Raw genomic sequence first — 244,058 nt, forward strand, 5'->3', positions numbered from 1 at the left:
TTCTTAGGCCGTTTGAGTCATTCTGCAAAATATGTCAGCCATGCAGTTAAGCTTAAATTCGACTGTACAAAGCCAAATAACAGAGCATACTTTTTTAGCTCATGATAATTTTACTGTGGGTGAAAACAGAAGAAAATAACGTTATGTCACCAGAAACACACAGAGCCCTTTGTGAAGATTTGCACTTTTATAACACCATGTCAAAATAGCTTGTCAGTTTAGGCTTATCTCTCAATACAAGCTTTTCTTCTCACAAATCTGAATTAGTTCCCCTGGCTTTTCCCAGTCTTTTGCAGCTCATATAACAGTAGAGGACTCGGCTGATAGTGATGTATTTTGGATTTCAGCAACACACTATATGAGTGCAGACATGACTGGCATTTTGAAGAAATTTTACCACATTGTTGCTTTCAGCTGGTATGCCTTTGTTATTCAGTCTATTTATGCAAAAGGTGATTCAGAACTGCCACCTGGGATCTTTGTCTATGGCGGACCCTGGAAATACCTAACATTTTTAAACCTGGTAAGTCTGGTCCTTTACATCAACATTATTAGTCTTTTGGACAGTGCTGGAGGTTGCTTGTAAATTTGGTTAACGTTTATTTCTCAGGTCTTACAGATGGTGTTTTTTGGACTGGCATCTGTGAATGACCTTCAGCCTGTGGGGAAAGGCTCAAAAATATCATTTCTCTGCCTCTGCAAGGATTTCCTCTTTTCCGTCTTTGTGTTTCCAGTGGGAATGGTGAGTGTGACTTTTTTTTTTCTTTCAGAACTGCTTTAGATGAAATTAACTAATATGATCTTTACAACAGAACTAAATCAACACTGAACTGACTGTTGCTAATGCATAATTTTCCTGTTATCACTATAAAGTTGCTTTGAAACAATCTGTATTGCGCTATTTTGCCTAAATAAAGGTGACTTGACTTATAGAAAACAGGCAAATGGTGTCATAGAACAAAACTGATGTTATATATAGTATTTGATCTTGTATTTGATGTGCTTCACTTGGTGAGTTGTGCCAGTCATCTAGAGTTTTTATAGCTGCAATTTAATATTTGTGATTGTCAGGATCATTTTGGTGTTTTTTGTTTTTAAAACAATATATAGACCAAACCATAAATTATAGATAGATAGATAGATAGATAGATAGATAGATAGATAGATAGATAGATAGATAGATAGATAGATAGATAGATAGTGTGCACCATCTACTGGTGATAAATGCCTTAAAGCTTTAACCTGTTAGCCAGTAACCCCACTTTTGAAAAATCCCCAGAAATGGCATTCCCAAACTAAAATAGATACAGTTCATGAACCCTTTGCACTAAAAGCACAAGTATGATCTCATTTGAAAGCTGACACTTGGCAGTTTATTGTAAATTTGGAATTAATTATTGTCATAATGAAATTTATTTTTATAAATAGCTTCAAAGTTTTGTAAAGTTATTAGAAATGTATTTTTATGAAATATCTTCATGAAAATAAAATTGAAGTTGGCATTGTATCAATCTAGAAATGCACCGGAGATAAAGCCACATGTCTGACCATGTTACATTTAAAATCTGAAGATGATAAGTCGAAAACTCTGTATTTAGTTAAAAAAAATTTATAGACTTTATTTTGATTAGACTCTAAAATGCAAACCGACATAAAATTACATAACTCCTGACACAAATTAATACATAACTTTCACTATAAGTTTCTCAGAATAAAACAGTGGTCAAATACTGAAACTTGAGTCTTATATCTTTATAATGATGTATAATTTGTCAAGGTAATAACATTCAATCTGATAGTAACTTTGAACTATTTAAACAAAGAACGATTCAGTGCGTCGGCGTCCTCGTAAAGGTCCTCTACAAAATCTGTGTATTTGTTCTTTTTAATGGGTTTTTAATGTTTGCTCTTGTTTGTCTTAAGTTTGTAGTTCTGCTGTTTTGGCTGATTTTTGCCTATGACCGACAGCTAGTCTATCCAGCTTCAATTGACAGCTTCTTCCCTCAATGGTTGAATCATTCAATGGTTTGTTATCTATTCTTTCGTGTAACTTTTAAAAATATATGTCAATTAAATAATCTGCATTCACAACTACTATTCCCATTCACAACTATTCACAACACTTTGTATGTTTGATTTCCAGCACACTCTTGTTCTCCCAATCTTGTTTGGTGAGATCCTGTTGGAGCCACATATATACCCGAAAACTAGAAATGGTTTAGCAGCTTTGGGATTTGTTGGTCTCGCTTACCTAGGATGGTGAGAATGTCTTGCGTTTGTTTTAGGGATATACTGATGATTTGAAACTAAACAGATTATGTTGGTGACTCCACTAGTCATGAAACTTGATTTTCTCACGCTTTAGACACATGCTTAATATATATATTATTAACATAAAGAATATTTCTTTTTCAGGATTGTTTGGGTGTATCTATCAGTGGGAATCTGGGTTTACCCTATACTGGGACTGTTCAGCAGCTCAGGATTGACCATCTTCTTCTTTCATAACATGCTTGTTGTGTCGTTGCTGTTCTTACTGGGCCAAACTCTGAACCATAAAGTTTGGGGTAAGAAAATAGTTTTATTTTCATTACAGATTTTCATCTATTGGAAAATTTGTGAGCAATGTTGATGCTAAATACTTCACCAATACCAATATACCTAATAGTCACTTTTACTCTCACAGGGAAAGAACTTCTAAAACGTACAAGAACATGACGAGTCGGAAGGAAGTGTTTATCAGACTAAAACATGGCACATGATTCCTTATAAACTTGTTCCTTGTTTCAGCCCTATGAATCTCTGGTATGAACCAGCTCCAAGTGCTTTGAATTATGTCTGCAGTTGCATTATCAGTTTTGTATATTTTATATATGACCATTCATTTTCTGCTAATGCAAATTTGACACTATAGTGTGCATCTGTGATATATGTCATACACATTTCTGGGAACTACAAAATAATAAAGCTGGTGTCTTCTAACATTTACGGAGCAAGTTAAGTGCTGTTTACAATCTTTGTTACTGCAACTTTCAGAACAACTTGCAAAAATACAGCTCAACATGACTTTGTAAATTTGCAGTATATAGCTTTATATCGAAACATATGTTGAACTAAATTGCTTCAGTTCATTTTAGATCTGTTTTTCATTCTAAACAAATTTGGGTGACAATGGCAAATATGTTCTGTACATTTCACATAGGAATATTTTTAAAGGGATAGTTCAACCAAAAATGAAAATTCTGTCGTCACTTACTCACCCTCATGTTGTTCCAATCCTGTATGAATTTCTTTCTACTCTTGAACAAAAAATAAGATATTTTGAAGAATATTGGTAATCAAACAGTGGACGGTGGTAGCCATTAACTTCCATAGTATGGGAAAAAAATACTATGGCTTGTCAACTGTCCGGTTACCAGCATTCTTTAAAAATCTTCTTTTGTGTTCAACAGAACTCATACAGGCTTGGAACAACATGAGGGTGAAAACAATTTTTCTTTCCCTTTAATGCTTTGCTGATCATTCAAGTATTATAAATACATAGCCTATTGATAATCCATAATGCAGTAATTCTCTAAAGAGAATGTTTGTTCTTTTTAGGCCAATTCACACTGCACTGACAGACGCAGAACAACGTCGACAGTCACCAGATTACAGCACGTCACTTCTCAGATATTCGAACTCCGAATCAACATGTTCAGTCGGCCAAAACCGGCTCCGACAGACAGCAACAGACTCAGACAGGGGTAAACCTGATCCGACAAAATGTGTCTGTCGGTGCGCTGTGAAGTGGCCTTTTATACACTCTTAAAAATAAAGATTCTTTATTGGCACTGATGGTTCCATGAAGTATCTTTAAAGGAGCCGTATGGAAGATTGTGGCCAAAACTGGTACTGCAATCACTTTCAAATTACTGTAGAGCGGTGTATCCCCTCCCCCTCCCCCCTGACTCGAGGTTGCCAGATAGGCTGCAGGATCCAGCACGAACGTTTGTAGCTGCAGCTGTGGTAACTAGAGCAGAGCTGGCAACCCAGATGCCGAAACACTACTGACTTCGTGATTGGTAGATTGGTAGATAGGAGGGTGGCGCTTCAGGCCAAAACACAACATGACAACATCAACATCAGTTGAGGGCTGCAACTTCACTTTTTAAATGACAATATCCTGGCCGGACTACTGTTGTCAGTGATATAAGTATTTGAAATGAACATGATTTCTTAATGTCTAGTGACATATCAGGGCCATTTTATGATTAATTGAAATACATTTCTTACATACAGCTCCTTTAACATCCATGGAACCTTTCCATTCCACAAAAGGTTCTTTATAGTGACATTGCTGTGAAAACCTGCTTTCGAAACCTTTATTTTTAGGAGTGTAGTGTAAATCCTCTTCTTTTTTTTCAAAGTCCATTCCACTGGAGTCTTTCAGAACAGATGATCCAGATATTTCGGACATCATCAGGAAAAAGAGTACAAGCGTTTCACGGTCATTTTAAGGTCTGGGAGGACAACATATTTTGCCATGTCACACGTTTCCTCGAACCAAAGTAAAAGAGAACCACTGCTCTCAGGTTTTCTCTGTCAGGGTTAAAGATGAGGAAGGGAGCTTTTTTATAATTGTCTGGGTGACGCTTCCTCTCTCAGGCTGAACTTCCTCTCAGATCTCTGTATTCTTTTATATGGTGCAGAGTGTTTGGATCTGCATCCACCAGCCCGACACAGAGGAGTTTTATGATGAGGTGAAGTTCCTGATCATTCATTCTCTGCGGGAAAACAATCAGATATCAGCATGTGCTTCCTTCAGTCAGCCATAAGAGAACAAGAGCCATGTATAGCCATCTACCTTGTTTTTGTACAGCAAGTTTTTTTCTTGGGAGGCATGTTTCTGTGTTGGAGATAATACAGTCAATAAACATGTAAGACTGCGTTCAAAGAGCCTTAGGACAAAACATCATCATTAAAATGTTCTCCCCTACATTAAGATACGTGTCCCTTCTTGTTCTAATATGATTGTATACTGAATTTACTGCTATGCTTTAATGCAAAAAACTGTTCTCGAACCATACAAAAAACTCAAACGCATAACATAAGCACGCACTGCCAGCTTCTCCCAACAATAGATGTAATAGCAAGATAATCATGTATAATTTGTTGCTGACTTTTAAATCCAGATTAACCAGTCATGAGAGCATATTTAAACACTTCCTCTTACCTGACTTAGACCATGTGACATGCACTTGATGATACCAATAAGCCCCAGGACAATCTGTGGATAGAAACATTTGAAAAAGAGAAAAATCTATATTTGCAAACATATTCGAATTAAAAACTGCATACATAAAAGAGAAACCATACATATGAAACCATACAAATTATCTTAGCAATTTTAGTTATTCGTTTGCATATGGTTTTATTGTGTCAAATATTAATCCAAAAGCTATTACAAAAATACAATTTTAGCTTTAAGGAAAAAATATATCTCATTTACAATGGTTTTTAACGCTATAAAGAGACAATAAGCATTTATGTACCATTTATTGACCCAAAATCTTACACTGAGATGTAGCCTTTGTCACTGATAGTTTTGCACATACCAAACACAAGACACAAGCTTTAAAACATGAAACAGATAAACTTACCCCCGCGATGTACAACATGATTGCTTCTGTGTGTGTTCCTCTTTCGTGTGTGTTTGTCTCTGATCAGGATTTAAATGAAACTGAGAGATCATCATGTGAACAGAACCAGATGTACAGGTCTAACAGCATGTGTCAAGCTGCAAAGCCAGACAATCATGAGTTTTCCCCACACACGACAGCTGGAAACTCACACTGACGCACAGGCCTGTCACAGTTCTGGACTACTGACGTTACTTTAAGAGTAAAAATAAGACCCCAGTGTTTTTCTTTTCATTAGTAAAGGGTTAATCAGAAGTAATGGCACATGTGAAGTGTCATTTCTGTAGTTTTACATTCATGTGACCAAAAAGAGATGACGCGCAACATTATACCTCAAGCATCACATCTCATTAACAAACAATAATTTAATTATTCAAGTTCTTGATGATACACTATTCTGTTCTTAAGATCACCATACTTTAAAGCACTAATTGTTGTTCTAAAAAAAACTAAAAAACATTCTGACTAATAAAAGTTTCCCTAAATCAGTCTGTAAAAAATTATGATCAATAAGTTATGACGACATATGTTTTTACAATTTTCTACTTTTTAAAATAAGTTATACAAGATTCAATTCAGTTTTAAGTCAGTTTAATGTAATTTAAGTTGAAATGACTTAAACATCCAAGCTGATTATACACAAATAAATATTTTTGGTATTTTTTTAAATATAGATTCTATTTTGAGCAGCTGACTGAAAAAACAACAACAACAAACAAACAAACAAAAAACAGTGCAGTTGTCATTATGTGTGTGTGTGTGTGTGTGTGTGTGTGTGTGTGTGTGTGTGTGTGTGTGTGTGTGTGTGTGTGTGTGTGTGTGTGTGTGTGTGTGTGTGTGTGTGTGTGTGTGTGTGTGTGTGTGTGTGTGTGTGTGTGTGTGTGTGTGTGTGTGTGTGTGTGTGTATTTGGTCTTGATAATAATACAGAGGGAAATACTATAGACCAGTAAAACCAGAATCTACCTCAAGGAACAGCTTCTCTTCAGAAGATTGGCTGGCATTGAACTGGAAAAGTGGCTTAATGCACACACACACACACACACACACACACACACACACACACACACACACACACACACACACACACACACACACACACACACACACACACACACACACACACACACACACACACACACACACACACACACACAAAATGAATGTTTCCATGACGACAGGGCATTTGGATTAAAACAATTTGGAGCATATACTAAATTCATTTTTGGAAACTGATGAGGAGCCTTTGGTGAATAAATGTAGAAAACCAGCAACAATTAAAAAGGAAGTACACTGGCTTTCAAGGCAAATGAGATATAAGAGGATTTAATACAATAGTGCACTGATGAAAAAATGCACATTTATTTTTTCATATGCATCAATATAATCAATAATCTGAAAGTAAAAAAATCTCCAACACTGACAATCCGAAGCACCCATGGGCTTATTTTAATGTGACGTGAAGCTAATAATTAAGCATTCATCTTCATGCATTTTAAATCAACCAATGTCAGGGTATGAAGCAAAGTTTTTCAGTATTGGATTTTATATAAAATATATTTTTGCCATCAATCCTTCATGGTTCTCAGTGCTGCTTGTTGTAGAATATATAGCATAATATTCTTTAAAATACTACAATAATGAGGCCAGTCATCACCCATTGTATCAATATTTTACCAGCTTACGGCTTCATGAGATGGTGGATTGTTGCAAGTCGTCAGTTTTCCTGTGCAGCAAGTGTAGTTCCTTACATAAACGTAGATTTTTCAAAGCATAAACTAAATATATTGTATGTCTCAGTCTTCTCAGTGAGTCTTCAATCATCATACTATTACAAAGCTTTACTTTAAATACACTAGCTAAATGAACATACTCTGGGTCACCGCGAGAGGGAGGCAAGACACACAGAAACCACCATCAACTACCAGACTACACAAAACTGCTCAACTGACTATACACTCGATAGACATCCGATATCAAATCAAATGTATGGAATATCCAATGAGTTAATGGCTGTGTTTTATGCTTAATAATAAAGAGCGAGAGAACATTTAAATGTTTATTGTTGCAATATTTAGATAACTTAACATTAAGTAAATAAGGTATTAAGAAATGTATTATGAAATTAATTGTAAAAATGTTAACATTCATCAAAGTCAAGAACGTTTTTTTAATTATATTTCTCAGGGGGGAAATAATCACAGATATATACGGGGAAATATAATTCTCCTTTTCTTAAGCAATAACTAAATACATATAATTAGTTTATATACGCACATTTGTGATATGAGTGATTCTAAAAGAGATGTTCTTTCTCACAAGTGATCAGAGTAGTCAATGAGTCGTAAAACATCTTTAAGTCGATGTTTGTCTTTGTGCAAGTGAATTTCTCCTTAAAGTCATTTTAGACATACTACTAAGTCTTACAGATCAGTGTCATTTATTGAAATGATTTTATTAAATGTCTCAGATATACATTTAGAATAATTACAGGTACAAATAGAACTTAAAAATATTTCTACTAAAAAGGAGATTAAAAATTCGTGTTTCCGGAGCATAGTTTTTTTTTTTTCTTGTCCTGTGTGCTTCCTTTTGAAAAGTGCGTTGTGATTGGTCAGCTGGAGCCCATGTAACCAATCACAGCGCGCCTACCATGGATGAAGGAATAAATGCAAGATGGCTCCTCATATAAAACCAGCCGCCTGGCTTCTCTTTTGTGACCAACAAAATTATTTTCCTCCGTTTATTCGATTAAAATACCGTTTTCGGGGTAGTGCGGAGGGCTAAATCAATCTGTACGCTGGCGTAGGTGTTATTCGGCGTCTTCGGGCGCTGTGGGAAATATTTAATAAGCGAGCATTCCGATTTTGAGGCAGTGTGCGAGAGATCGGGCCTGTCCGCGCACGCGACGGTCATCAGCAGCGCGAGCCCGAACCTGATCCTGATCCCGAACCCGCACCCGAACCCCGCGCCGGGATCCCAGCCCGGGCACCCGAACAGCTCATATGGCTGTTTCAAGGTGAGTTAGGGGATTATGGTTGATTTGCAGCTGGCAAATGTTTCTACAGTTGAATATTCTATTTCTTAAAGCTTATATAATATATACATTATAGATATAACGGTCAATATTTGTTAAATGAGTTAAAGGTAATTCCTCACAGCTAACGTTACTGCAGAAGCAATTTAACCTCCCGCACGAACACGTCAATGTAACCTGTCAAATTGTGTTATCTCATGCTGTATATCATATACTGGTAATGTGTTGTGTTATATTTCATATGCGTTATAAATCCAACTTAAATAGTTTGTGGTCTGTCTTAATGATTATCCTGGTAAATCTTCGCCTAATGTGTAAATCCACGGGTGATTAGAGGACTAACCCCACGCAGTGTCATCCCTCTCCGGGTTGGGCACTGTCAGTGAGGTAAAGACATAGTTAACATTCACAGACTGAAGACAGCAGCACTCGTTTCTCCTAATCCATCACTTGATGATGCAGTTAATGTGCCGTTATATAACGTGTCTGACAGGGTGGTGAGGGGGAAGCTGCTAGGGTTTTTTTTATTTATTTTTTACCCTTGTAGGTTATTTTTTGGTAATCTTTTTTTTTTTTGGAGATAAAGAAATTAGTTAAAATGAGTCTCACGGAAAGCTCCTATTCCTTATAGTCCGGGTCGCCCTCCCATGGGCGGCGCCACGTTTATCACGTGACCAGTTATTACTTATAATAAAGTTAATATACAAATTTCTTGCAATCCAGGGACTCGCCTTGAAACAGAGAAACTGCGATTTGCTTGTGAGAGAGTCAGCAGCGCGATTCATTTCTCTCTTCTGAAAAAGATGAAGAGATGGAAGAATATGAAGTATATAAATGCATTTACACAGCAAGAAGATAATATCTTGCTATATGAGTGCAAGTGAAAGTTAGTTTATATAGTTGATCATTTATAGGCAGGGCCTAAAACTAACTTTTTGCCACACCTGCCAATTTCTTAAGTGACTTACTTTTTTTTTTTACTGGTAATAAATATTTTTTTACCAGCCATATCCCAAAATCTTTATTAAGGTTACAGAAGTTATTCAGGGAAGTGAGTGATTGTTCTTTGCCTTTTGTTGTTTGATTAACATTTAAAACATACAGCAGCAGGAACATTAGGCTGCTGTCACTTTAAGACCTGCGGCTGCACAGATCCAATATATACAATATGCGTTTTCATTCTCAACTGTTTACATTCACTTAAGATAAAACTGACTATGTGTATGAGGGTACTTGCCAAGACAGGCCTTTTGACATCATTTTGTTTGAATAAGTCTGTTCAAGTGCAACAAGACGTGAAAGAGCTCAATTCAGCATTTGCGTGCCCTCTCTGAGACATGGATTTCTGGGTGCGCGATTCGGTAACAAGTAGGCTAAAGAATTGAGTTCCCTTTTGTATCTTTATGCCCATGAATATTTAAATTGCCAAGGCTTAAAGGGTTAATTCACCCAAAAAGAAAAATTCTGTCATTAATGACTCACCCTCATGTCGTTCCAAACACGTAAGACCTTTGTTCATCTTTGGAACACAAATTAAGATATTTTAGGTGAAATCCGAGTGCTTTCTGAAATCCGAGTGCCCCCCCCACATAGACTGCAACGTTATTGCCACTTTCAAGGCCCAGAATGTTGGTAAAGACGTTGTTGAAATAGTCCATGTGACTACAGTGGTTCTACCTTCATTTTATGAAGCGACGAGAATACTTTTGAGAATTACACCCCCAAATAATGCCTTTATTCAACAATTTCTTCTCTTACGGGTTGTATGTCAGAACGCCAACTCAGTATCATGTTTACAACGTGAACGACGTCAGAGACTGTTTTTTTTTGTGCGCACAAAAAGTATTCTCGTCGCTTCATAAAATGAAGGTTGAAAGTGGTAATAACATTGCAGTCTATAAGGGGGTCAGAAAGCTCTTGGATTTCATAAAAAATATCTTAATTTGTGCTCCGAAGATGAACGAAGGTCTTACGGGTTTGGAATGACATGAGGGTGAGTAATTACTGACAGAATCTTCATTTTGGGTGAACTAACCCATAAGACTTTTGCAGTGATGGAAGAAATTTAATATGAACAGTCTAGTGGGACCTACGGCTTAAATAATCAACTTATTTATAACATTGTAGATGATGTTATTTTCTCGTTTTATTTTCTCCAGGTTGGAACGTCTATTTATCTTATTGGACACAGGAACGACTCCTGTTACCCGTAAAGCAGCTGCTCAGCAGCTGGGAGATGTTGTTAAGCTTCACCCACATGAGCTTAATAACCTGCTATCAAAGGTGAGTTTAGGATTTGTTCAGACCAACCAAAAGAAATGTAAAAACATATTTTTTGGGGGGGGACATAGGCTAATTTAGTAGTTTGTCAGTTGAACTGCAAAAAGATGCATTAAACTTATAAAAATGGTTCAGATATGCAGAAGAACATGTCTGTATTGTTGTACTAATAGCATATGTCTGAATTTGTACAGGAAGAATGTCTTTCCTAGCTTTCCAAATAGCATGTTTGCCATCTGTTGCTCACAATTCTCTCTTTTGTGATGTGAAAACACTACTGTGAATCGCTGTGGATAAGGCAATTATTTAGCAGATGCTTTTAAATGTTTTTTTTTGTTTTTTTTACAGCAAAATTACAACAAACTATATATATATATATATATATATATATATATATATATATATATATATATATATATATATATATATATATATATATATAGTTCTCGTTCTATACTGACAGTGGATGCATTGTATGAGAAAGTATTTTGGCATCATGCTGATGCTTGCATCATTACTATAGCAACTGTTGTAGATACTGCCTGTCTATCTGAACAAATGGGTTTAATTTCATCACTTGCAAAATGCTAGTGTAGAGATGAAGATTGGGTTTGAATAACAAATCACAATTGAGCCAAGATTTAGACCTGCAAATCAAAACTCAAAGGTGCAGTTAGGGATTTCTGAGAAACCCTGTTAATATTTGAAATAGACACCTAAACAAATGCACCCCTCCCTTATTGCTCGACCCCCAAAATAACAAACATGCTATGCAACACAGGCAACCACTAACATCAGACAGCTTGCGTAAGTTTGGATGAAACCGCATCTAAATAATGTCTATCATTAGCCATTGGCTAATAATTTCTCAAATTTTACTCGCCAGTGTGTGTGTTAGAGGCTAAGTATAAGTCTCGCATAGATATATTTTCACTCGCTGAACACTCTGACTGACTGATCAGCGCTTGAGAGTTTCGCTCTGTGCGCAGCGAACCTGTATTTGACGTACCGTAAACTCAAGTGTGAAGGCGCACGACTCGCAGTCGCTTTGCTGACACATACACAGAGAGAGAGAGAGAGCCTTACATACCACGCAGAATCGACGCGCTACATGTAAACGATATTCTTTGTTGTATTTTCCTGTCAAAATAACGGAGTTCATTTGGAATTATTCAGCTTTTAAGAACAAGCAGAAGATATGCCGGTTTCTCCGGTAGTGGGTGGAAACTAATGCGCAAACTGCAATCTCATTGGCTGTCGCCCATCCCTGTTTTGTTTTCTGATTACTGTTATCTATTTTTATAATAAACTGAATGACCAACAATATCTTAAACACCACCACCAGTCCTAAGTTCAGTTAAAATGACAAATATGCATTCATACATGGTTACCAAGTTTTAGTTCTAATTACTGAAGTTCTATCATTAAATAGTGCTTGATTATTATAATATCATTATATAATGATTGATTGACTGATGTTAAGAGTGTACGTTCAGATATTTAAAAAGTTAAAATTTAAACTGATTTGGTGGAATCATATTTTTTTTAATTTACAAGTATATCAGTCTGGCGAGTAAACAATAACAACCAAAAATTAGCCAATGGCAAATTCTATTGCCAAGGTGTGTAGAGGGTTGAAAAAGAGAGGTTACAGAGAGATATTTCTTAACATAAGAATTAAGGTAAATGTTTGGAAGTTCTGATTTGCCTAATGTGTGGTGCATGTGAACAAACCTGAATTTCAACCCTATCCGAATCTAATTGATCTGGTTTCCCTTCGTCCGGCCTTAATAGGTTTTAACATTCTTGAGGAGTCCAAACTGGGATACGCGAATCGCAGCTGGACAGGCTGTTGAAGCCATAGTGAAGAATATTCCGGAATGGAACCCAACTCCAAAGCCAAAAGACGGTGAGATGATATTCCTAGATTGCATTACTGGAGAATTGGAATTTTCTTTTCTTTTTTTTTCTTTCTTTTTTACAGGAAAGCACATTGCTGCCATAACTATTTATACACTTGATCAATGCAGTCAAATGCAAACAACTCCAATTTGATCTTGCAGTGGTAATGCCACATGGCACGTTAAAAGCTAACAAGTCTTACGCTTCTGTCTAATGTGTGTCTTGAGCTGAGCGAGAGCTTTAATGTGTTGTCCTTCTCAGAGGTGTGTCCAGAAGATATGTCTCCAGAGGACATCTCTTCAGACAGGCTGAGTTTCTACAGGTTTGATATCTCCCGTCTGCTCAAGCATGGAGCGTCGCTGCTCGGCTCTGCAGGAGCGGAGTTCGAGGTGCAGGATGACAAGTCAGGTAGGATTAGATCTGGCACGAGCTTCGTAACTTTCATGTCATTATTTCTATTGTTTATACTTGGAGTTTGTTCAAATTTTGCTGTTTAACAGGCACCTTTTGTGCCACAGACATCAATTATGTAAAATGCAAGATAACTACAGGAAAGAGATATACCATTGAATTTGACTCTAATAAGGAAATGAAAACATTGGGCATTTGACATTTGCCTAGAATTGGATAAGAGATGCAGGTGATAAGTGTGCATTTATTTGCATGTCTGTATGAAAGAAATTTGATTCGAAATATTTTTTTGTCCATGTACTCCTTAATTTTAAAAAGGCCCAACCGCCTTTTTCCACCTTAGAAACATTGCTAAGCTACGTAATATGCTATCAGTTTCTGATGCAGAAAAGTTAGTTCATGCATTCATGACCTCGAGACTAGATTACTGTAATGCTTTATTAGCCGGTTGTCCTGCATCCTCAATTAACAAGCTACAGTTAGTCCAAAATGCCGCCGCTAGAGTTCTTACTAGATCAAGAAAATATGATCATATAACACCGATTTTATCATCACTGCATTGGTTACCTATAAAGTTCCGTATTAATTACAAGGTATTGCTACTGACTTATAAAGCCCTAAACGGCTTAGCTCCAGTCTATTTAACGGATCTTCTATCGCCCTATAATCCATCGCGCTCTTTAAGATCACTAAATTCAAGGCTTTTGGTCATACCTAGGATATCCAGAACCACCAAAGGAGGGAGAGCATTTTCACATTTAGCTCCAAAACTCTGGAATAGCCTTCCTGATACTGTTCGTTGCTCAGACTCGCTCTCCCAGTTTAAAACTAGATTAAAGTCGCATCTCTTCAGCCAGGCATTCATATAATATTTTTAATCTTACAGTTCAAATTACAATCCGGCCTCTAGTTAATAAACGCCAGAGGAGAACTGGCCCCCGACTGAGCCTGGGTTCTCCCAAGGTTTTTTTTCTCCATTGGGTCACCTGATGGAGTTTTAGGACACTATTAGGTCACTTGATGGAGTTTTTCGGTTCCTTGCCACTGTTGCCTTTGGCTTGCTCAGTTGGGGATATTCTGGGGATATCTAATTTGATTTTATCAATAAATTCCACTAGAAACAAACCTTGTTGTATTATTTTAATTTAATACTGTGAAGCTGCTTTGATACAATCTGTATTGTGAAAAGCGCTATACAAATATACTTGACTTGACTTGACTTGACTTAATTTTCCATTTCATATTAAACTTGCGTGTACTTTACTCTGCACCATGATGCATGAATGATACCTCATTGATTGGTACTATTACGTTTTTGTTCAAGCGATTGTGATTATACCTGGTGGACAATAAAATGGGTAATATCTAGAGACCAGAGTATCATAGATTGTTTTGACTTGAACCAAAAAGCGCACACCTAGAACAGCCTTGTTGGTTTTGCCATTCTGAGTCATGATTGCCTTTTGTTCTTTAGGTGAGACGGATCCCAAAGAGCGTTTGGCCCGGCAGAGAAAGCAGTTGCAGAAGAAGTTGGGATTGGATATGGGCGCTGCGATCGGCATGGACACTGAGGAGCTTTTTAATGATGAGGACCTGGAGGACGCTTGTGCCTCCAGTACCAACAGAACACAGCCTGGTAAAAGCCTGAGCTGTCACTTCTCACGCAACAATATGGTGAGTTGTGCTGTGAATGTCTTACCTTCATCATATTCTACAAAATTTTAATTAGAGGAGAAGGTGAATGGGCATTAATCATTGCAACTATATTGTGATAATTTAATTTCGCCCAGCCCTGATTCCGGGTCTAAGTGGGCCACTTATAATATTAAAATGTTCAATTGTAAGTTCAGGTTTGTGTTCTCTTCTTTAGCCAGCTGCAGAGCTCATAGATTCACAGTTTCGTCCAGGCATGAGCAATCGACAGAAGAACAAGGCCAAGAGGATGGCGAAACTGGTGGCAAAGCAGAGATCCAGAGACATGGATCCTAATGAGAAGAGGTAATGCTGAATAGATCTGTATTTCCTTTTATTCCTTGATTTTAAAGGTATAGCGGAGGATTTTTTTACTTCCGGGTGGATCACCTATACTATTGGTCCTCCTAATTGTCAATCATTCTGGTGAATCAATCAAACTTATTCAAAAAGTGGAGAGGGCGGGTCTTATCTAAAATTCGGAAAGATCCTCCACTATACCTTTAAATGCCAACATAAAACACAAAGTTTACCCTGTACTATTAGCAAATAACCGCTTTCATAACAATTTTAACAGCCACGGACATATAGCATATGCTTTATTTTACAACATCTTCAAGACGACAACAACCAAGCAACTTTTATGGATCATAAACACTATATTTAAAGGGAATATGGTTTTATACAGGAATGCAATGTAGGCTGAGGGTTTAAGGTCGCTCTGCAGCTTTGAATTTTCTCAAAGATACTAGGTTATCATACCAAATTTTTATGTTTCTGTTAGTGGGTGAGAGCAGACTTATTCTAGAACAACTTTTATGGTTTACGCAGCCACCTTCACATGTCAAAGATTTGCACCCCTAGATGCATTAGATGAATCATTTTTAGAATCGGGTCGTGATGTGCCTGAAGACCTCCCAGCCCTATAAACAGTGTTTCACGTTGACTTTAAAGATAATGCCTGTTCCTAGGTATGTGGGCGGTCAGTCTGACCACTGCTCTTATGTTCTTCTGCCACAGCAATGACAGTTTTGAGGGAGAGCCGGAGGAGAAACGAAGGAAAACCACAAATGTAGTCATTGAGCAGCCAGCGACCGACAGCAAACTCTTAATTGATAATGTCCCTGATAACTCCAGTTTGTTCGAGGAGGTGTGAGACTTGCACACATACTTTGTTTTTCTTTCACACGTTGAGCTGTTCACATTCAACGTGTCCTATTGTGTCGGTCTAATATTTGTTTTTGTTTCACAGACTCAGGAATGGCCCCTGGAAAGCTTCTGTGATGAACTGTGCAATGACCTCTTCAACCCCTCATGGGAGGTACTGAGAAAAAAAAAACCTGGCTCTGAAATGGCCACAAGACAAGAGGGGATCATACTAATCTAATGGTTCAGTGTTTCTGATAATTAATGGACCAATAAAATGTGCATTAAAATATTGCTATATTTCACAATGCTTAACTTTATATTGCTAGTGAAATCGTTGTGAATGTATCATAAATATTCAGTATATTGCCCAGGCCTGGTGGAGACAGTAGTGATTTATGTCTCGCTGTAATGCTTATCGGTGTTATCTTAGTATTTTATTATAATATTTATTAATATTATTTTATTAAAATATTTATTAATATTATGAATTAGCATATATATATATATATATATATATATATATATATATATATATATATATATATATATATATATATATATATATATATATGCTAATTCATTATATATATATATAATTAATTATTGTAGTACTATACCATAAACCTTTTTTTTTCAGTAAGTTACCAAGGCAACATTGAAATTTTAATTTAAGTTTGGACTTTTCATCTAATATTTTTTTATTTAACTGTTACAGTTAGATATGCAAATTATTTTTAATAGTTTTAGTTACCGAAAACACAGATTCCTGCTGGTCTTGTGCTTTTTGAGACTAATGATCTTAAATGCAGCATGTGAACAGAAGTTATTTGTTTGTGTGGTTACAGTGAAAGGAGTAGTAGTGGTTGGTCACTGAGGTTTTATTTGTCATGTTTAGATTCGCCACGGTGCCGGAACAGGACTGAGGGAAGTGCTGAAGTGTCATGGTGCTGGTGGAGGAAAGACTGTTGGCTGTACAGTAGAACAGGTATTCACCAGCTCATTGCACATTTTCACTATCAGAGTTTAAATTCAGTGTCTGATGTTTGATGCCGCCTTCATTCTCAGATGGAGCGACAGCACCAGGAATGGCTGGAGGATTTGGTCATCCGGCTTTTGTGCGTCTTCGCTCTGGACAGATTTGGAGACTTCGTTTCAGATGAGGTCTGTAACTTCTGAGTTTGTTTATTCGTGTCTGTAGCCCTGTTGCCCCCTAGTGGCTGAAAAAGACTGACATTTGAATCTGTAATTGCACAATTGTGTGTCAGTGTCACTACATTTACATTTTTTGTTTTGTTTTTGTGTTACAAGGCTTTCATTTTCTTGTTCTCATCTTGAAGCATTCCCTTTTCTTAACTTACCAGGTGGTTGCACCTGTCAGAGAGACGTGTGCCCAGACTCTTGGCGTGGCTTTGAGGCACATGGCGAACAGTGGCGTTGCCATGACTGTGGACATTCTGCTTAAGCTGCTAACTGAAGACCAGTGGGAGGTTCGACACGGAGGCCTGCTGGGCATCAAATATGTTCTTGCTGTCAGACAGGTGAAGAAATCTCTCATTCTTATGGGCTGAGATTTAAAGCGGTAAGAAGAGTAATATCCACACGTGAGTTTACCTTATGGTCGAAACGTTGTGCTGTTTATCAATATGTTTTTGGCGCTGTAAACTCGCGTGCGGATATTACTCTTCTCACCTCTATTATTGTTGTCTTTTTGCTCTGCACCTGAGCCCAATTAAGATTTGGGACGTGCACACCTTTTTTGTATTTCTGAGCTTTAAAGTGACATTCGTGTTGTAGTCTTTAGCCTTTGTTTGACCTTCACACCTTGTTGACCCTTAGGATTTGATCGCAGCGCTCCTGCCCCGGGTTCTTCCTGCCATTACAGAAGGCCTGCGGGATCTGGATGATGATGTTCGTGCTGTGGCAGCAGCAGCTTTGATCCCTGTGGTGGATGGATTGGTTCAGTTACAGCCTGCTAAGGTCTGAGCTCAAAGTTCATTTGTTTTTGACAGTCAGTGCAGATATATCTGATTTGAATTGATATGTCTGGGCACGTCTTATCAGATGCGATAATCTTAAAATATTCAAATATAGGCCAGTCGGTCTATCACTGACAGTGATGAAAATATATTTTCCAACACATTGAAGCCAGTCTTACATCTAGCACTTATTCAGCAATTTCTCTGAGTTAATGCCTGCGTATCTATATCCCCTGTGTGTGCTGAATAGGTTCCCTTCATCGTGGACACACTGTGGAATGCTCTGCTGGAGCTGGACGATCTCACAGCCTCAACTAACAGCATCATGACCCTTCTGTCCTCTTTGCTCACTTACCCACAGGTCCGCCAGTGCAGGTTAGATCTCTTTAAATCTGAAAGGAGCTCATCTTAGTTGCTATTAACACCACTTTTCATGACAATGATCAATGGGAAACTAAAAATTGTTTTTTTTTTTTTTTTCAGCTCGCAACAGTCTCTGACAGTGTTGGTTCCTCGAGTGTGGCCGTTCCTCAGACACACCATTGCTTCCGTTCGTCGGGCTGCCCTAGAAACGCTCTACACACTGCTTTCCAAAGCTGACCAGGTTGGATATTTTGTGTGAAGTCTAATGGCGCTTTTCCATTACCAGTACCAGCTCGACTCGACTCAGCTCGGCTCAGCTCGCTTTTCGCTCCGTTTTCCATTGCAAATAGTACTTCCACAATAGTACCGGGTCGTCATAGCGACGCCGCAGGAAACTGCCGTGACTTAATCTTTTACGCGCAACGCGCGAGACACACCCGCTACCCACACACACAGGACAATGGAGGAAATCGAGTGTATGCTGTTTTGGGATGTTTTTGTTTTTCCTGTTTTTTATTCAGGATACTCCGTCTGGCGCGTGCAATGATGACGCAGTGAATAGTGACGTTTCTCTCTGACCAATCAGCAGTCTGCCGTGTTTTCACGTCACATTTTAGTATCGCCTCAGCTCGCTTAAACCTCGCCGGAGGTGGTACGAAAAAAAGTACCTGGAAGCTGGTACAGGTACAACTTTTACACAGTGGAAAACCAAACAGAGCCGAGGCGAGGCGAGCTGGTACTGTGTAGTGGAAAAGCGCCATAAGATGCACAACTTTACAGGAAGGATTAGCATGTAGCAATGATTAACATAAAAGTATTTTTAACTAGGGTTGCGCAGTAAAATTAAAAGCTAAATATGCAGCATTTAAACATCTTCAGTTTCAAGTATTTAATCTTTCCTGTTTCCTGTTCTAAATTTAAAAATGTTGCCTTTAGAGTTGTGCAGTGTGGCTGAATCCCATCATGCAGGACATGTTAAGGTACATCTTTCAATCCTGCATCCTGGAGAGCAACCAAGAGATCCTAGAGCTGATACAGAAGGTGACGCCCACTGAAGCTCACTGTTCCACTCTTTGAATGTTTTGTCTGATTGGTATGTAAATTAGTTTATTAATATGTTGCTGTTTTTCTAGGTGTGGGTGGAGTTGTTGCGACAGGCGCCGCAGCAGTATGTGGTGGCGGCCAGCTGTCCTTGGATGGGTGCCTGGCTCTGTTTGATGATGCAAGCGCCACACATCCCAATAGACCCTAACATGCTGCTGGAAGTGAAAGCCCGCTTAAAGGTGAGGGTGGAGGTCAAAATCTCTTAACCAGTCATTTCAGTTTATCGTTATCATTAAGAAATTAATACTTTTGAGCAAGGATGCACTAAATTGATAAATTAATCACTACTGTTTTCAACAATGATAATAAGACATGTTTCTTAAGCACCAAATCATCATATTAGACACTGAAGACTGGATTAATGATGCTGAAAATTCAGATTTTCCATCACAGGAACATGATTCGATTTTAAAATATAGAACATTTATTTTGAATTGTAATAATTTCACAATATTACTCTGTACTACTTTGATGCCTAACTTTTGAACGGTAGTGTACATGCACAAACTTTCTGCCTGTCCAAAAGTAGTGAGTACGGACATGATTTAAAGACAGCAGATTTTACACTTCAGTTTATAGCTCACCAGAGTGAGAAAGTGCTTTCCAGTTTTCTTTTCCTCTGTTCAGTATGTATCAGTCTGTCAGTGAACGGACTGTGGGTGGTCCGTGGGTGTGCTGTCTGAGGCTGAGAATAATCCAGCCTACAAACTTCACACTTCCCACTCATCCAAAAACAGATCTGCTTTGAACCTCACTCTGTTAATCCGCAGGAGAAGGCTTCTGGGAAGACCCGGCAGGGATCTATTCAAGTCAAGGAAACGGTCCAGGAATACATCGGTGGAGCGGAGACGATTACAGAAGACCCTGCCACACGAGATTATGTGGTGACACGTGCACGTCTAATGGCTGCAAAGTGGGTGTGGGGGGATGGATTCTTTAAACTTTTTTTCCTGGGTCTTTGTGCCATATTTGTGTCTGACTACTTTGTGTCCTCCTAGGCTGTTGGGGGCGCTGTGCAATTGTATATGCGACCCACGGTTGAACAGCTCTTCTCAGGAACTCCGTCCTGCCGAGTCTCTAGCTCAACTTTTACTATTCCATCTCAATTCCAAATCGGCCCTGCAGCGGATCGCTGTTTCTATGGTGATCTGTGAGTGGGCAGGCCTTCAGAAGGTGAGAATGGGAGAGGGTCACTTTTTCGGTTTCTTTTTAAACATGTTAATGACATGCTGTCCTGCATCACACAGGAGTGTGAGCTGTTATCCAGCGTGGTTCAGCCCCGATTGCTGACCATCCTCTCTGAACAACTCTACTATGATGAGATCGCCATTCCTTTTACTCGCATGCAGAACGAATGCAAACAGCTCATAGCACTGCTAGCTGACGCCCAGATTGATGTGGGAGAACGAATCAACTCCGCTGTGTTCACCATTGATCAGGCCAATGAGCTGGTAAGTAAAAGATGCTAAAAGAAGCCAAAGGTCAAGTTCTAGAGCGTTCTGCTGCTATCTTTTAAGAGTGAGGTCCATTCTGGACTTAAACATTAATAATAAAAATAGTATAACAATTACACTATAATAATAAAAAAGATATGAAGAGTTCAGATGCAAAAGCCTCTAAATGCCATCTGAAATTTTCTTCTAGAATGATCATTTTTATCAAGTTTGTATATATAAGTTCAGTAATTTTGCTTAAATAGCAATGAAAATGACCTATTAATTGTCATTTAAGTGAAATTACTGAACTTAAATATACAAACTTGATAAAAATGATCATTCTAGAAGAAAATTTCAGATGGCATTTAGAGGCTTTTGCATCTGAACTCTTCATATATAATTTACTATATTAATATAATAATTTAAATATAATATCTGAGGTTTACTTTTTATAATTATAATGTAAAAAATAAATAAAAAAATATATATATATAGCAATTTCAATTATTATAATTTTTATATAAACAACAATCATTTAAATGTGTAATATATAAATGTATTATAATATAATTATATAATATACTATTAAAGACTATATATAATGTACTATATTAATATATCATAATACAGTTAATAAAAATAATAACTGAATAGTGGTAGTGGTATAGATGGATGCAAAACCATGTATCCTTTGGAGAAAGCAATCCCAAAATGCTTTAGGATTAATCTCAAAGAAATCTATCTATTTCAGTTAGGACCCTTACTTAGAAGGCAGCAGATGGCAAGGCAGCTCATTAGAACCCATGGGCGTCGGGGCCATTGTATATGGGTGGGACCGGACCCACCCACTTTTTAAGATCAATGATATTATACCCACCCACTTTTACCGTCTCTAATTCAGCGCATTTGTCTGTTCGCTTTTCAGAGCGTCGTCAGTCAAATCCATTCCACTTGAGGAATTAAATTAAATATTTTTTTTTATTAAAATTAATAAATTAAACTCCATTTCCGCTGAATCGCTACATTATATTTCTCAACGAGCCGCAACTGACGAAAGTAACCGCCCGTTGTACCTTTCCAGTCAAATATTGCGTTGCAAACATCAATAACAGCTTTAAGTTGTCATTGCTGGCAAATTACCATATTAGGGGGATAATCCACGGATAGCTGTGCATTTAATGCACGACGTGGAGGCAAAGCACCCACTGGCGGAGCTAGGGGGTGGCCAGGGGTGGGCGTGGCCACCCTTGGTCTGAGCTTGGCCACCCCTCTCACAACTGCTGTTTCTGTCTCTCTTTTTTTTATTGACAAAAATTGCGTTTTTTAAAAGGCTGAACCGTCAATTTAAGACCACAAAAAACGTGAGACTTTTCAGACGCACACTCCAACTTCACCTCAGCGCCAGGCGCAAGTCAAACAAGTGCGGAAATGTCCAAGTGCCGAATGAGCTTCAGCAGAACATCAGACAGTGATATGCACATAGTAAATATAGAGTCAATCTTTCTCAACTGGTGGGTTGCAAGACCGTTTTGAGGAAGTCGAATAGCGTGCAGTCAACAACAAACGTAATTCTCTTTTTTTTTTTTTCTGATGCTACTTTTATTTTAGAAGATGTGTGTGAAAGCTTGTGACACTTATGTCAGATGCTGAGAAAAGAGCGTTGTCCTTGTTCAGTTGGCTATCTTCGTTTAGATGAGCTGTTGTCAGGCAAAATGTCACGAACTAAACGAACTAACTTTTCTGTCAAAAATCCTGGCTCCGCCACTGAAAGCACCGCCCGACGTGAAGTGGAGTTTAGTTTACTTGTTTAATTAAAAGGCACCAGAATGAAATGGTATTTACTCCAGTAACATTTTTCTGGGGGAGGACCCACCCACTTTTTTTTTTTCTTCCGACGCCAATGTTAGAACCTATACGTGTCCTGTATGCCACTTTGGATTAATGTCTCCAAAATGGCTTCTTATTCATCCCCTGATTTTCTCTAGGTGACCACCATCTTCTCAGAATGCACCTCCTCTCTGAACCTCAAGTCACGTCAGTTCCAGCCTTTGGACGGCAAGAGGCTGCAAGCTCATTCCACTGTGTGTGAGACCAGTGCTGAATGGCAGCAGCTGCAGCTGAGAGTTCATACCTTCACTGCCTGCGCTGTGGTGGGACTGGCCATGCTGCCGGATAAACTCAATCCTCTGGTCAGGCCCCTGATGGAGGCAGCCCGCCGCGAAGAGAACATACTCGTTCAGGGTTACGCAGCCTCCAACATCGCTCGTCTGCTGCAGCTGTGCTCTACCAGATCTCCCTGTCCTAACGCCAAGATCGTGAAGAATCTCTGCAGCTCGGTGTGTGTAGATCCGATGCTCACCCCCAGTGCTGCCTGTCCTGTCCCGCCAGCCAGCGCTCCAGCAATACAAGAGAGCAGTAAAGGTGAGGAACACCATAACATTCATATTTTCATTGGCCCTTTTTTATCAAACGAGAACAGAACAAATTTGTGGGTAAATTGTATGAATGGATTTATTGACAATTTATTAAAAAAAAATATTCCGCTTTTATTTAAAGAATAAGGTCTATTCTGGCCATTTTTATATTATTATTATTATTATAAAAAAAAAAAGTATATACAACAAATTCTATTGTTACCGCTATTACTAGGGGTTAAACGTATCGTTGTTGATCCGTACGGACCATGTGCTAGAATATTACAGTTAGACCTTACTTTATGTAAATTTGTTATATTGTATTTATTTATGCTTGTAACTGGTGTTGATGGTCCGATACGTGACTCAAAAACCGCAATATGATCTGAATCGAGAGTTGTGATCCATTGAACCACTAGCAGCTACTACTAATAATAATTGTGCAGTATTATTAATAATAATTTAAAATAAATTTAATTATTATTTACATGTGTTATAAAAATTGATAATCTTGAAAATGTTTTTTTTTTTATATATATATATATATATATATATATATATATATATATATATAAAAAGGAAAATACTATATTTTTAAAATGTGAACTTTATTTCTATAGATTTGTTTCTTTCCTTTTTTTTCTTTATAGTAATTTGTTCATTTATATTGGTATCTTCCTAGATCATCCTATTTAATTTGAATGTTGGCTTTTAATTTAAAATGTAAGCTCTATTGTTTCATGGGTTTTAGATTTGTGTATTTAATCTGTCCTGCAGGGTCTGTGGCAGAGAAGGATGCAATGCATCATATGGTGAACAAGACAAAGGGCATCATCACTCTTTACCGCCATCAGAAAGCAGCTTTTGCCATCACCAGTAAGCGGGGACCCACCCCCAAAGCCCCCAAAACCAACACCAACAATGACCTGCCCCTCGGAGGCAGCATTACTACAGAAACGGACGAGGTATGTACAGTGTTGTAATTAGTAGCGTCACGGTTTCCTCTTCAGTGATCTCATGGCTGATGCTAACAGTCTGTGTGTAATTCTAACTTTCTCCTTAATTCTAAGAGCAAGAAGCCTTGTCTTATCCAGAGGAGAGGTGCAGAGTTCTGCTTGATGACAGTTGCCAGGCATTTCGGTCAGGACTTGACAAAATCATTGCCATATCTGTGGGAGTTCATGACCGTTCCGCTGAGAAATGCGCTGAATGCTCAGGGATTTGGTAAATCTTAATGTTTCAGTGGAGCTTGAGTAAAGTGACTTGTGTTTGAAAAGCTCTTTATGATTCAGATGAATGTTTGTTAACCTTCTCACTTTGTGTCCGTGTTTTGTTGCAGATTCCAGCCAGTTGTTGAAGCAGGGAGATTCGATTGCTCAGGAGCTTGTGAACTCTCTGCAGGTGCTGGAGGTCACCGCAGGAGCCATGTCCCAAGAGCTCATCCCCGTAGTATGTACACGTACAGCTTTCAAGAACGTCTTGCTTCAAACTGCATGAACATTGGAAATGACATCCTGTTGTCTCTATACCTGCAGTTGATGGAGCAGCTGCCTCTCCTGTGCACCTGTCTGCAGCATCCATACACAGCTGTGCGTCACATGGCCGCCCGTGGTGTGGGTGTGCTCAGCAAGATCGCTACTATGGAGACCATGAATGTGTTTCTGGAACATGTGCTGCCCTGGTTGGGTGCTATTGATGACAACACCAAGCAGGAGGGAGCCATCGAAGCCATGGCCTGTATCCTCTGTCACATGAAAATCTTGTATTATAAATGTTTTTGTATTTCACCAAGGTGTTAAACTTAATTTAGGATGTATTATAATTTGAGTAAGACATGCATACAGTACAGTTCAAAAGTTTGGTGTCAGTAAGATTTATTATTATTATTTATAAGTCTTTTGAAGAAATATGATCGCTTTTAAAAGCCTGAATTAAATCTCTTCATCATATAATCACCGAATATAAACAGAAGCTCAACCATACTTGCTTGAGCGAGGAAAAACCTGTTGCGGAAGCTCAAATGTTCTGGCATAACACTATCTTTCAGAATGTTTTGTATTAGAGTTTGGGGTGAGGGACTGAAATGTCCCAGATTTTATTAAAGGGGTCATATAATGCCATTTTTGTACAAGCTAATATGATTCTTTAGGGTCTAAATTAAAAGTTTGTAATATACTTTAATTAAAAATTCTCATTAGTATTGTAAGAAAACACTAATTTTACCTGGTCAAAAACAGCTCTGTTTTCAGCACGCCGTTTCAGTGCATGTGTCTTTAAATGATAATGAGCTTTGCTCACCCCGCCCCTCTGTTCTGTGGGTACACCGTATTAGACATTCTCTGACCGTATCTAACACAATAACCACGTGTTATTCGTTATAAACGTGGGATTATGAATTATATTGAGAACGTCGTACATAGAAAACATGCCGTAATGTACCCTGAGTGTAAACCTTAGACGCATTCATCGTGAAGCCTGCAGCAAGGTTTGCAAATTTCGCAAAGATTAATATAAATACTAATATAAAGGTTAATAAAACATTACACTCACATCTTCTGGACATTCAGCAGGAACACGTTGGTACCGATCCGTTTTTTCTCGTTTGTGAAGCTGTCTGGTGTGAAATGATTCGTGCAAACATGAAAGCACAGACGATCGTGGGGAATCCCCGTGAGGGAATCCCCGCGTCAATCCTTTGGGCATATTGCTTCAAAAACAAAACTCAGCCACTGCTTCTTCAACGGCTCGGATTTAGGAACATCCAAATGACTGCTGTGTTCCTTATTACATCTAAGAACAATAAGAATTCTACTCCAGCATATCAACAATGGCGGACTACTATGACGACGGCTGTCACAGCTTGCTCAGGGCGGGTCTTGTGTTGAAACACGGCTGTCAATCACAATAGCGGGAGGGGCGTACGATCTTATGACGTCACAATATCGAACGGCTTGATTTCAGAGATGGTCAAACATATAAGGAGATTAAAACAAAACCACTGGATGGATTTTTATCATGATAGGATGGTTGTGGACAGGCACTGCCAACAGACATTTCAGTGCAATCAACTTGTAAAAGTGCATGTACCATTATATGACCCCTTTAAAAAATATCTTAATTTGTGCTCTGAATATGAACAAAAGACTAATGGATTTGAAATGAAATGAGGATGAGTAAATGATAACAGAATTTTCAATTTTGGGTGAACTATCCCTTTAAGTCAACTAAATGTGCTCTAGAAATAAACGTGCCCTTGCTGAATAAGAGTTTTAAGTTAAAGTCAAAATTAAATTGATCAAAAGTAACAGTTATGTTACAAAAGGTTCTTTTGAGCTTATTATTCATAAAAAAATATATAAAAAGTTTCCACAGCAATATTAATCAGCACAACTGTTCAACATTGATATTTCTTGTGCAGCAAATCGGCATATTAGAATGATTTCCAAAGGATCATGTGACACACTAGACTGCTGAAAACTTCGCTTTGCCATCACAAGAATAAATTACTTTTAAAATGTATTAAATAAGAATACTTTTTACTGTATTTGATTAAATAAATGCCTCCTCGGTGAGCAAAAGAGACTTCAAAAACATAAAATCATACCAAGCCCAAACATTGTTTGTAGTGTACAGGCATTTAAAGTGTGTACAGAACATAAATATTTTCCCTGAGCGCAGTGTCCAGGTGTGATGGAACAGTTGGATGTGGATATTGTGCCCTACATTGTGCTGTTGGTGGTCCCTGTGTTGGGCCGTATGAGTGACCCCTGTGACAGCGTGCGATTCATGGCCACACAATGCTTTGCTACTCTGATCCGACTGCTTCCTCTTGAGGTGAGAGATCCGTAACCAGCACTTTTCATAGTTTCTAATGATGCAAGGCATTCTCAGTATGGGCAGGATGCTTGCTGCATAACTTCTGTGCAGCTGTTTTCCTCTTTGTCTTAGTCTTTTTTTTTTTATTCCTTTCAGGCTGGAATCCCAGACCCACCATCAATGTCTGAAGATCTCATTCGGCAGAAGGCCAGAGAACGACACTTCCTCGAGCAGCTGCTGGATGGAAGGAAACTGGAAAATTACAAGATTCCCGTGCCCATCAAAGCAGAGCTCAGGAAATACCAACAGGTGTGTTTGCTTTTCACAGGTCTGTCCATGAAAATGTTTGTTTTTATTTTTGGGCAAATCCTTCTGAGAATGGAAATGCATAACTTGAATATTAAAGAAGTTTTGACTGCATTTATCGCTGGTAATCTAAATCTTTGTTTCATTCTTAAAGAATTTCTGTTCTCTTTTGTAGGATGGTGTCAACTGGCTGGCATTTTTAAACAAGTACAAGCTTCACGGGATCTTGTGTGATGATATGGGTCTGGGTAAAACCTTGCAGTCCATCTGTATTCTGGCTGGCGATCATTTCCTCAGGTAACACCCCAAATCAACTTCATCCCTTTATAGTGCAGCATTATAGGTTAAAAAGCAAGACTTTATTTGCCGAATAATATTGGTGTGTGTGTGTGTGTAGGGCTCAGGAGTTCACCAGGACAAAGGCTCCTGACTGTTGCCATTTGCCCTCCATAGTGGTGTGCCCCCCCACCCTGACAGGCCACTGGGTGGATGAAGTTGGGAAGTTTTGCTCTAAAGAGTATCTGAATCCTCTGCACTATACTGGCCCCCCCACTGAAAGAGCACGGTGCGATCATAAGAAACTGTTTGTTAAACGAATATTGACACGTCATACAGTTTTAACAAAGGAATAGGAAATGCATGTGATATCCTGTTTCATTTTATGCAGGTTGCAGCACCAGGTGAAGAAACACAATCTCATTGTTGCCTCGTATGATGTCGTTAGGAATGACATTGACTTTTTCAGGTAGCAACTCGACATTTACTTGTTTATCATTCACAGACTTCATTTACAGTGGGGGGGTGAAGGAAAGCTTTAATGATTCTATGCGTTGTCTCCCATACAGGGATATTAAATTTAATTACTGTATCCTTGACGAGGGTCACGTCATTAAGAATGGAAAGACCAAACTCTCCAAAGCGATCAAGCAGTTATCTGCCAACTACAGGATAATCCTCTCAGGAACGCCCATTCAGGTGAGACCTGAGCTCTTAAGTGCCATGTATACACACTACTGTTCAAAATATCTCGAATGCTTACCAAGGCTGTATTTATTTGATCAAAAATACAGTAAACACCGTAATATAATGAAATATTATTAATTTAAAATGACTGTTTGAAAGAGTTTTGAAGAACAGAATTTATTTGAAATAAACTTTACTAAAACTTTTGATCTCTTTAATGTCTTTACTGTTCAGAAATTTGGAATAGTACAAGAAATTAGTACCTTAATTCAATAATGTAACTTTCATATTTTGCCAACATGAATTAGCATTTTGACTTGAAACCTTCTGGAGCTTGATTTTGACGACACTGTCCTTCTGGGTTTTTTTTGGGGTGGTCTATAGAACAATGTTCTGGAGTTGTGGTCTCTCTTTGACTTCCTGATGCCAGGCTTTCTTGGTACTGAACGTCAGTTTGCTGCCCGCTATGGGAAACCCATCCTTGCCAGTCGAGATGCTAAAAGTTCCTCTCGCGAGCAGGAAGCAGGTGTGATTTATCGCTACATAAATCGTTATCGCTTCTTAAAGCCGTTTTAATAATGTTATCTTTTTTTTTTTTTTGTCTAAAATAACGTGTTTGTGTGTGTTTTTCAGGTGTGCTGGCAATGGAAGCACTCCATAGACAGGTTCTGCCCTTCCTCCTGAGGAGAATGAAGGATGATGTGCTTCAAGATCTGCCACCCAAGATCATACAAGATTACTACTGCAACCTTAGTCCTCTACAGGTACGAAACACACACAGGATGTGGTTTATGAAATCCAGATTACAGCTAGATTAAGTGCTTTGAGTGTGTCAGAGGGGATGGCTGTAGTGCAGCGCTACAAACTGCTACTAAAAGCCAAAGTGCACTATGCACAATAAAAAAATAAAAAAATTGCAAAACAGTTCTTTGAAACAGTCTGTATTGTAAAAAGCGCTATATAAATAAAGGTGGCTTGACTTCAGGTAATCTGAAATATTTCATTTATTTAATAAATGAATATATTGCAGTTGTAAAATTGATGCCATCGCTCTTGTTCTCTCAGGTTCAACTGTACGAGGACTTTGCAAAGTCTCGCGCAAAGGTGGACGTGGATGATGTAATCTCAACTACGTCTACACAAGAGGAAGAAGAGAAACCCAAACTAAAGGCCACCGGACACGTCTTCCAGGTTGATCTCAGGATAAGAGAGATAGTCATATAAGAGAGCAAGAATATCCTCCCCTCAGTCAAACAATCTGTAATGTTGTTGTGTTGGTGTTTTCAGGCTCTGCAGTATCTGAGGAAGTTGTGCAATCACCCGGCACTGGTGCTGACCCCTCAACACCCAGAGTACAAACACATCACAGAACAGCTGAGCAGCCAACACTCCAACCTCAGAGACATTCAGCACGCCCCGAAACTCTCAGCCCTCAAACAGGTGCGGTCCACACATCTGCACTACCAAAGCAGCTAATATTAGTGTTTCACTAGGTCATCAATATTAATGGTTTGGAGGGTTTTTTGCTTACGGTTTTGCTTTTAAAATATGCACTTTGTTTCTTTTAATTATTAATATCAGCCCATGATTTTTGGCTTTTGCTTTTTGTTTTAAATGATCAATTTCAGGCAATTTGTGGTTTGGGTTTATCATCAATATCAGACAATAGGGTTGGGAATCTTTTGGAATCTCATGATTTGATTCAAATTGATTCTTGTCACTATTCGATTACATCGACATCGAATTTCGATTCAATATATGCATACTTTAAAATTTTTGTTAACACAATCATGGATGGTAATCAACAAATTGTTGAATTATTATATATATATTTTTTTTTAACTAAAACGACACTTAAAAAAAAAAAATTCTACAGGATCCTTCACAGAAATGGGTGATCTAAAACAGTGGCTCAACCATTTGCTTTAGTGAGGTACCTTCATGTGCAAACACTACTTTATCTACATTAACAGTAACTGCAGGCAATTTAAATTACACTCACCTTGCAATCGTGTTATTTTACTCTAGCCCGTTGGAGACAGACAGCGCCACCACTCAGCCTTTCATGTTCGCCTCTCACAGCATGAGCACACACGTCTTTTACATCATTGAAAAGTGATCAGTTTAGCTCTCGACACAGTCCGTGTGTTGCACTGCTCTCACAACATCTTTGATCCAACATCTTTGAATCTTTTTTTTATTTAATTTTTTTTATTTGTGCATCGATTTGAATCGGTAGAAGATTGAAATGCAATTCATACTTTGTTTTAAATCATCAATATCCAGTGGTGTTTTTTTTCCCCCATTTTCATCGTCATCAATAAATGCTGTTAGTGTATAGTACAAACAAAATGCAGTACTAGCAGGATGTATTTATTTGTGTTGTAGCTGCTGTTGGACTGTGGACTGGGTTCATCTGGGGCGTCTGATGGCTGCACAGAGGCTGTGGTGGCCCAGCACCGCGTTCTGATCTTCTGCCAACTGAAGAGCATGCTGGACATCGTGGAGCAGGACCTGCTCAAAACACAGCTGCCCACCATCTCCTACCTCAGGCTGGACGGAGGCGTTCAGGCCGGCCTCAGACACTCCATTGTCTCCAGGTGAGACGGCCACACAAACTACCCTGGAAATATTTAACCTCGAAGGCAGTTCCATTTGGGTCACCTGTATGCGGTCCTTTTCCTTCTACAGGTTCAATAATGACCCGTCCATAGATGTTCTGCTGCTCACTACCCATGTGGGTGGACTGGGATTGAATCTGACCGGGGCAGATACTGTGGTGTTTGTGGAGCACGACTGGAACCCCATGAGAGACTTGCAGGCCATGGACCGAGCTCACAGAATAGGACAGGTACGGAAGGGTTACTGTTTTCGTTAAAGCACATCAGTATTTATTAGCCGCTTTCCGACCGGAGGAACCTTTTCACAGTTCCTAGAACTATTGGCTAAAGTACCCGGATGTCGGCGTGTTCGCACCGCAGGAACTAGGAACGATTTTAGTTCTAGGAACTCCATTTGGAGGAACTAATTTAGGTCCTACTTCAGAGTAGGGTCTAAACCAGCACTATAGGAACTACCCGTGACGTTAGTGTACGCAGATTGACCGAACGGACGCGGAACACCAGCACCCGCCATTTTTAAAACAGCTAGAATGTAAACACACAGATTATAGCCTATATATTTACTCCAGAAACTAACTATACAAACATGGAAAACAGTGATAGATGGGTCTCTAAACCTTTATGCTGAAGAGAAAATCCAACGCAACTTTGAGGGGACCAAGCCAAACATGATTATGTTTATCTGCCCAGCTAGCAACACTGGACATCAACCACATGGCATAGGCTAATAACCTTTTTTTCATATACTGTCTACTTTCTATAACACTCCCTTACCCCTCCTACCAGTTCCTATGGCCTCTTGGCCAGTGCGAACGCAAACAGCAAAACTGAGTTTGGGGGAGAGTAGTTCTTAGAACTGTTTAGAAATGGACAGTTCCTAGAACTAAGTTCCTGTAACTACTTGGTCGGAAAGCGGCTAGTATTTATTAATGGACTAAAATTTCGGAAACCAAAACCATTCGGTCGAAAATTAGGGATGCAGCGATTGCTGATTTAAATTTTTTTTTTTTTTTTTTTTTTAAGCAAATAGGCAGATATCAGGCAAATTTATTTGTTTATTTGTTCTATTACAAGCCAAACTGGTCTAAAAAAATCTGTAGCCATTTGAAATTAAGAGGCAACCACAGAATTTTAACCATGATCCAAGTAAAGATGTTACACACATGTTGGATGAGCAGTTGTTTTTAATTTAAATGAGATATCTTTTGAATTTCTTTTTATATTTTAAAGACTACTACGAACATGAGCAATGCGCTTATTGCTCGTTTCTGTTCCATTTTCGCCTGTGTTTTGATCCGGGGATTCAGTTTTCTTTTAGCAGTGTAATAGCGCCCCCTACCATAGAACAGTGAAAACACGGAAAGCTGGAAAATTCCGTCAATGGCAGGAAAAGTCAAAGAAATTTGATTAAATTAAGTTTTTGGTGTTTCGGTAAAAGAAGCCCATTTGCATCCATAAAACGATTGCGTGTTTGTTTCAGAAACGTGTGGTGAATGTGTATCGTCTCATCACACGAGGCACGCTGGAGGAAAAGATCATGGGTCTGCAGAAATTTAAGATGACCATTGCAAATACAGTCATCAGCCAAGAGAACGCCAGTCTGCAGAGTATGGGCACAGAACAGCTGCTCAACCTCTTCACGCTGGACAAGGTCAGTGCTTACAGAGAAAACACCTTCCCATGAAGCAATGCTGCCCTAAATGCTAGTTTTCCACATGCACATCTGCACAAACATTAACAATGACAGATTCATACTGATGCTTTTGTGTTGATGTTCAGGATGAAGCAGTGAAGAGCGAGGCGGGTGCATCGTCCTCTGGTAAAACCAGCATGAAGTCTGTTCTGGATGGACTGGGCGACCTGTGGGACCAGCAGCTGTACGAGAACGAATACGACCTGGACAGCTTCATACACTCCCTTAAATGAGCCCAGTTCAACTTGCACAACAAAACCCAAGTCTTCTGATTGATGGGACAACGGAGAGACGTGCACAAGCACTGTAGCTATCAGCCTTAAACACTCCAGTCTAATGCTCGTCACAGTCTTACAGCTCTTCCTGAATGTTCTTACAATAATTCGCTCAAGATTTGAGATCTAAAACTGTCCGTTTTTAATGCGGCACTGGAGGAAGTCTTAAAGCTAATCTTACAAAGCTGAGTGTTGTACGAATGACAATATTTGAACCTCAGGATTTCCAGAAGGCACTATCAGTATCCATGATGACAGTATTCCAGAACTGAATGAAGAGAGAGGGTGAGGCGGTGAGACGAGGACTGGACGCACTGAAACGCTTCCACCATCGTGTAGAATGACTTATGGTTCATCCAGGCCACTAGGAGGCGCTTGACTAACTTCTGTAGGGTAATGAAGGGCTTGTTGCTTCTGCTCCATCAGAAATGTCTAACACGCACTGACTGAGATCTTTAGGTACAGCTAGAAGAGCAGCAGGACATCGGCCTCGGAAACATCGTAGAGTTTTAAAAAAGGAAAAAAAAATAGAACTGTAAATATTTCTGTTATTTGCCTTTTTTGGGTAAGCTGGTAGAATTTTAATAAATTCTAATGAGCTCTCTTTAAAATGTCTTGTCTGTGTCGGTTTACATTTATGAGAAATGTGTGAATGAACAGCTAAACCAGATGTAATGAAGTATTTAAGTATGTTGTACAGAGTAGACTGGGGTGCATGTATAATATTTTCTTTCTTTTTTTTAATTAAGGCTTAAAATGGCAACACATCTATCGATCTATGAAAAACATCAGTGGTGAAAAGTGTAAGGGAAAATAATCTGGCCTGGGTCAAAGTGTATTATTTTGGATAAATCGTCTAACATCTGCGACTGGTGTTTGGTTTGTGTGGTTGCATTTCAGCAGTGAAGATTTACAAGAGAATGAGACTGCAAAAGATGACAGCGTTTCACAGTGTCATACAATTACATTTAATAAGATTTGCTGTTAAGTACAGAAAAGGGAAAAATCATGAAGGTGGGAAAGCTAGTAAGCATTAGCAGCACTGCCTTTATTTTATCCCACACACACACAAAAAAAAAACCTTTAATCACAGTTTTACTGCAAAGTTAGACAAGCAGAGGCCCAAGTTAACAATCTCAATTCCAGATATGAAATTAGAAGTTAAACTGCATTAGGAAAAAGTTTAAGGAAAAAACACTCTTTTTTTTTTCCTTTTTAAATGAAATGACAAATGGAGCTAAAAGTGTGGTAGAATAGAAAAACAAGCCAAAATGACCGAACATATTACAGAGATTTTTGTGAAAGTCACTAAAAACAGTTCGTCTTATGACTATACAGCACAGCTTATAATGGGTTTCAATGACTGCAATATAGAAAAATCGTAAGACACAGATGCTTTGAATGAAAACGAGGAAATACTGTACACTGGACGCGTCAAAGCGACCGTTGCAAATCCATTATTTGTGGTCAGAAGTGGCGCGAACGGTTGAAGTACGTCAGAGACAGAACGTCGTGGGATTGGTCGAGTCGCTCCGCGCGGCATCCAGTGTAGAAAGCATCACTGTTATAATGGTTTCTGTCTGCTTTCGTCGCGTCTGGTGTAGACACGGTGAGTCTTAAGTTAGTTTAAAGTGACAAGTCAACTACTCCACTACACTCTGCTCGTAAATAAAATGCATTCTGGGAAACATCATGTCAGTTAAACGCACACATGCTGTGTTCTGACAGTGAATGTGGAGCTTACAGAGCTTTATATCAGAGCTCATTATTTCATCTTGTTTTGACTGGGTTTCACCACAACAACCTCACATTTGCTCCATTCTGCCATTGTTTTTATTGCCCATTCATTGTTACATTTCAATCACATATATTACCATCCATGATTGTGTTAATTTTTGTGTGCAATTTTTTTTTGTCCCGATCACACTAATGTAAGCAACAGAACTGACAAGCTTTGCATTTAAAAAAAAAAAAAATCTAGACATTTTAGTAACAATAGTACACATTTTTTAGCTTAAAAAAGAAATAAAAGAATTAGCGCCATAAAATTAATTTATTCCAAGTAAAAATACAAAATAATAATAATGACATTGACCAGACATGAAAGTCTCTCCCAGAAATAGCTAACATTAATGGTTGAGGAATTAGTGTGTAAAGAAAACACAAATAAAAAATAATGAAAAATATGTAAATGTGTTTTAATTCTAGTCTCTTTTTTTCTTTCTTTTTTTGCAAAAAATCTCTAAAAAATAATGAAAAAATTTCTCCGTACAAAGGCTACATTACTACTGGAAGGTACTAGCATGTCGAGTAAATACACAGTAGAAAATGATTTTAGTGAATCACAATGCTTGCAATGAAAATAAATCTGCAATAAAGATATATGCCTCTTTTTCAGTTCTTTTTTTTTTCTCTTTTTTTTTTACAAACAGTACAAACAGTATTGCACATTACAACAAAGAATCGAGGTTCTCAGCTTTTAAAAAAAGGGACTAATTCAAGTCTTGGGTGAGTAGAAGGCTTTCCATCAAGTTGAAACGTTTCATATCTTTTCCAGCTTTCCAAAATGAACATGGTTTTCTCTCCATCTTGCCAAAAACCATAATAAAAAAATTAGTTTTCCCTAAATTATATAAGTTGTATGTGCGCTTTACAAAAACAAAGGGGAACACATCATTTCACGAAACATAAAAAAATAATGAACAGAAGATTTCACAACTCTGGTCAGCATAGTAAAGGACTGTTTGTAAATATATAAAAACGTAAGTAGTATGTTCAGTTGACTTTATAAGCACCTGACGGCCGGGTTGACCCTATAGAATATATATATTTAAATCAAATATATATATTTTATACTATTAATAAGATCAGATGTTTGTGGAACACTGTGATGTTGCGTCTGTACTTCAGCTTCCTACAGTATTCAAATAATACAGCTCTAACTCCTTCAGTTGTTTTTGATTTTAATTTTTTTCCAAAAATAAAATTAAAAGCAAATAAGCATGACAAAAATAAAATTAAACATCTGTTAAATCATTTTTTTCTCTAGCAGAATTAAATTAATATATATATATATATAGTCTTTATTTGAATAAACTTACTTAGAAAATATCAATCTCTCTCCTATAATATTTCAAAATTGAGGTATTGCAAAAGATTACGTCAGTCAGAAAGCACACATATTTTTCTATTAAAAAAATAAAGGAAAAAAAACAACAACAACAACAACAACAACGCTGACTGTTCAACCATCCAGATACAAAGAGTAGTGCATAACAAATATTATCTACTACAGAGAAGGAACAAACATAGAAAAATCTGGGCAAGGGAAAGAAATATCACAAAGACACCCAGAATTCACCATCATCAGGATCAAGGTTACCCACAATCCTCTTTTTCTCCATCGGTACAAAAGCAGTGTTCGCATATGTCGTTTCTTTTGTTTTGTTTTCAGACCAACGAACTAAACGTGCCACCCTAAAGCTGACAGTTTTTTGACTCTCCGATAAGCAGCCGAGACGCATTTCTTGAGTTGCGTTCCTCTCTCCACCCTCTCTACCTTTCTGAATTTAGTTTAAAAACGTCCACCGTCGACATTAGCAGGTCATGATTCTACTTCAAGCTTCGCAGGATAATCTGGATATAAATGCAGCGGTCACTCAAGGTTATTCCGCCCGCCGTATCTCAAAGTTAGGTTCGGAGCCAGTGTTCGCTTATTCTCCCAGAGTCACCGGTCGGACACAGTATTGTGAATCGTTGGCGTGTAACGTAGTGTTATTGGTCATTTTGAGCCGGACTCTTTGGTTCTGACGGGACGCGTGTCGAGGGCTAACAACTAGCAGAAGTGTGCGAAAGAAGGGACCGTATGTTTACATACGCTAGTTTCACAGGACGTTCCATGTCAGACATCGATAACAGTTAAAGCGAATCACAGTTCTAGGCGTCGTCTAACTGAACTACATAGAGTATAAAAATTGCACAATTCTATGAACAATCACTGCAAAAAATGCTTCACCTGTTGAAGACGTTTTGCTAGAAGATTTCCTACATCTAACTGGTTTGAAACACCACTGCGGTTCTGTATGGAGCCCCTATAGGGACATGGTGATGGTAAAGCAATGAGATGGGAGGAAACAGAATATTTCAATGCTTTTGTGTTCGCTCGCAAAACTTTAGCGAGAGAGCAAACGTTTTGAGCGGACGCAAATGTTACGCAAGCGAACGCTACGTTTTTTTTTGGAGCAAATGCAAATGTTTCGCTAGCGAATGCTAAATGTTTTTTGAGCAAATGCTTTGCGAGAGAACAAATATTTTGAGCAGACGGAAATGTTTCGCAAGCGAACGCGAATTAACTTAAATGTTTTGTGAACCAACGCTAATGTTTTGTGAGTTAATGTAACTGTTTTGTGAGCGAATGTAAATGTTTTTTGAACAAACCCAAATGTTTTGCGAATTAACGTAAATGTTTTGCGAGTGAACAAATATTATGAGCAGACGGAAATGTTTCGCAAACGAACGCGAATTAACTTAAATGTTTTGTGAACGAACGCTAATGTTTTGTGAGTTAATGTAACTGTTTTGTGAGCGAATGTAAATGTTTTTTAAACAAACCCAAATGTTTTGCGAATTAACGTAAATGTTTTGCGAGTGAACGCTAATGTTTTGTGAGTTAATGTAACTGTTTTGTGAGCGAATGTAAATGTTTTTTAAACAAACCCAAATGTTTTGCGAATTAACGTAAATGTTTTGCGAGTGAACGCTAATGTTTTGCGAGTTAATGTAACTGTTTTGTGAGCTAATGTAAATGTTTTTCGAGCAAACGCTAATGTTTTGCGAATTAACGGAAATGTTTTGTGAGTTAATGTAACTGTTTTGTGAGCTAATGTAAATGTTTTTCGAGCAAACGCTAATGTTTTGCGAATTAACGTAAATGTTTTGAGAGTGAACGCTAATGTTTTGTGAGTTAATGTAACTGTTTTGTGAGCTAATGTAAATGTTTTTCGAGCAAACGCTAATGTTTTGCGAATTAACGTAAATGTTTTGAGAGCGAACGCTGTTTTGTGAGTTAATGTAACTGTTTTGTGAGCTAATGTAAATGTTTTTCGAGCAAACGCTAATGTTTTGCGAATTAATGTAAATGTTTTGAGAGTGAACGCTAATGTTTTGTGAGTTAATGTAACTGTTTTGTGAGCTAATGTAAATGTTTTTCGAGCAAACGCTAATGTTTTGCGAATTAACTTAAATTTTTTGCGAGTGAACGCTAATGTTTTGTGAGTTAATGTAACTGTTTTGTGAGCTAATGTAAATGTTTTTCGAGCAAACACTAATGTTTTGCGAATTAACGTAAATGTTTTGTGAGTTAATGTAACTTTTTTGTGAGCGAATGTAAATGTTTTGCGAGTGAACGCTAATGTTTTGCGAGTGAACGTAATACTTTTGTGAGAGAATGCAAAGTTTATTGAGGGAAACGTAATACTTCTCTGAGGGAACAACATTTTTGCAAGCAGACGCAAATGCATTGAGACATAATTTCCCCTCCCATCTTATATTTTTCCCCATCATCACCACGTGCCCTGAAGATCTCCGCAGCACGGTCATCTGGCCGGTCTTTTTGGGAAATGAAAGTGATGCCCGATTTTACAGCATGCATCGCAGATTCGTTTACATGCAGTTTCGGTGCAGGTGCAGACCCCTCGGAGCGCTCGTTCGCCTGAATAAAGTATGATGGCATGTGTCCATACCACAGATTTAGCAGCAAAGCTATTGCAGCATTACATGTTGATAATACCAAAAAACTCGTAAAAAAATGTAAGCCTAAAAAGTCGGAGCGAACAGAAAGAGATGCATGCATGAGATATTACTATTCATTTCAACATGGAGAGCAAATGGTGGTTTACTTTAATAACTTGGGTGTTTTTTAACAGCTCACCCGACATGATTTTCTCAATGAATTAAATTTTACCTTTGGTAACTCTTTTTTTTTTTTGTCATCATGTCCACTAAAGGAGAATTTCCTATCACTCTTTTATCACAATAAGCGCATCCTCCTTTAAAAAGTCTGACACCCAAAATGTATTATCTATGTGTATATAGATAAATATAAAATAAAAATATATACTTTTTGTAAATGTATATATTATATACTGTATATATAGTCTCACACTGCCTAATGTTACCTATATGGAGGACTAAACCGATCAAACGCAGGAAAACGAGAGAATTAAAGCACAACATCCTGATAAGCGTTAACATCGACTGTTTGTGCCAAAGTGCAACGTTTGAGCGCGCAGACTCAAAATTCATATTTTCCTAAATGTTCGAAAGCAGAGAATATACTTGACAGAGATATCATGATATTTGTTTTGTAAAAGGGGAGATCCGTGTGTGGTTACTGGTAATGGTGTTGAAGGTGTTTGCTGGGTGGAGAGGGTGACGTGACGCTTGTCATCAGCTCCAGCGGAAGGACACGTGCCGGGGTCGGTCTCCACCTTCCTTCACCAGCGGTTTGTGGAACTCACGGCCAGCGCGCGAGTGGATGCTCGCCCAGCAGTACTCGCAGTAATACTGCAGACAGGTGACGTTGGCACAGAAAAAAGGGGCGAATTTTCCTCCGCAGCGAGCGCCCTGACATTCATCACACATCTGATCGTCCAGCACGTACGGTTTCACCTCCACCTGCAGACACAGGCAGAGAGAGCACTTATAGACATCCTGCTCTGTTTTATGTGTCTGAAATAATGAAGATCCACCTGGGTTATTAAAGTTGGCTAAAAATTTTAACCATTTTTGGGTAGCACTTTATTTTACAGTCCTGTTCCCCATGTAATGTACTTATTATAGTAATTGTAATAACTGGGTAATAACTAGGTAATAACCCTCACCCTACCCCTAAACCTAACCCATGTAGTTACCTTATATTGCCCAGTAAGTGCTTGTCAGTACACATACTGTAAAATAAAGTGCAACCCCTTTTTGTTACTTGAAATTGAAACACACACACGTGTGCGAACAGAAAGCCGCTTCTTACAGGGCTTGAACTGGCAAAAACACACAAAATTATGCCAAAATGCCTGTTTTGTCGAGTATTTATAGACGTTTTGTCTTAAATTCGTAAAATGAAGTCCTAAATGAACGTTAAGTGGGATGTGTGTCAAATCCGAGTCATATGTGGGAGGTCTTAAAGTGACATTATATTGTAATGCTAATTGGCTATAATGGCTAAAATTTCTACATTAATTTGGAGATTGAATGTGACATTATTACAATATAAAATATATATTAAAAACTTTAATGTTAGGTGCATGTAATTAATTGCAATTAATTACAGAGAAACGTGATTAATTAGTTTTATTATGTGTGATTAATTAGTTAATTCGTTTTTTAATTGATTGACAGCACTACTTGAAATACATTAAATGTTAACTGAAGTAAAATAAAAATATTAAAACTGTATTTTAAAGATACCTTATAAACTAAAAAGGAAACATTTCTCATTTTCGTTGTTTTACTTGATATACTAAAATAACTTAAAATAACTATATATATAGTAAACTAAACTAAAATATATGAATAAAACTATATAGACATTAAAAAACAAAACAAAATGACACAACAAAACTACTAAAATGTTAACAAATTTGAATTAAAATGGAAAAAAATGTATTTAAACTATTAATAAAAACTATAATAGGTTATCAATGATACTAAAATAACACTCATACGAATGAATGACATGAATATTTTAGAAATTATTGCTTTCATTCAGCGAGGATGCATTAAATTGATCAAAAGTGACAGAACTCTTTTGTAACTGTAAATGTCTTTACTGTTTCAGATAAATGCTGCTTTTCAACTTTCTATTCATCCAAAAATCCTGAAACAACTATATCATGGTTTCCACAACTGTTTTCAACATTGATAATGATAAGAAATGTTTCTTCAAATCTTCAGTGACACTGAAGACAGCAGTAATGATGCTGAAAATTCAGCTTTGCATCACAGGAATAAGTTCGATTTTAAAATATTATGTAAATAGAAAATGGTTATTTTAAATTGTAATAATATTTCATAATGTTTTGGATTAAACAAATACAGCCTTGTTGAGCATATAATACTTTTTTGTTTTTTTTTAATACCAATCCCAGATTTTTATATATAGTTTGGGATCAGTAGGTGAATTCACTAAATAAACTAGTATTTGATTATGTGACCCAGTGATGATTCTGGGGAGCATACAGTTTTAGTCCAGTGACCATCAGCTATTTACTTCTGAATAACATTCCCAAAACAGTCCAGTAACTCCAGTGTGTACATATGCGTGCAGGAATAGCATGGATCTATAATTAACAAAGGCCACGTCTGAGACTTCAAATGTCTGTCAGGCCTCCAGAAGCCCATGGTCATGTTGATTACACACAGTCTGCTCCGGGGTAAACACAGTCTGTGTGGAAAACCACTGACACTATTCAATCACATCTAGAATTACAGTTATAAAAGTACAGTATAAAAACCTCTTCCGACACTTGTCTAGTCAATGCGTTGTGCGAAGTTTTTTTATAATGTCCCGTTATTAAGCAGATTTCCCATTTGTAAAGTGTTTTTCACACAACTGTTTTTCAATGCATCTCATGCAAACTGTCTGGTAAACCCTGGCTGCTTTTCGAAAGGTCAAACGGCGCCCGAGTTCAAATTGTGTGACGTTAAATGTCACATTATAACGTGCCGTCGAGGGTATCGCTGTAGCTTGATGCTTCAATCATAGAAATCAATGCATCAGGAGTCATGAAAAGTCTGATCTTAAGTTAGTACTGCATTCAGTTTTGCTGTTCCTGCAGTGTGTATAATGAGAAGCATTCGAGAGTTTGCTGTGATTCTGGTAGCTGTTATATGAGCTCACTCACCCGTTTGTCAATGTCATTATGCTGCAGCTGGACAAATCTAGCGCTGATGGCAGCGATGTAGCTCTGCTGATTGGAGAAGGCCACTCTGCCCGCCCCTTTGGGGTATTTGAGTTCTGGGTCAGTGTCAATGCCAGCGTAACACACACCTCCATACAGTCTGTCCATGATCATAGCCAGCTCCACTAAACACACACACACACAGGGGAACCACAGCATTATGCACAGTATGATGTTGATCCACACAATGTTAATGATGATGTATTTGATATTTGGGAGGAAACTACACTTGTACATGTCTGTGAAAAAGGAGAGAGAGAGAGAGAGAGAGAGAGAGAGAGAGAGAGAGAGAGAGAGTCACCTGCACGCAGAGGTCGTGGAACGCCTCCCACAAAGATGGTTTTGCGCGGGTCAAGAGGCTGAGAGCCATCCATCACGAAATCACTGTCACTCAGGTTCCACGGGCGAATCTGGACCTGAGGAAGATAAACAGTTGATCTGTAAAAGAAATTCAATGTAGGACGCTTGTTTAAGCCCAAGTAGGACCAAACTAACTTCTCTAAGGAGGTTGGGTAAATTTATTTTTCTCTCTGTGATTTTAATTCCACCTGATTTGAACTCTGAAAAATAATTATCTTCATTTACTTTGACCTTGGTCCAATACAGTACACAAAAGGTAAATTATATTAGCTTATTATTGAATAATACTCACTGGTTTATCTTTAATAGTGGGGCTGGAGACACACAGGTAGAGTTTCCCATCCTCCTCGATGCAGGCGTCAATGAGGGCCTGGACCGAACTCTCCTCCTGGAAGAGCAGGAAAGCATAACCTGCAGAAAAAGAGCACGAGGGATGAGACATTCTCTGGCTGCAGACCAACAGTGATCTAACTGAGAGTTTCAAAAGACTCACGGGAAGCACATAAGATGGCAGAGACAGACGGCAGAGACAGAAAGGTGCATGTGTGTCTGTCTCAAACTAACAGGAACAGGAGTGTAAGAATGAATAACTGATGCAAGTAGGAAAATTAAATAATCGGAGACTCGATCTCATTTCTTCTATCACTCACAGGCCTGTAGCTGTGGACGGCACAGGGCAAGAACTAGATGTGGGAGGGGCATTATTGAGAGGGGCGGGGCTGTGGGCGGAGTTATGCGGAGGTGAAATCAGGACAGATCTGAGACAGACAGAACACTGGTCTGAAACTTTACATTTATTTCACATTACAGCTACTGTCACGGGCATAAATGAAATATTATAGTCACAAATTTGTATTAAACAATATTTTTTAAGCAAATTCCTTCGTCTACAAGATACAGTCTTTGACATCAACAATAAGGAATCCAGTCAGTCTCTGTCTCCTATGCAGTTTTATAACAGTTGCTGTTATTATATCATGAATTTTAGGACCAGGATTACTGTAAATAAACAAAGAGTCATTATTGTCTGTAGTTTTACTCTCACTGTTCTGACCCTAAACATGCATTTTGCATTTAGACTGCTTATTAAGAGCATATATGCTGTCTGTCTGTGAATTCATGATGTCCACCGTTCTCAAGTCCTTCTGAAGGAGTGATTTTCCACTATAACACTGCAGTATGAGAACATCAGGATCAGAGCCAGTAGAAAGACCAGAAGGAAGAAAAGAACAAGGCGTTCTGCCTCAGGGAAAGAAAGAGTGTAAGAGGCAGTCGAAAGGAGAGAGAAATGTGAACAACCTTGGGAAAGTGAATCAAGGACATCAAAAGAAAGTTTGGAGAGATTCATGTACAAGCGTCAGATTTAATAGAGCCAGAGGTTTTACCTCCACAGATTGAGACCATCTCCTAAGCTTAAATATAATAAAGAAATATACTGTATAAAAATACATTCAGATTGGATTGTTCCACTCAATTAGGGATTATACATTTTTTTGTTATATATTTTAAAATATATTTAAACATTTTTATTTATTATTGATTATTTTTTATCATTAATATATTCCACAAATATCTGCGTCCACAAATATTTTCATGATTTTATTTATTTATCTACTATAAAAAAATATTTTTATCATTTATATGCTCGCAAAAAATGTATTCATCAGAATGCACTGCAACTTCTGAAGTCCTTCAGTAGAGAACTATGCTTTTTGTTTTGATGGTGTAATTCTTTCATCTACCAGCAGGGGCTAACTGGACCACGTTAACCAGCTAAACCTGGACTTAAAGGGATAGTTCACCCAAAAATGTCAATTCTGTCATCATTTACTCCCCCTCAAGCTGTTCCAAACCTGTATGAGTTTCTTTCTTCTGTTGAACACAAAAGAAGATATGACAGCTGATAGTAGCCATTGACTTCCATGGTATTTTTTCCTGTTATGGAAGTCAATGGCTACCGTCAACTGTCTGGTTACCTACATTCTTTAAAATATCATCTTTTGTGTTCAACAGAAGAAAGAAACTCATGAGGTTTGGAACAGCTTGAGGGTGAGTAAATGATGACAAATGTTCATTTTTGGGTGAACTATCCCTTTAATTAATTTCCATCCTGTTTTTCAGCTGGTCTCTGAACAAGAAGGAGCTCTTCAATAAATCTCAGTGTTAATGATAAGCGTATAACAGCCTCGTGAAGGCTTTTAACCCTATTTAACGCGTTTAGAGCCACAGCGCTGACCTCAGTCCTGCACACTGTGTGTGAGTCATGATGCTTTTACACAACACTGGATGGAAAAATGACCAGCATCTTCCATTCACTCAGTCTGGATCAGTGTTTCATATGGGCTGGAGGAACAATGAGCACATCTACAAAAAGCAGTTACACACAGTGACAGGACGGCTAAGGCATGAAGACTACGCGAGTCCAAATATATAAAATCCACAAGTGCAGATCACTGTACAGAGCACAGATCTAATAAATGAAGAAACATACAGTGGCCACAAAAAGTACTTGGACACTTAAGCCGATCTTAGTGTGTGAAATCATTGCATTATTTAACAAAACATCAAACCAAGTGACATTTACTCATACATCCATTAAAATCACCTTGAGATCAGCAAAGTGAAGTTCTTGCTTTGATCATTTATTATGAAATGCATACAATTTGTAAGTTTAAAAAATAAGCAAAACTAGAAAAAAAGGGTAACACTCTTTTCCAATTCTCACTATTAACTAGTTGCTTATAAGCATGCATATTACTAGGATATTGACTGTTTATTAGTACTTGTAAAGCACATATTATTGTCTTATTCTGCATGACCATATTCTACATCCCTTAATCCACCCAATACCTAAACTTAAAAATACCTTACTAACTAATAAGCAGTAATTAGGAGTTTATTGAGGCAAAAGTCGTAGTTAATAGTGAGAATTGGACCCTAATCTAAAGTGTGACCATGAAAATGAGTTACTAGTTGCAATAATTACAGAAACTGCATAGGCAACTTTCACAACAAGCAATTATTCACTGTAATGATCCAATACAATTTTAGCATCCCCTTTTAATTTCTTTATTATAATCATGTCACAATATTTTATAGTGTCGTCCAACCGGAAATGTTCACTACAGTTACAGCTCAGAGCACAAGACTTAATTAAACGAATTCAAATGTTTAATAGAATGAAAGATTGAGAGGGACAACACCTAAATATTATATATATATATATATATATATAATATGGTAAATAATAAATACAATTGAAACATTGTTAACATCTTTAGTTACACTTTAGTTTAAAGGGATACTGCACTTTTTTTGGAAATATGCTCATTTTACAACTCCCCCAGAGTTAAACAGTTGAGTTTTACCGTTTTCGAATCCATTCAGCCGATCTCTGGGTCTGGCGGTACCACTTTTAGCATAGCTTAGCATAGATCATTGAATCGGACAAGACCATTAGCATCTCTCTCAAAAAAATGACCAAAGAGTTTCAATATTTTTCCTATTTAAAACTTGACTCTTCTGTAGTTACATCGTGTACTAAGACCGACGGAAAATGAAAAGTTGCGATTTTCTAGGCTGATATGGCTAGGAACTATACTCTCATTCCTGCGTAATAATCAAGAAACTTTGCTGCCGTACCATGAGTGCAGCAGGCGTAATGATATGACGCAGCGCCTGAAAATAGGTCTAATAGGTTAGGCAAACTTAGTCCCGGTCACGTTGGAAGTTACTGAGCTGGGGACTATTTTCAGGCGCTGCGTCATATCATTACGCCTGCTGCACTCATGGTACGGCAGCAAAGTTTCTTGATTATTACGCAGGAATGAGAGTATAGTTCCTAGCCATATCAGCCTAGAAAATCGCAACTTTTCATTTTCCGTCGGTCTTAGTACTCGATGTAACTACAGAAGAGTCAAGTTTTAAATAGGAAAAATAATCTAAACTCTTTGGTCATTTTTTTGAGAGAGATGCTAATGGTCCTGTCCGATTCAATGATCTATGCTAAGCTATGCTAAAAGTGGTACCGCCAGACCCGGAGTTCGGCTGAATGGATTCGAAAACGGTAAAACTCAACTGTTTAACTCTGGGGGAGTTGTAAAATGAGCCTATTTCCAAAAAAAGTGGAGTATCCCTTTAAGGTGACAGTTACATTGTACTTACTCAAATAAGTACTGAGTAATATTAATTAACTACATGTACTTACTATAGCATTATGGTTATGGTTTGGTTAAGGGTTAGTTTCCTGTAATTATGCATATTTACTGTTATTACTATAGTAAGTGCATTAACGTGCAACAACGTCACCTTAAAATAAAGTGTTACAGAATCTTAACTATAAAAAGTCCGAAAAAAATGTAATTAATCTGCATTTCATGTAATTAATGTGATTAAAAATTTTAATCGATTGAAAGAAATCTGTATTTCCTTATAACGTACAAATATCTCATTATACATATAATGAATCTATATCCTACAATATATCTTATTATACATTATATGGTATATAATAAAATGATATATACATTGTTCAAAGTTTCAATGATATATGTCCCTGTGCCCGTCCAATCAAACTCTGTCAGCTATTTCCAGATACTCACACAAACATGTATGCGAGTTACGTGATGAAATGCAGTTGGTCTCTCCCTCCAGGTGTGTATCTGCAAGTACTTGTCTGTGTGCATCTGTTCAAGCCATAGAAATGAACACCTGGAGGCCCTATGAACTAATAGAGACCAATCTGACGCACAAAACACAACAGCTTCCTGATGCTCAGAGTAAACTCAGACCAGCATCCACACACAATAGACTCATTTGAGGTAAATGCCGACTGTGATGTCGTACTTTCAGTTCTCAAACGCAGACGGTGTCAAGAGGAATAATTCTGTCACTGATTTGTTAAACATTTGCAGCTGTATTAAAGTGCCGCAAGAGAGATGATGTCATAATGTCATTACCTTTAGGAGGAAAATAGGATTTGCTTTCTGCTTTATGAGGCCAGTCCACCACCAGATGACCGTAGCGGCGGAAACTGTTGGTGATTTCATCTGTAGGAAAAATGGAAAGTATTTAGACCAAAAATATGGATTCCAAACATTGTAAAAAATAAATAGAAAATCAGTTACTGAATCCCCTCCAAATAACAATGCTGGGGACTGAAAAAATAAATCACATTTTCAGTCATGTGTCTTGTTTTTTTTTTCTGTGTCTCATGCAGTTGCTAGGGTGTTCTGAGTGGTTGCTACGTGTCTTACTGATCCAAGTCAAAGTGCATAACCCACCAATCTATATAATAATCTTCAGATATAATAATAGATATATTTTGGGTCAGTTGTTGTTGTAAAATTATTGGATGGATGGATGGATGGAACTACACATGGATGGATGGAACTACACATGGATGGATGGAACTACACATGGATGGATGGAACTACACATGGATGGATGGAACTACACATGGATGGATGGAACTACACATGGATGGATGGAACTACACATGGATGGATGGAACTACACATGGATGGATGGAACTACACATGGATGGATGGAACTACACATGGATGGATGGAACTACACATGGATGGATGGAACTACACATGGATGGATGGATGGATGGATGGATGGATGGATGGATGGATGGATGGATGGATGGATGGATGGATGGATGGATGGATGGATGGATGGATGGATGGATGGATGGATGGATGGATGGATGGATGGATGGATGGATGGATGGATGGATGGATGGATGGATGGATGGATGGATGGATTTCCATTTTATTGTCAACAAGATGAAAAAACAGGTCTAAGCGCTTAGAAAAACAAATTTCCCACACCACTAAACTTAATAAAATGGTCTCAACTTTTATTATTTTTAAAATACTTTTATTTATTGGCAATTTTAGCAAATATAGAAAATGTACTTGCAACGAAAAGAAGAAACATTAAGAAAATACACCACTACACAACAATTATGTTCCATTATTATAGTTTTTATTCATATTTTAAATGAGCTTTTTTATACTTGGTTTTCATTTTAATTTAAGTTACATTTGTAGTCATTTTGTTATGTACTTTTGATTAAATTCTTTTAATTATTACTATTTAAGTTTAATTTTTATATATATTTTTTATTTCCAGTTAGTGATTTTAATTGCTTCAACTTAAACTAAAAAATAAATAAAAAATCATTTGCAAATAACTGAAATATAGTTTAAATTTTTCATCTGAAATTTATATTTTATTTTATTTTAGCATCACTTATTCATGTTAACTTTTTTTTATATAAAAAATATTTTAATAGTTTTACTTTTAGTTGCTGATAATAACCCTAAACCAGATACATAGTAGAGCAAAAATTAGCAGATACAGGTACAATTTTATTCCCATCATGTTCAATTTATGATACTGCATCTTGAAGACAAGCTGCAATACCCTCCAAACTGAAGTTCAGCTCTGAGCCGTGTGTGAGCGCGAGTCCCGTACCTTCATCGATGTCAGGCGGCAGTCCGCCGACAAACACCTTCCTGGAGTAGCGCTCCATCCTCTCTCCGTTCTGACAGCGGCTGGGAGAGCTCAGGCCAGGGGTCAGCGCTCGGTCCCCATGACCGTCGTCCAAGAAGCCGTCCTCGAAAGGAAACAGTGAAGAGCGACCTGCGGCAGGAAGCAGAGAGAACAAACAAGAAGAAGAGAAGAGGAGGAATCACAGGACAGGAGATGAAAGAGAGGGAAAGCCAGAGAACAGAAACAGATTAGAGGACAAAAAATGCCAAAGACTACCAAAAAAAACCCATTTATATATATATATATAGTTATATTATATACTACTGTTCAAATGTTTGGGGTAACTAAGATTAAAAAGTTTAGATTTAAAGAAATTCATTCAGATTCATTCCATTGATCAAAAGTGACAGTTAAGACATTTATACATTTAATATTAATTTGCTGTTCTTTTGAACTTTTTATTCATCGAAGAATCTTGAAAAAAAGTATCACGTTTCCACAATAATATTAAGCAACACATCTATTTTCAACATAAGAAAATAAATGTTTTCGAAAACAAGAAATGTTTCATGCAAATCAGCATATTAGAATGATTTGTGAAGGATCATGTGACACTGAAGACTGGAGTAATGATGCTGAACATTCAGCCTTGCCATCATAGAAATATATTACATTTTTAAATATATTCAAATAGAAAACGGTTATTTTAAATTGTAAAAATATTTCACAATATTACTGTTTTTACTGTATTTTTATAAATAAATGTTAGCATAAGAGACTTATAAAAAAATAAATATATAAAAAACGATCCCAAACTTTCGAACTGTAGTATAATTTATTTCAAATAGCATGGATTACAACATATTTTAGTTAAAAATGATTAATTAATTTAGATATTACATGAAACTGGATTGTTCCAAAGTGCCAAAGTGAAATGAAATGAAGCTTTTAGAAAATTATACATTTGATCACCCATAAAAAATGAAAATCCCAAATAATTACACAAGCAACAATCCATTTCTTTTTTGTCTTACTCATATTTGTGAAGTAAGTGTTAACCTGAAGACATGTTAAAAAAACAACACAGAGATGTGATCAATATGATCAGGTAGGCATTACTAGAGTCATAAAACAAGATACATTTTCATATTGAAATGCAAACAAATAGTGCTGTGATCAGAGGCGTCACACAGACCTTTGGACACAAACACTGATATCCCTTTTCAACATGCAAAGTTATTTAATTCATGGTCATGATGCATTCATTGATCAGTTTTTTATTTATTTATAAAAAACAATAAAAACACTTTATTTTATACAAATGGGGAATGAGTAGAATTTCAGAGTGACAAAAATAGAAGTATTACAGAAAAACATTACCTAAGGGTGTGTTCACACTGAACGTCCAAAACAATGCTGTGATCTGGGATAAATGCGCTCGTTGTATGTGCATAGCCAACATATGATGGTTTTTTGACCAGTTGAGAACTCGTGAAGAGATTATAAAATGTGTAAAAGAGTCAAAACAGAAGCAGGAATCCCTCCGTCACACACACAAACCAAGATCTGCTGTGAGGAGACGCGGTTCTGATGCCTGTACCGAACTGTGATGGGCAACATCACGACTATGACGAGAAAAAACAGGTATGCTTGATCATTCTGTCATTTTTAGGGTTTCATCTTCCTGTTTTTGGTTGGTTTACGTGTCTTTGGTCCGTGTTGCGTTCAAATATCATTCGAACCGCACCAGAGTTCGTTTGGAAGTGGACCGAGACTCATCTTTTCAGCGGTCTCCGTCCGCTTCCAGGGTTCAGATGGCAGCGTTTACACTTATTCAAATGAACCGCACTTACAGAGCAATCGCACCAGGGTTCGTTTTAATCTAACCAAACATGCCAAGTGTGAACACACCTTAAAATGCATCATGCCACACTGGGAACTTTCAGCTACAGTGATTGGCTCACGGTGGAAAAGGGGTATGAGAGGAGCACTAGAGCGAAAACCAACACATGTGAGGTATAAACCCTCAGACACAGAACTGGATGACAGAATTAGTCCGACACTTGAAATGAGAGGTACAGCAAAGCCTGTATGATTAATTTCACTTCCTAAATAATATTTTAGTGATTTTGTTAGGAAATCAATTGCTAAAATATTCATTGGACTCCTTAGATTTTATGCAATAACAACAAAAAAGAAACATTAATTCAATTATTAGCAGAAAACAATGGCAAAATGAACATGAATTAATGCAAAGGAAGCAGATATTATGACCCCCCTCCCCTCATACGTCCCTGTGACCCTCTTAAGACAACGAGCAAATCAGCCATAGCAAAAGCCCCATCATTTCTGCGAGCACAAACATAAAGAAGGTGTCAGGTTACCTCTTCTGCGACCATAACTCCTGGCTGCTCGAGAGCAGAGAGACGGGTGAAGATAGAAGAAGAAGAGAGAGACAGACAGATAGAAGAGGGAGAGAGACAGACATGGGGGTTTTCAAGCTTGGTTTCACTTGTCGTTGCATAATGACACACTTCATAACACAACACTATATGCATTGTATTGCCGCAAGAAATGTCATGGGTTTTTTATTGCTTGTCTTCTCTTTCAGGTGAAGAGAATCTTCCTGATCAAAATGAAAGAAGCTAAACTGTTGACATGTTTATAGCTAGGTAATAGAATCGCAACACACCCAGTTTAATGGCACAGACATCTGAAAGAAATTCTATTGGCCCCTTGAATATTGAGGGGTTTATTTTACCAACACACTCAGCACACACATACCTAACTTACATTACGTATACAACTCTGCCTTTACTGCATTATTGTTCGAATGTTTGGGGTTCTGTTAAAAAATCTAGTAAAAACACACACACACACACATATACATGTATACACACACACACATATACATGTATATGCACACACACATACATACAGGATCAGTCAAAAGTTTGGAAATAGTCTCTTAATCTCACCAATGCTACATTTATTTGATCAAAAATACAGTAAAAACAGTAATACTGTGAAATATTATTACAATTTAAATGATCTGCTTTCTGTTGTAATATATTTTAAAATATAATTCAGCAAAGCTGAATTTTTAGCACCATTACTCCAGTCTTCAGTGTCACATGATTCTTCAGAAATCATTATAATATGCTAATTTGATTTTTGATTTCATTAGTTTTATTATTTATGTTGAAAACATTTTTTCCAGGATTCTTTAATGAATTGAAGGTTGAAAAGAACAACATTTATTTAAAATAGATTGTTTTGTGATAATATGAATGTATTTACGGTCACAAAAGAAATCTGAAAATCTCCAAACTTTTGAATGCATAACTTTTGAAAGCATTGATAAAAGTATTTTATTAATTAATGAATTAACTCAAATACAATTCTAACAATATCCTGATAAGATAAGATAAACCTTTATTTATCCCCAAGGAGAAATTTAGACATTACAGCTGCATGGACAAGGCAGTACAAAAAATAAGTAAAAATAGAATAGAATTAAAACAGTACAATAATGGTAACTTAACACTAAAAAAAACATCATACGCACTAAAATGCACCAAAGAAAATATTGCATTTAAGAAAACAAAACATTATTGCAACTATGTATTCTGATGATAATTATGCAGGGAGACCAGAAACGCATACAGATATAAACAGTATCATTAAATAAACAAATATCCTAAATATGGGTATACGGGTAAATACTCTCCTAAGGATAAAACTGGTCCTATAGGAGTGTCAAAGCCCAGCGTCAGTACTAAGATATGCTGATATTAAAAAGTCTAACTGCTGTTGGAACAAAGGATCTCCGGTAGCGTTCCCTCTTACACTGGGGGTGCAACAGTCTCTGACTAAAGGAGCTACCTAAGGTCCCAACGGTCTCATACAGTTGGTTCCTGATGTCGACTCTATGGCCTAAAAAGAGGCTCCAACTGTATGACATTTTCAGAGTTGGATGTATTGTTTTCATTCTGGGGCATCTCACTTTTGGGGTTTTCATTAAAACGGTCTGCCCGTCTCTGGGTACACAGACACAGAGGCGGTGTCAGGGGGTCTAATACTCCTAGCAACAATGAAAGGAGAAAGCTACAGTGTCTGGAGTGAGTCAACACCCACCCGGAGAGACGGACGGGGTCTTTGTTGAGAGGTGACAGTAGGCAGCAGGAAAAAGGGCAGTTCCAGTGAAATAGCAGTTTCTCTTTTTGTTAAAGAATAACCAGTTACATTTAGCAAGGGTTCAAGAGTGAGACAAAGCAACTGGAGTAAGTCCCTCAGGCTGATTCTTAATACAAGTCACAGCAGATCACACACAGCCTTGACACACTGGGATACAGAGCAAGAACACAACCTCTATAGAGCTGGTCTATAATCAAAACCCTGTCCTCTAAACATGGTGTTGAATTAACACCATTCACCAGCCTGGAATTTCTGGATGGTAGATTCTCTTCATCATTAACCCCGATCATCATAATAGGAAAATCTAGTTTTCGTGCATCACGCCATTCAGGTATAGAGATGTGTGAGGGTGGCGTTCACCAAAAACACCTTATTGTGTCCATCCGAGGCATTTCTTAATGCTGGTCTATGTAATCTTGAGTTAGATGGATGTCTTTAGCTGCTACGGCACGTCTCACAACATGATTGACACGTTTATAATATGCCGTGTTGAGCTATAAATAGTTCAGCTTTTGACATGCAGGGCAGCATATCAGTGTCAGATGTAAAACAGACCAATCAGCTAAATCTGTGGCACGATAAACACATTACATATGGACAAGAGCGAAGTCATCAAAATGGAAAGAAAAGACATCAATTTATACGTGTGATTCAGTGTTTGCTTTCAGTCGACTAAGACGCGAATCAAAGTGGAGCAAAAAGTGATTCAAATGAACTTTCAAGGACAGTGTAAATTTATATCAGGTTCATTTTTGGTCGACTAAAAGAGGTTGTTGCACATTTTATTCAAATTATATATAGTTATAGTTATTATAGTAAATTAATTAATTATAGTTATTATAGTTAACTAAAACTAAACTATTAAAACACTTGTTAATTATAATAAAGTAGAATATATTTCAGATGAATAACTTATTGTGTGTGTGTGTGTGTGTGTGTGTGTGTATATATATATATATATATAAACACATGTATTTCATTTATGTATGTAATATTTTATATATATTAATAGAAAAATATCTGAAAATATAATATAAAAAAATTATATAATAACTTAGATGCAGGGTGACCAACCACATTTTTATTTTCCAATATATATACTATAAAAATGTGGCAGGTCAAATGGCTGGAGGGCAAAACATTTTAGCATCCTTCAGCCTAAACAACTTCAGACTTTAAAGGCGAGTTCATACAAACAGACATGGAAACTATTTTCCCAGTTAAACTGTCCAAATTAGAGGTTTAGAGAGTGGTCTCAGGCCCTGCCGGCTCCTTCCTGAACTGCTTCCACCAAACGGCGTCCATAAACCACACGAATGACACGCCAGACCTCAAACATCCCACTCGAAGCTTTTCAGTGGTACCTACGGCAGATACGCAGATAACTACTACAACCATCAAGGCTAATGAGCACAGTTAGCTCAAGTCACCCCTGTGACCCTGGCAAAACTGTTCCTGGCGTTTCCTCCCTTTCATGTTTGTTCCTCTGGCCGAACGCCACTTGCTGAGGTGGACCGTGTGTATATAAGCTTTCAGGACAGCTAATCATAGCAGGGGAGATGCACATGTGTGCGGTTTGGTGGCACCACAGGAGGAAACCAAGACTCAGCACATTGCATTGGGGCCTACGAGACACTAATGGAGGACGGAAACGGGTTTTGCATTGGCTGATGCTGATATGGGAAATATAATGCTGACATTTACAGCAGAACAATTTAATTATTACTAATTATTTAATTGCTTAATTAAGGCCAATTCACACAGCACAGACAAACGGCAACAAACACGTTTGTTGGGTCGTGTCATTTAAGTGTGTTACCCCTGTCGGCATTGGTCGGAGTTTGTTTTCACCCGACTGAACATGTCCAATAAGCGTTTGTTGGTGTCTGTTGGGGCAGTGTGAACAAGCCAGTTATTTTTTGCCTTTAAACTGAATTAATTGGTAGATTTTGAAATGGACACACAAGGGAGAAACATTTCTGCAGCATGTAGCACATGCCGATAGTATTAACGGCTAATAGTTTTAATGGATAGTATTAATTAGCCGAGTTACAGGCCAACAGATCACCAAATAAGCATTTACACCACCGTTTGAAAAATTTGGATCAATAAAAAAATTTGATTTAAAGAAATTAATAATTTTCTTCAGCAAGGATGCATTAAATTGATCAAAAGTGACAGCAAAGATATTTACATTGTTACAAAAAAAAAAAACGCTTTTATCTCAAATGAATGCTGTTTATTGGAACTTTATATTCATCAACAAATCTTATTTGATGTAAATGATTTCCACAAAAATATTAAGCAGCAACATAATAAGAAATGTTACTTGAGCAGCAAATCATAATTTTTAGAATGATTTCTGAAGGATCATGTGACACTAAAAACTGGAGTACTGATGCTGACAATTCATGGTATGTTTACAAGACAACGATGTACTAAAAACTGTCCTAAAAATCCCTGTTCACACGCATCTGCAAAAATGACTAAAAAGGCTGTATTATGCATGCCAGGCCAGTAGCTGGCGATATCACTTTGTCAAGTAACACCCCGCGAACACGCAATACGCATGCGTGAACATGTAATACGCATGTGCATGATGTCCCCATTTTCACAGATTCACGTTTTTGTTGTTTACATGGAGACGGTGAAGGCATCGTATTCAAAACCTAGCACTTTGAAACCTGTTTTCAAAAGCTTGAGTTTTCAGGTCCCCATACCCTCAGATTTGCCATTACAATGTGTTTTAAAATAATATATTCAAATAGAAAACGGTTATTTAAAGCGAGTTATAATATTTCAAAATATTACTGTATTTGTATATATGTATATATTTGAGATCAAATAGATGCAGCCTTGGTGAGAATAAGAGATTTCTTTCAAAAACATAAAAACATGTCTTCCCGGCCCCAGACTTTTAAACTGTAGTGTTTATTGAATCATTTGACTCAGTCGATCGAAATAAGATGGAATATATAACAAGATGTCTTCGCTGTCTTAGAAATCCAATACTTTGTTCATCTGGAATGAAAAGTCTGTGTTTATTAGCATTAATGCAGTACTGTGAGAGATAGAGAGAGATACTCACTGTTCGGTGGTAATATATGTTCAGCTACAGGATGGTGAAAGTTGAGACCCATGCGACCTACAAAGAGATGAGAAGAACACAAACCATGAGAGTTATGACACCACTGAGACATACCACAAACCAGCTTATTACCTTTTTAAAACACGACATTGTGGCATATTTCTGCTAAAAGGTGAAGCATCAATGAATTTTAGCATGCAAATCTCGTGCTTGCGATGTATTATGAATTGTGTTCCAACACATCTCTAAATGCTGACGTAGAGCAGATTTAAACCCAAGCCTACAAACAAAACACTTGCATTTGCATATTCAGAGTTAAAAAAATCTATTTATGAATCATATTAAATGAGGACATCCCCACATGTCCCCACATGTCCCCACATGTCCCCAAATTGTAACATTAGCGAACGTCTAGGAACAAATGCACCACCCAAGTATAGCTAAGCAAACTCACACACGGACTCTCTGTAACTACATAAAGTGATCATTTGCATGGCTGTAAAACAGCTGTTGATTTATTGTCAGTATCAGAGCTCTAATGTGCCAGCATTAGCAGTTTTGGTTACAAATGACAGCAAAGCCCCTGTGGGATTCCAGGGAACGCTGCTGGCAAGTCTCGACGGGCTCTTTTACGCAAATTCTGAACCGTCACAAGTCACATTTGCAAACATCTTCCCTACAGCAGACAGAGAATGCCAGAGACGCTCTGCCCTTCAGTGGTTCAACCAACGCCAAATAATGGCGAGCGATGAGAAATGTGCAATGTGGTGCGGTTTCATCAGGTATTTGGCCCGGTGAGATTGTAAGACGAACAGGGCAAATGTTTCCCAACTTGCAAGTGTTGTTCGGGCTAGTGTGCTGTGCTATATATAGTGTCTCTGGTGAGAACCAGCAGCTGTGCTGAGAGCACATCTTTCACATATGGACTATTTTCTCAATAATTCAAATCAAAGCAGCTCAACCATCTGGACATGCGGCAAAGGTTGTCAAAGCACATCATGATACTATAATAAAAAGGTGTAAAGGTGATTTTGAAATAAACGCACACACCATGATTACGTTATAAAAGCATCAACACCTTTGAAGAGACCCATGATTAATTTCATCAACAGGGCAATGCACTTTAATAAAGCCTACGCTTCAAATACATAGTCATCTTGAGTCATTTTGAACAAACAATACTCGCATACATACTCATTACTCATTCATTTAGGCATAAAACTCACTAAATGTAATCTTGTATCTAATGCTACTTTGTTTTTCTGGTAAATGTATGTGGTTTTGGAGATATTTTCATAGCTTTACTGAAACAAAATACATGGTGCACTAAAGGAAATGGACCAATGCTTCCTGTACAACATACATTTGGTTTAAACATTGGAGACACTGTGGAAGAATTTGGATTCCAAATTTGAGGTCAGGCAGATAATGAGACACCGGATCTACGCCGGACGTGACCGTTGTTGTGTTGTGATGCGCCACAACAGCTTGAGGCTGTTCACTGCAATCATTGCAAATCCATTTGTTCGTCTTGTCAGAAGTAGTGCAAGCAATTCAAGTGCATCAGAAATAGAACGGTGCATCAGTTTAGTGTCGGGAATTTAAGGTGAAGCTGCGTCCAGTGTAGATTATAATGGGATCTATTTGCCTTTGACGTGTAGACACGGTGTAAAAAGTCAAAAGTAAGGTTTTAATCAAAGTAATCAGTTTATAAACGTACTATAATAAAATAATTTTGCACTTTCTGAGGAATATTACAGCAATGCAGGTAAATATTTCAGAGTGGTTGTAATTCTGAGGCTGGTTTCACTTGTTTCAGACTTCAAGACAGCTGGAAAAGAGAGTCGGTAGTGAATAAGTCTCTAACTGACTGCAGCTGTGGTTCTGACCCAACGGTGACATAATGGGCAGACTGAGTATCTCCGCTGGTTTGAACATTACCCTTCTGACTAAAACCAGCTTAAGATGGTGGCTAGAACATGGTCCAAGCTGGTTTATGGGGTTAGGGACTACCAGCTGGCAGGGAGAAGGATGAGCTGGTAATGGGCCCAACTGGAAAACTAGGTCACAAAAACAAGTGGTCAAGCTGGTTTTAAGAACATTGTAGCTGTTTAATGCAGGTTCAGGATGGTCTAAAATTCATTCCAGTCAGGTAATGGCGGTCCAGCTAGTCAACCATCTAAAAGTGTTTAAACCAGCTAATGACCAGACAAACCAGCTAACATGGTCCCATCTACTAGCTGGATATTTTAGTATTGCTATTCACATTCCTATCTAGTGTTAATGGAAACCTAAAGCTCACATTTAAGATTATTAAAGGGATAGTTCACTTTGAAATTAATTTTTGATATGTTTTAGCTTACCTCAAGGGCATCCAAGATGTAGGTGTCTTTGTTTCCGCAGTAGTTTCAATTTTGATATTTTTAGGTCAAACCGTTCTTGTCTGTCAGTCAGTGAAAACAGCACACGTCCAAATGATCTGACAGCGCGGGCGGGTATAGATATATACATAGATGTCGCCTTGGCTACGGTTTCGTTCCAATGAACTGCAGTAGCGAAGGCGAAATCTAGTGTATACATCTATACCCGCCCGATGTCGCTTGGCTACGGTTTCGTTCCAATGAACTGCAGTAGCCAAGGCGACATCTATTTATATATCTATACCCGCCCGCGCCGTCAGATCATTTGGACGTGTGCTGTTTTCAAGAGATAACAACGATATAAATACTGTTCGTTTTCTCACACAAACCGCTCGTTTCATGTCTTAGGCCATCAATGTGTACTTACGATGGGGAATTGTTTAATTTGGACGATGGGGAATTGTTTTAATTTGGACTCTGTGCTTGTGTTTTGAGACAGTGACCATCGACCTGCATTATATGACTGACAGGCAAGAACGGTTTGACCTAAAAATATCAAAATTGAAACTACTGCGGAAAAAAAGACACCTACATCTTGGATGCCCTTGAGGTAAGCTAAAACATATCAAAAATTAATTTCAAAGTGAACTATCCCTTTAACATCAGTATTCTTTACTGATGAGTGAAGAGACACCTCAGAGATAGAGCCAAACACATTTCTCCGACACTTCCTCACACGGGTCTATGGTTATGCAAATCATGCATTTCCCTTTCCTCTCCTGCTGTTTGATCAGGCCTGAACTCTGGAAGCAAATGTCAGCGTCTTTCTTTCTGCATGAAACAGGGCAACTTTCTAGTCTTGTTATGACAGATACACATAAGCCAACTTTTCCCCTGACACACCAGCTTAAAATAAAGGTTATAATACAACATCTGAGGACCTTCAGCAACAGGCACAATTAGAATTAGAGCAAAGCTTGTCACAAAGCCTGTGGAATTCACACACTTAAACATTATAAGATATATATTTTTTTGATCTGACAATGATTTTACAATTCTTGGCTAAATGATGCAGTGCATCATGAAATCTGAAATTTGGTCAGTACTTTTATGAGAATTGCATGTTGAATTAAAAGAACTATAATGGACATTATTATATTAATACCCGGCAATTTCACATGTAAATGTGTTGGTAACACTTTACAATAAGGTTTTATTTGTTAACATTAACTACATATTAGCTAACACAGACTAACAATGAACAACACTTCAACAGCATTTATTAATCGTAGTTGACGTTCATTTCAACATTTATTAATAATTTTTTTTAAATCAAAATGTGTATTTGTTAACATTAGTTAATGCACTCTGAACTAGCAATACTAGTCAAAACTATTTTTATTGACTAACATTAACAAAGATTAGTATGTTGCCAGAAATACATTGCTCACTGTTAGTTAATAATAATACATTAACTAATGTTAACAAATGAGACCTTATTGTAGTGTTAACAATGTATTTTTTTACACCGGTATGTAAACACGCAAACAAACTTATTGTCAGACTCAGAACAAAGAATCATGATAGATTGAATGGATCAAAATAAACTTGCTGACAATAGTCCTGGTATGATAGCATGTAGATATTATAATTGGTTCAGCATGTAAATAACAGAACTGGCTTAGGCCTTATAATATGACCCTAAAAAGCTCAATGTTTGTCCAACATGCCTTTAGAAGCCATCAGTAAAAGCTTTTACTGTGGAAAAACAGACTGAGACTGTAATGTCCTTGAAATTGGGCAACTATCACATCAACATTCACACACCTTGAGCTTCACACGGACAGCCTAACAGGGCGGCTTTAAGGAAAGACAAACAATGTTAAACTATTAATAGAAAAGACCCTACAGTGAAATGCTGTGTGCTGAGAACTGACAAACTGCTGTGGGAACAATCTCAGAATAACAGTTAAAGGGATAATTCACTCAAAATAAACATTCTGGCATCATTTAAAGAATGTGTGAGTGTTTTTGTTGTCCATGCAATGAAAGTCAATGGGGTCCAATGTTGCTTTGGCCACCTTTGACATTTATTGCCTCTGGACAAAAAAAAGAAACATTCTTCAAAAGTTCAGAAGAAGAAAGAAAGTCAATCATACCGTTTTGGAATGACATGAGGGTAAACGATGATGAGTAAATGATGATTTTCATGTTTGGGTGGAGTACCTCTTTAAATCTAGGGCTGTCAAAGATTACATGTAATTAAATATGTTTAAGTCATTATTTGTTTTTAAGCCATTTGTTCAATGTGACACTGCAAAAGTTCAATTTTACTGTACAGATATTGTTTAGTTTTCTTTCCTAAAAAGGAACCGATTGTATTGATTGCATCAAATATAAAAAAAAGATCTTATCTTAATTGCAATTACATTTTGAAATCCATTGACAGCACTTTTTAATTCATATTTATCCAAATTATACAGTTACATCACTAGATAATACTAATAATTTGAGCAAACTGAAACTCTTTCAGCATGAAGGTTGATCTTTCATTACTCTTACACATGATCAGAAATAGGAGTGGCAGATGTTTTGGCTTAAGCTCTTCATTAGGGTTGTGGGATATGTACAAAAAAATACTATCAATATTTTGGATCAGGCTTTATTGAAGATATTTGCGGCCACCATATCTTTGCATAATTGATATGTGATGGCGATGGTTATTTCTTTATGCCTTTTTAAACATTTTGTATGTTGTGCAGTTCCAGTTTTTATTTTTGTTTACCTAGTTTGGAATATGCCGTTGTTTTTCTATGTAAACACACGTGTAAGCACATCTTTTGTAGCATCTCGCCTGTTGACACGGCATCCTACACGACGCTCAACGTAAAAGTTCAAGTTTTTAACCGTCTCTAGATTTGCGCCTCATGTTTTTGACTGCAAAAACGCGTTCTGTGTCAATGGTCCCATTCTGTTTTGCTGCAACGATAGTTTGACATATGCATTTGACATATTGCACACTGAGGGGGCTAAACAAATTCGATTAAATCGCACAGCCCTACTATTCATACATTTTATTTTCATCCTAGGCCTTCAATACAGGACGAGTTGAACCGTGAACCATGAGACACTTTTATCAATGTCAATGTGCAAAGTGTCACACCAGCCCAGGCTTGACAAACAACTTGCATCATGATCTTAGCTACTGTCTCAACTTTGGCTTACAAGGTCAAAATTAGCTCTGACAACCCAGATTACAAGTCACCCTGTCAAACGAGTTGTGCATATGTGCAGAAACTGTATCCTCGAATATATTCCTCTCATCAGCTAGTTCAGTTTGATCATTATAGCTGAGTTATTGAGCATAATGAAGTCAGACTTCACTGCGGCTGCTGCCAAGCTGTGACTGCTACCACAGTATCAGTCAAGCTTAGGAAGATTTCTCAAAACCTATGACGTGCAGGAACCGATTTGGTTCAAACCTTTGCTCACAGTTACACAAGACAGATCATGTGAGAAGTCCAAAAGAAATCTGTGCATGTGTGCTTGCACAAAAGCATCTTTGTGATTGTGTGTGTGTGTGTGTGTGTGTGTGTGTGTGTGTCAATGTTGGGACCTCAGAAAGAGAGAGAGGCTGTGGTCATGTGTGCTCGGATGAAGATTACTCTGTTCTGCATTTCAAAACACAACATTTCCTACGACTTCAATCAGATTAACGTGGATTCAGAAGTGTGAACCGGCACAAAACTCCTCAGAAGACCCACAGCCCTGAGAACGTCTGTAGCAAAACCAACAGAACCGTCCAATTCAGATGCAGCCTAAATCGTGATAGAATTTACGTTGATAACTATGATAAGCTCGTCATTTTTCCTCAATATGGATGAATCTAACAGCCAATCACACAGCAGAAATGAATACAACAACAGCCAGATAGTTAATATCGCTAATATGTGATTTCTGCTTGTCTCTGTTTGAATGAACGGCACGTTTTCGTCTGATACACAAACTCCTACGCATGTGACGCTCACTGTGTTTTCAACGTCTGCTGTCTCAATATTTGAGGAGTGAGGACATGAACACACAAACTTCATCTCCAGAGCTGCTTTGAGAGTCATTTCACAAGCTTTTCACCATTTCATTTGAGAAAAACTACCATCAAATAGACACACTGAAAGATCTTCATGACAAACCGTCAAAATAAAGGTTCGGTTTAACTTCAAGAAATTATGACAGAAATATATCACTAAATGTAATGTAATGTAATATTATTATTTCCAAGGGATATCATACAACCAAGATATTCCATCTATATTTGAAATGTATACAGTTCTGTTGTGCAACATCTTATTCAGCAAAAAAATACAAATGCAATGTTTTGCTGTAAATTAATTGTTATATTTCATTTGATTACATTTTAAAAGCTTGATTAAATTGTTCAAGTTTATATAAATTTGTATTAAATCATAAAACGCAGAATCCCCCCCCAAAAAATGAATAAAAAGGAAAAAATTAAAATGGATTTCATGGGGGCCTAAATTAAAATGTAGCTTCTCTGTGGAGTTTAATTGTGATGTTTACATTCATTCTCAAGGTCTAACAAATAAGTGGAGAGCATTTCCTTCCCCATTAATGGTAAATGAATATCGATATCGTATGATATGGGAAAAAAAATATCGTGATCATATTTTTGGCCATATCGTCCACCAATTTTTTTCATTCGAGAAGCTGTATCACTCAGATAAGCATCACAATAGGTAAGAAAAGACGATCGCAATTTATGTTTCCGGCCGACTTTAAGAAAAACAAAGATTAGAGACAAACAACACACTGATTTGGAATGAGGAGCCTGTTTTACAGGACCATTTATCTGCTCATGACCTCTAGTAACCTAATCAAAAACCAACACGACAGGAAGATGCCAAAACTGCAGTGACTCACCACCACATTTCCCAAACACACACAATGAGGAGCTGTCACTCCTCACGCAGATGTAGGATGGGAAAAGGTATCTTTAGAAATGTAAGTGGAACTTTTGGAAGTGCCTAGAAAGTTGGGTGTGATACAAATGATTCCCATCTCTCTTTCTGTACATGAGCCTACTTCACCGACATCTGCTTGAGGTGAGCAGTTTGCCAGGGTGTCTGGTCAGTCAGGATTTTCTGCTCTCCCTATAGGAGTGATCACTCAAGAATCCAGATCCTACAACTGCCAGATTCACATCTCTTCTCCAACCCCAGATCTGGAAAAACAGCTCTATACCTGAGACGGGCCTCAATGCTTCCAGCACATAAAAACAACTTCCCTCACCTGCTTTTTTACACAATCACACGCTTCCATTGTCTGCGAGAGGAAAGCCATCTCTCCTGGTGTCCCCTGAGACTCTAGTGTGATCTCAAAACAACTTATGAGAGAATTTCCCACAACAGATCAGAACAACTAAACTTTCCCTTCAGCAAATGTCCTGTGCAGAATCACTGAATATGGCAATAGACGTGAAAAACCTAAAATACAAATAAATAAATTTGACAAACATTTGAACATCTGAATACATAGAGTATATATTTGTATTATTTACACTACTATTCAAAGGTTTGCCAATCCGAGGTTGCATTAGATCAAAAATACAGACAATTTTGTGAAATATTTGTACAATTTAAAGTAACTGTTTTCTATTTTATTATATTTTAAAATGTAATTTATTCTTTTATGGCAATCTGAATTTTCAGCAGCCAATCATGCCAGTCTTCAGTGTCACATGATCCTTCAGAAATCATTCTGATACGTGATTTGCTGCTCAAGAAACCTTTCTGATCATTATCAATGTAGAAAACAGTTGTGCTGCTTAATATTTTAATGGAAACCATGATGCATATTTTTGATAAATAGAAAGTTCAAAAGAACAGCATTTATTTGAAATGGTAATTATTGTAAATTACTTTAATGTCACATTTGACCAATTTAAAATCTGAATAAATTAAGTTATTCTAAAAAGACATTTACTGACCTCAAACTTTTGAATAGTAGTGATGTTGTTATTAATAATGTTTTTGACATATTTTGCAGGTAAGACAGCAGTTATTGAAAGCGATCGTCAACATAATAAAACATTTCATCATATGCTATAGTGGCAGGAAAATGCACCAAAATAAACAAATATGACAGTAACCAAATGCTTTTTATCATTAGAAGCTAAAAGCACAAGCATGGATGTATAAATAGTCCTAACCTGCAAAATGATTCCTCCATAAAATATCAGCGATAGTCATTGGTGGGCCAGCGGCAGGGTGATGTTTACCTTTGTCATGGTCGGTCATAATCATGTCCATTAAGGAATTCTCCAAAGTTTGCAAGCTGAACGGGTCAAAGGGTCGATTCCGTTCCTGAAAGACAGAAGGAAGGGGTTAAAGATGAGCCACAAAACCGCCATTTCAAATTAGTCCAGGGGGTTCAGATCTCAGGCCCTGTTTACACCTGCTATTAAGATGCGTTTTGGTCGATCGGATCACAAGTAGACGAGGGAGACACATTCCCGTTTACACCTGGTGTCTCTTTTGTCCACTTTCAACCACTTCTGTCCTGATTTCTTCAAAGGGAGGGTTTATGGGCGAGTAAATGTATGGCTTTTTCAGATCTTTCGATGTAATAGACGAAATAAGCTCACGCAGTTTACATGTGAACGCGCCCGTTGACGACGGAAAAACATACGGAGAGCATCAGCTTTTGTTTCTGCCCTGACAGATGCAAGAGCAAGTGTGTGTTAGAAATCAGGAATGGTGAGAGAACATTGTGCTTGGTACATTTTTCGTCTTCAGCCGACAAAATTGAAAAAACATTTTGCTAGTGTGCTTCCCATAATGTTTACGCGTTAAGTCAGTAGGCGGAGAGTAGACATCTTTTATGGCTGTTTAAACACATTCGACCACATGAGCGTCTACACCACGAAAGCAATCTAGTCGAATGCTTTTTCGACTACCTCTGGAAGTGATTAAAAGTGGACAAGCTCAAAACATTTTAGACACCATTTACACCTGTATTTAACGTTGTCCACTTGTGATCCGATCGACAAAAACGCATCTTAATACCAGGCGTAAACAGAGCCACAAACTGGATAAACTGGGTAAATCTGTAATCATCAAAATAAACTTGTGTGGAAACAACTCATTCATTGTGCTTCCAGTCCATGACAGTGGATGTAAGAGTGCAAGAGTGTAGCTTGTGCCATAATCTTGTGCAATCTGGTAAATAAAACTAAAACTATTAAAAATTATTTTCAGCAATTTAATCTTCTTTTTTTTTTAATAAACTAGAAAATTAGAAATGTTACTTTCGGAGCTAACTGAAATAAGTTGATGTACTAAAATCACTACAATTTTAATAAAAATAAAGCTTAAAAAAATGATATAGGCAATTTTTTTGTAGTTTTAGCTTACTTTTTTTTGTTTAAAAATATACAAATAAAGGATTTTTTTAAATATGAATAAATAATATAATAGTATATAAATAATACTAAAATAGCACAGGTCTATAAATGACTAAAGAAATTAAAGGAAATTGTGTGTAGACTTGTGATCAGAATTTCTTTCTCTCAAAAAGTGAAACAAAAAATACATATTTTCACAGACAAATAAAGTGGAGGATTCCTTGTATACATTTGCTTGAAAATGATCAAATCCAACAAAACTGAAGAGATTAATTCTTCCTCAAAAGTGCTATATACGCAGAGGCGGACAGAGTACACAGCTTCATTACTTGAGTAAAAGTACAGATACCCCTTGGTAAATTTTACTCAAGTACAAGTAAAAGTACTACAGTCAGATGTCTACTTAAGTAAAAGTACTGAAGTACTTGTTTTTAAAAGTACTTGAGTATCAAGAGTACATTTTCTAAATATTGCATTACTACTGCCACAGTGCTTACATTGGTAAACACAGCAAACACTTGAAGTGAAAACTATCATTAACTTGTTCAGAAAATTGAAATAGTCTGGCGAGGTGGGGCCACGGGTTGGCACATTCCCGGGATGGACCTGCTGCGTCTTCAACCATTGTTTCGTCCATGGTTTCGTTTCTTATCTAAATCTGACCATGGAGTTGACTTTGGCGGAAAGGTGATTGCTGATAGGCTGTCCCAATCAGTGGCGCCTGCGCAATCCAATCACGTTTGAGAGGGAAACAACAAATTGAGGGTTTCCGAGATTTTTCTTTTTTCCTTTTTTTTTTATTTATTTTTTTAGAAGAAGTAACGGGTACTCACAGTTATGGATAGAAATGTAGTGGAGTAAAGAGTACAATATTTGCCTCTCAAATGTACTTGAGTAAAGTCATGAGTACTCCCCAAAAATGATACTCGAGTAAAGTACAGATCCCTCAAAATTGTACTTGAGTACTGTACTCAAGTAAATGTACTCCGTTACTGTCCGGCTCTGGCTATACGTTATTAAAGCAACTTTGTTTCCAGACAGACCTTCATTCAGACTCTGAATCTGTGTAAACCAGCCAACCCGACCGAAAATGGTGAGTTTAGTCAGCAGTCAGTTTCATCAGACGTCGGTGACCAGACTAGGCATCCTGTCAGTTTGTGGCAAGTGTTTAAACTCACAGTATAAGATAACGACTCAGCATTATCTATTTTTTGATCAGAAGCGCTGTGAATTTCACAAAAAATGTTGTGCTGTTCCACATGTCTACTAATGAAGATGGTTAATCTGCACCATCATCTCTACCTAAATGCTTCTCCTGCCCCCCCCCCCCCTGCTAGTCAAACACAAATCAGATGAGATTGCCAGTCCACTGTGTATGCAATTAAACAAGTTAAAGAGAATGAGCAAGAGAATAAAGGAAAAGTGAAAGAGAGCGTGAGCCGGTGAAAGTGTGCGGATGAATACGGCAGTGGGCAGAGGCCAACTGAGGGAAGCACATTGTTTGCACATCGAGTCTATTGTCACGCAACTGGCTGAGCATTCAAAAAGCGATATTTCCCCTCTCAGGTTCCAGATAAAAATCTGCCCACTTTGTGAAAAGCATGAGCAATCAAAACGCTGAGCTCCTCACTTCAGTCACTATCAGACACGAGCCACACATATTTCAGCATTAAACAACTACACACACACATGCCACATCTTGTTATTGCGGCAGCCTGCTTGCATACTTTATATATTGAACTACAAACGTTCCTTCCTAAACCTGTAGTCTATCAAATATGTTACATTTTTATTTGCTTTAAAATTTTTTAAAATAAAACACTTTACATTGTAATTCCAATGGAGGCATCAACTTCCTTGATTTGTTTTTAATGATGGTATTGTGTATGCGTTGAAGGAACTCATGCAGTGATGTACAATATCAGGAAACTGACAGCATTGTGGGCAAAACTGCACGAAATCAGACTCAAAGTATCATGAGAAAAAAACTAGTGTCTGGCTAATAAGCGTTTGCCCAATGTTGAGTGGAATGGATATATGTGTGTTCTAGGTTAATACAATGTGCATTCTGAAAACACTCAGAAATGATCCATTAACAATATGACCTTCACATGCTCAAAGACAGTTCAAGTTAAAACAATTTTCAAAATAAATGCAAATAAAATTGCTCCTTTAATTGGGTATTTCTGTCACAAATTTCAAAGTAGAGCTTAGCTAGTTTTTACTAAAGTTCATTAAGTGTCATTTAGAAAAAACAGAAGGTGTGCATGACTCATCAAACAATGAATGAGCATAAATAATGAATTCCTGCCAATTATGAAGAAAAACATTGTATCGAACAGAGCAGAAGCAGTAAACACTTTTCAAATCTAGAGAATTAAGCTTTGTTAATACAAAACTATCAATGCCCTCTGCTACAATCTTTCCGTTCATGACAGCAGCGCAGGCCCCGCCCCCTCACTCAACAAGCACCAATCAGATTCGAGTGGTGTTTCCTTTAAACGCCCACAAACGCGCTGCAGGAGAGCCTCTGATGGGAATTTGAACCCTTCCACCTTACAATGACATTTATAGATACAGCTGGAAAATAATTCAAAACAACTCTTCCTTACAGTCAGAGAAATGTATTAGAGATTAAAAAGAGTATAAAGAGTATACATAAAAAGTAGGCTATAAATTCGGTCACAGGGAATTTACTTTAGTCAAGTCCTTCAATACATAAATAGAAACAATAAAATGACATTCATGTAAATTAAAAATTTCGTAGTGTTGTATTTTCTTTAAATTGTTTTATGATTATAAATATAATGATACAATTGTATAAAGGTCTATTAATTATGATAAATCTATGCCTTTAAATTGTTTTATGACCATATATATAGCCTTTACATATGCAGTATGACTACACATTTTATTTTATTAATATTTTGAGGAAATATGTCTATAATTAATCATGATGATAGGCTACATGTTTTCCAACTATTATGTATAAATTATGATTTATGTCTAAAAAAATGATCTGAATAATCTCACCTGAAATGGCAGCATGTTGTTGCCGTTGTCGGTTCTGAAGGGTTCCGGAGGCTCTGAGATCATCCAGGGTTTCTGCATGGCTCCGGGTCTCTGGTATTTCGGAGGCGCGATGACATTGCTCGGGAAGGGCTTCTTCGTCGGGGAGATGGGGTTGAGCGGAGACGGGACGCCCAGCCCGAGCGCTCTCTGCCGCGGGTCTCTGCCGCTCCAGGGGTTCGCCGCGGAGCTCCACGCCGCGTTCTGGTGGTTATTCCAGGCGGACGAAGAAGCGGACGACGTGGACACTTTATTGATGAGGGTCTGGTGGCTGTAGGGGTTCCTCTGGTTCACACTCATCGGTGATCTTCTCATCTGCGGGGAAAAACTACCTCCGAACACCGGGTTGACGTGATGGGGAAAGTTCTGAAAAAGCATCGTGCCGTTTACCGACGGAATCCCTTGGAAATAGCCCTCGTCCACAGTGTTTGTGGACCAAGTGCTGCCGAACGACGGGGAGAGAGAGGAATCCTGAGGGAAACCCAAACCCGGTAATACCGGAGACTCCATGGCGACCCGCTCGGAGTGACCGACGTGGTTCTGCTCGTCCAGGATCGGAGGCTCGGAGGGGGTCGGGGTGGATGGAGGCTCTGTATTTGACGGGTCTTGGTGCTGGTAAGGCTGAGCTTTGCTTTTGTCCATCAGTAAATCATCCTGCATGTTTTGAGCTGAAACACAGATGATCAGTTATTATTGATCACACCGATCGGGCTGGGATTATTATTATTAATGAGCCCCTGATCAGCCATGTATCAGCAGCAGCAGCCCGGGATCTGTCTGTACTCCGGGTTTACTCATGTGTCCCAACACGACTAAAGGAGAAAAGCTCGGAGGTCACCGATATTCAACAATTTTCGCCACGTCTCGTTTTTCTCTCACCGGAACTCCAGACAGAAATGAGAAACTGATTCTTGTTCCTGTTTTTTTTCTTTTCATAAGCCCCGCCCCTCAATTTGCATACGTCAATAAATACAGAAGCGTCCTTCAGCAAGGTTAACTGTTTTATTCACATACATAAACGAGAAAAATAGGTTTGCAGTTCACTTTTAAGAGTGTAGCTTGTGCCATAAGACTCCTCAATACATCCAACATCTGCAAAGACTTTTGCTACTAAAATATTCTCTGCTATTTTAAAAATTCAAAACCTGACTGGTGGTTTAATGCATCACACAAGAATCCCTATGCAATATAATGCATGTGATTTAGTAGCTTTAGTGCATAGTGTCAGACAATACAATTTGTTGTTGTGTAGCCTACTTAAAGGGACAGTTCACACAAAAATGAACATTCTGTCATCATTGACTCACCTTTAATTTGTTCCAAACCAATCCTGTATGATTTCCTTTCTTCTGCTGAACACAATATAATATATTTTGAATAATATGGGTAACCAAACACTGAGCTCCATAGGAAGTCTGTTTAAGTCAGAAACTGTTTACTGACATTCTTTGTGTTTAACACAAGAAAGATAATCACATGAGTTTGGAACAACTTGAGGGTGAGTCATGATAACATAATTTTCATTTTTGGGCGAACTGTCCCTTTTAATGTCCATATGATGTCTAAAATGTTATACATATTTGTCTATTGTAATGTATATATGCAGTGCAAATTGTTGTGTATCTTGTTCGTAATGCAGACTAAGCTATTTATACAATCAGTAAAGTATAGGCTTGTTACATATAAACACAAAATGCAAAGGGAAAAACATGTAGCCTACAGTTCTAAGCATAAGTTTGCAACGTGTATGTTTAGACATTTTGCTTGGATGGTGTACAACCGTCCATGGCACAGCTCAGCAACTAGGTTATATTTGCTGCAGGATCTTGGGTTACACCCAGCAATGCTGCACAAAACATACGCAACAGAAATCCCAATAACAGCTCTGGAAGTTTTCCCACTTCATCTGGCTGCGTTACAAACATATCTGAGACATATCTTTATTTTGCACCCTTCAAGTAGGCTATTACGAAGTTTACCTATTTTGTGAAGGGTTACCATTTCTGTAGATATATACGCTGATAAGCAAAACAGATCGAAGGAAAAGAGATTTTATTCAACCGTATATGAAAAAGTACATCAATTTCAACATACCTCTTGAGGGTTTCTACGATGCCAAATATTCCCATGAAAAACAGGCCGAGAATGCGACAGATTCAGCGAGCCTGATGGATTTATGAACTCAACCTTTAATCAAATTTTAATCAGAATAGACGATCGTAACAAGATGAAGAGCGTTTCTGCCAAATATTCCGTCCGTTAATCCTCGTTTCGCTGCATTAGAGCTGCATATTCAAGGTCATAATAGAAACCATCACATCAGAGCACGCGCTGACCAGCTAAATGACAGTAAATAAGACCCTCACAGCACATGCATGTATATTATAATGCATTTCTAAAATGCATCGGGTTATTGGAAAGGGAAAGAAATCAAATCCAGCACTTTAATCCGCGCACACAACTCATATTAAACAGATAACATGCATCTGACGGATTGATTTCTTTTTTCTTTTGCTTGCTTTTTTCTTGCCGTACATGAATCAGACTTTACCTTGTCGTTCACCTTTTGGGATTCTGTAAATAAGACTATTTCTGTTAGTCTCGCCTGGGTTTTGATATGACAGATGAGCTGCCCTTCTGCAGTCGCCTCAACAGCTGATTGACTGCGGCGCATGGCTAATGCACTGCGGGATTATGGGAATTGTAGTTTTTTTTTTTTTTTTTTGCTCACTACACCCATCGAACACATGACGTTGCAAAGCTTGACACTAACATGCAAATAACAGTATTTATCAGCCCTTGTTTAGGCTGTAGTCCACATACATTATGGTCCAAAGTGTTTGGCTTTTAAACTGATTACTAAATATTAAAATATTCATTATTTATTTGATTAAGTAAATTCATGAAGAATTAAGCACCCTTATGCTTAGGAGATATTCCTACTACCTGATGTAGACGGTTGTTAAGCAACAAAAACAATATGTTTTTGTTGCTTAACAACAAAAACAACAAAAACATTGTGTTTGGCCTCATAGATGTTGCTAAATTGTGGATTTTAGCATGGCTAGAATGCTGTATTGAACAAAAAGAAGCCAGAACCAGATCTATTCATTTTATAACCCAATATTAAGCCAGATTTTGTGACACTGACTATGTTTGCATGTGTAACAAAACTACATCAAAATGACCTTCAAGTGATGAAAGAACACAGTTTGAAGCATTCACATGGCCTTTCACATTGTCAGGTTTTTAGGCATAATCTATGTAAGACTGTATCATATAAAATATCAAGATAATTTCCAAATAAACACAACAAAAGCATGCAAATCTGCTATGTGGCTCCATATTCACCCCGTCATACTGGACATTTATTTATGAAATAGCCTATATGAACTAAAATTACAGCTCTATACTAAAAAATAATTTAATATGAAATACAGAATTTTTTTGGTCAATTCAAGTCTCATTTGTAAGAATGAACTCAATCAAATAAAAAAGTAAGGATCAAAACACCTCAGCAATACACTTTATAATTTCCTAATCAAATGCTATATGCAATGGGAAATGAATTAAGCTCTAACCAATAACATTATCATTTTTAGATGCTCTTTGCCATGTTAAATAAAATATGAAATCATATAGGCTATAAATTGTACTGAAATATGCTGACTCTTCTTACCACAGTACGAGGTATTCTGAAGCCAAATATGTATCTTCATGTTGCTCCAGCAGGCGTAGTCCCTCTTGCTCTGGGCTGCCTGCCTCTGCGAGAACATAAATTTTTATATTTTTGGCTACACGTAAGGAAGACTACACGTCCCAGAGTGCATCTGTAGCCTCGCGAGAGTGAAGTTTAACGCTCGCACATGCGCGGCACGTCCGCTCGCGTTTTCTCACGCGCAGTCAATGGAGTCACTGCGTGTTTCTGGAAATACAGACATCTATGAATATTCATTAACAGATCAGTTTGTAATATTTAATTTAAATGGTTTATAATCGGATTCCAGCTGTTGCTTGATGTCAGTAAGGTGTTCACATGCGTGTTTAACACGGCGTTACGATTCACTGCGGCCTGACGATTAAATCTCTGTTATTAAACTATTAAACTATTATCATAGTTTAGTTTTCAGTCAGTAATCAAGTGTGAGGACTCATGTAAATATGGCAGACGAGGGAGCGGTTGTGATGCAGCAGATTGTGGACAGGTGAGTGGAAGAAATATAATGTAAACAAACGGCTAATGTGAGCTACATAAGCAGCCAGTCAGTATAAATACACACATATATGCTTTTATATAGTTATAAATATTCTTAAAGAACAATATATAGTAGCTACTGAGTGATTGCTTACCGGTTTAGAGCATTTATGCTCTTAAATAGAGATGTCTGTTATCTACACGATGTGACGTCTTTAGCGAGGGGGCGTGACCTTGAATTGGCCTTTTAATTTTGTTTTGATTCAGTCTTACTCTTTTGTTTATTTAGCCTACTTGTAGATCCAACCCCTGCTCTAAATATCAATATGTTAATTTTTTTTTTTACAACCGATTGCATATTTGAAAACGATATGTAGAACTGATTTTTATATTCTTTCCAATTTTGACACAATTATAGTAGGCTAACTATATTATACTACAGCAACAATAACATACTTACATGGTAATATCATTATTGACAATAGATATTAAAATGTTTTTATTATGGACAAAATAATATTTGACATAATTGACAATAATAAAAACGTAATAATAATTTTGTTATTATTAAAGGAGAACTCCTGTCAATTTTAACATTGAGCTAATTATTTTGTACATTTGGAGTGCTGTCAGTACAGAGAACAACGACAAAAATCGGTGTTGCCTACAACGTGTTATCCTCTTTTAAAATTTGCACCCTGTTGACTTCAATAGGGCAAGTTTTAAACCTGCTTTTAGCCTCTTAACATCCTTGATGTGTCATTACAAGTGCACAGGTCATGTGAGTGATTACTTCGGAGTGAACGCGAGTGAATCTGACTGCAGTAGATGTGAAAGAAATATATAAAAAATGATGTTTATTGTCGAGTTCGATGTTTATTGTCGATGATTGTCGAGTTCACGCGCGTGATCATAGGTACTAAACCTATGCGCGTGAACTCGACAATCGATTACTGTGGACTTCGACCGAAAACAGGATGTAAATACAGGTATGTGCGCTGGCTGAATAAACATCATTTTTTATATATTTCTTTCACATCTACTGCAGTCAGATTCACCCGCGTTCACTCCGAAGGAATCACTCACATGACCTGTGCACTTGTAATGACACATCAAGGATGTTGAGAGGCTAAAAGCAGGTTTAAAACTTGCCCTATTGAAGTCAACAGGGTGCAAATTTTAAAACGAGGATAACACTGTGTAGGCAACACCGATTTTTGTCGTTGTTCTCTGTACTGACAGCACTCCAAATGTACAAAAAAATGAGCTCAATGTTAAAATTGACCGGAGTTCTCCTTTAATGTGGTCTTGGGCTATGTGTAGATACTAAGCTTAGCATGGCTGTTATATAAGAGTAAGTTATGTGAGCAGAAAGTTACATTAAATAAGTTACTTTATCTGTGAAATGCTTTTTGTTTTCTGTTGAATGTAGTATAAATGCATTTTGTAATGTCATATTATAAAGTAGGCTATACAAAGTGCTTATATTACTTCTTGCATACATACAAATGTATGTTATTTGAGCTGTTAAGTTGATTAAATTCTCTTTTTAAGCGGTGGGATTACTTCTGGTTATGCATAGATGTAAATCTTGGCTTAGCATTTTTGTTATCTTTGTATGTGTCATGTGAATGCAATTGTTACTGGGTTTACCAGTTTACAGATGGAAAAAAGTCAACACATTTTGACTTAATATACATAATAATATGCTCATTACATTACCATTGTTGTATGTTTTACAATCTGTGGTATGATTGGGGTTTATTTTCTGAGTTAATCAACAAACACAGCTTAACTTTTGTATTGACCCCAGAATATTAATAGTAAAACAGTCATAAAAAAGTCATAAGATTGCCTGTTTGATCTGACTCGCACACCTGAGCACGTCACTGGATGGTTTCAACGAAGCTTTTTGCCACATGTGATGTTGATTCATGAGTATTATGAGATTTTACTTTTAATGAACCCAGCTATAGGAGGACAGTGTGTCCTGGAGAAGTTTATAATGACACTGTTGTTGTGGTCAGTTTTTACAGATCGACCCTCATGGGTCATAAATATTGCATATTCCCTATAATTGCATATTTTCTAAATATAGAGCATTTTTTTGGTAAATGACGTGGACAAGTTCTCATTTCAGTAATCATGCATTGGGTCACTGCGTGGAGTCGAGCTGTTCGGTGTCCTGACCTTGTCCATGTTTTTCCACTGAGACTGTCCTGTTTGCCTGAGGGCCAGCGCTTGCAAAATGAACTAGAAAATGATGTGACACACACTAGCAAATTTGTCCTTCCACTCGACAGCAAGATGCTAGAATCTTTTATATGTTAGTATGCATGCACTACCATTTTAAAGTTTGGGGTCAGTAGTTTTTTTATTTTAAGAAATTGATACTTTTATTCAACAATTATGCATTAAATAATGGAAGCTTGTTTCCACCATGGAATAAAAATGATAAAAAGGTAATTTTGACTTTTTATCTTGCCATTCTGGTTTCTTTTTTTTTAATTCTCAGAAAAAAGTCAGAATTGCTAGATATAAACTCACAATTCTGGCATTTTCCACTCAGAATTGTGACATTTGCGATTGCGAAATGTAAACAATTTCCTTTTTTATGTTTTTTTTTATTACGTAGCGGAAACTAGCTTCCATATTAAATGGATCACAAGTGTCAGTAATGACATTTATAATGTTACCAAAGATTTCTAATTCAAATAAATGCTGTTTTCAACATTGATTCAAAATAAGAAATGTTTCTTGAGCAGAAAATCCGCATATTAGAATGATTTCTGAAGGATCATGTGACACTGAAGACTGGAGTAATGATGCTGAAAATTCAGCTTTGCAATCAGAGGAGCAAATTACATTTTGAAATGTATTCGTTATTTTAAATTGCAATAATAATTCACAATATTAGTTTTTTTTACTGTATTATTGATCAAAGAAATGCAGCCTTGGTGAGCACTTCTTACAAAAACATAAAAAAACTTAGCAAATCTTAGCAACCCCAAACCTTTGACCAGTAGTGTACATTATGCAGATGTGGAAATATGATTTTTGAACATGTCGTCTCCTCATACTTCTGTTTACATTGTAAGGAAAAGTATATTTAGAGGAAAGTACTGGACTTGTGTTAGTAAAGTGGATTATTGGCACATTAGGCATATCTGTGTCAGTTGTCATGGTGAAAGCTCTCATCTCTCTCAAATGGATCCTGCATCCTTCTCTAATGTCCGTCACTGAGGCAACAACCTTCACAGGTCTGTGTGAAGCAGATAGCCGCTCAGCAGCATGAAGCTCTATCAGATTCACACACACACACACACACACACACACGGCCTTATCAAGGCCTGCCACCCGCAGCTGCTCTCTCTGCAATGCAGCTCTTCACCGGTTGAAAAGACGGGGTCATGCTTAAATCCTGTCTGACCTTTACGTGGCAGACACTCTATCACCCTCTTTTGTTCTCGTCGGTATTCAGAAAGCTGGCTCCATTTATTTTGGCTGTTTTTAAACCTCACTTTCTCCGCCTTATTGTTTTTCCCGGCACAGCTTTGATGTGTTTCCACATCATCATGGATAAAACGGGCTGTTTTTTCAAAAGTCTTGAAATAATCCATCATCTTTTGGACCTTATCGGTGTTATGTTCTGTGTGAATGAAATGTGGTTTTGCATGGTGCCTACTAGAGATGTATTGGTACACAGAAGTGACGGTTCGGTACGTACCTCGGTTTTGGGGTCGCGGTTCGATACGAGTTCTGTACGACAGGAAAAAGCAACAAATCCCCAATGCTTGGTTTCTGTTCATTTATTTTGAACAGACATTAGTGCAAATTACAGTTTGTTCCACCTCCCTGTCCTCCCTGAGGTAGTTGGTACAGCCTCCTTTAGTGTATTCAGCACTAAGCAGTGAACACAATGCACTCTTGCATTTTTGTAGGGCTGATTTTTTTTTTTTTTTTAAGTTACTTGATCACAATCAGCTACAAAACGGAGAAGCATCTCTTGTGTTATAAATGCACAAAACAAATAGAATAATGAAAAATAAAACTCCTGTAGTCTAGCTCTGGCGATTGGCACATCTGGATGATGTCGTCTGCACAGTACCCCCCTTATTATAACAGCGGAAACAACTTTAAATATGGTCCAACTCCAACTCCATTTATGGTCATACAGAAAATGAAGAAAACAAACATGATGCCGCTTTCTGCTGTCTTCTATGAAGTTAGTGGAGCGTGTCACAAAAACGTATCGCGTTTCGCGTGCATGGTGACAGCGTTGTTAAAATGATCCCCGTTCACACTGATCTGCGAAAACAACTAAAAACGCTGTATTCTGCTGCCAGGCCAGTAGTTGGCGACGTCACTTTGAAAAAAAAAAAAAAAAAACGTCACACCTATAGACCTAACACCTAATATGCATGCGCATGACGTCACCGTTTTCACAAATTCACGTTTTTGTTGTTTAAACAGAGACGATAGCTTTATCATTTTCAAAAACGTGCACCGTGAAATCCGTTTTCAGACTCCCAAAACTCAATTGTCGAATAAATGAATGGGCAAATTTTTTTCTTTAGTTTTTAGCTGAAAATGGTGTCGTGTAAACGGCCCCTAAATATACCATGACAGGGTGCATTATACTTTTTTTCAAAGTAATTTCAGTGTAAGGTCCAGTTGAATTTATCCTTGATTTTATTTTTTTTAAATCTTGCATTTTCATAAATTCATGTTGTTAATTTTTTTTATTTAAAACTTTTTATTTGTAAATAAAGCAAAAAAAAAATTCACTTACCTTTTAATTTATTCTAGTGATTGTTCAAAAAAAAAAATCGCATTTTTTCTAGGGCACTTGACTACAAAATTACTTGCACATTCATAGTGCAGGGATGTTTCCCAAAAGTTTTTGTCCGTGTCCATGAGATTTTAAGTTAATTTAAAGGAGAACTTGGTAACTTTTTTAACTTAATAAAACTGTCTAGAAATCATTTGGATGGTTAAACAACCTGTTCTAGTGATATTGGTGACTTTCCCCGCTCCCCCCAGCGTTCCCAGGCGGAAAACCAACCTTGCAACTTTGGGACTACCGTCCCGGCAAGATAGAAATTGGAAGTCTCGTGAGAAGCGAGAACAAGAACGAGAACGAGCGCGAAACACGAATTGCTTTACGGCAATTCAACATAAACACACGCACATGTATAATGATTACCCACCTCGGTACTCGGTAGACATAGCTCCACACGATACAGTTGGCTTGCTCCGATCAAAACAAACGCACATGAGCAGCGGTAGAGAGGGGGAGGAGGTAACCCCCCGCCGCAAGTGAGTTTCTTACGACAGTGTTGTTATATATAAGCACCCCCACAGCTATAGGGGGAGCTCGTGGGGAAAACATGCGACAACAAAAGGGAAAATCAGCAAAGAAGTGACTAGAGTTCGCTAGAGTTGCCGAGTTCAGCTTTAACAACACATTCTCATGTTCATGGTTTTCTGATGTTGGTTAATGGTCACTTGACATTCACAATTTATTGATAAAAAAAATTAGTAGGCCTACATGTTTCATTTACTTGAACAACAAGTATAACAAGTGCTAAAGAATAGTAGTTAGTGTTAGTGGTCTGTTAAAATCCTCAACCCTAAGCATTAAAAACAGCAAACAAAAATGTGAACGGCTGGCTTTCTGCATTTTCTGGGAGTCAAGATTTGCATGATTTTAAAAATGGGCATGAAACAGAAGTTGAGTCTTTTCTTCCCTATTGTGACGTATCTGAATGAAACGGCTTCTTTAAACAAGAAAATAAAATGTAGAGCAGGACTTGATTTTTTTCCATGGGGAATTGACTGGATGGGTTGTTGGATCATTGTGGTTTGCTATTGGTCGATCTGATGTCGTTGCAAGAGGGAGGGAAAGTTAATATGATTTAAGATTATGAGGACACGTCAATTTAAAAAAGTAATGATGTGCACAGATAAATGAATTAAATACTTCAATATTCCATAAAAAAGAAGAATTTTCTATCTTGTTTTCGTGGTGATTTTGATTTATTTGGCTCATGAAAGGTTTAATTGTGATCTTGCTTTTGCACTAGGATTTTTGCAGTATTACTCCTGGAATAGTCCCGTTTTTAAGAGGAAATTGCTGTCAGGATTTCTTTTTTATTGTATTTTAAACATGTCAAACATAAATGTAGTTTTTAAGTATGCTGGTAATTCTGTGTATGAATTCATGTTTCTCCTGGCTTTATACGTTTGCTGGTGAAACGTGATCTCGTGGATGGGTCTTGTGACTTTGACCACAGGGGAGAGAGTGTGTGTGTTTGTGGATCAGCAGTAGGCCATATCTGACCCCCCCCCCCCCTCTCCCAGTACAAATATAGACCGCAAGTTCAAGATGACTGACGTTACTGGAAAACAGTGACTGAAGTTACATGAACTCTGATGTAGCATTAGTGCTTAACTAGTGAAACCAACTGTAAAGTAGTCACAATCTATCACATAATAATTCTGTTTAAAAATGTTGGACTTGAATAATGGGACACACACACACACACACACACACACACAGAGAGAGAGAGAGAGAGAGAGAGAGAGTAGTGGCCAAAAGTGAGGGTATATTTGTTTTTAATGACCCTAAAAGGTTCCTTAAACCACCAAAATATGAGGAAAACATTTTATATTTTTAAATATGAGGGGGAAAAAAACACTAAACTTAATCTGACCAAAAATATTTGGCAAAAAAGGGAAATCTGATGTTTGCTTCCATGTTCAGTGTAATTTTTTTTACATTTACATGTATTTAACTGATATGGTATGCCGTTGGATAAACTCAGTTATTTATATGACAGATAAAATGTCATAATCGTGGCAGCCTTAGGCTATTCGTAGTAGAAACGGCTTGGATCTCGGAGACTCCTGTGATGCTCGGCTCTTTGTCGGTTCCCTGGCGATGGAAGTTTCTCTTGCTGGCTGTTGGCTGAAAGGTTTTTCAGGTTCCCACAGTCACGTGACCATGGCCGATGAATAAAGGCATTGTGCCGAGGTTTTAATGCCTCTTTAAATACAGTCTGATCTGTGTAGCAATGAGAACATGCAGGAGAGTTTGTGTTTGTAACACACCGTTGGCCTTCTTTTTGATGCTATTGCTCATACTTATGGTTTGGGGTTCATTGGAGAGTTTGTTCAGTGTTTAATACATTAAAGGGATAGTTCGGCCAATCCATCCGGCTCCAGGGGGATAAACTAAGGCCTTCTGAGGGTAATCAGTGCGGTTTTGTCGTAAAAATATACATATTTAAAACTTTATAAATGAAAATAACTGGCTTCCGGTAGCGCGTTCACAGAGATGGATGCTGGCGTATGACGTTAGGACGTAGCGTAGGAAGCGTCGTGACATAGAACGAACGTGACAGCGCAGCCAGAGAGCAGAGCAAATCAAAACTCTACGTTCGTTCTACGTCACGGCGCTTCCTACGCTACGTCCTACGTCATATGCCAGCATCCATCTCCGTGAACGCGCGTCGACCGCTACCGGAAGCCAGTTATTTTCATTTATAAAGTTTTAAATATGTATATTTCTACGACAAAACCGCACGGATTACCCTCAGAAGGCCTTCGTTTATCCCCCTGGAGCCGGATGGATTACTTTTGTGAAGGATGCATGCACATTTTGGGACTTGAAGGAGGTGAGCCCCATAGCTTCACACTATAACCACTAAAAGATCTAAGACACTTTCTAAAATAACTGAAAATGTGTTCGTCTGAAAAAAGATTGACATATGCATCTCGAACGGCTTGAGGGTGAATAAATCATGGGTTAAATATCATTTTTGGCCGAACTATCCCTTTAAGGGCCAGATTTACTAAACAGGGCAGATGGGAGTGTAAAGTCTACTGACGAGACACAAATTAAAGAACACAGGATCATTTCCATAATGACCAACACAATCTAGCAAGAGCAGAGCTAGTTAGCGCCTGGTTTAAAACATGCTTTTTTTTGGGGGGCGGTAAATAATGGAGCAAACACCAGTAAATTGACGAGCGCAAACCTTAGTAAATCACCTTGCGTGATTCATTTAAATACTCTCCTCCCATAAATGTTGAGTCTGAAAGGGAAACTCCTACAAACGCTTAATACACTGAAAAAAATTATTCGTTGAATTTAATAAAAAAAATGTATGGTAAGTGGTAGCACACAATTGATTTAAGCTACATTTAAACAAATGCATTAAGTTGAACTAAAATTGAATAAGTTCAACTTAATACATTTGTTTAAATGTAGCTAAAATCAATTGTGTGCAACCATTTACCATACATTTTTTTTTATTAAATTCAATTAATCTTTTTTTTTTTTTTTTTTTTTTTTTTAAATAACCCACGCCTTTTCAGTGCTAATTTTTCACTGCGTGTTTTTAGTAAATCCTGACAGTAGTTGTTTTTTTTAACACCATAAGTGGGTTTGCGCTGTTAGTAAATCTGCCGCTTAGTTTTTCCACAAACTGCTTCCACATTATCTGGCCAAAATCAAAATAAAGCATCTAAACTTTCATCATTCCAGTTTTTAAAGCTACATCAGTAAAAATTAGCCACTTTATCCATGAAAACTCTTCCTGTGTGAAATAGTAGCCGGTGTTAGGGCTCTTAGGGTTCAGGATATTTAAGCTATTATTAGGGTTATCAGTTGCAGAGACCCCCCTCGCTGTTGTATAGATTGTGTTTCTGTGTCATGTAACCCGGGCTCTTAACATGTAAAGAAAGGTGAGTGGTATCTGCTTTCTGCCCTCCTCATGGTATCTTATAGACATTAGAGCTGTATTCTGCAAGAACTGACAATCTAGAGGTCGAGAATCCTGCTTTTCTGGGCGTTTGTTCCTGGAATATTCGCATGATTTATTAACAGGAAATGGTCCGGTATATTGGAGATATTTTAACCATCATAAACATAATCGCAAACAGTGCTGAAAAGTAATTCCATCATATGTCTTCAGTTACAGCTGTGAACAGAATGCGATCACAGTTGTTCAGCTGGACAAAGTCAAAGTTTTATTAACCTTATTATTCTCAAGTTATGTTTGCACATGTGGAGATAAGGTGCTATAATTAATGCATGTTTATGTTATAGTAAAAGTCGGTTGATCTGAACATAAGTCAGCACTCCTGAAGAACAGGGTTTATGATCTATATTGCATGGCCACAAAATATTGGAGCTTGGAACGACTTTTAACGACAATAGTTGATTTTGATTCAGGGAATCATGAACTTATAAGTAAGAAGAAAAAAAAAAGTAACTACAGAACCTTATTGTTGAACCCTGTATTATAAGGTAAGATGATCCTCTCAAATAAAAATGAGTATTTTGTATTAGTAGTTTTTCATTTAAAGGTATAGTGGAGGATCTTTCCGAATTTTAGATAAGACCCGCCCTCTCCACTTTTTGAATAAGTTTGATTGATTCACCAGAATGATTGACAATTAGGAGGACCAATAGTATAGGTGATCCACCCGGAAGTAAAAAAACCTCCATTATACATAAAAATATTTTTTTTTATTATTCCGTAGTAGTTTATTATGTATTTGTATAGTTATATAGTTTATTTAAATAGTTTATTTTTTGTATATTTAAGTTTTTTTAAATTAGTATTTATTTTTATTAGAGTTGGGAATCTTTTAACAACACCATGATTCAATTCTATTTTATTTGATTCAAAGTATCATTAACTTACAACTAAGACAAGAAAAAATGTAATCTGTATTGTTAAAACCCTGTCCTCTCTAATGAAAAATTAATTTATTTGTATAATTTAAGTATTTTAAAAATATATTATTAATATTTAGTTTATTATTTATTTGTGTAATATATTTAAATATTTATGCGTAATTTATTTAAATTATTATATTTTGTATATTTTAAAATGTTATTAGTGATTTAATTTGATTTATTTGTGGTTTAAAGCACACTCGTTAATGAAAGAATTATTCTTTCTCAAAACAGACAAAAATCTCATCATGTTATCATATGTCATACCTTGTATGTATTTTGCTGTGGATAATATAAGCTGTAGTTTGAAACTTTACCCTCGTTGAGTGAAGGCAAACAAGCTTAAATCAGATTCTGTTTCACAGCACAATTTGTTTCACCTGGTTTATTAGCTGATAATCTGGTTGTCTGACCTTGACGGTACACTTTAATGAACACAGTTAGAGTGAGGGGTGACGGCCAGATGTCTCGCGTTTCACGCGGATGATTGTGTTTCTGATGTTTGTCATGATGGAGGCTGGGTTACTGGAACAGGAGAAGCACATTCTTAAGAAACATGGAGAACTCCTCTCCTTTCGTCACTCTTTATTTTTCTTCTAGTCTTTCAACTATCTATGATAGTTGCTTTCAGGACAGAATCATTCTAGACACATATTTTCTAGTTCTGTTATCCAGTACAAAATAGAATTGTAAATCTAAAAAAATTTATATTTACAAAAATTGTACACATCTTCCACCCGTTGCTTGTTTTGTAAATACCAATACTTTTTTTATTTAATAAAGTATTTTTTGGTAACACTTTACTATAAGGTCTCATTTTGTATCATTAGTTAAGGCATTAACTAACGTGAACTAACAATGAACAGTATTTATTTACAGAATTTATTAACCTTTGTTAATGTTTTAGCCCACAGTGCATTAATAATTTAGCCCAGAAAGATTTCTCTGTGATTTTAACATCTGAAAAATGACACCGTTAAATTGAGATCAGGTCATGTTTTATAGAAGATGAAGAGGTACATGAAATTACAAATCTAGGCTTTCTTGGGTCTGTGATGGTTACAGGAGGTTCATGACCCCGGTCACCTGAGCCGCTCTTCATCCCTCATGTTTTATTCAAAAAAAACGGTCAGAACGGAAAATCTGGCGCAGGAACCTGAGAGAAAGTCTCTGTCTTTCCTCCGACAGCGCAGAAACACTGACAGATTTGCCATGGATTATTTACAGGATCGACATTATTATCGTGATGCTAGACATTAAAATAAATAATATTGTCTTTGTCTACGATCTTAGAAAAAAGGGTTTAATGGATTCCTATATAGAAACGCAATTCTTGACACAATTTTAAAGAACGCTTTATGCCAATAAGGTTCTATATAAGGAGAAATGTCTTATGCATAATGCTTTCATGTTTAACAGGCTATTTTAAATGCATAAAATTTAATTACAATTTTTTTTTTTTTTTTGCATTTAGCTTTAATTGATTCAGTTTGCATTCATTTTTTATTTTAATTAAATTTTATGAATGCAAACTGAATCAATTAAAACTAAATGCATGAAATGGTCCCATGCTGGGAACACCTAAAAGGTTCTATGTATGATTTCTGTATATAATCTTTTCTTCTAAGAGTGTAATCAGAGATTTGCCGCAATAATCTAAAAATTAAATTAAATGAACTTAATTGGTTTTAAATTATCTTTATTTGCAAAAAATGGTCATTTGGAATTGTGATAATTTGAGTAATTTATTGGCATATTATTTCAATTCAATAAACCCCTAGTAAATAAAACTATCTTGAACACATTGGTTTGGAAATGTTCATGATCTGGTTTCATTTGTGCTTAGTCACTGACCCATTTTACTCTGCAGTTTCTTTTTTCCCTTGATACTTTAAAGAGTTGAACTATAAAAATAACTCCTGCAGCTGTAGTCTGCTGAGCCTTGAACTTTACACAATAACATGACAAACTTTCTCCTCACCTTTATGTTTTTATACTTTGCCCTGAATCACAGTAGGAACTCATATCAAGCCAAGTGCTGATGTCTCTCTGGTTTTTTTTTCCGTGTGTTTTACAGGAGTTGCTGGGTGTGTTTTGCCACAGATGAGGATGATCGTACAGCGGAGTGGGTGCGCCCGTGCCGCTGTCGTGGTTCCACCAAGTGGGTTCATCAGTCGTGTCTTCAGCGCTGGGTTGATGAGAAGCAGAGGGGAAACAGCACCGCACGCGTCGCCTGCCCACAATGCAATGCTGAGTACCTCATCGTGTTCCCTAAGCTTGGTATGACAGCTCTTCAATGCTGAAGTGTCAGTCAGCTTTTAAAATCTGATCTTGTATCAGTGTTTAATATACAGAGAGAATATATGGTCAGGAAACCTGTTGTTTTTGCAATTACGTTTGATGATGTAGTGACACTTTAACATGTTAAAGATTAAATATGTTTAACACTACCGTTCAAAAGTTGGTCGGTATGATTTTTTTTTTTTTTTTAAGAAATATCTTATGCCCACCAAGGCTGCATTTATTTGAGCAAAAATAGAGTAAAACAGTAATATTGTGAAATATTATTACTATTTAACATAACTTTTTTTTTAAATAATATATTTTAAAATGTAATTTATTCCAAAGCTGAATTTTCAGCATCATTACTCCAGTCTTCAGTGTCACATGGTCCTTCTGAAATCATTCTAATATACTGATTTGTTGCTCAAGAAACATTTATTATTATTATTTATCAACTTTGAAATCAGTTGTGCTGCTTAATATTTTGGTGGAAACTGTGATACATTTTTTCTGGAATGAATAGAAAATTCAAAAGAACAGCATTTATTTGAAATATAATTTTTTTGTGACATTATCATTTTTTTTACTGTCCCTTTTGATCAATTTAATGCATCCTTGCTGATTAAAAGTAAAAAATTACTTGACCCCAAATTTTTGATCAGTAGTTTAATATCATAATTATCGTTATAGTTTTTGTTCTTAGAATTTTCTGTGTGAACAGATCCTAAGAACATTTTTGTTGAGGTTTAAGGCATAGTTGATACTAAAATGTCTGTTGTAACGCTCTCATACTCATGTTGTGAAATAAGGGAGGATTGTAAAGCTAGTTTAATGGCTAATTAAAGCTGGGTAGGCAATTTTTTCATGAACACTTTTTGTTATACTGGCTTAAACTCTCTTCACATCCTGATAGCAATCAATAATAAAAGTGGTCTTAATATTAAAACATGTACATATATATTTTGAGGAAGTGTCAGGACCAAAAAATGTTCGTCCAATCATTGAATTTGGTCCGAACGAATGCATTGATAGGATGTCCTACCTGCCTGTCCACATAGGTATTCAACATAGGCATTAGCGCGTTCAGTAAGGCTAGAGTAGTAGACAGACAGTCACAGAGCGCCACAAACAAACAGCAGCCTCATTTACAGTTCCTCCTGAAGTAAAACATCAAGCTTATGCTGCGTTCACGCCATATTGTAACCGTAATTACGAGATGGCAACCCGTGACGTTCTGCGGATTTATGCATTTCTATGTCAACACTATGAATGCCACTATCTGCAGCAGTCAGGTGGTACATGTCAGCTCAGGTTGTGCGCGTTCATGTGTTTTAAAGGTGGTGTGGCATTAAAAACGCTCTGAAGGGAGGGTGGGATCTCAGGCTTTCAAAGCTAGCTTGCTATTGCTAGCTTCTCCGAAATTGCCTACTCTACCTTTTAATGGCCAAGTTGAAAGTGAAAAAATTCAATACATCGTCCCTGCCTTTGCTGGGAATATAATAAACAGTTTTACATACCACACATTACAAGCTGAATTCTAGACATTTGTGACATGCTTTCGCTTTCATAGACTTTATCAAACTTCATCAAATGTCACTGCAGTAGTTATGAATAGTTGCATGTTTTTTTTATACTTAGTAGGTCAATCCTGATTCCAGAGAAATCCTTCTTTTGATATTGGTGATGAGGCTTTGCTTGTGATTCCAGTAATCCGCTGCTCATGAAACGAAATGTCATTTTTCATCCTCTTGTGTTTCATCGCTTATGTAATTGATCAGGTTAGAGTATAACAGCATTAGTTTCTCTTCACGGTGTGCTAATACTCTTCCTCAGACTGCATCTCCAGAGGGCCAGTCTGTCGTCCTCTCTCGCTCTCCGTCTCTATCCACAGCGATGGGGTTATTCTGGGATACGGTTGTCAGGGTGACCGTGGCCGACTGTGAAATTGCTTCAATCATCCCCGTTCAACTTTCAAACTTGAGAAACTAGTGGCCCTGCAGGAGCAGGATTGGACACCCCTGGACTAGAGATTGTGCTGATTTGACTGAAGGAAGATTCTGACATGGGGAATGTTTTTCCTCTTCTTGTACTGTTGGTAACAAAGATGAAAGTCCTGATGAGGCACATTCAGTTGTCAGATTTCAGCAGCCCGCAGACAGGGACGTCTTTTCACATCAGACTGACGGGAAACTGCGTCCACACATTACCTGCATAACAATGCAGTGCATACTTTACAAACACTCTCATTCCTTCCATGGGACACATTGTGTTCATGTTCCGGGCTCAGTTTGCTGGATTTTATATTTAGGGTTAGGGTATAATAATGCGTGATGTCTTGGTGGATGCAGTACTCCATTGAACCCATAGAGTTATTTCATGTATAAAGCCTTCAGACCTAGCCTGACAAGCCAGACCCACATCAAGATGTTGGGAACACACCATTGGCAGGGCTCAATCCGAGGGGCGGGATCAACGGTTGTCTTTCAAACTCCCTCTGCACGCAATAGGATATCGCTACAACCAACCAGAGCGTTTTCCCACCAGCGGATCTAGTTGATAGATTAAACTTTTGCCGTATCTGGTCAGCAAAACTCTGAACACATCTTCCTTTTTAAAGAATGACTTCAGTGCCATTCTTTGCTCTTTTCTCAAAGAAAAGCTTAACTCCAAGTCCTCCAGAGTCGCGTCCAAAGCCGATTCGAAAGACCGCTGTTCGCCAGCAGCAGCCGCCATTCTTTGTTTTCAAGTAGCAGGGAATATACACAGAACCGCCACAACTCTGCCGTCATTATGTTAAGCCCGCCCACCGACTCTATACACGATGTGATTGGCCTGACTAGAGTTTCGTTTCTCCAGCTCGAAAGTCAACGGAGAGTTGCTAGACGACACTGGTTGCAAAATAAATGTTGCTGCCGCTAGGGTGCGTCTAGATTTCTAGGCTACTTCAGACCTTCAAGTGATTTAAATTTACATTTATTTCCTTTTCCCTACGTGGAATCAGTTGTTTAGACAGTAATTGATTTTTTTATATATTTTTTTTATATTATTGTCACATTTCCACACATGCTTCTGTCCTGGTCTACTCAATGATGAAGACAGTCGGGCTGTTTCGAACCCTAGTGAGCGGTCTACTCTCTATATGATGTCTATTCACTGCTGTATAGTAGATACTACATTTGGTTTGAGACTTTTTCCAACTGTTAAAAAAAAAAGGATGTTCTAAGTATGTTTTCTCAATTCAGCCTAAATTATTCTATCTTAATCTTAAAAGGCAGCATGATTTAGCTGTTGTGTATCTGCCTTTGTATGATATTTTACATTATTTTATTTATATGATGCCTTTAAATGCTCCCTAGGTAGGTCACTAGGGTTTGAAACTGAGTCTTTTAGAGACGGGTATTGAATGGTGTGGCACAGACACGAAGATGATGAAAGAACATCTGTCTTTTTCAAATATAATACTCCTGATTAACTTTCAAGATGTTCTTCTGAGCTGTGCAGCTTGAGATGACATCACATTGAAGTTGTTTTACGCAGCTTGGCATTGGAGAGGGTTTGTAGGGAACAGAAAGTCCTTGTTTCACAGCAGTTCTTTGGCAGAGCTGCTCAGCTGGTGTGAAACGAGAGAGAATAGACTGCAGATGTATTCCTGCTAAGTGGAGTTTAGTTTTAATGATCTTAATAACGGAATCTGTGGCCGGCAGCAGAAAATGCCTGAATGTTTCCTGTTGCCAGTAGACATTAGGTTCTCGCTGCAGTGCCAGAGAGAAAGTCAACCAGATTCCGGTGCTGTCATCAGAATATTCCATATTCATTTTCTTGAGAGGGGTCAGTGATCTCAACACACACCACACACACACACACACACACCAGAAAGTGTCTGCTATGCATTTGAGAGCTGAATTAATATGCGTTGAAAGCTAATTTACATTAGAAACTTCTCACAACCTTTACAGGAACTTTTTGGTCTGATGACGAATTTGTATAGATTTATATGTTGTTTGTTCTTTGGTTTTTGTACTGCAGACAATCAGCCCATGAGTTTTCTCAGGCCTCAAAATGAGATAAAATAAAATAAAATAAAATAATATTTCTTTGTAGTTTAATTATAGTTCACTTAGTTTGATAAAGATTGCCCTGAGATTCATATATATATATATATATATAATATAATAAATATATATATATATATATATATATATATATATATATATATATATATATATATATATATATATATATAGTATGATTAGTATGATACAGATTTACATATATATATGTGTATGTATGTATGTATGTATGTATGTATATATATGTATATGTATGTATGTGTGTGTGTATATATATATATAAATCTGTATCATACTAATTAAAATATTTTTATTTTTTTACTGCAATTCAGTACTTTGCTAAAGGTAAAATGGTTTTAAAGGGATAGTTCACTTTGAAACTAATTTTTGATATGTTTTAGCTTACCTCAAGGGCATCCAAGATGTAGGTGTCTTTTTTTCCGCAGTAGTTTCAATTTTGATATTTTTAGGTCAAACCGTTCTTGTCTGTCAGTCATATAATGCAGGTCGATGGTCACTGTCTCAAAACACAAGCACAGAGTCCAAATTAAAACAATTCCCCATCGTCCAAATTAAACAATTCCCCATCATAAGTACACATTGATGGCCTAAGACACGAAACGAGCGGTTTGTGTGAGAAAACGAACAGTATTTATATCGTTGTTATCTCTTGAACACAGCACACGTCCAAATGATCTAACGGCGCGGGCGGGTATAGATGTATACACTAGATGTCGCTTGGCTACGGTTTCGTTCCAATGAACTGCAGTAGCCAAGGCGACATCTATTTATATATCTATACCCGCCCGCGCCGTCAGATCATTTGGACGTGTGCTGTTTTCAAGAGATAACAACGATATAAATACTGTTCGTTTTCTCACACAAACCGCTCGTTTCGTGTCTTAGGTCATCAATGTGTACTTATGATGGGGAATTGTTTTAATTTGGACTCTGTGCTTGTGTTTTGAGACAGTGACCATCGACCTGCATTATATGACTGACAGACAAGAACGGTTTGACCTAAAAATATCAAAATTGAAACTACTGCGGAAACAAAGACACCTACATCTTGGATGCCCTTGAGGTAAGCTAAAACATATCAAAAATTAATTTCAAAGTGAACTATCCCTTTAAATTGTGCATAATTGTTAAAAAAGAATAGAATACAAAAAAATATACATTCCCTTAATTTTCTCTTTATTTTCTTACATTTTTTCTGGTAAAATCTGAACTATTCTTGAGATGTTTCATGTTAAACTCTTTCTTTGGTTGGCAGAGCTGTGGTTTCATGTACAGCACTGGATTAAAATGCTCTGTGTATGATAAATGTTAAGTGGAAATGAAAATGAAGTCATGATTCAGCAGAGAAATGAGGAAATGAATGTCCTCCTCAGTCTCCAGAGAGTCGTCCCAGACATCTCCTGCAGTGGAGGGTATTTATAGGTTGAGAGGAAAGCAGGTTGTAGGTCAGTAAATATTGCATGATTTCATTTCCACTTTTGAGTATTTCCTCATTCCTTTTTAGGACTGTTTCATAAAGCATAGGTCATTGAGACTTGTGTGCTTTGCAGTGGTTGTAAAACTTAATTCATGAGTCATGTGGGATTTAATCATCATTGGTCACATATGGAACGAACGATAAAGTGATTATCACTCTTATCAATTTTGGTTGAATAATCATGACACAGTCAGGCTCGGGCCGAGTGATTGATTGTTTCTCATCAGAATAGCACCTTCTGCCCCCTGCTGGAGAGACGGAAACCAGAGTCACTCCTCCTTTCATTTCTGGATTCATCACCCTCTCTCGATCCTGCTGTCATAGTCACATGATTCAGACCTCAATATCAACCTGTTTTTTATATGTAGTCTCCCTCTTGTTGTGTGAAATTGTGTGTATAATACAGTATATATTGCTTAATATCTACATAAGGGTATAGAATAGTACATTTCTTTTCAAAAGTTTGGGGTTGTTTAAAAAAAAAAAAGTATCTTATACTCAATAAGACTGCATTTATTTGATCAAAAAAACATTAAAAACACTAATATTTTGAAATATTATGAAAATTTTTAATTATAATATATATATTTTTTAATTATAATAATATAATATAATATAATAATATATATATTTTTAATTATAATAATATTAATTATAATATTTTCTATTATAATATTTTTTTTAAATGTAATTTACTCTTGTGGTGGTAAAGCTGAATTTACAGCATCATTACTCCAGTCTTCAGTGTCACATGATCCTTCAGAAATCATTCTAATATGCTGATTTGCTGCTCAAGAAACATTTTTAACAACATCTTTGTGGAAACTGATGATTTTTTCAGAATTATTTCATAGGAATATATAATTAATAGAAAGGTCAAAAGAGCAGCATTTATTTGAAATAGAAATCTGTTGTAACATTGTAAAAGTCTTTACTGTCACTGTTGATCAATTTCATGCATCCTTGCTTAAAAATAGTTTCACAAACTTTTGATTGGTGTTATATCTGTAGTTATAAACTGATATTCAGCTAATATTAGGTTAACAGAAGTTTATTAAGTTATCATGGGAAAATATTAGCATGTATATCAGTAATGTATAGGCCGCCGAATTTCAAGATATCACCATTAGCCATTAAAAAAGCCCATTTCATACCGGAAGAGCATGTTTAAAAAAAATGATTTGATCAATAATATGTTATGACAACATGTTTTTACATTGCTTTTACTCATCAAAATAAGTTAAGCAATTTTCAAAAAAAATTATGTTATACAAAATTCAACTAATTTCAGTTTAATGTAATTTAAGTTGAAATGACTTCAACATCCAAGTTGATCGTACTTAAAAATGCAGCAACTTTTGTTGTGTCCAGGGCCGGTGGTGTATGTGCTGGATCTGGCAGACAGGTTGATCTCGAAGGCCTGCCCGTTTGCTGCTGCTGGAATCATGGTGGGATCCATTTACTGGACGGCTGTCACATACGGGGCTGTGACTGTCATGCAGGTGAGACATCACTCACAGCTCAACTGATTTCACAAGCGTTATTTGATTCTTAACAATCTGTCTGTGTTCGTCTCTCAGGTTGTTGGTCATAAGGAAGGTCTGGATGTGATGGAACGGGCCGATCCTCTCTTCTTGTTGATCGGCCTGCCCACCATCCCAGTTATGCTAATTCTGGGGAAGATGATTCGCTGGGAAGATTACGTGCTCCGCATCTGGAGGAAATACTCCAATAAGCTTCAGATCCTCAACAGTATCTTTCCAGGTCAGTGGTGACTAGGGTTGTTATTTTTTACTAAACCTATGAAAACATTTTTGTTAATTGAAATAAAAAAATAAAAAAATATTAGATGAACATCTTATTTCAGTTAGTTAAAGCAACATTTAAAATTTTTGTTTAGTTTAAATAAAATGGATTTTTTTTTAAATGGAAATAATATAAATAAACAAAATAATAATAATGAAAAAAGACAAAAGCACATAACAATAAAAAAAAAATTAACTAAAATTAAAGTGAAAACTAAAATGACAAAAGTAAAAAAAGAATTCAAAATATTAATAAAAACTAAAATAATATAAAAATGATATAATCTGTGCCTATATTACATAATTTTGGACATTCTTTATATTTATAAATGTTCACATACACACATGTATTTAATTATCTTTTGAATGCAATTATTATGTTTATTATTTCATAATTATATTTATTATATTATTTAAATATATATGGTTTAATATTTTAAATACATATTCAGTGTTTAGTGTTAGGTTATAGAAATTTCCTATTTTATCATGACCTACGATTTCTATCTACATCTTTTCTGCCATTTCTTTCTACCAACAGAAACAAATATAAACAATTCTATTGTCTTGATGGAAAAGTGAATTTTTAACACTAATACAAAATGTATTGATTGCAAATGAAGTGTAAATAAACACTTATTTTACACAATATTAATTCAAAATTCAGTTTAAACTGTCAGTATAATTTTAAAACGACACAATGAAAAAATAAACCAGCTGATATTTCTGTTCATCAGCTTGCAGGGGCTTAAATGAACACTGAAAATGCAAAATGCAAGTAAAAATCTGAGTATATAAAACGGTGTCAATCACCAGTTGGCCTGTAACATTTTTTTTATGAATTCTAACAATGTAATGTTATGAGAACATGTACCGGTACGTGAACAAACATGAACAACGGCTCGAGACGGTTTACGGGGACGGTTTTACAAAAGTTTGAGCTTTGCCAATTTAATTATTCAAGCACAAGAAGGGAACGCAATTGGCCCTGTGTGGAAAGTTTTGTGTGCAGACACATAATGAATTGAGTTCTCTTGTCTACTTGCGCTTCAACGGACAAATTCACACAATTTTTTGGTATTCTTTACTAGTATCTTAGTAAACATAGTCAGTCATGGCTTAAGTGAACGTAAATAGTAGATAAAGACAACGCATGTGTATCAGTATCAGTATTGGACCAGCGCATTAGTCTTAAAGTGACAGCAGCCTAATATTTCTGCTGCTATCTGTGTTTGCAATGTTATGCCTGGTTCAGATTACAAGATTTTTGTGTCTGTTACGATAGTCACTGTGTCAGATTACACGATTTTGACTCCTAAAATCTTGTCCTGTCATGGACAAGAAACATGTCAGACTACACGTTGCTTTCCGACCAGTCATCGCGTGCCGTCACACGCACACAATTCACTCACAAACATTCACTCGCACACATACACACACACACACTCACTGTCGCTCGCTCACTCACTCACTCGCGCACACACACAATCGCTCTCGCACGCACACACACTCGTGCGCGCACACACACACACACTCACTGTCGCTCGCACACTCGCGCACACTCACTCTCGCACACTCACTCTCGCTCACATACTCACTCACTCTTGACGGAACCCGTCGTGGAGGACCGTTAAAAAATTAAACATGCTAGTCTTTCTGTCGTGAAGCATCGCAGACGCGACGTAGGTTGTCGCCCACTATGACACACTATACGAGATGAAACGATCGAATCTTGCGTCCCGACACCCGTTGTCGTTTACGAATCCCCACGACACCCTACGTCAAACGGATCGTGCCAAAATCGGGCTAAAATCGTGTAATCTGAACCAGGCATTAGTCAAACAACAAGACAAAGAAAAAATCACTCAATGCTCTTGACTGAATAACTTTTGTAACTTTAATAAGGATTAAACAATGTTTATTTATACAGTGAAGCCTATCCAGTGTCATTTTACATTTGATTATGTCTCCACCTGAAAACTACTGTTACTTGTCTCTATTAATGTTTTTAATTTATAGTAGTTAGGCTAGTAGTTTTAGCTGTGGCAAGTTTTAGGTTTTAGTCAGTTTTAGGCCCTGTTTAGTTATATTGCTTACTACAAGATTCTGTGATGCGCAGGTATCGGCTGCCCGGTGCCCAGGATCCCGGCAGAGGCCAGTCCGCTGGCCGATCACGTGTCAGCCACACGGATCCTGTGCGGAGCCCTCGTGTTCCCCACCATCGCCACCATCGTGGGTAAACTGATGTTCAGCAGCGTCAACTCAAATCTTCAGAGGACCATTCTGGTACGAGGAACATGGTGGAAACCTATGGGCCAGATTTACTAAACAGGGCAGATTAGCATGATAAGCGCAATTCCAAAAACAGCACAGATGGGAGTGGAAAGTTCTGCGCGTGACCTACCAAAGCAGCTGGATCATTTCCATAATGACCAACACAATCTATCAAGAGCAGTGCGAGTTAGCGTCTGGTCTAGCATGCTTTTTTGGCGTTTTATAATGTTGCAAATACCAGTAAATTGACTAGCGCAAACCTGCAAAAAAAAAGTAAAATCACGTTGCATGATTCATTGAAATACTCTCCTCCCATAGATTTTGCGTTTGAAAGGGAAACTCCTTAGCCTAGAAATCTAGACGCACCCTAGCGGCAGCAACATTTTATTTTGCAGCCAGTGTCGTCTAGCAACTCTCCGTTGGCTTGTGAGCTGGAAAAACCAAACTCTAGTCAGGCCAATCACATCGTGTATAGAGTCGGTGGGCGGGCTTAACATAATGACGGCAGAGTTGTGACGGTTCCGCGTGAATTCCCTGCTACTTGAAAACAAAGAATGGTGGCTGCTGCTGGCGAACAGCGGTCTTTCGAATCGGCTTTGGAGTTAAGCTTTTCTTTGAGAAAAGAGCAAAGAACGGCACTGAAGTCATTCTTAAAAAAGGAAGATGTGTTCGCCGTTTAATCTATCAACTAGCTCCGCTGTTGGGAAACGCTCTGGTTGGTTGTAGCGATATCCTATTGCGTGCAGAGGGAATTTGAAAGACAACCGTTTATCCCGCCCCTCGGATTGAGCCGTGCCAATGGTGTGTTCCCAACATCTTGATGTGGGTCTGGCTTGTCAGGCTAGAAACTCCTACAAATGCATAAGCAATAAGATCAGCCGCAAAAATAACCCTGTCCACGCCTTTTCAGCGCTCATTTTTTACTTTAGTAAATCCTGACAGTAGTTTTTCAGCGCCAAAAGAGGGTTTGCACGGACGCAAGCTGTTAGTAAATCTGGCCCCAAGTCTATGATATGTGCACATGTTCCCTCATACTGATGACCTTTATCTCTCTGTCTCTCAGGGTGGCATTGCGTTTGTGGCTATTAAAGGGGCGTTTAAGGTCTATTTCAAGCAGCAGCAGTATCTCCGACAGGCTCATCGCAAGATCCTTAATTTCCCCGAGCTGGAAGAGGCCTGAGCTCATCAACCGATTCCATCCACCGGCATTCTGGTTTCACGCAGCTTTAAGAGACACTACCGCGCCGCCACACTACTGGACATTTTTTTTACAGACGCTGGATTTGGTTTTCTTTTCCCTGTGAATGTGACTATTCTGTTTGGAGTTTGAACAGTGATTCAGCTTTATTTCAGTCGACGTAATCAGACAGTCGTGTGTTACTTATTTTATGGGCTTTGACCTTTTAAGAAAGAGAATAAATATTGAAAGAACGTTTTATATTAATAAGTGATTGTTTTATATTGAATTAGAAATGTTCGGGTGAATCCACATCTTTCTGAAGCTTTAAAGTATCCTTAACATGCAAAACGACAACATGCCGTTTCACGTGAAGCACTTTTGCAGATTCTTCCTCCACTAATTAGCCTAACAAATGGAATATTAAACATTAAAGGCAAACATAAATATCTAAAGCAGTTCATAATGAGCTAATAAAATAACCTTTATTATGTGGTGGTTCTTCTCAGATAAACTGCTCAAAGAAATTTACCCATTTCACTCAAAAATAAAATATATTTTGCTTAGATTTTTTTTGTTGTTTCAATATGAATTAGATTTAGTATGTATCATATACTACTGTATAACATACTTAAAATGATGCTTAACAAATGTCTTTATTTGAAATATTTCACTGCAAAAAATCCTAACTATAGGCTTTTTGAAACAACGTTTGTATGCTGATTTTGGGGAGAAATATGACCCTGACAGCTTTTGTGAAATTCACTGTCTCGCCTGCCTTCACATAATTTGATCGGCCGATCATCTTTATTTTCCATCTTTGTAGTGTTGATGTCTGAGTTTCAGGGAGTCACTTTTATAATTCAGAAATCATGTGATAATTTGATTTAGTCTGTTAAGAGCCTTGTAGAAACTAAGAATCCAGTCTGAGTGTTTGGTCCTTTGATCGATTACTCTATTAAAACATTATGGTAACCGGATGCCTCATAACTGCTGTTAATAAACCTGTTTCATAATAGATAAATGGCCTCTGGTAGAACTTTTAAGAGTAATAGTGGCCTTTTTTGTTACACCACGACAATATGTGTGTCTTAAAGGTCACAGATGGACAAGTGTATTTGGTGAACATGCCAATTTTTTTTCTGAATCGTTGTGTTTGATGACTTCTGATTCAAGAAGCACATCTGGGAGAAAATAGTATATAAATACAGTGCAGTGATGGCATACTGAGCAACAGTACACTAAAGTGTGAATTTATTAAACATCATCTAGTGTGCATTGAGAGGCAGGTGTTTTATTTTAAAAAGCTTGTGTAATTAAAGGTGCAGTAAGCGATTTCTGAGAAACACTGTTGATATTTGAAATCAACCCAAACAAACACACCCCTCTCTTCATTGCTCCGCCCCCAACAATGCCTGAACACGCAATGCAAGAGTGGATGTCTCTTTATCATAACTGAAGCGAAGCAAAATAGTGCTTCGAGAAAAATAAAGCAAAGATGGCAAACGAACGACAAGGAAGAACAAAAAATAAACATACAGTAAATACTAGTAAGAGTTGGTAGTTAGTCGCCAGCAGCTCCAGACAGACAATGACTCTCAAAACTGTCCTGTTACTCAGTTATGGAGCAGAAACAACAACCTTGGCGTCCGTTTTCAGGTCTTCCCACTTAGGTCTCTCCAGCGCTGGAAAGCCTTTCTAATATTAGCGCGGGTCCTAAAACTCTTGCCTGATCATAACCCTTATTTTTCCAGTGATATTCCTCTGACCTTTTCTCTTTTGTAATGTCTCTCAGCCATCTCTCTTTCTACAGTCTCTCCTCTTGCTCACTCTTTCTCCTCCCCCATCATGAGTGGACACGCCCCCTGCTGCTGATTGGCTACAAGTGTGTTGTCGCGCTCGGTTCGATCCACTTTCAACAGCGTTTCCCAAAAATCGCCCTACTGCACCTTTTAACTCCGCTTTACTCCTAATTAGCTGTTCGAGTATTATTTGTCCATAGAGCTACAGCGCATCATTAGAGCTTATTGATGATAGACGTAACACTGAAAGAACATGCTTAAAGGAGCCGTATGTAAGATTGTGGCCAAAACTGGTACTGCAATCACTTTCAGAGCGGTGTATTCCCTCCCCCTACCCCCTGACTCGAGGTTGCCAGATAGGCTGCAGGATCCAGCAGGAACGTAGGCTGCTACGTAGCTGTGGTAACTAGAGCAGAGCTGGCAACCCGGATGCTGAAACACTACTGACTTCGTGATTGGTAGATAGGTGGAGGGTGGCGCTTCAGGCCAAAACACAAGATGACAACATCAACATCAGTTGAGGGCTGCAACTTCACTTTTTAAATGACAATATCCTGGCCGGACTACTGTTGTCAGTGATATAAGTATTTGAAATTAACATGATTTCTTAATGTCTAGTGACATTTCAGGGCCATTTTGATTAATTGAAATACATTTCTTACATACAGCTCCTTTAATGTTGACGTAGTTGCTAAAAATAGTGTTTATCTACACCAACTACAAGACAGTTATTCTGTTGCCTAAATATGGCACAATAATGTCTCCTGTTGTACAGATGAAGCATAATGCCAAATACAGAAAATGTATGTTGTATAAATGGATGAGTTGTACAGATACGGCTTCTGGATTTATAGTTTCTGGTTGATTTATGTAAATAAATGTATTTTTCCAATGCTTGACTGTGTGTTGGGCAGTTTGAGTTTTTATCTTGGACTAAAAACCAGGAGGATTTTAAACGCATGTCTCTTAGCTTTGAGATCTATTACTAGTGTACTCCTAAAATCTTTGGCATCAAGATGCAGAATTGCTACCCTTCCCTGTAGTGTTATTTTTCAGATAATCAGACTTGCCTCGTTGGTTGATCTATGTTCATATGCACAGCTCCCTCAAGCTAAACGGGTTGTAATGTGTGTGTTGATGCTTTTGCAACAGAACATTCTTACATTCTTTATCTTTAAGGAGGCAATATGTAATTAAAAAAAAGAAAAGGAAAATTATTGAGAGCAGGAAACCATTTAGGAATAAATGTATTTAAGGGTCATTTGAAATACTGAAATATTGACTCACTATATAAAATATTGTCCAATATATTACAATATTATATAATATTTTACCCAATATAACCACTAATTATTTAATCAAACCATTAAATTTTTTTTTTAAAATATTGACTTGCTTATGCATATCCAATATGCACATTGATTTTGTTTTTAGGGTTTACTAGAATAGGTTTTCATACTTGAATGTTAAAAAAACTTTATTTTTCACACATTCGACATTGTTGCAGCTCCTCTCTTCCCAGTCTGCCAGTAACGCTCTGTTGAGTTCCTGTCTTTATGAAGCCCCTCCTTCTGAAAATCGCAATGGTCTCTGATTGGTCGAATGGACCAGTGTGTTGTGATTGGTCAACCGTTTCAAGCGTGTTTCGGAAATGCCACGGGCTCTTATCATCATAACCGCAAGTTTCAATACACAACTAAGGCAACTCAACTAGGCCCCGCCCCTTTATTTTGCATATGCCTTGGGCGGGATTTATTTAAAGTCTGTTCCCAGAAGAAAACTCAAGACTACCAATGAGGCGTTGCAGGGAATATGAATAATTCATCATGTGGAATCTAGGCCAGGTAAAACTAACCCGATTTAGCTGGACATGCCATCATTTGCAACACTGCATATATTCATAATCCAGATTAATAAAATAACTCATGAAAACAAGTAATATGCAACTGGAAACTTTAGCACTTTTGCATTTTGAGATGTACTGTGCACTGATGAAGTGAAGGTTGAAATTATTTTTATGGTAATAGCATACAGGTGAAGTTGAGCATAAAGTGCAAGTTCAATATTCCATGAAATACCAATTATCTATTAAAAACCCCTCCTTTGTAATGTTTAACAGGTTTAAGAATGTAAGACAAAATCTTTAGTGCAGATCAAAGACAAAAAAAGAGAGACACGAACCGAGTTCATACAATTGTTTAATGATCATAAAACAGAAATCTCTCCCACAGATACACAGCACCATTCCCCAGTGTTCTGTTGCACTTCAAAACCACCCAATAAACTCGACACAAGACGGTCAGCAACTGAAGACCCGTTTCTACCTCACGACTGCAGCTGGGAGCACACAAACTCAGATTTGAACCGAATGCAACATCATCTTAAACTCATTCATGCAGAGTAACGCTCCTTTGATTTCTTTACTCTAATATTCTGCCTAGTGTTCAACCACAGTATGAGCAAACTACATGTGACATCAGGTTACAGGAAACGGTGAGAACTACAAGCATCGGTTGCAGTCACTGACTTACAGAACTGATTCTAGAACAGTTAAAGAGATTCGGGGGTGCAACAAATGCTCCAACCGCATGCCAACTGCATCTTTGGATCTGAAAGTAATCTAAAAGTTTACGATCCACAAAATTAAAATAAATACAATAAAGTCACATTTACTCACCCTCAAATTGTTTCAAAACCTGTATTTTCATCATTTCATGGAACAAAAAGCATCTTTTTTTTTTTTTCCATGAAATAAAAAGCATGCAGTGACCTAGAGCCAAATGAATGGTAGTTCACCCAAAAAATGAAAATACTGTCACCATCACGTCATTCCAAACCTGTATGAAGCACAAAAGAAGATATTTTGAGAAATGTGTAATGTTGTTTGGACCCCAGCGTTCTTTGTGCTCCACAGAAGAGTGTCAGTCATACAGGTTTGGAATGACATTGAATGGCAGTTTTCATATTTTGGGTGAACTAGCCCATAAAAGGTACCATAACATCTTGTCCGTACGACTGCTTGTGCTACACATTCCAAAAATCGTTTGGAGTCGTGAAAGATTTGTGGCGAACAGACAAATTTAACTCGTTATTCACTGAAAATCTTGAACAGCAGCTGTGATTTTCCATTTATTATTTTGAATTAACTTTTGGTTTTATATTCTCGTTTTCATTTTAATTAAGGTTTTAGGAATTGTGTGCTTTTGTCATTTTTATTAGTTTGCTTTTTTGTATTTCCATTTAGCTTTATTTTTATTCAATTTGAGTAATCTTTGTACTTCAACTCATTATTTCAACATAAATCGCAAAGGCAACATTTGCAATTACCCTTTAAGATTTTTATCTAATATTTATTATTCAGCTTTATTTTTATAATTGCCAAAAACAATTGAATAGTTTTTGTTTTAGTTAGCAATAAAGCTAGTTTAGTCAGTCATAAAGCTATGAACGGCTTCAGTAGACTTGAGTCGGCTTAAGAATATATAGCGTTCAAGTCGTATGGACTACTTTTATGGTTCCTTTTTTAAGAGCTTTACTATCTGATCCTCATTCGCTTCTTTTTCCATAAAAGAAAATGTCATACAGGTTTGGAGTGCCAAGAGAACAAATACAAATCACTGAATTTGCATTACCGGATGAACTGTTCCTTTAAATTCAAACACCAAAACCAATGCAGTGAGATGCCTGAGTAAATCCATCTTAGTGGTACAACTATCTCACCTATGAGGCTGATATCTGTTTTTACAGTTTGTTTCGCGAGCAGGATTCATTATTTTGATGGAGGTGGTAGGATGGTCGTTGTGTTTCTTAAAAAAAAAAAGAAAAATGCAGCATTACAGTCGATTTGATACGCCTGAGTAAAGTCCAGAATTAATCTCAGCAGTAGAAACACAAGTGATGGTCAAGTCTTGGCTAGCACACACCTGAGATGAGGACACACACACGAGGATTACAGACTAACTTGATGTTCCTGCATCAACGCAGGTGAACCACAGCCTTCACACGTCACGTCTAGTTCTTGTCTAAATCTGTTTCCTGAAACCAAGCTCAAACTGCGTCAAGCAAAATGCCAAGTAGAGTTTAAGACACTAGTCAAAGGTCCTGTAAGTCACATTATTGCTTGTGAAGAGTGCATAAAATCACAAGTCAAGACATCAGAGATAAAAACAAACCCAGTTAAAGGGGATTTCAGAGTCGGTTTCTCGTAACGACTTCCTGAAATTGTAAATGCCGTCATGTTTCATGTGGATATCGGCGAATTAGATCCAACTGAGCATCTCGGAAAAAAGACAATCGGCATTATTCACAAAACGCAAGATGAACGTAATTGTTCGCAAAACCAGTGGTGCATAAATTGATGCATTCAATGATGTACTTTAAAAAATAACATAAAATAAAGTACACAAATTCATATTTCATGAGTAGAATTTGTGTTTCTATTATGACACTGAGCTTGTCAAATAAATCAATATTATGAATCTTTGAAGGACAAAGTAACTTAAACAAATGAACATGACATTAAAAATTGTTTATTATATTTCTCCAACCGCAAATAAAATCAAGTTAACCACCTTGCATTTACAACACTATCCTTAAAGATAAAACTCTGCCAACATGCACAGAAACTAAAAACAACTCAAAGCAAATTGTTTAAGTTAAACATTTTAAAAAAAAATGTGCCAGAAAACCTGATCACTGATTAAAATCTTCTTAAGGCCAGTATTTCTTTTCTGGAGAGACGTGTCTTGATATACTTCACAACAGCCTCTCCGAATGCTCTCATGGTTTTGCTAAACAGTGGTGCAAATGAAATGAACAGCATTTTGAAATGAAACCAAACGATGAAAAAGTGTCGTCGTGGCCAGCGAGTGATTCCTATATTATATAGGGATACAAATTTCTTGACAGAAGCAATATGAATCAAACATTGCATTTTTTTCTAACTAAAAATGTCGCAAGCACCACTGTTGTGGCCCTGCCTGCTCACACGCACACAAACACACACACTCACACAAACAAACAAACGGACAACGATGTTACTGGCTCCATAATTGGGCGTCTCTGACAATCCCGTGGTGCTGGTCACAGTTTGGCAGCCATGAAGTTGATGTGAGGTTTGGTGAGAGGGAACAGCGGCAGACTCCTTTTGAATTCGGTCATATCCTGAACTAATGATGGCTGAAAACACACACAGAGCAAGACAATGAGTGAACTATATTTTTGACATTTATAAAGAAAAGGTGAGTGGTGCTTGGCCACACAACACTTCCCATCATAATGCTAGGGGGTGTTGCTAGTTGTTTATGAAAAATAAAATATAAATGTATATATATATGCTCACCAAGGCTGCATTTATTTGATCTAACGGCAATATTGTGAAATATTATTACAATATAAAATAACTATTGTCTATTTTAATGCAATTTAAAAGTAGTTTATTCCTGTGATGACAAAGCTGATTTTTCAGCATCATCACTCCAGTCTTCAGTGTCACATGATCCTTCAGAAATCATTCTAATATGCTGATTTGCTCCTCAAAAAACATTTCTTCTTCTTCTTCTTATTATCATCATTGATGTTGAAAACAGTTGTGCTGCTTAATATATTTGTAGAAACTGTGATATATATTTTTTTCCGGATTCTTTAATGAGCAGAAAGTTAAAACAAAAAGCATTTATTTGAAATAGAAATCTTCGTATTATAAAATGTCCTTATGGATCAATTAAATGCATTCTTGCTGAATAAAAGGATTAATAATAATAAAAAAATATATATAATAATAATAATAATAATAATAATATATATCTTACTGACCACAAACATTTGCAACAATCATCTAATATTTGTGTAAAAAAAAAAATTTCCTTAAACCCACATTGGACCACCACTACTGTACATATACATCTATGCAGTACCTGAGGAAGTGAGGGGGCAGGAGCCAGATTGACATCATTTTGAGCAGGAAACTCTCCAACCACTGGACCTGAAGGAAACACATGGCAGAAATAAATGAATCTGTCCAGCTGCATCAGTCAGTCCAATCAAAATGTCTCAGCCTCATTGTGTCAGTACTCACAGGAGTCCATCTCTCTAGACAGCACATGCACGGACACCTTGTGTCTTCTGGGGGCATCGATGGCCAACAAGTCCTGGGAGAGAATAAACATGACGATCAAACCACATGACAAGATGAGGAATTGGGCTTTTGGAGACCTCACGAATAAATTAGCATTTGCAAAGTGAGCTGTTTATTGAAATTCATACACAATTCACAAAATAATAAAGTATAGATTAGATTTATAGATCATTTCTGCCTTGGATGTGCTTTTTATTTATGCAAATAAATAAATAAATGCTATCAAATTTTATATAAAAGCCTCCAGCTTGACAGCATGTAATGGACAGCAATGGCATCTCTTGGTCCTTTTTTGCATTTATTTGCATACTGAATTGTGATTGGTCTATTTAATCAGGCATCAACAAAAGGCGTTACATTGTGTCCAGATTCTTAGACAAAAAGTCTGAATTCTAAGCTTACCTTAAGCTTTAACATGATTATTTTGCTACCTTGCAAGCACTGGAATTTTATTCAGGAAATACAAATGTAATTGATGATGATTAAAAACAAAACAAAAAACACATTTGTTTCAGAGTGATAATGTGTTCAGATCATCACTAACCCTGTAAAACTGCATAATGTGGTCCTTAGTCAGTGTCTTCAGGTAAGCCACTTCAATATTATCTAAATCAGGCAAGAAAAACAAGGAAAAACACATTAAAAGTTCACAGATACTTCAACGCAGAGTACGAGTTCATTTCGACAGCTAAATAACAACTCTCACCCCTGTCAAAGTTATACTGTTGGGAGATGATCTCTCCCCAGTACTTGGCACACTCGGCCGCCAGCTTCTTGGGTTTGTCGAGACGGCGAATGGTCAGTGCCTGGATGTGTTTCTGAAACGCTTCCTCTCCCATCTCCTCCACACTCTTCTCCATGGTCTTGAGGAAGGCCTCCACACGAGACTCCAGGTAGTGAGGAGCTTTTTCAGACTGGATGATGAATCGCAGACCCTGCACCCCATTGGCCCTGCGAGGGCCGCTGAACACAATGTAACCTGGACACAGGCAGAAATAAATGATGTTCTTAAGATCAGTTTGATCAATAGGACGAGCTTGTTCATCCTATAACCACATCATTAGATGCACACACACACACAACTGAGGACATTTCCCATGAGTGTTTGTGTTACCCAGCTGTTCTTTGGTGCGTAGCGTGTTGAAGCATGGCTCAGAGATGATTTGACAGAAGAGCTCCAGCAGCATGTTCTCATGGGTGTTCTGCATGTCCGTCTGATAGTAAATCTCGATTCCACAGTTATTGTGAACATCGTTCCTCTGCTGGTAAACATACCAACCACCTGATAACCACAGAGAACTGGACTTAAACACAAGAACCATGACAAACACACACACAACAAACACATCATAGACCTCAAATTACACACCACAGATTCAGGTTTAACACCAGAGTTGTAATTTCTTTGTAAGTTTCTTCCTATGAAGATGCATTTAATTAAAAAAATTGAATAAAGTAAGACTTTTAAAACACACAATATTTTTCTTAACTCTACAATTGTATTAAATATATCTGTCAGATAATAATGAATGGTTAAGAAAGAGGTTAAGTTTAGATTTTGTTTTAGATTGTGTGAAGTCCAAAGGAAATTTCACTATCAATTACTTGTCTATATGAATCTGTATAATGATATAAATTGTTTAAAAGTTCGGAGTCAGTAAGTTCATTTTTTTAAAGAAATAAATATAAACAAATACATTTATTAAAAATATAAATATTAAATTCAGCAAAGACGCATCAAATTGATAAAAAGACAAGTTATAATTCTCATTTCAAATAATAAATAAAAATAAATTCATCATGGTTTCCACAAAAACATTAAACAGCACAACTGTTTTCAACTTTGATAAGAAATATTCCTTGAGCAGCAAATCTGCATATTATAATAATTCCTGAAGGATCATGTGACACTGAGGACTGGAGTAATGATGCTGAAAATTCAGCTTTGCATTAAATTACATTTAAAAATATATTAAAACGGTTATTTTAAACTGTAATAATATTTCACAATATTACTGTTATACTGTATTTTTTATCAAATAAATGTAGCCTTGGTGAGCAGATGGGACCAAACTTCTGAACAGTAGTGAGTGTGTGAGTGTGAGTGTGAGTGTGAGTGTGAGTGTGAGTGTGAGTGTGAGTGTGAGTGTGAGTGTGAGTGTGAGTGTGTGTGACCAGCTGAGATGTTGCATTTAAGTTTGTGGCGCTAGGCACTTACCGTCAGGTACCTGCACTTCCCTGTAGCGTATCAGCTGACTCGGTAGCAGGGGTTTAGTGTGAGCATGCTCAATGAGAGTGTCCTCCAACATTTGCATCATGCCCAGAGCAGACTGGAGACAACAGGCAGAAACTGCTCATCACTAACTATAACATGGTGTAATGTTAGATTTTGCTTTCATGATCATGACGGGTTAATGTGTGAGTTACTTCGATGAATCTTCAGTCAGCTCATATTCATAGATATATACAGATTTCAGTCACATTATGTATATTTTATAACAAAAACAAGACGTGTAACCACTCAAACCTCCAAGGTTTTGTCTGAATCACAGCTTTGTAGTAAATACTAGACGAGAGAATACCAAATCATGGGTGGTGAATGGTACGTTTAATTTATTATTACAGGAATAATTTCAACCTGTCCGGACACAAACCTCTCTTTCCCCCCCTGCCTTTTCTCTAAGAGAAATGATTTTTTAAAACAAACCTGTTTGGTAATGTTGCCATGCAGCAGGGCTTCAATGTGTAACCGTGACAACAGCTGCGGTATGAATGCCTTCAGGCGAGGTAACGTCACATCTGAGAAACACATTCACAGCATGAACACACATGGAGGAGACCACAGCACTCTGTATTGACAGAGCAATGAAAGAGTGTCGCACCATCCAGAGAGTCTCTGAGTTCGTCTTTGGTCCAGGCCACCTCAGTCATGAGGAGCCGCAGGTAATACATGGCGTGCTGGTGAGGCTGCTCAGCGCGGAAATTATTCAGAGACCTCATGTACTGAAAAAACACACAAAAAAAAAAACACTTGTCACAGTTACAGACTAAGCACATATTCTCTTGGTGTTTGGATCTGTATATGATTACCAGGCCCAGGTGGAATCCACAGATATTTCTGTATAATTTCTTTTGGGGAAATTCTTGGTAAAAACATGGTGAAATGGTGTTAAGAGACTAAATGTAAGTCGGTGAGACGAGGCTAAGTCAACCAAATTTGAATTAGTCGGATAGTCGCCTCCACAGGAATTGGCGAAGTCATGCAGTGACAGATTGTTAACACGGCTGGTTCATGTGGTGATTATGTCGGGCAGGAAATCAAAATGTTTGTTCATCGACCTCAAACATGGCTTATTTGAAACATGCAAGTAGTAGCCTAATGTTCTGTAACATTAATGTTAACCTGGATAAATGTGCGCCGTTATTAGCCGCATATCCAAGTGTTTGTGGGAAGTGTGGAAGCTAAATCAGTAGTGCATTACATGCTTAACTTAACGTGCATTTCTCTCTATAGGCGCATCCAGTATACTGTGGAGATGAGTTAGCGTTTTCAACTTCATCTTTGCAGCTGACACGAATGCAAAAAAACACTAGTTTATTAATAAATGATCATCATGTTCTAACCGTCTCCTTTTTGCTTTTGCCAGGGCTTTATGTGCACTTGAGCACTTAATTCAGATTTTAAAAGCTCATTATTATGATTAAGTATTGTAAGTAATGTTAATGTATTGTAAGTCAAGGTTACATATTTTCTTTCTCAGCCCTGAAACTCAAACCATTTTCTGATGCCACCCCTTCCAGTAAATATTTAAGTAATTAAAGTAACATAAACATGTGACTAGTCGACAAATGGCTTAAATGAAAGACTACTAGTCAACTAGAAAAGTCTTTAGTCAGGGTCAGCCCTAGTTAAGAGGAGCTGAAAGCACAATGAAATTAGACTAAATAAATTACAAGTAAACTACTGCGGAAATCTGCAGATTCCTTTGAGCGTAGTTTGTGTTCTCTTCTTTATTCTTAGTATTTTAAGGAGTGTGTGTTTGTGTATGTGTCTCACCGCTTCCTTAATGATATCAAATCGCTTCTCATCAATCTCAAATGTGGCCATTTTCTCCATGATCTTCTTCAGCAGGATGTGTTGTTTGTCACTATAACCCTTCACTGACAGCTGACGCACAAAGACAACAGCCATGAATATGCATTAGAATGAGTGATAAAAACAGCTCAAGAACAGACTTTCATCATCTTTACAATTGTGAAATGACATTAAAATGGAAGACACTGAGAGCACAGGACAGATGCAGACTAAAAACAACAAAGTTTCAAGTTAAGTGTTACATCTTCAGACAACCAATGCAGTGCATTCACTGTGATGAATGTGTATGCAAACAATAAGGAGTAAGTGAATCACACAGCAAGTGAGGTTAGGAACAGCCCAGCTTTGCCACGTCATCCAAACCTTAGTCACCCCGTTTACCGCTGTTATTAACATCCATCTCGGTTGATCCTATCCAGTGATGGGGAAGCTACAGGTCAAGTAGTTGAAACAGTCAAGTTACCCATTAAGGCAAGACACTACAGGCAACATTGTTTTATGCACTACTAGTCGATTTTGGGCTATTTTCCTACCATAACATGTCTTTCAGAACAGTGAAAAGAAAACATCTAAAATACATAATTTAAGTGTTTATTTTATTACACTTTTTCTATTTGCATCTGTAAGTTTCAAACAATTAATTTATTGGTTTAATTTTAATGCGGTAAGCGGTTAATGCGGAGTATATTAAATACTAGGCATGTTAGTGTACTAGGCATGTTATGTTTAAATGTATGCAAGCACAAGAGCTTCAAAAGAGGGAAAGATATTTTGCAAATAACTCAGACTTTAGTCTGTTCCTTGCACAAATCTATCAAACGTATACAAGAGAATTTAAATAATGCCACCAGTCATATGGACTACTTATAAGGTGCTTTTTGGAGGTCATTTTATTTTTGCAGCTTGACACTTATACATGTAAACTGTCTCTGTTGTATATTTTTGTTTTGTTCTTTTGGGCATATACCATTACAAACACCTAAACCCAGCACAAAATACAATAACCCTTAAAAGTACCCAAAGCAGACTGACCAGAGACAGATATTTTGAAGGCGTAACATTCCATCACTCTGCAGAAAGCAGAAGAATAGACAAGCGACTGGCACACTCAAAAAAGCCACAAGCTCCGCCCTTCACCCAATAGACCGCCCCTCTCTCCAAAGGGGGAGGGGCTTATCACCATACTTACAAGGATGGCATTCATTCCCGAGGCTATGCCATAGACCAACCCTGCCAGGCGGGCTGCATATGTATACTCTCTCAAATCATCCTTCAACAACCTGAGAAACAGGTAAGTCATGTTGCAGTGCAGCGGGTCTGCATATAGGTAGCGACTACCATGATGGAAGAAAGAAAAAAGGGAGGGGGAAATAGAACAAATGGAGTGATATTTGTATGGAAGGGTCATGACAAAACAAAAAGAAACGGATTGAGAGGGACCACAGACAGAGTATGAATATGCAGCCTCAGCTCCGGCACTAGTCTAAAGCTAGTCTACTGCTACTAATACATACGCAGAAAAAACAACAACGAAAGAATGAGAAGAGTTTGCTGTTGTGTAAAAGCCACAAACAAAGCTACATTTGGGGTTACTATTACAAAGACAGAAACCACTGGCAGTCACTTGTTTGTACGTGAAGTTGGACTGTCTTCCTCACAGGAAGAGCATGTGGCGAGGGGGATATTAGCATACTTACATACATCCCATAGACGGTATTTTGAAGGTCATAGCTCAGGCCGGCTAGCTCGGCTGCATATGCATACTCGTTCAGGGAGTCCTTGAGCAGCTCAAGGTACAAATACGCCATGTTACAATGCAACGGGTCCACGTACGCAAACGGGCTGTGGAAAGAACGTGAGTGATAAACCCTGTCTTTAAAAAGTTCTCTGAAGTATTAATTGTAGTTTCTTAATGGTATAGAGTAGTTAAAGCAGAATTTAACAGGAATAAAAATAAATCAGCATTTCAATTACTTTTAAAATTAGTATAAAAAGTATAAAGCAAAATAGGCTGACACCACTGCAAGAAAACAAAAAAACATCAGTAAAACCATTTTTTCATAACATTCAAGTAATTTGGGTGGATCTCAAGAAAGACACTTGTCAAAAACGTGTCTGGATCATATTTCACATTAAAATCAAATTATATTTATTTATAACTATATTTTGCATATATAAAAAAAACAATTAAACCTACTTTTGAAAGATTTCATCCTCTTGCCACATAAATGACAATTTAGCACCCTCCCACTAATTGTTGTTACAGTTATGCAAATTATGAAAAAAAAAATAAAGGAAATAAACATCATTACAAAATTTTTGATTTGTTAAACCTACCTGAAAAACTCAAAGTTTAAACAAGCCTTGGGCAGGAAAAACTTGTCATCCTGTTTGAACCAAACTTTGCTCATTGCAGTGTCCTAAAAAAACAAAGGAACAAAGAAAAGCCAGATGACCCGATGCTTGCAAGTTTGAGAGACTATCAGATATTCGATTAAAGTTGCTCAAAGTGTAACCTGTACAATACGAGTTTCAGCAAAACATACCTTTATCAAGGTGGGGGCAGATGGGGAATCCTTCTCTAGAGGGTAAATCTCAAAGTTTGTTGGGATGAATTCATTCTTCATTGGCAGCTTGAACTTTCCATTGAGGTCTGCCTTTAACCATTTCTGAAACAAACAGAAAAAAGGAAACAATGATTTTTATTCTTCAAGTTATTGTAATGACAGTAAACCACTTAAAATGAATCTGCTTATTGATGGTCATAGTAAAGTAGAGGTTAAGAGACTTATTAGCACAATTTCCCACTATTAGACCATTTCCCGCTAGTCTAAGTTCTGAATGAAAAGCAAATGCGTCTCACCTTAATAACCTCATCAGTAATGGCTTCCTGTTTATACTGCGTGCCGTACCACTCCTCGGTCCGGTCCGTCTGTCCTTCAAATGATTTGGAGACAACAGCGACCCTTAAAAAAAAAGAAGCCAGAAGAATTGAAGATCACTGCACCAGACAGGGCATGACACCATCCATTTCTCATGACTCCCTAGGGGAAAATGGGCAGTGCAATTTTGATTTTATCAGATCTCTGGCTCTGTAAATAGATTGGGAATTATGGTCATTACATCAATCAAAGGTTCGAGTTTCCCGGAGCTTCTCAATCTGCTGTGCAGGGCTCTAGATCAATGCACCATTTCTGGACAATTTAGACCGCCATGATCGATAGAGAACTTTTGGAACAATGACATGCTATTCTGGACGCTCCTGCATCAATCAATTGCATAAGAGAGACCAGAATAGGTTTTGTCTAAAAACCGTGAACACTCCTTTCCAAAATTAGTCCAAATCACACAAGGTTACCAGCAGGATACTGCAGTCTCAGACCATTCACTCACTGTCTGATGCTTAGTGCACACAAAAACAGCAAGTGCTTTCTCAATCTGGCAAGCTTTAATTTGATTGGTGCTACACCTTTTCCAGCACTCAGGGTGCACAGATTTGATCAGCCTTGCAGGGAATAAAAGTGGCGTTTACAAAAGTACTGGGTTGCTACAATGCGCACTTTCTGAGAAAGAACTAGATACTGGATTTGGCAAAGTTTGACATTCATGAGCACTTAAACGTTCACTTAAAAGTAATCAGTATACCCAAATGTTCATTTTGATTAAAATGTATGGTAACACTTTTGTTTAGGGTCCAATTCTCACTATTAACTAGTTACTTATTAGCATGCAAATTACTAGGATATTGGCTTACTAACTATTGGCTTACAACTACCTTTCTAACTATTAATAAGCAGTAATTAGCAAATTATTGAGGCAGAAAGTCATAGTTAATAGTGAGAATTGGACCCTAAAGTGTGACCAAATTTATTTACGTCTAAAGGTAATTTCAAAGTTAAAAGTTAATTTCGATTTCTGATAAACACACAGCTAAATTACACAGTAACTGTGGTTGGTCACTTTAAATATGGTTTAGATGGTCTCTACCTGTCTAAGTTGGCAGTTCTTGTCTGGCTGTGTGAGACTATGGCCTTCTAGTGTTGCAGTACTTTCAGAAAGGTCAGCGGTATAGTTAAATCACCAAGACATCTATGACAAGCAGCAAATCACCAGCTCTGAAGTCAAAGTCTTTGTCTTGATCTGAATAGCTTGGAAATACCAAGACAAAATGAAATATAGGAACCCTACAAGTTCTTCCATCCCCAAAACAACATGAGAGCAGCAATGGTAGGGTTGAGATCTACTTCAAACAGAGAGAAAAGGCTCTTTTAAAGCTGAAAAGGAAATTGAATTTGAAAGCCTTCGTCACATTGGTGAGAATCTGAAGTGGGATTCTAACAAACACAGCAAGAAGATTCAGCTTCAAACACTTCAAAAACATAAAAAGACTAGCAATCTGAGCCCAATTTAGCCCTGAGCAGCAATGCATTAAAGAAGCTGATGTTTGCTTTGCACATGTTCAAATATAAAGCTCCTTCAGTGGGTCTTTGAAGAGAGCAGCCAATGGCTGGACATCTGTGTTAAACTAATCTCATCCTGAGGGGACAATAAACTTCTTTTAGGTCCATCCACAGGTGCAACACCAGTGACATTGTTTCAGTTTAATATTTGGGATTAGCGATTTGAACGAACCCCAAATCCTAAGAGCAATAGTAATATATCCTTGACAACCACCAAAATAAAATAATTCAGAGTGCTTTCTTTTACAGGTTATGCACATAAAAGTGTGTATACATGTAATAAAACAGAAAGAAGTCCTTGTATGTGTGCTCACCTGACATTCTCCGGCCTCAGTTTATCAAGCACCATCTCTATGAGATCTGGCTTGAACTCCTCCAGTAAGTATTCTGCAGCTAAGATTTCCTCCAGCGGATAGTACTGACACACAGAAAGGTGATTTCAGCATCACACACAGAAACGGGGTATATGTTGTGCTCTCAATGAATATCTGATCTTTTCATAACCAAGTGTTAAGTTTTTTTTAATAGATTTACTTTAAATATTTGATATAAACGCACTGCATCCCACAATACAATGCACACAATGTTAAATATCAAATGTGACAAATGATCAAGCAGCAATAGCAACAGTTATTAACATCCTTCTTGAAGAAAAGATTACATCAAATTAGTGGTTAAAAATAAAAAAATTCCTCAAGGCAAATGTTCAATTTGAAATAGATAGAATACTGTATTGTATTCAGTACACTAGTATTCCATACCAAACAAAATCTTTAACACCGGCTATGATTTCCTGACAATACAGAGCAGCACCCTGATGACACAAGCACCTGTAACCATGGTGACAACCTTTTAAAGTATTTTTAATGAGAGAGAGACCTACATGCAGTAGTCCAGCCACTTTAGACGTGTATCCACGAGGACGTTCCTTATCCTTGAATCTGAAAGCCACAGTGTTCAAATCCTGCAAAAACAAAAATGTAGAGACAAATCAGTGATGTCCCAACCACCCAGTTTCATGGTTCCGTTGTCATGAGCAGCAGCATGTGAAAACTCACCTGGTGTTTTGTCCAAAAAAGGTTTGGAAACCCATTCATTGATAATGAACTTTCAATTATTGGGTGAACTAGCCCTTCAGTTTTATTTTTCCCCCAAAGTCCATGTTTTCCATTTTATTTTGTCTGGATTCTATTATTAATGGTTTAATTATTCTCAAATAACCAGAAAAAAAATGGCTAATCAATTGAATTCATAAAAGTTCATATGAATAATTAAACATTTTAACAATAATAGGTCCCTATGAATTTTCCCCCCAGAAATCCTGCATTGTTAATTTATTCTGGATTCTGTTTTTTATGATGCAATGATCAAATGAATGCATAAAACAACTTGATCTTTTACATTTTTTTATGCAAACAGTGCTGCACAAGAGAGGTTTTACAGTTTTAATTAAAACAGGCAAATAATTGTGTGATATTCCTAAGAGAATAATGTTTTAATAAACTGAATTCTTATTGTTAATACTTTGAGAAGTACATTCCATTGCACAATAGTAATATATTTGTCATAATTTCTTCCGACAATTGTTTTATCAAATGAAATGTACAGACATGCTTTTGATTTATTGATTACATTTGTTTTTTAAAAGTGAAAAAGTAAATTTGGTTTTCATGACTGAATTCCACGATTCCATCAGCTTTTTCTACATCGTGGAAATCGTAGGGCCCTACTTTAACAAGAATGTTAATACCTTGCACTCCTGAAAGACCCACTCTTGAGGGCCCTCCGTCCGCAGCTTCTGAATGTACTGGAACATGTGGAAGATGATATCCTCGACATGCACTAGACAGAAAATACAGCATAAACAATCATAAACATACTGACCAGCACAAATAGACACAAAAACACTCTAGATCCTTACACAGCCCCTCTTCTGTCAAATCCACATTAATTATGAAGAACATAAATCCTCTGGCTCCTTCTTTCTGACCTCCGACTAGCGTGTTCACCCATCCTGAAGAGAGACAGAGTGCATCCATGAACAACACACAGCTAAGAACGAAAATATATGGATCCAAGCTAGTGTTTTACAAGTCCAATGCTATGTTCACAAGTTACTTAATTTTTTGTCTGTTTTATCATTTAGGAACTTAAAGCTAAATCTATCTTTCCTGACAAACCTTTAGATTTGAGCTCAGACAGAAGACTCCCTGGACCCTCATGTCCAATCAGATGGCCCAGATAATGACCAGGATTTGATTTGTAGTACTTCTGCAGGTCGGGGATGGGGAAGGTCACGTATAAGTTTCTAATGTCCTTGATAGGCACAACTTTATAAAATTGCTGTGGGGGAAGAGAGAAGGAATGAAGATGAGTCAGACACCAAGAAAACAGTAGCAGTGGCAACACAACTGTTTTCAACACTGATAATAATAATAAGAAGAAATGTTTCTTGAGCACCAAATTCAGCATATTAGAATGATTCCTGAAAGGATCATGTGACACTGAAGATTGGAGTAATGATGCTGAAAATTCAGCTTTGATCAAAACAGTTATTTTAAATTGCAATGATATTTTACAATATAACTGATTTACTGTATTTCCGATCAAATAAATGTAAGTATAAGAACCGTCTTTTAAAAAAACATTAAATATAATTAACCCGACACTTTTGAACAGTACTGTATAATATTACCGTTTATTACATGGCTTGGTTGAATTCTAATGTAGAATGCGGTCTGTTATTTCTTGATAACAGACCGCTGCTAAGTGTAACACACCGTTGCCATGAAAAACAGAGCGTTGCTATGGACGCAGGATTCTAACCGTAGAGACAGAACGGACTATTTTCTTTAGCGGAAGCAATACAATCGTTTTTAAATCAATGAACTCCTTTTTAAATCAATATTTTGTGTCAAATTATTGATTTATTTGGTAGGTAGCCAAATAATAAGCGGGATAATGTAGAGCGAGGAGGTTGTTATAGCGAAATGATTCAAGACCTGATCAGCCTGTCAGGGTTGTATTAGCTATAACAACAGCCTCGCTCTACATTATCCCTTACATAGCATTTCCATAGCAGGTTTAAGGTGTATTCTGTATTGTGCACAATTAGGGCTTAGATCTCACCCTCAGGTGTTCCTCCTGGAAAGGGTGTGTTGGGAATTCTGGGATAGGGACATTCTTGTTCTCTACCTCTCCAAAAAGTTTCACCACCATAGATGTCAAATCATCCAGCGTCTCTGTCAAAGTGTGTCAGACACAATGTTAAACCCAGAATGAAAGCACTTCATCTCTGCACCCTTCAGAATACGTTCTAGTCTGTGCAAAAACAAACTATGAATCATTCAACAGAATGACAAAGAACAAGGAAGATCTCATGAAAGATTCAGCATCAGACTGAAGACTGAACTGAGAAATCTGCTGTGCACTGCATGGAGATCACTGATCATTGCCTTTACTGTCAGCTACATTTATGTACAAAGCTTGAGGATTCAGATTTTTTTTCTTTTTTTTATTAAACAGTGCATGTGAACATCTGGAAGATTGAAATGAGGAAAAATGTTCTTCACCCACTAGTGAGTTCAAAATGTAAGAAAATAATTTAAGGGATTTGTAGCTGGTGACTGACCTCTGCCCAGCACACACAATCCCATCAGATTGGAGGAGTAGTAGGTGGAGTGAAACTTGAGCAGCTCCTTACGGATATCAATGCCCTGCTGAGATGGCCTTGTCTCAAGGGTTAACTTATTGCCTAAACAAAAGAGACATTCACAAAAAAACACTAATTAGTGGAAACGAACCTGCATGGACAAGAAAGTAATTAAAAAAAGTCAATAGCCATTTAACAGTTTGTACCAAGGGACGAAGGCAACTTTAAATTCACACAAACAGCTGCAGAATGTGCAGACCTGCCAGAATCAAATTGTGATGGAGAAGAAAATGAACCAGTGTTCAAGCCAAGATCTGAGGATGACTGTTCTGATGAAGTGGCCCATGGACATCATTAGGACAATTTTGTATTTCTGAGCTACTGCTATACCATTAAGATCAATGGTAGATGGTATTTAATTTAGTATGAGCAGGCATTCTTATACTGGGGACATTATATTGGACCAAAAATTGCATTACATCAATAAATTGATTTCAATAGGTTTGATAGTATGGTATTTTAACAACACAGAAACGCTGATATAATTACCAACAAACATTTGTTAGCAAGAATACATTTTTATCAAATAAACACGTTTTTCTCTGAATGGTGCTGGTTAATATGAGGGTAAAGTACAGGACAAACCTCTTTTTAAGAGCAAGCAAGCCTTATATAACTCAAGGCCGCCACCATCTGGCTATTCTGGGCACAGATAAAACTTCTCAGAGTAGATTATGCTAAATCGATTTAGATATTATTCTCCAGCTTTCTATTGTCCTTCACTGAGAATGAAGTATAGACAGATTTTACTGTACCCAATGGGGGGAAGGCATGTATCAAATGATCTTAGGACTGAAAGGACAATATCTACATGAAAGATGCCATCAAATTAGATGTGCAGTATTTCCATACCAGTGCCAAACTTGCTAAAAGGGTGTTTGGGGTTCCCAGTGGCTTTCTCCAACTGAAACAGCCTCCATGCGTCATTCATGAGGTTCTTCTCATGTTCTGAATCCACTGCGTTCACCTCTCGGTCCTTACAGCTCTCATCAAACAGAGGACAGAGGAAGAACTGGGAAAACCTGGGATGACAAAGTGAAACGCCATTTAATGCACTGCTTGATAAAGTTCTCTTACACAGTCAATGTCAGCTTACAGCTGCAGAACTCTCCATGCTCCTGTTAAAAATCATTTGAATAAATAGAATCTGATCTTAAAAGCATGCAAAGATATGAATGGCAACTGCCATGCAAATAAACATACTTCGTTACTGAGATTAGGGCCCTGCCCTAATGGCACACTTTATGTGCACTTGCAGTCTTACGATACTGTAGGGCAGGGGTCGACAACATATAATATCTGGCCCCCGGCCAGAGCTCAAGTTCTGAAAGACATTCAAATGAGTATGTGGATCGCTTCGTTGCGATAAAGACACACTGGCTTTGCATTCACAAAACTAGGTAGGATGAACGCATAGTTGTCTTTCCATTCTTCTTTGTATGCCCTATATTCGCTGTCAACTTTCCTCTTTAGACTCTTTGATAGTGCCATTTTCTCTCACTAGCTAGCTTAAATGTTAACATCACTCTGCACACGACGTAATAGCGTACCTCCAGCACGCAAACAATTAAAAACAAATGCAGTTTAGTACGTGAGGATGCCATGGAATAATTCTGAGTGTAAAAGTATTACACCATATACACCAAAGTATTACTTAAGTAGGCTACGTCAAATAATTGTTACAATAAGTTGGGCTCCATTGTATAACAGGCAAATTAATGATAAATGATAAAATGATACGCATTTATTATTCACAATATGGAAAGAGGAGAAGAAAAAAAAACAGTTTGTTAAGAGCATGACTCAAACATGCCATTAATGGGCTTATTCAAGTCTCAAATTTTTTTTGTTAGTTTTATCCATTCCGCATCTGCCACATGTGTGTGTTTTAGTAAGGCAGTCTGGCAAGTATCTTCATTCACCAACTTGCAACACAGTTTATGTGTCACTACTGCTTTATTTATCCAGTATAAATTTAACACAGACTAACAGCTCACTACCAATTACAAAAGACACTGTAACAGTCTGTCAGAGGCAATGCTAGTGGCATTTATCAGCTGTAGGGTGTGTCATTTGTCATTTTAGGTTTCAGAAGGGTGTTCGCGAGCACCTTCTTTGCGGCCGACAAGTGCCCTCGATGCGCACTTTTAGCACCACAGTCGACTTCTACCCGACTGTCAAAGCAGTATTACGTCACTAAAGTGTGGACTCAAAAGAAGATCGTGAGGGCTTTGGATTCCATTTGGGACAGGGCCTTTCACTGCTGAAAGTTACTTGCTGATCTGCATTTTTGGCAAATATGTATCAAAGAAAAACACCTAAATTATGGCACAGGCAAAATATAGATTTCAAATCAATAAAAATAATGCAAGATAAAGTATCACAGCATTTAAGACTTACCATAATACCACTATATTCTGGTGAGCCTAACATATTAAAATGAACAAATGGCAAGTTTAAGGGCGCCTACAAACTAAAGTTTAAGAAACGCCAAACCACTAGGTGAATCCCCCGACTTCAAGGATGGTGCATTGCAAAGAAAATAGGGCTGAACGATTAATCGCACTTTACATGTAATCGCACTTAAATCGAGAAGGCTGCGATTATTTTTTATGCGCAGCTTGTCATTGATGTACGGCTCTGTAAACGCTGCTCCATCTGAAAGCACTGTGAGTGAGTCACTTATAACGTGCATTTGAAAAAACAACACGCGTCAAACATCTTTCCAAAACATGAGAAGCATTTATGAACCTCTTGTCCAACAACAGAACAGACAACATTTAATAACATGCATTTACTCCAAACTCACTTCATAACGACAGTTGAGCATCCTTCTGTGAGATGATGTGCCTTCTTACACAGAATAAGGCAGTCGTGTATTTATAAGAAATGTTTAATCAAAGTGTTTCAATCTTCTGTTTATTCAGCTACAGCGATAGGGATTTCCTGGAATGATGTGCATTATTGTACTTCTGCGGTGGGGCATATTTATCGTATTTGCATGAGAGTGCCCTCTGGCGTTCAAACGGGGCAGTATTTACTACCAATCAGCTGCACTGCAATTTTATTTAAATTATAAAATAATTGCAGCCTTTGCCAAATCACGTGTGGTTTTTTTGCGATTAATCGTTCAGCCCTAAAAGAAAACATGCAAAAAGTTGGCAAAAATGACATTCCATCATGCAAACAACTATTGCTGCAAAAGGGTTCAGTACTTTCAGTGCATGCCTGATTGAATTCAAAAGGATTTGGCTCTTTTCACACCCTCAAAATGTATCTTACACATTCCTACTTGTCAAACACTTAAGCGCCTTGTCTGATTGCATTTGAAATGTTTGTGAACTTCTTAATACAATTCTGAGTCATGACCCAGTTTTTAGAGATTAATCATGAATCATTTAAAGGAGTCATATGACGGTTCTAAAAAGAACATTATTTTGTGTATTTGGTTTAATGCCACTGCTAAACATTTACACAGTTTTAGGTTAAAAAAAAAGTTTTTTACACACATGCCGTTCATTATTGTTGCTCCTCTATGACCCGTCTTTCTCAAAATACCGGTAGCAGATTTTTACAAAGTTAATCTTTCTGAAATGCATGGTGTACCCTGATTGGCCAGAAATCCAGTGCATTGTGATTGGCCCGAATACCTTACACGTGTGACGGAAATTAGAGATGCGCGGTTGGCGGTTACAGCCGCGGACTCGCGGATAAACCGCGGATTGGGCGGATGACGTGACGAAAAATAATATTTTAATTAAATTCGGGCGGGTGGCGGGCGGTTGAACCAATCAAATGAAAAATATATGTATACACCAATCAGGGGATGGCGGGCGGGTGCGGTTTTGAAAATTGGTCAAAAACATTGGTGCGGCTGGATGGCGGACGGATGATGAGTTTTGTGATGCGGTTGCGGATGAAATAATAGCCCATCCGCGCATCTCTAACGGAAATGTCACGCCCCTAACGTAGAAACGACAAACAGGTGCTACTCTACTGCTAAAAACGCGCATTTGGATAGTCGGTAGCAAATTCTTAAAATATGAAAACATACTTACAGGCTGTGTCTGTGAGTCAGAAGCGCCAGACTGTACATGCAAAGATGGAATTGCCCCACTTTTATAGAATCAGCCTTTGTGCACAGCTGGCCTTGTACTCTCACAGGTTCTGGAAACAGTCCTCCGAAAAATGCGCAGCACACAGTCGAATATTTTGGTTGTACTGTTCTGCAACAGTGTTGTAAATAAAGCTTAACGACTCTAATTGTGTCCTCTTTTGGAAGGTCAAACAAACAAAGTACTTTGGCTTTCGCAACGAAAAACAATATGGCGGCGCCGGCAGCAACAATAACAGCGAGAATAAAAGTTACGAGTTATGAAACTCTGACCCCACATACTGACGTAGATTTGTGGGGGCGTGTTTGAATGAAGCGTTTTAGGAATGCGTGGCTAAGCCTTAACTTTTACAAAGAATATCTCTTTGCGTTTGAGACTGAGCTTTGTAACTCTGCAGATCTTATACATGCACAAACAGCTACATAACACACTTAAGAATAAGGAAAACAAGAATCGCATCATATGACCCCTTTAAATGTTTCAATGAGCAGGTGGTGCTCTGGGTCACATGAGCAGATGGGCTCCAAAGGGAAACTCTTCTCTCTATATCCCAGCAACCCGATACCTCCTGGACATGTAACTCCACACCGATAGACACTGTGACACCTGAAGGTCTGAACCCTGTTCACCCTTTCACAAGTTCAAACAGCGCACACATTGCTCTTCAGCATCTAAAACAGACCAGCATTACAGATGATTTTTTTTTTAAAGTCACCAATTGCTCTTTTTTTGTATTAATTTACCTGTCCAATGCCCCTTGCAGATGCTCATGGGATACATCAAAGTAGTAATTTGTGTGCTCTCCACTGGTGAAGGCATTGGAGCTGCCGGCATGCTCGCTCAAAAACTGGCTGTACTCGTTCTCTTTGGGGTACTTCTCGGTGCCCAGAAACAGCATGTGCTCACAGAAGTGGGCCAGTCCTGAAATGTTCTCAGGATCTGACAAAGAACCTGCAGGGCAGTTAGAAGAGAAAACCAGGATATTAGGAAGTGCAAGAAAACACTGCTTGCTTACACTCTGACAAAAAAAAAAAAAAAGAGACAATCTAGAGCGTTTGACAAACTTGTAAATCGAGTTGACTTTTTCACTGGAAGACAAGTTCAGGCAGTCAAGAACTTCACGCTAGCTTAAACCCATATATTTACACAAAGATCTGCATGAAGCATAGACAACTGGCTGCATCATGATATACTGTCAGACAGCTTTCAAAGTCTTTAGCCATCGTTCAGACATTCAGTACGAATCAGATTCAAATTCAGTCTGAACAGCAAAAAATAAAACAAAACAAAACAGAAAAAGCATAAAATATACATGAACACATGTGTAAATCTTAAGTAAAACCACTTTTTAAAATTGTTACATTAAATTCAATAGGACAATGCACTCTTGAATAATTTTATGAATCATTTAATCCAGATTCATGTTGACTCAAATGAGACTGTTGAACAAATGAATGAAAATAGCTGATAAATCACTGATAAAACATTATCTGTTACACTGAAATAAATCCAACAATTTACATAAGACCTGATGTATGAATGACTTAAATTCATTCTGCTTGATTTTAATGATTGAGGGCCTCTGACAAACCTGTCATTGCACAAATGATCGGAGCCTTTAGTCTACTTTTCGGATCTGAAAACTAATCGTAATAGTGTGCGGCTCGACCAAAGCCTCGTATAAGAAGAAAAGATTTTGATTTAGGCCTTATTTACAAAAGGCTATTTTACAGTGTAATGAGCAAGTATTAAAGATAAGCAATGACATTTTTATCTGACCTACATCTTTACCTACAAATTGCAACACCATTTCATGCAAAGGACAGTTGTGCACATGCTCTTGAACTATAAAGTGCTTTGATTGTTAAAAGCTGCACTTCCTGGCATCAGTTAATCCCACCCATTAGTCTGTGTTGACACACTGGGCAGCACTTCAGCTCGAATTCAAATCAAACGTTTGAAGTTATTTTTTTTCCTTCTTAAATATAGCACTGAAAAGATTTACCTTGACACAAAAAAAGGCTTCAATTACTTTTACAGAGTGGCCTGTTCAGAAACAAAATTATTCTAAACTCTTGTGGGCTTTGAGTGTCTCTCCGCAACTAAAACCAGGCCAAGGTCCGGACTATTAAAAATTGCTTTTTGAGGAAGGGAAAGCTACAGAGAGATAGATAGAGGCAACTCAATCAATTCTGTTAAATAGCTATTGATGGCCAATAATGAAGGTTTGAGGCCAAGATGTCCTTGAGGTTAGTAATAAATAGTCTGTGTTAAAATAGAGGGGAGCAGAAAGCAAGTTAAGTGATGTGTCAAGCAGATCTGTGCAAAATGAAGCTAAGGAATTCCCATTTACCTATGTGGACATCCAGTGCGGCTGATGATTTGTCAGTGGTGGGGTCACTGATGAGTATGGCTTTCAGCCCATTTGTAAAATCAAGTCCTCGATACTCCCGTTTGTCTTCTGGAGAACGAATTATATCACTCACCACCCTCTTGACAGCCGGATCACTCATTCTGACGGACAGAGTCGAGACACGCCTGGATATGAAAAATACATTTATTCAGAGTTAAGTCGTCAGGCATTATCCAACAAAGCCAAAGGCAAAACACACTCCATGTGACAAGTACATTTCAGCTCCACAACACAAATACAGCCCGCCATGGGCCCCCGAAAAACACTTTCAGACAGACATGTATAAAATATGGATTAAAACGTCACGTTTAGTAATTTAGTTTCAGTAGAATTTTTATTCTTTAGTTTAAACGTTACCCTTTCATTTAAATGAGGCTTAGACCACTAATTTAGCTTAATTTAAAACATAGTGCTTTATGATTAGTTTAGTATATTTGGTTTACTGAGAAACTCCATTAGTTTCACAGTTACTACTTTAACAGACCAGGTTTAAGCCTAGTCCTAGACTAAAATGCATGTTTGAGCTTTTTTAACTGAAATAAACTTGCACTGACATATCTTAAAATATGTCAGAGCCTTTGTTTTGTCTCGAGATGCACACCAGCAAAGTTTTTCTTTTCTTTCTAAGCCACATTTATAAAAGCTACTTACTTGTCGTAATCGTACTAAAACCTAATCCTGGCTAAAACCTGTCTGTGAAACCAGGCCTAAGTGTCAATTTAGTCCATTAGTTTATTTGAAACGCAAGTTCAGGTTTAATTTAAGATAAAGTTGAGGGGTTTAGCTGATATTAAGTTTTGTACATTAGTGTAGTTTATTGACTTAGTTGATGTGTAGGTTTAGTTTTCGTGTAAGTTTAGTCTAGTTTAAACCGTCCAGTCGGCTTTCAGCGTTTTCGTCTTTTTTTTTTAAAATATTGACTAACAGCTGAGTTATATAAAACAACAATGACAAATTCTTAAAACTCAAACATCTTTAGAATTAAAAAAAATAAACAATATTTGTGATATACTGTGTCACGAGCAAATGCTATCGCGCGCGAGAGCAACACACGAGCCCGACGCCAGCGAACCGGGCCGCTCGTTGAACGAACTAAAAACCAAAGCAAAAATTTGACACTTACCTAATACTTCTAATGAAACCTGTGGATAAGATCATAAAATCGGAAGATAACTCGCTGTAAGGGCCCACCGGTTAACACATTTCTGCATACTTCTGCGCTGGATATCAAAACTCTGCTTAAGACGTCAGGACGCCATGATTTCTGCAGACGTAACCAATCAATCGCAGAGCATATAAAGCAGATTTTTACGTACCTTTCATTAATATAAGATAATACGAAATACGTGAAATATATACGCACATAGAACAAGTATTTGTATCAAATATATATGTTTAAAATACCCTTTGTTTTCCTGAAGTAGTTGGAATTGCTTAGTCACGCCTTGTCTACCATTGACGTTACGAAACAGACCACACCCACATCCAGGTTTAGTGGAGAGCACGTTGAGTATTTAAAGAGACACATGATTTAAAGAGATAGTTCACAGGAAAAATTAAAAACTGTCATCATTTACAAGTTGTTTCAAGCTTGTATGAGTTTCTTTCTTCTGTTGAACACCAAAGAACATATTTTGAAGAATGTCAGTAACCAAACAGTTGATGGGTCTCACTCCCATTGTGTTATTAGATAGTCTTTGTTGACTTCCATAGTAGGAAAAAAATAAAATACTATGGAAGTCAATGGGTGCCATCAACAGTCTGGTTACCAGCATTGTTTAAAATATCTTCTTTTGTGTTCAGCAGAAGAAAGAAACTCATACATGTTTGGAACAACTTGAGGGTGAGTAAATGATGGCAATATTTCATTTTTGGGTTGAACTATTCATTTAAATGATCGTTTCCAGGTTTCCAGAATATTTAGTTGTTACTGGAAAAGGTGTGGAATTAGAGAAAGGCCACAGAAATTGGACTTTGGGGAAGTTTTAGCATAGTGAAAGGCTCAGTTTTAGTTTTTTTTTTTTTTTTTTTTTATTACTGAATGAACATTAACATTATACATGAATTTTCGTGAACATCATTATGCATACAAAAATAAAACAGAACAAAACTAAAAATAAATAAATAAAAAACTCGGGGTTGCTGGGGGGCACTTTTTAAAAATAGAATAAAAGAGTACAATCGGGTAATTATAAATTAGGAAATGAGGAAAATATTTCACTGGTCTAAATTGCATGAGGCAACTGTCCCAGAGCTGATTAATGGTGAATTTAAACATTTATGCACAAATATATAATACGGTGCTATAACCGCTGTTTATCAATATGGCAAATTAATGTTTTAAAGTTTCAAGAAAATGTGTGAAATGTATACTTTGTGTCTGCTTTAACAATCATCCATCTAAATTTCAGTCTTCATGACCGTCCGCTGAGTGGCTCGCCGTGATCGTATAGTGGTTAGTACTCTGCGTTGTGGCCGCAGCAACCCCGGTTCGAATCCGGGTCACGGCATTGTTTTGTTAGGTAAAATCCCGAAGTCATTATTCCAGAGTATTACAATTTTGACAGATCACGACGTTTACAGAGTAAATCTCAGATACCCATGACCGACGAAAAGACTGACCCATGCGAACGCTCACGTAATCACGTTATGGATGCATCAGTGTTGTCCTGACGTCGAGCCAAGTAACGTTACACTAATCCGTGTAAGTTTTATTTACTCCCGCTAGGTGGTGATATATTAAAGAATATGAACCATGTACATTCAGGATATGAGCTGAGTTTTAAACCCTGTATTTTGCAATAACGTTTACATACTTGCAATTCATGCAATTCTGGGTTGATTCAAATAATTTTTTACAATTATACTCTACTGATCTCACGTAAACCGTGTGAGTAGTTTACATGGGTTTGATCACCATGATAGTCACACTGTGTGACTGAAGGTCTGATAAACGGCGACCTGCTGAATCCGGTGTTGGTCGATGTTTGACTTTGTGTCGCTCCTCCTTCATAACCACAAAACCCTGCTCTAAAACTCCTAGAAACTCATTCACTCTCACAGTCTGATTCCAGCAGACCCCCTTTACCTCATCTAATATCTCAGAATTGTTAAACATGGAGACTGTTTCATCACAGACACATGAATCCAGCAACAGTAAGAGGAAAGTGATCGCGGTAGTGGGAGGCGGTTTGGTGAGAATCATTGCATCTTTATGACTTGATTACATATCTTATAATGCTGTCAATCACCATTTACTGTCTGTATCAAATCAGTCACTGGATGTTTGAGTATTTGAAAAAGTCACTCAGAAAATGAAAGGAAAATTGAATTAGTAGTTTGAGTCTGACTCAGGTGGTCCGTTAGATGTTTTACTCATTAGAAAATGTGCACTATAAAAAACAAGTGGGCAAATATTTTAGAATGTGACCGTTGTTAATCACAGTAATTCAGAGATAGTAATTCTGTTATAACATAGCCTACTGCACATGAGGAGCATGTTAATGATTGACAAAGTGGTTATGAAACTCTGTAAATGTTCCATTATGTTACAGAAGGTGTTGACATTAACATTTAAAGATGAAACACATTCAAATGAGACTTTAGGGCAATTTAGTCAATGCGCTTAAATGGTCATCTGTATGCTGGTGTAGGTTGGCAAAAGTAATTGAAAATACCCTTCCTGTTAAGTAAAGCAGATCAAGATATCAATGACTCATCCTGCACCACAGAGGTTTTGTCCAATCAAATGCTCTTTATAATGAGAATATCCCTCCCCCCGATCCCACTTGCTTTTGACTAACAACAGAACAGTTCATATCTTTGATCAAAGTTTAATATTCATGAATGATTCCAGTGAGTTATGTGTGTGCTTTTGTTATTTTGTCTTTAGTCTTTATGAGTTTGTAGCTGTATAAACCAACTTTAGGCTAAACGTTCTTCTAATATTATGCTTAAGGAAGTGACGTCAATAAGATTGATGATAAAAATATGATATTATTATATAATATTGCACTTGGCACAAAGCACAAGAATAGTGTCTGTCACCTGTCATTCCTAATAGAATCTTCAGTTCTACGTTATCTCTTTAATTCCTCCTACTTTACTATGCTTAAAAGTTTATAGTTAAGTATAAGTTCATAGGAAATAAAATAGGTCATTGCAAGCTTTACAGAAGCCCTAAAATCCAATAATTTTCAACACTCTTACAAAAATGTACTGTGACTGAATCATGGTACAGGTGGTATAATGTAATGGTAAATTATTAACATTTTCAAATACCATGATATGTACTATTTACACTGCATAATACCATGTGCAGTGTAAATAGTACAAATCACAGCACAAATCCAAAAAACGTGCAGTCACTTATTTGATACGTTTGTGTTTTTTGTTAGTACATGCACAGATATTATTACTGTCATAATCTACTTCTTCTTCTAACCCTGTCAATGTAGGTTGGATCTTTGAACGCCTGCTTCTTTGCCAAACGAGGATTTGACGTTGCAGTATTTGAATCTCGGGAAGGTGAAGACATAATCTATCTCTCAAACCAGCATTAATCGAGACTTTTATTTGAAGGATGTGATTCTGCATCTCAATTAAATGACTTCACTTTTTATTATTCACACAGCATACTGCAACATCTTTAAGCACACTTATAATCTTGTGGAAGGATTTAAGATAGAAATAAGGGATTCAAATTTCTTCCTAACTTGTGTTTTTAGCTAACCTGTTCATTCAAACTTTTTGTCCTGTTAGATATTCGGCAGGCAAAAGTCGTGAGGGGTCGAAGCATCAACTTGGCCCTGTCCCATAGGGGGCGCCAGGCCCTGAAACGTGTGGGAATGGAGGATAAGGTGGGTTTAGTCATTTACCTGTTTATTGTGTGAGTTTCGTGCAGTTTACATACATTTGTGTCCTCTTTATAAGAGAGCTGTTTATAGTTGCTCAAACTGGAAAGCAGAGGTGTCAAAAGTATTCACATTCATTACTCAGGTAGAAGTATAGATACTAGGGTTTAAAAAGACTTCTGTAGAAGTTGAAGTATCAACTCAAGCTTTTTACTCAAGTAAAAGTATAAAAGTACTTGTTTCAAAACTACTTAAAGTATAAAAGTAAAAGTAATGCAAGGAAAAAAAATGCAATTAATGCTCTCTCTCTCTCTCTCTCTCTCTCTCTCCCTCTCTCTCTCTCTCTGGCGCTCCACACAACCAAATGTGACTACAGCCTCTCACAAGTTAGAAAGAAAACACAACGCCAATCAGTTTAGCGATGTGTATTCAGGAGGCGGGACTCAGATCTAAACCGTTTGTGTAATTGGCCAATTTTTTTTTTTACGACGACAAGCCGGAATGAAAACAAGCCGAAATTAAATAGGAGTAAACGAGGCTATTTTTAAAATGTAAGGAGTAGAAAGTACAGATAATTGCGTGAAAATGTAAGGAGTAGAAGTAAAAAGTCGTCTGAAAATTAATTACTCCAGTAAAGTATAGATACCCCAAATTTATACCTCAAAAGTATTTGTACTTCGTTACTTGACACCTCTGCTGGAGCATATTTTCATTCTATTAAATAATGCATAGCACAGTGAATAAGTAGCATAGTAAGTAGTCATTAGCATATGCTTTTATTTACAGTGACTTACAGTACAGGACATTTATTAAAATACACAATACCCCTGAAGCTGGGTTCATTATGTTACCTATTTCTATCACAATGTATGTTTTTTAGAGGCATGCAAATTAATTGCTTAATTGCAAAGAACTTGCCTAACTAGTATTTTCTATAACAACTCATACATTTTGTGTGGTGGAACTTTTCCCTCAGAGGGAAGTAAAGGAAATACCATGAGGAAGTGTGAACATGTGAAACTAGGTCAAATGGTACACTAAGTACTTACACAGTCATAACAGAAGTATTGAATTTTGGTGCAGAATTATAATGTATTTTGTCTGCACATATTGTGAGCATAGTCTCTGTGATTTGGTTATTTTACACTTGTGTGACTTTTCAGCCTGACCGAGCCAGGAATGCCAGATCATTCAGATTAACCCTGAGTTAACACGACTTTTCATATCTGACAGAGTGTGACAGTCAGTCTGAAGCGTTAGATCTATACGCTGGATGGATGCAGCTGCTGCGAACCCTCGTATTTGAACTGCATAACGTGATTTACCTAAGCAGGACATCTGCCTGGATCAACATCCTTTGTTGGTCCTGGAACAACATTCCCATCAACCCAGATCATTCCCAAATTAGATTTAGGGTTACGTTTAGGGGCTTCAGTAATGTCTTACAAGTTGAATAAAATTGCTGAGTAAAAGTATTATTTTCTCCATATGTATATATATACATGTACAATCATGCACATATATATATATATGAAAAAAAATTTATACTTTTATTCAGCAAGGATTTTCAACATTGATATTAATAAGAAATTGTCACGATTCGGTTATGTTACATGTTCCTGTTTCATGTCTGTCATGTGATCACCTGTTCAAGTCATATGATCCTGCCATGTGTTCCCTTGTCTCATGTGTCATGCTGTCATTGGTTCATTGTTTCATTGTTCACAGGTGTCCCTTATCTTGTCATTAGTCTTGTGTGTATTTAAGCCCTCATGTTTGCCATGTGTCTTGGTCAAGTTTTGTTTCACTGTAACCATGGTTGCCATGTCCATGTCCATGTCCATGTCCATGTCCATGTCCATGTCCATGTCCATGTCCATGTCCATGTCCATGTCCATGTCCATGTCCAACACCAGCCTAATGACAAGACAAGGGACACCTGTGAACAATGAAATAATGAACCAATGACAACATGACACATCAGACAAGGGACTTTTTGACTTGAACAGGGGATCACATGACAGACATGAAACAGGAACATGAAACATTACCGAATAGTGACAGAAATGTTTTAGCAGCAAATCTTCATATTAGAATGATTTCTGAAGGATCATGTGACACTGAAGACTGGAGTAATGATGCTGAAAATTAAATATATTGCTCCTGATACAATTTCCTTGCTGATATAATGTCTTTAACATGTCAAACCTGTTTTTTCCTTTCTTTTAGATAGTCTCTAAAGGCATTCCCATGCATGCCCGTATGATCCATAATACGAATGGAAAACGTTCTCCCATACCCTACGGCAAGAAGGGACAGGTAACAAATAACTATTTACATGTCACATCACATATTCACACAAATGCAGTAGCTTCAAATTGTTCCCCTCTGGATGCTTACCTCAGTCAAGTCAAATTTATTTGTATAGCGCCACACATTACACATTGTTTCAAAGCAGCTTTACAAAAAATCATGATGGTAATGTTTATGATAACTTCATGCCTTATAGTTGCATTTAGCAGATTAGAGCTGGACGATAATATAGGCTAGTTTACATTTTGCAACAATATACAAGCAATCTAGCAGATGAGATATGCTATAGCAGTTCAGAATTGCTCAGTCACATGACAGGTTGTTGTGAAGGTATTGCGCAGTTATAGGGTTATTCACCCACTAGTTGAGAACATTTACATCAGACATACATTCGTGAATGAAGTCCGCTGATACATAACTTGAGCACCGTGACCAGTGACCCCAGCAGAGTCAATACAACCATCTCCTTTAAAACCAGTTTGTTAATCATTACAATCATAATGTACACATAAAAGTGTCAGTTAGGACTTTGTCATTGCCTTTTTTCCTTCTGTTTATGAGAAATCAGCACTTATGTTTCGTTTCCTGTCATTGTATCTACATCTTTCCATGCAAAAAGGAATTATTACTTAAAAAGATAAATATATTTATCTCAAATACACGTAAATGTGAAAAAAATATTGAAAAGGGAGAAAAATATATTTTGTGGTTTGTATCAAATGTGACAGTAGTTTGACAGAAATGCAACCGAATGTAAAGCAACATTTATAGATTGCTTTACATTCCCTTATCATTGAAAATTACTAATTAAAAAAACCCTAATAACTAATAAGAAACTAATTCAAAAATTAGAAGTATATACAATTTGGATAATTTAGCATTTTTGGGCCTGTGTAGGTCATCGTCATTGAAATTTATGGGGAAAAAACGAATAAAAAAGTAAACTGTGTATCATTTGAATAATTTAGCATATAAATAAATTAGCGTTTTTGATCCTGTGTAGCTCATCATATTATTCACTGTTGTACAATATAATATTTTATGTTAAATAGTAAATATTAGACCTGAAGCAAAACTATCTGAGAACCGCTATTCTGAATATCCTTGTTGAAAATCCTGTTTTTCTGAGAAATATATCACAGCTTGGAAATTGGTTTGTGGAGACACTGTTTCATGTTGGCGGATGAGGCAAAAAGCCCTCAGATATGCTTTAAAAACCGTGGACATGGGAAAGTTTCTCTGACCTAGTGTTCATTTTGTGAATCATGGGGTTTGCAGAGATTATGATTACTAGAAACCAGCAGATGGACAGAAACAGAACTGCATTTAAATCATTATCTTATTACTACTGCTGTGTAATCTTCTCATAACACACACACACACACACACACACACACACACACACACACACACACACACACACACACACAATGGATTGATGGCAGTGATGTGTTTCATGATGCAAAGCTGTAGATAGTGTGTGTATATGGAGATCAGGTGACTGAACTCCACATCTGTCATAAATCCATCATTTTAGATTAAAAATATGTAATCCAGAACATGCATAATAGGGATTAAACTTGTCATTATTCCACTGGCTGACTGACTCTAAGCACCCTAAACATGCTGTTCAGTGTAATGATGCTGTTTCTTTTGTAGTACATCCTCTCAGTGGACAGAGCCAACCTCAACAAGGAGCTGCTAGCAGGTATAGCAGTTCATTCAACCCACTGAATGCCACTTTATATCAAATCATATTTCAATATAATAAAGGTGTACATATTTTGGGTTCTTTTGAAGAATCCCTGTGTCCCTATTTGCATATCCATCCTGAGTGGTATGCAAGTGTTTCTCTCTCTTGTCAACTTCTTTCTTCATTTGCCCACTTTTAATCGGTAAATTCCTGATGGATAAAATCAAGTCATTCCCTATTATTATTGTTTATATATTTTCTCTTGTTGAATATCCAGATTCAAGTTTAAATAAACTAGCATTCAAAAGTTTGGGGTCGGTAAGATTTTTAAATGTTTAAATGTGAGAAGTCTCCTCTGCTCACATATGCGCCATTTATTTACCCAAAAAATACAGTGAAAACAGTAACATTATGGAAATATTATTGCAATTGTTTTCCATTTTAGTATATTTTAAAATGTATTCCTGTGAAGTCAATACTCCAGTCTTCAGTCAAACAGTGTAAAAGTGTTTGTTGTCACCTTTGCTCAGTTTAATGCATCCTTGCAGAATGAACATTAATTTCGTGAAAAAAAATCATACCTTAACTTCCAAACTTTTAATGGTAGCACATTATTGTACTATGGTTGCAAATTTTTGAATGCTATTTCATGATGACTAAAGGGTAGTAAATCTAAGTTGTAAGACCTGTAAGTTAACAAGAAATACATTTCAAGTACATACTTTTTGTGCTTTAGTACAAGGATATGAACTGGGATGCAGTCAAATGTATGAATGCTTTTATGTACTGAATAAACATGCCGAATTGAAATGTTTTCTTGCAGCGGCAGACACGTTTCCGAACACTACACTGAACTTTAATCACAAGCTGCACGACTGGAGTCCAAAAACAGGAGCAATGACCTTTATCGGGTAAACAGTGTTTCTTTCTCTCTAAATGTCTTTCTGTCTCTATTTTGGACATGGTAATACAATGTTTTTGAGTGAATAATACTATGGTATTCTTTGAAATACCATGTGAAGGAATAGTTAACCAAAAATGAATATTCTTGACATTATTTACTGACCTTCATGTCATTACAGACATTTAAAAAACACACATGCAGGTTTGGAATGATGTGGGTATATAAATAATGACAGAATTTTAATTTCTAGGTGAACTATACCTTTAACGGGGTCAGGTTTGGCTGCCTGACAAGGTCATGTGATCACAAGAGTTTGCAAATTCACTTCAGTCTGTGGATACTCCGTGTGAATTAGATTACATTTCAGTAGAGATGCAAATGAGATCTGGTCTCTCAACAGACCTGATGGCCAGAGGAAGGAGTTGCAGGCTGATCTGATCGTAGGCTGTGATGGAGCTTTCTCTGCTGTCAGGAAGCAGTTCTTACGGCAAAGTCGTTTCAATTACAGCCAGACGTACATTCCCCACGGGTACATGGAGCTCACCATGCCTCCTAAAGATGGAGATGTAAGCATCACAGCATGTTATCCAGCATAGTATATCTTGGTATATGTCTTCATAGTACATATCTGCCCTCATTTTGTCTGTTCACATCTCTCTTTCTCTCTCCTCGTCCTCTAAGTTTGCGATGGAGCCCAATTATTTGCACATTTGGCCCAGGAACACTTTTATGATGATTGCCCTGCCTAACTTGGTGAGGTCATTTAATAACTCTTTTTTACCCTGTTATATTGCTGTTTTTTACTTGCATGCAGAATTTTTTATTTTTATAAAAAAAAAATTGTATTATTATTTTATTACAAGTTTTTAATTATTATAATAATCAGATATTAAAGAATATTTAATTATTTTATCAACTTTTTTGTAATTATCTATTCATTATCAGTATTATTATTAAATATTAAAGAATATTTTATTATTTATTAAAATGTTTGTGATTTTTATTTTTAAATATTAAAAAATATATTGTTATTTTATTATTTTATACGTTTTTGTGATTATCTATTCATTGTTTTGATTATTATTATTTTATAGAATCTTTTATTATTTATTTTTATAATAATAATAACAATAATTATTGTTGTTGTTTTTAAATATGAAAGAATATTTTATTATTTATTAAAGTTTTCTGTTATTTTCTATTCATTTTCTTAGATTATTATTAAATTATTATTATTTTAATTTATAGAATATTTTATTTTAATATTTAGTTTTTTTATTATCCATTCATTTTTTGTGATTATTATTATTTTATAGAATATTTTATTATTATTTTTGAACAATAATAATTTATATTATTGTTTTTAAATATGAATGAATATTTTATAATTGTAGTATTTATTCGTTTTCTGTGATTATTCATTATTATTATTATTTATTAAAGTAATTTTTGTGAGTATGACAATAATAATTGTTTTTAAATATTAAAGAATATTTTATTATTTATTAAAGTTTTCTGTGACTTTTTCAGTTGTTCGAGAAAATTATTATTATTACAGTATTATTTCTGATGTGGTCTTTCATAGTATATTTCATGTCTGTGTTTTTTCATAGTATATTCAGGGTCTTTAGATTTACTGTTTGATGACAGCTGATGAATAATGAATAATGAATAATGTCATTACCAATGATTATGAATAATTCAAATAATTCGGCCTCCAAATGCATTTTGAAGGTACTTTATAATCTTTTGCTTTGGTTATGTTGTAGTTTCCTTGTGGAAAATCATGTTCCTTTTGATTTTGTTTCTGAAGGACAGGACGTTCACATGCACCCTCTTCATGCCCTTTGAAGATTTCGAGAAGATCCGCAGCGGTGACGAGGTCATTCGTTTCTTCCAGCAATACTTCCCTGACTCTATACCTCTAATAGGAGTGTGAGTACAGCTCTTTCTCGCTCTCTTTCAGTCTGCTTCATGCTACTCTCAGGTCTAGAGGACATCTTGGTTAGGTGTGAAATTGTAGTCTAATAGACACAGGTCAGCGAGTGTTTTCTTTATTAATATGAATGCTGCGATGATGGGGAGATACAGTACTGAGATGACGGGTGAGGACAGTGAGTGATTCCAAGCCTCGCAGAACTGTAAATGAGTTTCAAACAGCTTTACTGTTCAGCATTTTTAGAGTCAACTGAAGATGTTCTCATTTTGCTCAAGATATACATAATTCAGCACTCTACGTTACACATACTTGAGCATTGAAAGTTCCAACAAAAAGACTTGGTTGGTAAGATTTTGTAATGGTTTTTGAAAGAAATTTCTTATGCTCAACAAAGCTGCATTTATTTGATTAAAAAAAAACAAAAAAAAACTAGACTAGCCTGGAAATCCAGACCTAAATCTGAAAGATTAATGGTCTGGCATCGACTAATGAAAATCGGCCAGCTCGAGGGGCGGCACCAAGCATGAATTTGAAAATCTCACTGCACGCGATTGGATAACACTACGACCAATCACAACAAGCCCCATACGCTTAGCTACCAGCGGAGCTAACTGATAGATTAGACTCTTGCCGTATCCGGTCGGCAAAACAGCAAAAACGTCCTTCTTGCAAAGGAACGATTCGAGCGCCGTCTTCTGTTCCTCTTTTAGATAAAAAGCCAAGTCTAACTCGTTCATCTATAGCCATCTTGCAATGTTTACTAATGACTTCGATGTCGTCATCTGTTTAGCTCGCCTCTGGCCCGCCTATATCAGATAACCCGATGTGACTGGTGCAGCTCGGATACAAGGGCATATTTAATGAGCATCATTACTCGACGCCAGAGTAAATTCGCTGAGCAAATTCAACTTGTGCTCTCGTGAGAACTCTGGATTTCCAGGGTAGTAAAAAAATGTAATATTGTGAAACATTATAAAAATGTAAAACAACTGTTTTCTCCTTTTTTTTCCCCTTTTTTTTTCTGTGATGCAAAGCTGAATTTCATCATTACTCCAGTCTTCAGTGTCACATGATCCCTCAGAAATCATTCTAATATGCTGATTTGCTGCTCAAAAAACATTTATTACTATTATCAATGTTGAAAACAGTTGTGCTGCTTTATTTCTTTGTAGAAACAGCAATACATTTTAAAAGGATTCTTTGAAAGAAGAATAGAAAGTTCAAAAGAACAGAATTTATTTGAAACACTATAAATGTCTTTACTGTCACTTTTTATTAATTTAATGCATCCTTGCTTTTAATTTCTTTAAAAACTGACCCCAGATTTTTGAATGCTAGTGCATGATAATTTGATATTTTGCATAATATAATGATATTTTTGGGTTTATGAGTTAATGATGTTTTATGTATTAAATCATAAACAAAGTACAGTGCACCCAAAAATGAAAATTCTGTTATGTCAATATGTCAATCTGTCAGATTTGTGGTGGAATGAAAATCACAGTCACTATTTTCTTATTGTGTCTAAATGAAGTGACCCACTTTTGTGATCCACTGAGTAAAGAAAGTCATACGGGTTTGAAACAACAGTGAGGGTGATATTTAATTATCTTCTGCATCTTAATTTGACACTGACCTTTATATAAAATATTCCATTTCAGTCTTTCATAATATATGCAGAATAATAACAAGTGAAATGTGCAAAGAAATACAGGGTGGAATGCTTAAAAAAAAATTATTGGATGAGATTGGCCTACGTTAAATTTCATAATTAACATAATTAAGTAGTGAGTCAGAAAGAAAAGAGCCAGTGTTGTATATGCATGTACGTTATCTGCTCGTGCGTGTATTCTGTCAGACGGAGTGTGTTTGTGTTTTCTCAGTGAGGCTCTGAAACAGGATTTCTTCCGGCTGCCGGCTCAGGCCATGGTCTCCGTGAAGTGCTCCCCGTATCATCTGTTTGATAAGTGTGTTCTCATGGGAGATGCGGCCCACGCTGTGGTCCCGTTCTACGGTCAAGGTATGAATGCGGTAAGTGGATATTCATTCTGATCCAAGTTTTTTTCAGTTAGTCTCCAGCTGTAATTGCTCCCAAAGAGGTTAACATAACCTCAACATCAAGTTGCAATTTGCAGCTGAAATGCAATTAACAGTATACAGAAATATTCCAGTAGCTCTCGAACATGTAATCATCTTTTTACAGGCTTGACCAGAAAATGGACCAGTGGTATCATTGAGATACTATTATAGTTTACATTTATAGTTTGAATTAGTTGTTAAAGCTGTAGCATTTTTTATATTAGCTATATAGTTTTTATTCATTTTTATTTCAGTTTGAGTTATTTTAGTACATCAAGTTAAACTAAATGAGTTCATGTTTTTTTATATATATATATATATTTTTTTTAATGGATTTAGTTTGAGAAAAGTATAATAACCCTGATATGGACCTTATTTTAAAGGGGTCATGACATGAGAATTCAAGAGGTCTTTGTACCATTAAAACATCCTGCAGGTTTCAGAGCTTCTCATTATAAACAAAGCATTTATTTAAACAAGCTCCAAAAAGTCTCGTTTTGATATTGTGGGATCTGTAACGTCACACAGGCAAATATATTTGTATATGACTGCCTCCAGAGCAAGACATTGACAAATACTTACACATCATCACACCATAGGCCCCGCCCACTAGCGTTCAGTCGCTTAATGGCTGACTTTTGAGAGCAACAAGTCAAAAGCAAATAGAAACCATTATAATCACTGACGCTGTCTACACTGGATACAGTATACAGACGCGCGTTCAGTTTCTGACATACTCCACGTGCTTGAGTCTGCCGACAACAGGACAAATGAAAGAGTGAAAGAAAGTTCCAGGTTAAACTGCTCATTTGCGTCTCTGTACTGACTTCAAAAACAAGGATGGTTTATTTTAATGACGTAACAGATCGCATTGGAGGATTACATGTTTGTTCGGAGCATTTTGTTTTGTAAATGAGACACAGTGTAAAGAAACTTTTGTTGAAAGATGAAGCAGCCGACAGTGATGTTAGCCAATCATAAGTGGCCGTTTACTGACAAGCCTTAAAGGAGCCGCCCCTTAAAAACGGATCATTTCAGACAGGTCAGAATGAAGCTGAAGCAGAATGAAAATGATCGGTTTTCCACATATGTGTGTGTGTGTGTGTATTTATTTATTTTTTTAAATGTCATGTCCATCCATGTCATGACCCCTTTAAATATTGTGCATGTAAATGTGGTCAGTGAAATTTTCAATGAAAAAGTGGAAGAATATGAGTAACCAATAAATGTGAGTTGTCTTAGAGTGTTTTAAGTGAAAGCCCAGAAAGCTCATTTATTTTTTTATTTTGATTCACAGGGCTTTGAGGATTGTCTAGTTATCGACGAAATTATGGACCAGTTGGATGAAAACATTGGTAAGACAGAACCGGCTTCACAAGAAAATTCAAGTTCAAACCATTTCCAAAGTGAAAGGAATTCATTCATTAAATTAAAGTAATATAAATTAATGACATTTCTCAAAAGTTTGAATCATTTCATCCCAGAGTAAAATCACAGGATGATTGCTAGTTAGCAATATGGGTTATATTTACTATATAAAAGCCAAGAGGGAACTAAGAGATGCCAAATAATTGGTCTTAAATTGCAAGGACATAAAAAAAAGTGCTCACAGTGTATGTAAAACATACACATAAATAAACGGGGAGAGCCGCTATTGAAGATACATTATAGAAGTACATGAATTGTTTTCTTATTCTCTGTCTACAGCTGCTGTTCTTCAAGAATACACCAGAGTTCGAGTACCTGACGATCACGCCATAGCTGACCTGGCCATGTACAACTATGTAGAGGTACGCCATCAACTCATATCAGCTGCAATACTGTATCTGAACACTAGGTGCTGTCACATGACTTCCCACATCACCTGCAGCGCAAGTGTAGTTCATTTGACTTACTGGAAGTTCATGGGGTTTGTACTTAAACAGATTTTTTCTTTTTTCTTTTAATCAGAGCTGCTAGACAAGGCTGTCCTTGTTTTTCTGGTCATTAAGTTGAATGCACACATACATTACAGTACAAACACACACTGACACTTTTTCACACAGTAGCAGTAATCACTCTGCCACCAGCTGATCAGATGTGACATGCATGCAGACCACAGACAGGTCAACCTCATTACTGATGGCAGTGTGAAAAATACACACACACAACACATTTGTTTGCCATTAGCTTCACTCATTATGTGATTTGTGTCGTAGATGAGGGCGCATGTCAATTCCAAATATTTCCTGTTCCGAAAATACCTGGACAATATCCTTCACGTCATCATGCCAAAAACAATCGTCCCCCTTTACACAATGGTAAGAGCTTTTTAGTGTTGCGTATCATCTTGTTTATTGTTGATATTTTTGTTCACTAATTCATATGTCTGATTGCTTGGCTTTCAGGTCACATTCACCAGAACACGGTACCATGAAGCGGTGAATCGCTGGCATTGGCAAGATAAGGTGAAGAAAAAACAAAACTGTGTGTTTGAAAGTGCCAGAGAACAAATGACTCACGTCAGTGTGAAATCAGGGACCGTGTGAGGCTGAAAACACAGAGTTTTAAAACAGCATTTCCACGCTGAGCTATTAACAAAACATCATTTCATGTGAGGATCCATCAGAGTTATGGTCGTAATAGCACATTATAGTCTGATGGTAGAAAAAGTTTCATTGTGTTCTTTGAGGGTTTTTTATTATGCTACTGTAGTTCAGGAACTAATCGAAGTGTGTTGAACTGTGAAATGAACTGTTCAACTTTTGGATTTATTTTTCTAGAATATGTGCACAAAAGAGTCTGCATCCTACAATGCAATGCACTATGAAATTCAAAGACTCTGAAATGTTTATAGTATTTGTTTGGGGTCTATAAGATTTTTTTATGTTTCTTATGCTCACCAAGGCTGCATTTATTTGATAAAAAATACAGTAAAAACAGTAATACTGTGAAATATTATTACAATTTAAAATATCTGTTTTCTATTTTAAAATATATTTAAATGTAATTTATTCCTGTTATGCAAAGCTGAATTTTCAGCATCAGTACTCCAGTCTACAGTGTCACATGATTCAGCTGATTTGCTGCTCAAGAAACGTATTATTATCATCAACGTTACAGTCGCACTGCATCATATTTTTGTGGAAACCATAGTACATTTTCAGGATTATTTGATAAATTAAAAGTTCAAAAGAACAGCATTTATTTGAAATAGAAATCTTTTGTAACACCGTAAATGTCATTACTGATCAGTTTATTTAATGCATCCTTGCTGAATAAACACATTTAATAAATCATACTAACCCCAAACTTTTGAACTGTAGTGTAGACTGTAGACTATAATTATAAATGCATATTGACTTTATTTTGTATTTTTTTTATTAGAACCAAAGACTGCATTGTTAATGAAGTGAAACATCGTGCTTTTCATTTAAGTACAAACTGAATGGAAATCCCAGCAGATGTCTTTAGAAGCCTGCAGGAAAGCGTTAAAAACGTTTGGGAAGTTTCTCACGGCACAGTACGATAATAACAGATTGTGATCCATCAGTAAATGTCTTGCTGGTCTTTTGCAGGTGATCACTCGAGGTCTGTGGCTGTGTGGAGTTGTGTCCGCTGCAGGAGGGATGTATGTCTTGGTCAGAAACTCTCACAAACTCCCCAGCATCTCTGCAGAGCACCTGTGGACCCGCATACTCGCTCTAAAGCCGCTTCTAAAATGTCCATGCACATGAAAGCCTGTGTTGATGTTTACTCACCAAAGACCTTTCATAGTTCTGTACTGGACCAAAATTGAAATCTTCTTCAGTATAAGTGGCATGATGTTGATTAGCACAGGAAATAATTTTAGTGTAGTGCACTTAAAATGGGAGTACATTGGGGCAGCTGTTCCAGATGGTTTAAAAGCAGAAATGTGCAGCTGGTATGATTGTTAAAGCACGTATCTTCTCATCAACAGATTATTTAATGCAAAGCGACTTGTATTGCATTCAAGGTATACATTTTATCAGTTCATGCATTCCCTGGAAAGCTAAACTTTAGCATTGCTAGCACTATGCTGTACTTCTGGAGCTACAGGAACGCTGCCTTGACATGAGTTATTCTGTAAAACATTTATTTTTTGAGCTCTTAAAGTTGTCTAAATGTACTTTTTTGAAGTGGGAATGTTTCTCAAAGTGTTTACTTCCTGTGCCTGTGTAGAAACATGTAGGTTATTCTGTGATAATCAACATTATGTCTCGGGTTCTTTAACTTGTATTGAATCCAGAACATTACTTTAATTAAGCCACCATGCACTTGAAATTGTTGAGGGAGAAATAATGGACATATGATTCTGTGTGAATGTCTAATCTAGTTTGCTTTTACTTTATATAGGTCACATCTAAGTGGGTGTTGTGATTTCTAAGCACATAAAGGTATAATTACTGTTTGTAGATTCAAAATGAGGTAAAGGTGACTGAATAAAGTATTTTGTTCACTAAATGATTGAATTCTTCTGCTTCATGGGTCTGTTTTCATTTTCTCACTTTCATTTTCTGATAGTTCTTATAGTTCTGTTTCTTATAGTTTCTTATAGTGAGTTTCATTATAACTAAACATTGTCATTTATCCTTTATTTTTAGGGTGGGAGAAACGTTAAGTCCTCCTGTCCTCATGGTTGTCAACTTGTCATGTAAAATCTAATCCCCGTTTGCATTTGACCCACAAATCCTCCACAGGCCATAATCCATGAATGAGATAACAGATGCCTTCTCAACCACTCAAGCAAGCATTCAGTCATTCAGCTGTCATTTTCAAACATATTTATCAGTATGTCGTTTCCGTATTTTAAATCAGTTTCGTGAAATTGTAAACACTTTTTAATGCAACGATTGGTATTCAGCTTGTTTTAGCTGTCATCCAGAAGTTTTATGTTAAGCTTCACATTGGGATTTAAATGTTACATTTTATTTGTATTTTTTTTAGAACTGGAAAAATTATGGAAGCTTGTTTCCGCTACAGAATAAAAAATAATAAGCCATCCTAGGTGTATATGACACTCTTCTTTTAGCCAAACACAATCGGAGTTAGGCTATATTAAGAAATATCCTGGCTCTTCCAAGCTTTATAATGAGAGTTTTGAAGCTCCAAAAAGTACATCCATCCATCACAAAAGTAATCCATACGATGCGTTTTTGTAAGAAAAATACCTATAATTATAACTTTATAAACTGTAATCACTAGCTTTCGGTAACGGCCACCCACACACGTTCACGAGAGAGTTGAGTTCCGGCATATGACGTAAGATGTGTGAGTAGAGTCCACTTCGGTGAGAGTAGACGCCTCTCAAGGTTCAAACAAAGAGGGCTGGGCAACAAACTCAAGCTCCTTTGACATTTTTTGTCTGTAAAGAATCCACGTTTTAGACTTATAATTCTTGACCAGTGTTTTGTTTTGCTCCATCCTCTGTGCTTCCGCATTCGTCCCCGGCCTTTATTAACCCTCTGGAGTCATATGGATTACTTTTGTAATGAATGGATGTGCTTTGGTACCATTCACTTCCACTATATAAAGCTTGGAAGGGCCAGGATATATATTTTTTGTATAATCCGATTGTGTTTGGCTGAAAGAATAAAGTCATATACACCTAGGATGGTTTGAGGGTGCAAATTATGGGATAATCTTTTTGAGTGAACTATCCCTTTAAGTAGCCTATTCATAATAGAAAAGAAAAAACACACCTCTTCTCAAGAAGCTACGCCATTTGAGGTAAACTCAAACTCCTTAATAATTAAGGATTCAAAGCCCTAATCTAAAAATGAAGCAATAGAAATAGTGATGACGCTTGCCTTGTTTTCATAAAGGACACAAAGTTCGTTTCCTCCAGGGGGCGCTGTGGATCTGACTGACTGTCTGGATGAGTGAGTAGCATAGGTGAGTAGGGGGGAGCCTGCAGATCTGGAGCCGGTAGATATCATACGACCCCAGGCAGTTTTACGCCCCTGTTGTTCTTGATGCGTCCAGTAGGGGGAGGCTGTACAGCGACACGAATTGAGGTATGTTAAATAATCTGCTAAAGTTATTATTTATAAACGATTAGCTAGATAAAGCTAGGGTAACGTTAGGTAGATATCAATTCATTTCTATATATATCAATGAATGGATGGGTCTATGGTTTTTTATATTTATTTCGAGAGACAAAAAGTTCTTGACGGTCAGGTTGATGTTCTGTCTGGCTCAAACTTAGCTAACCACGTGTAGGTTTAGCTGCCCCTAGTCTCTAATCACTTTAAAAATTCATTTTCTTTTTACATTTTTTTCCTTTTGTTGCCTGTCTTTAGCTTGCGTGAGATGGCCTCTTCTGGTAAGACCCTGTTTACTCCTTAATTGCATTAAAACATACTCAACATGGTTTTCTGGGGCAACATTACAGTAGATAAAAACTTTTTTTTTTTTTCTTTTTTTTTTACAGTCTATAGTGTGAACACACAAAAGACACATTTAGAATAGGCATATATGTATGTAAATCTCTCTCTTTAAGAGTTGACCTGCACACTCGCTCAAATATTTTGATTATTTCCAACGCCATACATGATAAAACCCACATTAAAAACTTTTCCCATATGGGTTGAATGTAGATTATGTTTTGAGTTGTTTCTTATAAATGAGATGATCTAATTATCTAATTTATATCTTAATATACATTTTTCTTAAAATAGCTTACTGTTACTTAATGTGGGTTTTATCATACTCTGTCTTTACCAAGTTTTCTTTAAAGGGGTGGTTGAGTATGATTTCACTTTTTTAACTTTAGTTAGTGTGTAATGTTGCTGTTTGAGCATAAACAACATCTGCAAAGTTACAATGCTCAAAGTTCAAAGCAAAGGGAGATATTTGCTTTTAAAGAAACTGCGTTTTAAGGACTGCAATAAATGGCTGGTAGGGACTACACGAGACATCACTAACCCTAAAATGTACATAAACCCCTCCCCCTGAACACGATTTATAGATTATCAAGACAGAATATGCTAATCAATGACTAGAAGATAACTACACATCAGCTACATAAATTCATCAACTAACCATTCAGAAACGTCCTGTTGCATTCTACATGTTGTCATTTCTTCTTGAGTCTCTCCATCTTTGTCTGACTCCGGTTTGAACATAAAAGGCTTAAAGTTTTTGAAATTTTCAGTGCATGTCTGTGTGAGGTAAAATGACACAAGCTGTTGAAGCTCCGCCCTCTGTGCCTCAGCAGCTCATTTGCATTTAAAGGAACAGACACAAAACGGTGCGTTTTTGCTCACCTTCAAAAAGTGACAACTTTAACATGCTATATAACAATATCTGTGGGGTATTTTGAGCTAAAACTTAACATACACACTCTGCGGACATCAAAGACATATTTTACATCTTGTGAAAAAGGGCATTATACCACCCCTTTAACTTGCATCTCATAAAGGTGTGTGTTTGCTTTAGCAAAAAATTTTAATCTCTCTCTCTAAACTTATATAAACTATAAACACCCATCTCTTTTTTTTAACTGAATTCCAAACCAATAGCTTGTCTAGTAAATAAACGACTTACAGAGACATACATGGACAAGATTTTAATGTCATTTTCAATTTTCTCTGCACAGTCCATCATCAGTAACTTTTTCCAAAAGTGTTCCACCAACAAGTGCCTGTGCCGTTGTACTTTGAAGATCAGGAGCAAATTGATGCAATCCACACTCACCTGACATCAATTCTGGGCAGCACACCCACAGTGACAAGATCAAATTCACCATGGATGTCCTTTAGAATGTTTTTAATGTTTAATTTTTTTATCAGTGAGTGAAAAATGTTTTACTTTCTTAGATTTTTTATCACTTTGACAGGAGGATAGAAAAACAGTTAAAGAAGAGTGGCAAGCCATAGGGGAGTCATCTACGGGAGTCATCATAAATATATTTAAATTTGCGAACAACAATATTGTCTCTTTCTTCTAAATGGCCCTTGGAATTTTAGAAAAGGGATCAATTGTGTTTGTCTGCATAAAATGCTATGTAGGACACTGTTTTGTAGCTGTATGACGACCAATAGAGAATAGTACAGCAGATATTTCATCGATGATACATATGATTACACAGTACTGTATGTCTAATGGGCTAAATATGGTTAATATCTAAATGTAACTTTATATAAATTCACAACAACATATTTCACTCAGTCTCCTGTATAACCTACAGTGAATATAACTATTCTACAGTAGGTCATATATCATTACTTGTCATCTGATTCAACTATGTGTATTATTAATTTACAAAAACAAATAGTCTTCTGTAGGCTGAGTGAGGAGAGTGAAGCCCAACTGAATATCTACAGATATTTGAATTATAAAATATAAAATATATTTCTACAGATCTACGCTGTAACGTTTATATTTAAATGAACAAAAACCACAAAATTGGTCAAAGTCTATGGACGGGACGGTTATTAATGTGTACGTTTCCAGTGTCGATTTAATGATGTTATTTCGCAGTATATCCCCTACTGGACGCATCAGGAACAACAGGAGCGTAAAACTGCCAGGGGCGTATAACTGCTCGTCCGTATTATCTTCCGGCTCCAGGTCTGCAGCCTCCCCATATAGGGATGAGTTTCATGCTTTAACAAACGCCCTGTCCTCCAGGAGAGTCCTTGCATGAACACTGTGTTCCTAATCTATCTAAGGACACTCACTAATTTATTCTACTCACGGACTGTGTGATCTAAGCTGCTGGATATCTCATCATCCCATGGAACTGGGTGAAGGTGGAAGTTTCAGTGTCAAAAAGATGGAAAAGGTATAATTGATCGAAAGTCATTTTCATAAAATACTTACAGCAGTTACAATTGACATAATTCCTGATCTGAACACAAAAGTCAGTCTATGTTGCATTACTGCTGCATTAAGAAATCCGTGTTTCCATGTTTATAAAAAGAGATGTTGCTGTATCTTCTGCATATTATACATTTTGATTTAGTGTGATATTAACGAACTTCAATGCCATTCTTTAATGTTACCACGGCAAATGTCAAAGGGGTCGAACTTGAATTGCATTGATGTCTGGTTCATCATTGTATTTGGCAGTGATGTCCAGAGGACGAGTGTCATTGCTAGCGATGATGAATACGATGGAGGAAGAGTTGAAGGTCACTCTCTTTTTGGGCCGGTCAGCGCGGCCATGCGACATCACAATGGGACGTACGGGATGTTCGATGCGGGCCAGGGGGCGGTCCTTAATGGTGTGCGGCAGACTGGCCAGGCGAGAACAAAGCATCTGTAACATGCACCTGCGAAACTGACCAATCAGAAAGAGGAAATACATTCATCAAGATGCACTGCACAAAATGACATACAGTACACATTCAGTAAGCTTTAGATAGACAGACAGACAGACAGACAGACAGACAGATAGATAGATAGATAGATAGATAGATAGATAGATAGATAGATAGATAGATAGATAGATAGATAGATAGATAGATAGAAAGAAAGAGAAAACTATATAAACTAAATTGAAGAACATGGTAAATGCAATGAAAAAAATTATAAAAAAATGCTAGTAAATTTCATAAATAAGTAAAAAGAAACTACGAGCAACACAATAATTAAATTTCATAATTAAACATTATGACAAGTATTTTCTTGCAAAATGTACTCGAATAATCGTTGTTTTATCTGACAATTTGCAAAAATTTGCTGACAACTTTATTAATTCAGGTTTACTTTTTGTACAAGATCCTGTCTGAACAATTCCTTATTTTTATAAATGAAAATACAAAAAATATGAAATATTTTTTTATTTCTGTATTTGATAACTTCCTTTACAGTTTTTTTTTATAATTTAAAGGACAAGTTCGGTATTTTAAAGCCCTGTTTTCAGATCGTTTCTGATGAAATACAACGGTTAAGATTGAAATTTGGACATATGCTGCTGGCCCGAGAATTTTCGGTTTCTGTGGTAGCACCCCCCCACCTACACTATGGCTGCATAGGTGCACTGGAACAATCCTTCCTAAAACGCATTAAACTTACCACAGAAACCGTAAATTCTCGGGCCAGCAGCATATGTCCAAATTTCAATCTTAACCGTTCTATTTCATCAGAAACGATCTGAAAACAGGGCTTTAAGTGTAAAATACCGAACTTGTCCTTTAAAGATAAAGATTTTCATGCCACAATTTACGGTACAACTAACTAACATTTTATACAATTAAAAAATCATTATGCCCCAAAAATGATGGAATAATACAGGTAAAATTCTGCTGAATCTAGTATAAAATTGAAAGAAATTGTAATTTTATTTATATTACTATTTATCATCATAGGTATTTTAATAATTTTATTTAAAATCTCAAAGGACTGAGTGACCCCTGCTGACCTTTCTGCTCATGAAGGCGTAGATGACGGGGTTGTAGGCGGTGCTGGATTTGGCGAAGAGAGAGGGAATGATGGCTACCGTGGGGGAGACGATACTCTTCCTGCCAAAGGCCTCCAGCATGGAGACCACAGCATAGGGTGTCCAACACACCAGGAAACAAGAAATCATCATCAGGAACATCACCGCCACTTTCTTCTCATATCGCAGAATCTTAATCGTCTGAACCGTCTGCAGATCCTGGATAGAGCGCAGCTGAAGGAAGAGAACAGAGGACATTTTGTCATAAATCTGTCATAAATTCATTTGGTAAAGCACATCACACGTCCTAGAAAAAAAAAAAACAGGTCATGACATTCAACCTTAGATTTTTTATATTGTGTGTGATGATAGTGACATTTTTCACTGTTTGGAGAGCCTTGGATTAGCAAACATAAATGAATAAATAATTTAAACAATATTTGTTTATTAATTAAATTTTCAGATACTGACCAGGGCTGCGTAAAGACCATTGCCAATGTTCTCTACAATCAACCAGTTTGATATGACACCTAATTTAGTAATGATAAATCTACTCTCAGATCATGATGTAAAAAAAACTAAGAAAAAAAAAACTTTAATGTTCTTTAATATTCTTGGCGTGATGGTAAAGGCAGCAGTATTGGGAACAGTAAGTCTGTGTTATTAAGAAGTGACAAGTTAAAAATGACTTTCTAAATTATTTCAAAATATGATTTTTAAGTTCTAAGAAAAAGTTCAAGATAGAATTTCCTTTTACCGTATTTATAGGGTAAAGAAGGCTAGAAATGGACAAGCAAACGTAATGATATTCTGGCAAATTTAACATCACAACACCATTAAAAATAAGCAAACATTAATTTAAAAACATTGTAAAAGTTGTTATCATAAATGTTTCAAACTGATTTTTTTTTTTTTACTATTCTAGAGGACAGAAAAGATAAAGAAGGAATAGAATAGACCAGAACAGATTTACAAGCATCATAAGAACAACTGATTTACAGTCATTTTAATACACATAATACATGCAATCTGGATCATACATCCACCCATTTGTATGTTCTTAAAAGCCATAACCAGTGTTGGTGTAATGCATTACTGATTAATTATTGTAATTCAATTACTTTTCCCTTGAAAAAATAATTTTTACTCTTAATTTTTTTGCATTTTTTTACAATTACAGTTACTTCTAATGTAATTGCAAATTCTTCATAGACTAACAATTCTATAGAAAACAGTGGATTTAACATCAAAATGTTAATGTCTAATGTTAAATTAATGTAACATTCTCCCTTCACTTTGGTCAGTTCAAGAATAATTTATGCAATGTTATATATATATATATTTTTAAAAAAAAAAAAAAAAAAAGAATTATAAGAGCTGTTTAATTTCTATCCTCGTATTGTTAAACTGGTCGAGGTGGATATGGGATTTAGAAAGTAATTAGTAATAAGTAATGCAATACTTTTAAAGAGAGAAATTAGTACAGTAATCTAATTATCTAATTACACAGTTTAAGATAATTAGTAGCTAGTAATTACTTTTATAGAGTAACCAAATAAAGTAATAAAGTGAGATTAAATACATAAAGTATATTTATATCGTGCAATCCTTCATTTGAGCCTTCTCAGATGGATGGAGCTTTTTCAGGATGGAGGAGAAAAGGTTTCTGCTGTATAGGAGATCTCTATATAGATGATAAATGTGCATCTTTTTCACAACTTAAAAGTAAGTTTGCACTCCCACAGTCTCACTTCTTCCGTTACTTGCAAATTAGAAATTATGTAAAGGAAAATATTTCACCATATTATTCACAATCTTTTATCTTCTAATCCTGAAACCAGACATTTAGTATCTTGTTTTGTTCAGGCTTTTACAACATCTGTAGGCACCAACCACCTCAAAGTAGGCTGGTCTACTGAACTGAACGATGAAGTGTCTGACGAGATCTGGGAGGAAGGCCTGTCGAGAACAAAGAGCTGTTCTGTAAATTCGAGATATAAATTAATCCAGTTTAAAGTTATACACCGCATTCACTACTCCAAAACTAGATTAAACAAAATATTTCCCTCCATATCTTCTCAATGTGATAGGTGCAAGATGGCGGAGGGGACCATTGGCACATTTATTTTGGTTTTGCCCTAATTTGTATGATTTCTGGTCTAACATTTTTGAATTATTTTCAAGCGCGTACAGAATTGACATTCATCCTGACCACAATCTGGCTATTTTTGGCTATTCTGATGTAATGGATACTATCCCTCATACTCTTCAGCAGGGCTGTAGTACTCGACTTGTATTCGCACTCGGACTTGTCTCGGTCTCGACCGAGTCCAGGTTTCTTTATTATGTTCCCAGTAATAACGTATTATTGTAGTATGCTTCCCGCACACTTCCGCAGAAACCTCCGTAGATGACGACCTGCGCGTGTATTATTTATTTTCTACTAACGTTATTACTTATTTGCTACTGCAATAACGGCGCATAGCTGAAATAACAGATCCGTCTATTCACTGCCGATCATAATATCAAATTGCTATATGGACTAGTGACTGTGAATATTAAAGACTGCTATCAAAGTCTGATTGTTCAGCGAGTCTCTGCAAATGAGTGCAGGTTCATGTACTACACATACTCAAGTAGGCTACACGTTCATCTTCAGCATTTCATCGTCAGATATGCTCAGAAACCCGTCAAAATAAAAGTTCGGTTTAACGTGAAGAAATTATCACAGATATATTTTACTGGAGTGAATCTATATTGTCATTTAGTTGCTCAAATGCTCAGCAGTGGGTTGGTGTTTGTATATTCAGTTCTAACACTGCAAGGTATCACCATTATGTCATCATTCTGCTTTCTTTAGATTAGAAGATTATATGATATCAAGGGGAATATCTATACTTAAAAATCCTGGGTGTTGTGACACTGTTTTTGCTTTTAGATCAACAAATAATAACCCAAAATGATTGTCTTGATAATGTCATGCATAAGACTTTTTCTTGACTCGGACTCTAACCTTTTTGGACTCGGTCTTGTCTTGGACTCGAACCTCTTTGGACTTGGTCTTGACTTGGACTCGACTAGTCCTGGTCTTGGACTTGTCTTGGACTCGACAAAGGTGGTCTTGACTACAGCCCTACTCTTCAGCATGCTCTAATGGTAGGCTTGATTGCAGCCAAAAAAGTAATACTCCTCAATTGGAAAACTTCACAAGCCCCTTGTTTCCAGAGATGGTTAAATGAGATGCTTTATATTATCCAAATGGAACAGTTACATTTTGGGGAGTTCTGCTCACAAAAAAGATTTGAAGCCACATGGGGACCTCTCTTGAGACTTTTGGAAGTTTAACATTTATTCACAATTGTGAATATTGTAATTTATGTTTATTTTCTCAATAATTATTTTGCATAATTTGCTGACTAGGCAATCTAGAAATTTTTTTCTTCTTTTTTTCTGTTGTGTGTTCCTGTTGTGTGTCTGTCCTGACTGTTTTATGCTTTTGTGTCTGTTAATATAACTTTAAAACTATTAAAAAAAATAAAAAAAATGTATTGTAAATTTAAAAGTAATGCGTTACTTGTTACTTGAAAAAAGTAATCTGATTACGTAACTCGCATTACTTGTAATGACTTAACCCCAACTCTGGTCATAACAGATTCCACGTAATATATTGCACATTATGTTCATGATGATAAAGATATATATTTTCCCAAGCTGATTGGCTTTAGACAGAGGTCATATGCTCAGAAACATAATGCCCTACTGAAGCTTCTTTAATTAAACATACAATTTGCATTCATTATCGTCACACAGCTGCAAGAACAGCAATAAAATTTGCTGAGTTTGACTGAGCATCTCTCAGAGCTCCTGCCATTGTGTAACTAAAACAGAACTGGGTCACCACTTGGGTGCGCAATGGTGTGAACAGCTGATCAAAGTTTTCTCCTGAAATAATTGAGTCAGACTGAAGATGGTTTTCCAAACCCAGTACAGTCATGCTGCTGACAAGGCACGTATAACACCTTCATTGATTCATTATTTGGGTAGATGATAAGGAGTGTGCATTTTTGGTTCATTAACATCAAGATTAAGGTTAAAAGGGAATGTGTATAACTTTAGTCTTTTGACAGGTCAGGTTTTACCATTTTAAGTTCATAATAAATGGCCCTTTGGTGGAATACATGTTTTAAACCGTGTTGTAAATATAAATATATGTTAAAATGTATACAACTCTAAGTGATCTCTCAATTTGAATATCTACCCATTTTACTAATTCATTCATGCATTTATTGATTCCCTGATTCATTAATGCATTTATTGATTCCTTGATTCATTTATTCAAGGATTTGTTGGTACACTTAACCATGTTCACTCATACAGAACAGGATAATCAAGACGTGAGGAGCTGTTCTGTACAACCCAGAGGCAGCATGATCCTCTAAAGTCAAGGACACTAAAGGTGCAGTTAAGAGAAAAAAAAACCTCAGAGCACTTTGTAAACCCTCCCTTTGTCAACAGAGAGAAGATGAAATAGTGAATGAAAAGAAGCAGTCTGGATGATTAAGAAACCCCTGCTGTGCGTTCTAGGGTGAATTTCGGAGCAAGAATACCAACACTGTCAATGTGTTTATGTAGTTTCAAGGGGTCTCGTCTGGTATTGTGCCTTAAGGGTTTAACTTTTAGTAGTATTATGAAGCTTCCAAAGCCGTGTTGAAGACATCTAAATTATTAAAGGTGTTGCCAGGTTTTTGTTTATGTCTCACTGGCTTTTCTTTATCGCAGTGGTGTTGGACTTTATATTGTGTATGGGTGAACTGATGCCACTTCACAACTGAGCTGTGCTTTTTTTTCTGTCTCAAATCAATACAATTCTTAGATTCAATCCAAATGCAATCTTGTGTTGTGCTGGTACATAGTCGGCTGCTCATCATCACTTTGTGATTGTTGTGGTTTGTTTAATCGATCCAGCAGTTTTACACTTTCCGACTGACTGCTGTATCTCACATATTGATCCACGCCATCACATATAAATATATATATTTATGTAGTCAGCCATCGATCAAAACAACAGATACTTCCACCAGAAACTTCAGCTAGTGTTGCTGTTTTGAATGCTTTCATGGGAATCAACCTACAAATGGCTTACTTGTGGCTGTCTCTGTACATAAAGCTGAGATAAGAGACATTATGACGCTTCAGTAAGCACACAATCATTTGTAGATCATTTTACAGCAGTCCTGCCCTCCCCCACCTGGGCGGCAGTGCGGCACACCTGATCAAATCTGACGCACAGGAGCTGCGCTGATGAAAACCGCAAGCTATTTACGTTCACAATCACCGTCTCTGCTTATTGTTTGAAAGCACCTTCAGACAATAGGCTTTTAGTTGAAATAGCCCCTCACACAGAATGTGTTGGCCCCATACACTGCTAAATCACAACAGCTTGACAGTGTGTTTATAGAAGAACAAGAGAGAATGATGAAGGTTAAAAACAGAAAAAAAGAAACTCAGGTGACATGCAAATCACAGGTCATGTGATGCTTTAAAATACAGTTTGGTTTGTGCCTATATATATATATATATATATATATATATATATATATATATAAGTGAAAAAAGTAACTAAATAAAAGGAGCAAAAGTTCTATTTTGGCAAATGTAAAGGCCTTTTCATGACAAAAGTGAAATGATTAAGGCTCAAACAAACCTTTCAGCTGTGCAGGCATTCTGGATTTCAGAACAATAGGACACAGAATAAATATTTTTTTCCACAGCTTAACTTCATCAATACAAAACACAAATGTGATATTAATCTAAAGTCATTTTTGCTTATTAGTGTGGTTGAATTGGATCATCGAAGGACAGCAGCAAAGACACTAAAGTGAGATTAAATACATAAAGTATATTTGTGTTATTGAAGGTTTGAATAATAATTTGAGTTTGCATTTCGCTGTTTTTATTTATTTTGAGGAATACTGAATCTGTTTTGTGCAAGTGAGATGAGTAAATGCATGCTCACATTTAGTCTAGAACTACAATAACCATCATGTTCACACAGCGCACACAACACGTCTGCACTTAAAGGGATAGTTCACCCAAAAATGAAAATTAAAGGGGGTTAATAAAGGCTTTCTGAAGTGAAGTGATGCGTTCGTGTAAGAAAAATATCCATATTTAATACTTTATCGACTAAAATAACTAGCTCCCAGCAGACGGCCGTATGCCAAAAGAGTAACCCTTGAGTAAGTTTCTTGTAATGCGTTACCCCAAAACTGTGTATGTGTGGTGTGTGTATGTATGTATGTATGTGTATATATATATATATATATATATATGTATGTGTATATATATTTAATATATATATATCATTCTCTCTTGTTCTTTTATAAGACCATGTATTGAAACAACCACCATAAATCAATGAAAAACCCCTTACAAAGTTAGGCAGCTCACAATATTTTCTATTCAGAAGTAGTGTGTTTGTAGCTTATCAGGTTTAAGGAGATATACATACTGTATAAATTATGCATCCAGAGACTAAGTCAGTGAGAAAATGACTTTTACTAGCATAAGCACACTGCACTGTAAAAAGTGGTAACCTGTGATTGTTACCGTAAAGAGCTGTTTTTTTTTTTTTTTTTTTGGAATAAATGTATGTATTTAATTTAATTCAGAAGTATTATTAAATAATATTTTTGACTTGGATAAAACCAGTTAATTTAGATGTTATAATTTTTAGGTTACCATTTTTTTCAGTCTGTGGCACACATAATTAAAGGAAAGTGTTTGCCTTACCATTTTCACTGTATACAAGATGTTTCCATAACAGTAGGCCATGACACCCACAGGGACAAAGAAGCATCCGAGGAGGAAGAAGAGAATGAAGGAAGCATCATTGGGATCTTTAGACGCCCAGTCAAGAGAGCAGCCTAACTGATGGACTTCCAGCGTGTAGCGGTTCCATCCCAGGAGAGGAGCTCCAGTCCAAGCCAAAGAGTACAGCCAGATGTGTGTGATGGCCCTCCAGGCCCAGGGGAAGTCAATGACCTTGGCATGAACCACACGGATGTAGCGCTCATACGCCAGGCCGGAGAGAGTCATGATGGACACGATACCTTAAAGGACGAAAAGAGAGATAAAGAGACAGCTGACCTAGATAGACAGATAGACAGACAGACAGGCAGACAGATAGATAGATAGATAGATTTTGACATTGTTTTAATGGCAATTAAGGACATTATGGGCACAAATTCCAATTATCATAATGTGTCCAGATGTCCATGTCCATGATCTGGACATGTTCTTGACAGATTTTGTGAGATTCACACATCTGTATATGTAAACTATATTATCGCCCATCTGCAACTATAAGGTATTAAGATATTGAGCTATTAAAAACATTAAAATCATGATTTTATGTTAATTTGCTTTAAAACAATATATACTGTGAAAAGTGTTATACAAATAAATGTAAATGCTAAACAATGTGCCGTCTCTCTTTTACAGAAATCAAGCTCCCAGGATACAGTCCTAAATTCAACAGATGATGGATCATAGTAATTGCTATCATTTCATTTTTAGAAGTAAATAACTGTATCTCAGAGTGGCAGTATACACACTCTGGCAAGAGACTTTCCCCCAATTACCCAGACATCCGCAGTCCTCAGTGACAGAGGCAGGCCGGTGGGGAGGCAGCACTCGCATTTTTCCTCTCAGCTGTCAGAAGTATTCACACAGACCTCTTTTTACATCACATAGAACTGTGCTTGGTAATTGATGTGGAATATAATGCAGGATTACACACTGGGCCACATCTCATTTTTATTTAAATGAGTCAATTCTCAAGGGGGCAAAAATTGCATAAAAAGCACAAAAGGAAGCCAATTTTACATCTAAATGCGTCAAATGAAGCAGTACAGAAGCAATCATGAGGGATGATAGTCTTTTGAACTTAGAATAACAGCAGGTGTGACCTTGGGGGCGCAGGTGCATAAAATGACCAACTATCTTTCAGAAATGAAATTACAAAGCTCTTCTCAAAGCATATCCTCTCACAGATGCATTGTTGATATTCTACCGGTTATTTCTGGTCCATTAAAGTGCCATTATCTGACTCTATTCGACTTTATCTTTCCCTGCAGCAGATGGACTTTTCATAAATGTGTCACAGTTGTTTACAAAGCTGCATCTTTGCTTTCTGTTGTAAACAATATCAAATAGGCCTAATGAAGCATACATGTTCTTATGACCATGAAGCTGTGGCAATATATGATATAGATAAGTTAGCCATACCATACATTTCCTTTAATTTGATTCATGCTGCCAAAAATCCCTTAATAACTTGAAGAGGATTGCATCAAATGAGTCAGACGATGATCATATGAGATCATTTGGTGTAGAAAAGCCAAAATGGCAGAGAATTAAGTTTCCTGCCCCTAAGATTTTTATCCAAAGAAAAAGACCATACAATCTCATACATCTTCTAAAGTTGAATATATCTCAACAACATCTCAAACTGTCCTCTAAGATCTTACCAAAAGACCTCAATGTGAACATTTCTCATCAAATTCTAACAAGATCAAATGTTTTCAGCTATGCTATCCAAAGTCGTTTAATGTTCAATTTATGTCAATGTGTTATCAACGCAGTGTGTTATTTCTCTTCTCCATATGATTACCAGCGATTCCATACTTCCATAGTTACTTAAAGGTATACATACACCTATAAGTTATGACATTACTCCAATGTGTTGACTTGTTCTCATAGCTTTTTAGAAGTTATTAAGATAATTTGTCGCGAGGTAGCAGAGATCCTGTCAGTCTCGCTGCGCGCGCTGCTGCAGTGACTTCAGTCGCGTGAGAAATTTCATGCGTCCATTCAAAAAGTCTCTCATTTACAAACCTGAAATAATATAAAGATATAAAGAATCACAACTTACTTACAGTTTACTGAATGCCTGGCAGTTGTGGTAAATAGCATCCCACACAAATAGCTAAAGGTGATTGATACACTGTGCGCTAGCCTAATTTTTGCTCTTTTAAAACCTCGATAGCCTATTATTATATAGGCTACAGTTTGGTCCTGTTTGGTTTCCGTTATAGGCTAAACCTACGCAGGTACCGTGTGTTCAATATGATTTTAAATGATTTTTTTTTTGCTTATATTTAACATCTGCTTATATGTGCTTTGTATAACGTTTTTTAAAACGTAGGCTATCCAATTACATAACTGCACCAACAACAACAAAAAAACGCCGTGACTTGTAAAAACGTTTTGTTCTTAAGATTTTCCCTGAGTTAACAGCAATATGAGACCATTTTAATGACAACTGACCAACAACACATTTAAAAAAATGACAGTTTTCAGATAGATCAGACAAGGCTACAATAAAAGACGAATAAAATAGCCATCACAAACGGAATATGCAAATCAACTGATCTGTATTGATGAAGTGATATAAGAAAAAAGAATTAAATTCGAAGTATAGCCAACTAAGAAAACTTATTCAGGTGACTCTGTCGATAGGAACTTATAAGACAGAATACTGACCGAATAAACTGTTGCTGAATCCATCCCAAACACATGTGGCAGAATTAAAGACCCATCCTCTCTTCACGCACGAGACGAATGTGAAATTAACTCCAGTGAGGGACACCAGCAGATCGCTGACACTTATATTTATTATTAACAAATTAGTCGGAGTTCGTAGTCTCTTGAATCTGCAGTAGAGAATAATGACGATGATGTTATTACAGAAGCCCAGGACACCGATAGATCCGATGGTGAACGTCAGGAGTTGATAAGTCTCATCGGCGAAAATATAGTTATAGTTCTCCAGGTTCGATGTTTCATTGAAAGAATTCATTTCTTTTCTAAGTGAATTTCCAGCATGGTCACTGAAACGCCTGAAGGTCAGTGACCCGATTCAGCAGCCCGTCCAGAAGGAATCAGGGCAGTCGACCAGTGTTTGTAGTTCAGTGTGTCAGTAAGGCTGAAGACGTCTCAGAAAAAAAATGTCACCTACTTCCAGAGAAATGCGTAAAAGTTCCTCCTGGATCCACAAGAGACTTCCAGCGTTTGCAGTGATTGCCTGTCACTGCTGACTGAGCGATGTGATGTTCAGTGTGTAGCGCGCTGTTATGAACACTGATCACAGTAACGGTGATGTTCCGCATATCTACTGCGCTGTTTTGAAAACTTTTGACAAGAACGGCGATGATGATCAGCATAACGTGCTGAGAGAAAAATAGCGGATACGAAAATGTGCTGTATTAATGCACTGTTAGGTCACTGACACTTAAATGAATTTCTGAACTAAACATTAATCACAGGTCGTATTACGCTGTTTTGACAATTTATGACTAACGGCAATAGCCTATTCTTTTTTTGTGTTTATATAGTCACGGTGATGCGCCGTATAAAACGCGCTGTTATGCTTTTGAAATGGTATGCTAATGTTAAAAAATGTTATGGCTGTTATGAAAACCAGTGACAGTAAGAGCGTTTAATGTGCTTTTCTAATCGTGAAGTTGTGCATACCTACTAATATGCTGTGAATGACAGTAAAACTGGAATGAACCCTACTTTAATATGTTCCATATTTAATAATTTGATACAAAACAAATGCCAAAGGTTATGAACATGCAAATGCAAGCACAGGTGATTGGGGAGCATCATCATAATCAATGATGCCCCTGCAGCTTAGCCGGTGAAGGTTGGTTCAGATGATTCACTGCTCATTACATGCCAGCTGTTAACATCACACTCATCTCATCCAGGCAAAATAGAGAGCTGCACAATTTTTTTTATCTAAAAGAACTGATTCAGATCATCACCGAATATATTGTTAGAACAGCCTATAAAAAGAAGTCTTATGCTCACCAAGGCTGCATTTACCTGATCAAAATATAAAGAGGAGTTAGACTGGGAAGAATACACTAAACTTGGTTAGGATTTTAAAATGACAAAATTATTTGGGTATTATTTTAGGCAAACTCCAGCATATAATTAAATATGGGTTTTATTGTATTACGCAAAAAAGGCATAGAAAATCAAAAAGCTCACAGGAAATGATATAGCCTACATTGATTACAATGTAATAATAATTTGTTGGTTCTCCCTTGTTTTTGATTACAGCAGCCATTCTTCTGGGCATCGACTCACTAGACTTTGCACGTGTGTCGTGCTTCACGTATTTCCAATCCTCCTTAAGTTCTTCCCAAAGTTAAGCTTCATTAAGACCTGCGTGACTTCTCACAATGCAGGTTTATAATTTCCCAAAGCTTTTCAATGGCTTTGAGGTCAGGGGACTGAGGAGGCACTTGAAGACTTCAAAATGCTGAGCATGAACACTTTCATTGCATGCAACTTTGTTGCATTTGCGGTGTGTTTGGAATCCTTATTGTGTTGGAAAATACACATTTGATCTGCAAACAGATCCTCCATAATTGACATTGTGTTCAGTAGGATTCCCAAGTATTGGTCCATTTTCAAAGTGCCTGCAACTTTGTAGATCCTTCCAAAACCTGCTGCAGACACGAGTCCCCAATAACATTGTTTCCCCTGCCGTGCTTAATGGCGCACGCATGCATTTGGCATTAAAACACTCCAGTCGTCTCCTACAAACATGACTCCGTGCAATGCAATTTAGACTCCAATCTTCCACTCTCCAGTCCTTATTTTCGTTGGCAAATGCAATTTTTTTGTTTGTTTGTTTTTTTGCAGTAGATAAAACTAATCTAAGAAAACTAATCTACTTTCTTTTCTGGCACACAACCTCTCAATCCAGCCTCTCATAGCCGTTGGCTTACAGTTCAAGATGAAATTGGAGGTTGGAGGTTTCATCCAGGTCTTTAGAAGCTGTTTTGATGTGGTCCCGCATTCAGGCTATTTTCATCTTTCTATCAAAATGCTCTCTAAATGATGTTTTATTAACAAAGTTCGGGAGGAGCACGTTCAGATAATTAAACCTAATTAAACACATGTGGAGCACATTCAGACAATCAAACCTAATTAGACACGAGTGGATCACACTCTGTTAATCAACCCAATCAACGAGGAAAGAGGTGTATATATATACTGCAAACTTACCTCCATTCGTTGACAGTTTAACAGCATCCCTCCACCACCCCATCTCCTCACTTCTCGTCCTAAATACTCTTACAACATCAGGGGAGTACTCTGGGTTCGGGCAAAATTTCCAAGCTCGGAGCCCTCCCCCGGACAGCACGCCAAATACGCATAATCTTTACTATGTTTAATTGTTGTAAGGGTGAACTCGTGAACCTTCCACAGCACTTTACATTCTGAATGGCAGTGGTCTCAGTGCTTTGAAATAATTTTGTGCATTGTGACCGTTCACATCCAGCACATGAGCAATATCCAAAACCGATTGACCAGATTTAGTCATTTCAACAATCCTCATTGGTTTGTTTATTTATTTGATATGAACAATGTATGTTAATGAACAAAAAACAAGCCGGATTATTGCAACATTGCAAATTAACATCCGTAGTCATCCGTAGGCAGGTACACACAAAATAACACAAATAGACACATTTTTTATTTAAGCCACTTTTTAAGGTGATCTTTAACATTGTAATATATGTAGAATATATTGTCTGGCTATGAGTAACCCACTTCTAGCCAAAATAACCTTGAATTTGGTTACATATCGTTTTTGCCAAAATAACTTGCGAGAGGTATACCATCATGTAAGCAAAGTCAACAGTGATTACAAGGTGTTTGGTTTCATTTCTTTGGCATGTTCTATGCGTAGCCTGTGGGTTGATGACTAGTCTATTCTTGGATTGCATTGGTTAGACGTCTATAAAATTTTCACTGACAGCCCAAATTTTGTCTTGTTTTAGCCTAGACGTCAGGGCTGTGTTTGGACGGCTATTAGATATCTTTTAAATGCAAAATTGCTTGCTGGGCATTTTCCTTGTTTATGTGAGGTTTTTGCTTTTACCCCCAGGAAAATTGAGGATTCACAGTATAAGAACACGAAAAGGTGCGAACTGTACAATTATTTCAGCAGTTTTCAGTCGAGACTTTGATCATCTAAGACAACTTCGAGCCAGTTGATCCTGTGCTCTTGCTGTGGTGTTTTTTTTATTTTTTATCTCTTGTTACTGTGAGAGATACGATAATCAGAAAAACATCAGAGAAACTGTTTTATAAGAGGTTCTCCTCAAAAACCATTCCTCATTGATGAATTGGGTCACCGTTATAGGAATTACCCTTATTTTAATTCTTAACATATGAATCATTAATTCAAATTACATGTCCTTATTGGAACAACATCAGATAATTTTTAGCAGCATTTTTATCTTCCCTGTCCAATGATATTTTCACAACTCCAATCAGTGTTTAGAAGTAACAATAGATATGGAGAAAGATTTTATTTATTTACAAGCTTTTTGGGCGAGTTGACTGAAATCAGCGGGAGTGGAAAAAAAAACATTAAAGGTTCACTGTTTTACCAGTTAGATCTCATTCATGCTTGTGCAAGCTCAAAAACAGTGACGCACATGGTCTGACGAACAACGTCAAATGGCATTGGTTAACACACGTCTCATTGCAGATTACGGTGATTAATAACTTACATTTTAGTCTGTTCTGTTTCTCACATCAAACTGCTTTAGAAGACTAGGAATATGAATCACTTTTATGATGCAGTCATAGTTCTAAAATCTTTGCTATATAGAAAAGAGCTGATAATTCAGGCTTGGAATGACATGAGGGTGAATAAATGATGACAGAAATGTTTGCACTGTAAAAAAAAAAAATGAAAGAAAGAAGAAAATACTATATATTTCAGTCTTTCTACATTTGATCTACTGTGTTTCTTGCCCATTTTTATGATTATTTTATCTAACCCTATTTCTGAGTAAAAAGATGCTTCAAAGTAAATCCTACACCAAATATTTAGTGTGTGTGAACTAATCTTTTACAAGCTGGCCATTTTTCCAAGCTTTTGAGAAAGTATACTTGATTTAACTATTAATTTTAACAGGTTTATGTGGCTTTTTATGTCACACAACATCTGATTTTGATGTGTTTGCAGTAATTACCTAGAAAATAGTTTCTTCCCCTCACATCCTCATCTAACTCACGTTTATGGAAACTGGGTCATTTCATCCTGCATCTGTTTTTTCCCTCCTCTCTCTCTCTCTCTCTCTCTCTCTTTCTCTGTCTTAGTCTCTTACTTTCTCTTTAATAATAAGCAAAATTTACAGTTTACGGCACAGTGCACTGCCTGCTGAATGGAGTCTAATTATGAAGACTTGGAATGTGAATGAGTTCCCACAATCCCTGCTGGGAATTAAAACTACGCACTGGCCCAATTCACTAACTCCCTCTCTGTCTTTCTGTTATTCCCGCCTATCTCTTTCCCTTCATGCACAAGAATGTTTCATGTAACTTAGTCCCTGCATCTAATTGCCATACTATGTTTAGGTGATGGCATGTCTGCCCTTTTTCAGGCTGATGTACCAGCCTTCAGAGATCAGACATCAAAGCTGAGATAGATGCACATAAACAACATCAAGAGAAAAAGTTTGAGAGGAGAATCTAGATAATCTTAGAGTATCCATTTGATTAGCCATAAAATTAGGTATATTTGTCTGTAGTAAAAACAGGTGAATCAGGGATTAATTATTTTGTTTTAGGAAATAAATTCTGATTTTAATGATTCATGTTTGATGGTGTTGTAAAATGCTGAAACATTCTTAATATGCCAAGTTGCTATGCTACTTGGCCTAAAGCAAAGTCACTTTAAGACAAATTAGTTCACTAAAACTCCACCAGATTTCAATAGCTTAAAGTGGTTCTTCACTGCTGGCAAAAAGGGTTTTTAATAAATCTTGGCTGAGTAGAAAGGTGAAAACATTTTTTAAAATCTGTCCTACCCAACCTGACTAGAGAAAATAGAGAAAAAAGGCTGTTTTCTTCCCTTTTGCCAAGAAAACTTCAACACCCATAATGCACTGGGCGTGTTACCATCCAAGGCCACACCCACCAATCTGCTATGGATATGCTCACACCAGAGTCAAATCAGATTCCTTGCTTTAGTAGGAAATACTTCTTGGCAAACTTTTAGTCATAATGGTGTCTAACTTTATTCATTGTAAAGCACAAGCTAACCACAACGGCAACCACAAAATGTCCAGCATAACATAACGTTTTCTAAATCTCCAACATAATTGAACATTTTAACAAAAACAAAACAGAAACAAAAACATAAAATAACACTTCTTTTTGTTTCTACTTAACACTTAATTTCTACTTAACTTAAAACTGCAGACTGTGTTATTTGGAATCATCCCAATGTTTTTGCACTGATGCTTTTGCTGATGTTGTTAACTTTGTTCATTTGTTTTGCGATGCCTGTAGTTCATTTTCTAAATGATTTATTTGTAGGTAAAAAATAGCCATCGATTGTGTTTTGTGTATGTGTGGAGGTCATATGATTTTTTAATATACATTGTTGACTTGTTTTAGGTTAGATTTACTTTCTCACTTCAATTTTCTCACAAAGTTAAATAGATTATTCGACACTGTACTTAAAATTGCATGCAAAAACTTGAATAAATAAATAAATTACTATTTAATTTAATTAAATACTATTTTTGTCAGTACATGCATAATTGTGTAACAGTGTCTTTCCAGTCCTAAAAACGCTCTTCTATTTTATGCATGAAAGCATGCAAATACTAATGAGAGTACAGTTTAAGAACACCCTTGTCCATATAAAATTGATTCATTCAAAACAAAGTTTGTGTTCACATATGCATTTACAGATACATGTGTTTGTGTACATTCAGGTCAATTTTTTTATTCCTGTGTTTCTCTTATACTTTTGATTTGACTCATTAAGTGCCTTGAATTTATATTAAATTTGTGGCTCAAATAGCTTAAACAAGTTGTGGCACAAGAGACATTAATTTCTCACACTGAGTGATCTTGACAACAGGCTCGAGGCATTCAGGACTCGTGTCTTCTGTGTCTGTGTGTGTGTTTAAGTCATTTTCTCCTTCACTGCGAGGCCTTTAAGGACACCAAGGACATGAACCACATCATATTCTGTGGGCTTATATAATAATTACAATGTTCTTTGTCTTCATAGAATGGGGGGGTAATTTATTTATATTACATAAACACCATGACTGATAAAATGAGTTGCAATTTGAATAAGCAAATGTAGCTGTCACCTATATCAAGGAAAAAAAATGCCCCAAAAAATACCATTTGCCTCAACAATTTTCAAGTCTTGCATGCATAATACAGCAAAAATGGAAAGAAAAACAAAAAACACAAACATTTCAAAGTAAACCATGTGTTTTGCAACCGGTTATCAATATTCTCAGAACTATCTTTGTGTCCTCTAAATTGATTTGAGTTCCAGGAAACAATTTGACCTTTTTCTCAGAGATTCAGCCTTTGATAGCTGTTTATTTGTTGCTGATAACAGATTAGATGATGTGTGAAATATTGATTCTTTTTTGCCTGCACTTTTAGGTCTTTGTCCGCATCAATTTAACTCACGATGATATCTCATTGGTTTCTGAGACTGTTGACTTTTAAAAACAAAACAAAAAATGAAGTAAATTCTTCCGAGCCCCCTAAGGACATGGTGGTGGGAAAAAAATATGAGATGGGAGGAAAAATAATAAGTCAATGCTTTTGTTCTCTCGCAAAACCTTGTGCTTAGAAAAAAAAAGTTTCTCGGTGGAACACAAACGTTTTTGCGAGGAAACACGCAAGTTTCTCTGGTAGGTTTAGGACAACATTTTTGGACAGGAATGTTGTTCCAGGATCAACAAAATATGTTGATTTAGGAACATCAAAAATAAAAAAATCAACATTTGACAAAATCAAGGTGACTGCTAATAGCCTGTAAGGTTAGTAAAAAAAGAGCATAACTCCTGCTAACGCTGTGGCAGGGAAGGAGACCTGAGGCCATTTTTTTTATGGATGTCAATAGAGGAGAGGCTTCACGCTGAATAAACTGCTTTTATGAAAACAGCTTATTTAATGAATCAATAGCCCATCAGAAAAAAATACTGGTTTATAAAAGAAGTCACAGACAATTATGCGACAGGTATGAGTTTAAGGCACTACTCATTCATTTCTATGGTATCTGCAAGCAGTGATTGACTATCGCACAACTCTGAACGAAATTCAATGACGACAAGGCTGTAATGTGATTGGATATCAAGGCACATGTGATCCATGTTAGCCGTTACATTTTCTAAAATGGTGGAGCCTCCGACCCTCGTATCTCTCATGAATAAGTCCAAGGCTGCGTCTGAAATAGCATACTCTCTTGGTACTTATTTTGAATAAGTAATTATCTGGACATACTACATTTGCCATATTGTCATTATCATGTGTCAGTTTCGTCGTTATCCGGGTTCTTTTTGCTCTTTTATGACTACGGTGAATTCGGACAGACTTCTTTTATCACATACGGTTTTCCACCTACTATATAGTAAGGAAGTATGCGATTTCAGATGCAGCCCATCTCTGGCTACTACTGACGGCCATCTTATACACACACATCTTTCCTGATCTTACTAAATGGAACATACCATTTTTTTAAAAGTTAATTCTTTCCTCGCCATATGATTTATAAGTAAATACATAAGATGATTAAGAATTAACTTAAAAACCAACATCATTAAATACAATAAACATTTTACCAAAATATGCATTTGCAAAAACACTTCCACATATTAGCTAAAACGAGCGCCTCCCCACAGGTTTGCACTCCCTTTAAGGCCATTACTCATTTAACTAAAACAGAAAATATAAACCAGCAAGCCTCAGGTAAATATTCTAAAATTCATAGGAACAGTAAGAAACGGCCACAACGCTGTGTTGTGGAACACGGCAAGGCAAAAGTTATCTTTAAAGGGGTGATTTAATGCCCCTTTCACAAGATGTAAAATATGTCTTTGATGTCCGCAGAGTGTGTATGTGAAGTGTTTGCTCAAAATACCCCACAGATATTTTTATATAGCATGTTAAAGTTATCACTTTTTGAGGGTGAGCAAAAAGGCACCATTTTGTGTCTGTTCCTTTAAATGCAAATGAGCTGCTGCTCCCGGCACAGAGGGCGGAGCTTCAACAGCTTGTGTCATTTTACCTCACATAGACATGCACTGAAATTTCAAAAACTTTAAGCCTTTTATGTTCAAACCAGAGTCAGACAAAGATGGAGAGACTCAAGAAGTAGAGAAGTCTCAAGAAGAGACTTTTGAACTGTAATGTTCTAATTTTCACGGAAACATGGTTAAACAGCGGAATACCGGACAACGCTATTGAGCTAGCGGGACGCCATACATTCCGGGCGGATAGAACATTAGATGGCTCCGGTAAGACCAGAGGTGGTGGATTGTGCATTTACATTAACAAAGCTTGGTGCACAAACTCTGCTATTGTTGGGAGACATTGTTCAGCTAACCTTGAGTTTCTCATGGTTAAATGTAGACCGTTTTATCTACCGCGGGAGTTCACTTCCACTATTATAACTGCAGCCTATATTCCCCCGGATGCTGATGCCAAGTTTGCTATGAAAGAACTTCACGCAGCCATCAGTAAACAACAGACCGTTCACCCGGAAGCTGCGTTTATTGTTGCGGGTGATTTTAATCATTCAAACTTAAAGTCAGTGCTACCGAAATTTCACCAGCATGTTTCCTGTCACACCAGAGGAAACAAAACCTTAGACCATGTTTACACAAACATGGCTGAAGCTTACGTCGCGACACCCCTCCCCCACTTGGGACAGTCAGATCACCTTTCTTTGTTCCTCACCCCCAAATATGCACCTCTGATCAATAGCGTGAAGCCATCAGTGAAGACCATCAAGGTGTGGCCTGCGGGGGCAGATTTCTCACTCCAGGAAAGGTTTCTACACACAGACTGGAGTATGTTTGCTTCTCAAGCCACCAGTGGCTCTCACACGGACATTGACTGCTACACCTCCTCTGTACTGGATTATATTAATACCACCATTGACAGTGTTACAACCCAGAAGCAGATCACCACATACCCAAATCAGAAGCCATGGATGAACAGGGAAGTGCGACTCCTATTGAAGACACGCAATACTGCCTTCAGATCAGGAGATGCACAAGCCTATAGCACATCCAGAGCAAATCTGAAAAGGGGCATCAAAGAGGCCAAGCACTGCTACAAGCTTAAGATAGAGGGACACTTTTCCAACGCTGACCCTCGGCGCATGTGGCAGGGCATTCAGGCCATCAGTGACTACAAACCCTCTCACTCCACCCCCGCAGCCACTGATGTCAACTTCCTGAACGAGCTAAATGACTTTTATGCTCGCTTTGAAAGAGACAACAGAGAAACTGCCACCAAGCTCAAATCCTCAGCTGACCACCCACCGATCACACTCTCCTCCACAGATGTCTGCAATGCACTGAGCAGGATCAGCGCGCACAAGGCTGCTGGACCAGACAACATCCCTGGACGCGTACTCAGGGCATGTGCGGAGCAGCTCGCTGGGGTTTTTACAGACATTTTCAACCTGTCTCTTGCCCAAGCAGCTGTACCAACATGCTTTAAATGCACTTCCATTGTGCCAGTGCCAAAACACTCCAGCCCGAAGTGCCTTAATGACTACCGCCCTGTAGCACTCACACCCATCGTAATGAAGTGCTTTGAGCGGCTGGTCCTGGCACACCTAAAAGACTCTCTACCATCCACATTGGACTCACACCAGTTTGCCTACCGTAGCAATAGGAGCACAGAGGATGCAGTCTCCATGGCACTGCACTCTGTGCTCACACATCTGGACAATAAGAACACTTATGCACGCATGCTGTTTGTTGACTTCAGCTCAGCATTCAACACTGTCATCCCAACTAAGTTAATAGCCAAACTTGGAGACCTGGGCTTCAACACCTCCATGTGCAACTGGATTTTGGACTTCTTGACCAACAGACCCCAGAATGTTCGATCAGGCTCCAACTGCTCCACATCCATCACACTCAACACTGGTGTACCACAGGGCTGTGTGCTAAGCCCGTTCCTCTACTCCCTCTTCACCTCCGACTGCAAGCCTGTGTACGGATCTAATTCCATCGTCAAGTTTGCGGACGACACTACGGTGATTGGTCTCATCAGCAACAACGATGAGACTGCCTATAGGGAGGAGATCAAGCACCTGGCCACATGGTGCACCGAAAATAACCAGCTCCTCAACACCACCAAAACGAAGGAGCTCATCGTGGACTTCAGGAAAGTGTCAAGAGGCACACACGACACCATCCACATCAATGGAATGGCTGTTGAGCGTGTCTCCAGTTTCAAGTTCCTGGGGATCCACATCTCGGCGGACATGACCTGGACAACCAACACCTCCAGCCTGGTCAAGAAGGCTCACCAGCGCCTTTTCTTCCTGAGGACACTGAGGAAGAATCAGCTTTCCTCCACTATCCTGGTGAACTTCTATCGCTGTGCAATAGAAAGCATCCTGACCAACTGTGCTACAGTGTGGTATGGGAGCTGTTCTGTTGCAGAGCGCAAGGCACTGCAGCGGGTGGTGAAAACCGCCCAGCGCATCACTGGGACTCCACTACCTGCCATCGAGCACATCCAGAGGAAACGCTGTCTGCATCGAGCTCGCAGCATCCTTAAGGACTCCTCTCACCCAGCCCACAGACTGTTTTCTCTCCTGCCCTCCGGCAGGCGTTTCAGGTGCCTCCGGACCAGGACCAGCAGACTAAAGAACAGTTTTTTCCCCAGAGCTGTCTCTTTATTAAACTCTAACCCTCATTGATCCCACTCCCCTCATATACTGATTGACTCTCCTCTCCCTCCTCACACCTGCCTCCATTTTGTTATTTGCAATACTATAATGTTCATTTGCACTGCTGACTGTTATTACAGTAACAACTGTTTACATATGCATCTTGCACTACTACCTTGACTGGAATATGCTCAATTTGCACTGCCGACTGTTTATTTACAGTACCGACTGTTTATATATACATTGCAATATCGTACCTTAACTGTAATATGCAATTACTTTCCACTGCACTTTCACTCGGATAGCTTCTGTCCAAACTTTATTTGCACTACTTTAAATCCATTGTTATACTGCTCATTAGCCTAACTTATACATATATCTATTTGTTAAATTCTGTTTATAGTAATAGCCATCTGTATATTATGCTCACATTCTGTTTATAGTAACAGCCATCTGTATATATATTCATAGTACATATCTATCTGTAAAATTCTGTTTATAGTAACAGCCATCTGTATATTATATTCAGTACATATCTATCTGTAAACATTCTGTTTATAGTAATAGCCATCTGTATATTATTATATTCAGTACATATCTAGCTGTAAACTCTGTTCACAGTAATAGTTATCTGTATATTATATTCATAGGACAATCTATCTGTAAATTTTTGTTTATAATAGTATTCAACTCTATATTTATTCAGTACATATCCATGTTCTGCACTTATGGAACCACTGTATATCCTGCACTTGCTGCTATTGCACTTCTGGTTAGACCTAAACTGCATTTCGTTGCCTTGTACCTGTACTTGTGTAATGACAATAAAGTTGAATCTAATCTAATCTAATCTAAGTAGTGACAACAGGTAGAATGCAACAGGACGTTTCTGAATGGTTAGTTGATGAATTTATGTAGCTTGTGTGTAGTTATCTTCTAGTCATTGATTAGCATATTCTGTCTTGATAATCTATAAATCGTGTTCAGGGGGAGGGGTTTATGTCAATTCTAGGGTTGGTGATGTCACTAACCGGGGAGGAATGTCCTGTAGTCCCGACCAGCCGTTTGTTGTAATCCGTAAAAAGCAATTTCTTTAAAAGAAAATATCTCCCTTTGCTTTGAACTTTGAGCATTGTAACTTTGCTCAAACAGCAACATTACACACTAACTAAAGTTAGAAAAGTGAAATCATAATCGACCACCCCTTTAAATAAATAAATCCACAGGAAGATAAATCACACAAAGAGAATTACTTACAACACATATTTCATGACATAACAGCAAATGAATCGACACAGAGGACTTAAATACACAAACAAACAAGGCTAATTAAATACACACACCTGAACTAAATGAGAACTAATCAGGAACCATGACAACTAACTCAACAGTGGAAACCGGTGCAAACTGAAAACCAACAGAAACGCAATAAAAACAGTGATGGAAGACAACTTCAAGGTCTGTCCATCACAAGGTTGTTGCCTCACAAATTCAGCTACAGACTTTTATACTAGGGTCAGAAGTGTTTTAGTATCATTTGACTCAGTGTGGCTCCTTTTATAACAGTGTGGGTGGATGTCAGACAACTGTCATACAGAGAAAAACATGAAAGATTTTTCACATTGTGTGTCTCCTTTTATGCAACAGATTAACCTACTTCTGGTTCTGAAATGATAATAGTATAATGCCCATCATCAGTGTATTCGGGTCATTGACGAATAAGGTTTTTAAAAGTGTAAAAAAATAGAATGGAGATATAACTATATTTGAAACCATTTTTTAGTTTACCTAGGTGTCAACAATAAGATTTTGTGGTTTGTACAATCAATTAACACTGTTTTTTTGTCATTTTTTACAAGATGGAAAAAATTTGTCATCAAAAAAGTCATTCGGTTTAACCACTGATTTGAAAGTTAAAAACTAATTTGACATTGATGTTGAGATAGTATATAGTGTGTACCACAGATGAAATATTAAATAAAATGATCACTGATCTCATAAATGTAATCATTTATTGGACTACTCTAAACACTCCAACATATTCAAGTAAAACATTGCACAGGGAAAGGAGAAAAGGGGAAATGTAAAAAAAAGAGCCTTATCTGCTTTATATTTGTATTATTGTAGTTCCTTTAGTTATTAAAAACAATATTATTCCATTTAAATATTTACTATATCGGTTTTACCGAATGACCTTTTGACACTTCAAAATCTTTAAAATACCTTTATATGTAGTCAAATATAATTAAAACCTGTTGGATTCAGTAAAAGAGATCAAGTTGTACTACCTTACATACTTTGGATGTTATATATTTGTTTTTTTATTATTATTAAGGCCTTTGGACAAAAAAATGACCCTTCACGTCATTGACCCATGTTGCATATACAGGCATTTCAAAAGCATTGTGATTTTTGTCATTTATCTAAAACGAACGTCCACCACAGTGCAAGTTTCACCAAATGATGTGTTATCTGATAGTATCTGAAATGACATTTTAAACCATTTGTCTTGCAAAAGCTGCATTTATAATATTAGAAGTAATTAATAGAATTAAATATTACACAGTTTTTGGATAACTTGACAAAATGATAACATGAAACAATACAATTATTATGCTTGACACAGATAATAATAAATGTTTCTTAAGCATCAAATCAGCATATTAGAATGATTTCTGAAGGATCATGTGACACTGAAGACTGGAGTAATGACGCTGAAAATGCAGCTTTGCATCACAGGAATAAATTATATTTTAATATATTAAAATAAAAAAAAAACAGATATTTTAAATTGTTGTAATGTTTTACAATATAACTTCTTTTTTTAACCATATTTTTGATCAAATAAATGCAGCCTATGTGAGCAGAAGAGACTTCTTTCAAAAACATAAAATAAATCTTACACACCCCAAAAACTGCTAATATGAGTATATATGACTGAACAGTGTGAAGAAATAATGATGCCCTGTTTTTTTCCCCCCTGTTCCCCTCCATTTCTCTCTCTGTTTCACCTGCTCTCATTCTTGTCTTTCTCTTGCCTTTGCAATGAAAAGCCTATTTATGGCTCCAGCTCCTCAGGGAATGTCAGTATCACATGTGTCTCTTTGCTCTGTCATCCATTAGCACCTCAGCAAGCACTACCCATACCCTGTTTTTGACATAGTGATCTGTGCTGCTTGTGATCAAGCTCAACACTAGCTGAGGTCATTAGTCTGAATCTCATGACATTGTGGACAGATTTATTGTGTGACTGGAGCGTGTTGTGTTCACAAAGCTTCGGCTGAACTTAGTTCAGCTGTAGATATGGTTCACGCTTGAAATCTACTATCTAAAACCTACTGAATCAAACTTGATACACACATTTATATGACCTCTCGACATGATCAAAACTTTGCTGAAAAACCTGTTGTACACAGTTGGCTTCTGTCATGCAGGAACATTTATTTGTACATCTCTCAAACATCACAGTATTGCATTGCATTATATGTTTTGCCTAAGCATTTGAATATCATACTAAGGCATTATTGCGAGATATAGAATGACAACTGATATTTACATCCATTATATACCAGTAATCTGCAATGCTGTTAAAGGGATAGTTCCCCTAAAAATGAAAAAGTTGTCAGTAATTACTCACCCTCGTGTCGTTCCAAACCCGTAAGACATTCGTTGATCTTTGAAACACAAATTAATTTGAAATCAAATCTGAGAGCTTTCTGTTCCTCCATTGACAGTCTACGCAAGTGCCACTTTGACGCTTCAAAAAGTTCATAAAGGGATCGTAAAACTAATCCATGAATCGAGTGGCTTAGTCCACATTTTCTGAAGAGACTGGATCAATTTATATGATGATCAGATTGAATTTAGGCTTTTATTCACATAAACACTGATCAGCGAACATACAGTAAATAGAAGATCAATCGAACCTGCTTAACGCGTGAGAACAAACTTCTTTGGTTCCTGAAAAAGCTGAAAGGTGCTGCGTAACACGAGAACAAACCTCATTGGTTCTTGAGGAAGCTCAAACGTGCTGCGTAACACGAGAATGAACCTCATTGGTTCTTGCTGAAGCTCAAACGTGCTGCGTAACATGAGAACGAACCTCATTGGTTCTTGCTGAAGCTCAAACGTGCTGCGTAACACGAGAACGAACCTCATTGGTTCTTGCTGAAGCTCAAACGTGCTGCGTAACATGAGAATGAACCTCATTGGTTCTTGCTGAAGCTCAAACGTGCTGCGTAACACGAGAATGAACCTCATTGGTTCTTGCTGAAGCTCAAAGGTGCTGCGTAACACAAGAACGAACCTCATTGGTTCTTGCAGAAGCTCAAACGTGCTGCGTAACACGAGAACGAACCTCATTGGTTCTTGCTGAAGCTCAAACGTGCTGCGTAACACGAGAACGAACCTCATTGGTTCTTGCAGAAGCTCAAACGTGCTGCGTAACACGAGAATGAACCTCATTGGTTCTTGAGGAAGCTCAAACGTGCTGCGTAACACGAGAATGAACCTCATTGGTTCTTGCTGAAGCTCAAACGTGCTGCGTAACACGAGAACGAACCTCATTGGTTCTTGCTGAAGCTCAAACGTGCTGCGTAACACGAGAATGAACCTCATTGGTTCTTGCTGAAGCTCAAAGGTGCTGCGTAACACAAGAACGAACCTCATTGGTTCTTGCTGAAGCTCAAACGTGCTGCGTAACACGAGAACGAACCTCATTGGTTCTTGCTGAAGCTCAAACGTGCTGCGTAACACGAGAATGAACCTCATTGGTTCTTGCTGAAGCTCAAAGGTGCTGCGTAACACAAGAACGAACCTCATTGGTTCTTGCTGAAGCTCAAACGTGCTGCGTAACACGAGAACGAACCTCATTGGTTCTTGCTGAAGCTCAAAGGTGCTGCGTAACACGAGAACGAACCTCATTGGTTCTTGCAGAAGCTCAAACGTGCTGCGTAACACGAGAATGAACCTCATTGGTTCTTGAGGAAGCTCAAACGTGCTGCGTAACACGAGAATGAACCTCATTGGTTCTTGCTGAAGCTCAAACGTGCTGCGTAACACGAGAACGAACCTCATTGGTTCTTGCTGAAGCTCAAACGTGCTGCGTAACACGAGAATGAACCTCATTGGTTCTTGCTGAAGCTCAAACGTGCTGCGTAACACGAGAACGAACCTCATTGGTTCTTGCTGAAGCTCAAACGTGCTGCGTAACACGAGAACGAACCTCATTGGTTCTTGCAGAAGCTCAAACGTGCTGCGTAACACGAGAATGAACCTCATTGGTTCTTGCTGAAGCTCAAACGTGCTGCGTAACACGAGAACGAACCTCATTGGTTCTTGCTGAAGCTCAAACGTGCTGCGTAACACGAGAATGAACCTCATTGGTTCTTGCTGAAGCTCAAAGGTGCTGCGTAACACAAGAACGAACCTCATTGGTTCTTGCAGAAGCTCAAACGTGCTGCGTAACACGAGAATGAACCTCATTGGTTCTTGCTGAAGCTCAAAGGTGCTGCGTAACAAAAGAACGAACCTCATTGGTTCTTGCAGAAGCTCAAACGTGCTGCGTAACACGAGAATGAACCTCATTGGTTCTTGCTGAAGCTCAAACGTGCTGCGTAACACAAGAACGAACCTCATTGGTTCTTGCAGAAGCTCAAACGTGCTGCGTAACACGAGAATGAACCTCATTGGTTCTTGCTGAAGCTCAAACGTGCTGCGTAACACGAGAATGAACCTCATTGGTTCTTGAGGAAGCTCAAACGTGCTGCGTAACACGAGAATGAACCTCATTGGTTCTTGCTGAAGCTCAAACGTGCTGCGTAACACGAGAACGAACCTCATTGGTTCTTGCAGAAGCTCAAAGGTGCTGCGTAACACAAGAACGAACCTCATTGGTTCTTGCTGAAGCTCAAACGTGCTGCGTAACACGAGAACGAACCTCATTGGTTCTTGCAGAAGCTCAAACGTGCTGCGTAACACGAGAATGAACCTCATTGGTTCTTGAGGAAGCTCAAACGTGCTGCGTAACACGAGAATGAACCTCATTGGTTCTTGCTGAAGCTCAAACGTGCTGCGTAACACGAGAACGAACCTCATTGGTTCTTGCAGAAGCTCAAACGTGCTGCGTAACACGAGAATGAACCTCATTGGTTCTTGCTGAAGCTCAAAGGTGCTGCGTAACACAAGAACGAACCTCATTGGTTCTTGCTGAAGCTCAAACGTGCTGCGTAACACGAGAACGAACCTCATTGGTTCTTGCTGAAGCTCAAAGGTGCTGCGTAACATGAGAATGAACCTCATTGGTTCTTGCTGAAGCTCAAACGTGCTGCGTAACACGAGAATGAACCTCATTGGTTCTTGCTGAAGCTCAAAGGTGCTGCGTAACACAAGAACGAACCTCATTGGTTCTTGCAGAAGCTCAAACGTGCTGCGTAACACGAGAATGAACCTCATTGGTTCTTGCTGAAGCTCAAAGGTGCTGCGTAACACGAGAATGAACCTCATTGGTTCTTGCTGAAGCTCAAACGTGCTGCGTAACACGAGAATGAACCTCATTGGTTCTTGCTGAAGCTCAAACGTGCTGCGTAACACGAGAACGAACCTCATTGGTTCTTGCAGAAGCTCAAAGGTGCTGCGTAACACAAGAACGAACCTCATTGGTTCTTGCAGAAGCTCAAACGTGCTGCGTAACACGAGAATGAACCTCATTGGTTCTTGCTGAAGCTCAAACGTGCTGCGTAACACGAGAATGAACCTCATTGGTTCTTGCAGAAGCTCAAACGTGCTGCGTAACACGAGAATGAACCTCATTGGTTCTTGCAGAAGCTCAAAGGTGCTGCGTAACACAAGAATGAACCTCATTGGTTCTTGCAGAAGCTCAAACGTGCTGCGTAACACGAGAATGAACCTCATTGGTTCTTGCTGAAGCTCAAACGTGCTGCGTAACACGAGAACGAACCTCATTGGTTCTTGCTGAAGCTCAAAGGTGCTGCGTAACATGAGAATGAACCTCATTGGTTCTTGCTGAAGCTCAAACGTGCTGCGTAACACGAGAATGAACCTCATTGGTTCTTGCTGAAGCTCAAACGTGCTGCGTAACACAAGAACGAACCTCATTGGTTCTTGCTGAAGCTCAAAGGTGCTGCGTAACACAAGAACGAACCTCATTGGTTCTTGCTGAAGCTCAAACGTGCTGCGTAACACGAGAATGAACCTCATTGGTTCTCGCACGTCAAGTGAACATGCTTGATCTTCCGTTTACTACAACTGATGTGTGAGTTGATGAATGTTTAAATGTGAATATAAGCCTAAATCTCTTCATCATAAAAAGTAAATGATTTTTTGGGTAAACTAATCCTTTAATCTCATTGCTTTATATTATAAGGATATCATAAATCCATCTTACTTTTTGGGCATAAATATTAACAGCTGCACTAAATTGTATATTTATGCTTAATTGAGTCCTCTGAATAAAAGGTGCCATATTCTCCCACTATATGAGGAATAAAAAACAAAACACACTATTATTTCTTTACAAAAAAAGGTTCAATGAACTGTTCCATTTGTAAAAATGTCAGATGACGCAAACTCTGAATCAACATGCACCATTGCTACATTTTTCTAAATGTCATAATCATTTGTGAACAAAAAAGTATTCATTACTTCAATGAGCTCATTGTTTCTGCTTTAAATTATTATATTGTTTAAATGAATACCTTTTTCGCTAACTGTGATTTTGTATATGTACATTTCTGAAATAAATAACTTGGACGTGCAGTTTCCTCTGATAACAGATCACTCTAAATTGTAATGTGGACTCATGCATTTTCTGTAAAGCTACTTTGAAATGATGTGTATTGTGAAAAGCGCTATACAAATAAATGTGAATTGAATTGAATAAAAAATAAAAAAAGGATTAGGATTTCAATTTAAATGAAGTAGTTAACTTCAGTGGAGTACCTTGTGTAGCAGAATCCTAAACCTATTCCTTTAAAGTCATCCGTCTTTTATCTTTTCTCTCTCTGACAGAGCCGCTAGCACTCACAAACACACTTGTTTCTTAAAGTTTCTCACCTTCACACGTTTCTCATTTTTCTCCATTACTCCTCCTCCGGAAGGATGAAAGAGTCCCTGTTCTCTTGTCAACTGTGACATGATTTGCTACTAAACCTTTGAGCGCTTCTGTCCCACAGTGCTCCACTCCACCCGAGTGACAGCTCTGCTCCACTAACCCTCCGTTAAATGAAAAGCACATTACACACTCCTCCATACTCACAAAACGACAGGAACTGTGCTTCATTTGCAACACTGGAGTAGGAGGCTGATTTATGTGGAACAACTGAAGAAATGAAGTCAGCCAGCTATCAGTAAGAGTGATGATTTAGACAAATTCTGGCCTTGACTTTAGTACATTTCAGCTATAATATTTTTTTTTATAATATTTTTTATAAATTCTCTCTCTGCTAGTACTGTAAATTTTGCAACACTTTATTTTAAGGTGACGTAGTTACACGTTACTGCATACTATAGTAATAACAGTAAATTATGCATAATTACATGTAACTAACCCTAAACCAAACCATAACCCTAACTCTATAGTAAGTACATGTAGTTAATTAATATTACTCAGTACTTATTTGAGTAAGTACAATGTAACTATGTCAACTTTCTTTTTTTAACTATTAATTTAAAGAACCAGCTCTTAAGAATCATTTGTTTTGAGAATAGGGCTGCATCCGAAATCGCATACTTCCCTACTATATAGTAGGCAAAAACAGTATGTGTTTAATGATCGTGAAGTAAGTACTTATTCAAAAGTACCTACTCAAGAAAGTACACGATTTCGGGCACAGGCTACACTGGTTTGCACTGTATGTCTTTGAGTCACAAAAAAAACAAAACCGGTTCATAAGAGTCATCTGTTCAAATGAGTGGCTGAATTTCCACCGGAAATAGTACTTTTGGAAAACCCATTTCAACATCCTACAGTTTGGGACACACTAATTCTTCGAATACTATTTAGTAGGGATGTGCCCGAAGCCTAATTCTGAATTCGGAAGGGCAGGGAAAATGAATAACACATTCTACAGAGCCCCTAAAGGGCCATGGTTAGGCTTACATTACATTACAGTATGATTTCACTTATCACGTGAAGATATTAAGGAGAGATGATTGACAGGATGATGTCGGAGGATTTTGAGCACAACAGATCCTGACAAATATCTTATCATGTGTGGTCAGTCAGTACCGCCACTCCCTATAAAGAGTAGGTGTGATTGCGAATTGGAAAGTGAAAGTAAAAAGCGAGTGTGCATTCAAAAGCGACTTCAATACCCCGCATATTGATAGCTGCTCCCTGATGCCCACAAATTATAGAAAATATAATTATCCAGCTATATTGTAATGCAAAAGCATTCTCCCATCTCATAATTTTTCCATCACCATGTCCCCTTAGGCGCTACGTAGAATGGTCATTTCCTTTACGAACATGGTATTTCGGCTTCGGGCACATCCCTACTATTTAGAATGGATAGTATGTGAATGCCCGGTACACATTGTACGATTTTGTGCTGTCCCAGATGAAAGATGATCAATCGTGGAGATGTCGCTGGTCGTGAGAGAGGTTCAAAGACGGCCTCTTGCGACCAAAGATATCATGCGATACTTTTCTGACAGTGTCTGAAATTTAGCACGATCATCTCACAGTGTGTTTGCCGCTACGACCTACGTCTACTGACTAGCCAATAAAAATGCAGCATGAAATGGCGTATTGATCAACGCGACATGGCGCTAAAACTTAAAATCACTTACCTCAAGCTCCATTTGCAAGATTGGCCTCTTCCATGACCGCGTCCATATTCTCCTCTTTCGCTTCCTCCATTTTTTTCAGCCCACGTTAAAACCCCAATTACCAAAGTGCGATTCATCTTGCTCTATTTGTTTACCACTAGCAAATGCTGATGACGTTTTATTCTTCTATACTAACTTGCGCCGTAGCCTATTCAATAGATCTCATCATCGTAGTCTACATACATGTCGTATCCAAGTTTAACAGATTCATCTCGTACAGTGTGATTTGTTATGAACTTATAGGATTCTGGTCTGTAGCCGGCATTAACTAACGCACTTTTGAATGCAAAAACGCGTCCAAATGCTGTGAAACAGGCAGACGTGTAACCTAACATTTTATTTTGTTGTTATATTCACCCTTTGGGATTTAAGTTAGCACATGGGAGGCAGATGAAAGTGTGTGAACGGGTCACTGGAAATATATGGCGGAATAATATACAGCAGCACCTCCGGCAGTTCAGCTTCCTTTCTAAAAGTCAGGTAAATGTCAGGGAACAACGGCAGAGCAGATTCACTGACATGAGCTTTGTGTTCAGGTGAACGGATCCTTCAACCCATGTCCTTTCTCTGATCTCTCACTCCTGTCTGCAAATGCTAGTTTATTTATGAAGTAGATGCAGTGATACTGTAATGGATGCCGGGATTTACATATCTGTGGGTCAACATTCTTTAATTCTCAAACCTTTCTTTAATCTACCTAGAGAAAAGATTGGTTGATAATAGTGTGGTTTAATTAACATCAAACCTCAATGCTGCATTATGCATAATGATTTTCAATCACAGCACAGATATGTTGATTCAAAAGCACCAACCTTTCTGTAACATACACTGAAATAATAAAATGTTGAAGTAGATACTGAAGTGAATTTGAAATATCATTTTTACAGTGTAGGCACTCACACATTGAAAAAAATTGACTTTACTTGCAATTGATTTGAACAGAGTTTGTAATAATGTTGCAAAGATAAAGATGCAATAATATAATAAGCATGTACAGCACACACAAAAAAGATTTCTCTTACTTTGTTTACAATCTTGGATGGCTTTTTTTTCCACTGAGCTCATCAATGAATTATGGGATTGACTTTTCCATGAAGGAAACATGTAATGCTGCCAAAATGTGGAAAAGCACGCTTATGATGCCTTAAAATTCTGCCTACGTACGTATAGAGCCTTTGTTATCAGACTGAATCACACAGGCCGGGGCCTGATTCACCAGCATGAGCACCGTTCTGGAATTGGATACGTGAGCAGAATTGTACATGAGTTTTCACTGATCTCTCAGTGAATGACGGTAGATGAAATATGAATAAGGGTCAAAGAGGAAACGGGAAAATGGGGTTCATCATGCCAGTGATCCAATCAGCTCTAATGGGTTTGAGTCGAGTAGATTGGCATTACAAGCAGGTGTGTGTGTGTGTGTGTGTGTGTGTGTGAGAGATAGAGAGAGAGAGAGAGAGGGTGAACTGTGAGTCAGAAGCAGACGTATCAGAATGACGTTGCTTATGTCTGAATGTCAGGGTATTTTTTATTTTTTATTATGAGCGTTACCATTCCCACAACCCATTCTTGGTGTTTTATGTTTAAAGAATCAGAGTCGGTGGACAAATAAGGAATTTATTTTGATGACAGAGCTTCCACAGCACAAACATAATGAGTGACAGGACACATAATAGAAGGGGATAGAGAGGACAGAAAATCATACAAAAGAGTGTTTTAAACCTACCAAAATTTGAAAAACCAATGACCGATTGCTTTTGATTTTCCTCATTTGTAAGTTGCTTTAGATGAAAGCATCTGCTGAATGAATAAATGTAAATGCAAAATTGCAAACCTCATAATTTGACTGATATGAAAAGCAAACCAATAAAAAAAATTCTCATGCCATTTAGGGCCACGTTTCTCTCAAATAGTTCATTGTGGAAAAAACTTGCATCAGCGTCAGTCTTGGCTGTTCATAAAACACTGAAGAAATCAGAAGCACTCAAAATTTGCAATCATTCAGTCCACGGAATGAATGAGTAGGCCTACTGACTTTAAAGTGGCCATATTATGCCCTTTTACAAAAGTCTTCTTTGTTTGTTTCTGGAGTCTATTAAGAATAGGTTTCATGCTTGAATGTTCAAAAAACACATTCTTTTTCACATATTCTCCATTGTTGCAGCACCTCTATTCCCAGTCTGTCAGTAACGCTTTGTTTAGTTCCTGTCTCTATGAAGCCCCTCCTTTCGAAAAGCATTATGTGCTCTGATTGGTCAGCTGGACCAGTGTGTTGTGATTGGTCAACCGCTTCGAGCATTTTTCGGGAAATGTCACGCCCTTTCCATAACCACGAGTTTCAACACACTGGCTGCGTTTAACTCCACTTTTAGACTTGCGAACTTCCCTCAGCACTTCCCCTAGGGGGAATCCCCACCGCCATTTTGAAGTGCGTTCAACTTCGTCAAGTGGACGATATAAGTTTATTTAGACAGTCTTTCGACCCCTTGATTTTGGCAGAGGAAAGTGAGTCTTCTCAACATCAGGCAGATCCATAGACCACAATGCAACATGATTGACGTCACAGCAGATCGCACTTAATTTACCCCCACCCCACACACCTCTAGTGTATGATGTTGGAGTCATTTTGACATTTAACCTCATAATACTTGGCCTTGGCCGGAAATTATTTAAATGAGGAATACTGTGACGTGTTCGTTCCTGTTAGAAAACTCAAGACTGCAATCGGGGTGTTTCAGTGAGTTTAGAAACAGTGCGCACTGATAGCGAATAACTCCCTTTGTAGTGACTTTGTGCTTTGTAACTTTGCAGACCTTTTTTTTCATGCTCAGTCAGCAACATTAGCCTACACACTAAAGAAAGCTGATTCTGAAAATGTAAAAAGAGTAATAGACCCTCTATATTTCAAGCCAACTTGAAATAGATATATATTTAGATATATATTTTTAAATGTGAGTATTTGTAACTGAGGTGATTCTGTAGTCTTTGCCTGAAGACAGTGATGGTTTCTGCTGTTCTCATGTGTCAGGGAAGTTCATCTAGTTGTGAAGACAGCAAAGTGCTTTGCCTTGTAGTTTGTATCAGACATTCACGCTTCGCTCTGCTGTTTGAAGCCTATGTCACCTTCAACTTCATACTGGAGCAAAAAAGGTTTTTGATTGATTCTGAAACACATATGTGACCCTGGACCACAAAACAGTCACATGGGTCAATTTTCTGAAATTGAGATTTATACATCATCTGAAAGCTGAATAAATAAGCTTTCCATTGATGTATGGATCAAATTGTCAGGATATGACAATATTTGGCATATAATATTTGAAAATTTGGAATCTGAGGGTGCAAAAATCGTTGTCTTTAAAGTTGTCCATTTATGTTCGCGATTGTGCTGCATTCACTCACAAAAATAAATGTTTTATATATTTACAGTAGGAAATTTACTAATTATCTTCATGGAACATGATCTATACTTAATATCCTAATGATTTTTGGCATAAAATAAAAATCTATAAATTTGCCCCATACAATGTATTGTTGGCTATTGCCACAAATATACCCGTGCTACTTCTGACTGGTTTTGTGATCCAGGGTCACATATCTTGTTTTTTAACACTTGATCTCTCTTTAACTCTTCGTCTCTTATGTTGTACATTCTCATGGATGTCATCCGTTTAGTTTTCCTGTCCCTGTCCCCTCTTTCTGATCTCAGCATCACGGATTACACCCTCTCATAATTTCGTGGTGAACTGCCATGGAGCACCATTGAGATGCAGAGGATGTCTTGACATTAAGGATGATAATCCATACAGCACACTCCTCTGTCAGACTTGGTTCCCTCCGGAGGCATTGTGGGAATGATTTGCTTGCTCAGCTTGTCGAATTCTGTTCTGCCGGAAAGCATAGTAATGAGGAATTTGCATGCACACCCGATGGGTGACCTGTCCTTTCTACATGCCGATAGTCCTGCACTGTTGAGAAGGAAACCTTGCAAGGTTGTTTACAGCATGTACTGTACTATGCACCATTTTGTTCTGTTGACTCCATCCTTGCATGCATGATTATTAATGTGATTAACGCTGATCTTATTCTTAATATGCAATGCATGACATAATAACAGGATTCATTTCAGACAGCTGTCATCAGCTCTTCATTACCATCAGCGATTGCGCACAAGAATATATTTTTCTTCATTTTGATAAAACGTGACATACCTGTATTTGGGATTTCCTCAACTGATCACTAGGGGTTGCTTTTTTAGTTTCATGAAGGCATTTTATGACTTATTTTGTATGAGAAGTCTCTTATGCTCGGCAAGGCTGCATTTAAAAAAAGAAAAATACTGTAAAAACAGTAATATTCTGAAATATCATTATAATATATATATATTTTTTGCTTTTCTATTTAAATATATTTTAAAATGTACTTTATTCCTGTGATGCAAAGCTGACTTTTCAGCATCATTACTGCAGTCTTCGGTGTCACATTTGTTGCTCAATAAACATTCTTATTATTATCATTAGTGTTGAAAACAGTTGTGCTGCTTCATATGTTTGTGGAAACTTTGTTTTTTAGGATTCTTTGATGAATAGAAAGTTCAAAAGAACAACATTTATTTGAAATCTTGAAATCTGAAGACTTTACTGTATTGTTTGATCAATTTAATGCATCCTTGCTGAATAAAAGTGTTCATTTCTAGTGTACTTGAATGCATTGTAACAGTTGCTCTACATTTCCTTGGTTATGCATGTATTACTTGCATATAAAAAAAATTCATGGGCATGCAAAAAGGTATTTTCCTATCAATTGCAGTGCAGAAGGTTAGGAGGATCAAAATAATTACTGTGAAAGTCTAGCAGCTCTAAACCTAATTTCACAGATCAGTGATCAACAGGCAAATTGGGGAATATGATGATGCAGTAAATTTCAAAGAGCGTCGGTCACTAGTTGAAAGGGGGCTTATAGAGGGAGAACACTAATCAAAAACAGCCAAAAATATATAATTCATCAAATATGCTTTTTTGTAGTAGTGTGTCTCACTCTCAACACAAGGTATGTCAGATCACACTCACAAATTATGCATGGTGAGCACTGTTAGGAAAAATTTTGCAAAGATTCTATGTTGAGGGGTACAACAGCTTGTCACTGGGAAAGTTTTGTACCTTACATAAAAGATGTATATTAGTACCTATGGTTGATTTTAAATGTGCTTTATTAATAAACTGAATTGAATTGAATTGAATATGTACCCTTAAGGTACTACTATGCATCTTTTAGGGGTAAATAAGGTAGAAATATGTGCTTTATTTCTTATGAAACAGTGAAGTGTGCACTAATAAAACTATTAAAGCAATCTGGTGTTCCGCATTGTAATAATGAAATAAAATAACAGTTGTGTGATGTTATTGTGTTGGGTTGCTTATATTGTGATATTGAGTTTGAGCACATTATTATTCTAAAAGCAAAATATATTACTCTCTCTCCTATAGTGCTTTTAAGATCCACAATATCCCATAAATACCATCTGTAACAAGCTGCCAAACAAGCTTCCATTACAGATTGATTTATACAGCTTCCAAATGCGTGAAAAAGTTTTGGCTACAATCCTTCACTAACCGTCATTAATGAGAGCAGGCGGTTCTGGTCAGAGAAATTGCTTCAAGAAATGCTGCTGAATATTGCACTGGGTAAAATATTGCTTTTAATGACCTTTAGATGTTTTGAATCTTCCTGGTTTGCTGGCAGGGTGCACAAACAGCATTAAAAAAATTGCACCTTGTTAGTTTAAAAGCATGTTGTTTTGCTCCCTTTCGATGAAATTAAAGTCCATGAAAATTCAACATCAACATCAGCAATTGAAGCATACCTGTAGAGTTTACTGGAATGACTAATACCCCTGACTGTAAAGCTAGTATACAGAGACTGGTGTTCAGTACACACACAGTTGAGAAGTCGGTCAGGCAGAATATTGAACAGAGAGACCATCACTGATAAACAAGTGGAGCATTCAGGAGAAACATCTGTTTTATCACTTAGAAACGTTCAGTTCTTAAGCAGCCAGAGGATTTACCAAGGACAGGGATTAAAGACGGATTGCTGGAAAAGTGTTAAAACTGCTAAGCAGATTTGTGCCAAGACTCTTTGTCAATTCTTCTCCTGTGAAGACTATTTTGAGTCTCTTAGAGAAATTTGACTTTTACTGTTTTCTATCCATAAGCTGAAAATAGCTAAGCCCTAAGATCTAGTATTTGAGATCAGATTTGATTAATAACTAGCCATTTGAAGTAATTTATGCATTTTCTATCAAATAAATATCACAAATGAATCTTATCTATAAATCTTAATACTGTCAACATTAAATTGAGAGTAGATTGAGAGCTATTTAGATTAGGAAGGATCCTAATTTGCATTTCAAAGTAAGAGATTTCCATATGAACTCTTTCAACATTTCTCATCACATTCTTCCCACTTTTATGTCAACTATCCCATTTGTCTGTTTTTTAAGAAAGTGGTTTGAAACTAAGTTGAATCACAAATAAAACATAACTGTGAACAGTCTCCTTATATGAAAAAGCAACTTTTAAGCGGTAATGCAGATCAAGAAAAATGTTGACTCAGCAAGAGAAGGATTTTCACAAGGATGCTTAAAGGAACAGTCCACCCCAAAATGAAAATTCTCTCATAATTCGTAAAATCTCTAACTTCCGTCAAACACAAAAAGAGGGTAGGCCTACTTTAATTTTTTTCCTACATAAATTGTAGTTTTCAAACTTAAAAGTGATGCAAAAGTACTATACAGGTAGCCTATCATTAATACTTGTGTGATATATTTCAAGTAGATGTTTATTATCGAGACTCGAATGAATCCGAATGCTTTTTTAACAAACCATTTGAGTGAACGATTCAGTGACTCACTCATGAAGGCAATCCCTTGTTTCATTTATGATTGAATCACCTTTTTTAAAGCGGGGCCAGAGCCCGTCTACGGAGAGCCTGTCCACTCCCTATTAAGCCCTATTGTACCGAATTTTGGTTGTAGTACCACCAGAGTTCCACTGGGGGCGCTCGCCATGAGTGCAAACTGAATGGGAGTCAATGGGGCTAGACGGCTAAATTTGTCTCTTTCACCCGATTGCCGTTGAGAAATCTCAGATTTGATTGTAGGTTTTGCAAGTTCAACATGGGTTTTAGGTCGAAAGTTGAATGAACGAGTACTTATGTCGTTTTGATTTCTTACAGGTTGAGTTGTTGTTGCCCATAACACGCTAGCATTCTGCTAATGACGTCAGCATTCTGACGTCATTGACATTTTGAAAGACTTTTTTAAAGCAAATAAGTGACTCTAAAAAATCTAACACCCAGCAATGTGTAATTTCTTTGCATCTCCTTTCGAATACAACATTCAAATTACTAGACAAAAAATTATATCCTGAGAAAAGTGGATTTTGAGGGGTATACTGCCATAGACCTCCATTCATTCTGCACTCGTCCTGTGAGCGCCCTCATATGGAATCAGAGTGGAACTGCAACCAGTTCAGAAGCCGGAAGTGTAGTGAGAGTGAAACTTCTCGCCATATTAGACATTCTCTGGCGGGGCTCAGTAGTTTCGGGATTTCTTCGCTGTATTCTCGCTTTTTGCTCGCAGGTTTCTCTCTAGAGCTCCCCCCACAGCTTCGGAATAGATATTTGACAACATTGTTGTGAAAACTCGTTGGTGATTCTCAGACACCAGAGGCTAGTAGATCAACGACATCAAAGCAGATGGGACATTCTTTAAAACGTCTTCTTCATTCGGGTTCGAACAGCGTGAGGGAGCGCAATAATGACAGCATTTTAGCAGATTTCTTTTGGCCGTAAAGCAATTGTTTACTAGCCTGGCTCCGCCCTCCTACGTACTTCCGCTCAATTTCATTTTCCTTCAGTAACTCCGTCTGGGATTGTGGTGTATTCTTTGGTTTTCTCCGATAAATTTTTAACCGGTCCAATCAGCGAACAGAGGGAGTGGCTGAGAACGATGAGGTTAAGATCGTGCGCTAGTTTGAGTTGACATACGTCACGACCAAACGTTAGCAATTGGTTATGGCAGATCCAGAGTGACTCTGGTCAGATCCAATAGTTTTAAATTTCAACAGAGTACCCGCCTACAAGGAAGTTAATGCTCGTCAATGGAGAGAGGCCAGACTCTCTGTACAAATGAAATGTACGAGAGTCTGGTAGAACCAGGCTAATTGTTTACATCGCGAGACCTGATATCACGCGATACTTCCTGCCGCGGCGGCCGGCGGCCCGCCGGCTCAAAGTTGCAAGTGCGGATTTTCCGCTCACGGGCACCAGGGGGGTGCGAAACGACCACCATTCAACCCGAAATAAGTAATATAACCATTCCAATGACTCCGAAGCTGTTCAATTAAGGTAAAAAAGTTACTTAGTTCACCTTTAACTAATTAGTTGAGGGAATGATTTAATGGCTGCATTCGAAATTGCATACTTCCCTACTATAGGTGAAAATGTATGTGACAAAAGAAGAGTGTCCGAATTCTCAGTACTCATAAAAGAGGCAAAAAGTACTGGATGACCTACTACTTCCAGTGAGATTCTGGAGTGTGCATACGATGGACACTTTACAATCCCATGAGGCAACGGGAGAGGATTTATGAATGGCAGTGAAGCGACAAAACATTCTATTGCATGAATGTGTGTAGTGTGCATGTAATCCTAATGTACTATATTTGCCATGTTGTCATTATCATGTGACGCAGTGTCAGTTTTGTCGCTTCACTGCCATTCATAAATGCTATATCATATAGAACATTAAAAAAAAATGGAGAATTTTTATATAGACTTTTGGCACTCGCAAAGTAGTAACTTATTTAAAATAAGTCCCTTCTGAAGAGAGTATGCGAGTCATTGACTCATTCATATTGTTCCTGAATGAATCGTTTTATGAATGAACGAATTAATGAATGACTCACTCATAAAGAGCCATTTGTTACCACCTACTGATGTAACTATGTAACCTGCAGAAATGGTCACTAAAAAAATATTTTTTTCATTGGTTTCATTGGTTAACTACATTAGTTAACATGAACGTATAATGAACTGCACTTCTACAGCATTTATTAATATTTGTTAATGATAATTTCAATGTACTAATACATTATTAAAAGTTGTATTTGTTAACATTTGTTAATGCACTGTTAAGTAACATGAACATTAACAAAGATGAACAAATATACATAACAAATGTATTGCTCATTGTTAGTTCATGTTAGTTAATGCATTAATTAATGTTAACAAATGAAACCTTAATGATTAACCATTAAGTGTTACCAAAATATTTTATGTTCTACATAACAAATGAGGAGAACAATATAAGCAGTCAAACCAACAATAGGGCAAACATGTGTAAGTCCTGTGACCAGTCCCAGTAAGTCTAGCACAGTACACATAGCAAGTTTTTATATATATATACAGTATATATATATTAGTAAGTGTTAGTATTAATAGGTCAAGTGTTGAGTTAAGCAGGTGTATACACTGGTACTGTTGATCTATGGCATTAGTTTTAATGATTGAATTAAAACATATAAAATACTAAAATTACAACAGCTAACTTGAAATTAAACAAGTAAGTTTCTTTATAAAGTTTAACCATTTTAAAGCATTTTATTTTGGGCTGCAGTGCAAAATAATAATCAAATTAGCATCAGCCTTTGTGCGATGATGCCAATGGCTCCACTGGTTTCGAAAGTTAGAAATGTTAGACCCCCTTGGCTTAGATAATGCAGTTTTGTTTATTCATGTACAAACTGCTGAGAGAGAGAGAGAGAGAGAGAGAGAGAGAGAGAGAGAGAGAGAAGAAAGACAAGATGGTTGGTGACAAATGCCATAATCCATGTACTGCACACACATGAAAAACACACAGCACTAACAAAACCCCAGTGTTATGACATATGATATCCACATACATATGAATGCTATCAGTCTGGATTACTGCACTAGCAAAGTTTGTAATTTAGACAAATATCATTGTCTAAATGTCACAAGGATGCGAGGCAAGAAGTGTTTGCAGAGGGATCAGGAAGCTCCTGCTTCAGAATTCTGCATGCAGACCTTAGTAAAAAAAGAAGATATTTACAGACGCGGCCTGATCTAGAATGAAAAGAAAACAAAACATGAGTGACATTTGATTGCTATGTTCCCTCTGAGGGAAAAGATATTTTCGCTCTGGTAAAATATTGTTTGTTTTGATAGGTACACTGTGGCTGTGATTCAAAAACATGTTTGTTCTTTATAGGCTGTTCTCTAAAATGAGGTGAAAAATAAAATGAATATAATGAAATATAATATGAGGGTGTTGTTGAAATGAAAAATAAAATAAAATTCCTCGGAAATTCCTTTGTAACCATTATATTTTTGATAAAAGGAATGTTTTGTGCCGTCCCCAATACATTTTAAATGTTCTAGAGGGGTAAAAGGTAAGTGCGAATTGTCTAATAATGGCAAAAAATCATTGCACCACACACAGGAAAAATATCCTGTTATTTTTAGAGTAAAAACTGGAAGCTGTGGTTGCCAGAATAATTCTGCAAAATAATTTTGTAAAAATGTTAAGGATAATTCCGTCACTTTGAGTCTCTTTTCTGGTTTGTTTTGGATGAACTAGAGTGGTGGACACAGAAATTTTGACGATGGGTCCTGTCTCGACTTTTTGACTCGTTTAGAATCGCCTTTGACTGCTTCAGAGTGGCTGGCTACGGGCATGCACAAACATGTCCTTAAAACAACCCTTAACGTTTGTTTTCAAAACTGTGCAACTCACCGAGTGGTTAGTGTTGTTCGTTGATGATTAAAAACAAATATAGCCTATAGGTGCAATGTATGATTTCAATGCCGTGTTATTTGCTATAGTGGAACTATTTTTTCAGATACTTCACAACCGCGTATAAACTTCCGCTCGATATTTGAGTCTTAAGCGCAGTAATATCAACGAGCAATGACTCCTCCAACAGAATCAATGGGATTTTACAAAATGCCAAATAAAACACGTCAGAAACTGTATTTCGCTACGCTACTTGTTTTGGAACATCAACGAACATCACTAACCACTCGGTGAGTCCACCACTCTAGTTCATACAAAACAAACCAGAAAAGAGACTCAAAGTGCTAAATACCGGAATATCCTTTAACATATTTACAGAAAAACTTGTAAATGTAACTATTTAATACTGTAATTTTCAAAAAACAGCAAATCCAGCAACCCTTTTTTGTTGAATTAGCAAGGCCATGCTGCTATTAAACTGTCAAAATCTGTTTTGTAAATTTTACATATACTGAAAACCACAATAATAACACAGGTGGTAAAGAGAAAGCCATATGATGAATCAAAGGTCATCACTAACAGCTTTACATAAGTGTGCATGAAACTGTGTGCACCTTATATTAATATTTAATATGTAGAAGGTGCACTCAGTTTCATGCGTACAAATAGCCTACAAAACACCATCACGGTAACACACGACACTAAAATAATGTAAATAATACATATTTATTTAACAACATAGGATGTAACATAAAACCCAAATGTAGCCTACATAACTGATAACAAAAAACTAAGAAAATAAATCAGTTTACAGTTTTTCCACCATAAATGACTGTAAAACTACTGTTTATTTTACTGTAAAATTACTGTAATTTTTTTTCTATATAGCAAGGGAACTTGATGTTAAGTTTTTACTAGCATTTTTACAGTCTTTTACAGTTCCTGCTTTCACTTTTTACAGTACACTTTTTTTTCTCTAATAGCAGAGTTGAAAGTATTGAAATGCCAAAGCATAATAGGGGTTAAACATAAAGTGAGGGCAAAAAGGCAACTTCTGCCTTTCCAAATGACTCTGTTTTCATAATGACATCGAAAGCATATAAAATAATGCTTCAAATGAACAGATTCAAATGCACTTCATTTGTAAAATATGATCCTGTGCGAAAAAATGTAAATGCAATATTTAAACCAAATGGCAGAAATCAAAGGTGAAGGTCTCACATCCGTTCACGTTGTGCTTTCTCTGCGTACAGCAACTCATCTCATGGTGTTTTCAGAACTAAACGTCCATTTAAAACTCTCCTGCACTCGCAGCCTTCAGCTAATGTGTTGAATAAAAGACTTTCAGAAAATGCTTGGAAAGGTGACATGATTGAATAAATTCATATGTGCCCTGAAGTGAGTGTGGCGTGCTAAATTCTATCATGGTCGAGCAGGCATGGAAGATTTGCTAATGCATATTTAATTGTGCTGTTTTACCTCGATGCATTTTTTAAATTCCATTTGGTACTGGTCCTGTATACAGCCATGTGATCAACCCGGATAACCTCCAGTGTTTATTTTGTCCCTTAGAGAGAATGAAACAAGAAAACAACAGAAACTACCACAATAACAACACAGTGATAGCTTGACACAAAATTGATTTTTTTTTCTTGAACAGGTAAGATTTTTCTGTTCTCTATTCACTGTAAAAACAACAACAACAACCTGAATTGCATGATGAATTCTATGGATCAGTAAAGGGATAGTTTACCCAGTCACCCAGCATGCGTCTGATAACTGGGATTTCAAAGCAACGTGAGGCTAAAGACTGAAGAGTTGGTACCAAATTGTGCAGGTGCACAACTGTATGTGAAGCTGAAATTCTTTTCTATTACATTTCTACACCTACAGGATTTCGGTGCCCTACATTTCTGACGGTAATCCCTTCATGACAAGATGCTCACAGGGTTTAAATGCTCACTGATGATCCTGATGAAAATCTACACTTAATAAGAAAAAGAACTCATGAGTGCAAAATGTGTGGACATTCTCTGCCAAAGAGATATTTTGGATGACAGAATATAAGATTATGGGTTGTAAAATTGGCTGACGTGTGTGTGGAACCTATAGGAAAACATCTATTGTAGGCTTCGAAGGCTACATTGAATATCATTTGTACCATCTATGCAGTACAAGTTTCTTCACAGTTGCTATGGGGACATGCATTTATATTTTGCCATGTATAAAGGTGCATAAAGGTTGTCAGGTTTTTGTGAAGCTTCCGTCTTTCAGCTATGAATGTCAAGTCTGAACACATTCACAATCTCTAGTTCAAGATGTTATTAATAGTTATATTTACAGTAGAACATTTCTAATTTACATTTCAAATCAAATCTATTTTTAATTAGCGGTTTGTTGAATGGATACTGTAAGCCCGTTTATAGGTCTAATGGCGGTCTCCAATAATACGGGTGAAGGTTTTTGCGCTTTATGTCTTTCATTTTACGCAACACAACAAGATTAAATGAAATAGGGGGAGAGCGGGGTTGGTTGGCACACTTTTCACTCTCTGTCATATTTCTCAGTCATGCTATATGTTAAAATAGTCTAACCAGTAACAACCGAAAGGTTAAGATCTCAGCTACTCAACAGATACATTTAATGTTCACAAATTATTCAAAAAAATTTTTTATTCATCATTAAAGTGATGTTGTGCACTTGTGCCAACCAGCCCCAGTATGGGGGTTAGTTGGCACATGCAATGGGGTTGGTTGGCACAGATGCTATAAGTTACAAAGAATGAGGTGACAAATATAAAGAACTTGAGCGTTTAATTCAAACCAGAAGCAGAATAACATTCAACTGAATTTCTGCCCATTTTTAACCAAATCAAAAACAAAAACAGTTTGTATAGTATATGTGTGTGTGTTTGTGTATGAGTGGCACTGAAGCAAAACTTCCCCAGGCCGACTATTGTCTTAAGACACCCCAGACAGTTATTATATTTATAAATATACAACATATAATAATATTATTATAATATGATGATGTCTATATATATATATATATATATATATATATATATATATATATATATATATATATATATAGCCTATATATTTATATGCTATTATTAAATATGTTATTATTATATAATATATCATATATAGGGCTACTATATACTGCAGTTACACACACACACACACACACATATATATATATATATATATGTATGTAATATAGTATAGCACTATATATGATATATTATATATTAATAACATAATAATAACATAATGTTTAATAATATCATATGTATATATATATATATATATGTATTATATATATATATTATAAAATATTATGTTTTAACATATTTTTAAATGCATAAATTAATACATTTATAACCAATTGGCTATGATGGGCTTGGTTGGCACATGTGTCAACCAACCCCCAAATCAGTGTGCCAACCAACCCCACCCACATTAGGACACACCTCTTTACTAAAATTATGTTAGCCACATAGCATCACTCATCAGAGACTTTTAAATTTCATATCAAAATATAGCTGATCCTATCTATATCAACTGAAATCCTTACATTTTATATATCTCTATCATAGTTATAAAATGTAGCCTATTTAGTGGTTAGCCTATTTTTTTTGTTTTAACACAGTAAAATAGAAAAGTTATCCTCACCTCAACAGTTAGTGACAGTTCGATGATTTTAGTAAATGGGTGTGTTCAGGTCAAGAGGGCAGTCATTTTAATGTCATATTTTTGTGGCAACGCCCTCTGGTATACTGGAATTGAACTGTGTGCCAACCAACCCTTGACCCAACCAGCCCCGCTCTCCCCATTTTCTCATATGTATTACCTCGTTATTTCACCTGACTCCATAAATGAAAAAGGTTTTAATGATATCTGAGCATCATTAAAAGTGAGCGAATGTTTGATTTTTCTTTTTAACTCTTTAAGTATATTTTACCCGTTCCAGATTAGCAAACTATGTCGCTCAGAGGTCCTCACGTCTTCTGTTTAACGCGGGTCTCACGTTCACAAGCTCATCAGTTTTGATCATCAAACACAGGTAATTGCTATATACCTGAGATCGGGTTACACAATCAAAGATACTTTGGTATTAATAGCCCCCATAGAATTGCATAAACGTTTACTTCAGTAGAGGTATGGCCACTATAACAGATATAAGCTGAACATTACTTCTCTTATAATAGCTTTGGATTGGCCATGCCGTGGTTTCCCATGTACACTTATCTAAAGTAACATTAAATTAAAACAGAGGTAAGACACACCCAGATTTAGATTGGTCAAGCAGCATTTGCTGTTCTAAACGGAAATTCACTTCATGTCTTTGCAAACCAAGTACACTTGAATTGATGGCAAATATTAGTCGTCACTAGTCTGACGCAAAACTTGCGGGAAAATACAAATCCGTTTAATCTACTTGGGGAAACAATTTCAGAGTCAGCCAGAATAAAATCAAATGTTTACAATTTATTATGTCAGCCAAGTAAATGTATTATGCCAATTTCATAATCAGTTCAAAGATAATAAATACAAAACATCAAATGCTCTGGAATAAAGAGAAAAGATGCGAACCTGACATTAGAAAACACATGATGCTGAGAGTCTTGGCCACTCTCAGCATCACGGGCTAATTTGAGTTACAAATCGCCACAAGCCTTCATCAGCATCCCAAGGCAGAAACCTCTTTTCAAATGTAAACATGAGTTCACAGTGGGAATTTGCATTAATCACCGTCCCAGACTTACTGGGGACAGAGGTTGATTTACATGGGGGCACACCCACAGCAGTTAACAAGATATCTCTAAACTCTCCACATCTTATTACCTTTTTGGTTTACTTCTGTGGGAATGAGACCTTTGTACCAGTCGCATTGAGACATTTCAAATGATACCAAACATGTATAATACTGTATGATAATTGTTCATATTAAACCATATAGATTTTTGGGTGAATTCAGGTAGGGATGGGTGAAGGGAATGATGTGTAAATTGGGAGGTGATCAACTCAAGTGTGATCGTGTCTCGAATGGGGATGGTAATATAGCAAGGGAGTTTTCTCAGAGAGTAGCCCTCTCTTCCAGTTCTTCCAGTTTCTCCAGTCTTACAATACACTGTCATGCAAATAATTAAGTATGCTGGTATTAGATTAATTATTTGTTGTGGTCACTATATTTAGAATATGTCTCATTTCCATCTTCAGAGCCTCTGAACATGGAAATGGTTCGGCAACATTTATTGCTAAAAAAACTATGAAAGGAACAAATTAAAAGGGGGATTTGTTTTTCTCCAGGGGGATGTTTGAGAGAAATACTTCAGGGGTAAAATATGCACATTAAAATCTAGGCCAAAATTCTAGGAAAAGGAATACATTTTTGTACATATTTAATATTTTCTTCTCAAATAGCAGTGTATTTTGGTTTGTTTTGACACACTTTCACCAACTGTTCTTCCAGCGATTACATTCTTCATCTTTTGTCTGATTCCCTGGGCGCTAGATGTGAGGTGTTTCTTAAACTTGGGGCATTTTTATCTCCCAGGAGTTGAACAGTCTACTTTATTTATTTTTTATATTTATATTTTTATTGCACACTGTAAAGCCAAATAAGTTGACAAAACGCAAAAAAATCAAGGTAATCAATTACATAAAAATCTCAAAGGTAAGAATTTTTTTTTTTTTTTTTAGTTTAAGAGACCTTGCATATTTTTATTTTGTACTTTTTTAGACATTTTAATTGCTCTTAACATGAATATTTGAGTAAGCTCATTCATTCAACTAAAAATGATCATGTAATCTCAACTTAAATATCTCAACTTAAATGCATAAAACTCAAAACAATGAAACAATTCAGATTACTTAAACTCAAAAAAGTGAATTTGATTGAACTAATTTGTTTAATTTAAGTTTACCCTCAAATCATTTAAATATTTTGTGCGTTAGGATTTACAGTGCAAGTTGTCCTGCAAATTCACACCATGGTTTAGGAGTTGACTTGATGGGCCACTCAATCAGTTTTTTTTTTTAAAGCATTCAAGTAGTCAAGGTTTGGCTGGAGTGTGAAAGCCCTTTATGATCCGACGGTCTGCTTGCGTCTCAGCTTGCCTGACGGACATGTCTTGCTGGATGAAGGACCACCACCTTCAACTCAACCTTGCAAAGACAGAGCTGCTTGTCAGCCAATCCAACACTTCATCACAACTCATCAACCATAACTCCTAGGACAGCCAGGAACCAGTTGTGATTAATGATCAGTTAAACTTCACAGACCCCATTGCTAACACTGCCCGGTCCTGCAGATTTGCCTTATTATACAACATTAGGAAGATCAGACCCTTCCTATTGGCACATGCAACACAACTTCTATCCAGACTTCTGTCCAAACTCTTGTTCTATCCAGACTGGACTATTGTTATGCTCTCTTGGCAGGTTTTCCAGCATGCACTGTCAAACCTCTGCAACTGATCCAGAATGCTGCAAGCAAGCGTGGTCTTTAACAAGCCGAAGAGAGCGCACGTCACACCTCTCTTCATCAATTTACACTGGTTGCCAATTGCCCCTCGCATCAAATTCAAGGCACTGATGTTTGCCTACAGAACAACCACTGGCTCTGCACCCCTATACCTAGACTCACTACTTCAGACCTAGTCCGCTTCAGAAGCTTGAGTTCTGCAAGTGGACAACGCCTTGTGGTGCCATCCCAAAGAGGCACAAAATCAGTTTCACAGACCTTTACTTGGACTTTTTCAAGCTGGTGGAATGAACTCAACCCGAGTGGGTCAACACTTGACCCATTAATACTAACACTTACATATATATATATAAATTATATATATATATATATATATATATATATATATATAATTTATAAAAAAAATGCTATGTGTACTGTGCTAGTCTGGGACTGGTCACAGGACTTACACATGTTTGCCCTATTGTTGGTTTGGTTGCTTATTGTTCTCCTCATTTGGATGTCACTTTGGATAAAAGCGTCTGCTAAATGTTTAAATGTAAATAATAACCATTAAAAAAAGTATATATCCTGCAGCTAATTAGTCAGAATTTATGGTTTATGTGATTGGTTAATATATTGGCTCTGAACATCTGTCATGTGCTGATTTATTGGCTGCCTAACAAATGTTTTTTGTTTTTTACACATGTGCACTGATCATTATGGTGGTAAAAAATGGAGAAAAACTGCAGGTGGAGAAGAGGGAGTCTTGTTTGTACAGATAGAGAGAGATTTAAACTCGACACATATATTAGGTCAATAATAGAGTGGTGCAAAATCAGCCAGAAGACTAATTTGCCAGTGGTTCCCTAAAGATTGTAATTTACATTGTAGAGCAAAACATCAAAGTATAGCGTCAAGTTATGTTTACCGCAGGTCCAATTTTACTCATAAATTGAAAAACCCCATCATATAAGAAAATCTTGAGGGAACCACTGCGTTCCAGATTTTAAGGTCATCCCTGCAGGCCTGCACCACTATATCTGCTTGATTCAGTCGTGACTGCTCGTGACTCATCAGCAGAGCTATAAATAGATGGTTAAGCCTCAGTTTCGTTTGTTTTGAAATGAAATGTAATCAAGATTAAAAATTTCAACATCATGTTTCATTTCCTTTCACAGTTTATGTGTACTATTATTCCAATAAATGTGTAGAGAGAAAATTTTCTCAGTAGCATTTGTCCTCTTTTTAATTTTTGTGTTAAAAAGTTTTTGCCTTTTTATTTAATAAAGAAAAGTGGATTGTATATTTCTTGGAGTAACATTCCTTCTCGCACTACTTATCCATGCCTTCTTTTATCTCTGTACCTTGATGTTATAAACCACAGGAAAGCACAGAGAACACTTCAATTCTCAAATGCACAGTGCAAAAAAAAAAAAAAAAAAAACGGCATAATTTACTAAATAAATAAATTACTAAATAAATGCAACAAACCTATTCAGTACAGCTTTGTGTGAAATGCTAAAAAGGCTATGGTTGTGATGGCATACTTTCATACTATTATTTTTGCAGAAAATTGAATATTGGAATACTGGTATACTAGAAAGTCATTTGCAAATAAATTGCAGTAGGCTTTACAACCAGAGCTGCATGCAATAATGTAGGCTTTATGCAATGTGCTCGACTCAACCTTCCATTTCCAGTGACAGAAAGGAAGAAATATTGTGATCTCTTCCATGACTCGTTATTTGATCAGATTGCTAAATGTCAAGGCATTTTACATAAAAATGTTTTTAAATGCAAAATAACTATTTTATTTTTTCCCGCCCACATAATGATAACTGGAAATCACTCACAACATGTTGAGGTAGATTCTGTTTCCCATACCAATTTTTGAAGAGTAGAAAAGATAGAATGTCATTAATGTGAGTAAATGATGACATACAGTAGTTTAAATTTTTGGCTGAACTATTTCTTTTGTTTGACTCACGAAAAGCATTGAAATATTTTTTCCCCATCACCATGTCCCTTTACGGGCTCCATAAAACTGCACCCAAAATTCAGGCTACAGTGTAAATTCATACAGGTATAAATGCCTTTTTAATTCATTATTAAATTGTTTAATTAAGGTTTCCATGTTACAGTTTCCATGAGAGAGTTATTATAAGGTAACTATTTTCATCTTACTGGAGCTGCCAATTAGCTAAGTTTCAAATAATTATTAAACAGCAAGCACAAACTATGCAAAAGCGGACACCCTTCTTGCACACTCAATGTCCGAACTCGCTTATTCGTTTTCATTCACCCCCTCAAGTGAACTATATTAGTGGACTAAAGTAGGGAGTAGTGAATGAGGGCATAGGGGGCGATTTCGGACACAGCCAAGGAGTGACAAAGCTTCCTAAGGAGTTCAGAATGAAGATACACTGGTGCATTCTTCCCTCACATGCAAAGGGGGTGGAGCTAAAACACAGGGAAAGGAAACAAGAAATGAGAAGCACCCACTTGCCATGTTCCAGAATGAAACCACCGGTTTGAACAAACCAGTGGAACGAATGCTTTACTCATTAAGACAGCGATTTGCCGCCACCTACTGGCAGTTTTAATTTCATAATTAAAAGTATCATTTCATTCTCCCCCCATCATTTCATTTTTCCATATTCAAAATTCTGTATTTAAAACATTATTTATACAGTTGTAAATGCATTCACCTCTAAGATTACGTATACATTAATGGGGTTTAATATAGTCATGGCCTAATGGTTAGAGAGTCAGACTGGTAACCCGACGGTTGCGGGTTCAAGTCTCAATACTTGCAGGAAATGACTGAGGTGCCCTTGAGCAAAGGCAAAACCCCCAATCGCTCTCAGTCGCCACAGCAAAAATGGCTGTGTGTGTTTGTGTGTTCATTACTCACTGCTACTAATGTGTGTGCACAAACTTGGATGCAGAGGAAAATTCAGAGTATGGGTTACCATACATGGCCTTTATGTCATGTCACGTAAAAATGCCCCTGGGAATCAATTTAAGGGACTCAATGGGGAAGTTTATTTCTGTCACTTCCCTAGTGATATTTCATAGAAAATATACAAGCAAAGTTTCAAAAAGCTTTGGTCTCTTTTCAATAGATTCCTATTGGACTGCTTAAATGCAATATTACAGAAATAAGCACCAACACCAGGCATGTGCATGAATCTTAAATGTATGGCATGAAGCATATGCAAGTATGAATTGCATTATTAGAGTTTTGAATGATTAACTTCTTTGATGATGTAGGACTACAATGAAATATGTCATTTTGCCAAAAAATGCATTATCAAAAGTATTTAGAAAAAAACATAATATTATATATAAAATAAAACATCATATTAGATCTGTGGATATATTTATTTTTATTTATTTAAAAATTAACAGATTTTCTAACAGTTTTTGGCACTTGTGTTACAAAATAACATTTGTTTAATTATATCATGTTGATATAATTTGTGCAAATGTCAAAATGTTATAGATGTCTCATTACATGACAAAATTTTTATAGTATTCACCCAGATACCTCAAAAGTTTGTGTTATTTTCTTAGTAGCAATACATGTAATGTTCTGTGAGGAAAAAAAGTGCAGTAATGTTGGAAAAGTAAAATTCACATGCTCATGTAGTTTCACACCACAGAGAATGTGAAGCATGTCGTGTGTGTGTACGTCTCTCCTGGTCTCAGCAGAGCGTCAGGGAAATCAGGCTGATGAGAGACAGAGAACAGGTAGAACATCTCATTCATTGAGAACCATTATGCTTTTAATTAAGCACAAACACATTACATAAATATAAACATGTTCACAAATAGGCTCTGTGTATGATGTATAGTATAATGTGCACTACCATTCAAAAGTTGGTATGATTTTAACGTTTTTGAAAGAAGTCACCAAAGCTGCATTTGATGATCAAAAATGCAATAAAAACAGTAATATTGTAAAATATGATTACAATTCAAAACAATTGACTGCATGTCAATGCATCCTTGCTAAATAAAAGTATTCAAAATGAAATCTTACTGACCCCCAAATTATCAGTGGTAGTGTACATTGTACATGTTCTTTTAATTACATTACCTGGTTAACAGCATCTGGCCAGTTTTGGGTCTCTAAACAGAAGGCACTGTGTTTGGAGTAAGCAGCTCCACCCTTCCCTTTCAATGTCCCATCCAGGAAGTTGGAGGTGTAGAACTGAACCCCAGGCTGTGTAGTGCTCACCTCCAGGACACGACCCGTCCCAGGATGCACCACTCTAAAGAGACCAACATGTGTGCTAATATTAAGATGCATAAAGTGTTATATCATGAAGACAAGATTCAAATACAAATGACACGTTACCGTGCACATTTTCTCTCCAGTGGCGGTTCACCAGGTGAGCACAGACAGAAGTTGTGATCAAACCCTGGACCCGGCAGCTCTTTCAATCTAGAGCCAAGAAGAACAGGCTTTCTCAGGTCGAACGGGGTCTTCTCCACAGATTTCACCTCTCCTGTACATAGTAAAGAAACCACACAAAACCACGTTTGACAGTTTCTGTTCTGGAGAATTGTAAAGATCTAATTCTCTAAAATAAACAATGTGATAACAATACCTGTGGGGATCATTGTATCATCCACAGGAAGGTACGACTCCGCTGAGATGGTCACCTCATGGTCGTAAATGTCTGGTGATCCCTGCAGAACGTGGGACATTAAATAGCATTTATTGATAGTAGGAATACACCAGCTGTGTCCACAAAAGACAATTAATAAAATCTTAAATATAGTCACCAAGAGTCCTATACGTTCGTAACAAATCACACTGTACGACATGGATCTAATAAACTTGGATACGACATGTATGTAGACTGTACGATGATGACACCTATTGAATCGTAGGCTTCGACATAGAAGAATAAAATATCATAAGTATGTGCTAGTGGTAAACAAATAGAGCAAGATGAATCGCGCTTTGGCAATTGTGGTTTTTATGTGTGCTTAAAAAAAAAGAGGATGAAGCGAAAGAGGAGAATATGGACACGGAAAAGAGGCCAACTTGGCATGTCAATCTTGCAAATGGAGCTTGAGGTAAGTAGTTTTATGTTTTAGCGCCATGTTGCGTTGATCAATACGCCATTTCATGTTGCATTTTTATTGGCTAGTCAGTAGACGTAGGTCGTAGCAGAAAACACACTGTGAGATGATCGTGCTAAATTTCAGACACTTGTCAGAAAAGTATCGCAAAGCCGTCTTTGAACCTCTCTCACTGTACGATGTAGGACCACCATTTAGGAGCCACGACCACAGAAATCGCCACGATTGATCATGTTTAGTCTGGAACAGCCCAAAATCTCTGAGCATTAGCCCTACCTGTCCAGCCAGGTTGAAGTATGAATGGTTGGTGAGGTTGATTGGTGTAGTATGGTCAGTCTGTGCGTGGTACAGCACACTCAGTGTGTTCTTCTCCAGTGTGTAGGTGACACAAGCGTTTAGGTTCCCAGGGTAACCCTCATCACCACCTGGACTACTGTGACGCAGTTTCACTCCGTTATCCACAGCCTCCGTGGTCCACACGGCCTACAACACACAAATGTCCTTAATGAAATGCCAGATGCGACAATGTCTGCTAACTCACATTAAAGAAATGACAAATAACATATAATGGGACAAAAGGGACAGACATATATGCGTTTGTTAACCTTGTCAAAGCCTTTCAGTCCTCCATGCAGAGCATTGGGTCCATTGTTTATAGCCAGTTTATATTCCTTCTCATCTATCACAAACCGGCCCTTGGCAATGCGGTTTGCAACCCGGCCTATCACAGCTCCAAAGTAGCGAGGGTTTGAGAGATAACCTAGAGTGAAATAAAGGAAATGAATCATTATTTTCATTCAGTATCTCTAGTTAGTTATGTCTAGCGATAGACGGATATGTCAACAAGGCTGATTACAGCGGTGGTTCTCAACCTTTTTGACTCCAAGACTCACCCATTGTCCACAACAATATTGAAAGACTTCACTCTCCTAGTTTCTGTAAATGAAATTGTCAAGATTCCAGAAGTTTTAAGGGCTGAATGTTCTTAAAATATCTCTAGTCCGGAGAAATTCAATCAGGTAAAGAAGGTACATGGATAGTTTTTTGGGGATTTCTTTCATGTTGTGTTTTTTGTTAATCTTGATTTCTCACAACTTGTGTGCTTTTCTGAGCAAGACGGAGTGAACTGCAGCGCTGAAGGTGAGTTTTTATTTTTTTATTTTGGGGAGACCGAACCCTTGAAGACCAACGGCCAAAGTCAGGATTTTCGTTTATTAATACATTACATTTAAAAGCGTATACCCCCAGAACACTTTGACTATACGGCATGGGATCATTCTGTGATACTTTTGAGTCTTTTTAAAAAAGCTTGATGCTGGTTGCTATTCACTGCCATTATATGGTTGAGCATGAGCGGGACAATTTAAAAAAAAATCTTCTTTTGTGGTCCATAAAAGACAGAAGGGCATACAGCATTAGAACATGTAAATTATGACTTCATTTTAATTTTAGGGTGAACTATCCCTTTAAGGGTTCCCAGTCTCTTTAACCAATGAATTTGCATCATTGCATGATTTTTAAAGATTTTCATTTACTGGATAAGGATTTCTAGATATAAATATTTTAGAGCTTGGCATTGCTAGAAAAATGTATATTCTGTATAAAAATGGCCATGCCATTATAAAGAAATATCTTGATTTTAGTTGTTTAAAAAGCTTGTTTTGTCTCATTTTAAATGATTTTAAGTCATCTTGAGGCCCACTAGGAAGTCTGCTGAGGCCACATGGTTGAGGAAATGTGGCATTGGATTACAGATGTTCTGGATTACAGAAATGATAGTTCCCCTTGTGTTTATTTCAAAATCTACGAACAATCTTGAATAGTGAACATCTGTTATCAAAGCTTTTTGTGAAATGAGTAAAGGTTGTGCAATTGTTCATTCACTTCCCACAATTATATACATTTCATAAAGGGCATCAGCAACTCTGCTTTCTCAACATCTGTAGTGTTGGCCTTTTAAAAGCACAAATTGGGCAATAAAGAGAAGACTTATAAGCAGCCTTTCTGTTGGCACAGTGATTCAGTGCTCTTAAATATAATGTATGACATTTTTAATTAGATTAATTCTGATAATTACTTAACTACACTGAACTTTCTTTTCCAAACAAACACCTTGATTAAACTGCAAAGAGTTTTTTTTTGTATGTTTTAGCCTATGAATGAAATAATCTAAAAGGATGTTTTAGTCAGTTTGACATTTTTTTCAAAGACATTAACATTTTTATTGGAACATTTTATTACTTACAAGTTGCTTTTCATATGGAGAAATCCTTGAAAATATCATTAAGTAAAAATTATGTTTCCAAAAGTCAATTGTTAACACTAAGTTTAACACTGTAAAATGAATGTGTATTTAGCAGCTTGGATTATTTGGTTTTTGGGAGAATTTCATAAGAAACGTTACATTCTGAAATGTTATAGGCTACAAACTAGACGTTTCACAAACAATAATTAATCTAATAAAATTCTAAAAAGCAAAAGCCTTCGTGTATTCTCCATTTAATCAGAAACAATTTAGTTGATATGAAAGAACCATTATTGTTTCTTAATTTCTTTTTCTGTACAGAGAGGATACATCTGGCAGGAATAAGCAAATACATTTTTTAAACAGGTCAAGAAATTATTTTAAGCTGTCTCTAATCAACATGTCAGTCTAAAATATCTGTCATGCACAATAATGAAACGCTCTCATTAACTGAATGATAGAACTTGCCTTCTAAATCATCGTATCCTAACACTAAATCCGCACTTTGACCGCTGCGATCTTCTGTTGTGATGGACTTTATCACACAGCCCAGAGAGATGATCTCCACACACACACTGCCGGATCGCAGGGTCCATTTCTCCACTGGACCCACTGCAGTGCCGAACTCCTCTTTACACACCTCGGTCATTATGAATCAACCCGTTTGCTCTAGACGGGACTTACAAATCCACCATTGCAACGAAAGTTACAACACGGTAGTACAAATGACTACACTTTGAGTTAATAAACTACAGAGTACCGCCCACTAGTCTAGTGATCAACGCTTTCGAAACACGCTTCGTGAAGCTTCAGTTCAAAACCTTTGCGAATCATTTGTTTCGAAGCAGGGATTCGGAGCGTCTATAAAACGGTCACGTGATTTCAGTAAACGAGGCTTCGTTACTGTTTCGAAATGTAAATGTCAATGGTTGATTGTTGTAGTCATGTGAAAAAGTTATGGTATTATGTGTCTATGTGTCTTTAATTTTGATTTGCTATGATAATTAATAAAATCATTTTAAAGTATGATAATTAATTTTGTAATTAATCTGTTCACTTTAAGTCAAATTTCACATTCATAAATTTTCACATGGGTCCTTAAAGAAAAGTACTAATAGAAAAGCTATTAAACTAAACTAAACAAAACAAAACTAAACTAAACTGTTCATCTGTTCTGAGTTCAAAATATTTGAATGATACAATTTGAATGTATGTTTTATTTTATTTTGTGTGTGTGTGTGTGTGTGTGTGTTTTATTTTTTTGTTCACCTAGCTCCAAACTGTATGTTGAATTGTTTTGTTGTTTAATATTCATAAATAAATAGACTGTAAAAAGTTAGAATTATTATTATTATAAAATCAGTGGTTGATGATTATCTATGTAAACCCATGAACCAGATTTTATCTGATCTCGGATCAATTTTATAAATTTGTAGACATTTAATGACACATTTGTATAAGAAAAAGGAAAAATTGTTGTTTAATAGTCTCTTATTGGTATGATTAACCAAAATTCCTCATAAAACAAACAAAACAAGCTACAGTTTAATAAAATAACACATATTATAAAGACACTTGATATTTAACGGTATTGGATTATTTGTATCGCATCTAATAGATTACACCTTCAATAAAACATTTGCAATTGTGTTTGTAAAATGTGTTTTTATGGATGTTTGAGCTGAGTTTTCGTTGCATTATCTCGTTCTGACCAGCAGGGGTCACCAGCGCGTGACGTTTCGGGCGCTTCGAATCAGTGAATCATTTTGCGAGGTTCAATTGATTCAAACAAAGTGAAGAAAAGCTTCGTTTCTCCCATCACTACCCTATGATCACTACCGTCCAAATCGCTTCTGTTTGTTGGTGTCATACTGCCACTATCTGGATTGGGGCATGTACTGCGCATTTATGTAGAATATTTGGCCCATTTGGTGCTGCTGTTCTGACTTTGTAATATGCATTTACCAACCATTTGTAATTGCAAGACAATTTTTTAAACCATTTTTAATTGCGTTGATGCTAAAATAAAATAAACTCATAGAATCATAAACTTTTGCACATTGCACAGACTAAAGACTGAAGCTCTGTCTGATCTGAATATATTAATCTGATGGAATCCTGTTACAATGGCCATAATTATAATAATAATAGTTGGATAGTGATCAGTAATTGTTGTAATAGAATTACTGTTTCACAAACCACATGAATCGCAGTGTCATTTGCTAAATGATTATCAGACATTAGTACGCTTGTTCCCTTTTCAATTTTGATGAATTCATCATTTATTTATTTTTCAATAATTATTTTCTGACATTCTGGCCTGGAGATTTATGAAACAGGGCAGTGTGTGCAAATGGATTTGAAATGTGTCAGTCTAAAAATAGAACAGTCCTAGAAATGCTGTCTCTCTGAGGGTTCCTCCTTTAAATCTTAACACCTCCTTTTGTTTCCAATAATTTTCTCAGAAAAAAAATTGCACTATGGTATTCCGTGCACATTGGGCTCCAAAAGTCTGGGGCCATGCATTGCATGCAAATGCATTCTCTCTCTCTCTCTCTCTCTCTCTCTCTCTCTCTCTCTCTCTCTCTCTCTCTCTCTCTCTCTCATGAAAAAATGATGTAAAAACACGATAATCATGTTGTCCAGCATGACTTGAGATGATCCAAAGAGCATTGTGTGCTTCAGTGGAAGAAATCTGGTCATCTTTATAAAGAGTGGAGTCCCACATGGTTAATGCCACACATTTGCTAAGGCAGAAATTATTAAATTCATTAAATATATTTGTTTGTTTTGTTTATTCTGTAACATATAATTTATTCTAAGTATTGTATTGTAAGGTTATGATCCACAAAGACAAACCCATCTTCGTTAGTTTCCCAAACGTCTCTGAATGAGAGCATGAAGTTGACATACAGTACGAGAGAAACTGGGGCTGTTACGTCACGCAGCAAAGTTTCAACAGAACCAAGATGGCGGAAGACAGCGGACCGAGGAATCGGCATTTCTCAGCAAAGAACCACAAGTGCCACAACTTTGATGAAGGTGACTCATTTCATTTCTCGAATATTAGAAAAGCCGTTCTTCAAAGTCATTGTGTTTCACTGTAAGTTTGAGTTTGCCTGTGTTTATTGACACGTTGAAAGTTAAAAACGGGACTTGAACTCGTGTTATTTCTGTTCACGGTCAAATTTGACCAGGTGTGTATCAATTCGCGCCCGAGAGCAGATCGCTTATGCGTTGAGAGCTGACATAGAGAGTTTGACAAACATTCAGCTCTTGTTGACTCGCATTACTGGAATTAAAAGCCTCGTGAGACGCGCTTCGGAGAGTTGAGATACCTGTCATTTTGACACCATAACGGTTTTATGAGTGAAAGACACACTCTAAGCGCATGATTATTAGTAAACTGTACTGTTCTCGGAGAGTTCTTCGGTTATTTTTATGCTAGCTATTATTAGATGGCTTAATTTGCAACCGTGCAAACTTTGGAGTCAGGCTTTTTTTCACTCCTTGCTTTGTCATGGCCGTTCAGTATGCGCTATGTGTTAAAATCCAATTTAAATATAGTTTGTGAGTGGAGATGTATTTGACAGTCATTTTAAATTATTTGAGTATTTCACTGAATTCTGCAGTTGTTTTGTGATTGACGTGCTCGTGCGCGCGCGCAGAAACGAACCGGTTTTCAAAGATTTCGTACAGGAAACTCGCTTCAAGGAATCTTTTGTATCCATATTTATCTCAAACGCTTTTTTTTTGGCATGAGTTGTGCGTTTTGTTTGCTTCCTCAAGCTTTAGGGTGGTGGATGTATCCTGTATGCCTGTGTGTTTAGTCTCAGATCTTACCAGGGTAATTTGCCATGTAAATTTACTTTGAGTTTCGCTGGTGTGTCTAGTAAATCAACATCATAGCATGTTGATTTACTGGACACGGGACAATTATATTAAGTTACTTTTTATCTGGGCAAACATATCAGTCAGTTAAAATCTGATAAGGAACTGATAGACATGCATGATGCAGGTTGTACCTGCTGTACCCATGATTTGTACCTGTATGTCTCAAGTTAGTAGTCTGCATCAATGATATTGGGCCTTTCAAAAGCTGATACCAATGTCTACTTTACCTGTGTTAGTTGTTAAAAACTAGCAACATTTTCACTTTGGAATTAATCGGAGGAAAATATATATATTGCCGAAATATGCATGTTGGTAGCACTTTACAATAAGGTTTTGTTTACAATACTTCTACTGCATTTATTATTCTTCGTTAACAAGAAGTTTATGAGTGAGTCGTTAAAGGGATAGTTCACCCAAAAATTGTAATTTTGTTATCATTTACTCACCCTCTAATTGTTCCAAGCCTGTATGAGTTTCTTTCTTCTTTCTCTTTTTTTCTTTCTTGGTAACAAACTATTTGGTGACCAACATTCTTCAAAAATATCTTCTCATACAGAAAGAAATTCATACAGGTTTGGAACAACTTGAGGGTGAGTAAATTATGACAAAAACTATCACTTTAAATCATTCATTCAAACTGATCAAATAATTAAATATTTTTTAAATAGACCGCAGAAATTAACATCACAACCCCTAATAAATTCCATGTTCTTTTTTTTTTAAATATGCTTAATATTCTCAGTTTATCCAGAATCATATATAAATATAAATATAATAGTGTGTGAATGTGTATATAAAGCAGTCTTGAATGAACTGTCCCCTGTCCAGTGTGTCCTTGGTGTGTGTTAACTCACTTTGACACTGCTTGACTCTGATCCAGGAGCTCAGTTCATCTGGCCGTGAGCCTGAAGAGACTAAAGTGAAGGGGAGAGGGTGTTTGTTTTGTGTTACATATGTCTTAACTAGACGACAAAAATGACCAAATTTAGCCCTGTGGCCGAAGGGATCTAGGCTTATCACAGCTCATGGATAAAGTACATGGGGTTAGAACAGAGACCCACACACTCCTGGAATAGAAAGTGACCACAGTAATGAGCTGCTAGTTGAGTGCTAAAAAGCAAAGTTGCGAACGTCAGAAAACCCATGTCTGACCATCAAGGACTGTGTTCAGTATGTGGGTTTTTCTTATTCATGCATGCTTTTTTTTGGCCAATAACCCCTTGCACAACATAAGCGGAGATGGCTACGATTACTTTTGACATTTTAAATGGTGAAAAATGTAAATCTGCCTTTATATATACATATATATATATATATTCAAATTGTTTTTATTATTATTTTATTAGTTATTATATATATATATACTTATTGTTTTTATTAATGTTTTGAATTAACTTTTATTTTTATATATTTTTTTATTTAAATTTTTGTTTAATTTATTAATTTCTTTATCTGCGTTTGTCTTTTTTTATTTATTTTACTACTTGTGTTTTAAACATTTTTTTTTCGTTTTAGTTTTTCAGTTAGTAATTTTATTACTTCAACTTTAAATTTCAGTGTCTTATTTCCATTTACTTTGTGTTTCACATACTATTTATATTTTGTTATTTTACCTTTATTTCAATTAACAAAAATGTTTATAGTATTTTAGTTGTAGTTAATGATGATAACCCTGCTAATGACTTTTTTTACAGTATTTTTTCTTTCCCTACAGATATGACCGGTGTGGAAGATGTTCCATTGTGCCGGCCGGTTGAGGCGTTGAGCTCATTGGAGGAGTTCAGCTCTGACACTAATGGTGTGGCACCATGTGCTGTAGCGGAAGAGCTTGAGCCGGAGGAGGACCCGGTTCCAGAGGGGGCTCGACCCATTCAAATTGTGATTGCTAACGAGGAAGATCATAAGTTTGAGTTGGATGCTGTTGCTTTGGAAAAAATCCTGATGCAGGAACATATCAAGGATCTCAACGTGGTTGTGGTGTCTGTGGCCGGTGCCTTCCGCAAGGGAAAGTCCTTCCTGCTGGATTTCATGCTACGTTACATGCACAACCAGGTTAGAACGAACCCCCTTTCAGTGATGTAAGCATATGGGTTAGTTGACAAATGGACGCAAATTAGAATTTTGGATTAAATGTGTATATTTGTAAATGAAAACTTGTATATTTTTAGATGCTAAAATTGGTCACTGTTTTATTCCTTTTTTTTCCCTCTGTTTTTTAATCTAATTTTGATTGATATAATATAACTAGTGATGCGCCAAAATAAAATTTCTGGGCTGAAACCGAAAATTCAGGAAACACTTAATAATTAGTTAATGAAATGTATTTAATAATCAACACTCAAATTGAACAAACAGTTGTACAAACATTTAAATGGCACATAAGGTGTTTTTATATATATATGTATATATATATATATATATATATATATAAAATAAAAACAGAAATATTTCTACTCCAATTTGTTGGTGAAATATAAACATTTAAACAATAATAAACTGTAATAACTTGTTTACATGACAGATTTATTCAAGCATAAAATAATGACAACACTAACGGGTTAAGTAAATATGTAATGAAAATTTAATATAGTGCATATATTTATCAAAATACTCCTCTCTAGAGTAAATTTTTTTCTAACTAACTAGTTTATGGTCATTAAATAGCTTTCAATATATAAACAGTATACAAGCTGTACAAATTGTTGATGTTTCCCCCGTTTGAAACACTGATTGAGCCATTACATGAGACATGATACATTTGATACGTGATACGTCTCTTTCGACATACCTTCTGATGTTCATTCATTTTTATTTCATGCTCTAAACAGGAAGAGATGATTGGTTCATGTGTGGCTTGTACTGAGGCGCTACAGTGATCTGTCACGGCATATGAAAGAGTGATAAAACGGATTTTATTGTTTGTATTTCATGAAAAAATGGACAGAATTTATTTGAAAGTTGTGCCTTGTTACTTTTAATATTGTTCCATGCTGGTGGAATGCTCTCCCCACCCTCATCCGGAATGCAGAATCCCTGGCAACTTTCAAAAGACATCTCTTCCGTGAGCACTTAACCTCATAAAAAAAAAAAAAACTCTCCTTTTTCCTTTAAATCCTCGCTTATCGGGCTTATGCTACTCTGAACAATGCCTGAACTTCGTATTTTGAGCACTTCTTGCGTCGTTTCTTGCCTCTTCACGATGACTCGCTTAATTTAGTCCTTATTTGTAAGTCGCTTTGGACAAAAGCGTCTGCTAAATGTAAAATGTAAATATGAAACAAAGTCTCATCTTATTTGCCCTTATCTGTGAGGACTGTAAAATAACAGGTCAACTACCCTTATGCATTCAAATATGCAAGACATGAGAGCTACAACACATCAGTAAAAAATAAGTCTATCTGAATCGTTATTCCTGAGAACAAGTTCCTGATGACTCCTATCCTTGACATGTCTAAACGTGTGGGCTGCGTCCTGCATGTACAGTATAAAACCAGCTAGGTCACATGTGTGCGAGCATGCATGCTTTTATTACGTGCATTTCGGGACATTCATATTAACAATCCATTTTGTTTCTTTGTAGTCATCTGAGTCATGGATGGGTGGAGATGATGAGCCGTTGACTGGTTTCTCCTGGAGGGGTGGCTGTGAGAGAGAGACCACAGGAATCCAGGCCTGGAGTGAGGTGTTTGTTGTGGAAAAGGAAGATGGAACTAAGGTGAATGGGTTGTTCAGTTGAAGATGTGTATTATGTCACTGTCAAGATATGGTGACTGTGTGATAAGGCTAATCTATGTGTGTCCTTAGGTGGCTGTGCTGCTGGTGGACACTCAGGGAGCCTTTGACAGTCAGTCCACCATCAAAGACTGTGCCACTGTTTTTGCTCTAAGCACCATGACCAGCTCTGTGCAGGTATGTAGAAGCACGTTAGTGATGCACATGCACAAGTAAAGGTTGACATTACATGGGGCTTTGTCATACATTGTGTGCTTTTATCATATTGTGTGACCCAACGACCTTGTTTGTTTTAGGTTTATAATCTTTCTCAGAATATCCAAGAAGATGATTTGCAGCATCTCCAGGTAGCAACTTTCTTTGTTGGTGTATGTTGTAGTGGTGTGTTTATAGTGTAAAGTGGGACAGTAACATCATGTGTCTTTTATAGCTTTTCACAGAATACGGCCGACTTGCAATGGAGGAGATCTATGAGAAACCATTTCAGGTAGGAAAGCTATTTCCTCCTGTCATGGCCACAAATTAACCAGCGCTCGGGGCAAAAAGTGCCTCACATACCACAGATGTTTAAAATGTTTCAGAGGCCATTTTAAAGCCGTTATTGAAGAATCATATCATTTGTTTTGTATTTGTGCTGTATTCTCTGTGTATCTCAGGGGCGTCACTAGGCCCATTTTAGGAGGCCTTTAGCCCCCCGAAATTTGCGATTAACTCCATAATATGTACATTAATCGTGATCGCCTCAGTCCCATTTAAAACTCGTATGAAAACGGCGGCAGGCTTGGCTCCTCCCCGTATTTTAGTCCATGTTATTCAGCGTGTTCTTCAATCCGCAGCAGCGCGGCGCCAACGTCAGAAGCAGAGGACAAGGTGTGTGCATTTACTGATAGATTGTCATGACGTATACAACTGTAGTTATTTGTCATAAATGCAGTTTACATAATATGATGCAGGAGCAATACAAGACGGTTTTCCATCCACTGTCAAATCTGGGCTTTTTTTTATTAAGAATATTATTATTTTTAAATGTTCCTTTCATCTAAATGGCATGAGACTTTGTGAGGCTTGTTTTTTTCCCCCCTTTTTTCTTTTTCGTTTTACTGCACAAATGTAAAGTTAAGAAAATAATAGTGTTTAAAACATTATTGTACATGTGATGAGAAAAAATGTTACCCACAAATGACCAATCTAGACAATTACAGTAATATAAGGTTTGTCTGTATTCTTGATGAATATTAGCTAGTTATTTAAGATGATTAGAAATTAAAGTAATATTCAGGGATTGACTTGAAAGTGTAGAACCTACTGTAATGTTCATGCCTACCTTAGTAGCCCTTGGTGTATCCGCTCAAGAAATGGAAAAAATCTATGTGATCTAAGTGCTAAATTCAGACACTGGTGCCCATATTTAATACATATTGTACCATAGATTACCATATCCGATAAATATCACTAGTACATGGTGTATAACATTGTATCTAAAGCATCTAAAAAAATTACAAAAAGAAAAGAAAACATACCACTGTGAAAGCTGTGCTTGCTTAGTCTGTGATTGAAATCCGTTCTGCACAATCCTCTTGTTTGACTATTATTATTAAGTCTAAATCAGGCTTGAATTGGTTTGAAACTGACGATGTCCTTAATAGGCAATTTACATCTGAGTGAGTAGAGCTCGCTATTATGAAGGGGCGGGACATTTCCTGGACACACTCTAAGCAGTGTCAATCAATCACACTGGCCCAGCTAACTACTTACAGCACATTTCGTATTTTGGATAGAGGGTCTTCATCGAAATGGTGCGTTGTGAAAAATAATGCGATTTTCTTTTAAACAATTGAGTACATCCCAAAAAACTAAATCAAGACTTCGTGAAAGGGCATAATGGGACCCCTTTAGTAATTTTATTCAGCAAGGACTTGATCAAAATTAAACTGAATTAAATAAATCAAATTGATCAAAAGTGACAGTAAAGACATTGGGCATGTTACAAAAGATTGCTATTGTCTATTTCTCAAAGAATCCTTAAAATAATTCCACAACAATATCAAGCAGCACAACTGTTTTCAACGTTGATGATAAATGTTTCTTGAGCAGCAGATCAGCATATTGGTATGATTTCTGAAGGATCATGTGACACTGAAGACTGGAATAATAATGCTGAAAATTCAGCTTTGCATCACAGGAATACATTTCAGTTTAAAATATATTAAACTGGAATTTTTATTTTATTTTAAATTGTAGTAATATTTCACAGTTACTGTTTTTGTTTTTTATCAAATAAATGCATTCTTGGTGAGCATAAAATATGTCCTTTTTAAAATAATAATAATTCACAAAGTCACAAATGTGATTTAAAACAGCACTTTTTTTTCCATACCAGAATAATTCACTATGAAATTTGAAATTTTTTCAGAAGAATTTTTTGGAAATGTATATTTTCTTTATTCTCTGAACAAAGTTTGAATGAAAAATTGGGCATCGATTACACACCATCATCAGTATTTTTGTTTTTCTAATTTTGTTGGTCTTGAGATTCCATTTTTTCTTTTTTTTGTACTGTTTTTCAGAAACTATTGTTTCTGATCAGAGACTGGTGTTTCCCTTACGAGCATAGCTATGGGCTCAAAGGAGGGTATCGCTTCTTGGAGAAGAGACTACAGGTGAGATGAAGCACAGAATAGATGAACACGGCATCAGCATGTTGAACACATTGTGAATGTTTTATTTGTGCTATGCAGGTGAAGCAGAATCAACACGAAGAGCTGCAGAGTGTTAGGAAGCATATTCACAGCTGTTTCTCCAGCATAGACTGCTTTCTGCTGCCACATCCAGGTCTGAAGGTGGCCACCAACCCTCACTTTGATGGCAGACTGAAAGGTCAGGATAGATTTCTCTCAGATACCGACATGCACACGAACGTCCGAACTCTAGGCTCATCATGCACTTCTTCTTTTCTTATTTTGCAGACATTGATGATGCGTTTAAGGAGGAGCTGCAGAATCTAGTGCCTTTACTGCTGGCACCAGAGAACTTGGTAGAGAAAGAGATCAGTGGAGCTAAAGTCACATGCAGAGACCTGCTGGAGTACTTCAAGGTCAGATTTGATTACTTTAGCTGCACTAACAGCTGTAAACACAAATCAGATTAGCTGTAAATTGTGTCAGGATTTAAATTGAAGAGGCTCTATTCAAGTGTTCCTGTAGAATTTGTGTGGCAAATGATGCAAGTCTTTATTGATAATAAGGCAAGAAACGGGTTAGTTTCAATTAAAGGGTTAGTTCACCCAAAAATGAAATTTGTGTCATTAATTACTCACCCTCATGTCGTTCCAAACCTGAAAAAAAACCTTCATTCAACAATTTCTTCTCTTCATTTTTTTGTGCACAAAAAGTATTCTCGTTGCTTCATAACATTAAAGTTGAACCACTGTAGTCACATGGACTATTTTAACGATGTCTTTACTACCTTTCTGGTACTTGAAAGTGGTTATGAAGTCGCTGTCTATTAGGGCTGTTGGAACGAATTCCGAAATTCGAATATTAAAAAAATCAATACTATTCGAATGCTGAAGTTTCTATTCGAATATTGCTTTTTTATGTATATATATATTTTTTTAATGCAATCTTGCCTTTCTCGCCGCCTTGGCACACACATGTGAAAATTAAATGCTTTTGTTTCGTCTGATAAACAATAAAGTTTTTGAATCGTAACACAATTGTGCACGTTATCCACGCTGTATCATCATAACAACTGTCAAAAGTCGCGGAGAGGAATGTCTCCACGGTAACGGAGATCAACAATTTGATTCTCAGTCCACATTACAACGTGAAAACGGCGTCTTCAAATATATCCACTTTGGAGTGCGTTTTCATTAATAAAAACGCCGTCTCATTGTGGGCGGAAGGCCAAAACGGAGAGGAAAATATACGTTATTTTTTTTATGACAACTTACAACCTGACAAGCTAGGCGATCTGTCCGAGGAACCGCCGCTAAAACAGGCAAGAATTACTTATGTTCTGCCTCTCTCTCTCCTCATCACGGGGCTCACCTGCTACCAGCTGTCCGCCAAAAGGCAATAACAGACAAACTGACGGTTTATCTGTGAAGATATGAGACCGATCAACATCACGCATTGGCGATCCATAAGACTGTGTAATGTCGTAAATATTAATAATAGGATGAATTTGAGCATTTAATATTCGAATATTATTCGAATATTAAATAAAATAAGGAATGGAATTCGAATAGTATTATAGAGGAAGATTGACAGCCCTACTGTCTATAGAGGGGTCAGGAAGCTCTCGGATTTCACCAAACATATCTTAATTTGTGTTCTGAAGATGAACAAAGGTCTTACAGGTTTGGAACGACATGAGGGTTAGGCAATGATGACAGTATTTTCAGTTTTGGGTGAACTTATCTTTTAAGTAAATGATTAATCACACTATAAAATAGTTCATTAGCATGACAGTGGCCTGTTTGCAGCTGTCAAGCAACATGAATGCATTAATAATGACTTCAGTTGGTGTGAGGTCACAGGTGTGCCTTTTTTTTACAGTGACATTGAACATGCCTCATCCAATCAGGTTGTAGATCCATAACATGTTCTGCTTTATGAACATCCAGTAAAATACCTATGTTTATATTCCTTTGATTGTAGGCATATATCAAAATCTATCAAGGGGAAGAGCTTCCACATCCTAAATCCATGGTGCAGGTATGTTCCTCTCCATCTTTAAAGTCACCTACAGTACAGTTCAAAAGTTTTGGGATGGTAAAACAAAAAAACAAAAAAAACCATTTGATCAAAAATACTGTAATAATTTTGAAAACAGTTGTACTGCTTAATATTTTTGTGTAAACCATGAAAAATTTCCCCCCAGGATTAATTGATGTATACTAAGTTCAAAAGAACAGCGTTCTTAAAAAAAAAAAAAAACTCCTACTGACCCCAAAACATGGTTGTTTATATGGAAGGTATTAAATGCTCACTTTGCCTCTTTTACTCAGGCAACTGCTGAAGCGAACAACTTGACAGCTGTCGCTGGAGCGAAAGACACTTATAACAGAGTCATGGAGCAGGTAGAGTTACACTATTATTTCTTCTATCTGACAGCATACATGCAGACAAAAAGGAAAGAGTGTGAGCAAATGCATCCTGCATATAAAGTGCATTTAGTCAAGATTCTTCACTACTAAATGGATCATGGATGGAGAGGGACCTAAATTCTATTTAAATAAAGCAGGACCGTGACGTGAGATGAGCTAGCCTATATAACTGAAAATAACTTGAGGCCATTGCACTAAAATAGTAGGTTTGGCCTAGATAACTCAAAGAAAATGCCTGTTATGGTTTAGTTAAATCTACGCCTGGTCATTAGATAGATTAGGAAATGTGTCTGAGCCTATCATTTTGGTGTGTGTGTCACAGGTATGTGGAGGAGACAAACCATACATCGCCCCAGTTGACCTCCAGCGCTATCACGAAGAGTTTAAGAAAACCTCCGTTGAGAAGTTTTGCGCTGTGAAGAAAATGGGAGGCGTGGAGTTCTGTCAGCGCTACCAGCAGCAGTTAGAGACAGAGCTGGATGAGGCGTACACAAATTTTGTGAAACACAATGAAAGCAAGAACATTTTCTATGCGGCGAGAACTCCGGCCACTCTGTTTGCTGTCATGTTTGTCACCTACATGGTCTCCACTGTGACAGGTTTCATTGGTTTATCAGTAATCGCAGCTCTGGCCAGTCTTGTGATGGGGGTGGCTCTGCTCTCGTTGTGTGCCTGGGCGTATGTCAGATACTCAGGAGAGTATCGGGAAGTGGGCGTGGCTATAGACCTCATAGCAGAGGCCTTGTGGGAACAGGTGAGTTTTGCTTCCTCGATGTGCTTCCACATGTTGGTTGGGTCCATTCTACGTTCTCTCCACTGCCCAACACAGTGTTGTTTCAGTTGCTTTCCGGTCTTCTTTTGTGTTCATCTCATCCTATAAATCATTCTCTTTTAGTCTGGTCATAACCCATGTTTCTAAAAGTGAGACTGTAATCTCACTCGCCATTTCCTGGAAACTCCTAGCATTTTTCTAAGCCCTGAGATAATGCGAGGCCCATCAAGCTCCTCTTTAGTTTAGCTTGCTCGTAGAGTCCAGGGAAGAGAGGTTCCTCCAATAAAAATGTTGTCATAGGACCCATGAATTTTAGAGCCAGTCCTGATGCTAATGCCTGATTTGCATCCTGTGTCCTACTGGCAGTGTCAAGATAGGGCTTGATTTATAGAATAGAATGAATGAATAGAATGAGGCATTTATATAGCGCTTTCATATGTACTACTGTACACCCAAAGCGCTTTACAATCATATCAGGGGATCTCCCCTCATCCACCATATTATATGTGAATTCACATGGTGAATCTACATTATTCTCATATGTTATATACATTATGAAGTGCTTTTGATTTCTGCATTATTCTGGGTTTAGACTAAAATACTATATTTGACCCTGGACCACAAAACCAGTCATAAGTCGCACTGGTATATTTGTGGCAATAGCCAACAAAACATTGTATGGGTCAAAATGATAGATTTTTATATTATGCCAAAAATCATTAGGATATTAAGTAAAGATCATGTTCCATGAAGATATTTTGTAAATTTCCTACCGTAAATATCTCAAAAAAGTGGATGCAGCAACATCGAGGACTTCATTTGGACAACTTTAAAGGCGATTTTCTCAATATTTCGATTTTTTTTTTTTTTTTTTTTGCACCCTCAGATTCCAGATTTTCAAATAGTTGTATCTTGGCCACATATTGTCCTATCCTAACAAATCATACATCAATGGAACGCTTATTTATTCAGCTTTCAGATGATTGACCCTTATGACTGCTTTTGTGGTCCAGGGTCACATATAGAATTTAGCATTTCAGTTGGTTTTATTTATGTATTATTACTATAGGTCTTTGTTAAATACATAGTTCATTATCCCGTTAACAAGGGATACACGTTATTCCACACCCATAAGATCTTCGAAACAGAAATTAAGATATTTAAAATGAAACTTGAGAGAGATTTTTGTCCCTCTATTGAAAGTGCATTTCACCAAAATTTAAAAGTAATCCATATGAATGGATCACTTTATATGATAAACAAGATTAATTTAGGCTTTTATTCGCATACAAGCATTGGTCAACATGCATAGATCACATCAAATATGTTAAACGGAAGCTCAAATGTGTTTGCTTGATGTGCAAGAACCAATGAGGCTTGTGCTGGTTTCAGGCAAGCACATTTAAAGGGTCAGTTTAAATTATCCAATAATTGACTCACCCTCAAGCCATCCTAGGTGTATATGACTTAATACTTTCAGCCAAACAAATATCCTGGCTCTTCCAAGCTTTATAATGGGAGTGAATAGATCCTGAGTTTTTGAAGCTCCAGAAAGCACATCCATCCATCACAAAAGTAATCCATACGGCTCCAGGGGGTTTGATAAAGGCCTTCTGAAGTGAAATGGTGTGTTTTTGTAAGAAAAATATCCAGATTTATAACTTTATAAACTATAATCACTGTATTACTTTACTGCCTGCTTCAAAAACTCAGACTCTATTCACTCCCATTATAAAGCTTGGATGAGCCAGGATATATTTTAAAAATAAAACTCTGATTGTGTTTGGCTAAAAGAAGAAAGTCATGTACACCTAGGATGGCTTGAGGTTGAGTAAAGTATGGGGTAATTACATTTTTGGGGTGATTCTTAAGTTTCATTAAAAATATTTATGTTTTGAAGATGAATGAAAGTTGTAAGAATTTGAACAAACCCATAACCTTAAGTCCAGGGTTCTCATAATACCAGAACATATATTGAAGGTAATACAATCTCATAACTTAATAAAATCAAGTCATGGACATTTTTTAGTAGTAAATATATATTTTTTCAAATCAGTTTATATACAGGTGCTGGTCATAAAATTAGAATATCATCAAAAAGTTGATTTATTTCAGTAATTCCATTAAAAAAGTGAAACTTGTATATTATATAGACTCATTACATGCAAAGTGAGATATCTCAAACCTTTATTTGTTATAATTTTGATGATTATGGCTTACAGCTTATGAAAACCACAAAATCAAAATCTCAGAAAATTAGAATATTACATGAAATCACACAGTAATTACACAGTGATACCATGGTCATTGAACCAGGTTTTGGTTATTTTGGCAGTGTGGGCAGGTGCAAATCCTGCTGGAGAATGAAGGAAGCATGAAGTGCTCTGAAAATGTCCTGGTAGACGGCTGCGTTGACTCTGGATTTAATAAAGCACAGTGGACCAAAGTCCTCTTTTCTGATGAGAGCAAATTTTGCATCTCATTTGGAAACCAAGGTCCCAGAGTCTGGAGGAAGAATGGAGAGGCACACAATCCAAGATGCTTGAAGTCCAGTGTGAAGTTTCCACAGTCTGTGTTGGTTTGGGGAGCCATGTCATCGGCTGGTGTTGGTCCACTGTGCTGTCCACTCAACGCAGCCGTCTACCAGGACATTTCCAGAGCACTTCATGCTTCCTTCAGCAGACAAGCTTTATGGAGATGCTGACTTCATTCTCCAGCAGGATTTGCACCTGCCCACACTGCCAAAATAACCAAAACCTGGTTCAATGACCATGGGATTACTGTGTAATTACTGTGTGATTTCATGTAATATTCTAATTTTCTGAGATTTTGATTTTGTGGTTTTCATAAGCTGTAAGCCATAATCATCAAAATTATAACAAATAAAGGTTTGAGATATCTCACTTTGCATGTAATGAGTCTATATAATATACAAGTTTCACTTTTTTAACGGAATTACTGAAATAAATCAACTTTTTGATGATATTCTAATTTTATGACCAGCACCTGTGTATATAAAAAAATAATTCTTACATATTATACAGTAATTGAGGCAAGGTTACTTTAAGTAATTGGACTGGTCAATGTTTGCCTGGTGGTGGTTAAGGTGTGTAAAACAATTCCAATAGATTTACATATTTTGGGACTCCTTTTGACTTTGACCTGTAAACAACCACCCTGAACACCCTAGCAAGCAACCATTTGGCAACAGGCTAAAAATGTTCAGATAAGCACTGTGTTCACATTTTCTTCAGAAAATCTAAAAATCTAGTTCTTAATGTTAATGTTTTCTCTTCTTTGTTCATTCTAGGTGCTGAAGCCACTTACTGAGCAATACATGGAAGAAAATGTCCGACAGACTGTTGTGAACTCTATAAGAGCCACGCTTACAGATCAGGTGACACAAGCCACGAAGTTGAAGACCAACTGACAGTTTGCTGTGCCTTATCTGCCTAGTGTTTGAACAATCACTGCTTTTATGTTGTGTAGTTTTTTTTTTTTTCATGTTTGGTCATGTAGACTCTAACCAAAGTTTACAGCATAATTTGCCCTGACCAATATCCACACCACCAATATGACGCTGTTAACAGCAAGGAACATCATTACAAATGCTTATCAATTCAGGTTTAAGTCAGCAGATATACATGCAGCGTTGGATTTCTCTTGGTTTGAGGGATTATCAGGGAAGCACTACAACTGTTTTATAATCTGAAAGGTAATTTAAAAACTAGATGTTAAGTCCCTTACATGCTTAACGGTTTAATTACTGCTCTCAGCGGATGAACTGTAGCATTTTAGCCTTCTACCACATCCAGTTACTCAGTGTGAAAGCATACCAGCTTTTTTGCTGGGTTTTTTTTTTGTGAGATATTTTTAGAGCTTTTAAGGAATGCTGAAGTTGTAAATCCATCCAAGTCACTGCTCTACTGGGCCTCTTTCTGTACAGTGTCGTTTTAGACTGTATCATAGCCTCATGCATGTAAATGAGTATCTGAATATCAGCTGTAGATCATCAGAGGATGTTTTGAGATGTGTATGAATGTGATCTATTTGCCTTTTGTTGTACTCCTCTAAGATCAGAGCCCCTTTCATTTGTGTCTTCTGACCTATTGGAGTGCTCATGAGATGACTTGATTTGTCAGTCTTTTAAGGTCATGCCATTTAATTTATTTTTTAAACAATTAAAATATTTAAAATTGCTGTTTCTGACTCCTTCAGTATTGTTGTCTGCATTGTTGCCTAATTGAGTTGCCTGAACGTCTTGCGGTACAAAGACATTTTCAACTCAAATGGAACCGGAAATCAAACAGACTAGAAGTGTAATAAACCTGATAGCATTTGTGCCTTAGAAAGAAAAAAAAACATTACTGGTGTGCATCTTGAGACAAAATAATGGCGCTGACATATTTTAAGATATTAGAGCAAATTCCTTTGTTAAAGCGGCTCAAACATGCGTTTTAGTCTAGGACTGGGCTTAAGCGTTGTCTGTGAAACCGGGGATAATGTATTATGAGTAACATGAATATGATATAAACAATATGTTTAACTATTAACCTAGATAAATAAATGCCAAGTAAGTATTGTTTATGGTTCATAATGCCCAATGCATTAACTAATTTAACCAATTCAACCTTATTGAAAAGTATTAACTATATAAACTAAGTTATTAAAAAGTAACTTAAAAAAACCTACAATGTCAAATTGAAAAATCAGATATTTGCTCTTATTTTATTCAGCTAAGTTTCAGCAAAACATGCTGGACTTTACAAGTGTTGCATCTCACCAGAGTGATAAAAGAAGCTTTTGTGCTGCAGCTCTAACGTTACGGCCATTCAAGCAGAACTGGTTTGGTTCAAAACCATTTTTATAACGTCTTTCTTTTTTTCCCAAGCGCTTGGCGTTGCCAGCACTGGTCCTGTTTCTATGGTGATAGACATTTTAAAACATTATAAACAATGGGGATTGAGTCGCACAGTAGGCTTCTGTTGCAGTTCGTTTGGATGGTGGGAAGTAATGCAAGTAAGGTAAGAGCTTTTAAATAAGTGGATTTTTATTTCATTTCAGCATCAATAAAGTGCTTCTTATTACAAGTAAAGCATTGTTTGCCTGAATGTCTTGCAGCACAAAGACATTTTCAACTCAAATGGACCCGAACGTCAAACGGACCAGAAGGTCTGTGCACAAGTGTAAATTTGATGGCATTCAAGACACACAGCAGGGCTTAGACAGACCAATTCCTGATAAGTTAGGCAGCCATCAGCCAGGAGCCACCAGCAGTGAAGCGCAATCAAATGACATGCTTTTTAGTGGGTGGAAGAAAGGACAAGAACTCTCATGTGCTAAATCACAACATGCTTCAGTGGATACCCTTGAGAACAGGTTCCTCAAAGTGCGACAGAGTTTACTACAAAACACAAATGGAAATGTCAATCAAGATTTTAACGAGCAGACAATGGAATCCCTGCACAGAATTCTAGCCGGAGCAGATCTGCTTAAAGAAGAGGCTACAATGAGTATCCTCGGGTCAAAATATGATTTACAGATGGGCAGTAACTCTGAAGCTTTACACCTACCATTCGCTTACTTGATTAGGTCTAATTCAACAAGATCTGTTGAATGTTCCTCAAACCCACCCAAAGTCATTTTGAAGGAAATATCTAAAGGCAGAGAAAAAAGCAGAGCTGACAAAAGTTCATCTTTCAAGGGCAAACATCTGGACTTCTTTGAAGTCGTGAAGGAACAACTGCAACAGAAGGATTTAGAAAACCAACATCTTGTCCATTTGTTGTTGGTCAAGCAACAAGAACTGAAAGATGTGAAAGAGAAGTCAAAGCAAAAGGAGAGAGAAACCCAACTTATTACTGAAAAGCTGAAATGCGAGGAGCAGAAAAATACAGAGATCACCACCAGGTTCGATCATACCTGTGAACATATGAAGGAGGAACTAGCTGAAGCCAAAAGTAACAACAAAACTTCGATGAAGCAGCTTAAAGCACTGATGGAGAAATATGAGCGTCTCAAAACACGTGCTGTCACGATGAAGGACCAGCTCAACCAGGAGCTCAATGAGAAAAGGAGCTGTCAAAAATCATTAAAGAAGCTTCAGGAGGTGTCTCAAGAGCTGCTAACCAAGCAGAAACTACTGGAGGAGCAGAGAGACGTAGCGGGACGAGATCTCGCTTTGTGTAGAGAGACCTTGCAGTTGATGGACGCTGAACACAAGAAGAACATCAGCATTAATCAGAGGCTTGAAGAGGAGGCGTCGGCCATGAGAAGTGAATCTGCAAACCTCAGAGATCATTTACGTAGAGCTCAGGAGAAGAATAAAGAGCTCATTCAGTCGACGCGCTCCAAAGAGTCCGACAATGAGAAGAACGTAAAGGAATTTCAGGACGTGGCTGAAAAACTGAACGCCGAGTTGGAGAAGTGCCGAACAGAAAGAGACAAAGCGCTTCAGCAGGTGGAGACCATGAAGCATGAATCGAAATTGATTCATAACAAGCAGAGAGTGGAGATACTTCAACTACAGGAGCAGCAAAATGCCTGTCTGCAGCAGTCCGGTGGTTTGAGAAGGGAGTGCGAGACCTTGATGGAGATGGTCAATAAACTCAAGACAGACAAGCAAGTCCTGACAGAGAAGCTGCAGAACATTCATAAGGAAAAGATGGCGTCTCAGATGGCAAGCGCCAGGGAGGGAGAACGACTCAAAGAGGCCATTGGTTTGCTTGAGCGAGAGAGGGAGGTGCTGTTAGCAGAGATGGAAGACTTGCGTAAGGATTACCTCGGCATCAGCGACAGGATCACACAGAAGATGGGCCACATGGATACAGCTGATCCTCCCATGACCATTACTGACATCACAACAAAACATCAAAGAAACGCACAAAGGTTCTCACCTACTGATGATGGTATGATTTCTGATTCCTAATATATATATATATATATATATATAATCTGACACCACTTGCTTTTATTTTATTTTAATGGCAAACGTATTGCAAATTATCAACGAAATTAACACAAATATCTGAATGTATTAGCACTTGAGCTGCATGACCTCTGACCCTTTGTTCAAGAAGTTGATGTCAACTTTATATTTATTTGATTTGTCAGTTAGAAAGTGCAAAATCTTAAGTTTGAAAAAGTTTTAAAATTTCTGTTTAAATGAGCTTTTTAAACTGATCAAATGTGATATTTAAGACATTTATGTAATGTTAAAAAATATTTATATTTCAAATAAATCAGAATCCTGAAAAATAAAAAAAAATCCAAGGTTTCTAAAATTAAGCAGCACAACCGCTTTCAAAAATGGTTACATTGAGTACATGCCCATTAAGTCAGACACTCAGCTATATGAATCCTGTAATGCAAATATTATCTCGTAATATTTCCCATTGCATTTTTCAAATGACTTGTTTCTTTCCTACAGTGATCCAGGATATAAGAAGAAAACTAGAAGAGGAGAACAAACAGCAAAAATGAACTTGAGTGACTGTCTTCTGATGGACATTAGCTACATGCCCTGTAGAGCGAATGCAGTCATCTGTTGGTTTGTTCCCATCACAGCTATTGTATGCACACGCAAACTTTCCATGTAACAATGCAGTCGCACTTCTGCATCATATTCTTCTAAATGCAAAAATGAAATAAACTTCACAAATACTGAATATAAAATTTATTATATTTCAAAGACACGAAAAATCAAACAAAAACAAGGAACGTTTGTGTTCTACAGTATTCTAGCAAAGTGCTTGAAGCAGTTAGCATGTAAATGAATCCTATTCAGTCAACTACATATGAAATGTACAACAGTATTTACAGAGAAGCCAAAGTAGGGGATTCTTTTCGTTAGTGCAAATCCCCCCTCCTCAAAAAAAAAAAGAGACATGAAACGGAAAAAACTACGTTAAAACTGATAAAATAAAATCATAACCAAGGATGGACTGATTAAAAGCAGCAGTGGTGGTTTACATACGTCTAAAATAGAAAAGATCTCAATCTTTCTGTATAACCAGCAGGCAGCTTTTATACCAGTTAACGTTGCTTGATCAGTTTAAGCAGTGGGAAAAACTCAACTTTGGCCTAAAGGCAAGCTTCAAGTGTCTAAGCTCTCAGGACAGACTGATGTCAACACTGTCATCTTTGGTCTCAATGACTTTAAACACCCTGTCCTTCTCCTGTTTCAAACGCTTCTGGGCTTGATCTGAAAAGGGAGATTTGATTTGCATTAGAGGGGCATTACAATATCCAAGTATCATTACTTATTACTCTGCAGTGGACTGAACACACGTTACATAGACAAAGAAACATTAAGATCTGAGATGTGAAGGACATTGATCTACTTACTCGTCAAATCACTGCGGTCCAGCAGGATCTCCAGATCTTTGTCACTGATGACCTTTCCTTTAGTGCCTTTCACTGCCCTGCAACAGCATGAATCATGTCAGGACAGCGTCTAATGATGCAACTTACAATGCAGAACTTGGAAACACTTTGTGATGGATTAAAAGTCTTGCAATAGTTGAGATATACAGTATGAATATCTGTACCCGTCGTAGTCTCTGGACTTCAGCAGTTCTACAAGCTCGTTTACATCCATGCAGCTCTTGGTCTGTTTGAGATCTGCTTTATAACCTTTAAATTTATCTATAATGACAAACAGAAGTGGAGAGAAAAAAAAAGAAAAGTTGGTCAATCCTTAAACGGTTTAATTAAATTCAAAAGTTGGTAATGTGGCCATCTTAATAGCTACATACTTTTATGAATGACCATCTTCTCTAGCTTTCTCTTGGCAGAGGCTCTCTCCAGGATCTTCTCATCAATGGTGTTGGCCGTAATGAGGCGGTAAACCACCACAGGCTTTGTTTGCCCAATACGGTGACACCGATCCTGTGCCTGCAAATCTGCCTGAGGATTCTGAAGATGAAATTCACAAAATATTATACGCTGAAGAGGCTTTTCATTCACACACAAATTATTGAAAGAACAGAATTCTTACTTTGAACTCTAAATTGGTTTAAAAGCATGTAAAATAAATAAATAAATAAAAATATCATACCCAGTCACTGTCAAATATGATGACTGTGTCGGCAGATGTGAGGTTGATCCCGAGACCCCCAGCTCGAGTGCTCAGGAGGAAGAGGAACACCTCTGGATCAGCAGCAAACTTCTTCATCTGCACGAAAAATAGTGTGGGTTGTGTTCAGTGAACAGTTGACTAACTGTAATGCAATGGCAATTTGTGTTAACCAAACTGCTGCTCACATTCTCATCTCGGTCTGAATAACTCATTGAGCCATCCAGTCGGCTGTACTCATAACCCCGGAGATAACAGTAGTCCATCAGAATATCCAATATGGAGGTCATCTGGCTAAATATCAGCACCTGTTAAAAAAAAAAAAAAAAGGATGTGGATGCAATTAAGACCGTTTAATACAGCTAAAACCAAAATAATAAATTATAGTTTTCACCATTAAGTAGCACAGCTGTTTTCAATATTGATAAAGAAATGCTTATTGCAAACCAGCATATTAAAATGATTTCTGAAGGATCATGTGACTCAAGACTGGAGTAATGTTGCTGAAAATTCAGCTTTTCATCACAGGAATAAGTTACATTTTAAATTTCACATTTTTACTGTTTTACTGTATTTTTGATCAAATAAATGGAGCCTTGGCGAATGAGACTTATTTAAAAAAATATTTGTACAAATATTTTGAATGGTAGTGCAGAAAGCATTGAACATCTTTAGGAAACTCAATGGCCATATAAAAAGTGCTGTACTGTTACAATCCACACATACAATTTTATACAGGCAATTAAATGTGTGCACAATTGGCTTACAATCACAATGGATTTTGACACTTGCTGATAGAGCGGTTAATCATTAAAATGCATGTATGAGAAGTGGTCATTACCTTGTGCCCTCTTCTTTTCAGTTCAGGAAGCATTCGATCCAGGATGAGAAACTTCCCTGATGCTTCCACCAACTGCTCATCAATCTGTCCCAATGAGATGATTATTGCACTTGTATGTTCTATTGCCTTACAAATGTGATCACTCATAATTCTACATCTAGTATTAAGTGAAGTACCTTGAAGTCTCCAGTGGCGGGGTCCAGAGGATACTCTATCAAGTAAGCATGGTTGCAACACCTCTTCAGCAGCATCAGTACGTTCTGCAGTTTCAAGTTGATTTGAGCATCAACCGGCACAAACACATCCATCACTGGACTGGGGCTAAAGAGAGAGTAGCCATGTCATGTCAAAAACATTGTTTGTGACATTAAACAGCTGAGTTTAGGGCAGAGGTAAAATTGGTAAACTGACCTTTCCTGACTCTCCATCTCTTTCTGAACTTTCTCTAGATATTTCTCAAGGTCTTTCACAGAGTCAGTGTCCTTCTCAGAATAGTCCACCAGCTTCCTGGTCCTGCGTTTTGGCCGGCCACTGGACGTCAGCTGCACAGGTCCCGAATCATCCTTAAAGATGTGTAATAAAAGACATTAATCAATCGTGAAGAAATACTCAACCACAATATAACTTTCATTTAATATTTGAAAGCCCTGTTCACAAGATGAACATTCAGCACAATAAACATTTTAAATTAAATGAACAGCATCTTAATGCATCTGTTCATTTGGTGTTCCTGTATTTGATGTATGATATAAGACATTAGCGAACAAAAATTTGAGCGGCTGTTTGAAAACATGTAAATACAGCAGGGCTTTCTTCTCCTGGTGACAGAAACAGAAAGTTACACAGCACTTTATGTACTAGAGTAGGTATTTCTGCTTTTCCATTAGTGACACCAGAATGAATTTGCATTTTCATTCAGCCCATCTGCCATTTTTCACGTATTGGTCTGAATAAATTGCATGACAAATCGGACTGCATTTTCATGCTGAATATTCGTGTTTGTGTGAACAGGCCTTAAAGGTGGGATCAGTAGTTTTTGAAATATGCTGTTTTGATGTTAGTCGGTCCGACGCCAACAACAAATGTGTCAGTCAATCAGCATTAGGGCATTAGCCAATCAGCGCATGACGGTGGAGGAGAGAGAACGAGCAAGAGGGAGATTTGAACTGAAGAAAGACTTCAGAAATAGAGATGAGACAATACAAAGAGAAAAGCTCAGAAGAAATTACTGGAAAATAAAGGGTTATGTCTTGGGAAGATCTTAGGACCCGTGTTAATATTAGAAATGCTGTCCAGCGCTGGAGAGAGCTGAGCGGGAAGGCCTGAAAACAGATTGAACTCAAAACGGGTCCACACGCGAGTAACACTGGGTTTGAGTGTCATTGTGTGTCTGGAGCTGCTGTGCTGTCGGCAACTAACAACCAACTCTTGTTTATAATAACTATTGTGTACGTTCATTTTTTGTGCTTCCTTGTAATTCATTTATCATCTGCGCTTTATTTTTCGTGAAGCATTATTCTGTTGCGCTTCTGTGTATATACAGACATCCACTCTTGGATTGCGTGCGTAACGGAGGCCAGTTAATGAAAGTCGCGCAGACGACAACTAGTGAATGCGGTGTATAGCGTCATTGTTAGTGCACTCGCCTCGCTTGCAGGGGGATCGGGGTTTGAGACCGACTCAGAGCAGGGCTGTTAGGATTGGATTGTATGTTTTGGAGGTGGCGCAATGAAGGGGTGTGTTTGTTTGGGTTGATTTTAAATATCAACATTTGCCAACAGCATATTTCAAAAACTACTGATCCCACCTTTAACACTGCATAAAACTAACCTTCTCCTGACCCAGCATCTTTGCTATAGTCTTGTTAACAATGGCCAAGTAAAAGGCCTCCTGTTTGTTGGTGAGGGGTGCGTACACAACAATCTCTTTCTTAGGTGGAACCTCCAGTGTGACATCGGACTTCAGTCTTCTCAGAAGGAAGGGTGTGAGGATCTAAAAAGAAAAATGTTAAAAATGGCATCAGAACCACAAGCAAAAGAACAGACAAATTATAGACTTACAAAACGGCTAGTTGGTTGAAGAACATTTAAGATTGTGTAGCTGTAGCACCATCTACAAAACTTTATTAATGTCATGTGAAGATACCTGATGAAGCATGTGAAGGATCTTCTGCTCTCGTTCACCAGCCACAATATTTTCTGTGTCGGAAATGGTGCTAATGTCAAACCAAGACTCAAAACTGCAGGGAAAAATAGTGTCAAATATTAAATACAGAGTTTGAATTTACATGAAAAAAATATAGAATCTTCTATTCAAGAATAATCTGCATTATAGGAGCCACATGTGACTTACCTTCTCAGGTCATCAAACACATCTGGAAGGAGGAAGTTGAGGAGAGACCACAGTTCAGACAGGTTATTCTGCAGGGGGGTTCCTGTCAGGAGCAGTTTGTTATCAGCTGGCAGCATCTTTAGTTCTTGCACCAGCCGACAGTTCAAGTTTTTAATCCTGTGGCCCTCATCCACAATCAGATAGTTCCAGTGGAAATGCTGAGGAGACAAACATAAAAACCCTCCATTTATTCAAAACTGCTTGGTCCTGCCCACATCTTTGGTTAAGTGGCACATACTTCCATGTTGAGAAAATTAAGACATTTTGATGAAAGATTAAACGTACAAAAAGTCTTGTCCAGATGAATTGTGCACAAGACGACCAGGGGCATAAACATAGTCACTATGTTAAGACGCCCTTGGCTAACTGCTAGTTGGTCAGACTAGTTAACCGGTCTTACTTTTCAGATTCAAAGTAGACCAGTCTATGTTTTTATGTAAATGACCAGCTACAGATTCATTTTTGTATGAGAGTAAACAAATATGCAATTCCCGATCGGTTTACCTGAAGAGACTTCCGGTCTCTCATGGCTATTTCAAAGGATGTAACAACAACAGGGCACATTTTGAGGGAACCCTGGTGCTGACGGATCTTTTTCACCAGGCTCATCCTCTCTTTTTGAGGACCATGATACAGCAGGACGGACACCTTAACATTGAGAGCAAGAACAAAAAAGACGATCAATAGTTAAATGGATGAAAGCTGTCAAACTGTTAGCTCTTGTCTTAAAGTAAAAATTTCTGAAGATGAACTACAGTTATTGATTCACACCTCTGGGGTGAAGCGCTTGAATTCCGAGATCCAGTTAGGAAGAGTGGACAAAGGAGCCACAACTAGGAAGGGTCCAAGGACCTTCTTCTCAACCATCATTGCAATATGGGCAATGCACTGTATGGTTTTCCCAAGACCCATCTCATCAGCCAGGATACCATTGATGCCATTCTCCCATAACATCTGCAAAGCAGACAAAACTGTTTATTAGCCATTATACAAACATAATACACATTTACACAACTTCCTTATCTTCCAACTCACAAGTATGAGAGCATTAAGACATATGAGTGTTTGGTTCAAATTTAACCAGTATACACAATTTCAAAGCATACACATAATATTGAGATACATATTGAACATCATCCAGGGCTGCGTTTCCCAAAAGCATCGTAAGCTTAAGTTGATTGTAGAACAATTGCCACCAATGGTCTCTACGATCAACTTACGATGCTTTAGGGAGAAACAGCCCAGCTCTCTTCAGACACTGAGGATTCCTATACTGCCCTCTGCTGGTCATTACTCATTCAGGACTGCTCAATGCACTTACCCTGAGCCACTCGATGCCTTCCACCTGGTACCACCTCATCACACCCCCAGTGAAGAGACTGGGTTGCTGTGCAGGTACCGGTTGGCCGTTCACAGTTCTCTCTGGATCCAGCATCTGCTTGCTGTTTTCCCGCAAAGTCTCAGACAGCCTGCTTTTAATGTCCGAGTTTGAGTCACTCAGCTGCTCTATATCCTCAGCTTCCAGTTTTACTGACGCATGTGCCTCCTTTACAAGACAGATCAAGAAAGGTAATGTAGTTCATTAGTCTAACTGTAGGTTTTATATGGTTGCCAAGCAATGTTGCAACTTGGCCTTAATACAAAGAGTGCGCTCATGAGCATTTTACAACAGCTTCAAATGCCGTTCATCCACGCAGAGTTTAAGTCCAAAGTATACTCAAGTATATGTTTTCTACGCATACGCTAAGGTATGCATACAGTGCGCATGACAAATTTTGTCAACAGCACAGTACATGCATACTGTAGTGCACAGCTTGGTTTTTCTAACTGTGAGCAAAATGTTATTGGCTTCACAGTCAAGAAAGAAATGGAGACAACAAATTATTCCTGGAGACACCAAGAACAGTAGAGCACAGGGGGTAAAAAGATAAATGCAACTGTAGTTTAAACATGCACAAAGAAACACTCATAACTTTTAGAGAGAAACCGTGTAGACACTGAAATGTGAAACCTCAAACATGACTTATATATGACTATTTTATTGATGAAATTTGAATCAAAATTTAAGAGGTGTTTTGACCTCAGTTTTCATTCAGTGTTAAAGGGTTAGTTCACCCAAAAATGAAAATTCTGTCAGTAATTACTCACCCTCATGTTGTTCCAACCCCGTAAGACTTTCGTTCATCTTCGGAACACAAATTTTTACAGATATTTTTGATGAAATCTGAGCGCTGGCTCACTCCTCCACAGGCTTATGGACACTATAACTTGCTGGCCCAGAAAATGTATTAAAGACATTGTTAATATAGTCCAAGTGAGTTTATAAAGCGACGAGAATACTTTTTGTGCGCAAAAACAAACAAAAATAACGACTTTATTCCACTTTTCATTTCCTTCTCTCTGGGCCTCGAGTCTTTTCAAGTAGTGTTTAAGCGTAGCGCGTCTGTGTTGCACGTCACCACGTAGGCTCACTATTGGGCGACGCTGGTCATGTGTGTGATGCGTGGTGACGTGCAACAGACGCGCTACGCTATTACACTACGTGAAAAGACTCGAGGCCCAGAGAGAAGGAAATGAAAAGTGGAATAAAGTCGTTATTTTTGTTTGTTTTTGCGCACAAAAAGTATTCTTGTCGCTTTATAAACTTAAGATTGAGCCACTGGAGTCACTTGGACTATATTAACAATGTCTTTAATACATTTTCTGGGCCAGCAAGTTGGGCCAGCTGACAGAATTTTCATTTTTGGGTGAACTAACCCTTTAAGGGTACTTGTCCGTTGGCCTGATAATGTTTGCACTGATATTTCTCTTTTAAGGGTTTCAGTTTGCTGTATATTTATTCGTTTATGATTTATATTCATGCCCTACATTTAAAAAAATATTTTCATTCATTTTTTATTTTTTTTAAAGACAAGACTGTAATTTATATTATAGGCTATTTATTTGTATGCATTCTGATCTCAGTAAAGTTCAAGCGATGTTTACCGGCGACGCTGCGACAAACTTTATCCACGTGCTGGAGCGCAAATTTAAAGGGCATTTTAAATGCTCATTATTATGGTTTAGAATTTCACCCCCCAAAAAAATAACTTGACTGAACAACTAAAAGCCGACTAGGATAAACTTTAGTCGGTGGCAGTCCATGGCATGCTATCAAATCAAGTATACTTTGAAAGGCTATTTTTTGACTGTGTGCACAATTATATTTGAGTATAATTTGAGCTTTAGAGTTAAAACAATGTCATAAACTGATTTTACAATGCCTGAAAACAAAACCCATAAAAGAATAAAACTTTACCTCTTCCATTTTTGGTTTTTTAGCTTTTGACAGAATTTCCTTAAAAGAGAGAAAAATCCACATCAGTAATTAAAATACACATTTTTTGGTGTCATAAAAACAAACAAAACTGAAGACTCACCTCTTTGGAAATGACATCTGCGATTTTGTAATCCTCCTCCCTTTCACGCTTCTTTCTCTCAACTATAAACAATTAACAGATGAATGTATTGCACACCAAACACTGCATAAACTCACTTCTTTGAAATGCAATCTGAGGGGCTTACCTTTTACGGTCTTTTTAGCATTGCCCTGCGGAAGACATGAAAATAAATAATTAAACCTTTACTTTTATTAAAATGGGTCAAAATGTTGTAATAAAGCAGGATCACACTTACCTTTTGCTTCTGACTAGTAGCTTTCTTTTCCAGTCTCTCTTTTTTATTTTTTTCCTGCATTTTTAGAAAAAGGTTTTAATTTCTGGATTAAAATGCAGCAGTCAATAAGATTATGTGCATAATGTTGATTATGTTGAACAGAATCATTAGATCTTTAGTGTGGTGGATATCAGAAAAGGCTGGTCTTAAAGGGATAGTTCACCCAAAAATGAAAATGCTGTCATCATTTACTCTTCCTCAAATTGTTCCAAACCTGTATGACTTTCTTCTGCTGAACACAAAAGATGATATTATGAATAAAGTCGGTAACCAAACGACTGATGGACCCCATTGACTTCCATAGTAGGAAAAGAAAATACTATGGAAGTCAATGGGGACCAGCAACTGTTTAATTACCAACCTTCTTTAAAATATCTTCTTTTGTGTTCAGCAGAAGAAAGTCATACAGGTTTGGAACAACTTGAGGAAGAGTAAATGATGACAGTATTTTCATTTTTGGGTGAACTATCCCTTTAAATGCCTTTAAAGTCGCTGTGCAACAGGGGCCAGGTGTTGCAGAGCAACTATGGCACACAGTTTTCTGCTCACACACATCAACATCCGCGCCATTCCACCATGTTACAATTCATTTCAGATAAACACGTTCAAGAAAGATTTACGTCCGGAAATCATAAACCCCCAGCAAGACGACTCTTTCCTGTCTTTTGAACACAATTCGTACCTCTTGCTGCTGTTGCTCCATCTTTGTGAGCAGAAACTTTGAGTAAATGTTGCTTTTCTCCAAAAGGTGCTGAAGTCTTTTAAAACGCATGTCTTGAGAATCTTTTTCCCACGTCTGCCTGGCCTGTTAAAACAGCATTATTATAAAAAATAAAAAATGAGTGTAAATTGTTTTTAATTTATAAAAATAGTGACTTGTGCAAAACACTGGAAGAGCCTCAAGGGTCTATACATTTTAAATGTCTTTTCCATTACATTTACAGTATGTTATTAATGGATAAGAACAAAATATCATTTAATAGGTATTGCGGTTGCACTCATAAAGACAATAACATTTTGGAGCTGAATACAACTTGATATCCAAGCTTTTTCAGGATAAATTTTTAAATTTCCCTTATATTTCCAGGTTTTCATATCAATATAAATAAAGTGTTACCTCCTCCATCATTTCTCTTTCTTTCTTCTCTCCCTCCTCCACTAAATGCTTCTCCTCCTCCTCCATCTCTTTGGTAATAAGCATCTCTCCAGGCTGGCTTTTTTCTGTAACATGCAGGAGATTAGCTGAATGTTGCATGGACTTGCACAGACAGGTCTGCCACCGTTTCTAGAGGATTTACTGTAGATGTGATTAGTTTTACCCACCCATAGTGGTCTCCTCCACTGCAGTACCTTCTGGCTCTTCAGATTCATTAGGTTTGGGGCAGTGAGGAGAAACACTGCGGATCTCTTCTTTGACAATGCTGCAACGTAAAAGTGAAGTCAATTAAAACATATGGCTCTGCCAACAACTTATACTTCATGCACAAAGAAGGCACTTACCCACTCATTTCTGCAGCTTTCCGGGTAAACTAGGTGTAGAATTAAACGTTTCCGAAACCTTATCAAATAACTGTAGTGCAGTTCAGTAGGTAAAGCAAATATGTCTAACTAATGAACGGATTAGGTAACATACAACAATGCCTTACACAATAAAAATAAGAAAGCGTTTTGTAACTGCAGAAAGGAATGCAAATAGCATAAATGTACCCGAAACGGGGCCTTTTCTTTGCAAAAAAACCCACAAAAATTATACAAACACTCTCCTAAAAGCACACGAGTTCCAAACACACCGCCAGCAGATACACCAACCGCGCGCCTGCAACGTGAAACTTTGCAGTAGGGCGCGAGGCGTTTCGCGCCACTGTGGACGAAACCATTACAGCTCACATCTAGAGGGGTGGACGTCTAAACTTTGTTCGTTTAATGACTCGATATTATTGAAATACAGTATAAACATATTGCTATGAACCGTTGAATTACAATTCAAAAAAGACTCCCTATTGCTTATTTTTGTAGGCTAGCTTTTAAACAAGTATAAGTGCTTGAGATTAATTACTAATTAATTTGAACCCCTTTTACTGCGGTGCGGATGCAAACAGCCTAGTTGATATTTCCCGCGAAAGTACAGTTCATTCGGTGCAACAAAGAGGAATGTGGATGTTGAGCGTAACAAGATTGTTTGATCTATCCGACACACACACACACACACACACACACACAGTATTCATGTATAGAGCTGTTCAGTCCTAACAAACACCCTGAGGGGAATTAGCTTTTTTAATCGATGGGTTTCCTGAAAGAACGTCATTTGGGCAACTAACTTAACGTTACATTTTAGAAACGGCGGCGCTTAGATTAGTTACCCTTGTATGAATGACTATGTGTGTAATTGTAATTGCACAGTAAAGTATCATTTCTGTCATAGAACAAAACGTGCAATTTTTTAAATTGTCCACAAACATTATTGAATTGAAAACCGTTAGAAACCCATATGAAATTCCTGAGGTAGTTTCATGACTGAACAGCACTTGGAAGTGGAGAAGTCAAACCTGTGGCATAAAGATGATACGTTAGATGGTCAGAGCACGAAGAACCTTGGTCACGTTCTGTCAGGTCTCACATTGCTGTATAACTTTCACAATAATGTCAAATTAGCTATATAGGCTGATATGAAAGGGATATGATTATTAATAAGAGTAACGAGAGGTGACTCAGCTTAATGTTGTGCCCAAAACACACTTTGCTCAAGTTAAAATCACTTACGTATAGGCTACAGTACAACCTCAAATGACGAACCTGAACCTGAAAATGTTTAGTTTGTTCTCAATAATAAACAATTATTCATCCCTTAAACAGTATGACGTTTACGGTTACCAAGCAACGTAGCATTAATAAACAATTTTATATCGTCGTAAAGGCAAAAGTTTAACCCTCAGTGGGACTAGTTATGAAATCACTAAAACACACACACACACACACACACACACACACACACACACACACACACACACACACACACACACACACACACACAAAAAAACGTTATATTTTACCTTTAAGGCTAAACTTGTCCAAAATTAGTTTTCTTCTACATCTGACCTTTGGCCTTTTTTAGGGTACCGTGCCGTCATTTATAACTGACTAGTCCTAGGGTAGAAGTTATTTTTGGCAAATTGTCTGAAACTTCACACACATTCAAATGCATTTTCACTATCTGAAAATTTGTGAAAAGTTCTTAAAAAAGCGTTATTAACATTCTAGTTCATCTTCTGCTAGGCTACTATTTCATTTGGAAATATATTTCAACTGTCTGGAATCTTAAATGTAATTATCATTATATATAATCAGTTACTATACCCAGCACTATATATATATGTTTATTTATTTATTTATAATAGATAGATAGATTTTTGTTCTTCAACACATCTAATGCTATGGTCTGAATTAACCACAAAGTGTCAGTAGAGAGTTGCTTTTCTGCTTTTCTTTGATTCCCAGTTGAGTTCAAATTAGGTGAGCCTGGCCCTGCTATTGGCTGCTGAACCCATATTGTGTAGTGCAGTGGCTGCATTTATAAGGAACAACTCTTATAAACATAATACACTTACTATTCTTGATTTGTTTCACATTATGTAATTAACTGTCTACACTTCTGATCTGTATTAATTGCAGGCTTCATTCTTTTATTGCCTATTAATACTGTCCTGCTTTTCCCAACGGTTTAATTCAGAAAAGCAATTTGAAGACATGTGCATCACAATGTGTAATAGAGTGTGTTTATACATCTGGATTATACATTGCAATATAATTCTTTAAGTTAATCTAACACATGTTAATTTAGAAAAATGTTCTGCAATCTTAGTAATGCATGATCAATGAACATAATTGAGCTTTGCTGAAAAACACGTCAACTCATGCTTTATTGCTTTTAATTTGATTTTGAGTGCACACTCGGTGGACTCTGAGCATAAGCCAACAGCAGTGAAACAAAGGTGGCTCTGAAATTCTTCACGCTTGATAAGAGCAGATCCATTTACAAAACAGCTTTTCGTCAAAGGACAGGACTCCCACTTGAGCACTGTCCCAGAGCAGTCTTATCTTTCCTTTGGGAGAGTGTGTGCTCTGCGTCACGGCCTTCCTTCCTTTCTTCCATCTTGAAGAATGAACCGCTGCAGATGCCACAGAGCCTGAGGCCAAACCTGCCCAAATTATGCTTGAAATCCAATAGCCTCACATCCAGTGATAAGACAGAATGTGTCAGGGAAGGGTTTCATTCATTCAGGTCATTGTAAAATGTAAAAAAAAAATATTACAATAGGCATGAGTGGCTTTTGATCAATTTACATTTCAGTCTATATTAAAGGAACATTTTGGGTTCAATACAAGTTAAGTTCAAGTGACAGGATATGTGGCATTACGTTGATTTCCACAAACAAAATTATTATATCATGTGCCTCTTTTTCTTTAAGATGTTGCTAACTTTACAATAAGGTCTAATTTGTTAACATTAATTAATACAAACATGAATTAACTTTTTTTTTTTTTTTTTTACAGCATTTACCTATATTTTAATCTTTGTTAATGTTCATTAATAAAAATACAAGTGGTTATGTTAGTTAGGGCTCTGTATAGTTATATAAATCAAGAACGTTTTTTGGTGAGCTATTTCGTAAGAGTGGAACATTTTTAAACTTTTTTTTTTTTTTTTTTTAATATTGATTGACACAACCAAACAAAGACATACAAATTTGATATTCAACTAAGTACTGAAAAATTCAATAGTCAATTTGCACTGACCAAACACTAGATGATTTACATATTTTGGTGTAACACAAAGAGCAGTGAGATCAGCACAGGGTAATGTCACCTTAGCAAATGATTGACCGAAATGTGAAATTTGTAGGAGGGGTGATATCCAAACAATTGAGTGTAAGTGGAGACTTTGAGCTATGAATTCTTTCAGGATAATAGCATGTATGGGTTAAAATTGTGGTGGCCATACATGTGCAGGGCGTGTTAAGTTGGAGTAGTGGGGGATCCATCCGGGTTATCAGGAAGGTTATCATGGACAGCTGGCTGCCTGTAAACATATGGAAACGACCTATTAACCCACTTCCTCCATTGCAGCTCTCTGTCTGTAATTTTAGACTTAAAGTGTGCCACTTTATTTTACTCTTCTCTCACTGGAGTATTGCTTCAAACCTTATATTTACATTTGTAATTATGACCTGTAATATGAAATCCCATGTGAAAAAGAAGTATACTCTAGCACACGTTTATGGAAATAACTTACAAATATATACTTAAGTGTGAACTGAATGTAATGTTTTCGGACACTTAAGTTACAAATAAATGAAAATGTTTTTTAGTCAATTTACAGTATATTGAATGCAATAAGTTGAACTTAGTGCATTTCGACCCACTTAAGTAGGACTTAAGTACATATTTTGTAATTTCAAAAAATGGTTAAAGTGTACAGGCAAATACTAACAAGTATGGTAAACTGAAATATACTATAATGCCATTTCATTGAAACTTTGTATGTCATGTAGTAACCTATTAAAATATACTGAAACATTTGAAATGATGAAGTTGCAATTTAGTACATTTAAAATATATTAACTTGAAATGTTATATCAAACAACACAACACAACACATCAAAAAAAAAAAAGTGTACATCAAAGTATGACAAAAGACTATAAAACACAAAGATTTAAAATCTACTTTTAAGTAAAACTTTTCATTTGAAATGAAAACAAAGTGCACTTTTCAAAGTGTACTTAAGTGAGCTAAGAACCAATCTTGAAAGTGTACCTTTTTCAATATACTTAGGATTTGAAGTACACTACAAGTACAATTCACTACAACTTATCCTTAAGGGACTTTCCTGATGAAAAGTGGAAATAAATGGGGAAAAAATTCTGTATCAAAGACACTTTTTATCTTTTTTCTTGCTGCATATATTGCTGTTTAAAGAGGTGTCAGCCTAATGTAAGCCCACTTTGTTCCCTGCCTTCATTTTTCTACTAGAGCGTAGCGCCGCCATTGTCCTTGATTTTGTGGCAACACTCAGGGAGTTCACATGAGGGAACTTGTCTGAGTCTTTGTCACCAACACTTCAAGGTTTCCTGTACTCATCATAAATCATCCTGTTTAAAGGCCGGCTTTATTGTCCTCTCATTGGAGATAAACATAGGTTTATTCACTGTTTAAGAGATCAAATGACGATGTGCCGAAGACATGTGTTGATGCTGGAGGAAAACAGCACGCAGGTGTAGCCAGTGATGTCATTATTTTAAATGTGCATAGACAGCAGGGAGATTTTCACAGATATTTTTATTTTCTCCTGTCTTTGTTTTATGAATGGGAGATGGGGAAAGCAGCTGCTCTTACCGTACTCTTCTGTGCTGTTGCCAACAAGGCTCAGATGATGAAGACTAAATAAGTCCTGACAAACAGAGGTTAATAGAAAGAAAAAAGTTTTGTGGCATTTTATATTGAGATCTGGTTCAATTCTCTTCGAACGTTCTGCGCTATTCTGAATTAAATTGAGAATGCTTTTAAATTACTTTTAATTTAAATGTAATTTACATTCCTTCATATAGAGGTAGCAAACAGGATTCAGAATTGCACTTTAAATAGTATAAACAAACGTAACATGAAAAAAAAGAGAAACCAAATACAAATCTATTTTGTATTTTTATATGTTGAAAGTTTTACATTAACTAATGTTCTATTTATTAAAACCAAGTATAAATCTCATCAAGTTAGTGTCTTTAAGCATTTGACATTTATTCCAAAATAATAACTAAAGGCAGTAACAATTTAAGTAATGCGAACTGATGTCCAGTTCCTTTTTAAAAGTCAACTTATTTTCATCAGTCAAGTTCAATAAACACTGGTCACAGACACAAAGATGTACTTTTAATTTCATCAAGCTGATTGCTTGCTAAAACCCCCACAGTTGTCATGTTTTCAGGCCATTTCAAGTTTGATTTTGACGTGACAAAGCGATGGCTGAGTTGTTTACTTACTTTTTAATTAGTCTTCCCATTTTGTTCATTCAAATACAAAAATAAGAGGCTGGATTTATCGCATGAACCAATCATATCCCATCACAGCGCGATGGAGGCATTGCCTCCTCTCACGTGACTTTCCCCCATTCATTCTCAATTACACCCCACCAAATCCATCACACACTTTAGGGTGTCTGTTAAAACTCAATGGGCTCAGGGAGGGCAAGACTTTTAATGTCACATTTTGTAATATGGATTATTTTTTCATCCAGTTTTTTTAGGAGGCACTGCCTCCCTTGCCTCCTCGGAGGATAGCCCAATGTTAGGCAGTTGATTGACTGTATATGCTGTTTAATGTTTGATGATTGCGTTTGTAAGCAATGCTTCTATCACTTGTTTATACTTTTTCACCTGTGTTTTGATCAGGAGATTCTGTACTATTTCAGAAAATGCCTAATAACGCCCCCTACCGTATACCGTAAAACATTACATGCATTCTACCAGCACGGTGACAATTCTGGGTCGAGAACGGTTTGTAATTGTGCCGTGCCGAACCAAGCTCAAGTGGAAATATAACTGGAACCGTTCTTATAACCATTTGGACCGACGGTGGAAAAGCGGCTTTGGACTGCTAGAAATTTCCGTCAAAGGTAGAGAAGCGCTGTGTCATAAATTACGGAACTTTCTGTTAATGTCAGGGAAAGAATTAATGTCAGAAACATATTTAAAAAGAATATTTCACTTAAATTTTTTAAATAAAAGGTCGAGAGACACATTACACATTACAGGTTTGATTTTAATGTGTGGAAAAGAGCAGCTTGGACATTCTGCCGAAGACCTTCTTTTGTGTTCCACCAGAAAGAAAGTCATACAGGTTTGGAACGACATGATGGCGAGTACATTTTATTTTCATTTTTGGGTGAACTATCACTTTAGCACAACGAAAACAGCCAAAGTCTGACAGAACTAAGCAAGCCACAGTTATTTATAACACATATTTTCAGCATTTTCTCAGCTTCAAGAGAGACTTCTTAGTTTGGGGAGAGATTGTTTTTCTGGTTTTCCAGTGATGCACCCTGGAATGTAGAAATTCACGACTATGAAGTCATGATGCTGAAGTTTTGGAAAATCAAAACTTTTTTTTGTGTCCAAATGCCGCCAGCAGACACGTTTATTAAAAGTGCTCAGTGTTAAGATAACATAGAGAATAATTGAATAACTAAGGTCAAAGATATCTAACCGAGTGTGTGAAGCCCCCGCCCCATCTGACCCAATTCCTGCAATATTCATGTAAACACTGGCCTGAAGTAAAGTCAACACCTCTGAACTGGAGGAAAAGCCAAATGTAATCATGCCAGATTTGGGAAGGCAGAAATACTGATAGCTCTCATGTTTTTTTCTTAGGAGAATAACATCAAAACAACTGTATTCCCGATCAGCCAAAGTGGCAAGTTTTCTGGAAGTAAATTACCACTAATTTGGTTATTCCTGGTTAAGCCAACATCCTCTTCTCTTTAATGTCAAGCACTTACACTGAAATTAGACTGATCTGAGCAGTTGATAAACACATGTAAAAGGATGCCTTTCCACAAAATAATAAAAAGGAAAACCCCAAATCTGCTAAACAAATCCCCAAACAAGAAAAATACATCCTCTCTGGCAATGTGCTGAAGGACATGTCACCATAAGTAGGAAAAATCAACTTTCAACTGATGCCCGCTTTTCATTTGATGTCTTTGTTGCACGGTCCTCGATTTGAGGAAATGAGATTAGGGAAAATGTTTGGGGAGTTTTGGGAAAATGGTGTTTGGGGTGTGACGGGGGGGTCTGTCCGGCTTCATCGCAGCTGCAAAAGCCGAAAACACACTTTGATTTAAAATCATGTGACAGAATATCAAACAGGGTGAAGGTGCTCTGGGGCTTGGTGACTAAAGGCTGGATGAATGTTGTTGTGGAACATATCTCTGGTTTTCATCAAAACAGGGAACACCTGACACTGGACCATGAAAACCATCTGATATAAGTTTAGAAAAATGGAAGTGTGTCAAACAGGATAAAAATTAGGACATCTGAACCAGATATGCCCTTAGTATTAATTCAAAAGATTGGAGGCCCATATGGTTCTGCTTACCAGGAATCTGCTTGGACTGTAATATTTAATAAACATGCCAAGATATACAGCTCTCAAGTCATTTATAAACATTTTGCTCCCTGAGATGTTAGAATCTCAGGAGTATGACGGTCTTATAGAGTAATAAACTGCTTTGTTGTTCCCACTGATCGATGTGAGGTTTGGAGGGAGATTTAAGATGACATGAACGTGAAGCGTTGTGAGATAAACAAGGACAAAATTACAATGTAATTTGGTCAAAACAATGTGGTATTATTTGAGAAAATCCTGTCAAAACTAAAAAGTAGTTCTAAAATTCCAAAAATACGGGGGACACTGTTGCACTCTATTAAAATAATTATTGTCTTATTATTAGAAAAGCTATTTAAAGACCCATTAATTGAGAAACCTTGCATTATTTGTACTTAAAAAAATTCAATATGAATGTTCCCCATATATTAAATATTAACTTTTTCCACAAACTTTAATTAAAACTATTAAGAAAATGAACTAAGCATCCTTGAAGACATGTAGAAAATTGTTCCGTAACAAAATTCTTCATGGAAATTTGGTGTATATATGTTTTGCATCGTAGCTGATATAAGTTTTATACATTTTGAAAGAAAGAATGATCTCTCTGTATCTTGCTCCCCCTCTGACCTATTTTCCATTTACTCTCTGTGATTATTAAGCACAATTCTCTTCTGAAATAATAGAATCACACATGCATCATGCATCACATTTTGATTTTTAATGATAGACTCACAGTTTTTGAATCAGTGAATCATTATTAGTGACTTTACCAGTGAAGCAAAACCAACATCTAAAGAAAATATTCAATATGCGTCACTTCCGCAAATCTGAATGATTAACCTCTCAAACTTTCGTATGGCCACCTCTGCAGCAAACAAAGGAATGAAAATAAGCAGAAATAAAGAACATGTGTTATTCATGTGAGACTATATTACTCACATTCGGTTACGAGATTATATCAAAACACAAGAATGATTCAGACAGCTGAACACCTGTATAGAATTCTGAGCGAAATTCAATATTGTCAATTGTGAAATCATAACAACTTAGTATTGCCTAATCACTGTGACCTTCTGGCTTTTAAAAATGACCCTGTTCACACTTTAGTTTCCATTAGGGAAATACTACTCCTCTGCATATTTAATCTTCAAATAGATGATGTAATATCAGATCACTGTTAAAACATTCCACTCTCTCAGAGCTGTTTCTCATGACAGGAATGCTTCTGTACCCCCGTGCGAGTCTTTACGAAGCAATGCCGCACACCCATGAAGCTCCAAAGCAGCATGAGATGTTCCACTACAACGCGTTTCAAAGTCAGCCTTATATAACAATACGAAATACAGAGCTTCGAATCTGGAGAGATAGATGTGTGCAGAATCCAAGACCAACAAGACATTGTAAAAATCACATTGTAGGTTCCCAAGTAAACATACATTTGTCCAACTTTTCCTTATTATTATACATCCTATCTATGTGTGGCTCCAAAAGACAACCAGATGTATTTGTGCACAGTCTTCAGGGAGACATTTCAGAGATGTGTTCCCATCATGGAACTGTGTGGAGTAACTGATTACATCTGGATTACGTAATCCGATTCCAAAAATTAAGTACTTGTAATCAGGGTTACTTTTTTATCAATTACATGTTATTCACACACAATGGCAGTAAAACCATTCATAATTTATTGATTGTTTGTTATCAACAACATGAAGTGCATTAAACATTACATCAGGGTTTTCCTAACTAGGGTTCATGAAGGAACTGCATGGGATTTGTGAGTTTAATGAAAAGCAAAAAATTCTTCCAAAGACAGCAATACATGATTAAACAACTTACTGAGTGATAATTAAAATAATAAGTTGATTGGATATGCAATGTTGCAATGCTGATAAATGATTTCTGTAAATCCAGTGGTCAAATGCTTTGTAGACGCTCAATTTTCCTTATCCACACGACAAGTATGTGTATGCAATTTTACAAAACTAGAAGACTTTCTGAATTTATAAAAGCAATATGTTTTTTAGAAAGGAAAATCTAAAACATGAAAAAGATTAATTAGGGAGAATAGAATATTTTTTTTTTCTCTTTGTGTATTTATATCAATGTGGTACACTATTATCCTATTCAATTCATTGAGAGATACGAGGTCAAAAGTAATCAAAAAGATTACATTAGATTAAATTACCTAAATTGTGTAATGTAATGGTACGTTACTACAATTTCTGTCATGTAATTTGGAATCAGTAATGGATTGTATGTTATTACTGATTGTATGTTATTTGTAATATTTATTTTAATTATAAATTATTTATTTACAGTCAATTTAACGAAAATATAACACCTGTAGATATAGTTGAGAAAATCCTGTAAAAAAAAATGTTATTGTAGACAGGTAATTTGTCTACTTATTACAAAAGCTTTTTTTTAAGACTTCATGTTAAGAAACGGGTTATTTGTACATAGTCTCTTCACTGCTGGCGTCATTTTTAGAGTTGCGGTTTTGTTGTAACAGTTGTTTTGGAAACTTTGCGTGGGGTCGGGAACTAATAAACATCATCTTTACAGTAAAAGCCAATTTTTGTGTAATGGTTGACTGCATAACAAAGGTTTCATGCAAGCTAGTGGCAAGTATATCATCATATTCAACAGGCATTACAAATCGAGGGAACCTGAGGCTTTCATGCTCTTCATTTGGTTTTACAATGAGACTGCATTTGGAGACCTCAGCATTGTCCAGGCCTGTCTGAGGTAATTACCCATTCTTAGCTTCATCTTCTAGCCCAGGGCGATCTCTAACCACTCGACTGTGCCTGTCACCCAACCAACGTCCTTCACCTGTTCTTTACCAAAACAACTGAGAACGAGAACGGCTTCGGGTGTCAGCAGCAGTGTCAAAAAACAACAACCTTATCTGCTATTAAAGATATAATTAGGCTGTGATAAACATTACACAAAAGTGACAAATTACTGCATAGTTTATTTTCACAGAACAATGGGACGCTTCATTTATTGCTGCATTACTTTTCTAACTTTCCCTCCCACGTCTGAACTAAGGAGCGGCTGAGAAAGCCTTTCATT

General features: G+C 37.1%; 11 protein-coding genes across 19 annotated transcripts; 6 read left to right on the plus strand and 5 right to left on the minus strand.

Annotated features, from left to right (window-relative positions):
- Positions 1-270: 270 nt before the first annotated feature.
- LOC311280301 (androgen-dependent TFPI-regulating protein) lies at positions 271-2,823 on the plus strand. Its single transcript, XM_084392349.1, has 6 exons — positions 271-523; positions 611-742; positions 1,924-2,025; positions 2,144-2,259; positions 2,416-2,567; positions 2,687-2,823. The coding sequence occupies exons 1-6, from the start codon at positions 359-361 to the stop codon at positions 2,716-2,718; spliced, it is 699 nt and encodes a 232-aa protein (XP_084248475.1). The 5' UTR covers positions 271-358; the 3' UTR covers positions 2,719-2,823.
- A 5,491-nt stretch (positions 2,824-8,314) lies between these two features.
- btaf1 (BTAF1 RNA polymerase II, B-TFIID transcription factor-associated) lies at positions 8,315-33,724 on the plus strand. Its single transcript, XM_084391586.1, has 38 exons — positions 8,315-8,698; positions 10,876-10,999; positions 12,791-12,905; positions 13,160-13,306; positions 14,784-14,983; positions 15,180-15,307; positions 16,022-16,151; positions 16,254-16,322; positions 17,046-17,135; positions 17,216-17,311; positions 17,512-17,688; positions 17,987-18,127; positions 18,377-18,501; positions 18,610-18,730; positions 19,426-19,530; positions 19,623-19,772; positions 20,364-20,506; positions 20,592-20,766; positions 20,841-21,044; positions 23,015-23,450; positions 24,221-24,408; positions 24,514-24,667; positions 24,783-24,892; positions 24,979-25,180; positions 27,129-27,277; positions 27,416-27,568; positions 27,741-27,862; positions 27,963-28,130; positions 28,233-28,310; positions 28,411-28,540; positions 28,913-29,054; positions 29,162-29,292; positions 29,594-29,719; positions 29,816-29,968; positions 30,917-31,128; positions 31,220-31,379; positions 32,630-32,800; positions 32,929-33,724. The coding sequence occupies exons 1-38, from the start codon at positions 8,685-8,687 to the stop codon at positions 33,073-33,075; spliced, it is 5,586 nt and encodes a 1,861-aa protein (XP_084247712.1). The 5' UTR covers positions 8,315-8,684; the 3' UTR covers positions 33,076-33,724.
- Positions 33,725-39,103: 5,379 nt separating this feature from the next.
- cpeb3 (cytoplasmic polyadenylation element binding protein 3) lies at positions 39,104-72,848 on the minus strand (the record flags this gene model as incomplete). 7 transcript variants are annotated; one of them, XM_084391587.1, is made up of 11 exons in its annotated part: positions 39,432-39,792; positions 42,018-42,199; positions 42,376-42,490; positions 42,727-42,845; positions 47,393-47,482; positions 48,921-49,088; positions 51,323-51,346; positions 56,224-56,280; positions 64,810-64,963; positions 69,037-69,740; positions 72,752-72,848. In XM_084391587.1, 11 exons carry the CDS (start codon positions 72,846-72,848, stop codon positions 39,565-39,567), a joined length of 1,938 nt encoding a protein of 645 aa, XP_084247713.1. In that variant the 3' UTR covers positions 39,432-39,564. The 7 variants fall into 7 exon arrangements, with proteins under 7 accessions (XP_084247719.1, XP_084247713.1, XP_084247716.1 ...); XM_084391590.1 differs by having other exon boundaries at positions 64,879-64,963; positions 72,752-72,816; XM_084391592.1 differs by lacking the exon at positions 72,752-72,848 and adding an exon at positions 71,624-71,737 and having other exon boundaries at positions 64,879-64,963.
- A 38-nt stretch (positions 72,849-72,886) lies between these two features.
- marchf5 (membrane-associated ring finger (C3HC4) 5) lies at positions 72,887-98,824 on the plus strand. The gene is made up of 6 exons (XM_084390544.1): positions 72,887-73,277; positions 85,096-85,298; positions 92,241-92,371; positions 92,450-92,633; positions 94,794-94,960; positions 96,012-98,824. Exons 1-6 carry the CDS (start codon positions 73,234-73,236, stop codon positions 96,126-96,128), a joined length of 846 nt encoding a protein of 281 aa, XP_084246670.1. The 5' UTR covers positions 72,887-73,233; the 3' UTR covers positions 96,129-98,824.
- A 3,616-nt stretch (positions 98,825-102,440) lies between these two features.
- ide (insulin-degrading enzyme) lies at positions 102,441-124,346 on the minus strand. Of its 3 annotated transcripts, none has more exons than XM_084390979.1 (26): positions 124,264-124,346; positions 123,983-124,123; positions 122,800-122,984; positions 121,190-121,397; positions 117,184-117,353; positions 116,251-116,373; positions 115,749-115,861; positions 114,800-114,962; positions 114,541-114,633; positions 114,370-114,461; positions 113,503-113,583; positions 112,934-113,037; positions 111,023-111,125; positions 110,706-110,828; positions 110,497-110,579; positions 109,349-109,493; positions 108,121-108,231; positions 106,946-107,066; positions 106,771-106,862; positions 106,282-106,393; positions 105,178-105,345; positions 104,770-105,042; positions 104,608-104,669; positions 104,004-104,076; positions 103,843-103,910; positions 102,441-103,105 (listed from the first exon to the last, which is right to left on the minus strand). In XM_084390979.1, the coding sequence occupies exons 2-26, from the start codon at positions 124,015-124,017 to the stop codon at positions 103,010-103,012; spliced, it is 2,997 nt and encodes a 998-aa protein (XP_084247105.1). In that variant the 5' UTR covers positions 124,018-124,123; positions 124,264-124,346; the 3' UTR covers positions 102,441-103,009. The 3 variants fall into 3 exon arrangements, with proteins under 3 accessions (XP_084247105.1, XP_084247104.1, XP_084247106.1); XM_084390978.1 differs by lacking the exon at positions 109,349-109,493 and adding an exon at positions 109,857-110,001 and having other exon boundaries at positions 124,264-124,343; XM_084390980.1 differs by lacking the exons at positions 109,349-109,493; positions 123,983-124,123 and adding an exon at positions 109,857-110,001 and having other exon boundaries at positions 124,264-124,342.
- A 1,471-nt stretch (positions 124,347-125,817) lies between these two features.
- kmo (kynurenine 3-monooxygenase) lies at positions 125,818-141,104 on the plus strand. Its single transcript, XM_084391841.1, has 15 exons — positions 125,818-126,053; positions 127,317-127,386; positions 127,621-127,718; positions 129,942-130,031; positions 131,685-131,733; positions 132,542-132,629; positions 133,023-133,188; positions 133,304-133,375; positions 134,436-134,557; positions 136,445-136,592; positions 137,938-137,995; positions 138,348-138,430; positions 138,839-138,940; positions 139,028-139,087; positions 140,198-141,104. Exons 1-15 carry the CDS (start codon positions 125,976-125,978, stop codon positions 140,354-140,356), a joined length of 1,443 nt encoding a protein of 480 aa, XP_084247967.1. The 5' UTR covers positions 125,818-125,975; the 3' UTR covers positions 140,357-141,104.
- Positions 141,105-145,421: 4,317 nt separating this feature from the next.
- Positions 145,422-156,996, minus strand: opn3 (opsin 3). The gene is made up of 4 exons (XM_084391165.1): positions 156,574-156,996; positions 153,820-154,139; positions 147,010-147,261; positions 145,422-145,926 (listed from the first exon to the last, which is right to left on the minus strand). The coding sequence occupies exons 1-4, from the start codon at positions 156,887-156,889 to the stop codon at positions 145,660-145,662; spliced, it is 1,155 nt and encodes a 384-aa protein (XP_084247291.1). The 5' UTR covers positions 156,890-156,996; the 3' UTR covers positions 145,422-145,659.
- Positions 156,997-198,310: 41,314 nt separating this feature from the next.
- On the minus strand, positions 198,311-203,119 carry galm (galactose mutarotase). Its single transcript, XM_084391683.1, has 7 exons — positions 202,756-203,119; positions 200,648-200,802; positions 200,319-200,525; positions 199,562-199,643; positions 199,309-199,459; positions 199,048-199,222; positions 198,311-198,677 (listed from the first exon to the last, which is right to left on the minus strand). Exons 1-7 carry the CDS (start codon positions 202,934-202,936, stop codon positions 198,600-198,602), a joined length of 1,029 nt encoding a protein of 342 aa, XP_084247809.1. The 5' UTR covers positions 202,937-203,119; the 3' UTR covers positions 198,311-198,599.
- A 2,090-nt stretch (positions 203,120-205,209) lies between these two features.
- On the plus strand, positions 205,210-219,995 carry atl2 (atlastin GTPase 2). Its single transcript, XM_084392350.1, has 13 exons — positions 205,210-205,329; positions 207,896-208,233; positions 209,762-209,896; positions 209,986-210,090; positions 210,210-210,260; positions 210,344-210,400; positions 212,481-212,573; positions 212,652-212,790; positions 212,880-213,007; positions 214,575-214,631; positions 214,925-214,996; positions 215,346-215,777; positions 219,106-219,995. Exons 1-13 carry the CDS (start codon positions 205,257-205,259, stop codon positions 219,223-219,225), a joined length of 1,800 nt encoding a protein of 599 aa, XP_084248476.1. The 5' UTR covers positions 205,210-205,256; the 3' UTR covers positions 219,226-219,995.
- A 553-nt stretch (positions 219,996-220,548) lies between these two features.
- cccdc110 (coiled-coil domain 110 molecular ruler complex subunit) lies at positions 220,549-223,460 on the plus strand (the record flags this gene model as incomplete). The annotated part of the gene is made up of 4 exons (XM_084392171.1): positions 220,549-220,582; positions 220,687-220,819; positions 220,917-222,703; positions 223,225-223,460. The coding sequence occupies 4 exons, from the start codon at positions 220,549-220,551 to the stop codon at positions 223,275-223,277; spliced, it is 2,007 nt and encodes a 668-aa protein (XP_084248297.1). The 3' UTR covers positions 223,278-223,460.
- Positions 223,456-233,708, minus strand: hells (helicase, lymphoid specific). The gene is made up of 23 exons (XM_084392351.1): positions 233,318-233,708; positions 233,141-233,238; positions 232,935-233,038; positions 232,500-232,622; positions 231,779-231,832; positions 231,668-231,692; positions 231,523-231,584; positions 231,402-231,440; positions 229,425-229,649; positions 228,875-229,057; positions 228,608-228,751; positions 228,065-228,261; positions 227,858-227,951; positions 227,543-227,704; positions 226,124-226,275; positions 225,889-226,033; positions 225,713-225,796; positions 225,060-225,179; positions 224,854-224,970; positions 224,552-224,711; positions 224,345-224,441; positions 224,142-224,218; positions 223,456-223,998 (listed from the first exon to the last, which is right to left on the minus strand). Exons 1-23 carry the CDS (start codon positions 233,323-233,325, stop codon positions 223,907-223,909), a joined length of 2,562 nt encoding a protein of 853 aa, XP_084248477.1. The 5' UTR covers positions 233,326-233,708; the 3' UTR covers positions 223,456-223,906.
- Between the last annotated feature and the right edge of the window lie 10,350 nt (positions 233,709-244,058).

The sequence above is a fragment of the Rutilus rutilus genome (genome assembly GCF_951802725.1).
Source record: "Rutilus rutilus genome assembly, chromosome: 20".
NCBI classification, from domain to species: Eukaryota; Metazoa; Chordata; class Actinopteri; order Cypriniformes; family Leuciscidae; genus Rutilus; species Rutilus rutilus.

Bases quoted from the DNA above. Each gene is read 5' to 3' on its own strand.
- btaf1 (XM_084391586.1), top strand. The intron at 19,773-20,363 runs GTGAGGGTGGAG...GTTAATCCGCAG, and splicing joins AAGTGAAAGCCCGCTTAAAG to GAGAAGGCTTCTGGGAAGAC. The intron at 31,129-31,219 runs GTGAGACGGCCA...TTCCTTCTACAG, and splicing joins AGACACTCCATTGTCTCCAG to GTTCAATAATGACCCGTCCA.
- kmo (XM_084391841.1), top strand. From the start codon at position 125,976: ATGGAGACTGTTTCATCACAGACACATGAATCCAGCAACAGTAAGAGG. The intron at 126,054-127,316 runs GTGAGAATCATT...CTGTCAATGTAG, and splicing joins CGGTAGTGGGAGGCGGTTTG to GTTGGATCTTTGAACGCCTG. The intron at 137,996-138,347 runs GTAAGACAGAAC...CTCTGTCTACAG, and splicing joins CCAGTTGGATGAAAACATTG to CTGCTGTTCTTCAAGAATAC.
- marchf5 (XM_084390544.1), top strand. From the start codon at position 73,234: ATGGCAGACGAGGGAGCGGTTGTGATGCAGCAGATTGTGGACAG. The intron at 92,372-92,449 runs GTGAGACATCAC...TTCGTCTCTCAG, and splicing joins GGGCTGTGACTGTCATGCAG to GTTGTTGGTCATAAGGAAGG. The intron at 94,961-96,011 runs GTACGAGGAACA...TCTGTCTCTCAG, and splicing joins ATCTTCAGAGGACCATTCTG to GGTGGCATTGCGTTTGTGGC.
- opn3 (XM_084391165.1), bottom strand. From the start codon at position 156,889: ATGAATTCTTTCAATGAAACATCGAACCTGGAGAACTATAACTATATT. The intron at 154,140-156,573 runs GTCAGTATTCTG...TCGTCCTTTAAG, and splicing joins ATTCAGCAACAGTTTATTCG to GTATCGTGTCCATCATGACT. The intron at 145,927-147,009 runs GTCAGCAGGGGT...CTGATTGGTCAG, and splicing joins ACGCCTTCATGAGCAGAAAG to TTTCGCAGGTGCATGTTACA.
- LOC311280301 (XM_084392349.1), top strand. From the start codon at position 359: ATGAGTGCAGACATGACTGGCATTTTGAAGAAATTTTACCACATTGTT. The intron at 524-610 runs GTAAGTCTGGTC...TTTATTTCTCAG, and splicing joins ACCTAACATTTTTAAACCTG to GTCTTACAGATGGTGTTTTT. The intron at 743-1,923 runs GTGAGTGTGACT...GTTTGTCTTAAG, and splicing joins TTGTGTTTCCAGTGGGAATG to TTTGTAGTTCTGCTGTTTTG.
- hells (XM_084392351.1), bottom strand. The intron at 232,623-232,934 runs GTAACACTTTAT...CTGTTTTAACAG, and splicing joins AAAGAGAAATGATGGAGGAG to GCCAGGCAGACGTGGGAAAA. The intron at 224,971-225,059 runs GTGAGCAGCAGT...TTTTTCGTGCAG, and splicing joins ATTCAGACCGAGATGAGAAT to ATGAAGAAGTTTGCTGCTGA.
- atl2 (XM_084392350.1), top strand. From the start codon at position 205,257: ATGGCGGAAGACAGCGGACCGAGGAATCGGCATTTCTCAGCAAAGAAC. The intron at 212,574-212,651 runs GTGAGATGAAGC...TGTGCTATGCAG, and splicing joins TCTTGGAGAAGAGACTACAG to GTGAAGCAGAATCAACACGA. The intron at 213,008-214,574 runs GTCAGATTTGAT...CTTTGATTGTAG, and splicing joins ACCTGCTGGAGTACTTCAAG to GCATATATCAAAATCTATCA.
- ide (XM_084390979.1), bottom strand. From the start codon at position 124,017: ATGATCTTATCCACAGGTTTCATTAGAAGTATTAG. The intron at 114,634-114,799 runs GTTTGTCAGGAA...GTCTCTCTTCAG, and splicing joins GTCTGAGCTCAAATCTAAAG to GATGGGTGAACACGCTAGTC. The intron at 107,067-108,120 runs GTGAGACACATA...GTGTTTTTTCAG, and splicing joins TTGATATCATTAAGGAAGCG to TACATGAGGTCTCTGAATAA.
- galm (XM_084391683.1), bottom strand. From the start codon at position 202,936: ATGACCGAGGTGTGTAAAGAGGAGTTCGGCACTGCAGTGGGTCCAGTG. The intron at 200,803-202,755 runs GCAAGTTCTATC...ATTTCACTCTAG, and splicing joins AGGATACGATGATTTAGAAG to GTTATCTCTCAAACCCTCGC. The intron at 199,460-199,561 runs GTATTGTTATCA...TACTATGTACAG, and splicing joins TGATACAATGATCCCCACAG to GAGAGGTGAAATCTGTGGAG.